The sequence below is a fragment of the Aythya fuligula genome, chromosome 5, assembly GCF_009819795.1.
Source record: "Aythya fuligula isolate bAytFul2 chromosome 5, bAytFul2.pri, whole genome shotgun sequence".
Classification (NCBI taxonomy): Eukaryota; Metazoa; Chordata; class Aves; order Anseriformes; family Anatidae; genus Aythya; species Aythya fuligula.
In genome coordinates this window covers 33178301-33414352 of record NC_045563.1, presented here as the reverse complement: position 1 = coordinate 33414352, position 236052 = coordinate 33178301, and the positions used below count along the sequence as shown (strand labels likewise).

The 236052-nt window shown below is 41.0% G+C and overlaps 3 protein-coding genes across 3 annotated transcripts; 1 reads left to right on the top strand and 2 right to left on the bottom strand.

The window, feature by feature from the left end:
- Positions 1 to 58699: 58699 nt before the first annotated feature.
- Positions 58700 to 153895, top strand: LTK (leukocyte receptor tyrosine kinase). The gene is made up of 30 exons (XM_032187995.1): positions 58700 to 58729; positions 58975 to 59224; positions 98918 to 99031; positions 103370 to 103525; positions 104195 to 104417; positions 110815 to 110954; positions 112846 to 112983; positions 113875 to 114027; positions 115151 to 115251; positions 117052 to 117218; positions 121935 to 122029; positions 127061 to 127162; positions 129046 to 129223; positions 129735 to 129885; positions 131985 to 132116; positions 132668 to 132824; positions 133676 to 133858; positions 134385 to 134483; positions 135018 to 135170; positions 135865 to 135975; positions 136627 to 136813; positions 137653 to 137743; positions 140342 to 140406; positions 141950 to 142079; positions 144472 to 144569; positions 147161 to 147253; positions 147861 to 147962; positions 149450 to 149584; positions 149945 to 150035; positions 150754 to 153895. Exons 1-30 carry the CDS (start codon positions 58700 to 58702, stop codon positions 151528 to 151530), a joined length of 4602 nt encoding a protein of 1533 aa, XP_032043886.1. The 3' UTR covers positions 151531 to 153895.
- A 2570-nt stretch (positions 153896 to 156465) lies between these two features.
- On the bottom strand, positions 156466 to 195372 carry ITPKA (inositol-trisphosphate 3-kinase A). The gene is made up of 7 exons (XM_032187994.1): positions 194932 to 195372; positions 171220 to 171316; positions 169121 to 169334; positions 167223 to 167427; positions 162576 to 162677; positions 161458 to 161529; positions 156466 to 160771 (listed from the first exon to the last, which is right to left on the bottom strand). The coding sequence occupies exons 1-7, from the start codon at positions 195370 to 195372 to the stop codon at positions 160568 to 160570; spliced, it is 1335 nt and encodes a 444-aa protein (XP_032043885.1). The 3' UTR covers positions 156466 to 160567.
- Positions 195373 to 210824: 15452 nt separating this feature from the next.
- Positions 210825 to 212450, bottom strand: LOC116490305 (carbohydrate sulfotransferase 8-like). Its single transcript, XM_032189369.1, has 2 exons — positions 212430 to 212450; positions 210825 to 211997 (listed from the first exon to the last, which is right to left on the bottom strand). The coding sequence occupies exons 1-2, from the start codon at positions 212431 to 212433 to the stop codon at positions 211147 to 211149; spliced, it is 855 nt and encodes a 284-aa protein (XP_032045260.1). The 5' UTR covers positions 212434 to 212450; the 3' UTR covers positions 210825 to 211146.
- Between the last annotated feature and the right edge of the window lie 23602 nt (positions 212451 to 236052).

The following is a 236052-nucleotide window of genomic DNA, read 5'->3' as shown; positions in this document are numbered from 1 at the left end:
TTGGCTGTCTGCAGAAACAGCCAGTAACTCAATAGTTTAACTGGAGAACTGAGATGCTGCCGCTGAGTTTCAGGTGAAAGCTCGCGGCTCCTCATCTAAAGGGCAGATGTCGATGAATAACGTGCACGATGTGCCTGTTTGGAAACCTTACAACACTGAAAGCTGTAACTTTACTTTTTAAGATTTGGATTGACTGCTGCATAGAATGTGCAAATGCACTGCGCCGTTTGGGTCTGATGTGTCGGATATTTGACAACACTCTAGCAATTAATCAATTGGATCTGTCTGCTGAAGGGAAAGCTGGAGCTTGTGTATCAAGTGACTTTTCTTCACCATTATCACTTCCACCACAGTAAGCTTTTACCTCAGAAAATCAATGAACACATCTCCAAAACAATATTCTGGACTACTTGAGTGCATAGAGGCTTTTGTTAGCAGCTTCCCTCATTGTGTGCATTCAGGGTGGTTCTTTGATCTCCTCAGTGTACCAGGGCATATAAGAGCTTTGAATTACCTTCAGGTACTGCTTGCCGGTAGTGAATTGTAGTTTCAGGGAGGGTTAGCTTGTGTCACACCATGAAGATACAATGACAGCCATGAGAGTGTGCCATGCAGCAACTGTCAAGATAAGTTGTTAGCATTCTACACAAAAAAGCAGCTTGCTGCTCCTGGCATCAATTTTTCTTTCAAATAGATTATCAAAAATAAATTTAGAGTGATACAAAAGCTTCTGTTAAAGCATCGTGCATCTCTCATCTCTGACATGCGTGTCAGCTCACTCACAAAATCGTAGTTGTGCTGCCACCCATAAGACGCCACAGATGGTGGCTCATTTTTGTTCCTCTTGGTACTGTCTTCTGGAAGATTGATCAGGTTTGGATTGATGAAGTTACTTGGGCAGGAGCTGCTAGTGCTCTCCTGCTGTCTGTCCAGTGCTAAAAGGAGTGGGAGGAAGGGAAATATAAGTATAATTTTTAGTGTGTTTCTCCTCTTTTTTTTTTTTTTTTTTTTTTTTTTTTTTTAATTTATTTTTTAGTGCTGTTATATGAACACTTAAAATATTCATGGAGGAGAGTGTGGGCATGCTTACCACACTTTTTTGCAATGAGCACTCTCATCAGCAAATTTTGCAGTCTCTGAAACTCAGACTTGGTGGTGGTGGATTTTTGATAAAATTACAATTTGCAAGTTAAAAGTGAAAAACAGAACTTGGGTATTTGTATTCTGCAGTGACTGGATAACTACTCCAGCTCCTTGGGAGTCAAGTGGTTTCATTGTCAGCGTGCACTGGTGCCCCAACAGCCCAGCATTATGTTGCTGGAAAGGTTAACGGGTGCACCCATATGTATTTTGCGGAGCTCCTTTAGAGTTAGCATGTAATTGTCAATATTTTCACAGGAACAATACGTTGATTGCTTACATGAGTCTCTTGTGCTACCAAGTTACTCTAGAGTTTAAGAAACTATTCTTAATTTTGTAACCTATCTTTTCCTTTGAACCAGCAGTCTTTGCTTACTCCTTTCTGTAAATATTTATTTTGGTCATAGCTATAGCAGATGGAAGAAAGAAGTAATAAGCCCTGTAGCTAGCATGGAATTCTTGGCGTACGTTTAAACAGAAAATACAAATTTATAGTCACATTAAACCCTTGTCTGGAACATTCTCCAGAATGCAGTTTCTGGTCCAAACTAGAGAGAGAATTTGATGCACCTTAGAAACACCAGTATGGTGAGGTTAGGGTAATCTCTCATGATGTAGGAGATCCCTCTCAGAGCACCCCAGCTACTGGGCTAACATTTTGATCTGATGCAAAATGTGTTTCCCAGTTAACTGATGTTTCCACCTTGTGGTCATGTTACATAGAACTTAAATGTGGCAGTGTCAAAAAGTCATGCCTAAAATCAAATTCCTGCTTTCTGGCTTGGCTCATCCTCATCTGAACATTTATGAGGAATTGATTGTTATAGGAACAAGGTGTTCAGAGTGTGATAAATGGAGGTAGTAATTCAGTTCAGTCTTTATTTTCAAGAAAACTAAATATTGATGCAGCAAATTGTACTAAATTGGTAACTGGAAAATATTTCCCCATTCTACTTACTGCATACTGTAAGGTAAACTTCACTGGTGCCTTTTTGGTTTGTCAGCTTTGCTCCCAGTGTGAGAAGATCGGGAATGAGTGAGCATGAGAGAGCCCTGCTGTGGGGGAAGCGATCTCCTGGCTGCAGTGGACAAAATTTTACTGGGAAGCTGCATGCATAAAAAGGCAAGTCACATGCTCTGCTTCTGTGTGTTCCTCAAAGAAGCAAGGTTCGGAATGAGGAACTGCTTGGTTTTGGATCCTTTTTAAAAAGTTGCGTTTGGCTTTTGGTTAGATAGTGAGACGGGTGTGGTAAATGGAAAGACCAGGAAAATTATAGCTTTCCGGGTTAAGGAAACTTGGACGTTCTGCTTTGGTTAGATGCATCCCTGAAATCATGTGCATATTAGTCGTGATCTTTCCCCAGGGAATCCATTCGTGGATTTTCATGGAAATGGAATCGTGGCTTCTGTTTAGTAATGCCAAAGAATCATGAGGAGTGTTGTAAGTAACTGTAATTGTTCACTTCTTTGATGACGAACTTTCCTTTTCATCTAACTGCAGAATAACAATGTACTTGCCTTGGCAGACAGTTATGATAGGAGAGCTCAAGTCAAAGTCAGCCTTTGCTGTTAGCACCCAAAGGCACACCCTGGCCCAGGCATTCTTTTACGTGTGTGCAGGCAGGCTCATGTCAAGACACTGTTTCAAAGCTTAATCCTTCTGGTGACAGATGTGATTGTCTTCTTACACTTTATTAAAAGTAAAAATCCCATGCTTTTTTTACTGCACCTGCATTTCATGTCTTCTGTAGATCAGGCTGTGTGTGTTTTCAGGATTTCATTGCTGCTTTATTCCTCTAAGAGGTAATTACTGACTATATTGGGAGACTATCCATTCACTAAGTAGCCCAGTTGAAGCTTCTGTTATGTTTTTTGTCTGCTCTCTCATTCACTCCTATGGATTTCCATATTTAACAAACTCCATGAAGTTTTGGGGCCCCTAGTGAGGCTAATCGTAAAGAAGTTTTGAAAGTAAGATGTGCTTATGAGTCACCCTGGGTGTAAGCCCAAAACTGTGCTTAGAATGAATCTGTGTGTTTCCCTTGATGCCTAGCAAAGAGTCCTATCTTTATGACTGAAAACTTGCAGGTCTGACCACCTATAGTTTCACCTGCTAGCCATCTGTGTGTTCAGCGGCCATAATTAAAACAATATCAAGCTGTTCTGGTCTTGTCTCTATCTTTTTCTGAATACTGTTGGACAGATTTATTCAGTGGCAAATGCACAAACCTCAAATGGAGAAGAGTAGAATGCTTATCTGTTAACACTCAAAATTTGGAAATCTCCAATTTCTGACTACTCTAATGTGGTTCAATCTTCATGAAGCCCTTGCTACATTAGAGTCCATAATAAATCTCTCATCTGTTGCTCTGTGCCTCTCCAAGTTCCTGTGAAATATTAATGTTCCTAGCCCCCTTGCAGGAGTGCATGCACAAAGATCGCTTCACCCAGCACTGAGATGGGGAGGACTCGGTTCGTCACGTTTCACAGCGCAGAGAAATACCATGCAGTATTTTAGCCTGGGGAACAGAGGAGGGTACTGTATTTAGATGAATCTGTAAGATTGATTGAGGTAGTTATCTAAATTGGATTGTTTCCAGACCACTGGGATTAACAACCCTCTTTTCGCAAAAAGCGTTATGAGATCTTTAATGATCATACAAGGTCAGGACCCCAGTTTTATGTCTCATCTGAAAGATCATGAACTTATAACTACTGATCTGTCATTGCCTGATCTGGCTATCTATTCTAGAGACTGCTTTATTTTAGAAAAGATTTGTGTTGCCAGGAGTCTAAATGCCATCAAAGCTTTTAGTCCTTGCCATATTCCTTGCCTGAGGAGATTTCTAACAGGTTTTTATTCTGATGGTTTTTTGATTATTTTTTTTTTCCTTTTCACAGCAGGCCAAAGTGAGACTGCAAAGAGTATTTTCCAGTTTGTACCTCTGTAACTTGCTGCCATGTGCAGAACTGTTTCCTGATCAAGGCCTGAAAAGCATTTGATTCCTGGGACATTCAGGAGGGTGTTCACTTCCCAGTGCTTATTCTGGGGGAGCTCATCTCCCTGTGTAGACAGCCACCTCTGGAAATCCCCTCATTGCCACATAGTAAAACCGTGACCATAGCAAGCAGCAGAAAGGGAGAAAATGCATATACTATAACAGTTCTGTTTTTAAGTGTTTCACAATTAACTATGTTTTGTGCGCACATGCATACACATGTTAAAAAGCCTCCAGGAATCTTAAATGCAAAGCGTTTTGGTATCCTAGCTCTGATCTGAGGAGGGCATGTGGTAGGAAGTTAGAGGAGCTCCCCCTCCCAACTGTTCTTAGCATATGATGTCTAACTTAGTGTGTGTTTTTACTTATAGCAGAAGTATGGAGTATGGACCCAGTTCCCAACTTCACTGTTTTTATGGTGTGGCCATCTGAATTCCAACCTCCCTCACACATTCATACATGGCCATATGATTTGCATGCTGTTCTTGCTGCTGTGTTGTTTGGTAGCACAAAAGTGTGGATTTGCGTGGTTCCCTCCAGGGGTCTGTTTGACCTGCAGCAAGGAAACGTGTCTCTGCAGTAAGGTCTCTCTGCCCAAGCCAGATGTTATCTGAGATGGGAGAAAATGGACAAAGGAAAATGCTCTCCTTTTTCATGGTGCCCAAGGACTGAGCTGTGCTAAGATCTTCTGTCTGTTTATTATAAAGTTTTGTTTAGTCCAAAGAGGACATTGCTGCCCGTCATCAGTGCTTTTAGCAGCTTCATTTCAGCAGCAGTAGAGGAGGTGAAATTGCAATCAGAACGTCTTAATTTCAGAAGGAAAGAAATTTGTTTAGAGACAAAAGCCTGTTCTCTCTTGAGTCACCAGAATATTATTACCCTTGATTTGATTTGGAAGCTCTTTAGGATGCTGTAGTCATCTGGTTGGCTGGCAGTCTGGGTAACCTCATCACTAATGTGCTCATGAATAGTGGGCTGCAGGTTGGTCGCAGCGTACCATTTGACTCATGGGCTGTGAAGGTCAAATGCAGGAGCCTTGTTTGAGGCCTTGGTTGGCAGGGGCAGTGAAATGAGATGCCTGAGCTGGTAGTGGGGTGTAGGATCAAATCAGTCCTTTCCGAAGAGGTGGGTGGAGAAGGAAGTCAATTGCAAAAAGAATCACTGGTGGGTATTGCACATCAGTCAGTGTTTCTGAATCATCTGGGGAAGGTAAGTCAGCAAGGCCTATTTGTTCAGAGGAAAAATCTTGTCCCAGAGCTCTGAGCTGGCACAGCAAACTTGGAAAGCTCACTTCATGCCTCTATTGCCTGTGCACCGTGCTGGTAAAAGCTGATGCCTCAAAATTTGACCTTCTGAATAAATAAATAAGTTTTCCCCATTAATATATCTCAAAGCAGTCTATAAACACTAATGTGTTAAGCAGTCTGATGCCTGCCTGAAGTAGACGGTTTCTCTCTGCTGTTTGACAGATAAGAAAGCTATGACACAGGACGTAGGCTAAGGTACTTGCCCAAGGTCTGGCTGGAATTGTGTGACACACGAAGAGTCACCCCTATGCAATTCTTTTCCTTTTCTTCTCCTGTTACCGTGACCAAAGGCCACCTCATTGCTTTTGTTAAGATTTACCCTGTGGCTCTTGGACTTGCCAGCATGTGTTAGGATGGGAAACCTGTGTAAGGTCTCTTGGTGCCATCTCACCCAAACAGTAGCCGATTTGAATTGTCTAAATGCTTTCACACGCTCTCACCTTTTAAAATATATTGTTTGTCCAATGCGGTAGAGCAGAATTTGCACAGCCTGATTTCAGATGTTTCTCTGACCTCTCACAGAGCTTGACTGCAGGGACAGCTCTTGCTGAGCCTTTTGGATTTGAATGGGCACATCTGCAAGTAGGGTTGAGTCCTAAATGACTGCCGCTGCAAGTGCAGGCACGTGTGGAGCAGAGCAAATGTGGTTTTAGCCTAGTGGTGGCTGAGTAGTAGAGAACTGGTGGCTGAGCACCAGAGATGTGTATCTGCTAGTGCCTCTGCTGCGAGAAGACCTCAGCTATTTCTGTCCTTGTCTGGTAGGAGACAGCTGGCCAGGCAATAGCTCTGTGGGTCTGGGCTGTCTGTGGCACATCTCCTCCTTCTTGTGTGCCACCAGGTAAAGCAAGGAGAGGCGCAGCAGGAGCCTGAGCATCCCAAGTAAGAACATACTTGTCCTTACTTGATAAGAACATAGCAGGAAACAGCGTACAGGAACCTGAGCATCCTCCATTCCACTGCTTATGGAATAAGCTTCTTTGTTAGTTTTCTTTTTGCATTTCAGTAAGTGCTTTATCTGTAATACATATGCATATAAAGAAAATATGATGATGATTGCTTGACTGAAAGAAATGCAGAAAGTGTGAGCATTAGATAATTAGAAAGACAGCAGAGTTCAAAGAGAGGAAAGTGTGAAGCATGGGTTAAGTGGAGAAACAAACCTGTGCACCAGATGTTGAGAGAAAGGGCAGTTTGGGCTCCTCAGTGCAGGTTAAAGTCTGTGGGCTGGGTGTACAGAGGCAGCAGCCTCCTCTCGGGGAGCAGGTGGTGAAGAGCTGTGTTACTTTACGTGACTTGGAGCTGACATCTGAGGGATGTCCCATGGCAAAACTCCCTTGAACAAGCGTACCCTCTGTGCAAGCAGAGAGCAGTTTTCAAATGCAGAGTGTGGTGTAATATTGAAACAGAGTGAGTGATCTTTTGGGTAGAGCCCAGAAAAGAGCCTGGCACTGAAGACTGGAGGATCTGTTTAGAAAAACTGAAAAGGACCAAATAGAGTATTGCTAGAGCCTTGGAGGGGGGGAAAAATCTTCCCAGAAGAGTAACTGGGAGTAATGAGAGGAAATGTGCACAGAAATCATGCCTATTATTTGTTGCCTTGTTTTTAATAATGGACTTGTACAGAGAAGGCCTGAGGCACCTACACTGCAGTGATCCTCTACTTAGCTTGAGGCTCCAGAGCAAACTTGAAGACCCAATTTCCTTGCATGCCAGGAAGCATTCTCTTCTGCTTGCAAAAGAAATGAGTGATGACTCCTCTCTGATCTTTCACATTTGCACTTTGATTGTGTTTTTTAGTCCACTTCTGACAGGAACAATCCCTCATCTTCAGCTTTCAGTGTATATTTTGACAGGGTGTTCAGGTACACATGTAATTTCCCAGAAAACTGCAGACGTGCCAAGCTGCAGCAGAGACCCGCTGTGCCACCTGATTGTGTGGCACTGAGCTTCTTTCCAGGACTAAAGCACACACCCAATGCTCATCTGCCTGAATGGGTCCTGGAGGCATCCCCCGGCCCTCAGAGGGAGTGCGAGTAAGTGATGCTGCTTCATCTCTTCGAGGAATCAGTAATGTTTGTTTTTATAACAAGTTATTATCTCTTACTGGAAGGGCTATTTATTTTTTTTTTCTCCTGTCAGAAGTCCCCAAGCTGATGGTTGATTTTTGGCAATTTGTTTTCCAGAGGTGATCTTACAGCATTTAGTCTCTCTCAGGTTTCTCTGCCCTCTGTAGTCTCCACTGTGGAGTACCAGAATACAGGACAGCATCCTTGGGCCCCCAAATCTCTTTCTTTCTGCTAGTCTGTTCCCCCTAATTGCTGCAGTTGGTTTTGTTTGATGGAATAATTGAGAATGCATTTACCATGCCTAGGGGAGGGGCAGGAAGGAATCAATCTTCTGAGTCATTAAAAGTACAGGGGGGAAAAAACCCAACAGCAATCCCTTGCGGGTATCCATGGCTTTAATGTCCCTTTCATGTAGCCTGATTTTTGCTAATGAACAAGCTATTTGTTTAGTGCTCTTAAATGAAGCTTTTGCTTCTAGGGTTACCACTGTGAGAAGGGACGGGATAAAGGGAAGAGGTGGAAGAAGAATATGTAATGCCATGAGAATGCTCATGTGAATTGTGATTTTTTTTTTTTTTATTTTTTTAATTTTTTTTTAGCTGGAGGAGCTGCTCTACCTTGCTATCCTCAAGCAGCTCCTCTGTCATTTGCAAGGTCAGGATTTTCTGGCTCACTTGGAGAGGATGCTCTCTGACCAATGAGGCATGAAATAGCAGTTGGAGAAGGGCTTGATAAATATTGATTCAGAAATTGCCGTGGCTGCTGACTCTGCGATTGGCCTGTTTACCCAGCAAATGGAAGAGGAATGGAAAGAAGCTGTCCATTTCTCAGCAATGGTGGCACATGCATTTTTCAACACTGTCCTAGATATTTAAGAGAAAGGGACTGAAAGCTCAGCCCAGCATGCTTTTCAGGACAGCACTAATCCATTATAGGAGATAAGATTTTTGCAATCGTTTTTTTCTACCAGTACCCTTCTATTCCAGTACTTCCATCAAACTCCATGAGGATAGTCATGCTGTCCCACCAGGAGGAGGAAAGTTCTCCAAGGCAATGGAGGCACTGCTTTTCACTGCTTTGGGGAGTGTCTGTATAGTGCTCAGTTTGCAGTGAGCGCGTGCTGCCCATACTCTGAATGGGATGAATTATGGCACTGTTGTGAGCCTGAGTCTATGTAGCTTATGCTCCCAGCCTTGCTCGATGTCTCGGCAGCATAGTGTGGGCTGGCAGGGAGAGAGCACGCCTCTTCAGTGTTTTGTATTGTGCAGTTGTGCCCCTGCTAACGTGTTGGTGGGAACCCCAAATTCAGGTTTCCTGTATTGCCAACCAGAAGCTGAATTTAAAAAGTCTGAGCTGGGGTAATTAATTCAAGCTCAGCACTGTGCTAATGCAGTTACCAAGTTTTTGGGTCGTCTCAGAGTGCAAGTAAAAATGAGCTCAACATCTGCCAGCTGTAGGCATACCCTGGGCGAGGTGTTCCCAAATGCCACCTGAGCTTAGGGGAACTCTGGGCAGTGTCACAGGGTTTTTTCTTCCATGTACACTTGAAAGGATTCCTACTCTTAGGCAGTGCTTCCTATCCATGCTTTTCCTATTAAACATAGTCTGTATACATCTTGTTTTGAAAACGTACATGCTATAGGAGGCAATCACTGAGTCAGTCCTGCCACCAGAATTTTAACACCTTGATCTTTCTTGATCTATGTTGTCGGTGTGTTCAAACCTCTGCAACGTGAATGGTAGTTGTTTTGTTGCCTTTTAATTTGTGTGGCTTAACGAAGTTACTTCAATTACAGAGGTGCCTGGGGACTCTTGTCAGAATCAGGAGCCCTCTGGGTTAAATGCGGTGAGTGCACACAGTGCTATGGAGAAGGCTGGGAAGAGGCAGCTTTTGTTCTGAAGAGCTGGTGGCCTAGGCAAAACAAGAAAGAAGAAGAATGGGAAAGATAAAGTGGGAAACTTGATAAACTGAGACCTGAGTTCAGCTGTGCGGAATCCCTTTGTGAATAAGGAAGTCACTGAAAAAAATAAATTGCAGTGTTTATAACATCATTATTAGTCCTGCTACTCCTGCAACCTGGATGTTATCAGCAAGGCACTTCCAGTCTCTGTGCCTACGCACCTAACCTTTCGCTGCCAGCGGGGAATTTGCCCTTTTACTCCATGCTGCAGTTTGCAGGGAGGTGCCACCTACAGCCTGTCAGGTAGCTTCACCCCGCCTCTGTGGGGAAGGAAGGGAACTGAGGAACAAAATCGCTCAAAAGCAGGTGTTGCCTGCATAGAGACAGGCCTCTGCTCTGCTCCTGGCATCTCCTCCTGTGTACTTCTCATGATCTCCTGTCTGGGATTAACAACCTTCACAGGTCACTGTGCTGCCTTCCTGATAACCTCCTTCAACTCGCTTGGGTAATGAGTCGCTTCTAGGGAGGGGCACCATTTTATTACATCTGACTATAAAGAAATATTGCTGTGGGTTGGGGCAGAGCTGATGGTGTATGGTGAAAACAGATTCAGGAGGCTCATCGCTTTGTCTTTCAAAAAAGCACAGGGGCATACAAATTTACCCCTAGAATAAATGACACTGATACTTTTGGAGAAACACAGCCTGTTACAACATAGATACTGTGACACTGCTCTGCTCTTGCAACCTAAAAGATTTTTTTTAAATAAAAATATAAAAGCTATTTTGCATTGCCTGGAGGTCAGAACATGAAGATTTTTCAAACCAAGCTATCTGTTTTATTTGAGCTTTCTATTTCACATCAAGCAGGCATTATTCTAGCTCGTATATTCTGTGTGCAAAACTCATGCAGTATTGTCCTCTAGCACCACCAGTCTGTGCGTGCTGAGTTCCCAAGCCGTTTATGATGCATTTTGTGTTTGAAAACAATGAAAAGAGTAAAATGTGAAATCAAAACAAAACCACACAACACTCTTTCTATGCAGCACAAAAATATAGTTATGTATTACTCTTGAAATTGCCCAGATACTTCATAGTTTTTATGCAGAAATGCATGTGTCTTGCAGTTTATACAGCAGCCTGTTATACAGGAGAGGTGTCTTATTACTAGACATTTCTGCAAACTAGTTCAGTGATGCTTTGAGCCTTTCTAATGTTGCTTGTCAGATAATGTAGTGTCAAGAAAGCACTTCTGATCCACTTATTTCTTCTTTGAAAGTGAAAAGAGAGTTGTGGAAGCCTAGCTGCTACATGGTGATGACCTAGGAAGAGTGGTACAAATGGATTAGTCCATTCCTTTAAGACTTCCTGTCTGGAGACTGAGACAACAAAATAAGCGGGAAAAGCTAGAGAAAAGGGCTGGGTTTAGCCCAGTTAGAAACACCTGGTTTCCTACCAGCTGTGTAGTGGTGCTGCCCTGGCATATTCTCTCTGGCAGTTCTGCATCTATAGTAACCCCTGTCTGAAGGGTCTCGGCAGCCTGTGCTGGCTCTGAACATGTAATGTGCACAGAGGATGGGTGTGCTGCAACTGGTGTGTTCCTCACTCATTACTGTGCAAACCTGAACTCGGTACCTGAAGTATATATATCTGAACAACACTGGAAGTCCGTTGGGAGTGTGGGCGAGGACATAATTCCCAGGAATACTGCTACGGCACTCTTACCACAAAATGAATAGATCTCAAAGCATTTTACAGAGGATGTCAGTTTCATTATCCCCTCTTTTACAGACGTTTATTCCCAAAGCTAAGAGCAGAGCAGAGACCTGCATGTGGTGTCAGAGGAAGATGAGATCAGAGACAGGCCTAGAATTCCAGTTTTCTACTTGCAAGTCTATCACTGATCCAGCAGGCCTTGCTGCAATAGGTGATGTTTCTATGAATCAGCCCTTTGGGGGGGGGGGGAAGAGGGCTGTGTCTTGATCTTTTGATTATCATGATCTAGCTGCACCATCAAAAGAGAATGTGTAATAGTGTATCTCCACATTCTAGGCAAGGATAACCCAAGGATATCATAGTGCTGGGAATAGTTTCCAGGTGTGGCATTAAGATGTGCTTCTTCAAGCCCTGCATACATGCTCACTGCTACCCCTAGGAGAACTGAAAATGGCAGATGGTGACCAAGTACCTGTGCTCACAGACTGCACTTGTGTTTCCCAATCATTCTTAAAGCACAAAGAGAAGGAAATAGTGGAAGGATGAAGGAAACAAAGGCAAACCCCTCTGACTCTTGTGTGTATCAAAAGCACCTGCTCCATGTGTCCAGCTGACACTGGCTGCATGTCCCTGTACTTTGGGGTAGGGATGAAGAGGGGTGTTAGTGTTCATTGACACTGTACAGCAGCTGGTTCAATTTGGGCCTTTGATTGCCTGTAGCTCTGTAGCTGTTGAAGCGTGTGTATGTTTGCACACAGCCTAATTAGCGCCATTATCATTGTCATTAATGGATTTTAATGAAGAACAGATGGTTCTGTCAAGGTTTCAAGCTGTGAAGTTCACTGACCCATTTGTACTATAAGGGAGGGGGAAAGAAGAGCCCCCAAACCCTCTTTCCAAATTAATGGTGATAAGAATAAAGGGCAGTGAAAATGCAGTTTACATTTTGCCTAAATGTAAACCTTTTGTTTCCCTGTGCAGTCTGTTCTAAGACATGTACAGATGTTTACGGGAGCCCTGTTTGCATGGGGAAAACAAGGTTTCCTGACACTTATGAGGCCTGGACACATCAGTTATCTTGAAGTTTGAACCAGGACTTCCCTGAAGAAGAACAGAGGAAGGGAATGGATTGACATGATCTACCCATGCCTTGGAAAGGGTCATCACTAGCAGGACAGGTCACCACTGGGGAGTAAAGAAAGGGGAGAAAGATAACACATATTTGGAAGCTTTTTCTGTACAGTCCAAGTAATGCAAATCAAGAACCTTAAAGAATAGCTTTGACTAACTTTACCTTCTTCCTCCAATTCTCTTCTGCCCCAGCTTTGGCTACCATTCAGTCATGGTAGGAATGTCTGTCCAGGGCCATTGCTCCAGCTCTTTATTCTAGAAGATGGAATGCTGCTGCTACATACTAAGAATTCAGACAGTCAGCAGTAAACATGGGATCATGATTGAGATCAGCTGGAAAAGGTGAATCCCAAGCACAGGTCATCTTCCAGGACGTTACTGTCCGTCCTGTCAGCAGCTTTTGTCATCTGCTGTAAGATCACACTGATCAGTACAAAGTCTGGATTAATTAAAAGAAACTCCTTTTCTCATTTAATTGTGAGGGAAGCTTTTAGTCTGGCTGTGATTCAAGATTAGCAATCTATTTTTGGCATGCTCTCGTCCATCTGGATGAGCAGTGTAATATGTACTTATAATATGAGGTCTGGTATTAGTATTCACTTCTGGCTTGTTATATACAGGCTGGGCTCCATCTACAAGGGGCATTCAGGAGTGTCTGTGCTGTACCTGAGTGGTATGGCCAAAAATCTTACCAGCCTCCTGGCTGTGTTCACAAGGTTTCCTGGTAGAACTGCAGTTAGAACCGCTAGGGTAATGGGTGCCAGTCATATCTGTACCTTTGTACATGATTCTATACAGGGCTACGTATCTGTCATTTCAGGCCCATGAGAGCATACTCGTGTGCATGGATAGATTGGATTTCTGGCTTGAAATAGGTGTTGGCTCCATTAAGAATTCAGGAGTTTAAAGAGATTGCTGGAAAGTGTAGTAGTTTAGAAAGATAATGTTATGTTAGTGTTAAAAGAATACACAATAAGAATAAAAAATCATTGGAAATACTTCTCCTTTGTTTGCCCCTTCATATTTTCATTTTGAAGAAGGAAGAAATTAAATTCATTAGCACTGCTCTAGCGTAATATCTGACTGGCTACAGCATGGGACACTCATGCAATCTCGTGTCATGAACACAATGATTTAAGAGTTAGGGTTTTTTTCCTCTTTCCTCTGCAACAGCTTCTATTAAGGACTAAGTAGTTATATGCCTGATTAATTTACATTGCCTTTTTCAGGCTGCGGAAACAATTATCTCTCACTGGGAGAGTTTTCAAACAAACACAGTCACGTCCATGAATTAATCTCCCAAAGAGTCTCTCCAGAGCTACAAAAGGAGATTTAGAGCAGGCAAAAAATCTGCTGCTCTTCCCTGGCTCCTTCCTGGCAGTTTCACAAAGCTTTGACCACCTTCCTGGCAGTTTCACAAAGCTTTGACCACCTTCCTGCCTGGTCCCTGTCTCCCAGAAAGAGGCGAGGAAGAGGCGAGGCTTGTAGAAATGCTGGTCCAACGTGTAGGTGATGTGCCACAAGCCCTACCATGTGCTGTGTTTTGTGTGTGGGCTTGGGAGAAGTCCTGTGGCAGTAACGAGCCCTGTATTGTACTCCATCCTCTGGAACTTTGTAGAGGGGAGGGCTTAGGAAGGCAAATGAAGCAGCAGAAGAATGTGGAGAGCACAGAGTGCTCCTCCCCACGTATTCCCTTGCAAATACAAACTCGGAGACGCAGATACTCAATTCCAGGGTGTACAAACACTGTCATCTCAGGACCCTCTGACCCATTCAAAGATGCTATGCTCTGGCACAGCACCTGTATACGATTGCTTTAGGTGCTTAGAGTTTCCTATGGAAACATGTGTAGGAACTGGGGCCAGCTACCTCACTAGTTTCCATAGAAGGTGACAGCTGAAGAGCGAGGGGTGAAGTGGAAGAGGAAGCATGGCATGCTTCATTAGACTGAGTGGAAACGTTTTAACAGGAGTTTATGGAGAGTGGAAATGTCACCCTGGGTCTGCAATCAGCAGAAGATTTAAAAGCTGCAAATGCCTGCTCATGGGGAAAAAGTCCCCCCCTTCCCAACCCCTCTCAAACCTAGCTGGGGATTTCTCTTTTTCTCCTCTCCCCTCTTTCTCTCTCATAATCTTAAATGTATTTAATAGATGCTTTGTAGTTTATATGTACAGCGAAGATTTTTAAGGCTTGTTTTTAGTATTTTCTGTGTCTATCCATTCATTTTGGTTTTCCTGCCTTTGGAGGCAGTCAGGTGCATGGGTTTTCAGGGATTTCAGGAACCCGTACAGCAAAGCACAATCTTTCTCGGGCAGGACGTGCAGGAGATCCAGGGGTCAGGGGAGCTTGGCTGGCTGCTGTGGCCAGAAGAAAGCAGCCCACCTTGCCCATGGTGGGTGGGAGCTTGCCCAGGAAGGGTTATGTCAGAAGGGAGGGAACAGCCCTGGCTTCCCAGAGCAAAATATGGAGAAGCTGGGGAGGGACAAGATAGAGAAAAATGGAGCTGTGGGACAGTTTTGATAAGCATCTGCTCAGATGGGTGGCAAAGTTCAGCCAGCTGAAAGGAAGGAGTTGTGGCTGTGGGGAACAGCTGAAGAGGTGGGGGGACTCAGGGAGGGGGAGAGAGAGAGGGTGGTGGTTGAAAAGTGGGGAGAGAGAGCTGGATGAAAAGGGATTTAAGGAAAGAAGTTTGGGAAGAGTCAGGATGTGGGGGCAATGCTGTGCTTGGAGAGCAAGGGGGCTCCTAAGCAGGCTTGGATGGATCAAGGCAGTGGTGTGACCACATTCTTGTGAAAAATAAGGTTGCTCTGTTCACCAACATCTCTATGTGCTTCTTTATTTCAGTATTGGATGCTCTTGCTAGGCATTTGGATGTCCTCACGTTTCTCTTTTGAGAGGCTTTTTTCCACCCACTGAAGTCTGTACTTAAAGCACATATTTTTACTACAGTGTGCTAATGCTTTCAGATTAGTTTTTGTTCTCTGCCCCAGTGTGAGTATTAGGAATATGATTTTAAAGTTTAACATTATTTAGAATATCAACAGCAGTTATAATCTTAATTGTCTGCTGTCTTCTAGTACTCAAGAGTGTGACTAGAAGAAATCCCCCCCTTCCTCTTCCAATGAGGAATCACTTTGCAGTGTCAGCAAATAGATTTTCTAAAGGATATTCTGGGGCAGTGATCATCAGTTGAGTTCTATTCAGCTTACATCATACATTATTTGAAGTCTTTGATTTCTTTCAAAACTATGGCATCACTATTGTTTACCATGTTTAAGGTTAAAAAGATATTTGAATACATAAAACCTCATTGTAAATTGTCTCGTATTTTTCTGCATTTTCCTCCCTGTTTTGAAAAACAACAGACCATTACTTTCAGAGAAAAAAAGTTTTGATTTAATATTTGTGACTCTACAGCAGTTTCCATAGGAACCAAGCACAAAATAAAAAGGATGGGCAAGTGGCTCACCCATCAGTTCCACCCAGGGCACTTGCACTTGGGGGCAGGTGACAATGAAGAGGAGCTGCCATGTGACTGCCTTTGTATTGTGATTTAAGCTGTAACCAGGCACATGCAATATTTACATGAAGCCAGAACCAGTTCAGCTGGCTTTGCATTTTGTTACAAATCAAATTACCCACCAGTTTCAACTTGCCAGTTTCATGTACAAAAATGTCAGGTTACAGCAGTGTTTGCAGAACTCCGATAGGAAATAGCACACGCTGAGGGTGTGCAACTGCAAATATTACTTGATATGTTTAAGACAATTGACATTTTTTCAGGCCATCTGTAAAGTGCATCTGAATGTTCACTTAAATTTAAACCATCTCTGGAGAGCCCTAGACCCCATTTTCAATGCAGTCCTATTTTGGGATGAACCATAATTTACATGCAAATACTATCCGCATCCAATTTTGAAGCAAAAACCAGGCAGAATCTGACAGAGGTCAGAAAGGTTGAGCATATGGCTTGTATTTGGAAATCACTGATGGTTCCTTTAGCTGTACTTGGTGCCTGGCAGGACTCTGAAGTGGGCGAATAGATATGTGTATGGAAAAGTGAGATTTAAGATTATGCTTTTTAAAGTTATTCCACGGTGAACTGTGGGGTCTGCAGTGCAAAGAATTCTCCTATTTTTAAGTTGGAGCATGCATTTACTGAAACTCTTGTTTGTTAACCTCCTAAGTATCCGTGGTTTCAGCCGCTCCTCTTTGTGGAGTGCCATGAATTATTGAAATTACACCTGCATGGCAGACAGTCACTGACACCAGAGCATCCTTGGCAGCTTGCACCAGCTCAGGAGTCTTCCTGTATCTATTTACTTCTCCTTGGTGTCAGATTCTTGTTGCACGTGTATTGAGTACCCAAGTCCATCTGAATATTTGGTTTCTTTGCCTTCTCTTTCATTCCCTTTTCTTTCTGTGTTGTCCTATATGCCTAAGGCAGTAGCGACATCATACAACAGAGGTTGTGAATTGAGGTACCCCATGACAGAAGCTGAACCATCCTAGATAAGGGACTGCATCCACCTATTGCCATTTGCTTTATCAGGGGAAGGGCCACAAGGTTTCCTGGCAGGGTCTGAGGTAACCTGGGCCAGAAGCTGCCCTGCTTTTCCCTCCACTTTTGCAGTGAAAATGGCTGAGGAACTACTTGTCAGGAGCTTGATAAGCAGAGGTTCTTCTGCTTATCTGAACACTGAGACTCCCAAGGAAGATGAACTGATTTGAAATCACTTGTTCGTTTTCACTCTCTGCATTAACTTTCCTTTTTCCCTTAAGTAAATAGTAACTGAATTGAAAAACTTTATTTTTAACTCTGTATCTGTTTGCTTTTGCTGTGCTACATCCCTAAAGAATTAAACTTAAGAGGGGAGAGTTTATGCTCACGGTTAATGTGTAAGAGGCACTGTGGCAACTGTAAAGGAGGATGGGACACATTTAGGAACATAGATTTGAATCACAGCATCTTTCAATTCCTGCAAGTATTCTGCCCCAAAGTTCCTATTTAAAGTCCCAAAGCTATTGGCAGTGCCTGTTGTGATATCTTGCATTTCTGGTGGCTGCTGAGAAAAGCAGAGGGAGCGGAGCTGATGTGCTGGGGAGAGGCAAGAGACGTGTTGGTGAGGTCTGGAGTAAGAAGGTGCTGTGTGGGACAGAGTAAGGGACAGAGCCTGCACAGGCAGGAGATACATGACTAAGAGGCTGAGGGATAAATTAATTGCTAGGAAAGCAAGAAGAGATGGAAGAAGGGGAGGAAAGGAGAGCGTTTGAAGCAATAAGGGACAAAATTATGTTTTTGGAAGTGTGGGAATAGTAACAGACTTGCACAACAGGCTGGAGAGAGGAAGTCAGAAAACACTAGAGACACAACAGAATTCCTCTTAAGAAAAACAAATCCATGGAAATAACAAAATCCCATCATAACTTTGCCAGATAAATAATGGGTACCTGATTCTGAATTCCCACATTCTGAAGTGGGAAGCAGTGGGAGTCCAGCCTTTAGCCACTGCCAGCAATTCGGAGCATGTGAGACCCAGCACAGAGGCTCTACCAGAGCTGCCAAGCCCCCATCACAGTGGGGAAGCAAATGAGTCTGGTGCAGGACCCTCCCCTGCTAGGCACAGATTGAAATTCTGGCATGAAGAGTGCTGTACAGCACACTGAGAAGCTGACACAGGTGTACTTGTGTGAGTAATAATTTTTGATAAACTCTGGACATGAAAGTCAAGTTGGTATCTGTTATCTCTTAATTAGTGTCAAAGCTTGAACCAGCCATGTTCAAGTTGCCAGCCAAGCCAATGGACAAGTGGATGTGGCAGCTGTGACGTGCCTTAATTTTTAGTGAGGCTTGGCACAGTGCTGCATGGCACTCTGCTACGTGAACTCAGGAAAGAAAATCCACCTAAGGTTGGCACAGTCATTGGAAAAACTAGACTGAGTAATCTATCAAGAGCTTTCTGTCGAGCTCAGAGAACATCCAAGAGTGGCCATCAGAAATCTGTCCTGGGTCCAGTACTATTCAGTAGTTTCTTTTGTTACTTGACAACTGGAGGACAAGTACGCATATAGGAGTTGCAGCTAATACCAAGCCAGAAGGACTGTCAGCCTCCTGGAGGACAGAATTAGAATTTGTAATGATCTTGATAAATTGAAGTAACGATGTAAAATCCAATCAAATGAAATTCAATAAAGACAAGTGGTTAAAAAAGGGAAAAATCAAATACACAAATACACAAGCATACAGTTTTGTTACTGCAATTTGAGTGTAATAGAGAAATGGGGGAGAGATCAGAGTTCTAGAAAATCTGACCTGTGTAGAAAGATGGAAAGGACTGGGTAACAAAGAACATGAATTAAAATTTGTTAACTTATGACAGGTAGTTGAAGTGAAGATGCTGATCAGATGTTCTCTGTATATAGTGAGGGAAGAAATAATGCAATGAGTAACATTTGCAAGAAGAGATTTGAATTAGATTTTAAGGGAAAGCTGTTTGCACAGTTAGGAAGATAACACTAGAAGGGGAGCTACCTTGAGAGGCTGAAATCTGAGGTTTTTAAGTGTCAGGGAGACATTCATCTGCCTACAGTGATTCTGGCACACCAACCTGCCTCAGGTGAGGGGATGGATGAGGCAGAAGATTCTTCAATGGATCTGTGCTACAGAAGGATGTAAAGGGGAATGTGTAAAAACAGAGGCATGTGACCGTTTGTCCTATAGTGCAGCTCCACCTTTGCTTTTCTGCTGCTCCTCATGGGATGCTACAGGCTGTGGTCTGCACATTACTTCCCAGCACCCTGCTGGAGGACTCCTCAGAGGGACCTAGGCAGGCTGGAGCCGTGGGGTGATGGGAACCTCCTGGAGCTCAGCAATGACAGACAAAGGGGAAAGCCTTTGCTTGTAACAAAACAGCCCCAGGCAACAGTTCAGATGCTGCTGGCGGTCTGGCTAGCCTGTGAGCAGCACTGTGGAAAAGGAGCTGGTGTCCTGGTGAAGAAAAACAGAATATGTGGCAACAGTGTGCCCTCTTGGCAATGAATATAAACCAAATAGCAGGTTTCTTTTGCAAGGGCTTACTGATGTGTCAAGGGAAAGGATGATTTTCCCTGGTCAGCATTTATGAGGCTGTATCTGGAACACTGTTCAGTCTGGGGCGTCTCTGCTCATAAGAATGATTAACAAACCACATTAACAAACCACCAAGTCCAGTGGAGGGTCCCTGAGATGGTCAGGTGATTGAAGCATGTGATGCAAGATAAGATGCTGAGGGAATTGGGCTTGTTTAACCCAGAACAGAGAAGTCTGAGGGGAAAATTTAATTGCTGCATTTGCTTATCTGCAAAGGTTGTTATCATCTGCAAATCCAATACTTGTCCTATTGTCAGAGAAGATACAGATTTTTTTTCCAAGGTATACAGGGAAAGATCAAGAGGCAACAGTCACAAATTGCAAAACAAGAAATTCCAACAGGATAAAATCATGTTCAAAAAATGCTGTAGAGGAGTAAAACACTGCGGCATGCGTCCAGAAAGATGACAGATTCTCCATTACCAAAAAATTGCAAAAATCATTTGGGCAAGACTGTGAGGAATCTCATTTATCTCTGTTGTTCTACTTTGAGCAGGTTGGATCAGTTGACTCCAGAAATCTTTCATCCCCAGTTGTTTTGTGGTTCTGTTTTGAGTGGCCCAAAGTCTACTGGAGTCCTTGCCTCTGAAATTTTGAGGAAAAAGGTCAGACAGTTTCTACCATCAAATAGCAAACAGATTCTGAAAGAGTTGATTTTGCTTGGAATTGCTAGATCAGCAAAAAACAAATAAATTGATGCATAATGTTCATCTCCTTTGTCCTGTATGCTAAACTAATACATTTTCAAGCGTGTAACTACTTCCAGTAAGAAAACATAACAAATATTCTTTGAACAGCAGCAGTTGAAGCTGTATGCAGCATTTGCATGAAAATGGGCAAGTTCAGAAAAAATTTTTTTTGAAAGATCAGGTAACTTTGCCTGTATAGAGAGAACATGATCTCTGCATATCTTTACTTGCACAGTTATAAAAATGTGATGGCATTCGCTTGGGCACATCTGCAGCAGATCAGGCAGTATCAGCTATGACAGCCATAGGAAAATGGTTGTACTTTGCAACCAGCTTTTTCCATTTAACAATTTGAAGCCATTCCCCAAATGAGTGTGTGTATTGCAGAGCTGCTGGGCAGCTCAGTGTCTCCTATTCAAAAATAAAAAGATTAATTTTATAGCGGGGTATGGCACAGTAAGCTACGTCACGAGTCACAGCAAGTCTGCATTAATAGCTTGAAGGTTAGGAGACAGAGAAAAATGTGATGGGCTGATTTTTGTGCTCAGCATGGAGCTGGAAATCTTGAAATGCTTTTGAAAATTGCTTTTGTTTCTTAATAATAATAATCATGGAGCTGCTTAAGCTGGTAATTCAGTATCTTTGCTCATCTCTTCAAAAAGAAAATGGACTCAGTGGGCTGTGTGTTGTCTGTTCTCCCACCGATACTCTGCTGTGGCTAATGACCGATCTGTTGGTTAGCCACTAGGCTTCCATGGCACTCTGGATATTTCTCTTGGGTACGGACCCAAAGCAGGCTTGTTAACATGGTGGCCCAGATGCTTCAGACTTTGTGGTTCTGAACAATTAGTAGCCAAGTGATAGTCTCGCAGTACAAAATGGCCTCCCGCCCATCCCCTCCACTGCAACACCTTTGGGAAGCTCCATTTTAGCTCCCTGGGAGCATTCAAATATTGGATACCATCCATTATCCTCATGGAGAACTAAACAAACCGATCAGTTCAGAGGACTAACTGCTCAGATGCGCAGCCTCTTAACTACAGGCAAGTGAGAGAGTTGATGGATTTGTTTGTCTCCAGAGGCTTCTGCATGCTGGTAGCTAACACAACATGAAAGAACGGGGCAAACGCAGGGCAGATTACAAGGCAGAGAGAGTATGGGCCACAGGAAGACTGGAAAGCTATGTTTGTCTTATATTTACCCACCTGCCACTTTCCTCCCCACACCTCATTTCCCGTAAGGCAATTCATAGGTCAGTGAAGACCTTCTCAAGCAAGATATGACTGAATTTCAAGTATTTTCTTTATTATGCATTGTGGGAAAGTAAACTGCAGGGAAGCTGAGCATTAGTGAAAGGCAACCTCCCTACGTGACTTCTATTCCATGAATACCTGTCTCTGACTGACTGCAGATTTCTTTGTCTCTGTGGTATTTCCTGCTCCAGTGCCCCTAGTAAGCCTTCTGTAAGCTGGAGCAAGCAGGGCAGTGCGTGGGTCCTTCATTTTCTTGCCTTCATGGCTTCCTGTATAATAATCTTCACCATCCTTCAGGAGCTGCTTGAAATGTCTGTTAAATGTGAACTGTGAACAGGCATGTACAATGTGTACTGAAGTAAAGTTATGAAAACAGAGAGGACCACGTATTTACTTAGTATGCTGGTCTGTTTTCTGAAACTCGCAGAGCTTCTTCCATCCTGACATGGCGATGCATCTCACATGAACATTAGGGTTGTTAATCAGTCCGGACTTTGACTTCTTGAAATTACAGCCGGCCTCATTTACTGCTTTTCCAGGCAGCTACAGGCATATCTCTATTGATTTCACAAATATTATGCATAGCATCCAACATAAAGACGATAAAAACTACTGAGACTGAAAAGCAAAGGTTTGCCCCAGCTAAAGGCTCCAGATTATGCCTTCATGCCGTGTCCCCTCCATGCTGGAGTTTACCACCTGACAGTACGCTCATGTGTCCATCTCCCAGTTATTATTGCTGCTGCTTGTGCTAATGTGGTGGCTTCACTTGCTGGCCTTTGAACTCCAGTGATTGGAAGAGGGATGCACTAAACTTTTTGTGGGATTTGCTCTGGGAAAAGTGATCACTGGCAGGGAGGTGAAGTAGCAGACTGGGGACTGCTGCCCTTATCGCCAGAGCCAGATCAGCGTGGGTTTGTGAATCAAAGCCTTGTGCTAATTTAAAGCTAGTGCTATTCTCTTGGACAGCAGAAACCCTAGCATTGCTTGCTGACAGGCACGTTTGTGATGGCTTCAAGCTGAGATGAAGGTGTTCATGCCATGCACAAGGCTGCCCCGCTGTTGGGTTTGCAAATTCAGTGTGTACTCCATTCATAAACAAGGCCTAGGTCACTTCATTACCACCCAGCCTCAAGCATGTGGGATACCTCAGTGCGTGAACATCTTCTCACCCTATACAGAATGCATGCTGCAGCCTCCAATGGCTGTAACATAGATTGCATTCACATGCTTATATTGCTGCCTTGCAGTAATAAGCAAAATATAAGCTAAATACATGTATAACCTCTGCCCCTGTGTAGCAGAATAAAATTGAGAGCACTAATTCCCAACAGGGCTTCTCTTGCATTTGTCCTTCTAAGTTTGAAACCGTGTTTCTCTGGGAGGGGAAAGCCGTGCTAAGAGGTGAGATGAGAGACCATAAAGATGCCAGGACAGGGCTGCAGACACCCGAGTCCTCAGCCTTTTCTGGCTGTGCAGTCTTTGGCATGTCACATAAACTCATTGTGTCTGCTTTGTAAAGCTGTGCAATGAAGCTGCTGTTTCCATGCCCCCTGGTCTCTGCCTGCTCTGTTTAGCTCTTACGTTTTATGTTGATTCTTTCTAATATAATTCTACTTCTTGTGTTCTTCCTGGCTTTGTGTCCCACTGCTGTTGATCTGCTTTCCAGCTCTGCATGTTAATATTCACATGCAATCACAAGCTGATGGCTGCTCAAATTAATATCAAGCATATTTCAGAAATTCCTTCTAGTTAGTAATTTTTTTCTCTACTTCTTTGCTTCTACTTTGTTTCACAAAGCAAGATGGAAACATTTCCACAGCTGAATTTGTCAGTCTTTTCCAGACACTGGTATGAAGTAGAGGCATAGAAAAGGGAAGAAATCAAAGCAAAGGAGAAATGCACAGGACCAAAGCAAGCCCCCAGAATGCCTGGACTGAGGTGGAGCATTGTTTGTCATTCTGCTTCTGGCCAGAAAGTTATACCTTCTACCACGTAATGTCAAACGTTGCCCAACATTTCCACAGCCTTTTTATTTATTTTTACTTTAAGGACAGTTGTAAAGCAGCTTGGTCTAGTTTTGCAGCTGTCCTCCAGCTTGGATCACAGGCAGACATTTTTGTACCTTCCTTTGGTGTTTCCTGGCATGGAAGAGAGTTACTGCCTGTCAGGTGACAGAGGTGGCTGCGTGGGTTTGTGTTCACCCTTCACCAACACCCCAGCTATGGCTCCACCTGCACCTTCTGGGGGAAAAAAAGAAGAAAAAGAAGAAGCCTGTTTTTCTGGCTGTCTCACTTCTTTGCTGCTCTCACAGTTGTGCCAACACCTACCAAACAGCAGTTTGAGAAATTGCTATCCTTCCTGCCTGGTTAAACTTCACATCCCTCTGTTGCCTGGGGCCCACCAGAGTGAGGGGCCATAGGCACCGAGTGTGATAGTGATTGTTCTTCCTGGTCCCCACAGTTCTTTTGCCAGCTAGTATCTAATTGCTTAACCAGCTGGCACAGCCTGGCATTTGCATATGCATATCTGAGGGCCAGTTGTCTAATTTCACTGCTGGCCTTGTCTAATCTCCTATGCTTATTCTCAGTGGTGGTGAACCAGGGAAGGACAGAGAAATAATTGAAATAAATGAGGCTGGATGATGCCTCATTTTGGTCACTGGCAGCGTGCTCTTTGCAGGGATAGAAACCTTCCATAAGGTGTGAGGGTCTGTGCTTGCAAGGAAGAGGCCTACATAGTAACAGGGTATGAACAGTGGGAAAATATATTCTTGTTTTGTTTTGTTTTGTTTTGTTTTGTTTTGTTTTGTTTTGTTTTTGCTTGCTTGCTAGGTCTGTACCACTGTATACTTGCCTGGTGTTGAATTTGATAATCCACTTAGCTGATTCTGCAGTTGTGAAGTATTATGTGGAAACAACTGACTGAGACAAAGGCTGCCAGACTGACTGTACTGGATTTCAAAATGTGTGTGCATTTACTGATGCGTCCCCTCCTGGGGGGAAGGAGAAGCTTTTTCCCTGCTGTCCAATGCTCTTTCATATCCATACAGGCTGGGTGCTCAGCTTCCCCCAGGAAGAAGCTAGTTTAGAAGAGGTTGATAGTTGTATTTGTTGCCATAGGCATCTTTCTCAGTTGCTCCCCACATATAAATAAAAATGCTGCTCTCTCGTAGTTGTCTTTGGAAGCAGAAGGAAGATAATGCACATTTTCACAGGTGGGAAAATGAAGGTACAAAGAGTTTTATTTCAAAGATGACGTGACAGCCATGAACTTGAATTAAGTCAGAAACCTGGAAGCAAGTAAAACTCCCTAACTCTCAGATGATTCAGTTGATGTGAATTTTAAACTAATAATTTAGTTTTTGCAGCCCTGAAGGAAGCTTAGGACTTGAAACATAAAACTTAGGATCAGGAGACTGCAGTTTTGCTCCTGCTTTGACTGTTTGTTGACAAATGGGGAATCTACAATTCTGGATATAACTTGCACTGGAAATCCTACTTGTGTTCTTTGTCTGAAGAAAAGAGCTCTCACTCATTCCATGCCTTGTTTCTGTGTGAAAAAGTGGCACATTACTCCACATTTCTATGCTATTTCAGAGTTGCTTTGAGATTACATATATGAAGTACTTTGAGATCATCAAGGGAGAAGATAGCTGAAGTCAGGTATTATAACTTTCACAAAGGCTGGCTTTTATTTCATCATTGTCTCAGGATGACTGGCCAGAACTTCCTCTGAGGTTTAATTAATGACGACCCAACTGGATCAGCAGTATATAGTTCCTGCAACTCTTTTCTCTCTCCAGAATTTGGTTGTACTACTTCACTCAGTAGACCCACCTTTCTACAGATGAGGGAAAGGGTCAAGCAGACCTAAGAGCAAAACCTGTTTGAGCAAGATGTTGCAGAAGTTATTTTGAACACCTTTTAGTGATGCATCTCAGTTGTAGGGAAAATGCATCTAAGAAAAGAAAGAGCCAGAAAAGTACTGATAACTTGGTATCTTAGGTTAGTCCAATATGCAAATTTGAACAGGCTTTCTCATTAAAAGTGGATGAGTTAGTAATGAAATTAGGAAGAGGGAAGGACTGGGGGAGCTGCAGACCGAGGACAGACAGGCAAGGCAGCTAGGGAGTGAAGGAGCCTGGTGGCATGGAAAAGGGTCACCTGCCAGTCTCTGGCTTGGTACCTTGCCTAACAGTGGTTTCTGGCAGGCTGTCCTAGACCCTCTCATTCTCTAAGCTCCCCACTTGGTTTCAGTGAAAACGAACATCAGATGGATGATTTGTTCACAGCCAGTGCCTTTACAACAGCCCACTTGCCTCCACCTGGAGTACAAAGACAGTTGTGGTTCCTCTATGCTCCCCTTCCTCCCTGCAGAAAGGTGCTTCCTAACTGCTCACCTCTGGCCCCTGCTGGCAGGGCAGCACTTCAGTCCTGGCTTTTAGACTGTTTTCTGCCCCTTGCCTCTTCTGTTACCTCCACAGCCTGCTCCCAAACTGCAGGGAGGGTTCCCTGTAAAGGCTGAGCTCTTCCCAGACTTGTGGCATCTCCAGGTTGTGGCTGGTTTATTCCTGTGTTTTGGAGAGGAACTCCAGGTGGGCTGCAGGCTGGAGTCTTTTCTTCCTGCTCATTTGGGGTGGAGAGGTGATGTCTGCTAATGGAGCAGCAGATCACTTAGAGATGTTATCCATCACACAGGCAGAGAGAAAACCTGCAGCTTTTCTTACAGGGCTAAACATTTCAAAGGATGTGGGATGCGTCAATGCAAATCCTGCATTGGGCAAAATGCCAGAGTCTGCCTAATGCCATTGCTGGTCTGACATTTGAGCCTCCATCCTAATGGATGCCAAAGCGGATCCCTCCAACTCACAGAGCCATTAATTAGAGCTTAATGACTTTCTGCAAGAAAAGGCCTCGGAAATGAGGTTCAGAGAATTTCCTTACTGATAATACATGGTGTGCATACCAGGTTGGCCTGCTTGGGTCAGACTCTGAGGTCTCTTAAGTCACAGGGCCTGTGCTTCTGTTTACAGTATATACCTTTCTTCCTCTGTAGAATGACAGCTTCCGATACATCTGAAGACATTTTGTATCTTCTCTAGGCAGGAAATGAGTTTGAAACTCTGCTAATACTGGCATGGCTCTTGGAATGGCAGCTCTGGTTACATCTTAAAACTTCAGCCCCAGTTACTTGCAATAGTGATTTCTATGACTTTTTGCTCTATCCAAAGCTTGCTCTGAATGAACAAAGAACAGGTTTTGGGAGATTTCTTTTTTCCTAAACAGGGAATTCAGTGTTCACTTTGATCTAGTTTAACTTTGAACCTCCTATTTTCTTAACAGAACTAGAATACAGGCTCTCCAAAAGGCATTGGGAGCTGTCTTGCCTTCTTGATTTTGAATGTCTCAGTTTTCTTTCATGTATATTAATTAAGGTTCCTAGGCTGTAACCTCTGGCTGCAGACTGTACTTGTGTGATGATGGCGGAGTATATGAATAAGGAGTGTCGGCTTTGTGGGAAGTTTGAACACGATGATGAGAGTTGGACACTTCAGTATTTTCTTTCAGCCTCTTTGCAAGGTGATTGGAAATTCTGAGAAGTTTAAGCAGTACCGGTAGCAATCAAATATATTTTCCCAGTAATTTTCTTGAAACTAGCTGTGTACTCATCTACATAATGCTTTTGTCAGATCTCTCCATTTGATGTTGCTACAGTGCAGCTAGTATTGGTTGCACAAGAGCTGGAAGAAAAAAACCTCTGAACTTTAACTCATTGGCACAATCACATACTTTTGCCAGTGCCACCAGCACAAATACTAACTTTCTAAGTGGCTTTCCAAACATTTGGATTCAGTTAATGCAATCAAGCCATTACGGAGACTTGGTTCCTGAAGTAAGCCTATTCCATTTGGTTTTTCTCTGGTTGGGTATGCTTATCTTGGGGCTGGGTACAGTAGTTTTCCTCCTCAGTAGAAGGCTATTCAGGGCACGTTATGTGTCAGCTGCTGTAGCTCTTACCCTCTGTTGAGAGTACATAAGAATTTTGTCTGTGTAAGGCTTTTTTAGTTTCTAGTCTTTAGAGCTTTTACGTGCATTATTTTTGCCAAGCCAGACTCTTCAGTTTCACTATAGAGGGAACCAAAGCTGAAGAAAATTTGAATGATTATGGCTTTGTGCTTTTTCAAAGTAGGATTTTTTTTTTTTAATGCAAAAATTAAAGTTTTTTCAACTCTGAAGATCTTCAAATGTTTACAAAATTACAGATTTACACCGAGAATCAAATGATTTTTTTGAGTTATGTTGCAAATCTTTGTGTAATCTTGCAGTGGGAAAGGTGGGTAGGAAGAGATGAAAAACAATGCTCTGCCCTTTCACAGAGCATTTTGCATTATAGGTTGAAGCTAAATTTAAACTCATAAAAGAGCAAAGCTCTGTGTGTGTAAGTACAAGGTGGGGGGGGTGATTTAGCTGAAAGCAGAATGGGCGTTTTTAATGGTGGGAGGGAGGAGAAGTGTGCTGGGGTGTCTCTGCATGGGTCTGCCACCTCCGCAGTCCTCAGGAGTGGGCATGGAGGAGCAGGGGAGCTGTGCCCTCTGCAGTTAAATGGCTCCCAGCACATGATGGTAGGAGTCTTCCTTTTGTCCTAGCACAGCTTCATGATTGTAGAGCTCAGGTTTACTGTCATAGTGGTTTCTCTCACCAGCTTATTTCTTTACACCCCCCCCCCCTTTTTTTTTCTTTTTTTTTGCATTAATTAACCTCTCATTTTTGAGCTTGAGATGCTGTAAATGTTCCAGCATGACTCACAAAATTAACGTCCCTCACTGTGCTTTGAGGAAAAGAGGCTGGCACCCTGCAGCTCCAAGGCAAAAAGCTAATCGGACATGACTTCACGGTGCGTTTGGCAGGACGCTCTGATCAGTCCGCTCCAGTGACAGCCCATCACACGGCTGCCCAGGGAGGGGTCTGGCTCCATAAGGCCTTCTGCTTCGGGTTGAGGAAATGGAATGCCCCGGGGTTTTGTTTGCTCACAGGCACGTTCATTAGCTATGTTCACCCTTTTGCTGGCAGCTGCTTTTGGTAGGGGATGGTCTCTTTGTTTCTTTGGGCTAGGATGGCTTGGTGCTGTAAGCAGAACGATGCTTGTTTATGGAGGTTGAACTGGTTGGCTGTAGCACTGGCAAACTGTGTTTTGATTTGGTGGGTGTATTTAGTGAGGATGGGGGACTGATTACTTGATAAGGGCAGTAGATTGCTTCTTACTGAAGTCCAGATTGGCCTTGAAGATACTGAAGATGTAATACACATAATAGACCGAGCTCTTCTCATTAAAATCCTAGAAATAGCGGTGCTCACTTTTACCATGTTGGTTCTGAGTCTATCTGAAATGAAGTGGTATCTGTATCTGACCTGTGGACTCCGAATTTCTCACCCATATGATGCAAAAAAAAAGAAGAGAAAAGCTCAAATCTGGGATATCATGGCCCAGATCTATTTTGATCAGTGATAGCAGTAGGGGCTGTTGCTGTGCAACGTTTTGTTTGGACAGCTAGGAGTCGAAACCTTTAAATTATATTTTTTGGCAGAGGGGAGGGAAGAGGGAACAGATTGTTTAAATGCATGATTTTAATCATGTAAGAAAGTGGCAGGAGAGAAGGTGGTGTAAAAGCACCTGATTTGTTTTCATTTAAAGATTTGTGGATTTGACCAAATTTCTGTTTCTCCCTCTTCACTCAGGCTCTGAAAAACATTTATTGGGGTTCTTACTTCCTTTTCATAGTTCATTTGGTTTTAGTTTGATTGTTTTTCCCAGAAATTCTTGACAAATGTTCTTGTTCTGCTTAAAAATAAATACCTAATATTATCCCTTTGCTGCATGATCATACAACTGCAAATAAGATACAAGCAAGATCATTTGGAAGCATTAATGTCAGAGTGAAAATCCCTACTACTTTAGATACTTGGGTCCCTTGTATGATAGTAGCTAGGCTCTGCTCTGAAGGCAGGTGTCTTGAAGGACTGTGGCAGCAATATGACTGCATCCTTCACGGTGGATTTCCTGGCTTTTGCTCTGATTTTATTCCTATGGTGTTTCTGTCTTAGACTAACTCTTCCCTGCCATAGTGGGTCTAATCCTGAGTGAGGACTTCAGGTATGACCATTACCTGGCAGGATTAGATATTGGTATGTCAAGTTTCCTATCCTACACTTACCCCAAAATTAAGGGATGAGAAAATTAATTTTAATGATTCTTGGGGCTTGAATTTTGTCTTTTTTTTTTTTTAATCAATCCCTTTAGTTCATTCTAATGGGACTAAATTTTTTATCTTATCAGCTAAATGTTTTGCTGTTAGCCACTGAGCTCAGTGTGAAGCTGGCATGTCCCTGTGAGAGCACAGGTTTTCCACTGAGAGCCTGGAAAAGGGTTAATATGGCCCTTCCTTGTAGCAACGGTAATAAGTGCCTTCTTTAGAGAACATGAAATAATTAGACTGTGGGCGTTTTGACATGGGGTGGGAATGGTAGAAACAGTTACCTGCATACCTACAAGGTCTTATTTTTTGGACTTTCAAGTCCCGTAGCTCAGGAAAGCTGAAGCAGGTGTCAGTTTAGAGAACCATATGGGGGAGCATTCACCAGGGACAACTTGTGCAAAAAAAAAAATAACAGTAAACAGGTTGTTGATTCCCCCTTGGAAAGAGAGAGGGCAGAAAAGTTGAGAGTGTAGAGGATAGCATCAGAACAAGGTGAAAGAAGGCAATTCACCAGTCAGCACTTCCCCATCTCCGGAGGCTTGCATTTAAGCACATCCATCCAGTGCAGCTGCAGCTTCATTTTAGGAATCAGGAAATAAGCTGAGTGGCAAAGAAAGATAGGAATCGACAGCTCTTGCTGTTCAGGCTCTCCCCTTCGCACTGGGAGAGCAAGTAGAGAAGAGCTTTTCTCCTGCGGAAGCGCATAACATTCACCGGCAGACCTCGTTGCTGAGCGGAGAAAAAGGTAGAGTGAGGGAAGGACTCGTGGAAGTGCCTGGCCCCAGCTGCCCGGGGGAATTAAGCTCAGCGCCTGTGCTGTGAGTTTTGCTGACTCTGTGCCTCCCCCGGATCGGGGCTGGGGGGGGGCACTGGATGGGAGAGCAAATGACAGTTGTGAATCTGCTGACGTTTTGTTTCCAGTGGCTTTGCTATCAACAGCTAAGCTCATGCTCTCCACTTTAACAAAACCCTTTTAGAGCACCATTAGTGCTGCCTTTGTTTTCTCTAGCCTGTTTCATATATAATTGTGTCTTGTTTATGGAAAAGCCTGAGGTGAAGTGGAAGCAATTTCTCTTCGTTCCAGGTGGCAGCAGAGTGGAAGCCAAATCCTGCTCATGCCAATGACTAGCGTGTTCCTCAGCCTTCGTGCTTCTTCCTTTTTACCCTCCCATTGTATTCTTGCCAGGACTGAAAATAGCACCAAGACGGTGGGTGGCTCATCTTGAAATAACCCAAGATGGCCTGTGGGCTCATGCACACCATTTTGTACTGCACAGCATTGTGGGGTGAGAGGGGACACCTGCGTGTGGGCAGATCATGCCCTTGATTGTGCCACAGCAGGATGCTGCCACCACATCTCTGCTTACTGTAGACTTTTGGCAACTCTATGTACCTGTGCCCTGAGCATCTCCCCTAGCGGCTTCTGGTTCTCAGTGATTGTCCATTAGAGGTTTCTAAAAATGATAGTGATGCCACCATCACCAGCCAAAAGTGATTACAAACCATGTTTCCAGAGGGTAACACAGAAGTTGGCAGTGCTACCTGCTCCTTTGCCTCTTACAGTGAGTACATGCACAGCATGAACTATCTACCTATCTTCTATGTTGCCAGCTAGTCCATAAATAATAAACGTGTGTGGGGCACTGAATATGCACGCTGACTGAAGAGTGACCCCTGCCCTTGCAATGCTGAGCTACAGCAATACCAAAAGAAATATTAGACCTAACATTTTTTTCTTCTGATGTTACTTATGGTCATTCAGTTGGCTTCTGTTAGGTGGTGCCTCTGTAACTTGTGAGCTACAAGGCTCACGGGAAGCCAAGGCAGAACTGTGTTTCTAAGCACCTCTGGATTACTACACCGTAGTTCTAAACTTTCTTTGGGAGCCTCATCTTCACTCAAATGTGATGCGTGCTGTGAGGAGGCTTGCTGACCTCATCCTAATGGTTGCGTAAAGCCACGCTGCTCTGCCTTGCTTGTATGCTGCTTTTCCTGTTCCTTACAGATTAGTAAATCGGGAGCAGTTTCCTCAGTTACTTCCAATGAAGCTAAAATCAGAGGAATGTTGATGTAAAGCAATTGAGGAAGAGTGATGTAATACACTGCAGTTGTTAATCTGTTTTAAAAGACAAATAGCCCTCCTGAACAGCCTCATTGCTGTTTGCTCTGACAGCTACTTGTCACCTGTTTCCTCTGCAGTCCCTTGATTTTAGCTCTGTTTGCTTCATGCTATCTTGCAGTTTAGGAATATCTAAAATAAAAGGAAAAATCCTGGAAGAGGTTGTGCCTTCTCTTATTGCACCTTCTGTCCATACTTTGTTGCCTCCTGTTGCTGCCTGACTTAATACTTTCCCAATAGCTCTCATTGGGCCAGCTTACCCCAACAGGTACCCCAATACCCTATATCAAGTCACTAAAACTGACTGAACAAGAAACAAGGAAGCTCTCTTGGCTCAGCATGGGAGCTCTGCAAGCACTTCTAGCCATCACTAGAATAATGATTTCCAGAGAGAAACTATATGCAGATGTTTGGATGTACGACGGGAATGCACAAAAATTGTGCAAGGGACATATAGCCACCTATGTAGCTGCACTTCTTGGGTTAGTGTTTGATGAAGAACTAACTTTCTTAGGCTGATTAGAGTGCCGGTATGTGGATGAGCACGTGTTACCACATACCTCACAACAGACACCAGCAGAAGAAAGCTGCAATATAATGATCTTCATTTTCTTCTTGTGGGCAAACTGGCTGAATTATTGATGCTTGACCTTGCCACCAGCAGCTCACATTATGGAGAAGGTGTAATAGCAGCTTCTCCTGTAGGTCATGGAGAAAGAGATCGAGTAGCAGAGGTGAAGAGATCTACCTGCAGAGGTGATTTTACTGTTCCTTCCTTTGGGGGTTACACTTTGATTGCTCAATTCATGTGGGTGTCTGCTGTGTGCTTTTCTGTCCTGTCCCTGTTATTCTGCGTAAAATTTCCAGGGCTGTCTCTCCATTCAAAAAACAGAGTCTTTAAATATATACATACATACATATCATACATACATATATATATATATATATATATATATATATTTTTTTTTTTTTTTTTGGGGGGGGGGGACAGGGGGCAGGTAGTTGCAGCACTTACAAGACTGCGAGAACAAGTGCTCTGGCTGTGCAAGGATGGACTTTCCTGGAGTTTTTTTTGCTGTGTACATATGTATCACTCTGTATTTCTTGCAAGTACACTGCTGTTTGGATAGAGAGAGGGATGTGTTTGCCTATTTCTGATACTCAGCTTTGCTTCAGTTTTCTTTCCCACATAGTTTTTGTAATTTCAGTAGTCCTCCCTGGACCTCTCATCCCACCCTCATGTTACAGGTGTCTCTGAAGGCTTCTTTGCCTTCTCATATTTACTAATTCATCATGTAGCAGATGTGAATTAAGACCCTGCACGTATGCACTACGTGTTGGATAAGCCTGTAGGGGAATGGAGAACCTGTGCGTTCTCATGGAGCACAACTCGCGTGCTTCTTGTAAAAGCTGGAGAGTACCTAGGGGAGCATGTGCAAGGGATGGATCAGGTTAAGATGGAACCAAAAGATGCTTGATCATGTTTGGTGAACATTACTTCCCTTTTTCAGTTGTGGCCCCTGTTCTCTAAATGTTCCTTTCTGGTGGCAGTGTATAGTGCATGACAAAAGTTTTACAGATCATGTAACAGAGAAAGTTTCACTCTGTTTTGTACAAAGCATGGAAGTCTGGAGCATGAACTACCTTACTCAGAATTTGGATTCCACTGTGCTTGCCATTTAAACTCCATTTTTTGTGTTGTGCCTCCCTGTACTTTGGGTAACCAGTCAGAACTGCGCCTGTTACCCAGGGGCTTGATAGAAAGAGCTCGTGATTGTCACTGCCCCATCCTGGATATCAGCTAATAACAATGAAGTGAAAGCCTGATAGCCTGTTAATGATCCCCTGGGATGTCCATTTATGCCGTGTGTCATTTTCTAGTCTTTAATACTTGGAGTCTCACGGAACAAGTACTGTATGTGTCACTGGCACCACTCAGGGAGGGTGCATCAAGAGATGCTTCTGACAAGTACAGTGGCATTTGCAGCCCTGTTATTGTGACCTAACCCTATGATAACATGAATCACTGTAATGGAGATGTCATCAGAGGTTTAGGCCCTCACCATCTTGGTCTGCCCTATCATCACATCCACCAAGTGCAGCAAGATAGCTCAATGATACTGTTCAAATTACACCTACAAAAATGATTGAAATGCTGCTGTTGGTTTCTACTTTTATGTATGGTGTATTCGCCTCCTGCAGCATGGACATCAAGGAGAAGAGGATATTGGGGGTAGAGGTGCTGCTGTTAGTGCCCTGACCAAGAACAATTCCCTTTCACTGCCCACATAGCAATAGTTTCCCTTTCCTAGGGTCTTCCACTGCAATTGAAGGACAGAATATTAGCTGTATGGGATCATAAAATGTGAAAATTATATCAAAATGCTGAAAGCCACTTTTTTTTTGATGAACTATTGCTTTTTTTCCCGTCCTGCTTTGTAAAATCTCCCACCACTGTAGAAATTGCAGCAAATTTGAAAAGCTGATTGATTATGCATCAGTGTTGCACTTAAGGCCTGGCAAAAACAGAATAAATACAACTAAGGTGTGCAATCAAATGAGAGTAGTTAATGTTTGAAGTATGGGACATGTGGCTAGAAGCTGAGAAGAGGACAAAAGCAGCTTGGAGGATTTTTGCAGACAGACAAAAGGGAAGTAGCTTAAAATGTAAAGCAGAATTCCCCAGATCTCTGGGAGAAAGAGGCTCACTCTTTTTCTATGTATATTTATGAGGTCAGTTTTTAAGAAGCTGCTTCTTTTAAGGCAAGAGGAAAGCTATGCTTTGATCGGGGAAGCAGGCAAAAGAGAATAGTTCAGCAACAGAGCAAGCAGAGATGTGTCATTTTCTTGGCTAGTACAACTTCCCAGCGTGAGGGGATCTGGAGGGCCAGTTAGCTTGCGGCGGTCGTGTGTCCAGGCAGTCTCAGACAGTGGTTTCCACTGACAGGCGTTCTCATGGTTGGCTTTGGCACTGATGGCGGGGGCTGTACTGGCCTTGGGCACCGAGCCTCTCACCCTCAGTTTCCGTGGCTCTTTCCCTTGGTGAGGTCTGAGGTGCTTTAACATGAAGCCGAGAAACTTCTGATGCTGCCTGCTGCTAAGTACAGCTAACAGGCTGTGTTTCACAGGAACGTCATCCAGCTTAGTGACTGGCTCTGTATCTAATAGGTGGAGGGGACAGACAGTCTAAGGATAAAGCAGCTCTCTAGGATTTCAGAGTTCTTCCGCTCAGTTACTGTACAACAAGCTCTGTTCCTCTGGCTGCCTTGCAGAAATGTTTTGAAGATGATCACAGTAGAGATTGCGGGGCATTTGTGATGCAAAATAGATGGTTACAGCCAGAGGTCTTTAATTAAGAATTGGTATTAAGGAATTAAAAACTGTTTAATACAACTTGTGGTCAGCCTGGAACTAATTAGAACTCCTGTCCTAGAGTGCACTATTTCTAGTTAATATTTCTCATGACAAATAAATCTCCAGTTCTCTTAAATGAGTGGTCAGGAATGCTGGAAGAGTATTTTCAAGGCATTAGAGCTTGCAAACAAGATTTCTTCTAAAGAATGTCTTCCTTTAGGGCAGGCATGCATAAACAGTGTTAAGTAGTTATTTTATTATTACTATTACCATTAGGTGTTTTTTCCATTCATTTAGCACAGGGCACCCTGAAAGTTGTCAATCCAAAGACAAAGCAAGCTGCATTTTGTCAGAGTCTTCTGGCTGTACTGATTTTCATAAATAAGAGATTTCACAGTTCTTCCCATTAGCATAAAAAAACTCTTTAGAGAGAGCACAGGTCTTGGAATAAAATTCTATCACGAATTCTAGGAACTGAAGAGAGCACACGAGGACTGCATGGATGCTGTGAGCTGGCACTGCTATTGAGCTGAACATGGCTTTAGGCTGAGTGGAGCCTGCTTAGGTCCCTCAGACGTCATTTTGGCCACCCTAACTTAATGTAACCTTGTGTCCCACTTGTAGAAGGAACTGTTCTATATCCTTGAGCAAAATCCTCTTCAGGATTCTGACAGTGGTGTGAAACTTACTGATATTATTTTCTTTAAATCTGGTTGTTCGTATTTAATGTCCTCAAATACTGGTAAATATGCTGTGGAAAAACCTGGCACAAATCCTAGAGATAATTATGTAAAATGGGGTACCTTACCCTAACTGCTTATAGCTCCTTCTCCAGCAGCTTAAAGATTATTATAATTTTGAGAGAATGCCAGAGGTGGTTCACTTGTCTTTCTATTTTCTTTTCCTAGAGCACACTACTGCGTTTGATACATTGTCAAAAGAGGGAAAAATCATAGAATTTGTTAACATAAGTGTTAAATGATTAGGAAATGTCCTCCAATTTTCAGGAGTTATCTGCAGCAAGGTAATTTCATTTGCATCAATGGGATTATTTACATCAGTAATAGTTTCAGATTTTGATAAAGGCTTCAAATTACAAAAGGAAGAGGTTAGGACAAGAAGAGAATGATTTCCCACTGTGATTACCAGTGAATGGGACAATCGTCATGAAGCATGGATGCATAACAGATCTGTTTCCTATAGCTGGCAATGCAGAAGAGAGGGCTCTTAGCACAAAAAATGACAGGAAGGAAAGAATGATAAATAGAGTGGAGGCAGCAGGAATGTGAGAGAGACAGAGAGAGAGAGAAAGTAAGTCAGGCTGGCTGTTTTGCGTTCTCCCTGTTGCCCCACTTCCCTTTTCTCTCAGTGCTCTGAGGATGGCCAAGAGAGAAGGAAACGGGCAGTGCAGCTCCTGGCCATGGTGCCGTGATGTGTGGTGCTTTGTAGGGCTTGTTTCTCATCCTTTTGGTATGCTTATCTGCTCATGCAGGACAGGTTATCACAGGCTGTGATGTCCTCTGGAGCATCAGTGTGTGGAAAATGTCCCAGTTGCTAAGAGTTATCTTTAAATTCTTACATGGTATAGAACTGATTAAGCCCAATCCTTGCTTTATTTGTGATGCGTTTAATGGGGATACTCAACATAAAGAAGAATCTTGAAATATGCTACTGAATTTTGAGATGACCTCTCCTTTTATTGCACCCCTCTGTGGTGTACAAGGATGAGAATTCACCGGGTATCTGCCTGTCTTGGGAAGAAAGTAATGATGAAAACTGGGAAAGAAATCTTTAGCTGACAACGAGACCTATATTTGCCGATGTTCTTCTTCAGCCTCTTGCAATATCCATATTAAGAGCTGAAAATTTAGCATATCTATTCTCACGTGCAGGAAAATGTGCAGTTATGGTTTCCACTCTCACTGGGAAATGTGAGATCAGTTTTAGCACCCCTCAGGAGAAAAAAAAAATAAATAAAATGTTATCTCCATTTTAGCTGTGCCATTGCCATTTTCCAGAAGGTGGCAAAAGGCCGTTCCCACTGAGTGGGCAATCTGACCAGTTGCCAAAGAGAGTTAGCAGCTGCATTTAATCTTTTCTACACTGCTGCTTCTTGGTACACCACAAAATGCAGCTAGGCCTTGGCCTGCTTGTGGATGATCAGCATATAAAATTAAATTCTGCTCTGCTGCTGCTTGTGTAAACTAATAAAGCCCATGAGATTGTGTCAGCTCTGGCTGAGAGTGCAATCTGACGTGCTGCTAGCATTGAGGTGACTGCATGGCTGGGTGGGATTTCAGGACGGTCACCAAACCAGGTGCCTGAGCTACTCTGCGCCTCCTGGAGGTGAAGGAAGCCTCCAGATAAGCCAAGTACGGTGACTCACTGCCTCTACGTACGGCTGTACTGCTGGGGAATGAACTGGGGACGTGCATATTTTCCTCCCATAGGCTGCCATGGGCATGTTTCAGGCCACAAAGCCCGGCAATAAACTGGGTCCGGCTCCCATTTAGGTTAGGAGCAAAAGCTGATCAGGCAAGATTAGAGCCATTATACAGACACAGGAGGCAGCGTATGACCATGCATTTCAATTTAGGCTGGTAAGCTCTGTTTCATTAAATCCAGAGACTGATGCTACTGATCCTCGTAACTTGTTTTCATAATATTTATTATGAGCAAGCTTCATAGCACTTTCTTTTTTTCCACTTGCATAGCAGGAAAGCAAGACAGAACAGGACAGTATTCTGCAAGTGAGAAAACATCAGGGAGAGTAGCATCCTATTAACATTGCTAATTTATGTCCCCATTAACATCCAGGCTGGGTTCACTTGTCAAATCAAGGGAATCTGAGCAATGACCCAGCATGCATAAGGCACAGCTCTACGCCTCAGCTGCTGCCTCACCTTCTCTGGGAGCTGCCTGGCAGCTGAGATGAGGTGCTAAACATCTACCTTGCCAGCTCATCTCTTCTCTACCTCTCCCTGAGCTTCTTGCTCTGGAGAACAGCAGGACATGGTGCTTGAGGTACAGACCCCTGGCCAGTTAAAAGAATTGTGCTTTACTAAGTATGGTTCTGCTTTTGCTGTGTCACTGGGGGGCAATAGTAGAAGAGCAAGAGGAAACTATTCTTTCTTAAATTTCCTGGATTCAGGAATCTCAGTCTGTCCAGGTGAAAGACTAGGGAAAATGGGTGCCTCCACAACTCTGTAGAAAGTGGCCCTTAGAAGTGTCCACTGAGCCCAGCTGATTGCAGTGATGGTGTTTTCAGCTGGCTCCCTGGGCAGTCAGGGAGCAACAAGCAGGCACCCACCCATCAGATCCACGTGTGACCCTCAAGAAGGCAGAGGAGCCTGGTAACACCATCACCCCCCTTAATGGCAGCACCACTGGCCCCAGCACTGCCAGGGCTGTAAAGGGAAGGAGGAAGGGTGCGTGGAGGTGCTGGGTGTTTGGCTTTTTTTTACTACACTGCTGAAGGAAGAGGAAGCTACACCTGGGAGAAGCAGGGCAAGCAGTCTCCTTTTGGTTCTTTGCATTTCAGATCCAATACTGCTTTCTTCCTTTCAGAAAGGCAGTAGCATGGAATACCGGCAGTACTTGCAGCTACATGTAAACTAACTTTGTCTATAATTGGTAGCATGGGATGAATGTTTGGAAAGTATTCCTGCCTGCATTACATTGTGATGTAATCAAACAATTGCATCAAGCACTGATCTTCTTAAATATGACATGAAAGTTAAAGCCTACAGGTGGTACAAATGTCAATTTTAAAATCTATGTCTCTTTAATGTGATCATCAGGAATATTCCCTGATTAAAAATAATAATAATAATAAAAATCTTTCACAAAGTTTTTTACATAGGTTACATCAATTTTAATTTTTATTTAACTTAATTTCCAAAAGGTCATCAGATGCTGTGATTCCTTTCTAACTCACTCAGCTCCACTGTGATTCTTTGTGTCCTTTCAACTCTAATTTTAGCTTAATTACTTTTTGCAGGGAGCTTTGTATGGACAGAAAAAGGGTCAGTAGGTAGGCTGGGTTGAGGCTTGCTTAAAAGCTTCTCAATTTTCCTCATTACAGTTTCCTAAAATTGTTCAGTTGCCAAGAAAATAAAGGGAGCTGGTTTGTGTCCGGATGAATAAAACTGTTAAGCAACTTACGTGCAGTTTGAGCTCTTACTCAGTGGGTTAAAGATCTCTGTGAAGAATGTAACAATTGATACATCAAGTATTAAATAAAACCCATATTTGAGGAAAACTCCATTCCTCTTAATTGAATAAAACCTCTGAGAAATGTCACTGCTCATCGCTCTTTGTCATGAGGATGCCTTTAGGGATTTGGACAAATAGCAGAAAGATCTTGTAAAGGGTGAAGTCATACACGTGCCTATGAGTGTGTGTCTCTCTGAAGGCAGTTTTATTGCAGTGTATAGCAACTGCTTAATTTCAAGACTTGCTAAAGAGTAAGTCTTAAATGAGTATATGACAGAGATAATATTTTGGTATTTGCTAGGAAGAGTTGACATTTCAAGCCCACAGGAGACAGTCTTTTACTGTTAAGAGCTAAAGTAACAGCATACATAACCTTTCAAGTAACTAGCTAATTGAGCACAGCACCATCTTAGAAATACAATTTTAGGGAGACCCAGTCTTTCATAAAAACTTTTGTCTTTTTTTTTTTTTAAATGTATACGCATATCCATTGTCAAACCTTGCATGATACTCAGTGTAGAAAACAATATATCGGTTTTAGCCGGATCTGCAGCAGGAGTACAGAGAGCTGTTTCAGTCTCAAAATGCTAACCAGGTCAAAGGCTGAAAAATTCTTGATCTTCATTTAAAATTAGCATGGAGTAAATTTCCTTTCTGGAAGTGTATTTGAGATATGCACCCGCGTGGCAAATATCTGCTGTAGATAAAGTACTTCTAGCAAAAGTTTCAAAGATCCACAGATCCAGATCCCTGTGTTTAAAATGTACAAGGGATGCAGTAGTTGGCATAAGAGGAGCATTTGAAACGTAGCAGTCTGGAAAATGTGTGCTTTCGATGAGCAGATGAGAATCCTGTGACTGATTGCTTGATTATGGGCAGCTAGGAGTAAGTATCAACATAGCTGATGCACAGTCTACCTAGAAGGTGGAATAACTCCTTTATATTTGTCTGGACACCAATTTGCTGTGTGCCTTTGGGACAAATGTCAAACTGTGTTGCCTGAACATGCCGATTGCACTGAGTTGAACTTCACTTTGTAGCAGATAAAGCACTCCATTTCCGATTCCGATGATATTACTGAGCATCAGGCAAATATCTGAGGTGAAGATTTACTTTCTGCAGGCAACTGTGCTGTGCTTTATTTGGTATCTTTATTTGCTATCAAGCTGTCTGGTATTTCAGTCTCTTCTACAGGCACAAACGTTATTGGAAAAATATTTAATGAAACCCCCTTCTCTTTTTGTATGCATTTTGAATGATGGCTGATTTCAGGGTTTGGAATAGCAGCCAGTGCAGTTACTGCTGTGTACCGTGGCAGGGGAGCTAGCTCCTCTCTTAATGCATTTAACCACCGGTGGTATGCAAGCTGGTGGCTCATGGCAAGGCTCAGGTTTTGTATCCTACATGTAGCTCTTTTCCGTCTTCGGCTTGAAGAACCTTTTTGGACATATTGGTAACATTTAATGAAATATTGATACAAATAAAATATTAAAATATATATATATATAGCTCTGATCACAGGTGGTTCCCAAGGAAACGGAAACAATGGCACAATTTCAAAATTTGATGGCCATATTTCAGTAAAGAGTGATAGTGTGTATCTGACTTTGATTAAATGTGGTTAACTGGATTTTTAAATAGTAGCAGTAAGAATTAGATTTATTGATTTCAGTAGTTATGTGCGGTGAGCATGTGGTCCAGTATTGACAACTGTCCTGAAGAAAACAATGGATTTTAAATTAAGGAGATTTTAAGTCCTTATTCCCTACAGATGTTCCAATGAAGCAAACTGATTTCATTAGGACTGCTTTTGTTGGTAAGGATTTGTAATGAAAGTGTCTAAGAGATCTGTGGCTGAAAAAGTATCCTCAGGTAGAAATGTTGGTTTTCACTGCATGAACTTAGTTTATGATTTAGTTTGATGTTGAACTTCCGTAGATTCTGATGAAGTTCCACGTGAGCTGGTAGAAAAACAACTGTCTTCCCGTCTCTGGAGCACAGGCTCTCTGCAAGGTATTTGGGTGAGATGTTTGCTCTGCATACCCGTTGAAAACTTAAATGGTTCATGGATGGAGCTTTAGGAGCTACCACTTAATGCAGGCTGATATTAGTGTAAAAGAGGAAGACTTTTGCATGAAAAACAGTGTCAGTATGTTATTAAAGATCCATTAAGTTTCTTCAGAGCAATGAGACAACTGAAACTGCATCATCTCTGCTTTAGAGACAAATTCCCACTACAATGAGGACCAGTGGGATAGCAATAGTATCAATTGCACAAATTCTTTGCAATTCAACACACTTTTAAAAAAGGCTAATGTTCAGTATAGGAAATCGCTCTATAATGATGTTGGACAATCTGGATGTACCTTACACTAATAATCGTATATTTTTGAGAGCTACATTTTCGAGTAATTTCTAGTTAGTGGATGGTTTCAGTTGTCTCTTCAGAGCTCATAATTGCATACTTCATATGCAAATGCCACTGTACAGCAAAAGTAAATGGAAAATGTATGCATTAAATGAAAAAAAGGTGGGAGGCTTATTTAGAAAGATGGGTTAAAATTTCAGTTTGTCTCCTATTTACTGAGAATGATGATGTGCTTTTCACCTGTAGGTGTCCTCATGTCTGTGAAGCACATTTAAGACATTGAATGAAAATGCACCTAAAGTTACTGGTTGGATATAGCCAAAGTTCAAACCTGAACCACAGAAGTTGATTTAGATGCCAAAGGTTTATGTCCCTCTGCTATGTATGACCTTAATATGGATTTCCAAGTCATTTGGGGCTCTGCTGTATTCTTGTCACAGGATGGTGCTCTTTTCTTTTACCTTAACTTTTTTTCCCCAAACTTAGCATTGTTTCTCCATGTGCACTAGGCAGAGAGAACCTGTCTGGGGGTGAATGAGGTGCCTGATACCCTGCCTGTTCCCAGCTGCTTAAATGGCCTCTTGGTATATGGTGCACAGCCTAGTTTGCAGCCTCCTGGCCCCATCTTCCCTCACATCCTCCCTACACCTCAGCTTAGGGCTGTTAGCAGTGTTTTCCATCATGTCAGCAGCAGGCACAGCATCCAGGGCTAGGACTTCTGTATCTCAGAGGTGGTGAACCCAGTGCTGCTGTCACCTTGCCTTCCTTTCTTGGGTGCTGCAGCCATAGCTCTGTCACTCTCCCAGGCAAACAAGCAAGGAAAGTGACTCAGGAAACTTCACGGCCTCCAGTGTATGTGGCTCACGAGCAGTTGCATGCTGCAGGTTTCTGGGACCCCTCATGTGGATTCAAGATCTTACTTTAGTAAAGCCTGGAAGCTGCTGGTGCTCAAAGCCCTCAGGGGTCCTCCTCTAACTTCAGGGCCCAGATTCCTGGTTTGTGGGTTCAAATACCAGCTTTGATTTGAAACTGAGAAAGGGGGTAAGAAAATAGCTGAAAGATTGAGATGATATTTCTCACATTCATAAAGGGATACATTTTAAGCCCACAAAGATGGAAATCTATTCTGTGTTTCTAGTACATTTTTCAGTGCCTATTGACACTGAAGTGATCTTTTAAACCTACCGTCATTTATACTTACTGTAGTCCTCTTTTTCAGACTCTGCTTTGAGACTGTTACCATAATCTGACTTTAGTGTCGGATGGGTGTAGTTGCGCAACTCATGTGTACCACAGTAATTCGTTAAAAGAAATCAAAGTTTGTTTAGAGCTCTGAACAGTTTTCCCCTGTCCTTTCCATCATGCTACTATATTCTTTTATGTCTGTTTTGAGTGTGATTAAAAGTGATGTTTTTTTTTGTGTGTCTGCGACCAATACACTAATACACCTAATTGTCAGTGCTCTGAACTGTCCAGAAGGGGAATCTAGAGGGGCAAAGGGAGAATGTTGTCAAGGGACCATTCCCAGCAGTATTGATTAGCTTAACACTAACCCTTTCAGGCTATCTCCTCAGAAAGAAACAATAAACAGTGCCAGCTCTTTGTATCTTTGGTGTGAAGAATTTAAGAGCTTGCTTTTTTTTTTTTTAATACAACCTAAACTCATGCTTATTCCCTGGTAAAATTTCTCAACAGCATCTCAGTATCTTTAGTGTCACACATTTAATTTTGCCTGTGAACTAACAAAAACATAGCAGGTTATCTCTTTTTATACCTGTGCACTTGAATGTCAGCTACATTTTAAGTTATGCTGATTAGTAATACCTTGAATAAGGATGAAGGTTTTCCCCGTCCTTTCTCAGGGCTGTCCTCTCTGTCCTTTCTCTCCTCCCATATTTTTTTGAATAGCCTCTCAGTCATTTCCTCTTGTTCCATTAGTTGAAGTGATTTTATTTTTCATCAAATATTTTATTCAATTGGGAATATGGCTTAGTTTTCCATAAATTGTAGCTCAACTCGCTAACCATCTTTGATCTAAAAAGGCAGATTAAAAAACAAAGGTAATAAATAAAATATAAATAAATAAAAGAAAATAATTATAATAATAATAAAGAATTAAGCTGGATAGAGTGGGAAAAGGAGGAATTGCTGGAGGTGGTGGCATTGTCTCTCCCAACTTTTTGAAGTATTGGAGACCTTAGTTCAAATCCTATATTTGCCTCTGAAAGCATGGTTCTGTTTGTCTCAGGAGTGTTGCCCCAACCATTGTACAAAACATTCAACTTTTGTTTCTCTCATTATTTCTCTAATGTTAGGGGGAGGAAATAAGCTGTCTCCTCCTCACAGGTTCTTTGGCTGTTGCTGAAGATAATACAAAGTACACAAATTGTTAAGGGATTCCCCAGATCAAAGCCAACCACTTTGTATCTAGTTGTACAAAATATTTTATTCTTCTTAAACAAATAAAAGTTTAATTTCAGAATCAATGTTTTCTCTGAAGAGAAGTGAGAAAGAGGGGAGTGATATTCTTTTGACCAAAGTTAGTTCCCTATGATGTACCCTTGGAGCCACCACCCTGTGTGTATCTGTGTTACTGCTCTCCACCAACTTTTGGGACTATGCTGGTGCTCTCTTTTTGAGTCTCAGTAATGACTAGGAAACCTCAGAGTTGGAGCTCTCCATCAGGATGGCTAGCCCTTGGCACCAAACTTCTGCAGTCTAGGAAAATACAGACAGCTGCATCTGAATGCTGTAGCAATGAAAAGCCCTGGACTACCAGAAGGGTGCATTTATGGACTTGTTACACCTGAGAATCCAGTTGCAAGAGAGACATTCTTTGCCAGGAAAGTTCTTTCACGTGCTGCTGCCTTGTTAGGCTCCAGTTGTATTAGAAGCATATCTGTCACAAGTGAATCTTTCAGATGTAAAGTAGGCTGCCCTGATTGCACAAACAGGTTTTCCAGGGAGGTACCCAGTACTTCTTGATGCAGGTAAAACAGGAAGTATTGCAAGTAGAACATTCCTCATAGTATTTTTACTTCTAAGTGAAAAAGCACATAAAAATAAATTATTTTATTTACAAAGATTAATGGAAGTCATCAGAACTGTCACAAATGTTTCATTTAGGATTTGGATGTATAAACTGTTTAGGATCTTAAAATAGCCAAGCATTTCTTAAACAGCAAGCCTAATGATTTGTGGAAGTTAGTGTGTTGCTGTTGTTCAACAATGAGAAATTTAGAGAAAGCTGGAGCCAGCAGAAAGGAAAAGAAAAAGCAGTAATTTTTTCTTCCTTTCTGGACAAGACTGAGTTGGATTCAGCTAAAGTAGAACCATCTGTCATATCCTAAACATTTAAAACATGTGGTTATAATTTTGCTATTAATTGGAAAATGACCAAGAAAGAAATGACCAGATCACCTTTCTCACCTAAAAACAATGCTTATAAACTTTGCACTTATTTCTATCTAATAATAATAATAAAAAAGGCAACGCAAAATATTTCTTTCAACACAGTTTTTACTTCCTATTAGAAAACTCTGAAAAGCTAAGTATCTGACAGGAGCTTTCATGTCTTTCCTGTTATTATTGCTTTTACACAGGGTGCGTGGCAGTAAGGGTGAGCTGGAGTCTGATGCCCAAACCAAATTACAGATGGATTCTGGAAGTCACTATTTCTGCATTCTCTTACAGTCCTTTTGTCAGCTGTTACTTGAGCTGGGAAATGTTGATTATCAACTGTGTGATTTTGTGCATGTCTGTATAAATGTGTTAAAACGATGTACCCACCTTAAACCTTTGAATATTGCAAAGCTTCTGAGATATGTGACGTTCAATAATTTCAGAGTATAGTCCTATAGTGCATAGTTGTTACATGGGTTATTTGGTGTACTCTTGTAAGAGAACTTCTTCCCTTCTGCCTCTACTGATGTGAAACAAAACAACTGACAGTCTAATTGCTTCCCTTTAGTTCCCACAAATGCCACTCACGAGATAAAATAAGGCAGATCTGGTACATCTGTGGTGTGATTTCTTGTCAGCTGTAGAAAAATTGCATCAGAAAGAAATTTGGCCTTTGGAAATGGGGGGCATAAGGAGCAAAAGTTGCAATGGGATTTTGGAGAAACTTCTAGTATAACCTTAATTTGCTTTCTTTGATTTATTTACTGGCAAACACACATGCAGACACACACACAACCGCCATCACCAACAGCCTGAGACTAAAGTAGGTATCAGGAGTTCAAAGCTCTGGAGCTCAGTTCTAAGTGGTAGGTGAGATTTGGATGTGTTACTGCAAGAGTTGCTGCAAAAGATGTGAGACTATAATGTGAGAAAAGAAAAGCTTACAGATGTAGAAGCTGTCAGAAGAGCTGAGGAGGAAATATGGCCACTTGTTGAAGCCAGGTTTTGGCTGTGCAATTATTAGGTTTACAGGGACAGAACCCAAATACCAAAGTCATTTTCAGAACAGAAGCCTTTGCTATGAATAAACGTGTAGAGTAAGAACAGTCCTTACAAAATGAGATGCCATCCATCCTAAACATGCATTCAAACACCTCGTTAAAGGAAATGTTCATCTGCAATGACAGAGGACCTGGTTTTGGTAAATTGAATCAGGCCATAGACATAATTTCTGTGGACAGCGCTTTCCCTTTTTGACTGTACTCATCTTCAGGCTTTCACTGTGGAGCATTGTCTTACAGACAAAATAAATAAGGAGAGTTTGGCGTTTGTGAATTTGATAAGGATGTTTATTAAATAGTGTTGAATAACAAATTTTTGTTTTTAATTGGCCTCCAATATGGTATACTTAAGAATCTTCTCACTTTAATACCTATACTTTATCTCAAACACTGTCTATTTCATGTGGCGAGGTCATCAAGAAGTTATGGGTTTTGAATGCTGGGCACTTGTGACTGGAATGCTGAAGAAGCTTATAAGCATTTAAAGGAGCACTTAACCCAGTGCTTTGTATCATTGAGAGGAAATTTTCTTTAAGCAGTTAAATAGAGTTTCTGAGGGAATTTCCCAAGCATTACTGCTTCTCCTAGCATTTGAGGACTTAGAAGACAGCACCGTCTTTGCCTATTAATGGCCAAGCTTCCCACCTTGCCTACCTACACTAGCCAGATTTTTAAGATAAAGCTATTATTTGTGGTTCCTCTACATTAACAAGTTTGTTGCATCCCACTAATCAGATGGTCATCTTTTCCAAGTACTGTACGTGCAGGTGTCTGTAAATGCAGTGAAAAGAATTTTACAATACAGACCCCTATAATGCTTTCGGATATGCAGAATGTTGTTTTTTAAACAATGCAGGAAGAGCAATCTTTGCTTTATGAGAAAATTCAAAGGGGGCAGGGGGGACAGTATGTAGCTCTGCATTCTTCTGAGCTTCTAAAGAGAACACAGTAACTCTGTTACAAAGTCAGGATTATGCAAATTTGAAAAATAATTTTTGTAGGCTATAGCTAGAATCTATGCCAAAGCATGTCTTGTGCAAGGCGTCTTGCTCTCTGAGGAGATAGACCTGTTGAGTATTTGACTCTTGGCCAAATGGTTTCTTGCTTTAAATTCACAGCTTTTGAGAAAGACTGTGATTGATTATTCTGTGCAAAGCAAAAACAAGCCTTAACACACATTTCCTACAATATTATCTGAAAATGAAATTGAATAGAAAATCATGAAAAAAAAACAACACAGAAGTTACAACAGAAGTTGGCCTTATGGCCAGCTACATTTTTTTTCTGACACTTAAGTCTTTTCCTGGCATGATAGAAAATTCTGGAATTTTATTGAGTTTGAGCATCTCATTTTGGTAAAATAGACATGTAAAGTATAAACATATGTTGTTATGTTTGCTAATCACTTGAAATACAAGAGTAATTACAGGTGTCTCTTATAATCCAGGAAAGACGCCAGGTTGTTTGTAATGACTTACCATAGGAATATGTAATGATAATCTGTCCTAATAGCCAATTTTCCACACATTTTTATGTTTCTCCATTGTTTTAGGAAAGATATACAGCCAATGTCACCGTCTTTGGAAGCTGAAGGCCTGCTATGTGCAGGATGACAGTGGTCAGTGACTGCAGCTCACCTAAAGAATGCTGGCAATTACAGAATTGTCATGGAAAAGAAGGTGAGTGCCTGAAAATTTCCACTGAATGAATTGTGTGTGTAGCCAAAGACAGATGCATCAACTGTCAGACATTTATATTCCATCTCAATCTTCGTTTTTACATTTATTTTAAATAAACTATCTCTCCTTTTTTTTTTTTTTTTAATGCATAATTGAACTCAGGAATCAAGATTCACAGGCAATATATGCTCAGATAGGGCAGTTTCTCCCAAGTGAGAAACAGGTCCTTGAGGGGGGCTCATAAACAAGGTTTTGGTAGAGTTTTAATAACACCAAAATATAAAGCTGAGCAAAAGAGTTCAGAATTTGATCTTGAAACTGAGCAACTTGCTCTTTCTTAACAGCCTTAGCATAGAGTCATGGGATACAGCTTGTAGTTTTCTAGAGACTGCTGCTACATGTTGCTTCTCATTGAAGGGAACATAGGTGTTCTCAACAGCTGTAAAAACAGCTATTCTACGTCCATCTGGAGATCTGTGTCATTCAGTCCAATGTCAATGAAATACTGACAGCTCTGTGACAACCAGCTACATGAAATCTTGTGTAATTCAAGTGTTGTGTATACAGACGTGATGGGCTACACCACATCTGTGGTGGATGTACCTGGCCTTCATTTATGCAGCCTGGATTTTTTTCCTACGTCACTTAGCACAGCATTGCTTGGTGGCTGCCTGGCCACTTTTACCTCTTTAAATCAATGAATTTCTGTGTACCTGTGTACTGAACAGAACGTGGACAGATAGAATGGCAGCAGCTGTTATTGGTTTTGGCTGCATTCCTTAGCTTGAATTTATCATGCTACCCTGCATCATTTATTCCTGTTTATTTCTTTAATCTGTTTCTCTGTATGCACTATTATGTTGGAATAATTCAGTGTTCAAAACAGGAACTTCTCTCTGTGTCATGGTTTGTCCTGAAATTCCTAAGTTCTCATGCTTTTAATCCAAAATTTCTGTCTAATTTTGTTAGATACCTAGTCAGAGTTGCAGGTGCCACTCTATTGGGGTGGGATCATCAAAGGCTTCGTGTAAATTGCCATGGTGTTTGTTGGTGCAGCAGTGTCAGTTAGTATCATCTAAAGACATCAGACTGTTCTGTAAAATGCTTATTCCAGAGTGGGGTTTGATTTACAAAAATAATAACTAACCATCTGTGAAGAAGGAATGATGTCACGATGAAAATGTAAAACTGGCTCCAAAATTGCTTCTAGGTAGAAATTAGGTGTCCTGCTCCAAATAAAAATCAGTGGGAATCTTTTAGACCACTATGACAGTACCAGGGCTTTTGCCTAAATTTCTTTCTGTGGCACACAAGGAATATTTGAGAAGAAAAACGATCGCATGCTTGTCAAATATTTTGAGTTCCCTCAGTGGAAAGCACCAGATATTAGGTAGATGATAGAATGTTACTTTGTTTGAATTGAGAGTGTAAGAATTTGTTTAAAATATTTCAAACGAAAAAGCAAGGAATGGTGAAGAGGTTAGGAAAAGAAAGAAGTAAGAAAAAGCTGTCTGTATAACAGATAACACAGAAGAAGTCTAGGGCTCCTCAACACTATATTTTATCTATCTATCTATATGTTTATATATATATATAAATAAATGGGAGAGAGACTGCATGTTACAGAATTTGGGGTGGGGGGGGGGGAGGGAACAGGGGAAAATAATTAGTAGGGAACTGAACTGAGTGAGTTTCCTGTTATTTGCTGTGCAAGACAACTTAGCATCACTTTTTAAGCTGTGTTAAGAGGAATTCTGAGTGCACAAAAAGAACCTAAGAACTGCTTGGTTAGCCTGCAAGAAGGCCTTTGATTCAGTCCCAAACTCATGGAGATGAAAAGCATTGAAAATATATTTCATTGCAAATAGAATCACTTTTTTTTTTTTTAAGGTTTAAATTTGGTCAAGTAAAAGATGCATTTTACCTTATTATCAACCTTGTCACCTTTATATCCAGCTTCTGGAACACAACATTTTTTGTGTCCTGCCATTGTACACTATCTGAAAAGAAGTCAGTCTGTGTAAAACATCAACCCTCTCTTCTATATTTATATGGTTCTTCAGGATTTCCTTTGATCTGCATAGTCATAAGCTGAAACTAAGTAGAGATACTTTTCATTGTAAAACTTCAAGAAGAAAATTGTAAGGCATTGCTTTTTCTGGGCTTATGAACCTCTTTCTGAAATGGAAGAACAAAAGTACTGCATGCATCAGTTCTTTGAATTAGAAACAACATGGAGAGTAGATCTCATTATCAGTGCCGTGGGACTTGCCCAAGACTTTGAAAAGCTGTAGCAGTTCTGTGATCATCAAGCCTCTTGTTACTTTGAAGATGTTTCATGTGGTAATATTTTGAATGCTAAAGATTGGGGTATTTCAAAGTCCAGGGTAAAGACTAGCAGTCTGTACTCATTGACACCAATTCATAAGACTGTGATAAGAATTAAATAATAAGATAGATGAAGAAGGAGAAAAACAACGAAAACAACAACAACAAATCATGAGTTTCAGTGAAGTAAAAATAAATATGACCAAAAAAATGGCAGCAGCTGGGTTGTATGGGATTCCCTTAATTGTGGTGTAGACCATTTCAAACTCATTTCATGCTAACTGGTTCAATAGTTTCCATTATGTTACTAGACATTCTGAGCTAATTAACTAAAAGCATGTTAAATGAAATAGGAAAGATTGGACCAGATAAATCCTTAGCAAATGTCTCCCTCTTAGGATTGCACTTTTTCTTCTTTTCAAAAATAGCATCAGGATTGCCTCTTTCATCTGCCCTCTATAAAATATGGTGTTTTACATGTCAACAGGATAAGATCTGGTCTGCTAGCATTAACTGTGTTTAGATTAAATCTCCTAATACCACTGTGCAAGATTAGTGTTTCTATCAGTTAGAAATGGAAAATAATCTTAAAATATTGCAAATGCATTTTATTCAATTTTGCGTATCTGCTCATATAGCCTAGATAGTTAGATGACCCCAAGGAAGTCTGGTAAAGCCAAGACCACAGACAACAAGATTCAAGACTGTCTCTGCAAGGGATAAATAATATAGAAGAAGCATTTTCATGACCATACTAATCTGTGGAGGTCATTAAAAAACACTACATTTTTATGGGACTACATCTGTAATTAGTCATCTATTTGTCTAGTTGTGTAAATGCCTTCAAAACTTGGCTGTTTATTTCTCTGTGCTTCAGGTTCTCCTTCTAAGGGGCAAGAAAGAGCAGTGCATTTTCCTACCTCGTGTTTAAATGCCAAAGTTCTTAAGGACTACAAATATTTCTTCCTGTTGTCAGAACTAGGAGGAAGAGAAACAGAGGAAATAAAAGCTTTTGAAAGATCCCAGCCAAGAAATGAGATCTTTAAAAATGCATGTTTTCATGTTTATGCAGTGGACTCTATAATATCATTAGGAGGTGACTAATGAGCAGTCTGAGTAGCAGCTATTGTTACGATAGCTGCTTAATGTAATAATGGTTGCATTAACAAACTCTAGAGGGAAAAGCTTGTAAGGACCTAGAGGCATGTGTGTGTGTTGCCAAAGCTGCTGCAACAACTTGTTTGAGGCATAATGTTCAAGAGATCTCCAGGAGCCACCTCAAAGGCACCCTCAAATAAATAAATAAATAGTACCAGGTGAGCAGCACTGCTAGACCTTTTTCTGTCGCTCCAGAGGTAGGAGCTGCAAGGAGCTGGCAAAGGCTAAGTGGCCCCTGTCCTTATTATTTTCTGCTAGGCTGTATGTTGATCCTCAGCAAAGCAAGCAGTGAATACAGATGATGTGCCACCTCTGTGTCCTGGCTCAACAATGCACATAATGGCATGGCAGCAGATTGAGTGCGTATGACTCAGTTACAAGTAGTGAGCCACACACCTAAGAGTGAAGTGGCCTGTTGCCTTCTCACAGCCCAGAAATGAAATGTCAGAAGAATTTGTGTGGGAATTCAGGAATGGTAGTGATTGACCATTACTAAAAAAAAAAATAATAAAAAAAAATCAGTGTAAGCCTTGATTTATTAGAACAGTGTGCAATTACAAACCACTTAGCCACATGACCAGTTCAAAGCATCAAGTTTATGAAATCCTTTCTCTCTCTTCCTGTCCTTTTTTTGTCCTTTTCCATCAGTGGAAAGTCTTTCTAATCAGATTTTTTAAAAATATGTAATAAAATCCATCAGTGAACAAGAAGAACTTTTGAGTTTTTCAGTATAGGAGCTGAATGTGTCTTTAGACCTAAAGGAATAGATTGAGACTAAAAACATGGGCATATATAAAAACATATTAAAATAAGACATCTAAGGGGTTTAAAGTCTGTGTTTACATTCTCCTAAAGGATAAGGGACTGATGTAAGTTTGTGGTGGAAATAACATGCAAGAAATGAAACATAGTGTTATACCATGAAGAGTATTTAAAGGAAACACTAATTCATCTAGCATAATATTTATTTTTCAGGTGTTTATTTTTATTGCCTTCAGGTATAAATATTGAACACATGAATTGAAATATAATCTTAAATTTATTTTTTAGATTGGCAAACATCATCTTGAATAAATTTTATTCTCTTTAAAAATAAATTACTGAAGTTAAACTGAACTAGAATTTGAAGGCAGAATATTAAACTATTTTAAAAAATAAAACCAATTTCCCATTAATCTTTAATTTAACTTACCTGTCTAAGAATGCATTATGTCATGAACTTTAGTGCCCACAAGATCCTTCTTTTTTTTTTTTTTTTTCCTAATTTTAGGATTAATTTAAAGAATGTTTTTAGCACACTGTGAGAGAAGCATAAATGATGTTTAAGCCAGCACAGTGTTAACATTTACCAGCCTGGAATTTAGTTGAAAAGAATGACACTTACCTGCTTAAGTAATAACATATGGATTCAATTCAAGAATACCCAAAGCTGGAACAATAGATAAGATAAGAGGGTTGGAATGTTGGAAATATGCAATCCCCCCTTCCAGTAAATTATTAACATGGGAAGGTGATGGCACTACATCATCTGCAACTGTCAGAGATGTACGCGAAATACTTGAAGAGGAATAGGACTGGTTATAGAAATGACTGACTGAATAACAGTGTACACTTGCATGAAATTCTGTGACAATATCATGGGGAAAAAATGTAATAAGAATTCTCTTTGAACTCATTTAATCTGCATAATCTACATCATCAGCCAATAAGATCACTTGGGCAATGTTGTTAATCAAATGCCAATTTTGTTTATAGTCACTATAGCCACTGTCTGCTTGTTTAAATGGTTTTACAACAGGTCTTGACTTTTTCTTTTAAAACAAATAACAACAACAAAAGACACATAACTAGCAGTTAGCATTAAAAGTATTTCCATTGTTCCTCATCTTCATTTTTCTTTAAAAAAAAAAATAAAAAATACAACCATAAGGGTTGCAACTAAGGTATGCTCACCCAACATGATGAAAATACATCTTAATTACTGAGAAGTATTTCAGTACCTTTTAAACTGCAGGGTATTAAGATAACCACCTTCAGGGATGTACCTCAACATCTGCATGTATGTAAAGCTGACAATTGAAGTCTTTAACTCTGACACTCTTTTGGTAAATGAGGAAATATGATGTATTTGCTGCTTCAAGGTCAAATGATAGCTTATCTACTGCTTACTTTGCATACATGTCCTAGGCAGTAAGCTGGAAGTAGTTATTCATTCTCATTTTTCATTAATTTGTAGACGGTGTTGAATCTTCCACAGATAGAATTAACATTTATCAGTATAAACAATAATGCATTGACAATATTAATACCATTTAATTGCAGCATATTCTTTATGATTTTGTATGTTCTTAATTACTTTTTCTGGCTGTTATGAGAACACTCAAGGAGGTAGTGCATTATTCTATTTTAGATGTGTGCGGATAAAAACAATCAGCACAAATACTTTTACACAGGAAGCAGCAGGTGCCTTCTTTCCTCCCATATCAATCTCATGATGTTGCTTCAAGAGCAGATGGTCCAGCCACTGCCATGGCAGATGAGCTGTGATTTAAATCCAGGGCCTCAGAAAGAAACGGTGTGTCATTCAGGTGGTCTGAAAGCCTAAGGTGCTATTGAAAGAAGAGCACTTTTGCATCCGCAAGCTCTTAGTATGTTTTGGTCATATATATTGTCAGATGCTGATGGGCTCATTAATTCCAATTGTATACGCCAGGCAATTCAAAAAGTGCAATTTCCTGGCATTGTTATATGGCTAAGAAACTGACTCACAGGGTGGCCTTTTTCTTCATTGGTTTTCTTGTGTGACACACTCCCATGACTGTGGAACTGTCTAGGCTGACTTTCTGCTGTTTTGCCTTCATGGTTACAAGCTTTATGTCTTCAGCAAATGCCAGGAGCTCCAGGTACTCCAAGTCATTTTTGGATCACTGTTTTTCCTCGTCTGTCTCCTTAGGTACCTGCAAGTCCCCAAGGGCTCTTGACATCCATTTCTAGTAGTACAGGCACTCTTGTTTCAGTTTTCCATTGAAGGAAATGTCAGTGCATGACAAACCATGCTTTGCGGGTGCCATGCTCTGATTTAGCAGTGCTGAATATGGATTCTGTCGTTTTTCATTAGTAGGTGCTTTATTATTTTGATGCTGCTTTCTACCGACCTGTTGTACTGGAAATAATGGGGAGCTGTAGTGACATGCCTCATACGTACTTCACTGCAAATTGCTGCAACTCATGTTCATTAAAGGTGTCTTGTTGTCAGACATTACTAATGCAGGTACTGTAAAATACAGCAAGGATGGTACTGACGTGCACAAATGACTGTTCAGGTATGTTATATTCTATGTGGGAATTAATTTGATAGTCTGGGACACAAGTAAGTTGTTTTTATCCCAGCCAGCAGTGGCAAAACTCTGCTTACTTTGCTCTGGGGGTATCTTGCCCCTCCCCCCCCCCCCCCCCCCCCCCTTCTTCCCACCCCTTGCCACCCACATCTTTACCTATACTTCTGGCATGTGGAACAACCTCTAACAATTTCCTCAAACTTGCTGGTTATTTGAAGCTGTTGTAAAATACCATTGGTCTTCCTCTTAGATTTTAAACCCCTAAATGATTCTGTGCTTTTAAATATTTTTAGACTATGATATATTTATATTATGATATGTCCTTTTAAATATTTTTTCTCTAATGTCAGAGGATTTCTGATGCAGTGAAACAAAATCCTATTTAACAATTAAATTTAACTCCTTGTTAACTGTTATTATTTCAAGGGGTAAAGCCACTGTATTAGTTGTTACCATTTGAAGCAACTAGCATTATCTGTGGCAGTGGCAACAGCTACTTTATGCAGGCTTTTGCCTTCAGCAATATCACCGGAAATCAAAGTTCACATTCAGTCTGACACCAGGTAGATTTATTTTTTTTTTTTAAGAGCTTGTGTTTATAACATATAAAATCTAGTTCTGAATATTTTTGCTTCATTGTTTTTTTTTTTTTTTTTTTTTTTTTTTTTTTATCAAGTATTCTAGAGAATGTCTGTAATGATCATCACATCTCACTTAGTTTTTATGCAACTTTGCAATCATAGATTTGAAACTAAAATATTTTTTTTTAGTCTTTTTGTTTGTGGGAAAGGTTAGGGTGAGAATTGCCAGGTCCCTTAGGTTGTAAAGAGTTTTATGATCGGTTTCAGCTCACACAGTTCTTCCATGCATGAAGATGTGAAGTTTTAATGGCTGTGGAGTAAAGCCAAAGCTTCTTTATTTATGTACACTAACACCCAATTTCTTTTACATGAGTGCTCTCCAAGTCTGACTATACAACTGAAATAATTACCAGTATTCTCAGTAGAATCATCCGAGGACAACTTAATTATGCTCTTAGATATTGTATCTCTAGGCTGGGCCATCTTTGATTAATGCCTTAAGCTTTCCAGATGTTTCTGTAAGAGCTAAAGCCTATGTCTGTTAGACAGTTTTGTAGAATAGCAGTCGGGATGCTGAGGCAGGTTGACTGATCACACATTTCTTTACATACCTCATGTTTCACGTAAGTCTGTACTCCTTTATTTTAGTGTGGCCAGTCTAGATCATATTGCCACATTGGCTTTGTTTTGCAGGATTTTATTTCCATCATAAGGAATTTGCATGGTATTTGTTTAGCTTTTGCCCTACAGCTTGCTTTCCATGCAAGATTTCTGAAGTCTCTGCATTTTTCTCATATTTTTCCTTGATCAAAATGTCACAATACAGACTTTTGTACCATATATGCTTTCTGAAATGTGCTGTATTTTTCTTTGAAGTGCCTTTGGTATCAAATACAGCCCATATGAGAACAGCATCTCCCAAAGAAGGTGTTCAAGCTACATGTATATTAGCATTTGTTCTGCTTTTCTTCCCAAGTAGAAATACATTTGTTATCAATCACCTGTCCAGTGATGTATGGGGAATAATTTACACTATTTAAAATTTGACTAAGTGAAAACTCCGTCCTTTTTTTTTTTTTTTTTTTTTTTTGGCAGTGACTAGATGCCATTGCTGGAGCTCTGCTTGCTCTGTGGGTTTAAGTGCTTCCACCTCATCTCTGTTCAGTTCTGTGGAATTTTCTTGGTAGTATCTTGTTAGAACTTGTCTTGTCCCCACCATGTGGAACTTGCAACTCAGTTCTGAATGGTCTTGACATCTTTTCAGTAGTTTTAGTTGTTTTGAACCCATAACTGGCAAGGGAGTGCATGCTTTTGGAGTCTCTAAGGACCTGACACATTTTTATGTGGACAATGGCATAACTTCATCTGGTGTTTGTGCAAAGGCATCTTCCCCAGTATCGATGAATTTAGCATTGTTATAGAAGATAACTCTGTTATTGTAAATCTTAAAAACATAGTAACACCCTTTCAGGGTTAGATCAAAGTTCAGTGCTGCTCTCTGCATTGTGTTTGCTACAGTGGATGATAACGGATGTCTTCAGAAGAACGTAAGAATGGGATAAGCATACCAGGTTCCCTCTCCTGAGCTCCGGTAGGTTGTTCCTGGTTTGCTGAGCCAGAGATGGTCATTATTTAAGATCTGTACATTTTCTCAGTTGCTAGTATCCAGATTCTGGCAGTGCTCTACGTTGTGCATCAGTGCCCAATTTAAAAGCATGTAATTGTCACAGTTGCTTTCAGACTGACAGTTCAGTTCTCTGCTGATGCTGCATTGTCCATTGCTCTTAATTATTTCTACAGAGATTTCCTTTGAATTAGTGGTGTTGCTGTCATTCCCTTTATGGTGGTGGCTTTTGCATCTTGCTGTACATGCTTTTGACCACTTGCAAGCTGGTCAAAATTTGCCAGTAGTTCACACACCTATTTCCAAATGTTGGGCATTGGTTTGACTTTCATTGTCTTTGCGCTATACATAGCTTCTTGTGTTTTTTCCTTGTGCAGCTTTTTTTTTTTTTTTTCCATGCCGTGTTCTTATATTTAAAATCTTTGATTCCCTTTAATACCAGTTTTTCTCTGGATTGGGTTTACTTCCTTTGCTTGACAAATGTGACTAACCTTGCCAAGGATTAACTGCAGAATTCCAGTAGACCAAGGTTTACTTTTCTGAGACAGGACTCAAACCCTCAAAATTGGCTAATGAGCCAGTTGCTCTTAGATTAGTCACCTTCTCCTCTGGTTTTACTCTCTGCTTAAAAGCATCACATGCATCTATTTCACTTTTACAGAATGCCTCACATTTGTGAATTGAGCCTCAGAATTCATGTGTGTTGGCCAAAGTAACTGAAAACCATGGAAAATATGAATTGCTTTAAAACTGAGTATTGTCAGAAACAATGCTATTTTGTCTGTCTCTGCTGCTAGCAGTTCCTTGCAGATACAGATTTTTTTACCTTCCTGTTAATAGGAGAGTTTAGGAAACTAGAAAATCCTGAGTTGCCTCTACTTTTGTACAAATTGGAGTAAAAAATTACTTGCTTTGCAGTTCCAGAGCTTCAGCCAAGAAGGTTATTTATGAAGAGATGGAAAGCTGGCAGCCTTATTTTTAATGTTTTATTTTATTTTATTTGTCTTAGGGATATACACTATTCTTGCTCTATTGCTTTGCTTGGGTGACAGTTCGTGCCAACTTAGTTAATAAACAACCAATAATGTTTGTCTGCCTTGTTACTATACTTTTGTGATTGGTGTGTCAGCAGGGGAGAGCCTCAGAATGATGTTTTCCACCAAATCACCCAGGCCATGTTCAGAAATATGCCTCTCTACATCTGTTGGAGATAACAATGCATTGCTGAACAAAGAGCAAATTTAGAGATCCAAATATATGATTACAGTACAAAAGCAAATTCTACCCTTGAATGATGCATGGTGTTCATAGATATCAGTGGAAGATTCACAGGAGGTTAAATAAATTCACTAAATTTGAAATTTAATCTATGAATCAGAACTAAAAATGGAAAGCAGGTCTCTACCTTGAAAGTGCCAGACATACTGGTCTATCAGGGGGTTTAATTCATGTCAGCTCCAAATTTCTTCAGTGCCAACAGTGTGAATGGTTTTTATTCAGACTCAGGTACTCCTTGTTAAATTCACAAGTTTCCAATCTGAATTATTTTAGTCCACGTCCACAGTAAATTGGACTACAGCGCTCCTCATCCAGATCAAGGGTGTCTATGCAGAGAATTAAATCAGATATAATATATTCTGATTATAAAAAGAATAGCTGTTTTAAAATAAACTCGCTGCGAAGGAAGAACTAACATGTGAACAGATTGAAGGCGAACTAATGTCATTGAAATGCTGATGGACCAGAGGAAAAAGGAGTTTAGCAAGTAAAGTGATTAAAGAGGGAACGCAGAAATCTTTGAGGCAGAGCACCTACACCTGCTGTGCTGCAGGTCCCTGTTGCGTCTCTCACTGACTGAGGCTGCCTTGCTCAGGAACAAGTGGTAATGAGCGAAGTTAAGGAAAGAGAGGTGCGGGTATGGCTATCCACCTTGTGTAACGGGGTCCAATTTGTCTTTCAGAGCAGTCAGTGAACGGCCTTTCACGCCTTTCTGTGATCTTAAGTACAACAGAGTTTGGTCCAGGCGTCTCTGGGCATCATCGAGGCAGCCGCAAGGGGAGCCTAAGAAGGGGGAACAGCCCAGGAAGATGCTGAATTCGGTTTCTCCTAGTGAATACTAATGCCTAAAAAATTTATAGATGTATGTGTTCATGTCTGAAGCAACTGCCGTACGGATTTGCTGATCGTGCAGGAGCGGTATGCAAAAAGGGAGGAGGAGGAGGAGGGAAAGGGCGGGTGGAAGAAAGCGACGGCTCTAGGACCCATGAGAGCCTTCCTGAGCAGGAGGTGGGAATTCTCCTCCGAAGCAGCCCGAGCCCAACCTCAGAGCTCCTGCGGAGCCGGCAGAAAGAGCCGCGCACCCGGCCCCGCTCAGCCATGAGCCTGGCTGGGCTGTGGGTCGCCGCAGTGGGTAAGTACCCTGCTCCTTCTGCCCCCACCTCCCTGTGGTACAAACTCCCTCTGATGTCCGGGGGACTCTGACTTATTCCTTTGCCCATTCTCTTTTACCTTTTAAAACGGGAAAGCATTAGATTTCAAAACTGTGCAGAGAAAGGAGCTGGGGAGGAAAATACCGGTATCAAACATCCCTAAAGTGGGTGATGTGGGAAGATAAATTTTGATGGTTATTGATTCTAAGTAAATGTTGTTCTCTGAAATGAATAGGTGATCTGTAGTTTTAGAAAGGCTTGAGCTGACCGAGGCTCTTATACTGGAATCAGGCTCTGTCATTGTATTAAGGTTCAGTGTGAAATTAACAGCTCTACCCCTGTACCATTTTGGCTCTGTGATTACAGGATTGCTTTCTTTGGGACTATGCTGAAGAGATGGGAGAAAGTAATGCTCTAGGAGTCATGAAGGTTGCTTACTGGAAAAGGTGTATTTTGGAGGAGTTACTTTCTCTAAGGAGAGGGATAAGGGAGATGGATAAAGGGAAAGAAGATACCAAGACTATGAAAGATATCCCACCTAAACAGTGGTGCTCAGGCTGAGTTTTGAACGGAATCTGCGTGCTGCTCTGTTTGTCATCGTCAGTTTTGGTTCTGAAACACAGCAAAAGGAATGAAATCATAGGAGGAGAGAAGGAGGGAGATATTAGGAAGGAAGCTGCAGTAGTAGGAGAGAAGTTGGAAAGCAGCAGCATGCACACAAGCATTAAGGGAAGGCAGGAGTGGAACACACTTACTGTATGTGCACCGTGGTGAAAATCTTGTTATAAAAATTAGGAGAGAAAAATCTGCATATCCTATATCCTTACTAGGACATGCTGAACTTCCCAGAGAAGTGAAGTTACAATAGTAACCCCAGTGCAGAGCAAGGAACATGGAACAAGGAACAACATCATCTTGATCCATTGACAAGGATCAGAAGACACTTTTGTATTTCTCAGTGCAACAAATCATATTGCTTCCAGACAGAGGAAGAGATGAGACAAACAGGTTTTTGGGAGCTAGAGTTTGCTCTTCCTGAACATGTATATATTTTAGTTTACATTAAGATATGCTGGGACATCAGATTTTAAGCAGGTTTTGTCATTTAATTCTATTTACAGTTGAATGCTAAGGCATAGCATGGAGATTTTGGTTTCAGGCTTTTTCTGTCCTGTTACTCCCATTGGGAGGAGGGTGCTTTACCACCAAAGGGGGTCCCAAAGCAGAGCAATGGGTGCCCACAGCCTACGTTCTTGTGCCATGTGGTCTCATCGAGAGCTGCTAAGTGTCATCCATGTGCTTTTGGTGGAGTGACTTTCAACATGGGAATAAAGTTAGTGTAAGGAACAGTCATTATAATCGCTGTATCTCGAAGTCTGTAATCTGAAGCATGATTGTATTAGAGCAGAGATTTAATATAAAATAAAAGGTGTGTTTCAGAGAGCAAGAAAAGAGCTAGATGAAAACAAGCATACATTTTACAATCTCAGTCCAGTCTTCTGCCAAAAATAATCTCAATCACCCAGGGAGAGACTTGGATACTGAGTGTTTAACTGTGTAGCTGCTGTCATGATCTTCACATGGGGGTGGTTCATCTCACGGGGTTATTATGGTCAGCTCTGCAGTCAACTATTTTAAAAACTACTTGTGTTTCCACTGAGGAAGCTTTCCTGGAGTAGATTCTCAGAGTGGCTTTGTATTTCCTTCTTTATTTGGAAAGCCCAAGGTCCTGATGATGAGGAAATTTACAGGTTCACTTCTCTCTTTTTTGTTTTACTGGCTGGTATATGCGTTTCTAATGAGCAGTACCCTAAAAAGGTAGTTTGAGAGTTCCCATCTACTGAGAATTTTAGGCACATCAAAACACTGGATGAGGTCAGAACTCATTTTGGAGTAAAAATCAAGACTCTATAAGAAAATTCAGGAAGCTAGAGAAAATGGGGGAAAAAAATCAGCACACAATCAACCAACACCACAACAGAGAAGAATTCAGTGTACCAATGTGTGTTGTTCTGTGTCAGGGCAATGTCACAGGTCACAGTCATTCTGAGGCTGAGGTAGCACCCTAGCCTCAGTTCTTGGGAGATGGCTAGGAACATGGTAAAAAAAGGCACCAGATGAATGTGTGGGGGAATTTTCATTTTAACCACCAGCATTGCTTTGAGTCTTCATATGGGCTTATTCTCCTTTGATTACTTGAGCTTAATGGAAGGAAGAGGACTGGCCTCTTCCCTATGAAAAACTGGGTTGTGTGTGGCCGGATGTTGTGCTCTTCTTGCCTCTGGGTGTGGAGTGCAAACTATTTGCAAAATGACAGCACAACATACACCCTGAGCAAACCTCAAGCCTCTTTTCTGAAGAGCACTCATGTTTATGTCATTGCTCAGAACTTCAGCTATTAGAGTATAACTACAGTTCTTGAGATAATATTAGTAGAGGCATTTTGTCAAGTTTCTCTTTATAGCCCTTCCTAATAGTTGTAGTAGAGCTGTCATGGGATAGGATAGCTTATGTTTAGTTTCAGCTGGAGAAGAAGTTATGGTTTTGGGAAGGCTGACAGCAGGTTTAGGAGTAAAATGGCCAGCATGTTTGTGGGGTGTGGGCGTGGAACGGTGTATCAGCATGGTGATGGTGAATGCCCCATTCCTAGCTACTACGTGTCCCTTGCATTTGTCCAACAAACTGTTTTCAGAAGTCCAGAAGGATTTTCTCCCTCTCCCTGAGTTTGTCTACATCTCAAGATTGAGCTGGCCTGATTTATAAAGTGAATGTAAGCTGGTTGAAGTTTAATCAGGCTACACATGCATGAAGACACATGTATGAATACCTCATTTTGTCATAAACCAACTGAGAACAGATTCATGGACCTTAAAATAAACGAACACATCTATCTCACTTACGCAAACCTTTACTGATTTGTGTATCCCTATGTCTAGAAAAGAGCATGCCAAGAGTGGAGGGGAGGGAGGGGGGCTGCATTCTCTTCTGCTTCTTCATGGAAGAACTCACTTTTTTGTTCGTCTTGTGCCTAACTCTGCTGGGTTAAAGTAGCATACAGAAACAGCAGTGCTTTCAGTGTTTTCACTTAAATAGGCCCAACCAGAATAGCACCAAATGATCCTTGAAATCTGACTTGGAAGATAGGCTCATGGTCCTTTATTGTGCAAATTACAGTTTATCTACAGATACTGTGCCCGGTCTGGATATGCAATTCAACGAACTCTGAAAGCCAAGCATTGGGGAGGTATCTTGAAATAGAAAAGGCTGTGACTTCTTTTTAAGTCACAAACGTTGCAATGTTGAGGATCCTTTGAAATATAGTGAAAAATGGGAGGATACATGTATGGGAGTCCAGTAGTAAGGGACATGAAGGCAAGCGCTGGGAATTAGTAAACTCCATCAAGAGGAAGGACGGAAGTGGTAAAGGAAGAAATCATGTAGTGAGGTGTGTGTACTGTTACTTTAAAGCTGAAGATAATGTCTTGTGGTCAGCCATAGAAGTCCATCTTTCTGTCAGTATTACATAGATTTACAGTTCCTAATTGGTTCATCAGATCAAAGTTCGAGCAAAGGATGTCCCTCTTCAGTGATGTTTCAGAAGCATTCCTCTCCCACCCCCTGAGCCCATAACAGACACAGAGTGCCCAGGTCTTCAGCCCTTTTGTGTGTGAGATTGGGTGTGCACTGGCTGGGCTGGTGTGTAGAACTGAATCTATGGTGGATGTGTGACTAGAGAGAAGTATTCATCTTGCATTAATCTTAGTGAAAAAATGCTGATGAGGTAACAATAAAATGCTTTATAAAATGGGCTAGGTTTTGAGCTGTTATATATAGGAGGTTTATGTGTGCACCAGTTAGTTCATGTTGAGAGATTCAAATGAGTCAAACTGTTTTAGTATTTTCTTATTCAAACTTTTGTTTATAGAAGGCTTTTATATAAAAATCTTAAATCTTTATTTAAAAATCTTAAAACATGATTTAGTACCACATGTTTGGTTTTAACATGAAATACTGTAGTTCAGTGCTCCCTGAAATGTGCTTGGGTTTGCAGTTTGATAAAACATCTGAAAATTTTTCAGGTTGACCTGTGACAGTTTTATTTAATTTTATTTTTAAAATTTCTTTTGGCTTGCCAGTAACTTGGAAAATCCTGTATTAAAGCTATTCAGTTATCTTGTAAAAGCACATACTGATTTGTACCTGGATTTGTGTATGCAGGTGGTTGTCCTCAGGCTGATGTTCATTGCTGCACATATACACAGCAGCTGGTATTGGTGTTTGTACCTTGATGCTTCTTATTGGATCAAAGTCCTCAGAAATGTAAAGAAACAAAGATAACATGATTTTTTTTGCAAACATTTAGTGAAAGCAGAAGCGCAAAGCAGCTGCTGAGAGGAGAGGCAGGTGAGCTCTTTCAGAAATAAATGGAGAGGAAGGAATCCATGGGGTTCTTAGTTAATGCAAATTGATAGATCTCTATGTGAGCACAGTTACAGCATGGAACATCTTGCCTTCTGTGTCTGGAGACTTTTATCCGAGACTCTTACGAGTAAGCATGATTTCTGTACTGAATGCTTAAATCAGAGGAGGAAAATAATGACATTAATTATGTTAATTAATTGGATCAACCTTATAGTCTTTTCCTGTCTCTCAGCATCAGTTCTTCCTCTCACAATTCCTCTTCCTCTCATTCCATTATAATTGCTCCCCTGCTTCAATCCTCTCCTGGAGTATAACAAACCCCGTGCTTTGATGTGGCCTGCCATCAGCAGGACAGGACCCGCATGTCTGTGTGCACGAAGATGACACCCGTGGCAGGTATGAGAGCAAGCCAGCTTGCAGAAGTAGTGAGTTGAGGTGTTTGATAGAGGTGAGTTGCAGCTGGTCTGACAGAAGTGCTCTGAGTGAGGAGTAGGGAGAATTGAAATCCAGTGTGAGAGAGGCGGCAGATCATACCAGTGGCTGTGTGCACACAGGAGCATCTCCTATTTGCCTCTTACGTTATTCAGACTGTAACAATTGCAGCAGCATTAGAGGTCAGAGGGGCTGTGCCTGGGGGATGTAAGCTTCCTTCCTTTTTACGCCCAATGTGCAAGAGGAGAACTCCAGCTATAGGACCTTTATAGCAGAGCAAATGGAAATGGCACCAGGGCCAGCCCAGGTCTCTGTGTGGCCTAAGGACAACAGCTCCCAAGCAAGTGGCAGTGTCCCCAAAGCATTTGCATTCCTGAGCTATGCTGTATCTAAGTGCTTTCCTTGAGCTGCTGTGCCTCCATGCTGCTGCTGCTTCCAGTGTGTATGATACCAGCACAATTGTCGGGCCAATGAGGAATAACAAAAACAAAAAGAAATAACATAAACGGAAACAGAGATGACCATTCAGTCTTCCTCACCTAGAAAAAACAACTCTGCCACATATGCTGTGGAAATAAAGAGCTCAGTATTTCAGTAAGATACTCATCCACAGGTCAGGTTTTATTTCTGTAGGAGAAGTTCAGGCTGTTTCTCTGTATGTGCTACCTTAAGATGAAGCTGGCTTGGAAAATGTAAAATGTTACATGATTCTGTACAATGTTTTCTTCCACTTGTCAATGAAAAGCTTGTTAAGGTTTCTAACTGGCTTTACATCAGGGAAAGAAACTCCCTGAAAATGGCACTGAGTTTAAAGGAAGAAGAGACACCTATTGACATAGCAGCTCATTGGAGATAAAGGTAGTTGAGAACGAGAGTAAAGAATAAAATAAAAAGCTGAAGTTTTTTCCAAAAAGCACAGATATATCCTTGCAACTCAACTTTTTCCCTACATAATGGGAGAGCCGTGTCTGTTAATAAGACATCACAGATTTTCAGTTAATTGGTATTTGAAATCCCATAAGCTTTGGCAAATCAGCCAAGAATTATGTGTTTATTCTTGCATTTCAGTTGCTCACTTAGGGATTTTCTTTTTCCAGAGTATGGTACAGTGTGTGTTTGAGGGTAGAGACAGACAAACTTTCTTGGGCTAAAGCACCCACGCTTCCCCACTGTCTCTGTGTTTATGGAGATAGATGTTTAAACATTGAGAACATAGGATTGATAAAGTAACTGCGTGAGAGCCATCTAGGAGGTGAAACAAAGGGATGTGATAGTGTTTTGAAGAGCAGAATAAAAGTGCAGAGGGCAAGAAATTTCAGTTACTGCATTGTCATAATGAAGAGTTTTTGTGCCATCCAGGAGTCCTACAAAACCCCAACTGGAACGTTGTACCCCTTGAGTCAGAACTGACCGACTATCTGAAGTCTTACTGGAACTTAAACGTGAAGTGAGCCAAACAGGTTACTACTGGTTCACATTCACAGGTCACTGAAATGTTGCTTCCCACAGCAGAGACGCCATCAGCACAGGAGCGACCTTGAACTGCCTGGGCTTCTGAGTAGTTTTGCATCCAGCTTCTACCTTCCCACAGGACCCTTACAAGTTCCTGCTTCCACACATCTGGTTTGAACCGCTCTGCAGCTGTGACCAGGACCTTTTTCTACATGCTGAGGGTGAACTCTGAATGCCCTGCGGGGAGGGGATGGGCAGTATTTTGGATATGAGCTATCCCAGGGGTGCTCTGTAAATGTCTGCTAGACCTGTGACCTGGCTTTTGGCACTTGCGCAGCCCTCCTGCTCGTGTAGTGGCGTCTGTGTTTCTGCACTGCCATGCCTAACTCCCTCTCCTGCTCCTCTATCACAGGGCAGTAATTCCCCGTTCCCCCTTGTAGCTCTTGGCCTTCAGAGGCAGGAGGAAACTATGGATACACAGAGAGGACAGGAGGTAGGAATTCTCTTCCAGTGGAGAGGGTGAGCCCAACCATTGTGGTTTGGCATTACCAGAAAGAAAATGGTTAGGAGCTGGTTGGAGATGGTTGTCAGCCAGAACCTGAACAGTCTCAGGCAAAGCCGAATTCAAACTGGAATGGAACTCGAAAAGTGATTTGCCTCCCTGTATGGTTCATCTGGCAGTCTTGCAGTACCTGGTGTCTTGACTAATGTTTTAGGTAATGCAATGAGCATGGATGATTATACTTATACACATCTAATGTCTTAGATGTCTTGATTTTTATTTTTATTTTCTATTTCTGTTGTTATGTTTAACTGCAATTTTGTTTTTCCGAGTATCTGTTATTTATAATTTTTTTTCCTACTGCACTCTAAGTCATTAATACACTTTTGCCACTTTTACTTTAGCTAATGGATGACTGACGTGAAATTTCCTTGGCTTCTAACATGTTTTTGGAGTCTGCTCTATGGCATTTTGATGTGTAGTGAATATATGCTGGAATCCAGATCTTTTTATATTAGTAACACTTTTAAAGTCTGTAATTCGCAACAGGAGCATTTTCTGTGTTTACAGTCACTACAGGAGCCCAAATAGCATTTAAAATCTCTGGAAGAAGCTTTCTTTAACCCCATGCAGACTAGCAACTCAGCCTAGATTTTAATGAGACTTTGGACTTTCCAGTTCTTATAAACCCCAATGGTATATTCGTTGCAGAATACCAACTATTGCAATTTTGTCAAATTTCCTCAAGTCCCAGATGCCTCCTGGCCTTTCAAGGTCTATCGAGTTGTTAGCTGAGTTTAAACTTTTCTAGAGTTTGACAGATTGTGTTTGTAGCTCTGTTGCAGTCCCAGAGAAGAAATATGAAAGTCAGTAAAATTTACAAATATAGCCTTGTGAATTAGTGATAAGCAAAAGGAGGTGAATAAACCATGCTGGCTTTTATTTAGTTACTTCAAAAGGACTTGTGTTCTGGCTATTCAGGATAGAAAAATAAGAGACTTATGAAGATCTAGCTTTTTTCACCTCATCCGAAGCTGTAATTTATTTGCTCTGATTAGACACAAGCATTTAGCTTCCCCTCTAAAAGCTATTTTCATTTTTGGTATGTTGATAAGTTTCTGATAAAGCATATTTTTTTGTTCCTTTGTACTTTCCAAACATTTTTTTTCCTCTTGTGTGCCTTCATGCACATGTGCATGAAGATTAATGAAAGGAAAAATATTTGTTTTCCTGATGGAGAATAATTTCTTTCATTTATTTTAGGACCTGAAAAAGTATACAAAAAAGCTTTGCTTTTAATAATCTCTCTCCCACATTTTTGTCAGTGGATACAGTTATCCAAAACTGTATAGTACCAGGGGTTGCTTGTGACTATTTGTAATAATGTTTTAAATATATTTTTAATATATAGATGACCATTTTGCAGGCACTTTTGTGGCTTTTGACTGTATAGGCTATCAGCTATGGCAATACCACCTAATGGCTATTTTTAAAGTAAGCTTCAGTGGAATATCCATGCACGGCAGTACCAGCGTACATGCCGAGTAAGCTAGAGAAGTTCTTTCATTCCTGATAGAAACTGCTTTGTGACTGCACAAAGGAGAATTGACAAGAAGCAACAGCCCCCCCTGAGAGCAGTGTGAGGTACCTTAAGTCAAGTAAATGTAGAGTTTTGAATGTAGAAGTGCAGATTCTTCTGCTGGCTTTCTTAGGACTCTTGAGACTGAGTGAATGTGAAAAAGTTCAACACTCAGGCAAGGATTAGCTCAGCTCTCTCTCGTTCTCCTGCCAATCCCCAAGGCACAATCTGGTCTCATCTTATCTGTGTCAGTCAGGCTGTAGGCATGCTTTGAAACAATCTAGGTTAACAGCTAACTTTCTTTTTTTATATATCATTTCACTGGTCCAGTTATACTGGGACCACTGTGCCAGTAAAACTGAGGAGATGATGACTGCTGGATGAGGACAGAAAGAGAGTTGGTCTGCCAGTGCTGCTTGTTTGGCGCTTGTTTTGTGAAACTCTTAAGCCGATGTTTTTTTTTTTTTTTTCCTAGTCATTGAAGTAAGTGTCCTGTGGAAGTAACCTGTAGTGTGAGTACCTGAAATTAGATGATGTGAATACACCCTCACCTAGTTTAGTGATGTAAGCTTTCCATTCTACTGCAGAGAAGCAAGTGCTAGGTGTCACCCTTGTCAGGTAGGTGTCGGTGAACTGACATCCCTGTATGAATTTGTACCACTGTGAAAATACCTACAATCCTGTTCTACTAAACAGAAAGCATTGTTGTTAGCTACCTGGCTCTGTTACTGAAAAAATTTGTAATTTTGTACTTTGTTAGCTTCTCAGCTATCAAAACTTCAAACAATTGAGGGGACATACAATTCAGATTAGTAGACTGAATCAGATCAGTGATGCTCCAGTACTGAGGAATAAGAGGTGCGCCATGTTGTTGTGTGGCATTCATATCTCCCCTTAGCTCATCAGGCAAAATAATCTGCTTTCAGCCTTGACCCAAACCACGTACAGACTGTTGGTAGAAGAGGTGCTCTGAAATGACTGGGGGCAGGACTGAATCTGTTCTGAAGATAGAGAGCTGGTTTATATTTATAGTACAAATGGGAGACAGCAAAATAGTTTTGGGACCAGGCTTAAATTTTACATGCCAAATGTTTTATATACTCTAATGTGCACAGAAATACTTACATGAATTTTCAAAAAAAAAAAAAATATCAACAACATTTAAGCATATATTTTTATTCCCAGTGACCCAAACACACAAAGGAACAAAGAACAAAACTGATGATAAGTAACAGCTGAAAGAGCCATGCTTTTAGTCTTTTTGAGCTTGGCAAAGGGTAGATGCATAGTATGAACAGGTTTTCTGGTACCTGACCTCTACAGACTCAGGTTTCACATCTCAAGATAGGGTTAAGTATCATCAAATTAAAACAAACATATTTATGAGCCATCTGGTTTCTGAGTCTTTCCAGTTTGTGTTTTCTATCCTGGGTAACTATTAAGCAATTTTTGTTGCTGTAATTTTCATGTCATTACATGGCTCCAGAAACTACATGTTTAAGAAAAACACTGTAGAGAACTAGGTTCAGAATAGAATTATAAGCACTGGCAGCACTGGATGCATCTGTCATTCTTTCAATTGTCCTAATGTATTACTAAAAGCAAATGTACAGAATAAATCCATTTTTTCCTTTTAATGTGACTTTAACTGGAACTGGAAGCTTATATTTTTTTAACTCTTTTACAAAATGATAAAGGATTTTGATTTCCTAGGGTTGGTTTCTTGTTCTGCCACTAGCGTTTGCATATGGCTTGGGGAAGGCTACTTAGTCTTGGTGCTTTAATCCTCAACTTGTTTTACCTATTTTATCTCCCTTACTCAGATGTGATGACACATAAAACAGTATGTTACGATTCCTTGAAATAAGTCCAGTGTACAGAGTTATTTTTATTTATTAGCTCTTTTTTTTTTTAGATGAAGTGCAACTAAGGAGAATTTATAACACAATTTTGGTGGAGATTTAAATGTGTTGCTTTGGAAGAAAATATACATTCTTTATACATTATTTATACATAAATATACATTCTTTATACATTTTATACACATTAATCTTTTTGACAAAGCTGTGTTTTAAGCATCATCAGTTTTCTTAAGTTAAATCTGTTTTTGGTGGTCTTGGAAACTTTCTGACTCTTTTGCCTGCTGTGAAGAGCCATTCTTGGTCCCCCTACACCTTTTTAGCCCTACTGCATCTTGCTCTTTCTCCTGTGGTTTGGTATCTCTTCCACACAGTGCGTAGGAGCACCTGGCAGGCTGAGCTCAGTGAAGGATGCACTGGGGTCTCTAGGTCTTGTTAGAAGTGCATAGCTTGTATCTGTGTTTCCCTTACATGTGGCATGAACTTTGAGAGAATGCAAAGCAATCTCGTGATGTCTTTATGTCTTTAGTTCCAAAGCTCAGATTCTCAGGTGCATAAAAAAGAAAGACATGTGCATGCAAAGAACAGAGCACACGTTACTCAGGGTGAGTGTGATCTGGAGGTGAGCATTGCTTAGAACACCAGAGAACACTAGCCATGATGCAAATAAGACGTTTGAAATCTTGGCTACTGAACTGTTAAACTCCCTACTGAAATTTGTGCTTGGTTTCAAATTCCACCTTCTTAGCTTCCTCTGAGTGTTTGTTTGACTGCTTTCCTCATCTGGAGTCCAGCTGGCGATGAGAGGCTCAGCTGTGAGGAAGCCCATTCGGGAATCTCAGCTGGCACTGGCAGACTCAATGCGCTTGCTGGCAAAGTTGAGGTTCCTGGCAACAATTTCTAGCTGAGGCTGTGAGGAAGATGTTTGCAAGGTGTTTGACTGTTGCCTGGAGCTGATGGGACCATGCTGGGAAGATGATGGCAGGTAAAGGTGCTTGTCCACCTTCCAGGTAACTTCATCCCTTCTTCAGAGGCACGGACCCAGGCACTGCTCTGCGTGCTCTTAGCACGTTGATGTGGTGGTGTAGCAGTGACCACAGCTGCCTTCAAATCCCAGTGCAGGCCTCTCTGCCCAGCATGCTGCAGCTTGCTCCCTTGCAGGGCTGTGTCAGTGAGGCTTTATTAACATCCTGGGAACCAAACTGGCTTTTCATCATGCCTTAGAGTAGCTTTAAGGTCCAGCCTTGCTCTGGGTAGAAGGCAGTAAAGTAGGAATTTGCTGTTCCAACAATTGTTGTCTGCCCAGCCCTCCCAAGATGGTGTGATAGCAAAAGATGTAGTAACGGTTTCTATATTGAATACTTCAGATAGGGTTATGGAACAGGTTATGTGACTCTCTTTTTGTTAATACAAAATGCAAGTGTTTGGCAAAGCCATTCCTAGGTAGAGGGCAATGCAAAGACTTCAACATCTGCTTCCAAAAGAATATCGTCTCTGCTATTGACTGCAGCTCCCTCAGAGTGTGTCTGTTGTGCGTGCTCTGTCACTTTCTCATTACTGTAAATGGAGTTCATCCTTTACTTGCAAAGAAGCTGGATCTTCTATTGATGTGGCATTGGGGAGCTTCTGTTATTTACAGAACGTGTCATTTACAACTTCCTGATGCAGAGGCTGCTTTGGGGAGCTGGCACAGACAGGACAGTGGTTTGAGATGTGTGATACTGTGAGAACTCTGGAAGAAGCTCTGGTTGAGCACCGAGGAGAGACTGAAATGACGTTAGTGATTTTTTTCATATTGCTGTCCCCTTCCCTGGGACAATTTCTGGTGAAGTACCAGGTTGGCAGTGGGAACTCTGGAGAATCATATATAGAAAAAAAAAATGTACTACTGAAACATGTATTTGGTCTTTTACAGCTGCAGGCTCTTTACATCTGAACGGTTAAAATAAGGTGCTGGGTGAGCATCTGAAGTCCGAGCAGGATCTAAATGTACAGAAACTCTGGCAGGTGTGCTGTATTTGGTGGGGATAATGAGCCAAAGAACCCATTTACGGTCTGATAGCTTATTTCTGTCTTGAAAGAGAGCACACAAAGTGTAGAAACTGTGCAGAATTGAAGAATTTTCAGGCGGTGTCTGTGTTAACCATTGAAAGCTACATATCACTGTGAGGCATTTTATCACCTTGCAAGCTCCCTTATGTAAAGGATTCCACACTGATATACTGCACTGTGGGCAGAGCCAGGCTTGCTTTAGGACTTGTGATTCAGGCAGTTACTGAGGGCCAACAGCAAAGAAAAATGCACAAGCTCTTGACTTCTTGTTTGTTTTCCTCATTGTGCTGGCTCACATATGCTGGCTGGTATACCGGGAGCAAAGTGCTAGGGCTCTGTCTGCTTGTTCATCTCAGCTCACTCATTCAAGGGCTGAGTAGAAACCTTATTTTTCTCCCTTGTGTGGACTAATCTGTAGCGACTCCTTGCCAGTGAAGAAACTTCAGCTGCAGGCCAACAACAGTCAGTCCATGATCTTCAGGGACTCTTTGCTGGGATATGTAGCATCTTTCATAACTGTATGATACAGACCTGGTTAAAGTGAGTAATTACTGAAGGGAGCTGATGGTCTCATACCGTTTCTCCACCAATCATATTCAGAAAGTGGGTGCTCTTCTCATAACTCCAAAAGTAGTACTTATGAAGTGACAGTGGAGCAGGTCTAGACTCCAGCAGCCACAATGTTTCATTAACTCTAGTAAAAATGATTTTTGTTTTCTCTTGAAACAAACAACGGAGCTTGAGTTGAACTATCCAGAGAATTCAGCTTCCTCATGTTGTGTGTTTGCCACCAGTGCTTTTTGTATGCCTTTCTCTTTTGTGCATGGACACTTACCAGATGTACCCAGAAATGATGCTACTGCCTGCAAATGAAATAGCTCAGGACTGGTGAGAGGAACTGTCCTCAGTCATTTTCTTTCAAGCACAAATAGTCCATTAATGTTGAATCAATTTATCCATGGTCTGAAAGGAAACCAGAAAACTTCCCAAGAATCTTTGTTGTTTTAGGGCTTTTTTCTTTTATTGCTTTTTTTTTTTTTTTTCAGATGTTCATTCTGTGTTTCCTTACTTTGATGTCCTTGCACTGATTTCACACTAGTGTGTTTTTCTTGTGTGATGTTTTCATCTTCAGCATGAAGCTAAAAGAGGCTGAAGGTTCTTTGAAAGAAATGAAAGAGAGGCCCTCTTGTCTTAAAATGGACCAGATCAGTGCTGCTATAATCTAGCAATCAGTCATTTAAGTTTTCTGCTACTCATTTCCATCCATAACATTGTCTGGGTATGAGACTTGTGGTGTAATTTCAAAGTTCAGCTGAGTGTGTGTTTAGAGTATCAAAATAGCCATGTTTGGATGTGCCAGTGTGCTAGGATAATTCATAAAGTTGCCAAACCATGAAGCTCATCCTTGTAGTAATGGGAGACACTCTTCCTTAGTATGGAAAAGATTCCTAATTTTGTCATTACTATTTGGCACTGAACTCAAAGTGGTCTTCTAAGGGAAAGGAAGGGGTCATTATATTTAAAGACTTCCTGTCAAAAGTAAAATAAAAGCTTTCCTATGAAATGTCCCCATTTAACTGCTTTCCAGTTGGGAAGTGTGGTATGGTAGACCAAGGAGCTTGTCACTCTGGAAATCAAGAAAATTAGTAAAATGAAAAGCCAAGATAAAGAAATATCCCTATAGACATAATTGTTCTTTACAACACAACCTGCTGTCTGTTGTTTTCTGTGTTCTGATTACAGTGGGATCGTCTGGCTATCATCTCCACTTTCTTTTATGCATTCTTACTGGGAGGGAAACAAATGAAAAAAATGAAATGGCAGGGATCACTTTTCTTTTTGCAGAAGTTCGGTTTCCTACCAAAAGAGGACTGGTGCAATTCATAAATCTTGCTTATGTTGTTCCAGGCCATGAGCAAAAACTGTGTCATGTTTTTTTCAACCCAGAGGTGATTTTTTTGGATCAAAAAATAAGGTTAAAATCTGTGCACAAGTGACAGAAATGTCTCTGAAAAGAAGGAAATCATTTGCCAAACAGCAGCTTAACTTATTCCTGACTTTTAGTCCATTCAGGAAGTCGTGGATACAAAGGCCCTCCCACCTACTGAGAACTCGTTCTACCAAGTTCATTCCTCACAGTGGCAATCCCAACTGCAATTTGAAAAAAAGACTCTGCACCTCTTACACTGTGCTGGCTGCAAGTTAAGGTATTCGTATAGGAGAGTCATCTTGCAACTAGTAAATATTCAAAACAGTGTTAGCAAGCTTAGTCCTAATCCTTTCCATAAGAGAACTTGCAGATTTACCTCCCTCCAAAGGCTTGGCTCTCATGCTCATCTGAAACAGTAAGCAATGAAAACATCACTCTTTTTAATGTTCAGTGTACCATCAGGGCTCCATACTTATTAAATAGTCTTGTTATTAAGAAGATTATTAATATTGGTGCTGTGATTGTAGTTAGCATCCTAACACTATCTGCATGGATTCATTTCCTGATGACAAGTATTTCTCTCTCTTTTTTTTTTTTTTTTTTTTCCTCAAGGTCCCTGATATTTCTTTTTTTTTTTTTTTCTTTTTTTCTTTTTTTTTTTTTCCTAACAGTTTTTGCCCACTTCATGAGGCCTAGTACATACCGTATCCTACCAAGTGCCTTTTTTACATGTCTCTATGTCTTGAGGTTGCCATCTAATTTGGTGCTACTTTAATTGCTGTCTCTTGCAACTGCCTTCTGTAGCCTGTTTTGTAGCTAGGCACAGACCTACTCTCTTCTACATGGTACAGTTGGGCCCACAAGAATAAGGCCATAGCAGCGTGGCACAGAGCACCTTGTGTACCCTGACGCTTCCGTTTTTTTAATTTCTTCTGGGTCTATCTTTTATTTCTCTGGGCTGCAGCTCACAGTGTCCATGGGGACCAGCCTTAATATTTTGGGATCTAATACTCTACTTCTAAGACTCTAATTCATACTCTAATTCTAAAAGTGTGTATTGTGATGATGTAAAACTACCATCTAGTAGGCCTCTAACTCCATTTTGTGTCTGCTAGGAATTTGCTAAGAACTGCTGTAGACCTTTGCTTGTCATCATTGTGTTTTCACAAGGTAACTTTGAGACCCAGTAATATGACTCCTTTTTTCTGTAGGATTGTAGTCAATTTGGAACAGTTATGTCTGTAGTGTTTTCTTTATCCTTACCTATTCTTTAGTCCCTCAAAACCATCTAGAACTGCATCGTTGTGTTGTGCTGTCCCACAGGCTCACAGGAATCTTGCATGTGTGTATATGGATATGTACATACATGTGTATATATACACACACACAAAAAATGGAAAATTAGTTAGTCCTATCAAACTTAAAACATGTCCCTCTTTTCATCTTTCATGCTTTCTTTCCACTCCCTTCCAATTCACATATCATGGTGAATAGTGATGAATATGGTAGCCTAACTTGCAGGATTCCTTAAAAAAAATAAATAAGTAGATGTCTGATTTAGGGAATCTGTGTTCTTCTGATTTTTCGCTTATGCATATGTGCTTAGCATTTGCATTTTCACTTCTCTCTGTTGATTATTACGATTGGGTTTCACAATCCTGGTTTCTCTTTTCCTTGACATCCTTTCTACCCCTGTCTCTTCATTCAATAAGTGGGAATGTCCTGGGTAGTGGTTAGGGTTCAATGCAGATTACCTGGAAACACTTTTCACTGCAGTTAACATTGTGATCAACCCCGTCTTACTTGAATGGATGTTAAGGGAGCTCTTTTTCTTCCAGATTTGTTAATTCCGCCTTTGTTGGCTCTGCCAGTGTAGGGGTAGGTTCCTCTGAACTCTCTATACAGATGGCAGCTTTGGCACTAACTGCATAAACCCCAGATAACACAGAGTGTGTTTGTAATACAATTTAGTCCAGGGTCTCGATCATGAAGAATGCCAGAAGATAAAGGTTTTAATCTTGTGCTTTTCTCCATCCTGGTTTATCCAGAAGGGTTGATCCATACAACAGTCTATTACTGCCATGTCGGAGATTTTTAGCAAGTGTTCAGAGGTACAAAATGGACTGGTGACAAACCAATTCACCGTGTGGCGCTGGTGATAGGATTCCTTTTGGCCAACGTAAGCTATTTAGTAGATGAGCAGTTTAAGTCAGTCTTTTAGGCTCCTCCTATCGTGTTTTTCTCTCTCTGTTGACTAGATTAGATTTAACAACCAAATCTTAGTTGGCTGAAGTCATACGTCCCACTCTTATTTATTTACTAGACAATTTATGGTAAGAAATAATTTAATCTCTTAACAGTACTCTTGTGCATCCCACCTTTTCACAACTTATGCCCATGAAAACTAAATTTTGGCATGAAGGAATTGGACTCTCTCCTGGAAAGGAACTTGGCAGATACTGAGAGAAGACTTGTGGCAGTACTTCCATATTTTCCTGGCGGTATTGAAGAGAAATTGTAGAGGATGGAATCTTCCATGCTGCTGCACAACAGCTACTGCCAAGGCACTGGTGGTAGGCATAGATGAAGCTGAGCAAAAAAAACCTGTATTCGTGGTTTCGTATGAAAATAATTTGAGAGAGAGAACTGTTTTTGACAGGGGAAAACCACAAGACCACAACCTCTGATACAACATAAATCTGATCTGTTAACTAAAAAGCTAAATAAAAATTGAAATATCGGTGGTCAGGGTGAAAAGTAGGATGAAGCATGTTATTATGAAAAATAGGCTTGGCACTGGAAGGGAAGTTTGCAAAGTCAGTATGAACTGCATTTCCCTGATATTAGAATCAGTGGCACACCTATTAATAAACTGTGCCTAGCATACAGACTGTAAACAAGCATACATAAAAATCAGATTGTTGTAATCACAGATACAATGAGTCCTCTCAGAAGCAACAGAAAGTGCAAAGGTTGTATGCTTCTGAAACCTGCTGGCCATGAACAGACCTAGAAGGTCCCTGACAAAAACATCAGTTTCTTAGTCTTTTTTACTATACATGCATTGGTTGAATGTCACTGGGAAAATAAGGAGCTTGCTGCACTAACACTTCCTGGTCTGCTCCCTGGAAACCTGGTGTCTTCTTTAATATCTGTGACATGCAGTGGATAGTAAAGTATGCAATATTAACAAATAAACTAAGTAAGGGGATGGTTGGACCAGATGATCTTGGAGGTCTTTTCCAAGATTTATGATTTATTTCCAACTATTATGATTGTTTGTTTCTATAATGAATGAATAATAATAAAATAATAATAATAATAAAAAACCTACAAAGGAAGAACGTGTTTTTATATATAGTTTTTATATAGTTTTTATGTGTTTTTATAAGTATGTCGTTGTGCAGGTGTTGTTGTAAGTTGGTAGGTAGGATGCAACTCTAGGGTGTTTAAAGACTGTAGAGAGGTCAAGAGCTATAGGTGTTGTTCATGTGGACAAAGCTGTTATTGTCTTCAGAGTATGAGGTGAGTTTAGGACCTTTTATTCCATGAAACATTGTCTTTTTAACTGTATTCCTATTCTTAATTAATCAAATTTAGTGCTGTTTTCCACTATTTTGCTCAAGATTCCAATCAGGATCCAGCATACCATTTGTTTCCCTCTTTACCACTTTTAAACATCAAGAAAATCCCCGTTGTCTTTTCGTTTTCAGAAGCTTTCAGTGTTTCAACACTTTCTAAAATGAACATTAGGGCAGAAGTACCATCAGTCAGTTTGCAAAGGACTTTGGGGTTCTCTCTCACTCCAGGACTCTTGATTTTAAACTGTTTATTATGCCTGAGAGGGTAGTGCTCTTACATAGTTATGTGGCATACATGTACTGTTTTATTTATTCTTTTCTGTTTCTCCTAAATACAGAATCTAATGTTAATGGAATATTTGACTTTCCAACATAATTATTGAGAACCTTATGATATGTATTTAGTAAATGGCTGTGTATTGATTCCTTCGTGTTGTGCTGTTTAATCTGTTAATCCATGTGCCTTCAAATCATGCAGGACTGAGGTAGCAGTGCTGTAATATTGCTTGTCATTCACTATCCTTTTTCATCTTATGCAGCCTAAACAGATTTGTAATGTCATAGAAGCTTGCCTCATACCTCAAGTGTCCTGGAAAGGTGTGTACCCAGGAGCTAATTACAGAGACAGATACACCAGTTACCAGTTCACTGGATATCTGTTAATAATTCGATACTTCTAACCTGGCTGTATGACCTCAGGTTCTCTTTCTTCTCTGTATTAGAGAACATCCATTCACTTCTTTTATTTCTGTATTGTGGTTATTTTATTGCTCATCTACAGCCTTGTGGTTATCTGATATGTATCACTGTCATATGAGAGTATAAGCTTCAACTGTGACTCCTTAAAATAAGTTGAGGAAGTTTTGTGCGTGTATCAGACAAAAAAATGTCTGGGGGATTAATCCAAAATGTTGGTAGATTTGACAGATAGTGCTTTGTCCTTTTTCTGTGCTTACAGCTATTATGTGTATATAAAGTAGATATTGGAATTGTGACAGCCACTGAGGTGCAACAAAGTACTGAGTGTCAGATCGTTACAAACTGCGCAACATGGAAATAGATGTTGATTCTTGCCTGATGTGAAGCAAGTGAATGTTGAATTCTGTTCTGCAGCATGCCACCAGAAAGCTTTAAATTGACCTGGATTAGTTAAGACAACACCTGCTATACTTTGTGGCAGCACTGTCACAAAAACAGATAGAGTTTACATGGAAGCAGAGTTTTAGAAAGCAGTTATTAGCAGAAAGACCCTAAAATGAGGAGACATAACTGCAGCGCATGTTAACATATCCAAGTAAATTTGTTCTTAGGCTGTCATAATCTACAATTCCATAAAGAATGGTTTTAGAGAGCACAGAAGGTCTTTATGCATAACATTGTTTTTATGTAATGTAACAAAAGTACCTTCTAAGAATAGAGATCATAAATTTTCTTAGAAACATGCTGAAAAACAGATACATTATTAAATAATGAAGGGTTAATGTAAATTTGAATTGCTGTTGTTGAAAGGGATTACGCTGCCCTCTAGCTCCAGAAGCATCATGTAAGGGGAATGCCCCATCCTTCCCTTCCCCACCCATAGGCCTGCCTCTTCCTCGCAGAATAAATGTCTGAATGATGGAAACAACAAGTTTAAATAGAAGAGTTGGAAATAAAGTTGTTTCCAGCAGTACACACACTTCTGGGGAAAACGGCACCATGAGAAACATAAGATGATCTGATATAGAAGTTGAAGAGGGTATTTTTATGTAACTGGCTAACTGAAAGTCCTAAAACTTCCAAATATAAAAATGTAATGTGCCTAGCACTATTGAATTGCTGAATATTTAATGAAAGAATGCATACCATTGTGTGGAAACATAATATATCATGCAGTCAGAAATCTCCCATCTCTGCTTCAGTGTTCAACTTACTACTGAAGCTTCTAACTTTTGTCGGTATAGCTGTTGCCATTATAAGCAAATATTGAAGTTAAGAAATATGTAGCCAATTCAGGAAACTACATTAAATTCCTAGCTGTGTTAGCCCATAGTTGGTGTTAGTTTACTTGAAATAAGCAGGAAAGATTTCCTTTTATTAGCTGTTACTCCAGTTTATGTGCAATTGAATAGGAATAATTCCTAACCAAATGCATCTGGGTAAACTTAAATTTTCATAAATTAAATGACACACTGAAAAAAGTAAAGGCAACGTTTATTCTCAGGTAGTCCAGACAAGGCTTTCTTCTCAGATGAGATCCTTCAGATGCGGCTTTATCTATCTCCCTAATTTTCTCAGGGTGCAGCGATAGGATAGTTGTTAACTGGTCTGTGAAAATGTGTGCGTTTGTGTGTATGTATATATTTATACAGGTGTGTATATTTTAAGAGCTGCTAGGAAACTCTGAGTTTGAGTTGACAATGGAAGGCAATGGTTCAACTGTGAGTTATAGATATGAAGATTCAAGGATCGTTTTAAACAAAATCCATGCTGCCTATACTGTCCAACCATTATGCTAAAGAAAGGATGAAAGGAGAGTTTTTAACGTTATCTCCTGTTCACCCCAGCTGAGTCATGTTTTCATAACACTCTGTGCTTTTTTGACTGCATCAGGTCTGTCCGTGGTGGCACAGGCCAAGTTTTAAGTGGCAGATGCCGAAGTACTGTGGTTTCATTGGTTTTAAATGCACTTTAAAAACCTTGGCTGAGATGTTCAAAAGTATGTGTCTTAAAAAAAGAGACTTAGACCACAGTGGCTGTTTCTAGGAAGCAGAAGTCATTTAACTGGTTTTCCGATATAACAAGGTTTTTTAATCCCTGTGTCAGTGGAAGTCCATCCCAGCATTGCCTTTTTTTATGTATTATTATTTTTTAAAGAAAATTTATGGCTATTAGGAAGAGGATCTCTTTCTCATGGTTTATCAGTCCTATTGAGCAGAAAAGTATCTTGTCTGCTTTGGAGTGGCTGGGAGATAAAAACACTTGTCATATCAGTGTAACACTTCAGTCCTGCAACACTGGGATTCATCTCACCTAGGCTGTCCAGAGAGGACACATTTCTGTCAGAAATCCATGACTGGCAGACATGCAATGAACTGAGGAGCAGCTTCAGATCAAAGGCAAGCAGACATCACTTTCAATCTCTTGGTAAAGGATTGATGAAAAACAATTCTTTCTGTGTTAACCTGGTGATATGATTTTACTAGCTGTTGCATTCCTTTGATGATTTCAGAATTTGATTCTTTAAGACATCACCATTAACCCATTTAATTTATTGATCAGAAATTTTGTGACCTTCACTATAGTTAAATATTAATTAGTTTAGAGAAGGTAAACTAATTTTGTCCGAATAATGCATTGGTTTGTTCTTAATATATCCTTGCTGATTTTTAGAAATAACATCTATGCAGACTGCACAGATGTGTTTTGTATATTCTTTATTCTTTCAAACCCAGAAGCCTTGAGGAAAAATGTATTTTACCTTTTGTATTTGAAAGATATTTCACTCTCTTTAAATTAAATTCTTTGTTCCCACCTATTGCACAATACTTGAAACAGCAGTGAAATATCACCCCATAAGTCACAGTTTGCTCATTGTAAGATCCCAAATGAACTAATAGCAGGCAATTATCTACAAACTGCTATTGGCTCATTTCAGCAAGCCTCTTCAATACATCAGTTCATGACCATAAAACCAGGTCCTTACTGCACTATGAACTGAGTTAACAGAAATGTCCATATAAATATGAAAAGCAAAAACACCTGAAAACGCAAAATCTATCTCCAAATATAATAAGAGAGTTTGAAATGACTCATCATATTAATGTATTCAGAGACCTGGGTGGACGTCAAAAGCTTTTAACTGATTTTCACCAAAGAAGCCTGTTAAATTTAATCCTGAAATGTTTGTGAGCGTGTATAGCGTGCTTGGAGCTAAACAGAAGGAAGGCTGCAATAGTGTCAGACTGCAGGTGGGAAACAACACTAGAGTGTTGTCTACACTTCAGTAGAGAGGTGAAAGGCTTGTACACATCAAAGTCTTTTCTACAGAAAGCGTATGAAATATCTAACACAGCCCAGAAGGATGCATCCATGCTCTGTTGCTTGAGAATATCTAGAACACCTTGAAGAATGTTGCTGTGTCACTGATGGTAAAGCAGCATTATAGCCTTATATCTTCACGGCTTTCCCTCTGTTTTGGTGTTTACACCAGACTACTTGAACTTGAGTGACAGTAGTATAACCTGCCAGGGCAAGGAGGAATCAGATGTGTGACTTAGTGACAGGAGATTTACTGGAGCACCCCAGCATGCTGCAAGAAACATAGGACCAATTGGATCCCTTGGGTCACTGAGTACAGCCTGCCAGTCCCAGGCAGCCCTATCTTGAAAACTTAGATGGGAAGCTACCACAGAACATTCCGCTTGTGGTCACAGTGCTGGAAAGACAAAAAAAGCAAGAGCTGACTGTGATGCAACACTCTCAAATCTGTAAGAATGGAGCTATCTTAGGAGCTTTCTGATCCAGGCCAAGCATAGAAACCAAGGGTTATGTTTGATCTGTTCCATATGCCAGTTGCATCATTCCACTTAAAACAGGTGGTTGCCTCATTAAACAATGGCTTGGTTCAAGCTATATTATGAATGCTGCTACAATATTGCATGAGCATCAAAACAAAGTGGATAACTTAACATGTGCTCTAATGCTTGTGGAAGCAGCAAAATATAATGTATCCTTTTCACTAGCTTAATCTCTAAATCCTTGAAATCAATTTTGAACAGCTTCAATAACAGTATCCCCCATGCTAATATTCTTCCTGTTTAATGGAAAATGCTGAAAGGAAATGACTTAGCTTAATTTCTAAAATGCTGTTTTTAAAATTTCCAAGCAAACTGTCCCATGTATCAGTCCATGCAACAAAGAAATGAAGTACTAACCATGCAGCATGATTAGGTAATATTTTTTGAGGTAATAAAGGAATTGGGATCATCCTCCCTTGCTCCTCTGAAGCTCAAGCATTAAACTGACTTGTAAAGAAAGAGCTGAATTAGGTTCTAACTCCAGTAGATGGTATTTCCCATCATGTTTCTGCTAATGGCATAACACAGTGAAAAGATGAGGTATGGTTTTAGGGTTTTTGATGATTCCCTTAATATGAGCTGCAAGTTCAATTGGATGTTCAATGATCTGTTTCTTTCCTCCCCAGTCTCAAATAGCCATGTTATTGGCACTGGCAGAAGAGGTAGGGACAGAATACAGTTTGCTCAGTCTCATCTTGTGTGTCAAACTGCAAAAACCAGCAAGGCAGGTCATTGTTATAGCTAGTGAAGTCTTACAGACACCTAGGGATTGTGACTTACCCTGTTTTGTCTTAAGGCATGGGCCTCCAGTGTTTCTAATCCATCTAATGCTCTGCTGTTCGTGAATGAAATAGATGTGCAGAAAGCTTTCCATCACAGGCTCCAGGACGTTTTCAAATCTTGCCGATTCACAACAATAGAGCTCACCAGCTAGTTGGGAGAGCACTTCTTTTTGAGAAGACAGGGTACAGAGCCAATTCTATATTCCTTTCTTTTGCTACATCTGGTAACTTTTCCTGTCTTCAGGGGAAAACAAAAACAAAAAACCAACAACAGCTAACTGCTGTCTTCTCTGTGTCTTTTGGGAAAAACAAACAACTAATTAAGAAATAAAGCTTTTAAGGTATTGCTAACTTGCTCGAGTGTTTTGGGGGCTAATCTAGCTTGCCTAACGTTTTTTCAGCCTAACACATAAAGTGGTGGCTTTTCACACAATCACGTTTTGGGAAGGGTTGCTTGCTCAGTGTGTATAGATTGTAGAGTGACTTCAGAAACATCCTGAAGAAAAGGAAGAGAGAAGAGCAATCAGTCTAAAGTATTATGGCTTCAGGGAATGTGGGCAGAACAAGGGTTGCCCTTATCAGGAGGGTTAGAGAGCTTCTTGGCCTGTTGACATGTGATGGGCATTAGCAGCAGGAATTACAGGCAGTGCCCCAAAGGAAGAACTAAATTGTCTATTGAAGAAGGGGGTAAAATGTGTATCCTTTCCTTTAACAAAAATAACTGTATTTTTCAAGTCAAGTAGCTTTAGTGTCTTTTTCTATTTATGGCCTAAACCAAACTTTCACAACTGGGTTTGAAATTGAGAGATTCTTTCTCACATGATCTAGCGGAGCATATCCTGTGTATTTGCTCTCCTTTTGTATTCTTGAGCACTTTTAGTATGTGGTGTTGGGCAGATTCTCAGTGTCTTTGGTCATAACTTCTGTCAAGGAGAGAAATGTTATTTGTACCTGGAATGGCTGTATTTTGCATGCAGATAATTTTTCTTCAAGATTCCTGTTAATGAGATATCCCTTTCTCAGAACTAGGGTAACATATCCTAGGCTAGAGCATGTCTGTCATAGTTCAAAGGTCATAGCAAAACTTCTTTACTGCTGCACAGTACTTCTGGACTATGCTATTCATATTCCTGCTTCATTTCCTACAGTTAGGATCTGGGCAAGCCTCTGTTAAAGGTGCTTTTTGGGGAGAAAATATTATTTCATATAAGAAAGTGTTTCAGTCTCTGTCCCTTTGAGAAAAGTGGGTAAACCCTTTGGAGTGGACAAGAGCAAGAGTTAAGGAGAATATGTAGTAGAAAAAGTGTTATCCTCCCCATCTCTTCTGCTTGTAACTTCTAAAATGTGTTTTTGCAACATAAAGCCTAACCTCACATGTAAAGATACAAATTTCTAGAATTCAGTGATTGATTACACCTTGGTATTCATATTTAAACTTTTGGTCTGTTCTTTTTCCATCTTTGCTTATTTCCTTTACAGGAGTAAGCTTTTTTTCTACATATATTCAGCAGTCTGCCTGCTGGGCACATTGGGGCCACATGGAAGTAGAACAGCCTGCAAGGATGTGGGGATTGCACAAGTGGTATGGAAATGGCTGAGGAGACCTGAAGCTGTCACCTGATCTCTAAGGGAGACTTAAGTGGTAGTGATGTGTTCAAGGTCTAAGTTTCTGTCCCTAAAAATGGTTTTGAAATTTTTACAAAATGATTGGTAGGGCTTTTCAAACTGCAGAAAAAGTATTGCATCAGCACAAGAAAAATCTGTTTTATCACTTAGGAAAGAGCTGATCATATAACTGCAAATATTCATGACTTAATCTTTTTATGCACATAACAAATGTTATCAGGGCTCAGTCAGTAGTGTGTGCAGGCACACGTATGCACATTCACATGCATCCTCAGTGGTAAAGTTGTACTTTGAGATAAAGGCTGTGGTAATCTTTGTGAACTGTAAGCATCTGTATATATTCAGATGCTGCCTTCTCCCATGGAAGCACAACATAATTTCAGCATGGTTTATTTTGCCCTTAACAGTGGTTTAATAAAAGGTAGGGAATGGGGCTTCTGAGCAAAATAATCCTGAGGAAGTCACTTTTTTATGCTAAAACATAAATGCATCATCTTCTACAAAAGTACAGGTCTTATACTCCCTTAGATCTGAAGATCTGGCTCCAGCCTTTAGATGCTTACAAACAAAAACCTAAAATAGATTTTCTACAATATATTGGCAAGGTTTGTTAAGTATACTTGACTGCTAACAGTTGTGTATCTTTGGCAGTGGTTTTCAGTCACTATCTTCTGTAATTTCCAGGAGGTACCATAGTTAGTCTTCTGCTCAGTCAAGCAGGAATTGACAGCACAGTTTGTGGCAGCTGAATGCTCTCTTTGGAAGCCCAGGGATGTACTCTCAAAACAATGGGCACTAGTTAATATTGATAGATTATTTCTCTAACTTCTTAAAATAAAAATAATGAAAAAGAAAGCATTTAGTGTTCTAGCGGAAATCAGTTATGTCTGTCCTTTCTTTCCTTGTATATGTTTATTCCTCTTCTCTCCATGCATTTTTATTTTCTATTACATTTCTTTTTCATCTCCTCTGAGAGTGTGAGCTCTTCTGGGCTGGGATTTTGTTTTCCTCTCGATTGGGTAAAGCCTGGTCCTATTGTTTATCAATGTTACCAATAGGGAATGTGTTATTGATCAGAGCTGCCCATACCTAAATTGCAAAGAATCGGTGGAAAAGCTGAAAATAGGGCCCAGTTGTTTCAGCTTTGAGGGTTTGCTTTCTCCTCCTGAATTTCATAAAAGATGTTTGACACAGGTTTAAGAAACCACGACCTCATATAGCTTTAAAAGAGGTGGCCAGCAGCCAGCTTTCAAATAAACACTCTCCTCTCTTTCATTAAAAGAAAACATTATCATAATATTACATTACAACTCAAATGGTGAAGGTATCTTTCCTTGTGTACAAGACATTGTCCTTTGAAGTCATAGAGCCCAGAGTGATTTTCACATGAGGGTGACCAAGTAGGAAAGTGAAGAAAAGTAAATAAAACAGAAACATTGGTTGTTTTTTACATTCTTCTCTTGGTTATGGAAACAAACGTTTGGATAACAAGTTTATCCTTACCCACATCTCTTTCTTTCCCTGAGCTTTAGCACTCCTTATTCTGTTAGTTGTCTAGGACATGCTATCTTTCTGATATGCCTCTCCCTATTGACAAAAAGGGCTAACAGTGCTGCTGTACCTTAGTGAAACATTTTGAAGTCAGATATTGCATTCAAACTCTTGTTGATGCTATTGTGAGAAGTAGGAAGCTTGCCAGTGATTCTAGCTGAGATGAAGGCGAAATATCATGAAACAGCTGAGAAAAGCCCACATTTTATTGTAGTCCTGGACAGCAAGCCTGATAGATGAAAGAGACTTCTAACAACTAGTCCTACAGATTATTGCTATTTCTTTTCTTTTTAAAACAATGCAAATAATTTATCATTCTGACTACTGTGGTCCCTTTTTGTAGTATGCAAAATGAGATGGGCAAGATGGGAAATCAGGAAAGTGACCCGACAAAGCAGCATGTGAGTCTGCCTTGTTACACGTTTGAGCCAACAATTATCTGTGGACTTTGTAATCACTCAGTTTCTTGTGTCCTGACCCCTTCCAGCTCAGCTGGGGGCTTTATCCCTTGCTGACAGGGGTTTTCTTTGGCAGTTGTTGACTGACTGTCTCAATCACCCTGTATCACAAAGTAGTTTGCATTCTGGATGCTACAGGGGAAACAAAAAATCTGTCCCATCGTTGGTTTTACTTCAGATTTTTTTGGTTCTGTACTCTTTTTTAAGGGATTCCAGACACCTGCTCTTCATGCAAATTGTACAGTTGCTACCCAGTAAAGCTTGCTATGACTCTCTCTTGGAAATTTGGATGTTCACTTCTGCTAGCTGAGTAATTGGTTGACATTCATGGTGAAGTCTTGGTGTTCTGTTTTCCCAGTGTTATTATCTTACCTCCTTCCCTGTTCATTTCTCTTTAGGTGTAAAGACATTAAGCAAAGGCAGTAATGATTGTATTCTCTCTTTTTGAGTCTGAATGGTAAGCAGTGAATGATATGTTGCAATAACTATCAGATCAAATTACGTGTTATTTATGCAGTTTGCTGAGCATGATGCATTTGAAATTCTCTTTCAGATTAATTAACAGAAGTGAGAGCTGTAGCCATAACTATAGTGATCAAAATGCAGTTTACATTGTTTTGCTATGTTATTGCTCTGAAACTCCAGAAGAAATGGTACAAATAGCAGCTTGGTAATAAGAGGTACCATTTCTGGTCTAAACCAGCATCAGACCAAGGACAACAGGGAATATCAGTGTTCTAGCAAGTCTACTACATTTTATACCCTGAGTTGTGTACCTACTGCTGAGTCCTTGCCTGGATGCTTTTTCCTAATGTGAGAGTATTTTTGCTGTGTTAGAGTTAGAGATTTGGGCATCACTTTGACACTTCTATACTCAGATCAGTGCTTTAAATCACACATGACGCTTCTGATACCAGGCTGTTTCAATTCTAGGAGTGGAAGGACTGGGAACTTTTCATGCTGCAAGAAATTTTGCTTTCTTAATAGATACTCTTCTTGTAACAGCACGTTAGAATTAACCAATTAGCTGTGTGTGTCCTTACACAACTGATGGCTTAACAACATTTTCCACAAAGTCTCCTATGAAAAAAATCAAGTAGTTGGTACTTCTGCATCTTCCCTACCTTAATAATTCATCTGCTCAAGTTCTATGTAGGTTACTTGGTTGGTTGGTGTTCGTTTGGGGATGGGGGTAGTTTCTTGGGTTTTTGCTTATTTATTTTTATTTTTTAAAATTTATTTTAACGATAGATTTGCAATACCCATGTGTTTTCTTTTTGATAATCTTATTTAGACTTTTTCTAATCCATTGCTCGTCTGTGGATTGAGATGAACTTTTTACTACTGGGACTTTCTTGGAAGGAAAGAATGGCAGCTTTTGTAGCAGAAGCAACTAACTAGCAGGCTCTTTAGTCTCATGCCTTTCTACAGGATTACATAAGTCTTTCTACTTCCCTCTTTGTTTTATGTTTAAAGGAAGCTGAGAGCAGAGCCTGATTTAAAGAGGATAGGTAAGGGCAAGGATAGTCTAATCTTAATAAAGCTGTCATTCTTCAGGAGTAAGAGGAAAACCATAGTGTTAAAATTTTACTAATGATTCCCCAGGGAGGATTTTGTGATTTAGAAGAGAAAATACAGTATGTCCAATAGCAGGGAATCATGAACAGAGTTATTAAATAACTGGTATAGTCGAATGAAATGGGCACGCACTCTTTACAAATGGCATAATGGGCATTAGACTGACCGTTTCGTTTTTGACTTAAAGCTATTTCTTTTTTTAATCTTAAAACATGGCATCCAGTCCTTTCCCAAAGTGGTTGTTCCATTTCTTTTTTCTGCTACCTTTATTACTGTCATATTTTGGAAACAACTGTATTTACTGAGCTACTAGTTTTATATGTCCTGTGTTTATTTTAATATCTGAGCGTTTTCTCAGTATTAAAAATAGGTGTGGCAAGATATTTTATTTTTTTTTCATTGCTGGGCAGCTTGTTGTGCAAATGATCTGTGTGTGAGGGCACAGTGCACAACTGTGCATGCTCTCTTCAAGGCAAAACTGTGTTGAGAAACACTTTGCATGAAGTTTGTGTGTTGAGCCTTGAGTATTAAGAAGGAATTGGTCTGGCAGCACATGTGTTTTTAGGCACTTCTGCTACTGGTATTCTCAGTGTCGCAGAATCCACTGGTAGTTGTGCTCTTCATCAGAGTGGGTTTTGATAGCATTTGGTGAAGATAGGAGGTGACATTGTTTCTGATATGAAACTGCAAAAGCAGGGAATTGTCTGCCATGTATGGATTAGTTTCTGGTCCCTTAATAAACCTCCTAACAGATTCACACAGAAGCTAAATGCTGGAGAAAAGCTTGTAGCTCCAACATTGTTTTGCCCCAATAAGAATGCCAGAGAAGGACATTTGTGCTGGCTATGATAGTTCCACCTACTGTAGGTGAACCAGGAGGGTTGATAACAACAGTAACCAAGTCTTCATGTGGTGTTTTCCCTTCATGTGGTGAAAACACCTTCCCCAAGAGATGGATGCTGTTGTCTGTGTTACTATACACAGCGTTCCTAAGCACTCTCTACTAGACAAGCTACTGGGATGTGAAACCTCTGTTCCAGTGCCTCTTGCAAGATTCACTCTAGGAAAAGTTAGCAGAGAAGGGTGTGTGTCTAATAAATCTGCTTCAAAAGGTGCATGGAGTATCTTTAGAGCTGACTGACTGATGTTGTTATGCAAGGGTTAAGTTCTCTAAGGGGAATCCTTAGATGATGAAGAGCTGTTGGCAGTCATCCTTGTGTCAAAAGTGGATCAAAGAAAATGAGGTGCAGGAAATGTGCCTTTGTGCTTGGATAGGCTCAGTGAGCAGAGCAGCCCCTGAGGGATTCTTGGAGCAGTACATACATTTAGAGCATTCCTAAGGCTGTTCCTAGTAAAACAAGGATGGAAAGACAAATTAAGTAACCTCAAAGATCAAGGGAGCTCAAGGACAGCTCAAAGTCACTTTTGTCCTTACCACTTAAGCTATGTTGTGTAAAATTAAGCAATTGAAAATCATTATCTTTTTACAAAATTGAATTCTATGGGATCAATTCCACATCCATTGTAATAATTCAATCAAAACCTGGATCTGAAAATTATATTTCCTTCACTTTCTTGCTGGCACACAATTTCTCTTTTGCTGCCAAATGCTGCAGTGCTGTGCCATGGTAGCTGGAGGGTAGGGCCACAGACCTTCTGCCACAGGCCACAAAATACAGAGGCATCCCGAAGCTGGTTGTTGAACATCTGTGAAAGGGCAGCTCTCTAGCAATTATGTCTATTATGTCTCCCGTTTCTCTTTTGCATAATTTTATTGGTAACTCTGGGCAGTCTGCAGAGGTTTTTTTTTTTTTTTTTTTTTTTTTTTTTTTTTTTTTTTGGCATCTTAGTGTGTGAGTTTGTTTAAAACTAAATATTCTGTCTCGTGGGAGATTGTGACTTTAAGAATCTTATTTCTGTTCTAATTAAGATGAAGATTCAAAACCTTAATATTTTTCACAAACCAAATTGTTCCAAATTTATGCTTTGACTTAATCAAAGTAAGTTATTCAGACTGGCAAAAGGTCTGTTTTGATTATATGGAAACATTTTCCTTCAGCTAAGTATCACACCATTTTACTTCATTAATGTTACAAACTTTGAACTTGGAGCAGATTACTGAGTAAACATGACACATTTTAACAGTAACAAAATGCTACAATGATTTCCATGTAAATATTTGGAAGATATTAGTATGTCCCATTAATGTAATGATACTGGGATTCTCACATAGACTCGTAGTATGAGAAAATAGTCACTGTTGAGCATGTTGTGGGGTCACCATGAGAGAGTGAGGCTACTGGTAATTTTTGAGGGAGCCCTTTTCTTCCTCTTTGTAACTTTGTCTGCATCTACAGGCTTTATACCTTCCCTCACCTCTGCTTGTGCCTAATTATACCTGCTACATCTACATGTATATGTGTGAATTCACACATACATATCTCCTTTTAAGCTGTGTTTGAAAATCCCTATTATGAGTACTGTTCTGAAGGAATATGACAATCATATTTCTTCCTCTAAGTTTATGCTTAAGAACACAACAATTTTAAAGTGCTGTTCCCTTGGAAGGCAAAATATATGTTTGCTGTGTGTTCCTTTCAGGTTCTTTCTTGAGGCTTCTTGAAAATATTTGTTAGAGTTGGACATGTTCCCCTTTAACATTATCCACTGCAGTTGCACATCTAACATAAACTGGTCATCCAAGCTAAGCTCTATTTGTGATGGAGACTACTTTGGCAGCTTCTTTTAAAACTGGTAGCTTAGGGTCCATTTTCACAGCCCTTTCTCAAATGACAAAGCCAGCTTTCAATGAGAAACAAGAATTTTCATTAAGAATTGTACTTTTACTACAGGAAACTGAAGGAGGCTTATTTTGTTTTCATTTTTTAAATTCTTTATTTTAATTTATTTTTTTTTTTACAAGCCATTACCCCAGGAGTGGTCAACTTTCATATGTAAGGCTGTAGCTCGGAACAATTACATTCTACCAAGAAAAACAGAAATTGTTTGCCAGCGAAGCTTTAGGTCATATGGATAAATCTTATTCACAACAAGCACTGGTACAATCTGTGTTAGCTGTCAGTGTCATATCTGTACACAGCTAGCAGAAATGGATTGGATGCCTTCTCTGCCAGCAGTCACCCCAGCCTGAAGAGAGAAAAGAAATAGAAGTGGTAGAGCAGAATGGAGCTCCCCTGTACAGTTATCTCAAAGGTCCTTGAAAAGCCTTTGTACACTTTAAGTAGCATATATATGCTTCCTGGCAGCTTTAATAGAGGTGAGACATAGTGCAAAACCTTGCCCTTATTATCTGTGAGTAATAAGCAGCTAGTATTATAAAAATAGACATATGAGTAATGAACAGCTGTGCTATAAAAAGAGAAATCTTTCTAAGTTAATGTGACAATATATGCAGGCATGAGTATGTGCATGTATACACTACACAATTAGCAGATTAAGAAGACTCAGTAGATGGCATATTTTTGGATTTGAAGAAGTGTTTTTGGCATGCTATTTCTCAACTATAATGAAAATAGTCATTCAGCTCTATTTCAGTAGATGTACATGTAACACTGAAAACTGAATAAGAAGGCATAATTAGTAAGTCACTAATTCAAGGGCAATATGCCAAGTAGGGGAAGTAGTATCAAGAGGAGGACCGAAGGCATCCATCTTGCATCTTATCTAACAGGTAAATTTTGTAAGAAAAATGTAGATGGCATACTTTCTCTGTGTGAGTTCTGTTAATAGCTATAGCACAATAGTGGCAACCTGCAGTGTACTGTATTTTGTGACTGAGTTTAAAAGATTTTTTTTTTTTTTTAAGTAAAGCTTACTGGTTTTACTAGAAACAAAAATTTGATGTTTGAAAGGATAAGTACATACTCTACAGAGCATTGGCGAGGATAAAAAAGAGTGGTTGGACAACATGATTCAGGAAACATCACTATTCTGGGGAGGAACTGGCCACTGAGTGACTAAATAGAGAAAGTGAGGAAATGGGAAACAAAGCAACGTTTTGTGTAACTTGGGGCAGTCAGGAAGCAGGCATACTGTGAGCAGCAGGAAAGAGGACTACAGGAATTTTTGTACAACTGTAAATGTCTAGTCATTCTGTATGTCATGGAAACTGCCAATGATCTTTGACAATCCAAGTGAATATTGTATCAGGGAGTTGCTCAGTGCCTGGTTGTGAAAAGCTCTTCAGGCTTGATTCACATACCACCCTTCAAGGAAGATTCGTGTCAGCAATGTGCAGGTGGGCAAGGAGGTGGCGTTCTGTCTTTTGTGGATGGAATACCAGATGGGATTGCAACAACTGAATAGGTTTTCTGAAGTAAATAAGCAAGGAGTTACCAGGGATATTTCAGACTAGCATAAATGACTGGTTTTAGTTCCACAGAATGTAATAAATTTGGAAATCTTCTAGTGGTTCCAGAGAAGAAAGCTGTCCAAGGTACAATCTTATATGCACATGAAACAATACAGAAAGTAAAATAAAAATAAAGTCTGTAAGTATTCTGTTAGCCTGATATATTGTAAAAGACTTACAGATTTATGAAACAGATGTCTATGTTCTCTGGGAAAAAGAGGCTGTATGATTTGACTGGCCTCCAGCTTGCTAAAGGGGAAGCAACTTCTTAGATTTGTTAAGCCAGACTTGTTTGGATGGTATTAAATTAGCAACCAAGGCAAATGATGGGAACAAAACAAAAGTAAAAAAAAAAAAAAAAAGAGAGAGAGAGAAAAATTAAAAAAAAAAAAAAAAGAATAAATGTCATTTTTTTAGAAGAGAGTCAAAGTGTCAAGAATAAAATTAATCAAGACACCAAGGACTGAAAGAGGAGTTCTTTAATTGCCTGCTGCCATTGTGATGAAGCTGGCTAATAGCCAAGTGGAAATGGAATGGGGTTATTTATTTCTAAATATAAATGCTGATAAGCTGAAATTCCTCAGACTAGGAAGGAAGATTCCTGTGGTTGAAATCAAAGGACAGAAATAGATTGAGAACAGCATTACACGGCAAAAATGTCATTTCCTCTTTCCCCAGCCATTCAACCAAATGACTTAGAAGGCCAAAGGATTGATTAATACTCAAAACAAATGTTGATGTTCTTGCTAATGACTGCTATAGACTGCCAACTAGAGTCCTGGTTAAAATAACAACTAATCTACTATGTGTAGGGAGAGGAAAAAATTCTTGTTTGTGCGTGGGTGGGTGAAGCCTTCAATACAAACAGCATTTTGGAGGTTGCATTCTGTCGCCATAAGAGAACATCTTTGTGGCTGTTGAATAGACTGTGGTATCTGAATGGGAATCCTCATGTCACATATTAGGATATCATGTTAGACCTCAGTAAATAAAGAACTGAGCTAAGAATTAAAACCAGGTGTTATGCAATTGAAAGTGATTGTGACTTGAATACACACTTCTTTGCAAACAGAATAAAATCTGAAGCGGTCTGATATGTAGTTGGACCCCGGTATTCAAATAAATGCTCTTTGTTGCCTAAATAACTTCTGAGCTGCTGTATCTGGATACTTCCAGAAGATGCAAATCTTCCGAAGTTTAAAGCAATGCCATGCTAACTCAGTTGAAAGAAAGACAGTAGGCAGAAAAATATAGGTAAGAATTGGGTTGTATGTGTAAACAGCTAGAAAGCTGCAAATACGCAGATGAAGGGGGTATAAAGGTGGTATAAAATTGAGGAGGAAAAAAAAAAAAAAAAAAAAACAAACAAAATAACAAAAGCAAAACTATATTGCTATATTTTTTGCAGTAGAAGGAAGTTGGAAAGTAGAAAGTTTAGCATTAGAAGGAACCAGCAGCAGAATTAAGAAGTTTAATGAAGTTTTTCAACTGCATTCATAGAATAAACATCTTAGCAATTATATTAATCGGTCATAGATGTGTGAGGTAGGATTGTCAATAGCAGAGACAAAAAGAGTTCCACAAATATTTAATGTCTAGGAAAAAAAACAGCAAATGATGTTTCATCATCCCATAGCAATGATGCAGGTGTTTCCATAACAACACAGATTTGTGGAAAAGCAGTTGTTAAAATGTTCAGTTTGTGAAACAACTGGTCAAGACAGCTTGTGTTCAAGATTTTGAAAGAATTAACTAAAGATTTTTAAAAGCAATCAGTGTTTAATTTTTCAGTAAGTGTTGAGATATTGAAGTAATTCCAGAGAACTGGAAGAAAGTTAATGTCGCATTAGTATTTAAAAAGGGTAAATGAAATATGCTGGATGGCTGTATTTAATTACATATACTCTACTAGTGTGAATAAGACTTGATAGTATGAAGATTGCTGCCTTAACATCAGTCTAAGTAAAAATATCAGAACACTTGATACAGGATCAAAGAACTGAAAAAAGGTTTATAATTGCTTGTCAATCAAAGATAAGACTTTTTGTTGCAGTGTCATTTTTAATGAGTTTACAAGTATGACAAAAGTCACAATGTGGATATAGGATGTTCCAAATTCAATCAAATACTTAAATTGGTAACACTTGATAGTACCTCTAAGCATACCTGGGCTGGTACAAATCAGTATGTCATACGTAGGTTTAAAATGAAAGTACAAATAGGAATAATTGCCAATTAACTCTGCTTATAAGGGTCAATTCTGGGCTGTGTGCTAATTAACACTTCTAGCAGTGAGTCAGAAGGCAATGTGAAAACTGTATTGATAATCTGCTGATAACATAAAAATTAAGATATGAAGTGATAAGGCAGAGTCCTTAGCTCCCCAGCACAGTAAAAACATCTATCTGAAAGGGAAAGAATGAAGACAGAGAGGGTGAGAATGCCTTTTCTAGAAGAAAATATGCCAGGGAAACACTTAATGCCATGGTTGGTGATCAATTAAGAGAAAGGATTTGGGCCAAAATGACTGATGTGATTGTAGCACAGGGCAGGGAGATCTCAAGAGGGAGCAGAATGGTCATTCTACTTTGCATGGCATGAGTGTGCACTGATACCTGCCTTTGAGCAAGAATCCTTAAAATCTGAAGAGGGCTCTAAGATCCTAAGGTGTTGCCTCATGCGATAAGCTTTGGTGAAACTGTATTTTGTCACATTGCTCCCCTTTTTGATCAGTACCAGCAATGTATCTGGACAGAGTACAAAAAGAGCAATGCAGTAAGCGAGTGACATGGGGACCAACTAATGAGCGAACAATATGAAAGTTTAACAGCAGGCAGCCGGAGATCCCAGTGACATTTTCAAGGTGAAAGGTTAACAACTTAAAGCTGTAAATACTCATGAAGGAGGGAGATTATTTATTGAATTGAAAGTGGAAGGTTTGGGAGTAATTGAAAAATACTGGGATAGGTTGTAGACTAAGAGTCTTCTTTTTGTCTAGTCTGAGTTCCTGACAGTCAGATCTATTAGTCTGTACGTTAGTCTGTCTTCTAAAAGAATCAGTGAGAAATATTGAGTTGCTATTTTGATATTGCAAAGAACAAAATGCTAGAAAATGCTCTAAAGGAAGTTCCTGTTTTGGCAAGAAGATGGCTTGGGTGGTCTGGAATTGGTTTCCCATCATGAGTTCTATAAGTATTTTCTGTAATTTTCTTTTCTTCTGCAAAGCAGCATAGGATTCAGGAAAAATTTCAGCCCTGCAGGTGTCTGAATGCTTTTTCAGTGAGGTAGTGAAAGAAATAGAATTACATTCTGAGTGCTGGAGGCTTCTGGTCTTACTGTGTTCTATTATAGAAAAAAGCAATGGATTTGTGCCGTGCTGTTAAAAGATCCCATATTTTTGCTGTGACAGTTGAATATCATTATATTTACTGGTTCTTCTTGATACTTCAATGTTACTTAATGGTAGACTTAACCTGTAACCACAGATTTCCTCTCCGTCTTTTATTTCTTTTCACTTAAGTCATTGCTTTCTGCTGATGAAATCAGAGAAATCAAGCAGTTAGTACAGGATGGTCTTTTTTATTTATTTAATGGTGGCATTCATGTCATATATAAATTGCATACAAGCATCTCTGAGAGGATATGATGTGAGGTTATTGAAAGTACCTCTGGAGCTCCTAGTTTCAAAGAAGAGTGAAGAAAAGTTTCTGTAAGTGACTGTATGTGCTAGATCTTCAGTTCAATCAGAGAGGCTGAATGAGCGTGAAAGTGATTGATATGTAAAGTAAGGGTTTAGGCTGGAATGTTACAAAACTACTATCCAGATCTCATGCATGTATTCATCATGCTGTGAGCCCTCTTCAGCTCATTATTGGCAAGAAATCCTTTGCTGTGAGAAAATAAATGTATGGATATGCATTCCTGTGCGTGAATATGAAAGAATTCTTTGCCTGTCACTGGGTCTAGGGTCTTCTGTCCATGCATATTTGTCTCTCCGTGAACTCAGCTGTAATGACTGCCTTTCCTTGCTCTCATATGCCCAGTGCAGTAAGTGGCATTATCCCAGAGTTGGTGAATAGGATTGTTACCAGGTATTTGAATGAACCCTTTGGATTTTGCCAGCCTCTAATAGGATATTTCTGAGAGTCTGCATCGTGAGTAATGTATTTAATAAACTTGGTTTATTGCTCTGTGACAAAGCAGTACTCAAGTTTTAGCATATCCTAATACCAGACCAGCAAACTTGATAGACATTTACCTCAACTGTACAAAACCATTTTGTACCTTTTGTGTCCTAGCTATTACCAATGTTAATTGAATTTATTTATTTATTTTTCATGCTAAAGCAGTAAATTCATGTTTCAAGTAGCTTAGGCCTATGTTCCTAGTAGTCTGCCACTGGAACGCCTGATTGCTGATGAGAAAGAAGAGGAAAAACTCAAAGGTGTTTATGTGATTGAGAGGGAGTGGTGCAAGTCAAATGTTTTGGTTAAGTTTTATTATGAGGACAGACTCTAGCAAAACATCTGCCATGACTTTACTATGTTTTGTGAGTCCCATGATGTTCAGGTTATTTCCAAATACATGAGCAGCTTGGAATGTGAGTGGTGGAACAGACTTTACAGAAAACCCTGAGGGAAGCAAATGCTGAAGCTACAACAGTGCTTAAACAAAGCTCTAAAGGTACAGAACTAAACCACATCTCCAAAGACACAACATAATTTGGGAGGAGGAGACTCAAGTTGTTAAAAGGTCTTGTTCTCTTTCCACAGCAAAATTTCTTTTCATTTGGTGGAATAGATTTGTTTGTAACATGTGATTGATTTTTGGCATAGCATGGGTGTTTTTTAATGGCTTTATGAAGAGATTCCACGATTGCTTTTCATAAAGCAAGCCTTCACAGACTTTGGCCAGATACACACCAAGTAAGAATTCACATTTGTTTAGTGAATTTCTTCCCATTATTGAACCTTTCCTAACAAACCAGTTTCAGTGCTTTATATACAGTACAGAATTGGTTTTTCAAATGTTAATGTCCCTACATATTTTGAACATAAAGGCAGGAATAATTATAGTGTTGGACAGTTGGTCTGTGGAGACCACAGGTCTATCATCAGGTACAGCAGGTGTCTGCTGCAGTTTGATAGCTTTTCTGCTTTAAAGTTATCCTTGGTAGCACGTGGAGACTGATGGCTGTTCTTTAGTACTATAAGAAAAGATGGAACAACAACACAGTATTGTCACGATATGAAACATTTCGTAGTAGTTTATTCACCATGTGATGCATGTTGTCATATCTATGACAATGAAAATAGTTGTGTAGCAGTTTAAAATCAGACCAGATATTCCTGAAAAACTAAAAGCAGTGATAAGTTTGAGAAAACTGAACAAATGTTCAAGATTTTTTTCTTTTTCCAGATCCTTCTGTACGTTTTCATAATACTACTGTACAAACTATTCCTGTTTAGAATAGCTTAGCTATTGCCAGTGGTATGATATACATCCTTGCCTCAACTGTAATTCCTGTGAGTAGGATTCCTGTCTCCTCTGACATGATTTCACATTTTTATATTGCTCAATTCATAATCCACACATGGCTGAGGTTTGAAGGCAACTCATTTTGCATTTCCTTGACTTTGAACACCTTTTGAAAACAAATATTTTTATTTTGGACAACCTGCTTATGATTCCTGGAAACGAAAAGACTGGGAAGAATTTTAAATAAAGATTACTACACATTTAGATAGGTATGTATGCATTTTCACATGAACGGGTTCAAATAAAAAAACATGCCATTGTGGTATGAATTATTCCAAAGAGAAGTCAGAAGGTACTGAATATTTAATTGTTGGAAGTACTGCAGTGAATAATAATTTTGGTAGATCTGTTTTTCCTTGAACAACATAAATGTGATTCAGAAGAACATCTCAGTTTAAAACTAGCTAATCTTAGCATGCTGGGTTTAATATTCCCATTATATCATAGCAAGAATTAAGTAAAAAAAAAAAAAAATATATATATATATATATATATATATGGCCTTTTATATGAAATTTTGGTCATTTTTCCAGAAAAAAAATCAGACTTTATAATATGACTCCATGATTTGATCTGAATAAAGATGCACAAATACATATGTATTGGTGTCATAAATATAGTCCAATGTCACAGTTATCAGTGCTTTTTAGGCATGTGACAGAGGGTTATCCTTGAGATAGAGCAGTGCAGGTGAATTAAAGGGTGTTGAAGAGACTACATATTACTAGATACCAGATACCAAGAAGTTACCTGATTACTTTGAAAATTACAGTCTTCATGTGTGGCAGTAAGGAAGAAATCTGTTTTCTGAAAGTATGAGTGATGCAAAGGTTTCATCAATGTTAGTTTCAAATGTGGCATTGCTCTTGTGTGCTGAAGATGAGAGCACTTACGCAGGTCCTGCCAGAAGACTGCTGCTAGATCCGTGTCACATATTCTGTAGATAGCATGTTGAATTCTTCTTCTATTGCATTAGAGCAATAAGTCTTGGACTGTGAACTCCAAGGGATATTTCTCCATGAAAGCGGAAGAAGTAATAAGTTAGAACATCTCCTCTCTCTGAGTGCAGATAGCTCCAAAGTTCTGTATTTCTCCTGGGCATGTGTTTTCAGAAAAAAAAGGTATAGTCATTGGCAAGCAACTGTGTGCCTGCCATTAAGATGTACTGTTGTTACAACATGGGTGCTGCTGGAATAGTGTCTCTTTAGGGGTTATATACTGATAAAAACAAGGGTGGATAAAGAGTAATAAAGATTAAATACAGATGATGTATATTTAACAGAGCCCCATTACATTAAGGTAAATAAGATCTGTTAAATACATGTTTAGGTTTAAAGGTATGAGAGCACAGTTTTGTGTAAAAACATACAACTTTCCCTTGTTGTTTTTGTTTTGTTATAGTTGTTGTCTTCTGTGCTGGATCACATGAAGAAAGCTCTTCTTCACCAAATCCATCTCAGAAGCTGTCCCTGATAAGAAATAGCATGGTGTCATTGCATCAGCCTTCTAAATCAGGTACCACAAATCCTGTTCCTTACACCCTCCTTGTTTCTACTTCTGAAAGTGCAAGATGCTGGCAGTCACAAGGACCCTTCACCAGAAAGATGTGCCACTGGGCTTCTTACTGGAAATGGGACAATAACTCAAAGTCCAGTGTAACCTTAAGGGAATCCCTCGCTTCCTTATTAAAAAAATACATATATATAATAATAATAAAAAGAAAAATCTTCTCTATCAGCACAGTGAAATCCACCACATTTGGGTTTGGGAGTTCTTTAAACAATTCTAATTAGTGGAGCTGATGTCTAGCAACTGTAGACCAAAGTAGCTTTACTGATACAGAATGAAGTGTTGTTTTTTTTCCACTAGAATTTCCTTTTTCTATGAATTTTAAAAGTCCATTGAGCTGGACAAAATGCATGTGTGATGAATTTGATCTTACTGTGTTGTTGGGATAAATTGAGCAAATGTCATACTTCATAAACACCCAAGGGAAAGGAGCCGGTTGCCATCTGTGGTCTGGAAATGTGCGAATTGAAGTGACACCTTTCCATTTAGGGAAATAATCACAGAATCATTTCAGTTGGAAGGGACATCTTCAGATCATCTAGTCTAACCTGCCTGCTCAAGCAGGGTCACCTTCAGCAGGTTGCCCAAGACCACCTCCAGTTGTGTTCTGAGTATGTCTGCAGATGGAAACTGCACAACTATGTTTTCTTGTGTTCCAACTGAGTTTCCTGATTTTTAATTTGTGCTTATATTCTTTTGTCCTGTCATTGGGCAGTACTGAGAAGTGTCTGGCTTCCTCTTCGTTCACTCCCATCAGGTGTTTATGCACATTGATAAAGTCCCCCTGAGCCTTCTCTTCTCCAGGCTGAACAACTCCAGCTCAGTCAACCTCTCCTCACATATACTTCAGTCCCTTGATCATCTTTGTGGGCCTATGCTGGACTTGTTCAAGCAAGTCTGTATCTTTCTTGTGCAGGGTAGCCTAGAGCTGGGCAAAGCACTTCAGATGTGGCCTCATCAGTGCTGAGTTCAGAGGAAGGGTCACCTCCCTTGATCTGCTGGCAATGCTCTTCCTTATGCAGCCCAGAAGGCTGTTTGTTGGCCTTCCTGAGTCACAAGGGTGCATTGCTGGCTCAAGGACAGCTTGTTCTTACCAGGTCCCCAATGGTCTAGATGGTATTTAATTCTTTAAAATGTGAACCACCTTCCTGACATTCCCTATGATTATTCATGAGATTTCTTCAATTTAAGCTTTTTCAAATCACACTTGTAATACCTGAAAATATCTTCTTTGCTGATTGTAGTAATATAGATACATTTCTGTCTTATATTTTTCCTTCTCATTTCTGTCACAGTTTGCTTTTCTGGGGTCCTGCATTTGAAGTTCCCCACTTTCACAGGTGCTAAGCAAAGGTGGATATGAGACATCTGAAAGGTGTTGCACGGTAGCATTAGAGGTTGCAGCTTCTGGTGTTCTTTTACGCTGCGGTCATGTGAGTGTACCCAGTTCTTTTGCACTATGATTTATGCTAAACATTAGCTTCTCGGTGATAGATCTTTCCATTGCAAAGCAGCACACGCAGTCTATTGCCAAAAATTCAGAGGCCATTTTCACCAGATAACAACAACTTTCCTGATTTACTTCAAACTCTTCTTATGGGCATTCAGATCCTCTCAGGCCATAGATTGTGGCAGAGGCATTATACAGTCCAGAGAGTATGGGAATGAGTTGCTTTTGAAGCAGAATGTTGTGTTTACTTACTTGAGCTGTTGTCCTGGTTTCAGTTAGAACAGAATTAATTTTCTTCCTGGTAGCTGGTGGAATGCTGTGTTTTGGCTTAGGATGAGAAGAGTGCTGATAACACCCCGATGTTTTAATTGTTGCAGAGCAGTGCTTATACCAAGCCAAGGACACCTCAGCCTTTTGCTCTGTCCTGCCAACAGGCAGGCTGGGGGTGCAGTAAGAGCTGGGAGGGGACAGACCCAGGACAGGTGACCCGAACTAGCCAAAGGGGTATTCCATACCATCTAACGTCATGCTAGACAATATATAGGGGTGGCTAGCCGGGGGAGGGGGCCGGACTGCTCGGGGTTAGGCTGGGCATCGGTCAGCGGGTGGTGAGCAATTGTGCATCACTTGTTTGTACATATTATTAGTAGTAGTACTATTATCATCATTGTATTATTATTATTATTATTATTATTATTATTATTATTATTATTATTATTATTATTTTCCTGTCTTATTAAACTGTCTTTATCTCAACTCACGGGCTTCATTTTCCATTTCTCTCCCCCGTCCCAGAGAGGGAGGGGGGAGGGTGAGCGAACGGCTGCGTGGTGTTTAGCTGCCAGCCGGGTTAAACCACGACAGCTGTATACTGCTTTGTTACATGAGGCACATTCTAAGGATTAAGTCTGCATTGGTACAGTCCTTCCTGCTGCAAGTGGGGGTATTGTTAAGATTACTTTGTCATAAATATTAGTTTCAATAATCCTCTGTTAAATATATGCATAAAATTTTTTCTTTCCCAGACTCCTACGTGTCTCTCAACAGCATGACACTGCAAGAGAACAAAATTGTTTTCTGAGTTTTATGACCAATCAGATTTTAACTGATAAAAAATATTACTACTACTGCCAGAACTCTGTGGGTACTGAGCTAACCTGTCAAACTTTAATAAATTTAAACAATATAGCAGGTCTCTCTTTGTCTCAAACAAGCATGGAGTTTCTGACCTGCTACTGAGATCCCTAAAGGTATTTTAATGGATCATCAAACCATAGCCTGAGAGTGTGCACAGACATCTTCCTCTGGATCCACCAAAGCCAGGAAAGTGGCTGGTGTCCTCCTTCCTGTGCCCTGGTGGAAGTAAACGCTGCACACACATGTGCATAGGCACAATTTGCTACTTCAGCTTCTTGTGGTTTGCATTTAAAAATGATGGGCTGAACCACGCAGTAGACCTTTGCTAAATTGTATGGATTTGGTGAGGTGGGCCGAGAAGCACTTCAGGTGTTTGTCCCAGCTGATAGGTTGAGAAAGGCAATAACCTCCAGCAGTGAGCTGGTGAGACAGGGCTGGGGACCATGCAGAGGAACTGGAAGAGGATGTGTGTGTTCAGGTGGGAGATCACAGCCTGTTCCAAGCCCCAGTGATATGCAACCATAACACCCATGTTTCTTTTATGCACACTGGATGGTGTGCATAAAAGCATAGTTATAGTTAACTTTAAAAATCAGGAAAACTTGTCTACTTTGTCTGTTGCAATCGAAAGGTGCCTTTTCCCCTGTGGCAGCTTCCATTTCACTTTTTTTTTCCCCTGAAAGTTTAGTTAGAGTAAAACCAATTAATCTTCTGGAGGTGCCTTTTTTTTGTATTTCCTCCCCCTTTGTGTTGCCTGTGCAACAACCAGTTCTTGTTATATTCCTGACCTTAATTCTGTTCTTAATACTTGTCTTTTTTTCTTCCCTGGAGTAGGGCTACCGAAGGGATAAGGATGTGTCATTCTTGTGTGCAAGGTCTGAATACTCTCTGAATGTCAGGATCCCAAATATGAATGTTTACACTCTTACTGTTTTTCATATGGCCTGGGGGTCCTCAAATTATTACTGTGACATTATTATTAGTACTGAAAATAAATATAATGCAGGTTAATATCAGCTTACCATATCTATTCAGCTCCATTCTGTATGGGAGAGCTTTGTGCAGCTAACATCCCTTCGGGGAGCTTATATTAGATTGATGAGAGAACAGTGAATTACTTGTCTGGTTGATAATATGCTGATTATGAAAAATTCTGGCTAGGATGATCTAGTGTTCTCAGTGCTGCAAATGGGCTCTGGAGTTTGTTAGGAGGGCATCTATCCTGCTGGAGGAAAGCAAAACTGCTCGGGGAAAAAAATGGGGGGGAATAAAGCTTTCATTGCTCAGCTATTTTGGTTGAGACCCTAGAGTTTCCTTTGTTTCTCTCTGCCAAAATGCTAAATCCATACATTTTCAGTATCCCTGCTGCACTAGTTATTATTCCCATTCAGGATTTTATGTACATGTGGGCAGACCATCCAGTAAGGTAAATTCACTGTTGATACTGGTGGGAAGATGCTGATTTACACCTGCTAAGAATTTGCAGAGTTGTTTTTCTTTCAGTCATGTTGCTTCACCTGCCCAGTGCGGAAACTGTTTTTACTGCACAAGGTAAACTTCTTTCTTCCCTTCTGTTCTTCCATTTCGTGGGACAGAGAGCCCTCACATGCTGTATATCTGCTCATTCATGTCCCCACATAAGCCCTGCCTTTTTAAATGGGAAAAGCCTCAATGAAAGCTTTTGTTTCTCATAACAGAAATCTCTTGTATCATCGGCTCAAGCTGCTCATGGGTGACGTCAACAGACAGTTTTGGAAAACCAGACTGGGTGTTATCTTCGGTTGGTGTCCTGGTGTCTCAGGACAGGCAGCAGCTGCTTCTGGAAAACAGTTCCTCCCGTGGAGATATTGAAGGTAGGCAAAGTTACAGTTCACCCCTGACTGGACACCTGCTTTCTCCCAGCACCAGTAATATCTGTGGGCAGCAGCAATTGGAGTTGTCAGGCTGAAACCTTGCTTACACATCACTAAAAATACTGCCATATGCTGGTTCTGGTTTGCAGCTCGTAGGTGCATTGTCTGTGCCCAAGAGAATCAGTCAGTAAGAGCAATACCATGATTATCACCTGTATGTGTACTGCCTGGGTTGTACACACATGTACCCTGTATGCAGCCAGGCCCTTTATATACTCCCTTTGTGTATCCCTGTTTTAGCATAAGCTACTTTTGCTTAGAGACTGGAGTTTTCTTAGGAAACTCAATCCTTTACAAGCCAGGACTGGTTCCTCATGATTGCTGTCTGACTTGCAAAGTCTTTGGCTTTTGTTTTGTTGGATGTCTTCACTTTGCTTTGTTTGGTTTCTTCTCTTCTCATTCCTTCTGTCACTTCTTTATATATTTCCCTCATTTTTACTTCAGTTGTCTTTTTCTTCTTTCTGTTATTTTTTATTTTTTATGCATATTCCTCTGCTTCCTTCTTGTGATTTCTTTCCTCAAACTCATTATCCATTTGCTTATTATTATTGCTCTTCCATCCACACTGTGTGTCTCTTTTCTTTTGTTTTGTTTTTTTTTTCCTCACAGGGGACATTTTCCTCCTGAACACCAGTAGGCTACCAGATAGATGTGAGTTCAGCCTACATAGCCCCATCCTGCCTGGGAGCGTGGACTCTTGCTTGCTGGAACTGGCCATATATTCACAGGATGCTGTTCCTCTCCTCCAGAGGTTCACAGCTGAAATCAGATATGTGGACACAAACAGAAATATAATAATTTCTCTGAGAGTTGGCCATGAGAAGGATACCGGGTAAGACAATTAATTTGCAGCTGTTTAGACTTTGAATTGCAGGGTAGAATGGAGTCCCTCCAGGCCACTATTTATCAATGTCATCTTCCTTCTTGAGATCATTACTTCTGTTAGAGCAGAAAATAGAAGAATTGTCAGGACTGAAGTGTGCAGCTTCCTGACAGGATGTCTGTAATAGACCCAGGTTTTGTGTGTCGCCTTTGCAAAGAACGCTCCTGGTGAGAAGTCATTCTTCCTCCCTTGCAATAAGAAGAGTCGAGAGTGGTAGGCTCTTGCGCACATGCTAGCAAGATGGATGCTAGCATCATGATGCTTATGGATTTAAAGTGCACTCAATCCAACAGCTGCCTTGGCAAAATGACTGATATCTCTAAGTATTCAAGAGGTCCTGTCTTTGGGAGTGAAAGGGTCACATTTTGGAGATAGGGCTACTTCTGTCTCTTTCGTAATGTCTGTCCTTCTGTCTGCTAAGTTCAGGAGCATCCTCTTTTGCTTCATCTGTAAAGTCCAGAGAGGTGAGAAGAGGTGAAGACAAAAAAATAAATAAATAAAAATCAGGGACCCTGGATCTTGTCCTGTGTTTTCTACTCTTTGATCTACCCCAAATTTTATTTTTTTTTCATTCCTGCATGTAGCAGAATGCAGTAAGGAGGAGAAATGGGTAAAGGGAATGAATCACAACAGGAAAAGGAGAAAAGTCCAAGTGGCATCTGATTTTGCCATTTTCCATGTGCTTGTTTTTTCCTTTGCTGCAATCTGCCTTGTAAGAACCTGGGTCAGGCACACAACAGAGCTCTCTATTTCCACCACCTGACTGACTCCCATAGAGAATTTAAGCAATAGATCCCAGTTCTTGTTTTCTTTGAATTCTTTGGCACTCCCCAGGCTGCCATGGAGATCTGCAGCCAAGACTTCTGGTCAGCTGAAGAACGCAGAATTTGACTAAAAAAACTTACTCTCTCTCAGATCCCTCTCTTGCTCCTACTTTTAGCTATTGCTCACTTCCTTCCTGGCTACTCCTTCCCCTTCTTTTTACCAGTTTCACAAGGAATTTATTACGTTTTCTGGGATCAATTTCTAACGTCCTTTTTCACCTATAAATGTCCTTTCTGCTTTAAATATTTGACAAGCCTGTACTTGCCTAAGCAAATGCAACCACAGTTCTCCCATATTAACTCATAAAACAACCCTTCTGATGTACCTAGCTGCCCAGAGCAGGCTTTGATCACAGTCATTGCAGTGCCTCTGGAATGAATCATAGATATTGTTAAAGAGCTTATTTGGGCACAACAAAACAAATTTGCATAAAATTATCATCTGTCTAAATGATGGCATTTGGACATAGTAGAATGGAATTAGCTTTGCTAGAATATGACCATTGGTATTATTTTTTCCTAGTGGGTGGAAATGAAGCACTGGTAAACCCAGTGGCTTTAGTTTCAAGAATTCAGAGGATGGAAGGTGACTGAGTACTGTTTTAAACAAAGATAGAAAGAAGGGGAAGGAACAAAGACAGAATAGAACTATTAGGAACTATTTTAGGATAAATATCCTTCTTTTACCCCTTCTTTATGGGGCAGGTCTTTAAAATCTCTACACAATTCCAGAAAAATCTGTGTGCAGGCAGAACAAAATTTATTTCTACAGTGTTTGGGCTGGTTCTTACTAGGCAGATAGTCTGAGATGAACATTCCTTCTGTGATTAAGATTTTGACAGTATTGGTTGTTAAGAACAGAGGCCATCCTGAAGCATTCCCACTTTCAGGATGGAATTGGAAGTTCTACAAGCTTTTATGTGTTATACAATCACAGCTGCACAATTTGGAGCAGAACAAGGAGGTCAGTGAGGAAATGACCTTGAGATAGATGCCTATGTGTAGTATGTATTTTAATTGTTAATTACTACTGAGGGATTACCTTGAAATCAGAGTAGAAATGTAGAAATAGAAAAAAGGGTAGTTGGCACTTTTTCAGGCAATCAGGCACTCCAGCAAATCCTGCTTCAGTCCCTTCTGTCACCTCAACTCCCAGATCAAGATACACTTCACTATGAATTCCAGTTGCACCAGCTCACTTCAGTGATCTGTCTTCTTTCTGGTTCCAGAAATATGTTGGTTGTATTTCCTACTTCAGGGTTCATCAGCTACACAGTTCTCAAAAGCTTAAGAGATATGTCACTCATGAGAAAAATTTACTCTCCTGTCCACCTTACTAATTTCTGGGTTTTATCAATAAATCTGTTGTGTTGACCCTGCTGCTCATTTTTTTTCACAAAGGTACTGTAGTAAAAGAAAAAAGAAAAATTCAGGTACCAAGTCCTTTGGACAAGTAGGACAAGCTTATATTATTTTTTATATACCACATGGATATTCTCAGTTACTCTGTTTAAGGGAGATCTACTGGGGAAGTGAGGTGTTTGGAATTCTATATATTTACAGAAATATGTATAAAATTATGTTTCTAACGATCTCAATAAAAATCAAGCATCAGGAGTCTGTATTTTTGCTTGCAGGTCCAAGCCTTCTTTATCTGGCACTTGGCTCAAAGCTGTCTTCACTTTGCTATGGTTATAGCTGTGGTGCCTGTTCAGATCACAGTTAATGTCTTTCTGACTACTTTGCTTATCCCACTTTTTCCCTCTTTACCATGCAGACCTAAAAACTAGTTACAGCTGAAAATTCTTCCGAGTCCTGTGTGGTTTTGTTTTGAATGGTTTCACATCCTTGTTTTTGTAGTTGACCACAATTACTTCAGTGTTGTCAGCCAAAATTGTTTTAATAAGAAGCTTTTTTCTTTCAGCTCTAAATACTCAAACTTTAATGAAAATAAAAAAGAATCATTTGGGGCAGGGATAATATTTTCCCTTTTCATGGTAGAGTGAGATCAATAAGCCAGGTTTATTTTGTTCTCTTTTCTTTCTGAATCTGAATTATAAAGCAATGGCCACTGTGGTCTTGGTAGACCAAAAAATAAGTTCAAGACCACATGCACAAGTGGGTTGTCAGTTAGCCAACCACACAAAAGGATTATTACTTAGTTTGTCCTGTGTTGCCCCACTGCCACCTCTTTCTTTGTGGGGTGGTGGTGCTGAGATGCCCTGCCAGCTTCTGAGACACTTGTAGAAACTTACCATTTTTGAGACTTCCATTCTCCTAATCTGGATTTTATCATTGACAAAAGCTATTTAACTTGTGCTGTCATCAATAGGAGCATTGCCATATAGCTGATCTGAATGTCTAGAAACACCTAAGGTCATTTGGGATTAATAAGTTAGGTGTCCAACTACATAAGCCTTTGAAAGGGAATAGTCTGGTAAGCATCCTCAGAAAATGCCTAATACATACTGACAACAAGCACAGCCTTTTAAATTAAAAAATACAGCTACAAAAGGAGAGACTGCCCAGCTGCTATATGACTGATTTTGAACATTAGCCTGGGGCTATGATATACTGCCCTTCCTGCTTATGTTGAAAGTGCACCCAAAAATATACTGGACCAAGTAAGAAAGATCTTGACCCTCTAGGTGGTTGGTAAGAGCAAGAGTTGCAGATGTGTACTCTTCTCTCATCTATCAGTTTTTGCATACAATGACTGGATTTTTTTTTATTTTCTTTTCACAAACTGGATGTTTGTGAAGATTTTTGAGCTATATGTGGAAAAAAAAAGTAAAGCTTCTAATTTATATGTTCACTGGCTGAGCCTTGAAGCAGTTGGAATACCTTTCTGCAATAACTTGTGTAGTGAAGCCCCCCATTCAGAAAAGGTTTCAGCTTTCTTATTAGCCTTTTTGAATTTGTCACTTTTAATGAAGAAATTGTTGTTCTTAATATTAAAGTCGTCTTAAAATGCATGGTCAGTTACCTATGTTGGAGATGGAAAGTCATGGCATAGAAAAGATTGGTAAGGAGGGGGAAAGACTTGTTTAGCAGAGGACACAGAGGCTAGTGAAAATCAAACATTGAAATTATAGGTTTGCAGGGTGAATCTTGAATCCATTTGCCTTAAGCATCAGGTTGCTTGCAATTCCAAACATTTTATCTATGCAAATTTCTCAAAGTGATGTCAGACTCTGACAACCCTTCTATACATATAGAGCAGTTTTAATATCTGTATTTAGAAGACTAATATTATCTTGTTAGTTGAGATCTGGCTTGACATAAAATCAATAGTAAAGATATTGCCAAGCTTGGCTTATCTGAAACCCTGCTGCAATGATCCATCTTCTGCTAGATCTACAACGGGCTTTGTTCCTGATTCCATTAAGAAAATTAAGTTGGCTCTGACTAGCCCCTGTTTGGATACTGGGACCCAGCGAAGAGGGTATGATTATTTATAGTATTAGAAATCTTGCTGCAGTTGTATCTTGAGGTGGAGGATTTCTCTGAGGGGGATTCCTTGATGATGACAAGACCTAAGTATTCTGGGTGATGGAAAGCTATTTGTCATTTTTTTTGCAGTCTCTGGATGTTTTAAAACTTTTCCAAAGGTAGTATAAACAGAGTAAAATTTCAGTACTAGAGATCTTTCAGTGTAGAACTGGAATGTTTCATGGAACCTTAGGGCTCTGACTCATAGCTGCTGCCAGTTCACACAAGTAGTGGTTTAAGGTTTCCTGAACTCAGGGGTGCAATAACGTTGGTGCTACAGTGGTGTCTCGGCGGAGCTGGAGCTTAGTGGCAGTAGTAGAACAATGCCTCAGTGCTTAAAAGGACTAGTATGCTTAAGAAGTAGATTCAAAAGATTTAGAAAGTGACCTTATCTTCAATGGCTTGTTGAATCAGTTTGTTTAAGGCCCGTTGATTTTTGTGGCCAAGTGGATGCAATGGTGTGATGAACAAAGCTTTGTCGTGGAGCAGAAATGATACGGTTCTGGGTCAGTGCTGAATGCTCTTGGATGTTGTGCCAGAGCATGGCAGGGGGGATATATTTTTGTGTCTCAGTGCTGAGTATTCCTAAAGAATGCAAAATGGAGAAAAAAAAAAAAAAAAAAAGTCATTCCTTTGCTGGGTAGTAGAGATAATGCAGTTGTGGTTCAGGACTGGAAGTTTCTGAAGCTGAATTAAATTATATTGAACTAACGAATATGATATGATGGGACAGGAAACAGGAAAAACCAGGGTCACCTTGATAAGAGGAGCTCAACTTCAGTTGAGTTTAGGGTATCTGTGGGTTTTTGTGTGTGTGTACAAGAGTGATAGTGGAACATAAGTGGTGGCCATAGAAGGGGGAGTAAGGAATTCTCCCCAGAAGAAGGGTGGACAGCTGGTTGTGGTGGAATGACTGAGTAATGTGACTAAGCAGTTACAAGCAAAAGTGAAGAAGGTGAAAAACAATTCAAGTTGCTTTAATTTTTTGTGCAAGTTGTCAATTAGATGGTCTGCAATTTTCACATTGTGTCCAGAAGACATCTGGTTGTTGTCATCCAGAAGTTGCTTTCTAATCTGTTTCTGGTGCGGAGTGAGGGCAGATGATCATTCCATGGCAGCTGAAAGCATTTCCTAAATGAAAAAATAATATCAGGAGCAGAGCAACATACTTAGCAACATATCTTGACACTGCGGGGGGAACTCCTTCCAGCTACTGGTGCCGCCTCCTCACCCTGCTGGCACTGACTTAGTGACAGTCATCCAGGGTGCCAGCAGCGACATCAGCAACATGTGGGTTATAGATAAATGTGTCTGTCCGGTACTCTTTTCAGAAGAGAGCTCACAGCAGGGATTCCTCTGTTCCTATCCTTTTACAACCCCTTTACAAAAGTGTTTTAAATGTGTTTTATTTTCCTGCTACCATGAAGTGGAAGGGCAGGGTGGTTTTCTTTGTTGTTTTATTGTTTTTTTATTTTATTTTATTTTATTTTATTTTATTTTATTTTATTTTATTATTTTTTATTGTTTGTTTTGTTTGTTTCCTTGTGTGTTTAAAAAAATTTGTTAGGAATCTTGTGGTTTTATTTTATTTATTTATTTATTTTATTGACACCTGGGTACCCTGACTCCTGTCAAACTGATTTGAGTGAGGTACTTTCAAAGTTCCTATTAGGTGTCTCTGTCTAGCTTTCAATGTCTAACAACTATCCTTACAATTAGAGCATGTGGCACAATCTTTTTCTTAACTGCCACAAGGGCATTACAGTTGAGAAACCTTTGCTGTCTAGGAGTTACAACATTTGTTCTGTGAGGAAATGCAAATTGCAACAGCAGAATTTGAGGCAAGGATAACTAAATATGAGCTTCTTACGCTGAGTATCAATTGTTTTAAATGAACTCCTGTTTGTTTATTGATCCTTTCCCATCTGAATACCATTGCTTGTATTTGGTACAGCATAGAATATATGCTAGATACTCCATGGACTCCAGCATGCTCTGTGTACATCTGATAGCTCTTTGTTGTATTCTAGGATGAAATGGAAATCCGTGATGGCCCAGGTTGGCCGTATAGAAAGACCTTTTAAAATCACCTTGCTGTATTCAAACTGTGGAGCACAAGAGGTTGGACTGCTGGCAGTAGGCTCCTTGAAACTCAGAAACTGCTTTCATGGTATGTTGCAATGCAGTCAGGTTTGTGTGATCAGAGTTGGTGTGATCAGATTGGTGTGATCAGAGTCGGTCAGATAGGACATATGTGAAAACAGAATCACCTCTAGAGTTTCTGGCAGTGCTTACCTCTCAAGAGTTATATTTGCATGTGTTTTGTGTGTGTACACACGTGTACATGTGCTCAGAAGGAAGGGCTGAAGTGCAGAATTGTAGAACTGCTTTTCAGGTTTGCTTTATATTATATTTGTGTGAGAAAGTAACAGGGCTCATGCTGCATCCTGCAACAGGGATGGAGAAAATATCTGCCTAGATTATTTTAGTATTTACTATTTTTCTTCTTTAAATAGCATTTGTAATATTATCCTGTATCACTTAAGGCTTTTCCATACTGGGGCTTCATCTTCCAAATTTATAAAGAAAAGAAACATTGATCTTGCCGTCTGTGGGGTCTGTTTGCTACTGCCTGGCTGAGAATTTCTGTCCAAAATGAAAGTAATTAGAATGTAATTATTTTCTCCAAAGTACTGAGTGCTCGGCTCAGAAACACTCAGTTTTACTTGGCATTTTCAATTCTGTTGCCAGTGCCATGCAAATGATCCTCAGTACCTGTGCAGAACCCTGCTAATGTCATTTAGGCTTCTTGGAAGTCTGTTGGTGCAGGCAGCTTGCAGGTTGGAGACATAATCATCTCCACTTCCTGGTTTTCATCCATTAATATAATGCTACTGCTTCTGTTTTGCAGACACAGTAGAAATATCTTTGAATCTGAATGTAAAATCTAAAAAGCTTCAGTTGTTACAGGAGAATACTGGTTTCACAGAACAGTTTCATTATGTATCATGAGATTGGTTTTGAGTATAAGAGCGATTTAATTTTACTGCAGTCAATCTTTTGATTTAACAAATAGTAAATTTTAATGTAATGTTTTTGACAGTCATGGAGTTTTTGAGGGGATGCATACAGCCTGAAGCACTATGCTTAACCTTCAAACAATCCCTAAATAAAATGACACATACCCAGCACAACACAGTGACATGAGGAAATACTGTTTCAGGTCTCTTTCTCTATACCTTCTGGGATTGGTTTCTCTTAAGTTTCACATTATTTCCAGAGCAGTAACAATCCTGGTGGAACTTCTGCGCAGAGCTCTGCTAAACAGGAGCAGGCGCAGAAGAGACCTGCACACAACAACTGATATGTGCGCACACATCCACAGGACAGGCTGGCTACACTGAGTCATGATTTCAGGAAGTATCAGACTTAAAAATTGTATTTAAACCTGTTGCTGGGTACCTGTGCAGTCAGTTAAATACTCCTAGATTGTAGCTGACTTGGCTAGTTAAGGTGCATGAATAAAGGTCCTATCCACTGAGCCAGACTGCTGGGCTGGATGCCACAAAGCCAGTGCAGAAGTGTGCCAGCAGCACAAGTATTAGTTAACTGTGACTCTCAAAAGGGTATAACAATGTGTCCATCAGGACCGGAGCTAAGTGGGTATCACTGCCTCCAGCAGCAGAGTGTCATGCAGCCTGCTAAAGCTGTCAGACAGATGCACAGTCACGTGTGCAGAACCGAGGAACATACCATAGTAGGAAACTGCAGGATCCTTAGTAAAAATAAAATAAAAAATTGACTATCTGAAGATAGCACAAACAGCAGAAGACAATGTGTGCATGAAAGAAAAAAGAACAATGAATTTGGTCTACAGGAAAGCCAAGACAATCTGGGAATCTCATGCTGGATAGAAACCTGCATGGTAAAAAGTACAGGTAAGTATCATTTATCACCCAGAGGACACTTCCTGAGCTCATGCATGTGAAGGCTGATACACATGAAGGAGCATATACATTCTGCCAGCTCATCTCTGAGTTTCATTTTCCTTTTTCCTTTAGATAAAGAAAACCAAGATCTTTCTCTGTATGACAAAGGTTCAGCTTTCCCTTGCCTTCATGGAGGCTGTGTTAGCCACCTACAGATCTGTGAATTCATCAGTGATTGCCCTGCCAAAGAAGTGGAAGGAGTGAGGTGTGGTGAGTATGTGGCGTGGCACTTCATGGTAACCTTCATCCCCTTAGAACAAACAATTTAGAACAATATGTTAAATTGATTCTGTCTCTACCTTAATTCAGTACTTTGCCTCCTCAAATAATTTAGCCTATTTTCATTAATTTGATGTTAGAATTCTATTTTTTTTTTTAATTACTCCATATTGGATAATTTTTATTTATTTATTTAATATTGCAGTAACTAGTTCAGCGACCTGCCTTTCATATGTGTAAATCTTATATAAACATCTGCAGCTGGGTGAGAAATTCTTTATGGGCTCGAGGTCTGAACCTCCCTTTGAGGAAACCTCCCCAATCAGGAAGGCACTGATCATTATTCTCATGCCAATCACCGACACAATCAGTCATAAATCTGTCCCTCCAAGATCCCCATTCAGAGCTCATCTTGCATATCACTACAAAGAAATCCCCTGACTAAGTATAAGTACATGCGATGCTAAGAAACATCATTTAGCTTTTTTGCAAGTATGGTGGCAGAGATCTAGAATAATCTGTTGATTGGCCAACTTTCACTGAACACAGAAACCCTTGTAATGTCTGCAATTTCATATGCAGCAGGGTCTTTAAATATTTATGGAGTGATTTGCCATTCTAGATTGCAGGAGCTGCTGTTTTCCATAGTACCTAGAGCAGGACAGAGCTGTGAAGTGTCAAATATCTCCAGTAACAAAAAGTGTTGACATCCTGATGGTGTCTGTGGAAATGAGACCTATTAATATTTTAACATTGAAAAACACTGTGGCATAAATGGGGTAGCTTAGAGATCCGTAATGAATTTTGACTTTTGCTACAGTTTGTCTTTTACCATAATCAGGTTTCTCCTATTTTCCTACTTTTTCTTGTTCTCCATTGTAGATAGTCTCCCAGAGGGCTCACATTGCTCTTTTGAAGAGGGTCCATGTAGCTGGACGCTGAACGAAACTGCAGCATCTCCTTGGGCTATCATGGGCTTCACTGAAATGGTTCAAGGTCATTCATTTGTAGGGTCTACCTTGCAAACCACTGAAGGTAGGTTCCTCATAGTTCGGTCTCAGTATGCCCGCGTGTGTGTGCATGTGTACAACAGTCTTGAACTTAGGTGTTTCTTTGATTAGTTTAAAATTTTTGGCACCACCCCTTCCTGAATCAAGTTTAACATTGGTATTATTTAGACTAATTTTAAATGTGGCTAAAATTAATTTTTGATCATTTGGAACTTAATATGAAACGTTCTGCAGCAAAGTTAATATGAATCTGTAGGAGTCTAGGATTTATCTTCACCTTTAAAAAATTTACGTGAATTTACTCTTCTCTATATATACCTCTTCTCTCTATTCTCTTATGAGCTATGCAATTGCAGTGTACTTCAGCAGCAACATGATAGCTGCTGCATCACAAAGTAAAAATTGACCGACAGAACTAAGCAACTTGTAGAAACACAAATCTTCTGAGGACTCTTGTCAGATTCTGGCAGTGGGTTAGAAGGAGCATCACATGTAAATCTATCCCAGGACCAAGTGATAATACATATTCTGTGCTGTAGAATACCACAGGGAAAAAAAAAAAAAAAATCTCAGAACCATCAGTTTGGTAAATAAGGATGGAGGCCAGACTCTCACATGTTCAGGTTTGAAGTCACAAATGTTCAGCATAGCTGAGTTTTTGGTTCACAGTTCCCTGTCAAAGTGAAGGGCATCCATGATTGTCCCATTTGTCTCTTGAGGGCTTGTTTAAACTGTTCCTACGAACAAAGACCGCAACTAGGTAGGTAGTTCCAGTGCACAGTTTGTCTCAGCAAGAGTCATTGATGCAAATGGTGTAAGAATTAGGGTTGATTAAAGAGCACAGTGTAGATTGCTGAGGATCCTTGTATGGGAATATACTTGAATGGTTTTTGAGGTTTATGCACTCCTGTTCCAGGGAAGGGTTTGGGAAGTTTACTTTTGTACTGCTGAAATCCACAATGAATGTTCATTGTATCTCATTGTAATAAATATGCTGTCAAGACATGTTTCTACCATGCTCTCCTACTTACACAGTGCTTCAGCACAATGATGTTAGTTTTACAAGAGGGTTTTATGTTGTCTTTTTATAAAGCAAAACATTGTCTTTTTTTCTTTTTTTTTTTTCTAATTCACTTTACTGTTCAAAGGACACTTCCTCTACCTGCGAGCAGAGAGCAATCACACAAGTGGTATGGCCAAGGCTTACAGTACCAGTTTACCAGCAAGTATTGCCACTGAAGATTACCAGGTATATTGCTCTGTCTAAATGCTTTTGTGTAGGTAATCCTCAGGCTGCACACTGTTTGTGTAATATGCCTGTGCCTCTGCCCAATGCATAAAACAATGGAAAGCAGAAGAGCAGACTCTGCCTAGCTCACTACTTGTAGAATGACAGAAAAGAGACACGAGGGGCATTCCCTGTAAGTAAAAGCAGGAGTGCCAAATCAACTCCTAGATATGAAAAACTCCCTTGCTTAGTTGTACTGACCATTCCTCTGAAGTGAACCCAGCACCTGAATTGTGTGGGGTGTCCCTGGTATATAGGAGAGGGAGTTTGCTTTCTGCGTGTGTTTTGCCATTCAGTATACGTGCTGATGAGACTTCTCTTTTTAAATTCTGTACCACTTTGCTAGGAATTAACAAACTTGACAGCTTCCCTGAGAACAGGAGCATGAAGTTTGCAGGGCATTAGACCTTCCAGGAATAGATGGGGCTAATAAACTTCTGTTCACGTTCTTCAGAAATTTCAGAACATGAAGGCAACCTGGCATGTATAAAATCACGTATCCTGCCTTCAGCCCAGATCCCTACAAAGTATAAGGGGAGATTCAAGATGCTGTAATTAAAAATATTAAATAATACTGAACTCATAACACTTAGGAAAATTAAGTTGCAAGTTTGAGTTGGAGTCCGGCCCTGCTAGGGGAAAACAGAAAGCTTTGATGCCTCCTAATTAGAGCTGGCAACAGAAAAACAGTGCAGGTGCCAAAAATGTAGCTTCAGCGTTTATATTTGTTTATAAATCCAGGTCATTTGCTGGGTAGTTCCAACAAAATAAAATGTGCTTGGAGCTAGGTTTACACAACCAGGAACAGTTACTGTTGGTTATGGGTGTCATACAGGAGATCCAGAATCATCCTTTCTTTCATTGACAAAGATTTGAATGCGCATTTCAGGAGCAAGGAACTTCCCTTGGTTGTGTACATGCATGTGCTCCCTTTCTTGCTGGTGTTCTCAGCAGTTGAGTGCTCACAGCAGCAGTGGAAATGGCATCTCTTATCTGCGGCAAAATGGCAGTGCTGCCTTACAGAAACAGAGTTCTGCTTCAAAATACTCTTTGATCTGGTAACCAAGTTGCTTACCTGCCATATGGGTGCTATGGTTCAGATGGTGTCTGTGGCTTGGAGAAAGTATATAGACTGGAGTTTTTTGTCTGTGGAGGCAGCCTAATTGCTCATTTCCTGAGCATTTGAGGCAGGGCCTCTCTCCCTTTACAGTGGTTTTGTGCCATGTAGTGCCTGGGTATGGATTGAGCCACATCAGTGCAACACATTAGGATGGATGGTTAAAATGGATACCTTAAAAGATGTGAACTGTGTCAATACCTTTGACAGGAAACTTTAGGCTGGTGGGAATACTGAGGAGAAATGTGCTTAGGATTGCTTTCCTGCAATAACCCAGCTCTAGAAGGAGTGTTTAATGATAAAGCATTTATTGAGTTTAAGCCTGTGTTCCTCTGCTCTACTGCCTGTTGCTCCTGAAGGAAGTAACAGTCACCCAGATGGTGTCTGAGGCCATTAATATAGACATTAGTATCTGCTGAACAGCTGCCCAATAGGAATGTCAGTCAGGGTCTCCACTAAGAAAATTCTGTACCAGGAACAGTGATGAGTCACACAAAAGCATTGGGGGCCTTACTGTGTGTTATTAAACAGTTTGACTCAGGATCAAAAGTTTGGTGTCTCAGATCCCTAAGGAGGGGAGTAATAAATACCGCTTCCTTCTTATCAGAGGATATCATACTTTTTCTGTTCTTCCTCTATTACAGATCCAGTTCTCAGTGCATGTTTTTGGCAGCTACAACGGTACTGTCTCCTTCTCTGTCAGTGAAGAGATAAATGGAGCTCCAATAACCTTGCCAATGTGGGAAAGAGCAGGGAGCTGGAGTGATCACTGGTTTCTAGTCACTTTACCAATGCCAGTGCTTCAAAATCGGTAAGAACACCAGCAGCAGCACCCAGGGATATCCCTACAGGTTTAGTAAATTATTAGTGTCTTAATTGAGAGGCATGACTTTAATTCTTTCCTTCTTCTAGGACCATTTCTAATGACAAAATTAGAGGAGTACGGCAATTTTGCTTGCTGAGGAAGTCTTCTGTCATATTTACATATCTTCACAGACACATACAGTTTAGGCCAGCACTTCCATGCATTCTCAAATTATGTTTAGGTTGTGCTTTCTCAGATTGATAGAATACACAGTTGTGCAGGCTAAGTGCACCCAGTAGGGAAACAGGTAAACTAGCAAAAACTGCACTCTGTACTCCTACAGTAAAAGCAACCACATGACTGTGGTAAAATCAGTTCAGCCAGTACAGCTGTCTAGTCTCGGGACTGTATCAGTGCAGCCTACGAAACGGAGATCGTTCATTGCTACATCACTTATGAAACAACCTCAGCAAAAGACTGTGGCCCAAATCAGACTTCCACAAGAGTGTGTATCACAATTTTGGATGTAAAAATATAGCACAACATCAAATGAAGTCAAATATTGAAGATTTCAAGAATTTCTACCCAATTGATTTTTAATCATGTATTTCTTCTCCATTTCATGCCAGTCAATTTCAAGCTATGAAATAATGTTGGCAGCAGGTTATTTTTCACAATACAAATGATTTTTAAATTGCTGCAATCTGTTTTTTGCATCTTCCTCAAGAAAGCCTGTCTCACATGACACTTTAGACCCCAAAAAAATAAATAATCAGTCTCAAAGTGTATGCAGTGAATACTATAAATGGAAAAAGATCTACCTAATATTGGCAATAAAATAGTGTCTCAAAACTTCATGGATTAGAAGGTATAAAAGGATTGCTTGTAACTTCAAATGTTTCCCACATCTTTTTGTAAAAGGCTAAAAATTTGGGTCTGGGAGTGATAACAATTCAGATCCAAGCAGCAGTAAAGTGGAGAGAGGGTGGGAGAATGTTGTTCTACCCTTTTGCTATTTTAATTTCATTATTACCTTTGGTCTCAACATTACCAAGTGTTCACCATATGCACCTTTGTCATGAATTATTCCATCAGAATAGGGTAGGTCTGCAAGCTGGCAGTGTAATTAATATTATTGTCTGGCAGTCTGGAGCCTGTGGGTAAGCATATGTTTAGTTCTGTGTATTTAAAGTTTGACCAGTGAATTTGTCCAGAATAGCTTTTTTCCTCAGGCTTTTTCATCTGGACCTAACCAGAGCAGAGTCTTAAGGGCTCTTCAGAGTTGTTAAAGAGCTTCTGCCTCCTCTGATAAATGGCCTCTTACGTTTGTTCGCAAAGACTGATTTCTGTATCAGCCCTCAGTTCTAAAGGGAAACAGATCTTCTCTTGCTATCCCTTCCATCCTGCCACAGGTTTTAGGGAGCACTAGCCAGAACTCCATGAGAATAAAATGAAATTCAAATACTGCTATGTTTGAAAGAGTTGAGCACTCAGACAAAATGAAAGAGTTAGGTCATGTGTTCATGTATTTTGACAGTCTGTTTCAAATAGTTAAATCTTGTTTCACCTTATGTAACCTTCTTGTATGCCATTTTCAAGCAAATTTAAGAAGTGGGTAATTTACCATGTGACACAAAAGTGGTAGTTGCTATGGGTAGGGCTGGAACAGTTCAATCTAGCAAGCAGGCCTGTGCTACCTGAGCTAACGAGGTGAGTGAAAACCATAATAAGTTGTAATTTAGTGCTCTGATCTCTAACAGAAATAGAATCCTAGAATCATTCCAGTTGTAAAAGACCTCTAGGATCATCTAGTCCAACCTTTAAGCTAGTACTGACAAGTCCACCACCAAACCATGCTACTAAGTTCTACATTCTTTGCTGGAAAGTTTTGCAGCTATTTGACCCAAGCAAGGAAACCCTGGTCTTTGTACTCCCAGGACACCTGGTTGCATCCCAAGCCTCTTGGATTGTTCTTGCCATGCTGCTACTGCCCTGTCTCACCTTCTGTTAGCCCTCAGTCAGCACTCTTCCTTGTTTTTGTACACTTGGTCTCTCTTCCTTCTCCCCCAAGCTCTCATCTGTGAACATGTTTTACCTGTCTCACACTTCCAGTCCTAATCTGTCTCTGACTTCCTCCCTGGTTCTTGCTTCACTCTCTTCCGGCAGGTGCTATGTCTCTATGTGGCTTTATACAAAGCCTGACTCCACTCCCTGCTCTTCTGCTTCCTACTTTGCCTAGTCATCTCTTGTACTCTTTTATTTAGATGACCCCAAACTTACAGTCAAGGTTTATTCCCAGTCTTTCTGCTCCCATGGGCTACTTGTTTTTGTCTGAAGAACTCAGGCCCAAATCCCTTGCACATTATGTTCAAACTCCTCTGCTGTCATATTCCCAGGGAGCTCTCCAACTTCTCCAAGATTCCACCTTGTTCACTCTGTAAATCAGTTCAGTCAAGTTCTTTCTTCTGTTTGCCCAGATTCAGCAAAACAATGAATGGTTATGGGAGAAAATGCTGGGGGACAGCCAGTAGCAAACTGGAAGAAGAGAAGCCTTGACAAGTAGGAGAAGGAGCTCATGGAGGAGGATATCTACATAGTTTTCAGCAGCAGATTCCCCATACTAGTTTATTTCTTAGGAAAGAAAGAAGACAAAATAAACAATTTGCTGATCAGTCTCCCAGCTGGGCACCTAGCTACTTGAAAAACTGTTTCTGGTGATCAATCGGCATATTCACTCACTTGGTTCACATACAAAGGGAAAAAAGCTGCTATCAGAAGAAAATCAGGCAGGTAGAAGACTAGAAGCAGATAGCTGTAAAGGGTAATATGTTAGAGAAGCAAAATGAATTCAATGAAAAGGAACACTGGAAACCCCTCTGGCTAATGCAGCACAGAGTTCAAAAGGCAAATTCTTCCCCTTTTTCTGAAGTTACAAGGAAGGGGATGCATAAAGAACCTAGAACTTATGAGATGTCTGTTTTTATGCACTGGGGGATGAGGGTCATTCCCTAGGCTCCCGCTTGTACTCAGCTAGAGTGGAAGTCTGTCATGTAGCACAGTGCCCCTCTCTTGTTCCAAGTCTGTGGACTGGATGCACTGGCTTGAGCTGACCAAAGCGATGCTGATACGGGTGTCTTAAGTAAGGAGTAGGTTGTGGTACTATAATTTTGGATCCTAGAAGTGCCCTAATCCTGGGTTCAAGGTGCTGTGACTTTCTCTTCCATCAAATGTTCTGGGACTGTGCAAGGTCTGAAAATGCAGAAATATTGCTAAACCTGCTAATAAAACAGGCTTATGTAGGAAGGTGATCCAGTGGTAGGTACTTCTAAGGGGGTAGTCATCCAAGGTACCCTTGATTTGCTGCACCAACACTTATTTCCAGAGGGTTCAGATTCTGGAGGTATTAATGCTTTCATTTAAGCACAAGGAGATATTCCTGAGTTGAGATAAAAGCAGCTTATCCCTAAAGATTTTGATTCAACTGTGCAACATCATATTAACTGTGGATGTTAATATGTGGGATGTGCATGTGACTGAGCACCGGCACAGGTTTCCCAGAGAGGCTGTGGAGCCTTCCTCTTTGGAGATCTTTGGAATTCATCTGGGCATGATCCTGGGCAACCAGCTCCAGATGGCTGTGCTTTTGAGTAGGGGGGTTAGACCAGATGGCCTCCACAGGTAGATGCCAACCTCAACCATTCTGTGATTCTGCGACATGGCCCAACGTTGGGCTGGTGGGTGGAATATGCATGCATGCTCTATTGCCACTAATTTGGAACAAAGATGTACCTAGGCTGCAAGATTAAAGTGTTAGGCAGGTCAACGACTGATCTCTCATAAATCACAATTGAGCTTTGGTAGTGACAGCAGTAGAGGTCCGCTCCATATGCTTTTAATAAGTTGTAAATGGACTGGACATCAGACATCTGTTTATTTCTGAAGTTTAATGAAAAACAATTTAGTCCTATCTGCTAGAAGGTGATTTTTTAGCCCATTTTCTTTTCTCCTTTTGAATTCAGAATGTGGCAATGCACATGGGGCTTGACAGACTTCCTAGATAAGTAGCTAACACCTGGTCATGGTGGGAAAAGTGATATAGCCCAGAATGCAAACACTTCAGTGAGTTGTGGCTGAAATTTATAATGGCTTGATCTTCAGCTGAAATAAATTTGTCACTTTGTTGTTATGCTGAGTTATATTGTCCAAGGCTGATGCCTAAGATTTCTGTCTATTTGGATATTGTTGTTCTGTTCAGTTTTTATTTTGACAGTCTGCTTGGGGACAGTAAGAAGGAGATTTTTTTTTCATTTCCTTTTGCATGTGCCAAATTCTGTTACCATGATTGAATAAGAATGGTTGTACACTTATAAATATTAGTGAGATATGGTAGCTTGTGTTTCTACGTGTGTGTGCAGATAGCAGAAGAAGTAGGGTTCTCATATTTGTTCCACATGAAATGTGGCATTATATGAATATTGGTTGGTCCTTACTAGCTGTTGGTATGTGGATAAGATACTATCTAGCAAGCCTTTTTGGCTGCTCAATGGGTCTTGTCTGAAGGAAACACTCTAAACTGTGATTATCATGATTGGTTGATAAGGGAACATTATATATGTGTGTGTGTGTATATATATATGTATGTATATATATATATATACAAAAACAAACAAACAAACAAAAAACACCTTCTGTCTTCTCTAAAACTTCTGTCTTACTGAAAAGGTTTAAGCTGCAACTCCTGGCAACTTGGGGCTGGAATTCCCAGGCTGACATCGCTATCGACAATATTACATTTGGACTGGACTGCTTCAATGACGGTAAGTCACGCGTTACGGAATCCCTTAAAGAATTTGGGTGGTGTAATCAGCATGCCACTGATCCAGGAGACATTTGTTCTGTTTCACCCACGGAGTGCACATGGTTCATTTGTGTTAGCTTTTACAGTAGAATGACATCTTATCTCAGATCTACTGAAGATTGAAAGTAGAGGTGATTTTACAGTATGTTCATCCCCTAGCGTTCTTTCTTTTCTCTAATCTGGGATATCCTATATCACATAGTAGAGACCTGCCTGCATGCCTTGGCAATAAACACTTGACTTATGCCTGAGCTTTAAGTGGAAGAATTACATCACATTGTTCTTCAGCAGTCCTCTATGACCCACACACCCTGACAATTGATAGCACAAGTGAATTTGTTGAAAACAAATGGGAAAGCCACTATATTTTAAGAGACAAAAGGAGGAAAATGGAGGAATAAAGTGTCTCTCTGACAGTAAAGTTCAGGTTGTTGAAACAAGTCTATTTTACTCTGCAAGAAGGTGCATCAAATGTCACTGCCAGATAAATAATAGATGCATTCCTTTGCTTCGTTACTGCTAATGTGACTGATCACAATGTATTCCACTGAAGATGGAGCCAGTGCTCAACTCCAGAACATGTTAGCAAAAGAGCTGAATTTTCTTAGCAGCCGAGTGGAGTGAGGTTGGATACTTGAACCATCTGGAAATATTAGAAACTGCCCTCTTTTTGTCCATGGAGAAAAGACCCATATGGTCTGTAGTAAAATAACAAAAGAATATGAAACACTTAAATTGTGACTTCTGTTGCAGACAAAATGTCCTGTGCTACCCTTCACATGTCACCACATCCATTATGTCAGCAATGAGGGCAGGAACATATCCCTGAAGAGACTGGCTGTAGCCTAATGTACCATGTGGGAAGGCTTATGTTAAAACTGGCATGTGTTAAAAGTTCTTCATTATCAAAAGCCCCTTTAACTTCCCACCTTTGTCCGATTTGGTGTCATCTACTCTGTCCCTTTGCTCTGTGGGGACTGAGGACACCCTTGTATAAAATGCTGAGCATGCACATTTTCATTTGAAATTAAGAGGCAGAGATGCTCATTTAGGGTAAAGTCATCTGTCCACTCCAGCTACTTAACACCCCTGGCTCCCAAACACTTTGGGACCTTCACACTAACACTTTCTTTTGAAATCTGAGGAAATCTTTTGAGGAAACTGAAGAGAGTGATTCCAGATGCTCTTGAGCCAGCTGCCATGCATCCAGATGTTGTAGCTTACTGCTCTCCTAACAGCAAATACAGGTAGCAGTGTACCTGCGGAGATTTTGCTGTCTCTGGCGTAGGGACATAGTATTTGGCAAAGAGGTGGGGTATAAATGCTACTGCAACAGTTTTATCAGAGCTTGTCCATTAGACAACACCCCCACCACCACCCCCACACCCCAGTTACTCCTCAATTTCAAATGCTATAAATCACACCAATGTCCAGGAGTGGCAGCCTCTTACCCTATCTGAAGGTGTGACCCAGTTATGTGACTCATGCAGAAGACAGACATCATGAAGGAAATGTTTCTCGGAAGCCTTGTATTTGCCATTGTTCCTTGAATCCTCTTTGCAAATCGACGTTTTCTCGCCTCTAAAATCAACTCCCTCGCATTTGTCTTCTCATGACTTTAATTCAGTTAGGTTGCGGAGAAGCCCAGCAGCTCTGCTGTGCTTTAAGTAATGAAATTATTTCTCCCTAGCAAGGAGAGGTTTCAGATGTCAGAGATGGAGCCAATTAAGATCCAGGCAGTGAATTCTTTGCATGAGGGCAACAGGAAGGACATATGACAGGAAGGAAGAATATGCCGTTTGCTAGCATGTAAATATTAATTTCTTCATCTATTTCAATCCTGTAGTTCAATTGTTCTTCAAGACCTAGTGCAGACCTTGAAAGCCTTGCTTGTATGCATGCAAGCCAGGAAAGAAGGTGGGGTCTTCGGTATCCCTCAACACCAGGAGGGAAGTATTGGTAATATTTAGGAGGGGAAAAAAACACACAGTAGTGAGAGCAGCTCACGAAATATCAATAAGGACTTAAAACCAAACATCCAATTTTTTTGGATGGCAGATACTTGGTGGGGACAGGTGCTTTCCCTGTGAGAAAGGCAAAATGAAACCACCTTCTGATTAATAAAATCACCCTGTGTAAGACAGCGTGACAAACCAGGTGACATGAGTCTGATATACTGTGAGAACTTTTAGGGAACAAACAGAAAGATTTTATCCTTTTAGCTAGCCAGTGCTAAATATGGGGTTCTAAGGAAGACAGTCTAAACATGAAAATGTGAGCTGGCATAGTGAATAGAATGCATCTGCATCATTGCTGTTCTCCTCAGTGCTTATGTGGTCACTGCTTTTACTGTTACATTTTAGTGCTCTGAGCATGGTATTGTTCCAGTTAATATCACAGCTCTGTGGTCTGTCAAAGTGCACTCTACTGCCCTGGCCTAGGGGTTACATTTCATTCTGCACGTCATTTACTCTTTCAAAGAAGGCTGTTTTTAATGTGACAGGACTGTCCAAAGAGAGCTTTGTATGGCATATCTCTAGTTTTTAACTTTGGAATCCCCAATCCAGCAAACCTGCCCTTTTTGGCCTACCTGTCTCATTGCTTGAGGTGAATGGAGGTGAGTGGTTCAAGCTACTCAGCACTACCTCATTTGATTTATTCAGTCAGGTGTTGACTAGAAATACAGTTGGATCAGCCAAAAGGCTGGGGAATGGGGAGGCTGTTGGAGCTTCCTCATTCTCTTTTCCACTCCAGGACAAGCTGGAGAGACTTCCAGGATTACTCCACCTGTATCTGTGAGGTGGGATCTCTGAAGAGATCATGCACAATTTGGGGATACTGCAAGGCACCTCGTATTAATTCCTGCCCCCAAAACACTACATCTTTTTTTTTTTTTTTTTTCCCCCATTACAGTCCCAGAGACAGAGAAGAGCTATTTGCTTTAGCTCTGTGCCTGCAGAAGTTTCCCCTTCTCCTTTACACTTCCTTCTGTCCCTCCATGGTTTGTGAGTCAACAGCATGAGCTAAGTCCTGGAGTAATGGAGTTGTGTGTTCTTCCTATTTTTCTGATATAAGCACACCTTAACATAAAGAATTTTTGTTCCTTTCTGTTCACCTAAAGGTCAATAATTTGTCTGTCAGAGGAGCAAGTAGAAGCTAAAACAGACTAGAGCACAAGCTTCTGGATTCCAGGCCTACAATATATTTGTAGAAAAATGCCACCTTACAAATTCATGTCTGGCAGCACATAAAGGATCATCCTCGTAAGAGTTAACAGCTCTTGTGGACAGGCTGATGCTCAGCCTGTCAAGCAGCTTGTGTACTGAAAACAGAGGAGACAGAAGCTTTCTTCCAGCATGTGAGGGTTTGAGACTGTTTGGAAAAGGAGGAAAGATTGTTTGTTTGGAAACAAAGCATTGCCTCAGGATACTCAGTTGGGATGCTGAAAAAAAATCCATGCAGACACAGACCGGGTCTGTATTTTGGGGACTGATTTACATTCCATCACTCTGGCAAACATAACCAGACTTCTTGTATGTCTCTAACTATCTAAAACTGTTTTGACCTATGGGATTCATAATTCAGTTCAGGCCTTGAGAGACCAAGCATATTTTCTGGCTATGCATTGTCTTTTTCATTTGGTTTTCCTTCTTGCCTTTGATCCAGATCATTTGTTTTGGGTTAATTTCATTTTTCACTTGCTTGACAACTCCATCCATTGAAGTTCTGTATCTCAGTATGAACAGAGTGTGTCAGTACAAAGCTCCCTTTTACTTCCATCCATCAATGTGCATTCAGTCAGACCTAGGGGAAATATTCACAGGAGTACAAACACAGCAAGGTCACCATGCTTCAATTAGTTATTTGGCCTTTCTGACACAGCTAACAAGGGTGTTAATTATTGCTATTTAGAGTAGTGTCTTTGCAGCAGAGATAATTGTCCAGCTGGAACTGAATTCTCTTTTGAATAGAGCATCAAACAGCTGTTAGATTCTCACAACTGGAACAAATTGAAATATTTGTAATGTTTTTCAACTAATGAAAAATATTCAATATTAAATTAACTGAGGGCTCATAAAATGGAAGGAAGTCTCTCCTTTTTCTTATCACGATTTCCTAATCACAAAATAGATCTGCCTAAAAATGGGTAATTTAACTTTGGAAATAGGATGCCTGCAGAGTATAAAGCAAGTGTTCAGTTACTACTTTTTCCTGTTCTATTTGGTTATACATGATGTTCTCAATGCATTCAGATGCTTTGGTTCAGCAGCTACTTTGAAGTCCCTTCTCTCTGAGATAGAGCTGATTTTTGAAGGTCTATTTCACTGCTCATAAATGCTACCTTTTGCTCTGTTTTTTCAAAAAGATTTGTCCAAAGATTTATGGCTCCTGTCACTGATATACTGCTGTTTCTTAACTATGTCTTCTAGTGAGACATCATTTTATTTAGTATTTTATTCTATATGCAAGGTTGGGGGTTTCAAAGTTGTTTGGATATTGAAGAATGACCCATTAGGCTGGTTTGCCTACTATGACACTGTTAAGAAGTGAAAATGACTTGTTTTTTTGATATCACCGTCCTTTACACGTGCACTCATTTGGCTGTCCACAATTGTCATTTGCTCCTTTGACCAGCACAGCATCAGTACTTATCTGTTCTCCCACACCATGTTTTCCCAAAGTCTCTTGTAATTGCAGACAGTGCAGTTTGCTGGCCAAGGAGCTTATTTTGCAGGTAAGCCTCCATAGGATAACACGGGGAGTTTGTGTTCATGTTAAGTCCCACTGATTTCAGCACAGATAGAAGTAGCTAAGACAAAATACAGGCCCAAAAGAATGGAAAAAAATGCTGGGTGTTTTCTGTCAAAGGTATTCTTTACTTATTTTAACCAAATGGTTGCACTTCATTTGTTCATGTGGTTTTTAAATTTTCTCTCTCTCTTTTCTACCATCCTCCTGTCCCTCTCATCCATTCTACAAACTATTACAGGAAGACAAACAAATCATTTCAGTGGGAAGCGACAGTACCCACGGGAGATTAGTATCCCCGATGAGCATCTTCTGAACCCCCTGGAGGAGCCTTCCCTCCCAGGTAGATGATTCTGTAGTGAAAAACTGTCTCTTGGCTGTAAGAGGTGGGTCACTTTGCATCTCCCATATGTGATCAGCCTGAGTGTGCTCTGCCTGACCTATAGCAACAGAGCAATGAAGTATAATCCTTCCCAAAGTTGTGGAGACCACGTCAGGCAGTCTCTGCTTGCTATAGGACAGCACTTTCCTGAAGTGCAACTCCGCAGTCCTTAAATAACAAAATGTTTTAAAGGAAAACCAGAATCCTTAGGTAAAAAAGCTTTAAGAAAAAACAGAAGCTACATGATTCAAATTCAAAACACACAAAAGCCAGGCCAGGAGAAAAGGGTGTAGGACAGTTCAGGAAGGTGGGGATAGACAGAAGTCTACTGGGACTTAGTGAGCAGTGAAGCTGAACCTAATGGGTGGGATAATACAGGTGTAAAGATGAAGTTCCAGGGAGGGAAATAGGTGAAATAGATATGGAAATCCACTGAGGAGAGAAACTGGACGAAAAGCAAGGAGGACAGGGGATACTAGGGACCAGTTTACTGATAGCAGTCAAGTGCCACTCTGGAGGACAGATAACAGCTGCATGGGTGACTAGAGTTGTCTGAAGGAGGACCTGAGGAGAGGAGGCTGGGGTTGCCTGAGGAGCCAGGCATAGAGAAGAGGCAAGAGGAAGTGACAAGACAGGACATATTAAGTTTGGAACACAACCAGTAAGTATTCAGGAAAGCATATTCTAGCCCATAACCTTCAATGAAATGTAAGATTCCTGTGTTTTGAGGTTGTTTTACTGCCAACAAATAGCTGTGTTCACCTGAGATGTGACAATCTGTATTGCTGTCAGTTTCTTAGTTAGCTTATGTGGCAGAGATTTCTGTAGTGTAGCTAACATTCTTACCCCACCGATCCATCTGTGTGTTGGCAGGGTGACATCTGTTGAGGATAGTTTTTCTTGCCTTTTCCTTTAAATAAGATTAGACTTTTATTTTTAAAAGGCTTGTGATTTTTACTGCTCTTTTAATCATTCAGCTCTTAAACAGTTCCATGTTGGTAAATCCTGTGCCACTTGATTCCGACCCTTGTGTGTGCAGCATATCATACAGTTTTAAAAACTTTTACTACCTTTCATCAATGGTCACTAGTTGCAATGGCAGATGTTTTTGACTTTAATTTCTGTGTATATGCTTCAGCCCTCACCTGGAAAGCTGAATAATACTTCCTTGTTTCATACGGGCGTTGAAAAGAAAAATTTGGTAATGCCTGTGAGGCACTTGGATAACCCCCCTCAGAATCCCCTCTGAACCCCACAGTGATGCATTTATCTGCAGTCCATGATTTATTAAGTATTTTGCAGGAAATAAGGTGTGAGAAAAAGAGTAGTGACCATAAACAGAGCATTATTTGTGCTGTGGCTAGAAAAAAGCTAGGATAATGTGGTAAAAGCATTTTGTGATCTTAAGGACAGTATCGCAGTGAATTGTATTATGAGGGAACTGCATTAAAGTTGAACAGTTAAATTTATCTATAGCATGTATCATTTTTGAAGTCCTCAGCATTGCAAATGTAAATTTAAGTATCTCTTTTTGTATAATTACTGTCACAAGCATATGATCAAATTGACCTATTCAGTTTTAAAGCCCTGTACATAGCCAATAGTGCTGCAACATGATCTTTCTCACAATCACCTAGTTTTTATGTAAAAATCATTAATGTCCTTTGTGAATAACAATGATGTGAATTTTGTTATCAAAGAATCACAAAGAAAACACATCAACAGGAAAAGTTGCTTATTTGGATGGCACTTGACCTCTAGTTAGAGTTCTGTGAGTTATTGCACATGCCTGAGAAATACCGGGAAGCTCATACCTGCCCTAACTCTGGCTGTTCTGCTTACAGGGGACACATCTGTTGTTCTCTGGTGGTTCACAACATGTGGTGCTAGTGGTCCACACGGGCCAACTCAAGCTCAGTGTGACAATGCCTATAAGAACAGCAATGTGTCAGTGACGGTGGAGAAAGAGGGCAGGCTTCGAGGAGTGCAAGTCTGGAGAGTGCCAGCCACAAACCGATACAGGTACATATCCATGCTGAAGAGGTAGACATTTATCTACTTTGTGGTTGTGGAGTTTCAGCAAGCATAAGTGGGAGACCATGTGTATGAGGGGGTGAAGAGAACATCAACATAAAAAAGACATAGTTAGCTGAAAGGATCTGCGTCTGAGCTACTGTTGAAACAGTGACTTAAGGGAGATTAGAACAGGAGTGACTGTGGGCATGCAATTAAATAGAAGTGCTACCATCATTTCAGTCCCAAAGCCTTGGTGTTTTTGATTTGGCCATGCCAGCTCATGCTGTTTGCTTCTGAAATCTGTCTCCAGTGCTCTGGCTTAGAGTTGATCAATCCTCTCGAGCAGCTTCAGCTGTGTGAGTATCAAAAAAAGGATGGCCATGAGATGCTGCAGCAGGAGCCTGCTCTGGAGCAATGCCTGTTTGGGAGTGCAGGCTGGGGAGAGCTCACAGATGGAGCTGCTTTGGGGAATGAGAAGCGTAAGATTTGTCTCTTTAACTACACCCATTTCTTTCAGGATTTCTGCCTATGGAGCAGCTGGAGGGAAGGGAGCCAAAAACCACAATAAGAGGTCCCACGGGGTCTTCATCTCGGCCACCTTCCAGCTGGAGAAAGACGAGCTGCTGTACATCTTAGTGGGGCAGCAGGGGGAAGATGCCTGTCCTGGGGTGAGGGCTGCACAAGCACATGTGGGCAGACTTTGCAGATGAGATTCAGTGGGTGGCTTGGGGTTTGGCTGAACTGGTGATGAAAGGCAGAAATCCCAGGATCCAGCAATGAAATCCAGTCAGGACTGGGAAGAACCAATAAACCAAGTTAGAAAGAATCTCAAAACAAATATAAAGAACTCTGAAAAGAGAAACGACTCCAAAATGTACAAACAAATGCAAAGCCCACAGGAACTTTTCTTTAAGCTCCTGGTATTTAAATTCTTCATCAGTTTTCTTCTGCTTATTTTAAAAGGGGAGCTACTAGGCAAGAGTTGTGAGCTCCCTCTTATTTTTCTGCAGCCTGGATTTCTTTCTGTCTGCCAGGATCTCAGATAATTTTCTGTTGTTTATGGAAGCATCTACAAGCCCTAAACAACATTGTGGCTGCACTTTCTTAGATGCTCTAAGCTTAGAGACAAATATCTAAATCCAAAGCCTATCAAAACCAGTGGGAATCTTTCCGCTATCTACAGTAGCCCCTGAATTAAATGTATGTAATGGCAAAAGAAAACTACTCATGATGAACAGAAATTGATGACACAAATGGTTATACATGTGTCTGCTAACACCAGATTCGGTTATCAGTTAGGCTCAAAAGCTACATCTTCACCATGGATTCTTTGTTTTTACCTCTTTCCAGAAATGTGATCTGCCAGCCCATGCCCAGGAACTCTTTTCCCAACAGATAGACTACTATGCAGATAGACTGTTTTCTCTTTTCCTCACAGATAGACTACTGTGCAGACAGTTTTCTCATTTCCTCTCAGATAGACTATGAAGTTTTGGGGATGTGTATGTTATTCTTGGAGGCATTCAAAGTTCCCATTAATCTTGCCCAGAGCATATGACGTCTTTCCCAGATACTGCAACTGATTCTAAAACCAATGTTTCTTCACCTTAGGTAGTACAATAATTACATCTATCTAAATAAAACATACATTTGTATATCTGAAGTTCCCTGATAAATCTAGATAGTGGACTATCTAGGCTTAAGTCATAGTCTTCAGAGATTCCTTTATTACCCTACATGTATATTTCGTGAATTGTTCCTGAAATGGCAAGGTGTATCCCAGTACAACCTCCCTTTGGAAGATGCTATTGGAAAGTTTTCCCATCTTGGCCCAACTTTGTTTCTGGCTTTGGAAATCCTGCTGAGTGTGTATGTTAGTAACTGATGTGCTTGTTCCTTTCTATGAAGAAGTTCTGCAGCTACAAACATTCACTATATCCTCAGATTTGCCCCAATTGTTTTTCCCTGGTCTCCAGCTATGCTGCCATCCTTAGTCCTCTTCTTTGAATGAGAGGACACAGGCAACAGTGGCCTGGCACCATGCTTCTGGCACCATGCTTCTGGCCTAGATATGTGACGTGATCTACAGACACGGGGATTTCACGTGCGCTAAGCTAACAGTTTCTGAAATCATTCAGAATTTATCATCTAACTGAAGTTGGGCAGATTTGCAGTCATTGCAACTCATGTAACTCAGTGTACACAAAAAAAATAATCTAAGGTGGCCAAAGGTTCTTCACTTTTTCAACCTTTTCAGTGTCATCTAGTACTTAGCAGGAATAAAAAGCTGGGACTCCAGATACCTCTTCCAAAATGTGTAATTGGTTCACTGTTAACTATATTCCTGTCACCTCTGTCTGCTTTATGCATTTGTGACCTTGAGAAATAGGTAACAAGTATAGAAATAAGGAAGATCTGAGAATTAATCCATAATTCAAATACGTTTTAATGTTTTTGGATATATGATGTTCTAAAAATGCGGGAAAAAATTATGTGATATCAATAATGAGTTAATTGCTGTAATACTTTCTAACTGTGGCGTTTCTATTTTTAATTGCATGTGTGGCGTAAGTTTGCAAGTCAGAGGTAACAGTTCCATCCCTCAGCTGTTGGTCCTTGTAGAAGAGCTCATCTTCCATACAGATAATATATATACTGATTTATGTGTGTTTGACTAGCATCACAAACAGTATTACTATACTGAGATAGATAAATCTCAAGAACTGGGCCTTGCTAATATATGAGTGTCTCTCTTGTTTCCTTTCAGGCCAATCCTCAAACCCAGAAGATCTGCTTAGGGGAGTCATCTCTCATTGAAGAAGAATATAAAAAAAGAAAAGACCTGAAGGACTGGGCTGGAGGAGGGGGTGGTGGAGGAGGAGCAACCTATGTCTTTAGAGTAAGTATTCCCTTTTTCCATCCAATCTGAGCAACGTCCAGCAGAGCAACTATCTTTCACTATCTATCGTGACATATGATACTCAGTTCTTAAAAGAAAGTGATGGAAAAGGAACGTCTTTTTCTCTTCCCCCTGTCCCCTCCACCTTTTACTGTGTCTCTCCCTGTCTTTTTGTCCTTTTAATTGAAATTCTTCATCCCTTTTCATATCCTTAATCATATTTGTCACTGTCACTAAGGAAACTGAACTGGTTCTTCAGTTCTTGACACCTCAGGTCCGGGAATCACACCAGGGTCCTATTTTAATACTGGCAGAAGTCCTCCGAAAAAAAGAAAAAAAAAAATCACTAGTATTCAATTGGACAGTTACTATTGTACACAGAAACACTGTGTAAAGCATTTTTATAACGCAGTCAGGAAACGATCAGTAGTATTACCTTGGCATTTGGCCACTCTTCTTTGGGTTGCTTTCATGTTTTTTGATGAGTTTGTGTAAGTTCACATATCCAAGGGACATGAATTTTTTCTGATGTTTGATGGGGGGTTTTCCAGCAGAAGGATGGGATTTTCGAACCTTTGCTCATCGCAGCAGGAGGAGGAGGAAAAGCCTACCTGAAGGCTCAGGACAACTCCCTGGATGATGTACCACTGGAGCAATTTGAGAACAGCACTGCAGTACCTGGAGTCAATGGGAGGACTGGGGCAGCAGGTGAGATGCTAAAACCATACAAGGTCTGAATCTGATGGCTGAATGCACAAGCTGTCCTGTAGGCAAGGAGCGAGGGAGCTTCTTGATCTTTTGGAATTCTTCTGTGGTAGCAGTGGTTAGAATTATGCTGGTAGACCCTAAAGGATGTCTTTCTATATATGGTGTGTCCCTATATAAAATAGAATGCACAGGACAGGTGATGAGTGCTCCAGTTTCCATAGAAGGGGTCCTCTCTTCTCTGTAAAGACTCACAGAGTGAAAATGATGTTTTGGGAGTGGAGCGCACTCCTCCACGTTGTAACAATGGCCTTAGAAGAGAAGACTTTTTTTCCCTGTTACTCCCCTGTAAACCTACCAACAAGAATGTTTCTGGAATTATCCTAGAAATGGAAGCTTATTTATAATCTTGTAATAAATGTGCCTAGAATCCATTCCTAAGAGACAAAATAATAATAATAATTCAGCGGTTCTCCATCTCTTGCTGTGTAGTGTCCTTATATGGAGGGACCACTGGAATGAGATGAGGAAATCCAGTTTATTTTTTATTTCCCAGGGAACTCAGCATGGCTGAAAGCCCTAATCAGTTATCCCAAAGGAGTTTGGTGGGCTCCTTATTTCCCCAGTGCCACTAGAAATTGGTGCTAAAGTGTTGGTTTTGCAGCAGGTACCCCATATAATCCACTATATTTCTACTTTGTTATTATCTATAACAAGGAGCTTGTCTGTATATTCTCTTAGCCTTTAAGAAACAGTTAACTTGAATGCAGGCACTTCTTAACACATTAACTTTTATTTGTTTGTGCTTTCCTCACCTGTTCTTGTTTTTCACGTTTCACTCTTTGATTGTGAAGGTGGAGGTGGTGGCTGGCAAGATGTGACTCTGCTTCCTCAAGCTGGAAAGTCCCTTCTGGAAGGTGGAGAAGGGGGGCAAGCTTGTCCCCAAGCGCTAGCCAAACTCCAGTGGGCCACCTCTGGTGGTTTTGGTGGGGGAGGAGGAGCTTGTACTTCTGGTGGAGGAGGTGGAGGCTACAGAGGTAGGTCTGATGAAGAAATAGTCATACTGTCTATTTTTATACAATTCAGAGCACCTGCAGCTAGAGGCTAGAGCTCTCATTGCAGAGGTACACTACTGAGGAAGATAATTCACAGACACTTCAACCTGAATTGTATGAGCTCCCACCTCACTCCATCTCTAGTTAATTGTGGAAGTCAAGGTTGCAGAAGTGTTTCTACAGGACTTAGTATTTGGAAGATATGCTGAATAATCCCTTACTTTGTCCTTAAGTTGCCCAGGGAAAATGCTCCATTTATTTTTTGTGTTTCAAGCAAATACATCTTAACCTTGCTGAACTGAGAAACCTACACTGGAACAAGTCATTTCACTCATCTTCGTACTTGTTGGGATGAATGAGTGTTATCCATCACAGATGTTAAACATACTAATACCGCTGAAAGGCTGCAGAGTGACTGCACTTATTTAGAAGCAGGAAGAAATGTGACACTTTAAAGGCATCACATTTTTGCAGCATTGATCAGCTAGCCTTACTCTTCTTTCTCCAGGGGGGCATGCCTCTGACAGCGATGATATGCTGGCTGGTGGGCAGGATGGCATCTCTTTTGTGAACCCCATTGGAGAGATCTTCTTGCATCCCCTGGCAGGTACAATGCACTTTTATTTCTTTACTTCCTCCTTTTCTTTCCCTTCTCTATTTCCTCTTTCCTGCTCCCTTTTTTCCTGCCTTTTCCTTTTATGCATTTAATTCAGGCATATTTCACTCTGCCGGCCAGTTCCTCAGCTGTGGTTATTGTTTTAAATTTGTATTGCTCTGGGACCTTTTCCCTCTCAATCTCCTAAGCCATGAGAGGCACCAGTCATCCAGTTTAACTGCACATCCTCAGTCCCAGACATTTTCAGGTCAATTCACTTCAGTACCTCTCTGCTTGAGAGACACAATTCCTTCTTCCCCACCCTGGATCCCATCATTTTTTTTGACATGTGTCCACAGTATCTGCTGTCCTGCAGAGAGAGGGAGAGGAGTTGTATGTGCATAGTCTTTCTTTCTTTTTCCTTTTTCCTTTTTCCTTTTCCTTTTTCCTTTTTCCTTTTCCTTTTCTCCCCCCTTGCCCCCTTTTCCTACTGTAAAAAGATGAGAAAAGCTAAGATAAAACTGTCCTTTCTGATTCCTCATTCAGCCATGGAGAGTCATGGTGAGGTGGAGGTTCAGATCTATCTTAACTGTAGCCACTGCCACTCAGACAACTGTAAGAGGGATCCTGACACCAACCTGCCAGTCTGCCAATGTGAGATAGGGGCTGTGCTAGCCAACGACAATGTCACCTGCACTGGTAAGATGTAGGACTTTTTTTTTTTCCTAATTGGATAATGTTTGTATTCATAGTGTCATCTCTCCTTGTGGCTTTTTTGATATTCAAATACCCAATACTGAAAATTCCTGATGTCCTTCCCTTATATGCTGAGCTGCATATCTATCATGATATACAAAATTCTGGTTTGGGTTAGGTGGAAGGTGAAATATTTGTAAAGGGACACAGTGGAAAATTCTTGAATGGGCACAGTGTATCAGATGTTTAAGAGTAAATGCCTTTCTTGTATAATATACCACCTAATGCTGAGATATTTAAGCCACAAATTACTTCCTTCCACAGAAGTTTCTCACTGTGCCTGTTCGGCTGATGCCTGGTATTCATTATGTTTTTCTGACACAGTCTCTCAGAACTCCAAAGTATCAAGACTGTAGAGAGTTTCAATTTGTTAGCAGTGATGTCATCCATTAATAAAAAACTGAGGAATGGAAAAAAAGAAACCTGTCTTTTATCAGTTAGATTTCTGTCTTAACAATGTTTTAAAAATGATTTAGGTATTTTTTCAAACTCCAGGGCTGACTTTGTGTAATTTTTATAAGATGGTCTGGTCATGATCTCTGTACTGTTTTCTGAAATAGAAGGAAACTTGACAGGGATTCTTTCCTGCAGCTTGGGTTGTTTCCTGATTAATCCGCCATTATTATTCTTTTTCCAGTGCCACAGACTCGTATCCCAGAGGGACACCTGCCTCTTCCACTCCTCCTAGCTGTGGTGGCTGTGATTGTTGTGCTTGGAATGATCCTCACTTGTGGTAGCCTCTCTATCAGTAAGAAAAACTCATTTCTTATCAACATTTGATTTGGCTTTACCCAACTAAATTAGACAAAAGGGGACCACCCAGCCACATGCTGCTACTTCTAATACTTGGAGCCAGTGTTTTGGTCTCCCAGGTTGATCAGAGGGATGTAGAGAAAGGAACGATAGGAAACATTACTACCCTGCAGTTAGGCACAAGCATAATCCCAAAGGCTAATGACTGCTCTGGCCTGGTATTTGCTGCAGAGGAAAGCTTGGAAAGCCCTCTTCGCAGACACTTTCTTAGCAGCCATTGCTATATAGACTGAAGTCACAGTCTGTGATTAAATATATAACTCATTCAGGGGAGTGGTATGGCTTTTGGAACTCAATAACAGCTAGGTGTCTTGTGGAGCAGCCTTTTCTCGGCCAATGTACAGAGAAGCAGAGGAAACTTAAGTTTCTCCATGATTAGGACTCTGCAGGGACTGTTTCGTATATTCAGTATTAAATCACTACAGGATGACACACACACAGAGCAATGCTGGCAAGCTAAAGATACTTCTTGAGCATTTGTAGTTACTGACTTGGGTTCTTCTTTCTGTTCTGTGTGGCTAGTATTGCATTTTCTCTCCAAGTGCTTATCTTGTTTGTGTAATTTTATTTGCCTCCCCACCCTCAGTTTATCACCTTAAGAAACAGCAGCTGGAAGGAGCCAGAGCACGACTGCAGAGCCCAGAATATAAACTGAGCAAAATCCGCACATCAGCCATCATGACAGATTACAACCCTAACTACTGCTTCGCAGGGAAGGCTGCCTCTCTGAGTGAGCTGAAGGAGATCCCACGGAAGAACATCTCTCTGCTGCGGTAAGGCTTGCTGCAGGGGCTGCTCTTTGGCACAGAAGAAAGGCACCCTGAACCAAAGGCAGAGGTAGAGCTCACACACATTTTATTCACTGTCAAGCACCCAGAACAAGAAACTGAGGGCCTCCTGGGAAGCACCTAGTCCAGGCAAGGAAAAATGTGATGTGTGACACTTTCGGTGTTCTTTAAAATATTTTGATTCCACAAAGCTCTTAAGCGCAGGTATGAGTTAATGAGCCTTCTGTTCAATGCTCCCATACAGAGCAGAGGGTATTTCACCTCTCTGTTCTTGTGTGATGTCCTGGATTACACCTCACACCTGGCAGTAGCTCCCTTCCAAATCTATAGTGGTATTTCTTTTTCTGCATTTCCTGTCACAAGAAAATACACACTAGATTACTCTTCTGTTCTATACAGTCCAGATGATCTTGATTAAAGCTATAAGGAAAGGAAAATCTTGATCATTCTTACATGTTGTCTTTCTGCATCTCCTGAAGAGATCAGCCTGCAGCTTCCGTTATATGTTGTTTTCCAGTTCTTTCTTGTCCTGCTATTTTCACACCTTGTGTCAGGGCCTTGGGACTGAGGACTGCTTTATTGCATAGAATGGTTTGGGTTGGAAGGGACCTGTTCAGAACCATTGAGGTTCCAACCTCCCTGGTTTAGCAGCAAAACCAGAAGATAGCAAGAAGTTATTTTTAGAGGTTTGAGATGAAGACAGTTATTGATTCTATCTCTTACAGCAGGTTCTACACCTATTCTTGGACTGGACAAAAAGAAGGGCTCAGCCAACGCTTGGTGCAGGGGCACAATAATATCTGTTCTCTCTCTTTTTCTCCCAGGGCGCTAGGACATGGTGCATTTGGTGAGGTTTATGAGGGAACAGTGGTAGGCATTGCAGGAGATCCCAATCCTCTTCAAGTGGCTATCAAGGTCAGTACCCACAAATTTTGTATACAACTATAATAACCAGTAAGAGCCATATTATCTTACTGCCATTCCAGTTGGTGATTCACGCTCATTACTTGTATAATGGCAGATGTGTGTATATGATGCATGTTTCCACACATTGCTACATTTGAGAGTTATAAACTTTGATTTTTTAGCTGAATGGCACCAACAGCAGGTTGAAAGTAAAGCATCTATCTTGTTCACTGTATGCCTAATTCCCATGAGTTGTGATCTAACTAGGATAAGAACCTAAAAAGGGCAATCGCTTTTGTAGCCTATACCACTGTTGCTGTTAGGTGTTGGAACGGGTGCCCAGGGAGGTGGTGGAGTCACTGTCCCTAGGGGGTTTTAAGTAAAGGTTGGACGTGGTGCTTAGGGACATGGTTTAGTGGGTGACATTGGTGGTAGGGGGATGGTTGGACCAGGTCATCTTGGAGATCTTTTCCAAACTTTATGATTCTGTGCTCAGGAGAGAGAGAAGCCATGCCCACAGATGAGAGGTTGTGTGAATTAGACTGCTTTATACTGTTAGTTAAAATAAAATAAATAATCAATCATCATAAATAAATATACCTCCCTTGAAATCAACACAGAACCTTGAGTTCACCCCAGCAAAGAATCTGGTCTGCCCCCAAAAATTTAAGTCCTTCTGAGGTGGTTGCTGAGAGCCCTTGATGTTTCCACTAGGACAATAGAGCTGCTGTCCTGTGCTTTTCTGCCACAATGATTTATTGATCCAAATAGCTGGGGGACAGAAAAAAGAAAGAAAGAGAGAAAGAAAGAAAGAGAGAAAGAACGAACTCAGGGGAAAAAAGTCTAACACCAAACAGCTGGAAAAGGATTTTTAAATCCTGCATATAAAAAAGCAAACCTGGTCAATGTTAGTATGAACCGTTTGTCTGACAGGAAACAATAAATATTTAGAGTAATGCTTGTATATTATTGCTTCTGCATTTCAGTTTTTAAGTGTTTTCTCATAAGTTTTTCATTTGACATTACTGTATTACAAAATTTGTATTATTGCACTGTTACATTTCTTTTATACTGGGAGTAGTATCTGCCTACCACAGATGAAGCTTGCAGGCAGTTTCTTAGTGTTGCATAGTGTTAAATATGCTGCTATGAATATATAGTGTGATATCATCCTAATTTTCCATGTCATTAATGGCAAGAGATAACAGGCTAGTTTTCTGTGAAATTACTGCTGTTGCCTCAGGATTTGCCAGTTACTCAGCCCAGAAATATAGGATGTTTTTATCCTCCTTTTATTCTTTTATAAGTTTGTGACTCAGAGGTCTAAATCTACTTCTGTGGGTTCAACCCAAAATGTAGCTTTCTTTAACAAAAAGATGTCCTATTGTTATTCACTCTTTCAAAAAACCTCTTTAAAAAAAAAAAAAAAAAAAAAAAGGAGAGAAAAGAAAATGGATCATGCGTTACATGTATAAAAACCAAGAACAGACACAAGTAGTTTTAACTGCCCAACTCAGTTTCACTGTCCGTACTGGAGGAAGTACCACAGCACGGTGCCCAACAGAAGGAGGTCAGTGTGTTGTTCAGCTGTGATAAGCCCATGAGGATGTCACCAATTTTGCAAATCTCAGCAGTGATGGCCACTTGTAAGGGGCTGTCTCCCCACTTGTTCACCCAGTTCCCTGTAAAGGATGCCCTGAAGATCACCAAAGGCTGCTCTTCTCTCCTGCTGGTACCAGAGAGTACCCATGGGGCCCAAAATGTGGCTGTGCTCATTTTGCATCATAATAGAGAGCATCAGCCTTAATCTGAATTTACAGAAGAAGCAGGTGCAGACTATCAATAAAAAAATATATATTTGCAGTAATACTACACATACTGTTTTGTGGGTATTCCACCAATTTATTTAATACACCATCTGCACTGTCCTGTGTGAAGCAATCACTTGTTTCATATAGCAAAATGCAACCGTGTCTTCTGTAGCCCAAACTGCCAATGACAAGCACGGGGTCTCCTCGCTGAGCAGCAAACACACCCCCCACTTTCTGAGTGCAGTTTGGCAACAGGAACTACACTGCTGTGAACAAATCACCCTATAATGCTCCAGTGGGCAGCTCCTGATGCCTGCGCTCTCAGTTCACTTTTATCAGTGGCAGATGATGTCCCATTCTGCTGGCAGGAGAGAAGGCCATGTGACACAATTATATAAATCATGGCTCCATGTGTCGTAAGACATGGAAGCATGTGCTGCAGTGTGGACATATAGCAAAGGGAGAATAAATTCACACCTGTGGCTTTAAAGTGTTTACCAACATTTTTCTTAATGTTTACCTGAAGTTATTTTGATCCAAACAGAGTTACACATGGTTTACGTGCGCACACACAAAAAAAAAAGCCTCCAAGTAGCTCACCCATTTCCTATTCCTTTAACTGACACATGCAGTTTAATAAACTGGGCACTGAAAAGATGAGGCCTTCCTCGGCTTCCTGAAGTCTTTCATGTTCATGTTATCTGATGCTCCTTTTTTTTTTTTTTTTTCTTGTGCTTCCCCAAAATGTCCCCAATTCTTGGGTGGGATGGTCCTCACTTTCCTTACCTCTCAACAGACACTGCCAGAAGTCTGCTCTGAGCAAGATGAGATGGATTTCCTGATGGAAGCACTGATTATCAGGTATAGCTTAAGGTTCTTAGACTGGTGGTGGACAGGGGGAAGAGGAGTAATGCAGTTAATGAGAATTATTAGTCCAGCTGCTTAGGTCTGGAAAAAAAGAAAATCCAGTCTTATTTTTCACCAGATGACATTTTAGAGTGTATGAGTTACTGGTTTCAGCTACTTGTGTTCCTCTTGAGCAAGGTATCTGTGTTTCTTTTGTTGAATGTCTCAGCAAAAATTCCTGGTTGGTTCTTTTGCTCATGTGCAGAGGATTAAAAAGGCACAATGTTTTTGTACAAACACGTTCTGTGTTTGAAATGTTTTCCTTTTCAAAGAATCCATTTGCCCTTTTACTTAGTACAAGTCACGTACCAAAGTCCTTGCTAAAACAAATTATCAATGGTGAAATGGAAAGCTGACCGTGCGACAGGAAAACTGAAGATTAGAGCTACCCGTGAAGTGACTCAGAAGACCACTAGGGATAGTACAACACAGACCCTGTGCCAGGGAGGTAACCTTTTATACTTGGATGCTAGGACTTAAATTCCCACTACCTACATACTTCAGGTATTCCAGTCTTGGAATTTACTTCATTAACTCAAATACAGAAGCTTAAAACAAAATTAAAAATAATTTTATATTCAAGGGTGATTGTAAATAATCAGAATTTGTCCATTTTAAATTTGGGCAAGATGAAGTTCCTCTTCTCATTACATGGCCCAACTTAGACCTAAATGTTCTTTTTCTGCTGCTGAAGCATGATTCAAGAACAAATCTCATAGCATAGTGCCATTTCCTAAAGTCTGAAAGAAGTTTGAGTGGCAGATGAACAGAAGGTAAGACTGACGTTTTTTAAAGCACAGTTTCAGTCAATTATAAAATGCTTTGATTCATGTAGTAGTATGTGACCTTTTCTCTTCCCTAACTTTCTTTTCATTCTTAGTTCCTGTATTTTCTGGGTAATGACAGTCCAAAGGAAGATCCTGTTTTCTAATGACTGAGTCTTGCTGAGCTTCCTGACTGTCTCAGCTTTCTTTTGTAAGAGGCAGAAAGCCATTCCCTGAGCAGCTGCTGCAGTAGGTATTAGCTGAGCCTCTCCTTTGCAGATACTGAACTGAGTCCACCAAACTGGACAGTCATGTATTTAAAATAACCAATGCTGAAATAAAATCCCCACTTGCCAGGGTATTGTTTCACACATGCCAATAATATTTGGATAGTTGAAGAGTTCTGCTTTCCATTCCCCCTTCACCTAACCCCATTCTCCAGTCAGTGTACCCATTAAGTTGTCTTCACAAACAGAAATCTCTCCTTTACTTTCAGCTTTTTATGCCTTCTATTGAATGTTTTTCATAGGAAAAGCCAGGCAGAACCCCAATCTTGGTTTCGTCATAACTAGAGAGGCATTTGGCATCTGAGAGGCATGAGGCATCTAAAGTTAGAATTTATTTGGTAACTTGCTTCAGTCAGGTCATCAAAGCTCAAAGCAGAGTGAATGTGATGGATGTTGGCCACGTACTAATGTTGTCTCTCTTCCTGTTGCTGTGATCTTGTCTTTCAGCAAGTTCAATCACCAAAACATTGTGCAGTGCATCGGTGTTAGCCTACAGACGCTGCCTCGCTTCATTCTGCTTGAGCTTATGGCTGGAGGAGATATGAAGAGTTTTCTTCGGCAGAACCGACCCAGGGTGGTAAGATAATTTCCCTGCTAAGCTTGTGGTTGTTTTTAGTATGGCTGGTTTTACTTATCTTTATGAATTATATAAAGGCACAGAAGCCCAGCAGGGCTGTTTTTGTGTCCCAGCTCCTACAAACCCCCAGACACACGTCCATTTGCTTGAATTGAGCAAGCAAGGCAGTGAGAGAAAATGAAAGCAGTGCCAGAACTCTAGTCTACAAGTAACTCAGGAAGAATAAAGTCCTGTCCTGCCATTCCAGAGTTTTTGTGTCAACTGGAGTACAAACAAAGGGGCTTTCTTTCCTCAGTGTCTGCCTTATTTTCTCTGCACTGTGATAGTGTATGAGGAGCTGAAGTCAGAACACTGATACCCAGTAATGGGAATTTGCAGCATTAGGTCCTCTGCAGGTGTACATCAGCATCATATAGATATACAAATTTACACTCCCTAAAGAGCTGTGTCTACATGTAGCACTGTGACAGGGATTTAAATCAATGTAAATGAAGTTACCAAGTCAAATCTTTGTGTTTGTTTTTTTTTTTTTTTTTAAAAAGAGGGGTGGGGGAGGGGTCACAAATTATCTCTGATTTCTGGTATTATTGATGTCAACCAAGTATAGTGGGTATTTGGAATGAATGATCAATAGCCAATTCCAGATATGTGTTCTTGCTTTTTAACAGTGTGTTCCTGGACACTTCTATGAAATGAGTGTCTATCTCTGTTTGAGTGGGGACTTAAAAGTAAAAGCTAGACACGATTCTCTCTCTTTCTTATGTGTGTATGTATTTATTTATGAGGTGAAGGAGAAGTGACTGGTGCCTCTTGTACTCCCACATCACAGTTACACAGCTTCTCCTCTGCACACATACACCCCAAATAGCTACAACAATGTATAGCTTCATGTGTATATAATCCTATGCCAATATTAATATGTTGTTAAAAGATCTAGCTTAATCCCTTCCTCATACAGCAGTAAATATACTAATTAGGCACACTTACAGTGGTAAAACAGCACCCACGCAGAGGAGTTTGTGTATCTTTAATTCTGCCACTTATAGTGAAAGTGGTACAGTTTCTGTGAGTAGATAAAGTCTGGGGGAAACAGAATAATAAACACTCTTCTTTGTATATAAAGCATAGCTGTAATATGAAGAACTGTTATTTCTTAAATATCATGTGAAAACAAACCTGCCACTATGTTAGCTGTTATGTTAGTAGATAGCAAATATAATAGTTGAATTCCCCTCAGTACACCAACAAATGACCCTGTGCAGCTTTTCTGAAAACAGAACTAGCCCCATCATTAAAGTATTTCACTACCAGTTTCCATGGCTGCAAAGAAAATGCATGTCCATCAGTCTTCTGACAGAGGGATCCCAGAGCAGAGATAAGGTCTCGAAGCCTGTGGTACTGTATCTCCTCCTTCATTTCCTCCCCATTTCCTCAGCAGAAATTCCTGCTTTATAACTATAATAATTCTTCCTGGCAGATGTCCAAGAGCTTTGTACAATGACTTGCCTAGCCAATAAAAATAGTGCTCCATGGCTGTAGTGTGGTTCAAGCATGAGAAATTACAGAGATAACAACATCCAGAAACAAAAACAGTTTGAAAAGAACAATTTATTTGGTATCTCTCAGGCTTTTGATGAGCAATGGAACAATTTTTCCCCACCCTTCCCAAGAGCAATACAGAAGTTCTTGGAGAAACACCAAGGAAATTTCCCTGCAGGGAAATTTGAAAATGTATGAAAATAAGCAGGGCTCCTGGAGAGAGATTTCTTTATTGTTGTTAGTTAGGGAAATGTAGATTGTGAAGGGCTAGTACCAGTCCCAGAGTCCGGTGATAAAGCATCTGTTTTCTCCATTTTCTGCATACTGCCCCTGAGGGTATTTATTGTCTGCCCTCCCACAAGAACAGATAAGTTGATGAATGCTGATTGCTGGTGCAGAGATGTGCATTTATGCATCTTTACTCTCCCTCTCTCCGAGTTCATTTGCTAATTTATTAACTCTTTAAAAGTGTTGTTTGTTTGTTTGTTTTCCCTCCCATTTATCTTTTTAAGCCTGTTTATCTTTTGATTTCATAAAGCCCAACACCACTAGGGAACAGTTCTCTCCCATGCTCTTTACTCGGCTATTCAGGCCAGACCATAAATCTCTCACAAGCTTGTACTCAAGCACTGTGCTCTGGAGAACTGAAATCTTCAGAAAAATTTACTAATTATCTAACTCTTCATTTTAATTTGCTTGTGTTCCTCTTTGTTCCTGACTCATCCAGCCTTTCCCCAACCATGTCTGTGTATCTCTCTCCCTTTCCCTTTGCTACTCTCTGATTACCCTCTGCCTCTACTACATTCTTCTCGTCTACTATTATTCCCTTACCATTTTGTTTTTTCTTTTCCAGAATCAACCATCCACACTAACGATGCAGGACCTGCTGAACATAGCTAGGGATATTGCCTGTGGCTGTAAATATCTGGAAGAGAATCACTTTATCCACAGGTGAGGAGAAACAGTCCCTTCCGACATACATCCCCTGAAAGTGTGCTAATTTCTATTGGAATTTGTAGTGCTTCGGTAGGAGTTAGGCTCTGCACCATTCTTAGCACTGTTGGAGAGAAAGGGGTCTTCCTATTTGCAGTGAATGTTTTCAGGTGGTTCAAGTTTTTTCAATTTTCAGGTGCCTGCACTGTAGACACGTTTGAAATTATCCCTGTAGTCCACTAGATGGTAGTGTCATTCTGTTAGCTTGTAAAAGAATAAGGTACCATTTCTCTCTTTTCTGATCTGCCCGTCCCATCAGCAGAGGACAACCCATAATATTTGAGCCTTTGTCTACAGCAAAGTAGAGCAGCAGTAAAGTAGAGTACTACTTTACTACAGTAAAATAGAACAGGAGGAGAAATACCAGAACTCAAAGACTTCCTTCCCAACAGCTGGCCTGCTGTGTGATTTTGAGGAGAACATTGTCTGTTCGCTCCTTTTTCCCTCCTTTGTTCAATAAGAAAACATTGATATGGTAGGCTTCAAGTATGAATAAAATATAGAAGAGGTAAAGGTTTTTATAGGTAGCTTTTTTAAAATTCCCTGTTGGATGCTGGACTGTTGTTGCTTTTGATTAAGAATTGTTTCAGCTGTTCTCAGGCATAGCATGCAACTGAATTCCTTCCTAAGCGTGAACTCCATGCTGAGTTTGGCCCTCCTCTGTAAAGGAAAGGAGAGGAGAGGCCTCCACCCCAGAGGGTTGTGCAGGCTCCAACTAAACCTATGTGCAGCCCGGAGTTATGCAAGCAGGGAACTGATTCACCCCCACAAACAACCATGTGTACGTACACATGACATTGTACAGAGCAGAGGCAAGGGTGTGTAGAGACTGGAGAAATGGAGGGAAAGAAGTGACAAGCAGCACTGAGAGCAAAAAGCCATGAGCTTGAGAGATGGGATGTTATGAACTTATAATGAGAGGATCTGAGACAGCAACTAAAAGATGTGAAATCTTTTGCCATGTCTGCCACAAGCTTGGGATGTGGCCTCAAGTCTTGACTTGAGTCTCCTCCTCCCCAAGTGCCTCAATTCCATACACATTAAAATGGGCATAAGAATATAGTTAGTTTAAAGTTTAGCAGGTAAAGATTTAGAACCTCTCAACCAGTAGTGATTAGTAGTACGTGTAAGTGAAGAAAAGTGCAATGTAAAAGGATTTTGTCTGGGCACAGCTGAAGAGGTGATGGCAGGGGGCCTCTCTTCCTCCCTCCATCTCAGGTGAACCAGGGGGTTGGCTGGGACAGTGTGTGCGGCGTGTATAGGAAAACTCTGTGCGTCGGGCTGCCCGGCAGAGCTCTTGTGCTGACAGGTTTCCGAGTAAAGGCTGACGGGAAGAAGGGGCCGTGCAGGTCCCTGAAAGCTGGAAGGCCAGGGCAAGTATCTGGAGAACACAGGGCCTCAATGCTAGAGAGCCTTTATGAGGGTCACTTCAGGGTGTATCTTAATTTGGCAGTGATCTGGCCTGAGACTGACTGGAGGTAACCAGACTCAGTTTTATACGGTTAGATCTCTAGTATAAGCAACCTGGGAAGGGACTCACTTTGTTCTAGCCAACAGTTCAGCAAACTGGTATAGAAGGAATTTCATTCAGATCTTGTATCAGTATTTGTTAGCATTATCAGTATTATTTAAGAGTTAATGGACGCAGAATCCAGGGAAGCTTATCAGGACCGGTAAGAGGCATAGCAGGGGGAAACATAGTGTAGTGGAGTTGTGGAGATGTCACTAAAGGCAGGTCTTGTCACGTAAGAGTCACAGATGATGATGAAAGAGAAAGCTAAGCTTGAATTCCAAATCCTGCGGGAATTTTCAACGCTGGCAGTGGGAAGGAACGTGTGAGTTGTTTGAGGAGCTCATTTTTCTTGGCAGTCAACAGGACCCCCACAGTGCTATGATTTTTAATGAGTCCCTTTTCAGAACACACATTTAAAATGAATACAAACCCTTCAGTCATGGCCATGCAGTCATCGCTACTGTTCGTCACAAGCTAAACCTGCATCCAGCAAATGGCAGCTCCCATATATAGCCTTGTTTGGTTCCATGGGAGATTGCCAGAAGCAACAAAGCAACAATTTACTGAATCTGGTCCCACACTGACTTTTCATGCAGTTTACTAAGACTTTCTCATAGCATCACATCTGTCACTGATAGAGGCACTGCCGAGATGCCATTGAAAAACACTCTTTAAAAAAAAATAGAGCATAAAGTCATAACGGGGTTGTCATGATGGGGTTGAAGCAAAAGAGGTTGGATCCGTAACTTCTCTGACACTGCCCCTGCTTTCTGCCTTAGTGAAAGAAGGTGGTAGTGGGTAATGCTCAGAGAACACTGAATAGAAAATGTAATGCAAATGTAGTTTAATGCTTGTGGTTAACAAAAATAATAAAGTAATTAGCGTTAGTTCTTATTTTTAATAAGGTTCTCTTCATTTGTTGTAAGGATGACTCAACTGAGACTTGCAGGACTGGGTTTAATATTCTTTCTCTATTCCCTTAGCTACTTAAGAGTTTAAAATTGGATTATAATTAATTAATTATTTATTTTTAAAGGGATATAGCTGCAAGGAATTGCCTTTTGACCTGCACTGGAGCAGGGCGAATAGCCAAAATTGGTGACTTTGGGATGGCCAGGGATATTTACAGGTAAGTGAAAGGCTCTTTGTCCTATGAATAACTCAGTAATCATCAATTTCAATGGTTTGAATTGCCTCATGGAATTTGAAGCAGCTGAATTGTCTGTTACATGTCTGAATCTGATTTCCAGTTAACTGACTAGAGTTAACAGACTGTAAATTAATACATTTATACCTACTGGCCAATGCACTTCTATTGGTTTATTCCAGACTGAGCCATAGAGAACACTGCAAACACATGTGGTGGCTAAACTAAACACAGGCAAATTTATTGGACAGCTGACCACATGTCATCTTAAACTAATAAATAAATAAATAAATCCATAATTCTAAATTTATGATGTCAAGAAGATTTGCTGTATCAATGCCCTGTGCAAAGCATCAGGAAATTTGATTTCTTCAGCTATGAACCTACAATATCCTCAGTCTCCACCCCAGCTGCAGCCATGGTATAAAATGCTGCTCAGAAGTACTATTTGTGTTGATGTCTCTTTCTCATTTGGCCCATGTTGCTGCAGCCACTCTCTCCAGCTCCTGTTGCTGTGGTGATAGGATCTTTTATACATCTCAGCCCTTTCAGACTGTGTGACATTCTGCATGTATTTAATCTTTTCCAGAGCAAGTTACTATCGCAAAGGAGGAAGAGCTATGCTTCCTGTCAAGTGGATGCCACCAGAAGCTTTTCTAGAGGGTATTTTCACCTCCAAGACTGACACCTGGTAAGAAATGTCTATTATTGAACTCTGCTACTCACTGATAAGGGTCCAGATATTTACTGCTTAAGAAAAAATGTCTGTTCAACAGGAACCCTTAAAGATATCAGAATTTCCCATGTCCTAAAAAGAAAAAAGAAAAAAAAGATATCTTCCCTCTGCACTAAGTATGGCTAAAAAATTCCATGTGAGAATTTAAAAATCTAATGTAAATGGAGGGCACAACAAACAGCCATAGGTAAATGCAGAGTGTCATAGAAGGGTAATCAAGAAGTACAAAGAGAAGAAAGTTTAGAGTCCCAAGAAGTCTCAGTTAAAATTTCAGACAAATGCATAAAATATAGGCCAATACCATCACATGCTTCCCTCTGCTGTTAGTATCTGCCACTCAAGTTTTTATTGGTGGCAAGGCCCACTCATGCCTCTTGTATACTCTCTATACCATGCAGCATTACTCTTTTGTATCATTTTTTTTCTGTTATATATAAAGTGACAGCAGATCTAAGTAGAAGTCTTTGCTGGTTGCTGGGGAAACAATATTTATATACTGACTCCTCATGCAACCTGATCTTTCTTTAAAATGAGCTCCCCCTCAACAGTGACACATTCATGCCAAGGTGCTGGCGATGGAAGTTTTCCAGTTGCTTAAGAACGCCTCTCTTCCTTTACAGTAGATTCTTCAATATACTGAACTGAGACATTACCTTAAATGCCACACTGACCCAGTTTCCTGAAGTTGCTGGTGATGCCAGAAGACAAGGGATTGTGTATCAGAATATAACTGTGAGCAGCCAGTACTAAATATTTTGAAGGAAGGTGCTACAGTTCCTGTAATAGGCTGTTAGAAGCAATGTGCATGTACTGACAATTTCATCCACCTTTGCAGCAAATACTGACTTGTAAAATTCTGTCCCTACTGAAGTCCTTGCAGAACCCTCTTAACTTCCCTGGGTCTAAACTGTAAGTTATTTTCTGTGGCACTGCCTAACTGACCTGTAGATGTGGAGGAAAACAACAAACAAACAAACAAACAGAGGAGAGCTACGATACCATAACATAAAAAATAGATACTGCTGCCTTTCAACTTGGTCTTGGAGGACTCTGACTCTTGTTTTTATTCCTGAGCACCCTCTCCCCAGACACTGATTTAAACATCTTAAGTCTTTCAAAGTAAGGTAAGAATCTCCATGCCAAATGTAACTTCTTTTCAGTTACACCATACAAAGGGTTGTGGCATTTTCTGTTCTAGAAATAACAAATGCAGCAGAAAGAGCAACTTCAGAATTATTGAAATATGCTGAAACCTCTGCAAAGCTGCTTTTGGAGCTTGAGCATGGGTTTTGATCATTTTTTTTATATCAAGGTTGGCTTGTAATCATGTTAATTGCATGTTACTATGGTTGTCCTACAGCTTCTAAAGGTTGTTGCTGTCATTTTACTTTGTGGAGTACAAATGAAACCTAATTGGTACTGTTGGCTGGTTTCTGACATAGGTCCTTCGGTGTGCTGCTCTGGGAGATCTTCTCTCTGGGCTACATGCCCTATCCTTGCAAAACCAACCAGGAAGTGCTGGAGTTTGTCACCAGTGGAGGAAGAATGGACCCACCAAAGAACTGTCCAGGGCCAGTGTAAGTATTTCCTCACTCCCTCAAGTTAAGGGATAGTGGATACCAAACAGGTTAGAAGGCAGCCAGACACCTTCGGTCAGGGAGTGGTGATTGCCCCAGCTACTACTCAGGTATTACTGCACATCTCTTGAGCCACTGCCTCTTGTACACAACTTAGAACACTGCAGGATTTGCATAAGTAGTGGTCCCCTAATGACTTGGGATCCAAGGACACAGAAATGATGTATCTACTTTTGCTTTCCTCCCTAGAGCCATGTGCTGAGTGCTGTTCTTCTGGACCCATGATCACTTCATACTGAAACACATTTTTCATAATTATCTTTCTTAACTGATACTTTTCTATTCCTCCTTCATTTTAAGGTACCGGATCATGACACAGTGCTGGCAGCACAGCCCAGAGTACCGGCCAAACTTCTCCACCATCCTGGAAAGAATCAAGTATTGCACACAGGTATTGGCCCATGGTGGACATATGGATGATAACCCACAGAGTGCCAGGCACCCAAAGACACCAGTATTAGCTCACTAAAACAAGATTATGACTCCTGACAGACCGATCTAATTGCTTTCCCACCTGTGATGGTGCTATTGGCTCACCTGCTCTTTTCATTTATGTTTTAATGTATCCTAGCTCTCCCATCTACAATGCATCCAAAATGAATGTATACTGTAGCAAGTGGCTAGTTCCAGCTCTCAGCTTGTTCAGGAGCAAAATGTCCTTCATTTTGTGACGGAAAGGTACTCATGTCTTTCAAGGTCCATATTCTGACCTTGTCTAGTGCTGCTTGAAAGCCATGGCTGAACTGGTACGGGGGTGAGGGGGAGATGGCACAGTGAGTTCACCATCTGGTAGCATTTTACAGCTAGACTCCTGGATCCAACCTGCCAGAGAACAATACAGACCTGGTGACCCCCAGCCTAGCTGCTGATTTCAATAAAGTACAGCTGCTGTTCAAAGGAAGCACATAAACAAGAGAGCATTTTTGCATGTCCTAACAGCACGCAGCAAGCTTATATGATGTGCAGTAATACTGACCAAACCTGATGTCAGTCTCTGTCAGAAGTTGTTTTTTTTGTTCTCACAGCTATTTCTCTGAAAATGCAGGTGTGTCAGTCACCCTGAAGGTGCTCAAATGGTAACACTTTTTGTGCAATCCTCTCTCCTCTAGGACCCTGATGTGATCAACACCGAGCTGCCCGTGGAGTGCAGCCCAGCACCAGAGGATGAAGGGAGCACGGTCATGCGCCCAAACATTTCCAGTGGGATGGTGCCCCTGTTGGTGAGCCCTTCTCTCACACCTCAGACAACACCTAAAATGCTGGACTCCCACCATGCCGGGCACAAACTTGTACAGTGTCCACAAGAGCTACTGGTGGAGAACCTGAGCAACCGGACTGCTCGAGGACCCAGCCTGCCATGCCTCAGTGATTTCAACAGTGGGTCCTGGATCCAGCAGACTTCAAACCAGAAGTTAGAACTCAGCAATCCACCAACCCACAGACTGAAGAACAAAACAAAAAACCTTTGGAACCCAACCTATGGATCATGGGTGCTAGAGAACATCTGTCACTTGAGCCCCACCTCCAAGCTGAAAGCAACTCCAGAGCGAGAAGATTCAGGCTTTGATGGGAACTGCAGCTCTTCTCCTAGTTCTCGGGCATCTCCAGCATCTCCAAGTCGAAGCAACTGCCCTCACTTGGATATCGGTGGGATTGAACTGGTGAAACTCCAGACTTTCCCCTGTGGCAATGTAAATTATGCCTACGATGATCTGTGCTATAGCACTGACCACCAGCCATCAGTTTTGGCAGGGGTCAGAGCAGCTGTGCTAAGGAGCTCCAGTCTGCGTACAGATGAGAAGCCTTTGTATAAAACAGAGAAAATAGCAAGAGAGAGGGACTCTGGTCTGTCTTTGTCAGATGACCTGAATGTTACACCAGTATAACAGAAAAGATTCTTCCAAAGATCAGGGAACATGCGTGTCAGGAAGAGCGAACTTGAACTGCTTCCTATTTTACTTACTTCCTCCATTTAATTTCTTTCAGATGGGTGATGTTTCAACATCAGCAATGATCTGCTTCTTTCTTCTACCTGCCAGATTCCCAAATCACTAAGGACAGTTGCATTTCTATCTCTGTCCATCAAGAGTGTTCCACTGGACCAGCTTAGCTATGGAGGACAAACGGCATTGCTGCTTTGATTCAGAATACAACACCTAATGGAAGAATTCCTCCTCAATCTGCTCAGGTGAAAAGAAACAGACCTATCATCCAACCACAGTGTTTGGATGAAACAATGACCAACAGAGGTTGCCCTTCTGTCTGACTTATGAAACCAAAAACGCATGCTGTGCCAGCAGCAACCACCGTGCAAAGGCTTCTATATTCCCTAGAGCTTTTTGCCATCCTGATGACTTGCTAATGATGCTCATGCAGCAACAGGGATGTAAATAAATAGCAGCTACATTTGCATCTGTTTCATTAGCAGACCATGTGGAAAAACATGAAGCTACTGCTCAAATTGGAAGCAGCAGGAAGAATGAAAAAAAAATCCAGGATCCTCTGAGCATGTGTTTTGAAATCAAGCGATGAAGAGGAAAATACATTTACTATTAAAAAAAAATAGTTGGAGTTGATGGCATCCATTTGAATAGTGAAGAAAATATGCTGTTTACCTCATGGTGTTGAGTTCTTCACAGCTCCTGGTGTGGAAGGGGCAGGTGGTTTTCCAAGAAAGGGTGAGCTGCATGGGATGATGAAAAATGACTGTCATTATCTTTAATGGACTTTTCTTGGGATGAACTTCATTTTTGTAAGTACTTCAATATACAGCAGTAATTTCCTGTGCTATGTTGATAAGCATTAAGCTGAAGTTCTAGGGTAACTGAGCAGTGTTTGGCAGGCTGGAGTTGTAATCCGTACACCTCTGAGGTAGGAACTGGGGTAATGCAAGGGGGTGGGGGTAGAGTGAAGGGGAACCCATTTAGTGCAAGCACTACCTTACAGTGCTCCTTCCACAGCAAGACAGAATAGCTCAACCACTTGAGAAAGCTAAAGCCATGCCTTGGCTTCGCACACCTGAGCAGATTGTCATTTCTTCTAGCCTTTGACTTGCTGGTTAAGGTAGCTGTTGTTTGTTCTGAAGAGAGATGATTTCTAAGGCTTTCTTCTGCTGTTTAGGGTCTAAACTGATGTTTACTGGTTAATGCCTGCAGAACAAGGAGACTGAAAAAGTAAATCATTTTGTTTAAGCCAGAACAGTCTCAGAAGCATTTTGTCCTCATCCCACTCCTGAAGGTTGCACTACCAACTTGCGATGGCAAATTACATGCTGCCTTCACAGGTAATCAAGTTGTATACCACAATGTCAGTTGTAGACTGTCTTGCTCTCTTCTGAGGGAAGAGGTGCCCTGGTGCAGGCGTCATGTGTGGTGATAGCTGTATGCACGGTCTGAAGATGAAGATTAGCAGGAGTTTGCTTTGACCACAGATTTCATGTGCTCTGCATCATTCGGGGGTGGTCACTGTAGATGTGTGGTACAGAACAGCACAGAGTGAAGTCTGAATCCACCTCTTGTCAGTGAAGTGCACACCTTCAGCTCAGGTTTCATGCTTTGTCTGGCTTTGTATTTGCTCCTAGCTTCCTATAGTTCTATACATACCTCTGGCTTTAGAATGAGTAGTTTTGTATACTCTCATTTCCAGATCTGATTGGTGATGATGGTACCCTTTTAACAATGACTGTATGGTATGGAAAAAATCCCCAATCCATGTTGTGAAGTGACGGGTGGCCAGGGCAGCTACTTACCCTTTTGGCTCATTGCCTGTCCTGTCTTAATGGCCAGAAGCTGCTACAACCAGGCTAGATGAGGCAGAGTTAGCAGGAAATTTGCGTACTCATTCTTTCCCCCTGCAGAGGCTAACATTTTTGGTTGTATCTCAGGAAGGCCACCTCTGCAACCTGCTTGTCAAGAATAAATAGACCTAATTTTAGCTAGTTGGATTAACACCAGCTCATCTTCAACAACCTTACCTTTCGGTTTATGTTAGCCACGTGGTTTGGGCTGTAGTTGTTTTTCACCCAAGGGTGAGCCATCAAACTCACCAACTGTTGTGAGTGGGCACCAGCAACTCGGGCCCTTTCTCCCTGCGTATGAGATAAGACTGCAGCAGAGCGCAGTGGTCCTAGCTCAGCCGCAATGGATGTGACTTGAGATCGCTTTCCAGCACTTGTTTGTAACAGGCTCTGCTCTGAGCAGAGCACTGGTGGCCGTGACCATGCTTTTGCAGATGAGTGGCAACTCTGCTTTGAGTTCTATGGACTTGTTTAGAAGTCATAGGAAGTTGAGAATTGTACCACCTTTTCTTCCTGTAGACTTTTTATAAGGTAGCAGGCAATAGACATTTCTTAAACGTTTATGTGGAAATTATTATACAATAACCCTAGGATTCCAGCAGGAAGCAGGTAAGATCCCTGCTCCACATGGTTACCCACCTTGAGCTACCATTGTTTTCTCCATACGCAGAATTTGCTTCAACTTAATTGAATTTAGAAAGGCAAACAGTGATAAAATGAGGTAAGATATTGAAAAATTAAGTGAGAAGATAGTAAAGCTGGAACTACAGTTTTTCTACTATTCACCAATGTGAATAGTAGATGTGCAAGATTTGTGTCACTCTCCTAATTTTACTCATAAAACTTGAGTTTGTCAGTCCAGCACTTTAGACAACATACATGTTTTTACTGAATAGTTGAGTTAATGTGCTTAATTACAGGAAGAACAGAGAAAAAGCTGTGCTGAGCCACAATAAAACTCCATCAAGCCCAGTACGTTATCTCTGAGACTGACCAACAGTGGGGGTGTTGAAGGGCAACTGTAAATGTATAATGAGCGTGTAGTGATTATTTCCTACACGTACTTTTCTGGTTTACAACAGCATGCAGCTCAGGGATGTACTGAGTCAGATGCAATGTCCTGCAACAAGACAGAACATCGATCTTCACGTACTAAATGGGCACTGAACGAAATAGCTGGGAATTTTAGAAGAAATTACATTAGCAACCTGCATTTTTATATGCTCTAAACTCCCTCAAATGGAAATAAAGGTACACAAACTTTGGTCAGTATAGTTGCCATGAACCTTTGACCCGTAACAGTTTTTCTGTATCTGATCTCTTAGCTACTTTATAAAAACCCTCACAATAATGATTTTTAATGAAGATAGTGAAGGAAATAATAACATTGCTCCTACAGAGATGCTGAAATGCAATATGCTGTCCAAACCATATTATACTACAGCCTTCAATTCCTACAATTCTGAGACTGACTGTTCATACAATCACAGATTTTATAGTGTCCAAATTCTACCATTTCAAAACACCATTTGCTTCAAATTGTTTTTTTAGGAGACACACCTAGTGCATAATGAATGAGCTGAATCCATATTGTCAAGGTTAGTGTAGATTACTTTTTCAATTGAAAGCAAAAAACAATTTTGTTTCCTAGAGAAGTGACGTGAGCTGTCGACTGGGATTAACCCGTACTCCATATGAGAAGTCTTCCAACAGTTCCCCACTAGAGAATCAGCCATCTATAGGAATATAGTATTTTTTTCTTCCTGTTGGGTGTCTGTGTTTTAACATACTCTATCTAACAGTTTATTTTTAGGTGTGTGTATGTATAGGTGTTTTTTTCTTTTGGATGTTAGTACTTTATGTTGCTTCATACAGCCTCATATCTACTACCTTTTAAAGAGGACTGTATAAGGAAAAAGATGAAATAATACTGCAAATTTCAATTTGCCTTTCTCTTTGCACATTTGTTGATACTCTTGCTTCCCATTTCTTTAGCTTTTTTTCTCATCTACTTCAAGTGTTTTGCATCTTCATTTTCCCTTTAAGCAGACAGAACTTTTAACTGTGCACAGATTTAAGGTGTCCCACTTGTTCATACCCTTTTCCTGAGGTACACGTAAGTTCTCTCCTAATTTCCTAATAGTGCACAACTGCCCAAGACAGCTTCACAAGTATAATTAAATAGTCACAGGCTTTTCCAAGTGTAACTTATTCCACCTCCAAGACCCTTCCCCTCCTTACCTGAAAGAGAAGAGAACTGCTGGGAGTCCGGTCTTCCCCAAAGTATTTGCATCTCCTCAGCTGTGTCAGGCAGGGCTCACACTTCCGCAGACCCTCGAGCAGCTGAGCTGTGCCAGACCCTGAAGACGCGGGGTCCTGGCTGCCTACAATTTCCAATCCGATGCAGACACCTTAGGCATGGTATCACTAACATGTCAGTCTCATCACATGACATTTTCACTGAAATGAACTGGTTTTGATTTGTTATTACCTCTGAACAATGCCGTACTTCTTGACAACTTACCTTTTTGGGTGACTACTGTACACAGGTAGATGACAAGCCTGCTTCTATGCAACTTAAAGTTGGACAAATGTACACTTTATATTTGCAACACAAAATAAAGAGAGACTAGTGGTGACTACTTGTTTCCCTCTATGTTAAATACACTTTGCACACAGGTGAGAGAACCCAGTCTTGCTGAGAAATGTTGCCAGTCCAGGAGGACTGACTCCAGGAACAGAGCACTGCTTGCTCCTTGCTGCCACACAAGACCACCCTGTGGAAACAAATGCCCTGAGTGTGCAAAGTGCTTTTTGCCGCATTATTTTTAAATATACTGGAGGAATGGGATTCTTGAGACAGAACTTACCTCCATGGAAGCTGTCAAACGGAGTGTGGACAGGGCTCTGAAGCACATGTTCCAAATGGCATTGGGAACCAAGTTCCAACGTTAGCTTCTAAAGGTCTTAGAACCGGTTTTGTTTTAGGAAATATTAGATGCTAAAGACTAGAAGCAGTCTTTGCCCTTTTTTTCCTTCAGTCTCATTTATTTATTAGCATACACACTTCAGAGTAACAAACAGTCAATACAGTCAATGTCAAAAGTGACCATGGTCAGCATTGCATTGTAGTGTTCAGAACAGATGCACTGTGGATGATACAGGCCATTTGATCTCAGTACCATAACAAATAATAACAACAGCAATACAAAAAAATAAAAAATAGCAAGAGCCCTCTGAGATACTTAAGGGTTTGGTCCAACTCCCATCAAAATCTTTCCCTATCACAGGAACTGGATCAGATGGTAAGTGAATATTCCACATGTATTAAATAAAGAGGGATTTATCTTGTATCACTTTGGTTAAATTTAATCCAAATTTATATCTGGGGGAACCTTACTTAACACCTATCATTTAAAAACTTATCTGATGTATTTGTTTGTTTATTTCTATACTGCACCTTCCTCCAAAGAATCTCACAGCATCTTGCAAGCAATAATGAAATACAGCCTCACACCATTCCTGTGAGGTAAGTACATACTATTCCCATCTGTAAAATGGGAACAAAACTGAGACCTAGGATAGTTATCCAAGGCCAAAAAGCAAGTCATTGTCGAAGCTGGGGCAGAGAAGTCCTAGTGCTAGATTCACACAGGCATGCAGCAGCTACAGTACTGAACATCTGAAGTACTGAGCATCTAACTAGTGAGTTTAATGACCTTGGTGCCTAACTCAGAGGTTAGCTGCTCAGCACCAAGGTGCCTATGGACCAGCATATCTTACCATGCTGTGGAAACGCATGTGATTTCAGTGTCTCCAGAGTGAGGCAACACCTCAGCAGAAGCATTAAAGAACTGTGTTCTAGACTTGTATGTGAGCAAGTGCCTTGGTTGTCATGCATCAGCTCTTATACAGTAAATGCCTGTGCAAAGGCACCATGTTGACCCTCCCATAAATACAATCTTGTTCAAGGCAACTTACCCCATAGTAAAAGAAAGCTATGCTGCTTCCTCACAGTAGCACATGCGTGTACACACTGGGACTTCTGCTGTGAATCAAGGTATCTAACTTACCCTGCGATAATTTGCTCATAGGCACCTAGCCTCCAGCCCCTGAGAGCTCCAGTCCTCATTTGCAGCCCTACACTTGGCATTTGCTAATGAAAAGCTTCCTCCTTTTTGCTTTTCCTGTAACAGCAGCAGAATGTTAGATTGTGGTTTCTTCCTTTCTAACCCTTTGACAAGCCAAAGGGCCCTTTCAAAACAAACTTGCTAAAACTATTTAGCATCTAGAATGGGTTTCCAGAGCAGGGACTGCTATAGCAGAGGTTTTCTATTTTCCTGACCTCTCCAACTACTGCACAGCAATAAAGCACTTGCCATGTTTTCCCCCAAGACTATATACTGCAAACCATCCTTTGAGGTGCTAGCAGCAGTCAGTTTTTTTGGAGCTACTGGTACCATACTGCTTCTACTTCTCTTTTAAAACTGCACATTAATTCTAAAAGTTTGTCTCAAAGACCCAAGTAGCATTTGAGCATCAACTTTTACGTTCTACATCCTCCTCCCACACCCCACCCCCAAAAATACGTTGTACTGGTACAAAAGGTTCACACATGTGATAACAAAAAAAGAAAGAATTCATCTCTAAAGGGTAATTAGGCAGACCACTAATGAATTGTATCACCTTAACAGTCTCATGTCTAACTTCTCTAGTTTTTTTTTTCCCTCTCTGAAATTGCAGTCTTATACACAAGGTCTTGTTATTAAAGTCCTCTCCTGTAAGACCCATTTACCTCCTTTTCCCTTTAAGTATTGCTAACTGATGGTTTGTTTACCTATTGACTGCAGGAAAGGAGGAAGTTTGTTGTTTTGTTTTGTTTTTTAATTAAGCGTATGAAAGTCATCACAGATTGATTTGTCATCTCATAGCAATTTCAAAGTTAGGAGGCATCTGGAATGCTAATATGCGTGCTTGCTATCGAAGGCTCACCACAACTTTAAAAAAAAAAAATGCATTAACTCTTTGAAACAGCTAATAAAAAACCTGAAAAAGTGGAAAATTCATTAGCATACTATCATGAAAATAAACCCAAGATGGACTCTGGGAGGCCACAGAAGAAACTTGTATTTGCAGTGAACTGCCAAAATTATCTGTTTCAAACAATTTCTGTTTAAGGATGCAATGTCTCCATGCCTCACTATTTCCTACAGTATACCCACTTTATGCCCTCTAACTTTCAGGCCACAATCAAGATCGAGTTTTAATACTGCCGTTTTGTTTAGAGGTGATGAAAAAGGTATTAGAGCTGATCGCTTACTACAGTAGTGTGCTATCTAAAGTAACTCTTTTGTGTTGTTTTTTTAATTTTTTTTAGAAATTCTTTTAGGCCCTTCAATTTTAATTATAAATGTTATAGCTGCATTTCATTCCAGAGCTGGACTGTACAGGTGTGTTTTCTTTTTTATGCTCACAGTCATGAATTACTTGAAATAGCAGTTTCCCAAAGCATGGAGTTACCTTCATATATCCTAAAGTTCTTGGAATCGCATCCGAGGACAGGACACTGGCAAGAGAGAGCAATTTCTGATCAATATGCATTACCAGCTTAAGATGTTAACAGGGAATTAATCAAATACTAATATAAGTCTTGTCCTCATTTTGGAAACTGCATTATCATATTATTTATTCATATTACTTATACTAAAACCTGGAATGTGAGTGAACAGGTGAATACTGATAGTATTTATACTGCTAGTATTTAAAAAACTGTTCAAGTGGCTAGAGGCAACCAACAGCAATGGTAGGTGAAGCCATTAAAAGAAAATGCATCATTTCAGTATTTCTGGATTTTAATCTAAACACTGAGGTTGTGCCTGGGCCACAGTGAAAAAAAACTAAGCACAAGTGGCCCTGTGATTCCAGACAGGGATTAGGGGATGTGATGCATTGACATTCCTCCTCCCAAACTGCCCTGAGTTAACAGCTGATACCTTGGAGAAAGGATGCCTGGGAATTGTCATTAGTGTAATGCTGTGAATGCAGAAACATTACCTTCCTGATCACTGCTCCAGTCTGTGCACTTACGTGACAGCATCATACTTGGGAACAGGAACATGGCCAAGAAGTCACCTCTTTCATGTGCATTAGAAGACAGTCAAACTATGATCTGAAGGGATCACAGTGGTTGCTGGCTACTAGTGCGTGCAGGTGTGTGCATGTGTAAGGGTTTTACCTTAAAAATAAACAGCCTTGAAAAAAAACCTTGGTTCCCCAGTCTGTGTGCCAGAGTGTTATTACTGATTTTCAGAACTGCAGTTCAGCCACAAGAGGCCAAACTTGCCAAGCTAGGCACTTTTCCAGCAGCCCACCCAGTCTGAAAGTCAAATGTTTTTGGAGACAACAGTCTGCTATTCTCTCCCTAGAGTATCTGTAATCTCCTGAGAGGCTACATAAAAAGCAAGGCTGTTCTTGGACAGAAGTGAATTGAGGCTAGGGTGGGGAGAGGACTGATCGACAGCAGTTACCACATCCAGCCACTACAAACTGTTGTCTCCCTTTGCTCCAGGTTTCTTCTGATTATCACCAATCTCTACCTTGTGCACACCTATAACACAATGCAGCAGCTGTTGTTGGTCCAACCTATAGTATACACAAGAGCAAGGAGACTTGGAATTAGGGGAAAAAACACTCCTGCTGGTTTCAATACTATGCAGTTCCCTGAAAAAATGTTATTCCTACCCTGAATCCCCAGTCACTTGCTCTTGTTTACTAAGAGGTAATCTGGAGTCCCACCTGTTTGCCAGAAATCAGAATCATTCTGGTTTACCATACAGACCTCTTGACTCATGCTGGTATGATTCCTGAGTATGGAGACCTTGATTCTCTGAAGACCAGCCAGAAGTCAGGCTGGTGCGATACAGACCAATCTGGAGTTAGTTACTTAGGTTCACAGAGGGCTGATGCAAACGTCATTTTGATAACTAACTGCTGGGCTCTGGAAGCAGTTCCCTCTGCACTGTGATGATCTCAGGAGTTTGGAGGGAGTTAAAGAGGTTTCCTTCCAAGTGATTCCAGTAGAGCAGAAAGTTACAAAGCAGCCCTGTAAGTTTTGTGCCACTCTCAACTCATCTTTCAGTGATGCTCTCCAAGATGCGAATCAAATTGTCCAATCCCAACAGGTACCCATCCTCCCTATTGCCTTCTTGCCAGGGGATCCTGTGATCCAGTGTCTGCCCATCAGGGAGAAGGGTGGTCTTCCCAAAATCAATCAGCCACACATTCGCATTCCCACTGCCATCGTGTACAAAAAGTAGTGAGCTTCCAACGACCTGGAAGGCAGATTGAGATGATGTGGTTAAAAACACATCTTTATGTCCCCCCTGACACTTACGCTTCCAAGAAGACAACCTCCTCAGGTGACCTTCTCACCTGGGACCCATCAGACTTTGGGGCTGCACTGCTTGTACATTGACAATTTGCATGCCCCATTTGCATAACAAAATTGATCAGTAACATAAACAGGCACCTTGGTGGCAAAAAGGAGCCAGTAGACAGAGGGGAGAAAAGCAGTTTGCCAGCTCACTTGGCAGCAGATCTCAATTTGAGCGATTCAGCAAAAGCCAGTAACTACTTTCAAAGAAAGACCATGACCTATGATTAATAAAATTGCCTCCAGTGACAAGTGGAAATCAGCAAGGTAAAATACAGCATTCCCACTGGAACATACTGAAATTAGAGAAACCACAGGAAACTGGCACTAATAAACCATTCCCAACTGTGGCACAGAGCTCTAAGTGCTGGGATGTTATAAAGTTGGAGGATTTATTATTCCTCAACGGGTTTAGTCTTCTGTATCGTTGTGATGGAAGCTTTGAGGTACCTGTACTGTTAACACAGATTAGTTTTCTTCTACTACAAACTCCTTCCTAGTAATGCAGGGGCTATTCTGAAGTACATCTGAATGGTAAAATGAAGCAGCAATGCACCTTAACGGAGCATTACACTCACTGCGCACCTCATGTCGCTTGAAGAAGTCCGAGGATTCAAGAATGATATGAATTTCCTGCAGACGCTTGAGGTATTTTTTCTGGAGGAAGAGGAGAGAAAAATATATAAACAGTTAGGGAGAGAATGAATGAGGATACCCTGCTCATGAGAATCAATATAATGAAGAGATCACACTAATTTTAGGCTAGAAGTCCTTTAAAACAGAGCCACCATTTGAAAGTCGATCTGAAAATACACTTCAATAGGCTTCCATAGTGAAAGACCAGAATAGAGTTCCTCTGCTGCATCAATTACACCAAATGTACTTATCTGTCTTGCTTTGGATGCATGGATACATCACCTGGATGCAGAGCAGACTTTTTTTTAAAAAAAAAAAAAAAAAAAAGAGAAGTTTCAAGCAATGAAAAATCTTTCAACCTACCATAGTGAGAGAGAAGGAGCTCCAAACATATTGGGGGGGAGGGGAGGGAATATGGGGGAATACTCAATGCATAAAGCTCTAGCATGCATTATTAATGGTGCCCTGCATTACCAAGCCTGCTGCTCCTGAGTCTTCCCTCTTAATGACATCTACATCACAGCAAAACACTGTGACAACCCTTGAAGTTCTGAAGACAGGAGACACGTTATGCCATCTACAACACGCCTGCTGTGCTTCCCTTGAAAAACCATGAACTCCTGAATACACAAATTGCTCTTTGAGGCAAGCCTCACACATTGGAGCACTGCCAGCCACCAGTCTCACTTCCTGTCCCCATGCTCTGTTTTTATCTCTTCTAAACTGAATTCCCAAGTCACGAGCTCTTCTAACGCCCCAGTACTTGCTTGGACAGCATTGTCCTTCTGATGTATTTCACACTCAGGGTGGAGACTGGTGGCAAGCCACACGCTAGCTTTTCTGACTGTTTGGTAGCATGAGGAACCCGAGGTTGGCATGGCAAGAGCTGCCAGGATGGGCCTCAGCCAACCACATCTCCATGCCCAGTCTATCCGCTGAGAGGGACTAAAAGTCCAATCACTTTCCTCTTTGGTAGTTTAATCCATTTTGCTCATATCAATGCAATTATGGCCATCACGCAAGTTGAATTGATCAAAGATTAGTCAACCTGAAGAGTTCAGACTCACCAGAATAGTTGTGTTGCCCTCAATGAATTCCACAAAAACTTGGAGAACTTGCTCCTGTGTCTTTGTAGTTTTGAAGTTTGTGTTACATGTTCCATCTGCCTTCTGCACAAAAACACAGAGACAGTTTTTACTACACATATCACTCCTCTCATCAGTCAATCCTCTTGAACCATCAGCAGCAAAGCTCTCACTAACCAGATGAAAGTAAGTAGTCAAACAGGAAGAGAGAAAATAAAGCAGGTGGAAGAGAAAAGATACAAAAGCTGATTGGACAACATTAAATGGCACTTCATTTCCTGTTGAGTGCAGTTTAAAAAAAAAAAAAAAAAAAGACAGAACCAAACAACTCATGATACTACCAGCCTGCAGGAGGGTTTTCCTCACATCTCAGTAGTAGCAGTAGCAGTGCAAAGTTCAATGGGGCAAACCACAGTGACCTCTTTAGTTGTCTGCTCAGCTAGCTATCTAGCTTGGTGTAGCCAAACCCCGGCTGGGAGGTGCATGGGGACATTTTCAAACCCAGTTTTACTTATTTTTTTTCCTCGTCTATTTAGTTGGGTTTTGTTGTTTTTGTTTTTCAGTGTAGAAACCAAAGAACTGTGGTTAAGACTCGGTTCCTTTGCACATTAATATGACCTAGAAGTCACAAAAATCGAAAGCAGGCTCTAGACAAGAACAACTCAAGATTTGCAATGGAAGCAGTGATACAAATGCTAGAAGCGATGAGGCAGGTGTGTGAATTTTGGCAAAGAACTGTGTGTGAGCATGCCTGTACCTGGCTAGGTCCTGGAGAAATTCAGAGTATTTTTATGCTAACAGTACAGCTCAATACAGAAGCATCCTGCTACTGAAAAAAGAACCAAGTCTGTGTGTGTGCTGGCAGTGGCCAGTTTGTGCTTGTGAGGCTACATGTACCTAAGAGCAGCACGTGAGTCTGAGACATCTGTCAACACAGACTGTGTGAGTATGCACTTCTCCAAGAACATGCCTTGTGTCGAAAGACACTAATACAAGCTTTAGGACATGCATGTAAAATACTGTAATTATTGCAGCTGGTAGCCCCTACCCACCAAAAGTCTGCAAAATTATCAAATTATATTATTCTCTGTTGTATCAGTCCAATGCAATCCACAATAATTCCATAATCACTCATAATCCCTCATAGTTTCCATAATTCCATTATAGGAGTAAATTAATAGGTCATCAAAATACGCTCCCTTCTACATGTTAAGAGTTGCTGCACCAAAACTAGTTAAATTCAGCTCTGGTCTCAGCAGGTGAAATATTATTTATTCCACAGCAGAACTGGGACCTCTAGTACATATGTTAAAAAAAAATCCAATAGTACTAAATTTCCAGATTTATCATGCAAAGAATGAACTGTCTGAATGGCAAAGCCATGCAGAACAGCCTCCCACCTACCAGACATTTTAGCAGGAGAATAAACAGAATTTTATTCCAAGGCTGTGGGCCAGATACAAGTGTGGCATGTCAGCCTGATGAGATGTGTAAGTTATGCAAGAGAAGTTCAGCAGGTAGGCAGTACCAGTTAGGAGCCATCTGATCTGATGTACGGTAATACTCAACAGAACATAGAAATTTGGAGGTTAGTCTGATGTCTCGTATCTCTTCTCAAGAGTAAGGTTATTTTAAAAATAATCTCTCTGCATGCCCTAAATCCTAGAGCAAAGTCTGGAAGAGCTGCTGTGGTTTCCCTTCTATTCCTGTATTGTTGTATTGTGTGTGTGTGTTTTTTTTTTAAATGGATATACTAGTTGCTTCCTTCCTTGTTGTTTAGAAATACTTTTTCTGTTGCTTTGAGTGGTTGGCAGGAAACATAATCTCTGCCTGTCTTTTCTTGCTGTAAACATAAACCCTGGCTTGGAACTGCACCATCCCTCATATTCTGTATGAGGCCTTTGCAACAGCTCAGGGTGTACATGACCCCCAGGAGGTGCTTGCCCAACTTGCTCCCTGAAGCCTTGCCTTTGTCAGCTCCCACAGGTACATCCCTGCACGGCGGAGCACGCTGCTGCACAGCCCAGCTGGGGGCTGCCTGCAGCTCTTCACACCAGATGTGGCAGTGACAAGGCTGGCAGGACAGCAGGTCTGGCTGCTCCGCAGGATATCGCTGCCTATCTTAGCCTGTGCGGTATTGCTCAGATTACTCTGCAGACTTCCCTTAAAGGGCTCTTTGTTAAAGTTGTGACCTAAATGGATTTCACAAAGATTAATGAATCAAATCTGATGTCCTTCTGGGAAAAGGGCTATCCTGGCTGACATCTAAAGGAGTGATACCAAAGGGAGAAGTAATTTCCAAAACTACACAGAGATTCACTGACAGAATGGGAGGCAAGAACCCCTGATTCTCAGCCCCATGCATCTCTGCTCCTCAAAATTATTAGTTTACTGTTGTAGAGACAGTGCTTGTGAGACCAAGCCTTCAGGTAGTCCCTTTAAGAGGAAACCTGCATTCTGAATCTCATTTACAGGGAGCCACTTCATGGAAGAGCTTCTGTACTTTTACCTTCTTTGCTTCTGCTTCTTACCCCAGCAGCCACAGGGCAGGAATATTCTTGAACAACCACTCAACGTATCTGCTGACCTAACTCCAGGAATTATCAGTGTACTCAGGGAGAACAGCCCCTTTTTCCCATGAACCAGTCACTGGCATTACAGATCCTTAAAGGCTTTCCTTTCAAAATGGGGACGTCCACAGCAGAGCTTTGCTGCTCTGCAAATATACAGAACGGGATGTACAGTTCAGCTCCCGTGAAACAGTGCTGGGAGTACTGACTAGCTGTGTTGCTTGAACAACAACTGTTACCACTTCTCCACATACAAAAATAGGAGAATGATGCCTACATCCCTCGTGACAGCACAGAAAGACAGACAAAAAGTTAATGCACTGGAGTACTCCAAAGTATTTCTTGTGCTTAAAACAGGATTAAGTATTTGTGCCCTGTTTTACACAGTTCCAGCACTGTCTCAACAGAGGGAAATACCATGCAGTCTGTGTGCCAAGTGCTCCTCCCCACCTCTGACAGACAGCCAAATCACAAAGAACAAGACAGGAGGTTTTACTGGAGCTCCCTTATACTCCCTTAGCTCAGTCACTCTTCAGAACTCAACATAAATACGTCTACACTGATCAAAGATCTTCTGAACATATGCAAAAGGTCCTGAGATCATCTGGGTTTCTGATTTCATCACAGAGTGCATCGAAGGGCTGAAGTGGTACAGGATTAAAATAGGTACCATGATACATCATGAGATGGCTAAAGGGTAAGACAGAAAGAGTGTTGGCTGAACTAGAGCCAGATCATCTCCACCCAGACAGTTCCCGCATGAGAATGCCTGTGTCTAACAGTCAGGAGTGGGTGGCACAGTGTACAGGGGGCCAGCACAGCATGAGCTGGAAGCACTAGTTCCTGTATCACAGCAGGAGAATCTGTGAATGAGGAAGGGAAAAGACAACACAGGGAAGCAGAGAAGAAAGGGGTGGTTAAAGAGCCTCTGCTCTGCTCATGAGCCTCACCTTCTTTTAACTCTCTTTTTCCTACGTGCTTGAACAAAGAAACAGAAGCAAAACTAATTCAAATATCACTTACTGCATCCAAACACAGCTAAATTAAACATATATGCTGACAGTGGGCACAGCTGTGCTCTGATAACCACCCTGAAATCACACAGGGTAACCCAGACTAACATCTTCACAGCCATTGCCATGGGCCTCAGCTAGCAAGCATTCATCCAGGGCTGAGGCGGGTTTGGGCAGCCCTCACCCTGCCCCGTGCTGCTACAGGAATCCCGCTATCAGAACCCAAGCACAGGCTAGCTGTGACAGACCCATGCAAGCAGAAGGCACTTCTGTTACATCCAAGTAACTTTGTGAGGTTGCTGATATTCTAAGTGTAGGTCCTAAGGGCTTCTGGATAGGTACCTGCTATTGCCACGGGGCACGACAAATATAAAGAATTAATGGGTAGGAAAGAACATGGCAAAGGCTCTTCTGTGTCTGTAAGGCAGTATCCTAGGAATGGTCTAGGGGCACAAACTCATCCATTAAGAACAACAGAAGGATTTTGTTGATGGATAAATTTTATCTCTGTTTTTTTCTTCTGGCTTTATTTCAGTCCATCAATACTGGACAATGTCATGTACTTAAAAGTTAAAGGGGTTTCCTCTATCCTAAGAATATCTAGCTAATGTTTTAACATGCCTTGCAAATAAGCATAACTGGAACAAAGCCTCCTTACTGTGATTCACTTGGAATAAATACGCATATTTCTAGACTAAAAAAAATATTACATGAGGAGAGGCAGTTACTTAATCAGTTCTGAATTCTTCCTTACAAGTTTGATTGTCCTTGTATATACACTGTGTACCTGCATGGCTTCTTCCTGCAACTTCTCTGTGGTTGAGCCAAGCATGGCTGATACACATTTGATGCTCAACGTCCTTGACACTACTCTGTTACAATTACAATTGATGCTTTAAAGCCACAAAACATTGAACTCTGTGGATTCAATTAATGCATTTTTATGTAATCCTTAGGAAAACCCAGCTACTGATGCACACTCGTGTTTTAATTAATCAACATATCAAAGTTCAGTCACCAAGAACAGGCAAAAGGATAATTATTACCTTAATCCCTTCGATTCTGAAGCCCAGGTTGGCACTAGAGCTGATTGTTTCCCTCCACTGCATGTATCGGGGCTTGGTGACAGCATGCTGGGCATTCTCCTCAGCTGTGGGAGCAAGAGGATCCACTTCAATCATTTTCTTGTACATGTCCTTACGCAGCTTTGGTTTCTCACGGGCTTTAGTCAGCTCCTCTTCCAGGTATGTCCTGCAAAAACATCACATCCCAACAAAGCTGCAATGACTTTCAAACCTTTCTTTTTATAGCTTGTAATAAACTGGCCTCAGGAGAGGTCAGCCAGAGAAGTATTATCATTATCCCAGTTTTTCCTATAAGGAAACTAAAAAGCATGGACTCACGACTGCACAGGCTTCTTTACGGAAACCGTAGAGGGCATCCAGATTTGTCACTCACTTCTGTTCTAACTATACCTTTACTTACTGTTACTTGCTATTGTGATGTCCTGCTTACAGAATGGGAGAAAGCTGAAACCTATTCTGCCATGACATACAACTGTATTTTCAGAGGACAGTTAAGAGAAATGACTTGCAATGAAATCAAAAGCTAAGAGGCCTGCTGAAGTCTTACTGTCTTCTCTCTCCTTGAGAAAAACTTCAGTTATGTGCTATTTTTTCATCAGGCCTCGGAAAGCAATTAAGATTTGCAAAATGTATCAGACAGACAGACAGAATCGCTCCTCATATAGAAAAAGGGAAAGAATAAAGCAGATTATCTATCTGAGGAACTGTAGCTCCAAACACAAAGAAGCAACTAAGGAAGGAAAGGAAACTCTTTAATGAAACCCTTTAACCTGGCAGCCACTACAAAGGCACTATCCATGTTCTCAGCGTTTACTGGACTCCTAAAGCTTGCCTCTCTTCACAAAGCTTGCACTTTATGAAGTGCCTGGAGTGTGCTTTCTTCACCACGATGTAAAATAAACAGGGTTGTTTAAGAGTTGCTGTCACCCATTATCTGAGTGTCAACTACTTTGAATACAATAATGTACTACTGACAAACCTTTCTCCTCTTTCTTCTGGGTATACCAGCACTACACATTTCTAGTCTGATTTAGTAGACAGCTCACTTAAGGATCTACATCTGTCTGAAAAGGTTTATCTGCACTCCTGTAAGTTGAGTATTTCATTTATCTCAGTAACTGAGCATTTGACTTGGCACCCAAAAGATTACTACATGACAATTTCTACCTCTCTGTACCGCTACTTCAGGCTCTCAGCAGATTCCTTCTCTATTTGTCATGCTTAGATAACATTTTTGAGTTTTTCTTCTCAATCATGCATAAGGAAAAAAGAGAAGCTAAGGAAACTGAGAATCTGGAGAACAAGATGATAGCATCATGCAGATGTGAGAGCAGGGAACAACACAGTCAGTACTGGGCAAATGATAACACTTCTCTACCGAGAAGATCAGCATGACTGAAGACTCACTCAAGCTTTGGAAAAAAGCTCTCTCACTGGTAATCAGTCATTCACATTTGCAGACAGGAATTACTCTTGGTGGCATTTTTTGAGTCACTGCATACACAAAGATTAAATGAACTGGCAGTGAGCAAATCATGTCGTTTTTCCCCATGTATTTTCAGGCCATTTTAGAGAAACCTCATCCAAAATCCCTTTTGAAAATATCTTGATGTGGGTCATTTTTGAGCCTATAGGTCACTCGGTTGCCAGAATCCAGGTACAATCAGGCACCAGTAGGACATGACTCTCCTCAGGTTGTCCAAGCCAATTGCCAAACCAACAGCAGGTTGTCTGGACTGAATTTCAATGCTCTAAAACAGTTACTAAGCTCCTCCAGACAAAACACTAACACATGACCCCTCCTTTTACTTCCTTCAAATGCATTCAGGTTAGAAAGCAAATTCTCTTTCATGTCTCACCTGATCCCCATCTTACAGTCCATCACACACGGCCCTTCAAAATCAGTAAGTAGGTCATCCAACTGAATGTAGCTCTCTCCATCTCTCTCCACCACCCCATGGAAGCAAGGGACGCAGGAGCGTAGCGGGTCTTTCATCAGCCGCTCAAAACACTCCTTTTCATTCTCTGAGAAGCGTTTGAGAATCTTCCCGCTATCAGCTGCCTTGAAACTTCCTAAAAAGAAAATCAAACACATGCTGAAAAGCCTGACTTGCAAAAGGGAAAAACGCCTTCCCCCACTACTCCTGCCTCATCTACCTCAGCAGCACGACACCAGATAAAGGTTTTCCCTGAACAAAAAAGATAACATGCTTCTCGAAAAATAAAACACTGCGGACAAACACAGACATTAGCTGTGAAAGTGTGAAAGTCCATTTGATTATGTTCCCGTATCAGTATTTATAGCTTTAAGGAGTGCAGCTGCTCCGGGCCATTTTTTTTTATTCTTCTCCATGCTAAACTCTTTGTTAGGATATCAAACATTGCTATACTCATTAAAATGCACAGGAAAAAGCCACAGGCCAGACTTCATTAATGCTCTGACAGGGTATTTTAAAGCTGCATACCACTGACAGCGTTGGCTTTGTCCTTAATCCTTGCGTATGATATACGTACTGAGTGTGTACGTACAAAAGCGGTGCGGTCAGCGATCATTAAACAGCCTCCAACAGGCCAGAAGCCAAGCAGTGCCCTTTCTACACACACGCTGTGACTGCACATGCGTGTACCCTCAGGCACTGCGTCTGCTCTGGGGAGCCCTGCTAATCTGCAGGTAGAGCCTGCAGTGCGATTGTTTTTACAGCCCTGGGTCCGAATGACATACAGTACAAAGGACAGAGTCTGCACAGGCCGAGATTGGCAGCAATCACACTCCAGCTGCGGAAGGCACTCTCCTGTCCTGCAGCCTGCCAATAACATCTGAGGAAAGTACTCGTTTCATTCAGAGGTACCCTTTAATCTACACGACATAAAATAGGCCCCAAAGTAGGGCCTCATTAAACCTGAGGCTAGCACCGCACTTTTATCACAGCAGGATCCTTCGGCCACTGCAAACTGGTTCCTTGTGAACAAATCCTAGAACTGGCACTGCCTCAGCACAAGGGCTAGGGTGGTGATGGCCCAGGTTTTACTTTAGAAAGAACTTGTCATACCAGAGAACAGCTGCAAAAATGGTGGACTAAATGCAACCACAGAAAACTAACTGACGCACACCGGAGTGCTCTCTCCTAATCAGATTCTGATAATTTCTCAGCTCTCCTCTTCCACCCTATACAAGCCCCCAGAAGGGTTATGATTATGTGCCCACCACACCATTCTACAGAGACCGAGCTAACCCCACACACACCGATGGAAACTGCAGTAGGGCTGGGTTGTCTTGGCACTGTGTGCTACACGGTAGTCCCACCAACACCACTGTGCACATGCAGCTACTCCATTTCTAGGACAAAATAAATCTCTCTGCATGGCGTTGCAATGCACCATATTAGTGCATTAGCATATAAAGAGGTGGTTCAGGTACTGCATTAAAGCACGATGCAGCGTAGGTGCCTGCCCACATGTGTACTAATAAACCCCGCACCAGCACTTTAGGAACAAAGGCTACATAGGAATTAAATGAAGCATGAGAGAAGCAAGCCTAATGACTTCTCTTTGGTTTCTTGTTTTTTTTGTGTGTGTGTGATTTTTTTTTTAAATCTTAACAATGAAACTAATCTTACGTGAGGAGCACACTTGTTAAGTTCCACTGACGCAAAATTAGACTTAGCTGACTGAGCTGCTCCTTGCACGCACACAGTGAATAATGACAAGCCTCACTAGGCAAACACGTGGCCATCAAGTCAGTTGTCACCATATTTGTTCTTTTCCCAAGGCCTTGCATTCACATGGAAGGTTTGGGGTTGGTACTAGAAAACCTGTCCTTGTCATTGCTGAGGTACAAAAAGGCAAATACAGTGATCCTTCCCGCTAGGGAGCTAACATATCGGCTACTTGGTCAATAAAGATGATTCCATACCACATTCCAGAGTCAAACCCAGTGAAGATATTATATTCATCTCACCTGTATGCCCAGCCAGCTGTACCCATGAGTAGCGTTTCTTGAAGGGGCTGATCACTGGTAAGTTCACCATGGTTTTAATGGTATTCCATGCCTTTTTCTGGAATGCAGAAGAAAGAAACGTTAAATTGGGCAAAATCTGAAATCCTGACATGCCATAAACCTACCACCTAGCTTCAAGCACACTGAATTGTTCCTCCATAATTTGCTAAGTGCTCAAAAGCGGAACCACAAAACAAACACTACAATCATCACTGGAAAAACATGCTCATAAAACCAGGAACAGACACATAGTTAAACATACTGTCCTACCATCCACAAGAAAGCTACCTGGAAGAAAAGGAAAAAAAAGCACGTCACACGCCCGTTCTGAGCCACACCTGACCCTCTCGGCGTCTGAGTCATGCCGAGACCAGACGGCGAACCTACACTTACGCATGTTTAAGTTGCCATGAGACACGAGCACGAGCAGTTTGCTGCTGTCAGCAATACTTCCTTTCCCAGAGGCCTTCAGCATCCCCTCACGACTAACAGCTTTCACCAAGGCAGCAAGTGAGTCTCACTGTGTCGGATCCATAGTAAACGCATCTCCAATCAGGCTTGGAGCTCACTCAGTTCCTTTGGAGCACTCACTGCCAGCAAGCTGTAGAATCTATTCCAGGTCATAGATTTTGCTGCTCCCTCCCCTCTTACCCAACCCTGTTACTTTTTAACGAAGCTGGGCATAGCTCCGGCCACCTTGGCTGTCCCACAGTGCAGCTGTCTGGGTAGCGCTCCAGGCAGACAGGGAAACACAACAGCTGCTCCCAAACCGCAGCTGAGTGCTCCATCACAACGGCAGAAAGGTGAAAATAATACAATTGGAAAGTGAAGGAGTCTCATGCTTTGGCAATGAAACTTGGGCAAGTATGAACCACAGCCTGCTAGCGTGCACATTACATGCTGAGGGACCCTAGAGTGAGTTATGAACAACAAAGGCAGGCTCATCTGCTAGCGCTAGGACACAGTACCCTGTGGAGCTGGTAATGGTGTACAATAGTTGTGCAAAACAGTTTAGTGCTGACGTTTTCTGTGCTGAGATCAGGTACAGCTGGAAGTTAGGCTGGATTTACAGAAGTGCTTATCAATGGCCTACGTAGGCATTATCAAAACCAATGGGAGGCATTGATTTCACTAAAACAGAGTTTAGGTCGCTGCTGAACACCTGAAAAAAATCACCTACAAAACAAGTATGTCTTCTCTAGCAGGAATATCAACGTGATGAACTAGATGCTTCAAGTACCTTATTTTTACTGTATTTTACACTGTGTTTCTGCAGCAGTGAAAGACGTGAAGTGAAATTGCAGGTAAAGAGACACAGGCAAAAGGTTGCTCTCCAGATCACATTTTGACCTGGTCACCCTTCCCCAAATTTGATCAATTACACCAGGATTTTTATATGGTTCCATCTAGCAGTGTTGGTCACCATGTGAGGGTGAAACCCTGTGAGGCCTTGAACACACCAAGAGGATATGTGAACTCGCAGATGCAACTGATCTTTCCTTTGGGGATTTATTTTCATGTGAAAGTTTTAAACTATACTGCAATTTGATGTGACATAACAACATAATCTCCATATGGGCATGTTTATTCTGAAATAAGATCCTGTTTAACATAGCTTGGTTTTGAAAGCAGTTCAAGCTGAAATCCCTGTTGGTCTGATACAAGTGTCCCATGCAGCAATAATGCTTTTTTAGACATGCCGTGCTAGTAAGAGAAAGCAAGAAAAGAAAGCCTTGGATGCTTAAGGATCATGCATCACAGAAGACTTGGTTGCACTTACTGCAACTCCCCAGACAGCACTAACTAAACCCTAGTTTAATACATCCCTTCTGCAGCTTTAAAGGGCCCTGCAGGGGATTTCATATTCTGTATTATTTGCCTCAAGCCATTCCAAATTGCTACTGCGCGCTGCTAACCAGCAGCTTAGCTCTATCACAGGGCTACCTGCTACACAGTGAGGATGAAAGCAGCTCTTGCACACCACTTGTAAGTGTCCCTAGCCTCTTTCTGGAAGAAAGAACAATGTCAATATTGTTGTTCAAGTAGAAAAGATTAAAAATGACTATTGTATAGTCTATTCACCAGATTCAGCTGACAGCAGAAGTCCTTCAGTCCACTCTGCTCAGTTTCTGCTCCAGACAGGCAGGGCCCATAGTTATTTACAGAACAACTGAAAGTAAACATCAGTTGGAGTTGAAGTGATCCCTCTGAGTGTAAGTTCTGCCAAAATTTAAGTTTTTAGAGATTCCAGTCAGATTTTCAGGATTGCATTGCTGGCTCCCCACGCCAGGATCAACAGCACTCTAGATCCCTCCCGTAAAGATCCTATACTTGTAACAATGTCCCACTCCTAACGTAGTGTGTCGTGTCTCCCACTGATTTGTCATGCTGCTCTACCCAGAAGTGATGAGAAGCACAGGTTTTCAAGGAATGCATGTCAGCTGTCAATGCACCACCACACTCTAGTGGCTTTCCCACCCCCTCCCTCCCACCTAGCCCTCAGAAGCTGCAGCTTTTATTTGTACTGTGGGTGTGAAGGAGAGACAATGGGCCAAATTCAACCCCAGCTCAAGTGGAATTTGACTGCTTAGGTTACAGCTGCCTCAGATGAATATGCTCAAGCCACTCACACAATAAAAAAAATTAGGAAAAAAATTGTCAGTGGTTTTTTTTATTATTTTTTTTTGAAATCTCTTCCCAAACATTCTTCCCCTAAGACAGGGAAAGCGCAAGGCTCAAGCTAGGATGAAAGAATCACTTCCAGACCCACCCAGTGGAGCACACTGCCATGGACAGGGGTTCAGCAGACGCACTCTGCCTTGCTGCATCTTTCAGTCCCCAACCTCAACCAGCTCAGGATGCAAATTGCCAGGATGCAAACAGGGCTGCATGCTGTTGGAGCACTGGCGTGAGTGGGAAGATGAAAACTTTGTGCGCCTGCTGTGGGAGGAATCTTTCTCACATCTATTTCTAAAGCAAGATCTTTTCCTCTTTGTTAGCAGTGGTATTATGTGCTTTTCAAATCACTGCTTCATGCTGCCATGGCAAATAGGACTAATGCCATTGCCCGTGTGTATTTGCAGTCCAGATTTCCCTCAGGCCCCCTTTCTCCTAGATTCTTGCTCCGTCTTCCTCAGTCTTTTGCTCTCCCTGGGTTTCTCTCAGCCCTTTCTTCCAGATTCCCATTCAGTGTTTTATGCTATTTATATACACACAGGGCAAGTTCAGATATCTCTGTATCAGAATTGCCAGAATCAGACACCGCTGACATCGCTGATGTTGTTTTATATGCCTCTTAAGATCAATAGACTCAAGAATTTTCCAATAGCAAAAAGAAAGCCACTCCAAAAGGCAAACCCGAGAAACATTAACATTGGTAGATTAAGCGCATAAATTACTGGATGTGAACTGCAGCTGACACATTACATGTATCTATCTCCCTGAGCACTAGGAGGTGTGGGATGCCGAAGACGACAAAAGCTAGCTTTCTGCCAAGGGGTGTGTGACAGGCTGTGATGCCAGATCAGCGTCTAGGCAGTGAAAGAGTAAAAACCCAGTGGAACAGAATGGAAGAACCAGTTCCTGCAGCAGAGCCACAAGGCATTCAGAGGATTGCGGCTTGGAATCTGCCACTAGTATGTTATCAGGATTACTCTTTTGAATTTGAAGCAGAGCACTGAAGAAAATCGTATTTCCATGCAGCGGGTGTGGTAGACATGGTGTTGCATGTTACTGACATGCATGAACAAGATGCTGGGCAAATGAGGTATCTCCAGCTTATTCAACCCTCAGTACAGGTAGGGGTTGCCATGATGGTTATCCTACTAAGGAGCAGGAAAGATGAGCAGCAACTGAGAGCCACCGGTTCCTGGGTGTGCAGCCTCCTCCGGGTCTGTTCTCATGATGAGAGCACAACTTCCTACGCTACTGGCGTGCAGAAGCATGATCCTGCCTCGATGCACCAGTAGGACACGGCTGAGCAAAACCCACTGCACTCACCAGGAGCACTTTCTTCTGCTCTGGGGGGTTTTGGCTCAGCATTCACTGTGCACAAGAATTAATCTTCCTGAAACCCTCACACTATTTCAGGACAAGGGCTATAGCACCCTAACAGCCAAACTCATGAATAGGCATTTGGAGACCACTGAGGGTATTCCTGATTTTATGTGGTTTTGTTCTTAGTTGTTGCTGTTCTAAGGGCTGCATAGAACAACTGCAATCTCTCACTGAGCATATACTACATCCCCCAGGGAGAAGAGATCTACTCTCATGCCTCAGGGCAACAGGGGACAGGACCTGAACCTTCCTCCGTTGTTTGAGAGGAAAAATAAAATCTCTCCCTTAACTAAAAGGAAAAACAGAAACAAAGATCTCAGTTTCGTGAACAAATAATACACATAACTACCCTCAGGCAAGCACTGACAAGCAGGTAACGTAATTTAGGAATCTGCAGAACAGAGTCCAAATTAAGCAACTAAAATTATTACAAATTCCAAGTACATCTAAACGAGCTGGGGGGGATGGGAGAGGGGATAACAAAACCTTTTTCTTCAGGGGGAAAAAAAGAACGGTCAGTTCTAATAATACTAGCACGTATACTTGAAACTATATTGAGTTAAGACAAAAGTATACCTAAATAACAAGTTATTAATGCCCTAAAAAAGTTCATTTTCCCCCTTATCAGCATTGTGGAAGGGTAGTTTCTTGCCTGCACCATTGAATTCTCATGGAAATTCTGCTATACAATAGTTAACAGTGACCCCTGGATCCTTTTTCCAGGACAATTTCAGTAGTTTCTTTATCCAAGATGCTGTTGTCTTTTATCTCTGTGCTAGTACAAAGCCTACGCAAGACTACAGAGAGCTATTATGACAGGAAGAAACAAAAGGATAGTGAGAAATTTGTAATATTTTTTTTCCTTAAAAGGCCTTAAAGAAAGAATACTTAATTGTCAGTCATCATAATCTACTGTTCTCTTAAAGTCTTTGCATCATTTAGGCTAAATTCTGCAGCTCTGGGACATGGGGGCTGAAATTCGATCTGTATTGCTGGTTGCCACTGCCTACTCAGTGTCTCACCAACTCCTAGAAGGAACAAAGTTCCTCCACAGGGACTATGAGGAGTATAAAAAACTATAGCTATCAGAAAGTTATTACACATGTTTCAAAGTATTTCTGTAAGCAAGCATGTGAGAAGATGGTGGGTGTTGGCCTCTTAGAGGACAGCGTAACCCTAACAGTAGTGACTGGAAAAATAACACCTGAGAACGCATCAGGAGTAGCTGAAACTACCTTCTAGAGCGGGCCCCAGGCTAAAGGAAGTGCTGCTACGTGGGGTGCCAGTTCCGTGTTATCCGTGTACCGTACTATTCGCTCCTCTGTGGCTCACTTTTTTTCTGTGATTTTCTTCATCTCTTACTTCTTCCATCCTCAGTCACACAGTAGCACCCCCTTTTTTATTTCTTAGTGATATAATAAATCCTCACAAAGTTCGTAAGATTACATGAAGTTCTCGTAGGCAATGTCAACACATGGTAGAGTTTAATCCTGCAAACTCCTCTGTTAATATTTGTTCCCTCTAAACTCTGTGTATGTTTTACAGTTTATGACTTTCAGTTCTACATTTTATAGTATGTACATTTACTTAAAAAAATCAATAAAATGTTCTGAAGTTTTTAAAACTCTGAGTTAATTATCCACAAAATCCTTAACTGTTTTACTTCCCTTAGTTTATTAAAACTGAAATAAATCAGCTTGAAAACTAGTTTGTTTTCTTAATTCTTTATGCTGTTTCACTCAATTATTTAATCTAATTTGGAAAATGAAATTAATATGTTATGATTTGTTCATTATTTTCAGTATTGTTTATCACTACTTGGATTGACTTTGACCTGACATATTGGACCCACACATACAAGTAACTTCAAACAGGTCCAAAGCTACTAACCCTATTACATCGCTGAACTAAAGCTAGCCTGAACAAAAGCATGCTTTCCATCTGCCTCACTGCAGCCGCCATAAAATGCTTCCATAAGAAATTCTGAGCAGACCACAACCAAAGCAATTACTAGCATAATTCAATTACCCTTCAATTAGATACGATTCCCTGGGAATGTAATCAATAACTACAGTACTATAAGAATAACGTATAAAAGATCACACTTCCACAATGAATCACATTATACTACCAAGACAAGTCAGTAACAGCATAATTCCCTGCAAACCAACAGGTCTTCCACAGGTGCTGCTTCATAGCCACCAGCTTCAAAGGTTACGAGGGGCTTCACTGTTTCAGCAGCGTGAGGCTCTGGGACAGCCAACCATATAGTTTCATTTCATGGAGAGATTTGGTGATCTGAGTCATTTAATATATACTAAAAAAAAATAAAATAAATAGTGAGAGTTGCTGAGCACCATGGTATCATTCCAGTTATCATGCCACAGCACTTGCCTGCTGAAGGAGTCTGGTTTTGAGCTCTTTCATGGGAAGGCTTACTGTAGTTTTTGCAGACCTGAAAGAGGCAGGCAGCTGACTTGGTTAGATTCAGATCCTGGAGCAATGCATACTTTTATGCCTAATATAATAAACTAATAATTTTCCTTGCTCTTTTAATACCATGTACAGGCATATATATACACCTACGTGCATTCTTTAAAACCATCTAAAGCATTTACTAAAAGCTTTTCATCGCAGTCTTTCAAAATTCCATTACTTTGCTGTTGTTGTCCAAACCATAAGAACTCCTAAGCTTAGGATTATTTGGCACTTGATGAAAAACTTAGACCTAACAAGACATCATACTGCAATGGAGAAATTGAGAATTGATTAATTTTTCCCTTACTTGTTGGAAGAAACACAGCTTCAATATCCACACAGGCTCTGTGTAGGGACGCAAGGTGAAGGATTTGTCCATAACAACTAAAACAAAAGCACCACAAATCACAAACCTGGTTCCGTCACATAAGGCATTTGTGTTGTTTTCAGCAGCCAGTTTCTGTGCTTTTGCCCCTTATTAAAGATTTCTGGAATCCTTAAACTAAGGAGTTCCTTGCTGCCAAGTGTACTACTCACTTGGCTGAATCAGACATGAATCACGAATTGAGCTCTCAATGGGTGGGAGGTGAAAGAGCAAGTCAACAAGAAGAATCTCCCCAAGCAAGCCCAGACAGGAGCGCATTAAGCAAACACTCACACAACCCATTATAGCTAAGTTTGAGTGCAACACTTTATTTAGCTCCCAAAACAGGGTGAGGCTCTTACAGCAAATGACTTAGCCCCTCTATTACCACATTTCATCTTCTGTCACTGGGCAGTGAACAGATTCCCCATGCAATAAGCACTACTCTGCACAGCATTCCCCCATGCAATCATTCATCACCAGACAAAAAGGTATTTAGGCCTGGAAACAAAATGTTGCTCCAGGATGAGGTGCAGCACCACCAGATAGCCCAGCACAGATACAAGTATCCGCTTTGAGAAGTCCGTGCCCAAGCTGATGTGCAACACCACCACTCATTCTTCAGACTGAGAGAGGCCCTGTGCCAACCAACATCAATTGATAATTTGTCCAAATCACTGCAACTGGCCTTCCGCCAGGGCAGCTGCGTGACTTCAAACGCTGTCAGCTGCCACTCAAGGAACACAAACAGCCTAACTCTGCCCTCAATCAAGGAAATCACCGAGCAGCCTCCACGTGCCAGGCTCCTTGGGAGCCTTGACCACCCTGGTATCTGCTGATAGGACCCGCTGATCTTCCTGCAGCAGGGTGCCAGCTGAACCCAGGGGACTGATGATCAACAGCAAGGCAGAACGCACGCTCTTCCAGAAGAACGGCAGTTCACACGCTACGTGAGCAACTTCCTGATAAGCGCCTCTTATCAGGCTGCCAGGCACACTGTGACTACACCTTCATCTCTCCCTCTGTCTCTTCCACCATCCAGCCCCCAGAGCTCTGCGAAGAAACGGCGCTCAGCCCGCACTTAGCCCTCCACGCTTCCGGCGCTGCGCTCAGCCATGGGTGAAGGCCGCAGCTGCTCAGCCAGCCTTTGGCAGGTGTATCCTCTGACTGCAAGGTTTTCGTTTCCTGTTTGTACCGCAGGCAAGACGGGCTGGGCTGATCCTTCACTCATGAGAAACACTTAATGCAATAAGCAGAAACAAAGCTGCAAGACAGAAGCCTCAGGTTCCTGTATTTTCTCCTCTGTCATGCCTCGCCATGCTTTATGCAGTGAGACACAAACGTTCGTTGGCTCGCTGCCCTTTAGGATACCTGGTAAGTTTGATATTTGCTATCTCTGGGCTGAGGAAGAAGCGAAGGAAAGAGAAACCACTGGTGAGTATCAGACTGCTGAAATGCTGGCAGCACAAGATCCCACTTCACAGCTGGGTTCTGGAGCACCTCTCCAAAGCAGAGGGCGAACGAAGCGCAACAACGTAAAAGCATTGCTTGTCATTCTACCAACAGCACCAAGCTGACGGCTCTGTAGGAATCAACACCAGCATTTTGCTTCTCATCATTAAGTAGTAAAATATTTACCATCTGTGTCATTCCCAGGCCAAAAGGCAAAACGGTCAATGAATTAGATGGCTTTGAAGCAGCACTGTCACAAGGGTTTCATTCACTTTTTCATTCAGAGATTCTGTAAAAGTTGATGTTGTAAGGGACAGTACAGTTATAACTGAAAGTCAGGTTTTATCTTAATAAGCCAACAAATGATGTTTTGAGGGACACTCAAGCGTCCACTGTTGGCAGCAGGCATTAACAGGCCCATCATCTCCACCTGGACAGCTTGTGCCTTGCTCAGAAAGATGCTGGTTCCCTGACAGGACGGCGTTCTGCCACTCAGTCCTGCTGAGCTCAGGGAAACTGAACCAGAGACACTCTGCCTGACACCGGTCTCAATGGAAACTGAAGTGTTGTTATCCAGAAAGTACATGGAAAGTTCCTCACTATAGGAAAATTGACGTACTTTCAAAGCACAGGCATTTGAAAATTATCTAGGCTGTCCATCACCCAGAACCATTTTGTGGTAAATCAAACATCACTTCAGCAGATGGCATAGCAGAAGGAAAATCTTTCTTAACCTCCAAAACAACTGCAGCTTAAGTTCTCAGAAATCTTCTATGCCAGTTTGGCAATTTTAGAGATCTTTGACCATCCTCTGTTAATCCCCTGCTTGTTGTGGGTCACTGATTGACATCAGCAGTCATGAGACAGGGACATCTAGAAAGACCACACTCTTTAAATGAAAGAAAATGAGCCTAACATCCTACCAGGGAGGACACAATTACCAGTTCCCAAACATTCATCCTGCCTAGAATACTTAAAACACGAACACATTCACACTTCTCCATACATAGGCCAAAAAAGATGTCCAGCCTAAGACACGAGCACAATTTGTCAAGCCACAGAAGTGTCATTTCTGAACTGCGTATGACCTCAAATCCCAATGTACTACGAGTAGTGCCAACCCCTTTCAATCAGGTGTGGTTTCTGCATAACATCAAGTAAGACTACGTTCCGGCAACATGCCAGGAAATAACTTCAAGGAGCTAATCTCCCCTGAGTGAGCTCCAGGCACTTGGGAAGGAAGCTGAGCGTGCACTTCATCTTATTTGCTATGGTGGTGCAGGCTGTAACCTAGACACGCAGCTCCAGCCTGCCAGCCTAAGCTTACTACCAGTTTATCACCCCAGTGATTCAGTGGCCACAGGAGAATCTCTAGTCTGAACAGATAGAGAAAAAGACATCCTTTATTATACTTCCCCATTTGCCACTAACACACCAGTCACAAACCACTGCTATCAGACAGAAATTGCAAAACTGTCTTCTATTAACTGGTCAAAGATTCCTCTCTTCCTATCCCTAGCAGCTTGGGTTAGTGAACACTTCTTGAGAGGTTACCACACCATCGTATATCCTCACATATGGGACAGAGAAGCTGTATCCCACATACCTTTGAGATTCTGCCTTAAAGGTATGAGTGATACTTACAGGTTCTAACCCTAACAAAGCAAGACTATTGTGCCATAATACATTTTTTTCCCCGTCGGAAAGAAAAGAAAGCACAAGGACAGTCAATTATTCTCCTTATCTACTGGAAAGGATGCAAGTGGCTTTAATTTGCAACAAAAATAAGACATTCCAGTGAGATATCCGAAGAGGGCTATCAGTCAGTTTCCCTTGTTGAAGGCTGTTCTCAAACTTGACAAATACCTGTAACTCACAGGGGTCACCTGCCACCAAGATAGAACTGAGCTGATCCCAGTGCCAGTGAGCTGCAGCACTCCAAAAGGAGTCCTTAGTCACAGGCACCAAGAAGGTTCATCAGTGGTCACAAGATATTGATATTCTACAGAGTCATGAATAAAGCTACCTGATCCTTTTCTGTGCTTTAGATCCGTGTCCTAAGAAGTACTGAAGCATTCACTACAAAAACATTACACCTCTCACATCAAGACCTGTCTGCAAAGCAAGTTTCTGAACTCATATGCATGCACATACATAGAAGGATGTTACTGACGAGCATTTATTTTTTATTTTTTTATTTGCAGAAGAACTGAGGAAACTCCACCGTTTCAGTATAGGATCTTGCTGCAGACACAAGCCCTTTCCCTGCTCCAGTTTTTGCCACTGCAGGCGCCAACAGCTATATTTCAGAACACTGCTGAACAATTTAAGTAATTAGTGCTTGTAAATTACATTATAGGCACTCAAGTAAGACATGCAAGTACTCAAGAAGCTGTACAGTGTTAAGTGAAAAGCAATATTAGAGTCTAAAAATACGTCATGTAAAAAACAGATCAGACGCACTGGTAACAGTTTACCATCTGCTCTTCTAATCTATCACAAGACAAAGTCCAGTACTCTGCCTTTCCTCTCCTCCTTTGTCGCCTCCAAACCCACACTTCCATTTTCCTCTAAAGCAGCATAAACAGTTACTGCTTCGCCTATCGCAGACTCCACTGTTCAAATAAGGCCCACCCTTTGGAATGGAATGCAAGTGTCAACAGGCGATAGGGCACTGTTATTTAGCGGGGTGTGGTATTTACCTAGGGGAAAGCCACATCCTTCAGCAACCACTTTAATAACTCTGAGCTTTAACATTGTAACTGAGAGATTATTCCAAACCACTGTGTTGAAAGGATTTTATTTTAATACTTTTTTTAAGCAAACAAACAAAAAACACACACTTGTATTTGGGTGTGCATGAGAACACAAGTGAGGCCATTGTCCCTGATGACATGGGAGCCCGCAAGCAGAACGTGACAATGATGCAGAAACACAGAATTAGATGAAAATGGGGAGCCTCCACCTTCCTCAGAGGAGCAAGTGGGCCTTCTAGGTCACAAGATAGTTGTTTGTTTTTGGAGCAAGCCTTAGATTAGCAGAACTCTTACTGCCTCAAGTCACTGGGAGCTACGTAAGGAATCTGGGGAAGAGGATGACTTCACCTTGAGCAAAGCTACAGGATCAAAAAAGAATTTCTGGTAATGGAGTAGCACAAGGCAAGTTGAATTCCTCCTCCATATCAGAAGCAGGTAGTCCCAGCAGAAAAGGGATTATTTAAAATTTTCATTTCCATAACGTAGCCTTAAGAAAGAGAGTCAAATTCAGCCCTTACATAAGCAGGAGTGACTCAACTAAGACTGAAATAAGGCATCTGCCATCCTGAAGAGTTGTGGGTGTCTGAACAATAGTCAGTGTGTTGTACAGAGTGTGTTTCCTCTGCCCTGAAGGTAAACAAACGCATTTACAATCAAGATCCTGGAGATCCCACCTTCTTTAGAAGCACAAACATCAATTGCCAATTATTAAGAAGCTAACCCAACTAAAAATAAACAGGGTGTAGCTTATACATAGACCATTTATCTACCAAAACTTTTACCTTACAGTAAAAGAGACAAAAACCAACCCATGAGCTTAAGAATTTCATGCTGTTGGATCCTAGCAACAGAACTGCAAGCCATACTCCTCCATCTTGCACAACCACCTACACCAGCCTCCTGAAATATGGAAGCAGCAGCAGCTTCTGTGCCAGATTGGACATAGACAGCAGAACCCAAAAGTGACCAACATCAGTACACCAGGGCTCAGCAGACAACGACAAGACGAACAACATTTGAAATATAATTTGCTTGTGCTTTATTGCTTGTAGTGTGCATGGGGACAGACCATGCAGAAAAACTTACTTCACAAGCAGTCTGATTTTTTTGCCCTGTCTGCTGTTTTTCTTGAGGAATGCAACGTAAAAAGAATTGGCGTCTGTGCTACATTCGTTCCACAGCCATCCTTCGTCTCCGACAGGACTGCCATCTACACAGTCAGAGGACTGAGATCAAGACAGACTTATGGCACTGGGAGAAGACACATTTCTAGAGATAATGCAGAAAATCCCCATGGATGAACAGAAGTGGAAAAAACATCGTTAATTTTACTGTCATTACAGTTTTACATTTGGAATGAGAGACCATGGTTGGGACGTCAGCCATTCCTACTGCTGGAAAAGCATTTGTAGACCGCTGGCATACTAACGAACAAGCACAGTGCTGTGAGATGATAGCACAGGACTTCCTCCCTCCCTGATCTCATTGCTGAAGCAAGGCGGTCACATGTTCTCTCTGGTCTTGCTCTGAACTTTTGGAAAACAAGCTATGAAACTGCTAGAGGGGCCTGATGAGTACTGAAATCCATGCAGATCACAGCAAAGAACTCCAGAGATAGTTCTTCCCAATGTACTTAAAATGTGGCTTAATAAATTTCCTACTGAGAGTCTTTGAGAGTCACGGTGGCATCACAAGCTAGTGATAGGCAAAAGCACCTAGAAGTCAGGAATCCCCGCCTTAATCCCCTCTTACAGGACCTTCATCAGAACGGTACGATCTGGCCTGAAACAAGGACAAGGAAGGCAATGAAGTTCCTTATCTGAACTCCACAGAGCGAGACAATACAAACTATACTCAATTATCAGCCCAAAATTCCAACACTCAGCATTTTGCGCTATGAGAAGTGAAAGCTGGAGCGTAGGAAGGTTTCCAGTTTCCTCAGATTACATTCTCCTCTGAACAAAGCTGACCCTTTCTGGAGATGGTGTTGCTGTTCCTGCAGAACTCGCATGGGTGAGAAAGGCTGAGGAAGGAGCCCACAGCAAGCAGAGCTTATCGTGATTAGAACATTCAGGTCAAGCGCACTTAGCCAACAACCCACTCAAACCCCACAAAGAGATAATAAACAGCCAATCTGCATGCACGAACGCTGTTCACACAGATTTTATCCTATCACTGCATCATGCATGTAACCATACAGAGAAGGAGAAGCGCACAGAGACCACCTTTTAACTCTTGCTCTAGCTCTGCCTCTTTCAGAAGATCAGGGTCTCAAACCCCAGATTTCCTGTACAGCCAGTACGGCAGCAATATACAAGTAGTCTCTCTGCTTCTGCATGTCTCATTCTGCTGAGAATTGCTCTAAGTTATTCACATCAAAGAAGGGCAACATTATTTTTTTTGCTTCAGACTGAACATTTCCAACAAAGAGTTCAACTGTTTCCAAGGCTAGAAAATGATACTTTTTGAAAATCACACTACAAAATCTCTGACGAATCCTGTGAAAATCCTTTTATCCTTTAATTTTGAGGCAGGAGCCTGAAGTCTAGCAGGAAGAAAGCATTCAAAGCAGGAACAAGCCATGGGAAAAGCCAAAGTTAACCTGACTGAATTTGTGAAACTGTAAGAAACTCAGCTTCATTTGCAGTAGACACGAAACTGTACAAGTTACATTCTGAGAAGGTTGTGGGCACAGCACACACAAAGGATTGATGGAGCTCAGCTGTGAAGAGTGCAGTCAGCCACCCCACTCTTCAGACACACTGGAGCTTGAGCAGGCTCAGTTGTGCACAAGGCAGCTGTGTCCAAGGCTTGCCCAATACCAGGGGGCCATCTCACAAAGATCCTCTCCAAGCACAGCCCTCCTGTGAGAGCCCAAGGCTCAAGCACAAGCACATGAAACGCAGCAGTCATCTCCAGCGCTCTGTGCAGCGCGCATTTCAGAAAGGAAGTGAGGATGAAACTGTCACATGCCAGTGCCTTCCACTACTCAAGCATATTCAGATGGTCTGAAAATCATCACCTCTGCCAAAAATCTTCAGAGATTCACTGAACATGTAGCACGAGGAGTCATCCTCTCATGCCTTCAAGTGACCTAGCTTATGGGCAGACACTGTGGCGGGTCACTACAGGATTCAAACATGAGCTAGCTGAGAGCAAAACTTTGAAGATGAGGGAGATAAACAGTGATGGTAGCTACAGGACAGGAACAGGTATATGAAATAGAAGAATTAAAGTGACTGCAGTCTGGGCATAAAAACATCCTGCAGTCTTTAGTTACAAGCAGGTACAGTTCCTGATGCACACAATGCATGACTCTCAACTAATAAGCAGCTCTTTTATATCTCAGCACGACTCAAAGGAGAAGCTATGGTTGCACAGTGAAGCCACATGTTACAGGATTTCAGTTTCTTCACAGATAGGTATGCAACAAGTCAGGCAGAAGATCACAGGACAGAAAGACCAACTTCCTGATTTAACATAGCTGAATGCCTATCAGGAGAACTGCTCGCTTTATAGTGCCCCTGTAAGAGACTAGGCAGGTTATTTATGCAGACTTTCACCATAATCACTAACCATATTTCTCCATTGCCCAACTCGAGACTATGGGTCTTACTAGCAGAAAAACTGTATGTTTGTGCCTGCAACAAAAGTTAATGAGAGCTCCTCTACAACACTGGTCAGCACTGTGAAACAGCAGTGTATATAGTGCTAGGTATTAGCAGAAAAAAACAACTGAAACTAGGCTTTCAAAATTAGTGGACGCTTTTCACATTAACAATATTTTCTCCAGTGTTTTCCCCCAAAAGATATGACTAAAGTAGCTTGCATAACAGATTGTGAAAATAAATTCATTAAAATTTCAAAAGCACTCTGTTACTGCAGTGATGGAGTAATGTGGTAAAGTACCACACAAACTCATTAACTGCTTTTCCAGTAGATTTCCAATAAATGAAGTAAAAATGGCAGTTTTTGCTTACAATGAGGACAAAAATTTTAAAAATGCTTTTTGTAGAGTTGGGAATAGTGCATTTACACTGAATGAATGGTAACTACTGTATGTTGTTCTGTAGTTAAAGACTTATCCATCAATGTACAACAAATTATACAGAGTTGACATGAAGAGGATAAATTCCTTAAAAAAAATAATAATAATTTTTGAGTATTCAATTTTGCATTTACAAAACATTAAGGTTCCAGTGCAAATGTAATCCTGCATCTGAACGTCTTTGAACAGTGGAAGGTGCTGGCATGTGACAGTAGTGTTTCATCCTCACTTCCTTTCTGAAATGCGCGCTGCACAGAGCGCTGGAGATGACTGCTGCGTTTCATGTGCTTGTGCTTGAGCCTTGGGCTCTCACAGGAGGGCTGTGCCTGGAGAGGATCTTTGTGAGATGGCCCCCTGGTATTGGGCAAGCCTTGGACACAGCTGCCTTGTGCACAACTGAGCCTGCTCAAGCTCCAGTGTGTCTGAAGAGTGGGGTGGCTGACTGCACTCTTCACTGCTGAGCTCCATCAATCACTTTTGTGCCCTGCATAGACTTTGAGGTGCTCAAGCACCTCAAAGAGGAGAACTAGAAACCCACATTTGATTCAGCACTCCACCACTGGCAGCAAGCATAAAGTAGAGCACAGGTACAACATGCTGTCCACACTGAACATGACTGAGGAACCACTGCAGTGTTCTCAGCTATATGGAGCTGCTTGAAAAAGAGCTAAGACAGAAAGCTGTGTTTTCTGCTGTAGCTCAGAGTAACAAAGGCAGCTACAGCTAAGGCTGGGTCATTTTATGCCAGGACGTGGCAGAGACCAGAGAACAGAAGCAGCTTTACCAATGATGAATTGTGATTTCTTACCAACACTAGAAAACAAAAACATTTTCTTTCTATGAACATTCGATATAATTTAGCAGGAGATACCAGTTATCACATGAAAGACATATCAGCACTACAGTAGTTTGCATTCTCCTTTGACACACCACTCAGCACAAGTGAGCTAAGACTTTCTTACTCACACAGTTCTGCTACATCCCCGCTTCCTGTCCAGCAGGTAAATCCTCAGGTGGACCGATGATTCATACAGACTGCAGTGCCAGTTACACACAGACACACCACACGTCTATCCCCAGTCTTTATCTCCACTGACCACGCCTCTGTTATCACAGTGGTTCAAGTATGGATGATGAAGGCCGAGGAAGCAGATTAAAGCTGAACGTGAGTGAAATAAAGGTGGTATCAGTGGGCTCGGGTAAACAGCTTAAGGAGTTTGCATTCACTGCGCCACCTTACTTGGATATTTCAGCCTGTAGATAAGGAGTGTTCCTGGATTCTGGGTTAAAGCCAAGCTCCCACAAAGCAGCATCTGTGTCATGCTTCCTACAGTCACCAACTGGCGTGGAGATTCTGTCCCAGGCTCCAAATATGGATTGTGCCAGGTCTGTGACATTGCTTCAAATGAGCTGCCAATTGGTCTGGCTAACTTCATCCCAATCTTCCCAGGGAATGGAAAGTTTGGCAACAGGCAACTGTAGCCAGGCCTGATAGGTGCAGCGTGGGTTTCTCTACTCTCGGTCTTGCTGCTTCATGTTTCAGAACGGAAAATTTCATTCCTTGGGGGAAATTCAGTTTATAGATGTAAAAACAACCGAACACTGTTATGTGCTATCCCCCAAAGCACTCTCCGTTACTGACAGAAAAGAATCAGTTAAGCACTGGAAACAATACGCCACTGTGTTTGTTAGTCTAATGCCAGGTGAACGGGTCACCTCTCCTCCTTCCCAGTGCTTTCCCTACTGATTTTAGTCTGCATCACTTAATTCTGTACAACTTCTACTTTTTTTATGCAGTCTTCCCCAAGGTGTGCTACGCTATGGACAGACAATGCCATCACACCTAACTCATGAGAGTTTTAGAAGAAACTCTGTTAGTAGAAAAGGCTTAGAGGAGCACTTTAAAAACAAAATCTAAACCTACACCATGCAAGATCCAAATTAACAAGGACTGACAAGTCGATTCTTTCTGCTTCAGCTTCAGCTTTCTCTGCAAAAAAACGACACTGACAGAGGAAGTAGAAGAGAGACAGTGATTCTACTGGTGCTGTATATGAGATCACTTTTTGCTTGCGAGAATAGTATTATTACCTTTTCTGCTATCTCAATTTATAGATAATCACCACAAAATGAGGTGTCTGATGAACCTCAGTTCTTCTCTCAGTCACTCCTAAACAATCTACTATGCATAAATATAACGTGCATTCTTAGCTTCCAGAAATATTAGCTGTATTGAACTGCACCACACCATGACAATTTAATAAAACTGATTCACTTTAACGCATTCTATTTATAGTAAACGTTAGATGCGAGTTGAGAGGGTTTTTTTTTTTGTCTGTGATACCTGTTGCATTTATCACCTGTTCAATAAATAAAGAGTTCAGCTTCATCAAACAATTCTAACAGGTTAAGAATGACAGAATCCAAAAATATACATAGACATGCTAAATTCCCCAACTATTGCCCCAGCTCCTACCCTTATCCCTTTTCAGGTTGGCATGGGTTTTCACAAATAAATCTTCAACTCTGCTGAGCTGACGATAGCCTGGGAAAAATCTGCTTAAGTGTGCCCTCTTTAAATACAAGCACATCACCTGATGATGAGGAGTCATCATTACTTCCTTTCCTGCTTTCCAGGTGCAGTAAGCACTGCAAGGAGGTTTCAATAGTAGAAGAGCACATACAGAGAAAGGAGAAACTTCTACAGTATACTTAATCCAACAGGTCCATAACAAAAAAAAATAATCTAATACAGCTCTTCCAATTTTAAACTGTACGCCCAAGCAACATGTCACTTAAGATATGAAAAATGACAAGTATCAGGGGGGACTTGATTCAAGAGAGAACAATCTTGTAACCTGTAAGTCATTATTTCAAATGTATCGAGGGTGAGAAAGTCTTATCTGATAAGACATTTAGCTAATTGCCTCTCTCACAACTAACTTGACTAAGACCTAGCTCATTTCCTTCTTGATGAGAGGCCACATTACTAATAAACAGTCACTGCTAAAAGTGACACTGCTGGTGTTTGGATACACTCCACCAGCTGAGTGTACAGTGGTGAACAAGCCATCCTCAAATTAGGAGAATGCTCCCAATTCAGAGTTGTGACCCAGTAACTGAGTGACATGGAAACACCTACTGCTGTTCACCTCGTGTTTGTTCAGTGTATAACAGGAACATTTCAGTAAGAATGATATCATTCTAAGTCAGCTTTAAAAAAAAACAAACACACACAAAAAGATATTCTATTAAAAGCAGTTGATCCACAAGCAGCAACGACAAGTCCTGGTCTGTGCTGGACTTGTATCCTACAGTCCTGCACACTTCTCAAATTACCAACAAATTGTCACTGTCCCTTCCTTATAGACTTGTGCCAGGAACCTTTCCATCCCTCTCATGTTTCCATATCTCCCCACAATTCCCTTACCTTTTCATCCTGATCCCTCAGCTGCCCTTGTGTTTTCTACATTTCCTAACCTCACCAGCCCACAGCATTGTGTGGGCCCTCCCATACTTTCTCCTGATTACCCTCAGGACAAGAGGCACTAATTACCTGCTGCAGCCTGTAAGCACAGATCACCTGGCCAGCATGCACAGGTCAATTCACTGGTTAACAAGTGAAACAGAAGCCCCCTGCTGAACTCATGCTTCACCTTCTCCCCCAAGAAGAAAAGGTGTGAACTTGCCTGGGACTTCATCTCCCCCTCCCAGAGACTGATTTTTGTGAAATTTTAAAGACCTTTTGAAGAAAACTTTGGGATGCCTATCCCACTGTCAGATTTGGCTGAAATCTACTGAAGTTGTTAAAATTAAATTGATAGAGTGATTACACAAGCTTTCTTTCCTTTGAAAGTGGGCTAAAAACCCATTAACAGTCTTACTTATGTCATCCCTTCATTCCCATTCTTCATTTAAAAATAACAATCCTATTCCACTGCATTAGCTTACATAATCCACCCCTGAGCTGAAATACTTGAAACTTTCAGGCCATATTTATTATGCGAATGTGTCTATATGTTTGTCCATTTTAAGGTGCTTGGTGTTACGAAGAATAATAGCAAGAAGATAGGTAAAAGCAAAGAAGCATTCCTAATGGCTATCCCCCAAAGTTTCTGGACTGGTATCATTGCATGCAAGAACTGAACTGCTTTTTCTCCAGCGAGCTGTCAGCCGTTCTCATGGTTACTGATCTAGGAATTTGCAACGACGGGTCACAGTTATGAGAATGAGTATGTTATTTACTAGATAGAAGCATGCCAAATAAATATTCTCCAAATCAAGGGGACAAGAGGCTGCTGTACATTATCATGCTGTTTATCCTCTATGAAAACCACTTTTTAAAGTCTCTCTGTCCCAGCAAAGAAGGCGCTAACCAGACTTGCATAGTTCTTAAAATTGCTCGCTCACATAATGAAGACAAAAATACATCTCTTGCACTCTCTCCATTACTATAAATGGACCAAGGGGGCTTTCACTGACAGATTCAGCTGCGTATATACACTTTCCAGATGGTGTGAAGCAGCAGCAGAAAAAGCACACTTCCCATCTAAACACAAGAAAAGGCAGGAACGTGAACTCTTGTCATAGGGTAAAATCTGTCCCATTGATTTGTTACTTAAAAAAATAACCAATATTTTTTAAGTTAACCACCAAGATTTGTGAAGCTCCGGATATGATGTTACAAATTACACGTACACCAACACAAGCAACTGGTTTCCACAGAAGCACAAGTTCAGCTCACAGGGTAGCAGCAGATCAGGCTTCTCTCACACTTCTAGCTGTTGGTTGTTGGAGGGGCCTTCCTCCGGGAGAGCCAGGGCAGCTCAGTTTCCAAAGCTGCTATGAATTATCACAAAACAAAGCATGGAATTTGTGATGAAGAAGTGAAACGCTTACCCACCAACTTTCTCTCAGCTGTGTGCCTGCCTAGACGCAAACAGTGCTTTGTCCCTGCAGCTCCAGGCTGGAGCTATACCATAACTATCAGCCACCAACCCCACGGCTTCGCTACCTCAGCAAGGGCCCCAGCACTCCAGCGACATACCCACGTACCGCGCTCAGCAACAAAACACAATTTAATGCTGTCACGATGTGCCAACTCGTCCACGCCAGAAGGCTCCATGAATCATTTAACTGAACAACCGCCTGCCGGCCCAGCGCGCTGCCAGGCAGAGCAGTTTTCCAAGGCGCACAGCGGGCACAGCACCGCGAGGCTTACTGCCGCAGCATTTAAGGCCTGGTGGCTCCTGGGCAGCAAGCCCTGTGTGCAGTGACAGCTCCGCAGTCTTCTGTGTTTCACTTGGGCCCACAGGGGAAGTGCAAACTTTTGAAGACCCAACTGGGTTTTGACCTCTAGGTCAATGAGAGAGGCCTCTAGCTGAGCAGCCTGGGAGGGCCTTCCTCAGCTTAGGTCTCAAGTTCCTGCGTCTGCAGATGGCAGCCTTGAAGCCCTGATAACAGGAACACTATCAGAACTTCTGCTCCCACAGTGGAAGACCTGGGCAAGTTTCCAAGGTTCCTGCTAGGCACTGGGGAGCCTGGTAGGCTTGACAGTCCAGCAGTCCTGTGAGCCCTGGTCAGAGCTTAGTTGTGAGGTACCAGGCTCCATAATCCTAACGTTTCCAAAGAAAAGTCTGAGGAAATTCTAATACAAGAGAAGCTTCAAAATGCAACAATTTCCCATGAATTAGGGAACACCAAGTTCGTTCCACTTCTGATTTCAATTTCATACAGAAAATCTCTAATGTCTGTGTTCCGCTCTGAAAATGAACCTTCGTTTTCTAAAATACGCACGCTAAACCAATAAATATGAATCAAACATGCATGTTTACCTCTAAATACTACCTTCAAAATACAAAAATATTCCTCAAGTTATCCTAAAATTTCTAGTTATTTTCATATGTACATGTCTGCCTTGAGCCTAAAGCCTTCCATTCACACCACAGGGACCTACTCATCCTGCCTCAAGATTAATTAGCAGAAAAGATAACATCCTGTAAAGTTGAACCCACAGAGATTCAAGGCTCACACTTCTGCTTGGCATGCTATGTTTCAGTAAAGAAACAGCATCTGTAAAGACTGGACAACTGGGGCTGGCTAGTATCAGAGTATTGCCCAGTACCAAAAGAACAAGCCTGTCCTGGTCACTTCCAGGTACCAACGAGCCCGGGGGCAGTCACTTGAGATGGAGGGCAGCACACAGTGCCAAAGGGAAAAGTACAGGTTCCCAGGATCCAAGCTCTCTGTGGGTAATGCAGCAAGGAAAGGAGGGATGAACTACACAAGCATGCACCAAGCAGATGAAAGATCTGGCTCATTTTATTTATTAGGCAATGTCATAACTTGTTGATGCTTAGTACTGCCATTTTAGAGTCCTAGATACAAGCCCCAGCTCTGGCTTGCCACCTTGCTGCACAAGTGGCAATGAGATAACTAACGGCCAGCAGAACGCAGGCACCTGGTGGACAGCTTATCCCAGCCACCCACAGGTGTGGGAAGTTAACTTGACTGCTGAAAACATTTTACCAGGTGAGTGAGTACCTACTTAATTAATGAAACATTGAAGAATACCAAAGCTGCACAGAATTTGGGAAACCTGCAAAAAGCTTTATAAAAAGATTGAATTCTCATAATACTATTGAAGTTCTCAATGCCCAAAGTTCTCCCCGTGCACCTAAATGAATAGGATGTTCTCTCAGAGTTGAAAACTTTCATAATGTGACTACATGTATTCTTATTTGTGTATAAATCATTTGTAAAGCTTTGTGTTTTTTTTTTTTATTTCTTTTTCTTGTAATTAAAAGGTGAACAGAGCCTTTATCGACTTTGCACAGTGCCTAGAAACTTCCTAAAATGTAAAAGAAAGTGATGTTTTTCACATCCACTTACACAGGTCAGACTGGAGGGAAAGAAACAGTTCTAATAAATAACTTCAGATTCAATATTGCATACAATATCAATGTACTCCAAGGTGCAAAAGCAAAACATTGAAGGCAGCACGGTTTCTCACCTGAAGAATAGTTTTTGCTTTGTGCTAACTTGTCTGGGAACAGGAGCTACAATGCCATCCCAAAGTTCTCTGCATTGCTAATGTTATCAGTAAATTCTTGCTCCCTACTTACCACGCATACGCCTCACAGCTTTACCTCCACAGAGTTCATTATCCCACCCACTCGCCCACTGCAACAGCAGGGATGTTGAGTCAAAGGATCCAACAGCCCTTTTCCATCTTCAATTTCTATTCTTCTGCTACTTTCACAAAATCCCCACTTGCACAGCACATAGTTCAGAAAAGAAAGGAAAACAGTGAGAGTAGTGATTGCTTCCCTCTATACACCACTTTCTATCTCAGGATAGAAAGTACAAATTAAGTAGTATTATTACAGGCTTCTTGGAACGCAATATAACAAAGTACAAAACTTTTTTCCCCCAAACCAGGCCACAAGTTGATGCAAACAAAACCAATATTGCGCACAGCATTTTAGCTTCTGTACTATGTGTCCTCTAAAGTAGTAAACCCACAATTACCCTGAGAAAAGTCCAGCTGGAGGTATCACCTACAACTAGCATTACTTCTTGCTTATACATATTTCTTTCAAAACATATGTTCTGCTTGAAAACAATTCAGTGCCAATGAGTTGGCAGCAGAACAACAATTTAAGTTATGTTCTCAATAAATGTAGGAGGGGGAATTTGCTAAAGCAATGTATTTCATTTACAAAACCCCAAGGAACACATTACAGGGAGTCAGGCAGATATATGTTAATGATCACAAAAAAAAAAACAGCTAAGTAGATGCCTTTAAAAGCTCACTTCATGGATGAAAGCTGCCAAATTACAGAGGGGATTTACTGAGAAGAATGTGTTACTGCCAGAATGGACAAAAGCATGCATTCTACCCATTCCAAGCTCCTCCCCATCTCCTGTCATGCTCACAGCAAGAAGCAGCTCAAAAACTGACAGCCACAGACTCCAGGATTGGAAGAGACAAAAAAGAAATACCTGCTGGTAAATGCCTGGAAAAAATGTTATTTTGAAGATCTAACAAAATAGACTGGGGGAACTAAAAAAAAAAAAAACAAAAAAAAAAAAACCACCCTACCCACGAGCAAAACAACGCCCCCAAGAATTCTTGGGACAGCAAGCACAGTTTCACAGGAAATACAACACACCTGAGGAGGTTTTAGAAGGGCCAACGCACAAAAGCATTTTAAAAATAAGAGCAGCAAGCTGCACGGTGCAGCGCACTGCTACCAGCTCAAGACAGAAGTTTCCCGCAGTTTGTGTGGACGAGCAAACAGCAGTTTCACCCCAGGTGAGGCACAAGCCTCACTGCAACGGGGGGCTGCCTGGCGACCCCCAGGCAGCCGGCACTCGTGGGCAAGCCCCGCACGCAGAGCGCGGTTCAGAAGCCTTTTCTCGAGTTTTTCTGTCTTTCTTTCTTTCTTTTTTCCGGTGCGTGCTGCCGCCGCCGTTGTTCCCAGCTACAGAGCCCCCCGGCGGGTCGGCGTCCCTACCTGGTTGTGCTCCTCGCCGTGCTCCAGGTGCACGATGCCCTGGCTCCTGCCCTCCGTGTCGCTCAGCACGTCGTCCTCGGAGTCCTCGAGGAGGGACGAGGAGCCCGTGGAGGAGAGCGAGGAGGTGGAAAGGCGGCGGGACTGCAGGTGCAGCGAGCTGTCCGTCCTCAGCCAGCCGCTCTCCGCGTGCGACGGCGGCGCCTTGGGGCTGCCCTGCGCCTCCTCGCCCTCCTCGGGGGTGACGGTGAGGCGGGGGATGACGGGCGGCAGCACCCCGTTGGGGGGCCGGCAGCCCCTCTTGGCCGGGTCGGGCAGCTGCCGGGCGGCGGCGGCGGCCACGGCGGCGCAGCGAGCCTCGAAGAGGGAGCGCAGCTCCCCGACGCTCAGCCGCGGGGCCAGGCTCAGCTCCGGGCTGCCGTGCAGCCCCGCTCGGGGCTCCATGGCCCGCTCGGCGCCGGCCGCCGGCCGGGCAGCGCCCCAGGGCGGGCGGCCGGGGGCGTGCCTGAGGGAGCGCCGCTGCCGCCGCCGCCGGAGAAACTTCTTTGTCGCTCGCTCAGTCGCCGGCCGCCGCTCGGAGCCCGGCGGCGAGGCTCATGTCCAGCCCGCCCTCCCTGGGCAGCTCCGAGGCAGCCGCAGCCCGGCTACCGCGCCCGCTGCCCCGCCGCCAGGGCCATGGGGGCGCGGAGCCGCCGCCCCGCTCCGCCTCGGCGCCGAGGGGAGGAGCGAGCCCGGCCCCGCCGAGCCGAGCCCCGCGGCGGGGAGCCCCCGCCCGCCCCCTGCCTTGCCTCTTCGCCTTCCCGGCCCTTCGCCGCCTCCCCTCGCCTCCGCCCTTTTGCTTTCGCTTTCCCTCAGGCGCCCGCCGCTCCCCGAGGGCCGCCCCGGGATGGCGCCGCCTCAGGGCGGCCCCGCGGGGCGCCCCCCCCCCGGCCCGCCCTTACCTCAGCCCCCCCCGCGCGCTCGCCAACGGCCAACGGCTCCCCGGGCACGGCGGCTGCGCGAGCCCCGGCCCGAGCCCCCCTCAGGGCGGGCGCCCGTGACATTCCCCCCCCCCCCCCCCCCCGCCTTCCCTGACTGGATTTTTTCCAATAACCGCACTCCCCCCCCCAGGCTTTTTACTTCTTGCCCGCCTGACTCCCACTCTGCCTAAAACGTAACCCTGCTGGGTTGCGACATGTGTTGTAATTGTAGGTATTAAGGCCCTTGGAAGGGGAGCGGCGTCCTGCCGCAGGGTTACATCAGCTGAGATGATTAGTAAAATTAATAATTTTGGAACTGACTGCTAAAGTCTTCAACTTAGTTTTTGCTCATTTATCTCATTGTTTCCCTGCTCTCTCCCATCTGTCTCTCCCATCTGTTGTCTCTTGCCTGGTGCTCAGGCTGGGAGCTCCTCAAGAAGGGGCTGCACTCGCTCCACACATAATATGGCACGGCGGTGGCTGGGCTCCTGGACCCTGCCATGCTGCAGATAAGCTTTTGATAACCCACCTTGCTGCATTTGGGTTACTCGGTTGCCGTTGGGTATTTCACAGCCCAATCTCACAGATATTCCACACAGAGTGTGTTCCCATGAGGTGGCTGCTGAGCTGCTCTCAAGCACGGAGCTTGCAAATGCCCTGGAGCACACCCAAAGGCAGTGGGGGAACTCCACAAACAAAAATTCAGGCATCTTTAGAGACTTTTCTAGAAGCAGGTGCTGCCAAGGGGTATGCGGTGGGTGAGGCAGGGGTGACAGCTACCCCAAAATTATGTACACTTACCAGTAAAGTGCAGAAGAAAATGTTTGGCAGTGCAGTATTTCACTAACAGACGCTCAAAACCAGCACAACTGTAGTCACTTGTTCCTTCAAGGTAGACAGGAATAGTTTTGAGTTCTTCCTGAAAGAAGATAGAGTCATCACTTTTATTACGAACTGCATAAGTCATTTCAAATTTTATAGTGCAGAAAGTCTTAAAGTATGACTAGGCCTCAGACATACTGAGAGTCATAATTTAATTGAAAGCATGAAGTGATGGCTTTCTAAGAATACTCGCAGTTAAAAATTTACAGTTACAGCAGAAAACACAGTATCCAGTTTAAAATGGTTGTGGAAGATTACACATGCACAAGCTGGGCCCACTTAACTCATTTCTGTAGCTGTGACAGCTGCTGTCTGTAGACGAGCAAGATAGAAAAAGAGTTTATCCAGAGGACAGAGGTAGGTGCAGGTTTCCACAGGCCAAGCAGGGAGCCCTTCTGCAGGTGGAAGGACAGCTCAGCTTCCAGCGAGCCGCGGCTCACTCTGCTGATTCTGCAATTGCAGGATTATGCGGGGTCCATGATTAGGAAACCGGTCGGTTACATGGTTTCCTTATTTAGGAAACCTTAGCTCTCGCAACCGTCCTGAGACCGCCAACACACTCTACATAGTTCATTCTACAATTATAAAATATAATTTAAAGGTTTTAATTTCAACTCATAAAAATAGGTACAAAATACATGCAACACAATGTTAATCAATTGATACATGTATAAAATAGAAAAACAGCGTTTTAATTATATCGATTACTGGCAAATGGTTGGATCGGATTAGATGATAGCTGCTTTTATAATGCATCAGCTTTGGAGAGATACTGATCTCTGAAATGTGGGTAAGATTTAACTTGAAGTCTTTCAACACTAGCAGGAGGATGAAGAAATTCTTCAGTCAGCCAGGTATCACTGCATTAACTCATCGATGTACAACCGTTTTAAGAAAAGGAATGGTGACTGTGACCTGATGGTGAAGTGGAGATGACTTGTATTTTCCACTTGTGAAATGCTGCATTCCTGAGAGCAAAGGACTGTCAGCACTCATTAATGATGCTTGGCAAGAGCAAAATCTGATAAGATACAAATATGTGTCCCTATTTTACAGATGGGTAAACTGATATGCAGACAGCAAATGGGTTGACTGCAGGCATATAGTGAGTCAGTGGCAGAAAAGGGCACTTCAGATTTGCTGCCTGCTACTCTAACCGCCAGATCACGTTCCCACCTCCAGGGGTGGTAAGTTTGTCTATTGCAGCCATTCTGATTCATATTGATATTACCCTTACTGCTGTGGTTTCAAATTTCATACAGTCCTGATACAAAAAACAACTTCTGCCTTTATCTATGTGAGGAAAAAAAAAAAAAAAAAAGAGAGAGAGAGAGACTATTTCACTCCCATTAAATCCTTTCTAAACATTGTTATTATTAACACACTGCTTATTTTTACTTCCTCTTAGTTTACATTCTCACAGGGTGTCTAAGCCTTGACAATACAAAAGCAATAAATATGTTATGGATGCTTCTAGCAAACTTGAGTGATTTCACGTAGAAAAAAGTTTAAACATGATCCAGAGGGGAGCCTTGGATTTAGTTTAGCCTGTTTAGCACTTATAAAATACCTCACTCCCCACCTGAGCTAAAAGCATGGCAGCTGAGAAACACCCCATCTTTCAGTTCAATTTCAACTTGAGTATAGCCTACAAAGACCTCAAAAGCAGACGAAAGTTGTGATTCACATGTCGCTTTTGGAACAGATAGAAGCAAGATAATGTTCATAAGTTATGGTATCTCTCTCAGGACCAACCAATATAACTGGGAAAAGATAAAATAAAATAAAATAAAATAAAATAAAATAAAATAAAATAAAATAAAATAAAATAAAATAAAATAAAATAAAATAAAATAAAATAAAATAAAATAAAATAAAATAAAATAAAATAAAATAAAATAGTGGGTCAGCTTTCGTATACGAAGGCCCTTTTTAAGGACTAGAAGAGAGGTACCCGAGCCTGACAGCCCGTCCTGTCGGAGGGAGGATGCTGCCTTGCTCACAGGCTCTTCGTGATGAGGCCTGAGGTTCCCCCCAGTGGTTGAAACTGCGAGCACAGTTTCCCGGAGAAGAGAAGCGATGAGTGGTGGCCGTTCCTGTGTTCCCCAGCCCTGCTGTCAGCTCAGCTGTCAGTGCCCCCTAGTACTGCTCCTGGGCAACACGCAGGCTGTGAAAAGCTGGGGGCCTAAAAGAAGAACCACAAGCAGCTGGGGAAACACTGGGAAGATGCTGCTGGGTTTAAGAGCTGGAAAAAAGTTGTTTTGGATGCAGATTCCAAGGATGTGAGGATGACTTGGCAGGGGATACTGGGATTTGAGCAGGCCCTCAGCTACAAGGGGGCTGTAGAGTTTTGGTGGAAGTGAGCGTGGTGGTGTTGATCTCAGTGTAAGGTTTAGAAGAACTTACAGTATGATAACCTTCAGGACAGCAGCAGTAAGCTGTGGAGGTCCCCTCGTGGCTGAAATTAAAATTACATTTCCAAATCGTATTCCTGAACAAAAGTACCAGAACTATTCAGCTACCTAGCACACTCAGTTTTAAGTGTGGGAGCTCGTGGGGGACAGAAAATTTCTCAAGCACAGGCATCAGTAGTCCCTGGGAAAAGGGGCTGCAAGTGCCTGAGATCATCAAGTGAGAGCCACGGTGGTGAGAAAAGATGCAACATTAAGGCCAGGGAGAAGGAAGGAGTGTACACAGCACCAAAATGACTTGCAGCAGTCTGCTGCTGGCCTTAGGGCCAGTATTCAGGCACCAGAACAGGATGGGAGGAGGAAAGGCCCCAAGTGTCTGTTGAGAGGTGAAGCCAGGAGAGTAAGTGGCAGCAGCAGTGCACTTTTGTTGGCTTGAAAAGTGCATTGTGTGCTCCCTCCTCAGAGGGCTGCACATTGGTGGAAGAGGATCTGAGATGCTCACGTGGTTTCTGCTTTTGCTCTGCCTGTTCTCAGCTTACATAAAAGATACTGCTTCCATGGCTGTAATTTTATCGCAAAATCCACATGAAATTGTAATGACAAAGCAAGAGGAAGTTTTGCTGTTGTATGTTTGAGACGATTAGAGGAAGACTTCACCGTAACAACCACGTTCTCCATAGTTCCCTGTCAACTGACTCAAAGAAGTGCAGTATGAAGCCTTGATTTAAAGATAATTCCTCCAGCAAAATCACTAATGAGCTTTATGCTTTAAGTAAGCAGAGCTGCTATTTTTGGCTAGCCATTTATGAGCCCCTCAGAACATGGGGACTTTTTGCCTATGCTTACAGTAATGATTACATTAAATTCTGGGGGTTTACTCCTGATTTATAATAGTGTAAAGAAGAGTGGGATATGTCTCATTCAATATACACACACGCTGTTTCAAGAAGTTTAATTTCACATGTTCACCCTGCAGCCTGGAGCAGTATTTAAAGAACAAATCACGCTACTTCACTATTAGATGAAATTAAAAGACATCTCAGCTAGGGGCTATCCCAGTTTTAACACGATGAAAAGTATAACACATAAAACTTTTTTCAAATTACAGAGAAAACTGAGTCTGAAATAGCATCACTAGTTTAGATTTAAACAAAGATTAAAGCAGAATCTGATGTTTTCCACAGAAAGCATCACTAGTAGTACTTATCCAACAATGAATCTGGCATGGTAACTGAAGAAAAATGGTCTTTTTAATGATGGATGTTATTACACAGATGTGGTCTGAAGTTTACATTGCAGCAGTCACAGGCTTTTATTTCCCTTTAAGGGGTTGGAAATTACTGGAGAACTCTTAAAAGTTCTTAGTGAATCAATTGAATAGCTATGTGAGTAAAGACTTATGTGTCCACACAGTTTGCTTTGGCAGATTGTTTGACAAGAAAAAAAATCAAGTGCACCCTGTAAGGTCATAGCTGCATTCTAAGATAGTAATGATGCCATATGAGCGTATTTTAAGGAAATGGCAAGCAGAAATAATTACTAAGCAATGAGCAAGCATTGCTTAGTAATGGGAAAGTCTATTTTGTGCTTGTGCAAAATTACTCAGAATGGATTTTATTTTTCTAGGATGCAGAGGTGCTTGTTAGCACGACCTAACAGCACACTAGTGCCGACCCACCTACAACAACATCCACTTTTGCTCCCAGCAAGCCTGTCGTCCCACGGCCTTTCCCAGCTGTGCAGACTGGATCACGGGAGGTCCAAGAGCGGGGCAGCGACCCCTGCTCGCCGGGCTCGGTTCTTTGTCCCCTGACACCGCCGGGGAGCTTCAGCACCGCGGACAGCGCCGCAGCGCCCGGCCCCACACCGCCCCCGGGGTGCTGCCGGCCCCGGGAGGCTGCGGGGATGCTCGGAGCACCACCACCACACGCTGTACTCGCCCTGGGTGACATTGGCCACATCTTTCTCCCTAGCAGGTGTCTCGTATTCTGTCGTCACCCACAAGCCCCCCAAACTGCCGATTGTGTCTCTGAGAAGCATCTGATAGGACGCTTCCAACAGGCAAGCGATGATAACGTGGTAACCTAAATGATGCTGCATAACTACTGGTGCTGTGTGACCAACCAGAAGGCAGCCTAATGCTCTAACTGTTGCAAGAGTAAATCAGTGTGAAAGGTAGATAAAGGAACATCAAAAAGTATGCTTAAGAGCTGGTTCTCCAAGCTTTTTCTGTCATAAAGCGTATGATGTTTTAATTACATCATCATCATTGTCATTGTTGTTATTATTATTATTATGAAAGTAAAGTAGGTAGTAGCTGAAAGGAATACAATTTCTGATTTCTGCGCTAAAGAAATGTTAACCCTCAATTTTTGTTGAAGTAAATCAAAAAACGGGGACCATTATAAGTTCTGCTTTCCCTAGGGCCAGGACCAGCCATTGCCTTTTCTTTTCCTTTTTTTTTTTTTTTTTTCAAATAAGAGTTTAAATTTATTTTCTTCTCCTTCAGCCTACAGGATAAATTCTGAGATTTCATACACCATTGCTCTGATAGGTTTCTTCAGTCCTGTACATGACAATAAACTACCCAGAACCCTAAAGCAAACACTAGTGCTGCCATACCTGTGCGCTCAGGGTAGATCAGGCTCTTCTCTTCGGTGTTTAGGCCATGGCTAAAGCATGGCGTTCTCTTCAGTAAGTGGGATAAGGTTGGTTTTCCAACTCTCTTTGTCTTTCTAAGGCAGCAAATTGCTGGAAAAAAAAAAAAAAAAAAAAAAAAAAAAAAAAAAAAAGACACAGAAAGCAAGACAGCATTAAACCATCTATTCTTCTTCATAAGAAACTGCATCAATATATTATAACCCAGCAGTGGTCAATCTTTCAATGCATTCTCCTGACTCCTCTGATAGAATAGGCATGTCAGCAATCAGGCATACCTGCACCCTTCTGCGCCCACAGTGCTTTCCACTGTTTCATCCCCAGGTTTGTTTTTGAAGGGACTAATTGCACAAATTGTCCTAATAAACAGTAATAACCAAATAGTTCCACAGAAGTACCAGGAAAACAAAACAAAACAAAACAAACACATACTTTTACTGACATTAAAAAACTGTTAACTTGATGGAAAAAATATATCAAAACAAACAGAAAATGTCAAGGATATTTCCTCCCTGTATCCAATATATTATTCACCATTTTGCAAAGCTGCCTGATGACCGGAAAGGAAGCAGGGAAGAACACATCTTTTTTGGAATTGCATGGAGAAGAGCTTTGTTTCCCCAGTGAGACTGTTATCAACTTGAAGAGCACTCTTTGATTTTAGCTTGATAATTTATTGTTGTTGTTGTTATTTTTATTAGTTGGGAAGGAAGACTATTAATTAGTTATCATGTTTACTAACTAGAACATAATTATTTTTTTTTTCTGTACATCAGCTGGAAGAATAATGAATCTAATTTCACTTAAATGTTATTCAAGTACTCACCAAAGGGTTTGAGTAATTGCCTCATGAGTAAACAAGCACATTCAGAAATGGAAATACCAGGCTGAGAAGATAAAGGGAAACTGAAATGAAGTGTCTGGGGAGTTGTTTTCAGGTATTGACTTTCATTTTGGGAACTGCATTTCCCTCACAGGCAGGTTTTGATCATTTTCATGAAAACCTCCCTTTGATATATATGCAGAAGGATTCCTGGAAAGCAATGTTAAAGCACTTTACTCAGAAAATGCCTAATGGCAGGTTGTATCTTCATACATGACTGTATAACACACCTTATTTTCCAGATAATTACATAAAGATCAAAGTCATAAAGAGATATTCAAAGAGGATGAATGGATGTCTTCCTGAAACAATAGTAGAGATGAATCAAAGTACGCAAATCAAAATGCCTTTTCAAATCTGTGCAAATGAAAAACATTGAACCATGTTGTTGTTAGAGTTTAATGAAGGAGCTGATAAGTCTAACTCATAACGTCATATCCCATCTTTTCCTGCCCACTTGCAGGAAAATGAAAGAGAGAGAGAAAGAAAGAGAGAGACGGCTTGCACTCTGGAAGAAGCTAAGTGCCACACAGAAACAAGCTCTTGCTGTAGTGGGACAAGCTAATTTCCAGTGTCACAAATTGGGCAGCCTTACATTTGTTAGGGAGGAAGGTTTGTGGCAAATTGATGAACAAAGTACTGGGACAAGACAACCACTTGTGGCCAAGATGGAACTGAATTCTTGTTCCAAAGAAAGAGGGAGAGAATCAGAAGGAGAGGAGGAGAGAAGTAGAACAGGTATGAGAATCTTGAGATACAAGACTTCAGGTTAAAAAAATGATTGAAACACACGAGACGTCATGTACCTCTTCGGATATTTCACTCTTGCCTAGCCCACACATCACCGCCAGATGGCCCCATACGAACTTGGATGAATAATTGGTTACTAGCTTCAAAGACCTATGCGTGTTTGAATCTGTGTATTTCCAAGGCTACTAGGTGACAAAACAAACAAACAAACAAACAAAAACAACTCCCAAAGTCCAGCTACACGAAGCTGAAGAGTTTGAACAGCTCCAGGTTCAAAAGCTTGGATTAGAATTCAGGTGTCAAGTCCTAGGATGTTTGGATGCAGGACCGTGGTTCAGTCTTAGAAACGCAAGAGGTGATGCACTAGTGTAACAATAATAAACTTACAGTTCAAATGGGAATATAAGACTGGACATACCTGACTTCATTCTTTCAATCTATGCAGCACTTGTAAGGTCATAGGATTGCAAGCAGCTTTTGGTATCATGCTTCAGGAGATGGAGAACACCTGGAACCGAAGAGAATTCAAATGAGAACAGCAAAGATGAACAAAAGTTTTGTGAAACACAGCCAAGGTGCAAAGCCTGAGAAAAGTGGCTTGCTAAGCTGTTGAAAAACAGCTTTGTTGGCCAGCTGTAGGAAGCGACTGGTATTGGTGGCAGGACCCTGAATTAGAATCAAGAACTTTAATAGGGGGGTAGGACACAGGTGCCATAAGCCAACAAAGGAAAGCTAATAAATCCTGGCACAGATGGACTCCTGAGGTCAACTTCAGGCTCACTTTCTACAACTTCTATGAGTTTCCTTTGCAGAAAGATTCAGGGGAGCTAACAATTGCATGTACCAGTGGAAAAGCACTGAATGCTGATTTCAACACCTGCAGAAATCTCAACAAAATTCCTTCTAGCAAAAGATAATGTGCAGTGTATCTGCTATCCAAGGCCTTTTGACATCTGTCATTTGACAGGTGAATATAAACTTAATTATAGGGCAGAATTTAAGAGACCTTGACAAGCCAGGCTTTGCTGAAATCAGCCCCACCTCCAGGTAACCCATAGCACAGTGCTAGGCTGCCGTCCCCAGCTTTCTGGTTCCTAACTCTTCATTTCTGCTCCTCACTGGTGTCCAAAGATTCTTGCACACTTCAGTAAGTGGATTGATTCTACTCAGACTTCCCAGTGCTACTCCAAATGACGGAAGGACCTTTTAAACTCATAAAAGCCAACACATATTAGAAAATAAATTAGGAAAAAAAATAATAAAGCAAAGCAAAGAGGAATTGCAATACATGGTCTTTACTAAGACTGCAAGACTTCATATAAAGAATTTATAGACCAGCTCACGTTCAAAATAAGTAGTTAACATAGCTATTTCAGAGAAGTTTTTTATTTATACTATTACAGCTTTAGAAATACTAAACGTTCTCATCAACTCCTAAACCTGTGGTTTGCAGAACATGGAGGCAAAACCTGTTTCAGATAGACACAAACAACACCGAAAAAGCTGAGTGGAATGAAAAGCTTTGGCAGAGGCTGTACTAGCTGCCTAACACGTAGCACGCAGTAGCTGCCAGCAGGGAGATGGGGCACTCCTGAGAGTCACGTGGCATGTAAACAAGAGCAACGGGAACTTATGGAGCAAATCCAAATTCTGACGGGGTGTACAGCTCAATGGGTGTCTGGCTCTGCGCAGCAATGAAGAATATCACTGCCTATAAAAGTATCATTATGACCCTTTGTTTAAGAACAGAAAACCTGAAGGGCTCTACCTGTAGCAACAGTTGCTATGCAGCAATGCAAAAACAAACAAACAAAGAAGCCAAAACCATAATCTCTGTCGTCCAGATAAGAACATAATTGGACAAACTCAAAAAATGGCCTTCAGCACTGCATATGTTTCAGTTACTAAGCCATACCAAAAATCTTAAGGATAATAATGTGTTTATATTAATTAGATTGATTTTTTCCCTTGTTTTTCTTACATACACTGTTTTCCTAGAACAAGATGGACCCAGAATCAATTTTTCAATGGCCAGTTGTCAGGTGAATTCTAACCCTGCTTTACTACTTTGCTTTTCCATGCCTAACAACAGCTAGATGTGGCTCCTCAAGGGACTTCTTTACCATGTAGGGACAAGTCTTATCAAATCTCTGGGGGTAAATGAAATTTAACCTGCAAGAGAATGATGGCTTCTAATGAAGGAGAGTTTCCTGTCTCTCTTGGTTTATAATTACAGAGGCCTCTGAGACTTCATGATGTCAATGAGCCCCAAATAAGCTTTCTCTCTAAGCCACTAAACCTATCTGAGTGGAAAATTAGCCTATATTCAGGGAAAAAGACATGTCTTCAAAACTTCCTTTACTTTATATTTACATCTCACCTTATATTAATATATCTCATTTGTGGAGCAGGTGCTCAACCAACTTTCTACACAAAAAGCTTTCTTACAATAGTTGTGATACATCCAGCAACCTGCACCTGGCAACAAGCCGTGCCTAAGCCAGCATCTGCAGCACCTGCTTGGTGGCCCCCAACTGCGGGAACTCAGCAGGAGTCCACACACGAAAGTCAGGTGAATACTGAAGGAGGAGTCTGGGAAAAAGGGGGGACAATGCGATCAAGTGACATGGGAGCAGGGATATTAGTCATCGGTTTGTAAGTATAAAAACTTTCCCCATACTTCTGCTAAGTCATGGAAGTATCAAGTGGAGTATGCCTACCTGGCTTCAGGTACTCATGCTAAGTTCTGCTCTGAACTCCAGCGACTGCGGAACTGTTGTACCTTTGGTGGGACACCACACACAATGCCTAAGCTTGTTAACAATATGCCTAAAAAGTGAGATAGAAATTTTTTAGAAAGCCCTTTCATCTCATTAAGCACTGGTACACCTCCAAGAGGAGTTACAGAAGGATCCTGGGGACGTAATGCTACACCAAGTGTGCCAGTAGTCGTGAGCAAAGGTGACACGCACACGGGTAGTGCTGAAACTGTAGTAAGCTCTGGTTTCATTACTCTTCATTGACCTGATTCACTTATGTGTCACTCATTTTGGATCTGATGATTCACTGTAATTGTAATCAGTGTACTGACTGCAATTTATGAACACTTGACCTTTTCCTTTAAAAGCAATTCTTACTGCAAGCAGCATTGTAACTGTACACCTGTGTACATTCAATACCCAGTCAAAACTTCCACGAGAACTTCCTGCAATTTCTGGCACTTCCATCCCGGTAAATTCTCTGCCTGTTTTGATTTAGTTTGGTTTACATGAATTTATGTAAGCTTTAATATATATATATTAATACAACATGATCTAGAATGTAATTCTGGGAAGGAGATGAGTGCTATGACAGGGACAAGCAAAGAAAACTGCAGATTGTAGACCTTATAGCTTTTGATGCATTAACAGTCTGAACACGGAAATAGAATCACCTTCTAGATGCAAGCTGTCACCCAGGCAATGACTTGCACAGGTCGAATTCCCTGGTCTTCTCCTTGGTCAGAAGACATTTCTACATAGCAGCAACACTTGAAGTTTCATCCATCACTCATCTGTTATTCTATAACCACCTTTTATTCTGTTGACAGCAGTCCTGCTTTGGGAAGTTCTCTAAACAAGAAACCACTAATCAAGGGTTGCCTGTTGTTTCAAGACACATTCAAAACTGCATGAAAATTTAAGACTTCTAAGGGCAGTATTATCACTTTTTTGTTTATTTATTCTTTTTAAGTGGAGGAAATGTCTGTTTGAGGGAACAACTGGTGAAATGATCTTCCTTACTGAAATACATTGATCAACTCTTGGATCTGTTATACCTTCACAAAGAAGGTACTATGTCAGGTTTGCAAATATTTAACCTGAGAGGGTGTGTGGGTATCTATGAGAAGGGGGAAGTTTTCTCATATTTCCTCACCGTGAATAGGAAGACTTGTAGGACAGCAGCAAGTTTAACTTCACAAGATTTTTTGCTTCTGCTTCTTTCCCAGCTTAGCTTCATCTTTTATCCAAGCTGGAACATTCATTAATCCTTGCTAATTCTTTCAACTCTTTAAAATTCCTGTGAGACAGCTTTATATTAATGTACTGAAGCAGAGCCAAGTGACTTTGTGTTTATTGTTGTCTAATAGCTTGTGGCCTACACTATGATTTGATGGAACAGTCCTAAGCATTTCTTTTAAACAGATGTCACTGAGAAGGACAAACAAATACATTAATTTGTTAATTCACTACAGTTTATTATAGTAATTAGAAATAAAACACAGCAATGGTTATAATATAATGGCAAATATAATAATAAATCAGAAGATAAATTTTGGCATTCCCCCACCCATTCTAGTCCACCCTGGAGCCTGAGCCCCTCTCTTTGCCATGCCACCTCCACCCCTGCTCCCAGCTGCAAACACCCACCCTCCTGCAGGAAAATATCACCCAGTGTTAGCACCCAAATGAAAGAAGCTTCCCAGAGGTTCTTCTCTGGGCAAAGGCAGGAGGGAGGCCAGCTCAGCTCAGAGCCTCTATTCTGGATAATACAGTTGTAGGGAAGAGAATACAGAAAATGTCTCTCCAGGTTATCAGGAGATAATTCTCTTCTCACTTCCACCACAAAGTTTAGAAGTGTCTTGTAGTTCTTGCAGGCTAATTAGGATAAGGTCTCGAGCCTTTGTCAGCTTTTATTACGTTGCAATATTAAGGGTGAAATAATGGTAAGTTCTTTCATTGGAGAACTTACAAAGCTGCTTAGTGAAACGAGCTTTGTGGTTCACTTGGGGGCTAGACAAGGTGGCATAGTCTCCACTGATAGCAAATAACAGTCACCACTGTTTTTGTTCATTCTGGAACATTGCAGAGCTCTTTTGTATTCTGCACCGCAGCTCTTAGGGTGGGAGGATGTTGTGAATTATCAAGCTCACAGAACTGGGTTGAACATGAAAAAATGCTTGCAGTGAAATGTTATAAGAGCCTTTATAAGGTGATAACCAAACGTTTTTTCTCTATTTTTCAACAGATAAACTAGTATTCCCATTTTGTTAGCATTGGTAATACACAACCTATACTTCTTGTATGCTACTACTTCTAAAACATCTGATGTTGCATGTGTATGTACTTCACGTTTTTTCCTTTGCTGTTGAGAATCACACCAGCTAAATAGCATTACAGCAGCCAGTGGTTCATGGAAGTGTGCTGCATACAGTTTCCTATAGGTAAATGTGAACTCTGAAAGTCTGCCATGAATAACTACAGAGGTTTTTCCTGTATCAACAGATAGCCTTCTGTTACTGACAGAATATCAGTGTTTGTGATGAATGAATTAGCCATCAACTTTCTGTCACCACTGCAGGAAGAACATTTGATCCTGTGTGAAAGAGAAAATAAGAATAGAAAGCCACTCACACATAACAGCAAGAAACTGGTGGGGAATGTTAACACTAGAGTACTGACAAGTAAAGACACGTCAAACATGGTCAGTATCACTTCTTCAGACCTTTCCTAGTCAGGCTGATGGTGCCAGAAATTAAAGAACCTTTGCTGAAGCTTACAGCTCCATAGGGATCTATTATACAGAAGCAAGTTATCAAGCAAATCTTATTCTCCCTCGTCTTTGTATGATCTGGCAAAAGATAGAAGAAGCACATAGCTGCAGATGGCACTGATTCTAATTCAGGAAAGAGATAGAGATGACATTCCTCTGCATAGCCTTCATTTTGATGGGAATCATTTCCAGCTTCCTCTGCCTCAGCTCAAGTTTTTAAAAAAAAAAATCCATGTGGAGCACAGGGTTTCCAGGGAGGCATGAGCAATCCAGTGTTGGCGGACAGAAGAACTGTGGGGACACCAAATATGGTGATCTAGAACAATGATTCACTCTGAAGAAAATCACAAGTTATTTTTAAAAAATAATAATTAAAAAATAATAATACAAGTTTGCTGTGTTTGCTTGGTCTTTTCACTTTGGATCCCTTCCTGTCTCATTTACGGAATACTCATCTACACAAGAGTTGCCAGATGTACTGAAAGGTAAACCTGGCTTCATGTACCATTTGCCATCGAGGAGGGATGCACACAGTTTCTTCTGGCTCCACCTGTCACCATGGACTCATTCTTTCCAGCTGATGGTTATATATCACTTCTTCCCTCTGGGGTAGATCATCCCTGAATCCTACTGTGTACACAGGGAGCTTTCCCCGCAATCCTCTGACTCAAATTCCATTTCATCCAATTTCCCCAATCTCTTTTTCCCTGTTCTTTGACCATGCTGCTGGCAGGAATGGCTATACAGGTAGTTGGCTGCAGTGCAATTAAATTATTTTTGTCCTCATCTTTTTCTATGTAATGAGAAGCTGTGAGCCAACTCTGGATCCAGGACTAGCCTGCCAGCCTTATGCCCTGCAAGTACAGCTGATAGGAGTTAGCTGCATTTGACAGTGGGATTTGAGAGACAGCAAGTTAGCTCCTGAGAGACTGACATCCCCTAAAGGTGGTGTTAATATTAATGGATAGTTTCTAAAAACTGCTACAATTAAAGTGGTAGTAAATACTTTTCAATGGGACCAGGCCATAGATTATTTTTAAAAAACTGGGGCAAAACTACTTAACATTGTAGCAATTATAGACTACCTCTGTGATCTAAAACCAAAGCCAACTCAGAATAGAAGAGAAGGATTATGGTTTGAATGGCTTCTCCCACATGCCTCCTTGTTTCCCTCACCATAATTTTGCAATTAATTTGCATTCATCCTCCAGTGAGTTGAGAAAGCAACAGGTAGAACAAATTTGTTACCTGAGGTTACTCACTTCCACCTAAGTACCACACTCAGGTAAGTCCCCAAGGCTCCTGGCCGTCAACAGGCACAAATGAGAAAAGCCCAAGCCAGTCAGTCAGTTGTAAGTGCTTCTGGAAAATAGGTAAGAGCTACATTTCCACTACGATTTTAGAACCTGCACCAAACCCATTGTACAGTCTAGAAGATATCTCTAATTACTTCTCTAAGAAAGATATTTTTTGAGAACTTCCCTCTTCGATCAGACCACAATGCTTACAAAGGTGGTAAAAAGAATCAGAAAATTTTGGAGAGACCTAAGGGAAACCCTGGCTGCATTGCTGCTAATTATGTTTGCTTGAGGGAAGAGGCTGTTGAGCTATGATGAGAGAACTGCCAGAGAGGAATGGAATCAGGCATTAAGTTCTGTGTAATGCAGCTCCAAACATTTGAAGTTATTTGCTTCTTTCCTACAGGATTCATGTTTGAGGATTTTATAGGCAAAGAGTGGTTTGATGATAAATCAGATTATATATTGCTTTATATGTCTTTTTCTAATAAAAAATTTAAACCATGTATATAAAAATGATGTTGTAAATTTCTCAATATGAAAAATAACTTTCTTCATTCTTCTCCTTTCTCTTACCAACAGACCAAAGTCTATCATTTATAAGCAGTCTTCATGAAGCAAACATATCCCAATAATGATTAACAACAAAAATCTCTTCATATAGGTGAATCACTGTACTATGGATCATGGCAGGGATTTGTTACAAGAGCGCTTAGGATGAATAAAACCATGTTTTCAAATGTCAGTAAAATCTCAGCAGCAGTAAACCCATCTATTAAGTACCCATGAGGACAAGTTCAGCCCATTTTGTACAAATGAAAATGTTCTTCTTTGTTTAACCTACATTAGCTTTTCAGAGAAAAATAATCCTCATATTTCATAGTATAGTTAAACAAGAGAAAATCCATTTCATACAATTTTTTGATCTTCTCAATTTGTTCTGAGTTCAACTGTCTGAGGTATTCCAAGGTGATATCACCATTAGTTCGTTTCTCTGAGCCATACCTCTTCAGGCTGGGGTACTGCAGGCTCTCTGGTGCACCAATTGCCTTCAGAACTTGCTCAGAATCTAACCCAAGAGTTTCATACTTGCCCAGAATATCATAGTGAATGTTGCAAGGATCACAGAGAAGAAACATTGGTTTCCAGTGAATGTCAAGAGCATTCATTGGTTTTGCTATAATGAAGCTGACAAACTCCTGGAAACTCACTTTTTCAGAAGAATTTTTGTTTTTCCTGAACATTGCCCTAATCTCATTAGCAACAGTGGTACTATAGTATGGCTCAGAGTGCAGAAGCTTGTCTCTGTAAGCTGAAACCAGCCGTTCCAGGGGATGTCTGGTGAACATCACTTTGGTGTAATTGCTCAGAAATTCCTCTTGTATAGGGGGAGGGTAAGCAGCCATCCTTTTGATCAGTGAGGTCTGGTGGATGTGGTCATGCTCAATTTCAGAAGCTTCCACTTCCAAGCCTGCTTGGAGAATGAAAATGGTTCTCTTCCAGTTGGAGCAGCCTACCTTGGGCACCTCACAGTAGGTAAGTTTATGTTTGTGCTCCACAAAGAGCTGGCTTGCTACAAGAGAATCCAATTTGCTTCTTAGTTTAAGAAGGTTGTTCTTCTGGCAGACAGAAGCTAGTGTGTTTTTACGATCATTTTGAATTGCCAGCCAATCTTCAGTAGGAACACGAAAAGAATCTGCAACCAAGGAAGAAATTTAAACTGTTTGTGTGAAATAGACTTAGATAATTCTCTTTCTCTTTGTGATGACCAAAGAACTCAAACTATCTCCCTGCATGCCAAAACAAGTAAGTATTTTTTGTTTCCTGTCTCCTGACTACTGCAGAAAAAATGCAACAAACTGTCCTGCTTAGTGAAAAGTTCTTTAAAATGAAAACTGTCAACATTAGCAATATTACTCTCAGAATGATGGATGTTCAAACACTTGTAATATCAAATGCTTTTTGTAATACTCTTCTCCTAGTACATTACTAAGACAGCCACCACAGTGACAAAGCCTTTGATATTTTAACAGTTTTTCTTACCTGGTCATCACAGCCACTTTCTAACACATTTAAGAAGGGTGGAACTGGTTCTAGAAATGGTTAAGTTCATAAATTCTTTACTTACCCATTAGATTTTTTTGTTTCAGACTGAAAAATCCAAAAATAATTATCCCAAAAATAAAATTTGGGAGAAGGAAAACTAATGCCTTCTGGTTCATATTCTTTTCAGATGAAGGAGGGCAATGTAATCTCTAAACTGGAAATCAGCCTTTCTGTCAACAAGGAAATAAAATACATATTTTGTACGACATATAAAAAAGATGATGTGATATTTTCATACACAATTTAAGACAGCAGAAGAACCTTTATGCCCTACTAACGCACGCCTTGCTAACATGTAAGCATTCTCTAAAGAAAAAGACTCATGTTTACACAGTCAAACCTAATAAACAAATAGCATGACCATTTAAAAATATTAAAAAGAGTTCCTCCTTTCTCAAAACAATGGACTGTGCATGAGCAAGTACTCCTCATTTCTCATGATTTAAAGCAGGTGTTCCCATTAACTAAACTCATCTACCCCTTCACACTGTGCAAAAGTAACAAAATAATTTAGAATTAAAAATGTTATTTTTTAAAAAAAACTTGCTTTTTAAGAGTCTGGGAGTACAGTTTTCTGGAACCTGCAACAGGCCTAACTGCAACTCTAAGGATGAGAGTCTTCCTCTCTGCTGAAGCTTCCAATGCATAAAAATAAATCAATATTCAGTGCAGCAGAAACTCTTCTACATTCCAGCAGAGAATTCTAACTACTAACAATTGATTAATTCTCTCATTCTCTCTCTCCTAAAGAGACTGCAGAGTATGCATGTGCTGCTGTTGCTGCTGCAGCAGAAGTCCCCCAAAATAGTGCATCATGGCAGGAAGTATGTAGAAGGAGGGAAGGCCAATGCAGTGCAACACTCAAGGTATTTCCTCTACTCTACTCATTTGTTACGTCCCCATGTACTTCCTGGAGATAGAGCTCTCTAAATTTCTCCATGCAGTCTTATTGTGTTGCTCCCTTACAAATCTCTTCATCCGCATGTTTTTAATTACTTTTTATTCGAAGTAGCGAAAATAAGTGCAAAACCATAACTGCTTGCAAACTTGACTTTTTATTTCTGTCCTATAAAGAGTGCATCATAAAAAAGTCAAGTAACATTGTCTTCTTTTTTTTTTTTCTTTTGACTTTTGATTTTTTTTACCCTTAAGCTGCTGGCAATAAAAAAATAATCCTCACCTGATTTCTTGAGGCTATGACTCCAGGTTTTTTTGTTTTACAAAGATGCAACAGGACCACTCTGGAAGTTATTTGGGGTCCCCCCTGCAGTGTTGATGTACATAAACCCCAGCTGCCAAAATGGAAATGGGTTTCTTGTGTGCTCTGAGACAGCAGTAGGCTCATCTACTAGTAATAGTAGGTTATTATAGCACTGAAAATGCACTTGCACACAGAGACGCTTTCAGGGCTGAGGGGTGATTATTGTATCCCACATCAATATCAGGATTATCTTCAGACTCATACGCTTAGCAGCATTACTAATAATTAATTCTCTCTTTGTGTAAGCATGACCTTAGAAATGAAGAAGGATAACTACTCACTATTTCTAACCTGTATACATCAACATGAACAAATCTGCAGTTGCATATTTTAACTATATACTTGTGTCTACATTAAACTGTTACAATATTCATTCAAATGAACACAGTATTTTTATGCACTATGGCATTTAGCCAATATTTTTGCATTTTCTTATTTGCAAAAGACCATTGTGAAGACTACAAGAAAATGTAGGTGTTGATCTTTTCCTTTAACTCTTTCTTCAATGTATGTCAATTCTCCCTTTAGCATGTGATATACTGGTTTCTTAGGCATCAAGCACTGTTTTCAAAGCCTGCTGAAGTCAGTCAGATTGGTCATTGATCTTATCAGGTCCAAGACAAAGTGATTTTTTTTTTTCCCAGAAGTGGTGTAGATGTGGAAGACCACATCTACAATTTCACACCATTTAGCAACTAAAATTAATTAGACTAAATAATTCTGTACAAGGAATCCTTCTTAGAGTATGCTTAGGAGAAAAAGGTTGGGTTTTAGTTACCTGATATACTGTCACCTCAGGGTAGTTGTTATCATACTTGTCTCAGGAATCAGAAATTTTACCATATTTAGATATTTTTATCATGTATAGATGTTAAGCAACAGTTACAGAATATAGGATCTGCCAGAAGGCACATTTCATGTTGAAACATGTTAGTGAGTTATCAAAGGCAAATGGGAGAGAGAGACCTCCTTGAGGCAAGAAACTCATCAAACCCAGTAGACAACTCCTCTAAGACATTTAAGCATATTTGTGGAAGCAAAAGAATCCTTATTCAGGAGAATGGCCAGACAATAAGGATGAATAGAATGAGCTCCAAAGTGACAGACTAAATCTGTCTGGACCACTTGGAAATCTTCAAAATGCAGACTAGTTGTAATAGCTATCATGTTCCACCAAGAAGTGAGTGAGGTCAGTGTGACAATTCAGAGAAGCTGCTACCTGAAGGTGAAGTCCGAAGGCTACTTCTCAAAGTGTTTTCTGATGGAAGATCCCAGTATGGGGTTCTGTGTAACACAAGGTCTTCAATGATGTAAAATACGTAAGGAAAAACCTGAGATATAACAAGGAAAGAAAACTATGAGAACCATTTTGTCAGAAGAGGGATAAATAACCTGGAAATTAAAAAGGAAAAAAACAAAACCAAAAAAAAAAAAAAAAAAAAACAAATTTGTAATGCATTCACAGTGTCAGTAGATCTGATGAACTTTTTCTCCAATTACTTCACTTAACATCTTTTACATTTGTAGTTGTAAGAGGAAATGAATGAATACTTTTGTTTGCATTTTACCTCATCCTGCCTTGAATTAAGTGTAAATGGGTAATTACAAGGCAGTCCACTGCTAAGGTGTGGTGAATATATCAACACAACATCTTTTAACAAATACCCTAGTTTTGGTGTACCCAAAGGGTAGCAGGATGGGCCACCAAAGGCGAGGCAGAAAGATAGTACCATAGGACTTGAAAAAAAGGTAGAAATGTCCTCGAACTTAACATTAACAACAAGAAGTCAGAGATCTAAATGCCTCTTTGAGCTAACATATCCCAGATGAGATGAGAATATAGTTAAAAATAAAAACAGGGTATTAACCTGGTTTGACCTTGTAACATGCTGTAGTGTGTTTTTTTTTTAATTTTGTTTTTAATGAAAAGTATAACATTTTATATATAGATAATAGATAGAAAATTTATAACAGCCCTACACTGCACAGTTGGTTTTTGCTTGTTCTTCAGATCACATCATTGTAAGTCACCATACATAGCTAGCTACTGCTTACTGTTCTGAGCTCTGCATGTCTTATTGGAGTCTGCAGATTTCATTAGAATTTTAATTTATTTTTTTTCTTGGACATTAATAAACTGTAAACAAGGTAGTGAGGGGAATGATCCTCAGAACCATTTAATGTAAAACCATTTCAGAAGCATTTCTATCAGGTTATGAGATTGAGGCCTGTCAGTTAACCAGCATTTAATTCCTTCCACACACATCCAGCTAACTTATCACTTTGTAGCTTAGCCAAAACATGCTGCTAAGTCAAATGCTTTATACAATTCTAAGTCTACTATAATAATTTCATCACCTTAAACAACCAAAATAAACAAAAATAAGTCAGTTTGCACAACACAAAGTCTTTATGAGAGCACAACCAGAGCAATTGTTCAAGCGAAGAGTGGTAGCACATGGGGAACAGATTACTGTAGAAAACAGTGTTAATCATGGCATTTGCAGGTAGGACAAGACAAAGGCCTTAAGCCTATAATCATATGCATACTTGACAGAGCATATTGCACACAGGTTGAAGTTCTTCCTCCTGCCTCGCAGGCTTATTCCTAGGTACAGACACTGAAGGAGTAGATTGTTGCCTGTAACAGGTATCAATGATATCCTGTCTCATCCTTGTACTGTTAAAACTGATTTATAATAGCATTCCCTAATTCTTCTCCTGGAACTGTGGAACCATTTTAATTGAAAAATCTGCAGTTTTGAAAGTTGAAGGGTTTTTTCAGTCTTAAAAAAAAAAAAAAATACAAAAAAAAAAAAACAGTGTGGAAAACATCACTGTGGTACTTTTACAAACAATTAGAAGTCCTATAATTAGAAATACTGCATAACATTAAGTCAACATGTATGGCACCAATTACCCAAGTATAGAAATACACCCATGCAAATATTTGTGTGTGTGCATGTATATTTATATGTGTGCATTTTTAAACTATATGTATGTTTATAAGTATATATATACACATATATATACATATAGCTCAGGAATCCATTAATATCAGTTATACTGGCGTATTATTTGCTCCAAGTAAACCAACTAAGTAGGTTGATAAGTCTCCTGGCGATAAACTTACAAAGGTGTGTCTCAAGACACCTTTTTGGCAAAGGCAGACCTTGGTTACAGCTGAGCATATGTGTGAGTGTCTGCACTCTACCCAATGCAATGATAAGTTGGACTTTACAGATTAAAAGAATGAAATGGCAACAATACTTACGTGTGTTCCTGATACATTTGAAGCCAGAGGTGAAAACAGGTACAAGTAAGGCAGCCCTGTGGAAGGCAGGGAAAATCTCTGTAAACAGATAACATTCTCAGAAGCTGGGCCACATTCTCTACTTAAACTCTGTTAATCCCTTCAAAAAGACAACTGTAAATATATGCATACCAGTACGTATGTGGGTACATAATAGGTAAGGAGGGGATGACGTATAGAAACCCCCTGAACAGCCAATATAAAAAATGAACAGGATAAACAAGTTCTGAGCATACTGTTTTAACATGGTGAAACACCACTTGCTTACCCAAATTCACAGGCTTCCCATTCCCATCGAACTCATGGATGGACAGGAAGGAAGGAGAGGCCAGCAACCGGAGTCTCAGCAAGTAGGCTTCCCTGCTCCATGAAGAGGAAAATAATTAGTGGATTAGAAACTTTCAGCAGGCTGCAGATAGCCAAGGGCTCATTGCATGAAGATCAACATCATCTGGGTCATTTTGCTGACAAGAGTCTCACTTGCAGCAGCAGCAAGGGCCGAAAGGTGTTACAATCCTAGAATATCCCAAAGTGGAAGGGGCCTACAAAGGAGCACCGAGTCCAATTCCTGGCTCCATACAGGACCACCCTCAAATCAAAACATTTATGAAAGTGTTGTACAAACACTTCTTAAACTCCAGCAGGCTCGATGCCATGACCACATCCCTTGGGGAGCCTGTTCCAGTGCTCAACCACCCCCTCGCAGTCAAGAACCTTTCCCTAACCCCCAGCCTGACCCTCCCCTGTCCCAGCTTCATGCCGTTCCCTCAGGTCCTGTCACTGTCCCCAGAGAGCAGAGCTCAGCGCCTGCCCCTCCGCTCCCCTCGTGAGGGAGCTGCAGGCCGCCATGAGGCCTCCCCTCAGCCTGCTCTGCTCTGGGCTGAGCAAACCAAGTGACATACATCATCCCCTCCACACCCTTTGCCATCTTTATTGCTCTCCTTTGGACAATCTCTAATAGATTTAGGCTTTTCTTATTGTGACACGTGAAACTTTACACAGCACTCGAGTTGAGGCTCTACCAGCACAGATCAGAGTGGGATGATCCCTTCCCCTGACCAGTTAGCAAAGCTGCATGCTCTTGCTGCACTCCAGGATACTGTTGGTCCTTTTGGCAACCAGGGCACACTTCTGACTCGTATTCAACTTGCCATTGACCAGAAACCCCAGATCCCTTTCCATGGGGCTGCTTTCTAGCCTCTTGTCTCCCAGTCTGTAGGCATATTCATGAATTGCACCATCTCTTGTGCAGAAGCCAGCATTTGTTTGTGTTACGTGTGAGGAGTAACGTAGGACCTGGACTGGGGACTACTGAGGAAGAGTCTGAGAGGAAAATCCTACAGAGATGCACATTTCATTGAAGTGAGGCATTTAATTCACCACCGTGGTCATTCTCAGACTTCCATTACCACACCAGGTTTCTTTCTGGCCTCAGGAACTGTAGTGCTACCTTCCTCACAGCCAGCATTAAATTCTTCATTATTTTCATTACGTCACAATTTTATGTCTATCTTCTAGCTTCTTCTCCATTTTGTCCCATGAAATCTGCCTGACATCTGCCCATCTTGCCTTCAAAGGCTTTTCTTTACTTGTAATTTCTCATGCAGTATTAAAAGTTCAACTTTAACTTCTAATCAGTCATAGTGCTACTCCCTGCTAAAGATCAAATAACTTCTGTTATTTCCCCTTCAACCTTCCCTCTTTAGAAGGAGTTTCTGAAGCGCCTACAAATCTAGTGTATTTTTCACCTAAAATCACTCCTTAAAATTCTGCTTTTCTGAGATGCCAACACCAGTCCGGCTGCCAATGTGCTAAGACTATTACCAACTGGCACACAGAAGAGCAAGTGAAAAGAAGAGCCATTTGGGGGATGAAAAGAACCAAAGCAAGGAGAGAAAAAGAGGACATGCAAAAAGGCAGCACAGTCTGACAGAAAAACTCCCAGAGAGGCAGGGAACTGTAACCTGAGGACGAGCGGAGGAGCTGAGGCCATGGGAAATAGAAACACGGTGTAACCTGCTCATATGATGCTGTGGGAAAGGAAGGCTGAGAAAAGGAGTAGACGAGACGAAAAGAATAGTTCAGTGAGGATTCAGAATAAATACAAGGAAATTAGTACATAAAAGAATATGCAAAACAATCCAATAAATTACCACAGACTTTTAAAGAGGAATGAGTTTAAGTGCATTGTGGTCATGAACACACACCTTACCATAGACCTGAGTTGTCTCTTGTTTACTTCCTGTACTTGTATCCAGAAAGGTCACGGGGTTTTGATTTATTTATTTAATATGGCCACTTCCCATAGATATTTCCAGTGAAGGAACAGTGAAGAATGGCTCTTTCTGTAGGATGGGCAGCTGGGAGCCAGGTGCAGTAACAAGATGGCCAGCATGACAGGGCCTCACCGGCCTGAACACATCCCCACCACCCCTGAACAGCAAAGACCTGGAGATGGTGGCCAGTTCAACCAGGAGACCAGATCATCAGGGCAGGCTGTGGTGACATGGGCCTGCAGGTGGGGATAGGGCCGGGCAGGGTGGTGGGGAGCTGGAGCCCGGCCCTGCTGCACCTTGCTGAGGCAGCAGCTGACAGCCCTGGCGGCTGACATGGGGTCCTGGGGAGCCCCGGCGGGTGGGCAGGGTTAGTCAGAGCCCCGTTTGTGCTCTCAGGCCCTGCTTGTGTTCTCTTTATGAGAACAAAATCCACCCCTTCTGTGTGGTTATACCTGGAAATGGCTGCAGGGCCTTCTTATCTAAACCGTTAATTCAAAATCCTAAACACATATCAACTGCCAGTGAAACCACTGCAATACCAGTCATGGGAGAGCAACCTCCACCACTCTTTCTCCTAGGGAATTTAGATGTGCCTAAGAAATTTGCTAAGGATGAAGAAAGGGAGAAAAAAGTACACAAGAAAAGCTTAGAACATGGTGCACTCTTGTTTCATGGGACACTGGGCCTCAGAATCCCTCTGCTTTTCTTATTGTATCATTAACTAGGTTTCTGGCTTCTTGCACGTCTTACAGTTCCCTCTCATATTTATCTTCTCAATTACTTCCAGTAATAGCAATGTCTTCCTTGTCATTCAGGTCTACCCACCTCTCCCTTCCTGCTTTTCACATCCCTGTGTAAACTTGATTCACTCTTTCCACTTGTTTCACATGGAACAGCATAGACTTATATAGACTTAACAGCATAGACTTAACACTATAGCAGTGTTAAGTCAATCTCGAAGAAGACAAAAAAAAAGGCTGTAACTGTTAGAAATAGGAGTTCAGAATAACAAAAGCAAACAGGTTCATAGATTTGAGGAGTATTTTCTGAAGACTTGATAAATTGACTAGAATGAGGGGGAGACTGGGACACACTGCATCTGTGGTTCAAGAATTAAATTGCCAGTGCAGGACCCAGAGGCAGACAGGACTGTTCTTTATTGACACGAATTGTTAAAACATTCCTCACAGACTGAAGTTTATTCACAAGTTCCTGTTGCTTAACACATGGGCCCCTGGCAACCTCCCGGTTGCTGTTCATCTAGTTATATCCCACTTGTATTCCCTCCACTAGTATCCCTGTGCCATAACTGATGAGAGTGATGATCTCTCATTTTCTACTCTTCAGTGCATACAAAGTGTCCCTGCTAAAATTATTTTTCTTTTTTTTTGCTCCCATCTCTTCCAGCTGTGCCTGTCATTCGAGTGTAGTATCCTCACTTTCAGGTTCCAACACCATTTTGACCAAAACCATACCTCTAATCTCATGTCCTCCAACTTTCCTTTTTGTTCTTCCCCCAAGATTCCTGTACAGGAATCATGTTCAAATCCATACATTCATGTTTGGTGCCTACACTTTAACAGAATTTCTTCTCCTGAAATAGCCTTACAAAACTGTGTATATGCATTTGTCTCTTTCTACAAGAATCTAGGCCTATTTTTCCTTTCCTTTCTGGTCTCTTTTGTGTTGCAGGATAAGATATTTGTCAGAAAGATTGTTTTAGTCTGTTTCCAGGAAACCTGTTCCTACATCTTACACTATGGCACACGAAGCATCAAGTATTAAGAAGTTAGGAAATAGTAGGGTTAAAGTAGTGTGCAAGCTGAATCACAGAAAGCATAAGATGAAGTATCTACTGGCTTTAAGCATCACAATCTTGAAACTAAAGACCTTACATTTCAAAGTATTTAACGTTACAGTACACTCTAAGTTCAAAATAGTCTTTCTGATCTAGTTACAGATATGAATGCTTAAAAGACATGCAAATCTGCTTCTGGAATCTGCTTCAGTACTGAGAAAATGGAGAAAAGTCAATGAAAAGATAGTTGCCTCACACTATATGGGAATATTCTGGCAGATAAACTCTCATCATAAAACCTCTTGCCTGATTCATTGCACAACTTCCTTTTTCTGCTGCAGATAGCAAGGATCCTATTGCACAGCCCTATAGCACCTCAAGAGCAACATCCATCTCCTGTGAACTGGGTGTGTCACATTGTGTGTAATACCCTGTTTCTTTGGAGAAAAAAAAAAAAAAGCATTGAAAAACTACTGAAAAATGTCTTAATGCAGCATCGTAACGACATGCACAAAAATCATTGTCAGTGGTGAATCATTTAGCTCCCTTGACCAGTCTTGTAATACTCACTCTGATGGAATAACCAACACAGTGGCAGCAGGTAATCTTCTGAACAAACCTGGTGTTGGCAAGGGTGAGACCCAAGCTCATCAGAATTGTCTGCTGACAAGTAACAAAATGGCAGGACTCAGGGGCATTGGATGCCACTGCTGGCACTGGTGCAGAGCGGTCCCTTGCACAGCTTGACCCTGCTTCCCTTGCCATCAGCGTGGCCTGCCTGGAGTCTTCCCCTCCCAGTACCCCCAGTGCCACCTCCCTGCACCCCACTCCCCAGCAGCCTTCCAACACTGCATTCTCTTCCTACTGGACATGCATTGGTGTGGGCACCAGTGCTTCTCCATCAGCCCCCACTCCAGGTGGGGCCCCCTTCTTCCCCAGACCCTGTTTCGAGTCCTCAGGCTTCTAACCCAGTCTCCAGCAGATCCTCACCTCCAAAAGGCACCCTCGTATCGTTCCCTGTCAGTTTGCCCAGCAAATCCTGTTTTCCAGCTTCCCAGACATCCGTCAGATCTCACCCTGATGCCGGTGTTCAGTCTTCCCCATGCACGAGCCAGGTCTTTGCTGGCTCCCCCGGCCAAACTCCTCCCTTCATCTCCTCAGTCAGTCTCACAGCCCCCCACACCAACCGCAATTCTGAGCCCTGCTCATCAGATCTCTCTTTCCTTCCTCTTCCAAGCCTCCCACACAGCCCTGCTGCTGCTCCCGTATTTAGCTCATTCCAGGCTCTGCTCTCCAGCTCCTCTAGCAATTTTAGTACCTCTCAAACTACACTGACACATTTTCCTTTCCATTCCCTCCCACATCAATTTTCACACTGCTCATCAAGGCAGTTTCTTTCCACTGATTTCTTTCTTTCAATCTGTTTTGCCAGTGATCCCCTACACTTTCCAAAAACATCTTGCTCATGCTTGCCTTGTTATTTAAATTGGGTGGCTTACTTCTCAGTTTACTTCTCTGTGCCACCACAATTAAGCAGAGGTTTCACTGAGAATATACAATATCCCCTTAACCTCATTTTCAAGTGTTTTTTCCAAGGCCTGCAAAGGACCTGGAATTCTCAGGGGAAAGGTCACCAGAACCATTCAATGTGACAAAATAAAAAAGATCACAGTTTCCAAAACAGCCTGTATAAAAATCTATAAAATATTTTTGCTGAAAGGCTTGTAAAAAATAATATCCTGAGGCAGATATCCAGCATGGAAATTTTCTGTTTAAACACTTGAAATTTGACAGAATCCTATGCAGCTGTAAACTGTATTGAAATGAGATGAATCAAGATGTGCATTGACCATAGCAAAGCCAGAAATCGAATGAGAGCCTCTCTCTCAGTTTCAGACACCAGAACCCTTGTAGCATTAACTTTTAGCTGGGTGTTCAACACTCCTGTTCTTTGGAGAGATTAAAGAATGAAAAGTAGACTGCCAAAATGCCTCTGTAGATTCATTTTATCATGGTATGATTTCAAAAGCTAAATAATAATGTCCCAATTTATTTCTTGAGATTCAATAGCAATTTCTAAACACATAAATGAAAAAAAACACCACCACACACCAAAAAAAATCAAATAAATCTTCCTTTTTGATTTAGCTACACTATGAAAATGAAGGTAACATGAAAAGCTACTGACAATCCAATTTTACCAATCAGACAACCTCAGTGGAGATTACCACCACTCAGAGGAATGAAAAAATAGAAAACAAAGATTCAGAGAAAGAAAGAGATATATTAATTCCTTTTATGGCTGGGTCTGCAAAGGAAAGGCAGAAAGGTTTTATCCTCTCCTTACCTGAACTTCAAGTCTGGGCAAAGTGTTTCTGCATCCCTACAGTTGCCTTCCCAGGGGAGCATCTGAAACACTCTGCATATGCAGGATTTGTTGTCTTTTTGATTGAATGCCCGGCAAAAAGATGCAAGTGCTTCCCTGTGAATGTTTAGGTGGGCATCTCCTGTTGCACATCACAAAGCAATGTGCTGTGTCTGTCTCTGAGCGTAATAGCAGCATTTAACCACTCCCTGTGTATGGTCTACAGGAGCTGTCGGAGCCTGCCAAGTGCTTCAACAGCAGCCTGCCAAGAGGCTGCCTGCTAAGCAACCAAGAGGGAGGATGGTTGGGAATATGAGGGTAAAGGTAATTTGGTTGAGGGCGACTGTGATGTGATAACGTGTATTTCTGTAGATGAGGAACAAGAGGAAGCAGCAACTCAAACCCAACAGACTCTCTGTAAGTAGACTCCAATAAACCCTGGGAACCGGCAGGTAAGTTCTCATGGGAAACATGGCTAAGGCAGAAGGAATTCAGTAGAGTTGGCAGTTCCTTAAAGAAATGATGCTTAGGGTACAAGCACAAACAATCCCACACAGTAGGATAGGAAGTATAGTCAGAGACCAACTTGGCTAAGCAACACGGTCTTCAATGACCTGAAACACAAGAAGGAAATGTACAGAAAGTGGAAACCAGGTCAAACTGCTAAGGACAGGTATGAAAGAATAGCACAAGATGCTGAAAAAAAGTCAGAAAGGATAAAGCATGAATTTAACTGCAAAAAACAATGGGCATAACGGATAGCAAGAAAACATATCTCTAAGGAAAAGAAAAACCTAGTGATAAATCTCTTGCAGAAGGCTAAAGTGCATTTTGCATCACTTTTCAAAAAAGGGTGATGTGTAATCATATAACTAAACTCAGTTAAGATAGACTCCACCTAAAATAGGAAAATAACAGGTCTGACAATAATTGAGACTGCAGATCACTTCATCCTCAGGTATGTCTCTACAGTACTTCTCCAGAAGGCCTCTCTATTGGTCATTGACTGTACTGACCAAGTCTCCCTCGACTCTGATAGGAGCCTAAACCCCAGCACAGATACAGATGGCTCTTTTATAGGTAGTTAAAGTTAGGTGAAATTAATCTTATCCATAGCAAAGGCTATGCCTGAGTAAGTGCACATGAGGATACCTTGAGAACACAGTGAAGCAAATTCAGAGCTGTTAGCTTCCTCTCTGAAAACTCACAGAAGTCACATGAGAAAACAGAAGAGCTGAACAGAGCGCTCATCTTTAAAAAGCCAAGGAACCAGGAAAAGAACAATTCTGGAAAAATACTGGAATAAGTAACAAAAGAAAATATGCATAAACTGGTAGAGGAGAAGCAGGTCATATAATATAATTTAATTTTAATGCTATTGATATTGAAGGCTAACATTTTTGTAAGTAAATTATGAAAAAGTGAAATCACTTTAGACAGAGTGCAAAACTACTTAGAAAAATTATTAGGTTTTAATAATTTAGCTTTAAACAAAAAAATGTAATGTGACCAGGTACTTTTTCATTAAGGACTTGGATAAAGGAACCTTGTAGATACTAAAAAGCCTAGATGAATAACACACACATTGCATGACATGTTAAATTCACAATGCTCTTGACAAGAGAAAAAACCTATAGGAGAAAAAAAACAGTGCAGTGCACTTGTTTTTACAAGTGGGACGTTCTGAGTCAAAGCAACAGTTTATAAAGATGCGGGATTGCTAACCAGCAATTAGGCAGCCATTCTGCCAAATAGGGATAAAGGAGGAGTAGTAAATACATTAATATGTAATGTTACACTGCTACAAGAATGCAAACTGCATATTAGGAAGATAAACTATTTTGCTTGTACGATGAAGTAGGGAATCTTCCTATTATATTTCTGGCTAGCAGAAAGTCAAGAAAATGGGCAGGTGTCTGAAGGCAGGACAGGATGGAAGGAATGATGGAAGGACGGACAGGAAGATGGGAGGACAGAAGGAAGGATGGAAGGAAGGTTGGTTTAAAGAATTGAGGTTTCTTTGTCTAAAGAACAAAAGGCCAAGTGAACACATTAAAATGCTCATCTACATAAGTCACTCATAAAGAGGCGGGGATAAAATTATTTTTATCTGTAGTAGATATGAAGTGATGGGCTTAAAAAACAGTGGTATGGAAGTTTACATTATGTATCAAGAAAATCTCATTAACAATAAAGATAATGAAATAATTCCTTCATTTCCTAGGTACAACTGATCCTGTCTTGGAGCTTCAGAATGCACAAGATAATGTCCTGAGGTCTTTTTCAGCTTCCTTTTCTGTGTGGTTGACGCAGCTATATAATTTAGAAACCTTATCTTACCTCTCTAGACTAGATAAATTTATCAAGTTTTCATGCTAAATTATAGCAAGACAGATTGGTGTTTTGACATAGGGACTCAGAGAACCAGCAACACGTCTTCCAAAATTAGCATGATGCCACCTCTCTCTATTTTTTTTTGTACAGTACATCCTTTTAGCTCTCAAGAAATGCGGAGGGTTGTGGCAAAAAGACTGCTGTCTTCCAGAGTGCGTCAGAGATTCAGTGATTGTGCACAGCTTTTCCAAATGTCACAAGTGTGCCCATCTCTTTCACGGGGACTCCTAATGGAGTCTCATAGAGAAATAATCTCAGCTGCTCAAGTCTACCTTTCTGGTGAGCTAAGCTGCAAACCACTAATAAGACACAGAGCACATTTGCCTCAGGGGACACTTACGATGATGAGACTGATGAGACATGGAAGAGTGCTAAATGGAGTGAAGTGACATGTGGGCAGAAAATATAGAGATATACTTTGTTAGAGGGCTGAAGAATCAGATTGCTGCTTTATCATCTCAAATTTTCCACGTGCTTGTTCTTTATATTAATCAAACTCCAAGATTGTATTAATTTAATAAAGTATATTCACTTGGCAGAATAGATTAAATTCCTTTTGCCTGTCTTCTGCCAAAGATCTAACTTGTCAATGTATAGATGTCCTTGGCCAAAGCACATCATATTGATGGCCATCAGAAATCAAATCTCAGAGGGCTGTTTGTTGTACTGATTCACTGCTGGAGCTTCTAGGACTCCATTGCCAGCAAAATACCAGTGTTAGTCACTACCCGCTTCGTCTCTGTAATTCACTTATGTAGACATGTTCAAGTGATTTTATATTAAAAAAAAAAAAAAAACAAACAAAAAAACATGGCCTCCTAAAGGAGTTTGGCTAACAGAAAAGTTATGATTTTCACATTTTATGAAATATTTGAATCAGAAAACATATATTTGATACTGTTTTCTGACTTTCTGAATTTCTTCTGAATACCGCATTTGTCTGAAATACACGGGATGATTTGGTTCTTTTAAAATCGGTGTAATGTACAACCTAGCATGAGGCTCAGGCTTACCTAATATGTAATACTACCAGAGTCATACAATGGGAATACTGTTTTCACAAATTCACCATCCTACAGTCTTACACCAGGTAAACTTTTCAGACTTTTCTGAATCAAAACTTTGGTCCGTATTGCACCTTGGATATGTCTGAGAAGGAAGCTGTGCAAAGGAACAAATAAACTAAAGCATTCCTGTATTCCATACAAATTTTAAAACTTCATACAGAGAGGGAATACCCTTCAATCTGACGGCAGTCTGTCTGTGTTCCTGCCTCAGCACAGACCTTTCAACTAACCGCATCCATCTAAACTCACCATGCAATATCAGTGTTTGAGCTCCACAAGTGCCATTATAGCTGTGCTCCTGAGCCCATCTTCCAGTGAAATTAAGGTGTAATAAAATGTAAGTTGGATATAAAGAAACTTAAAAATTCCAAAGTCTAAGTTCCAGCATGCAGAACAATGACTATAATGAGGGGAAGGTCCTGGTTATTTGCGGATAAATGATGCCCATGATATTTTCAGATAAGAGAGATTTTGTGACATTGTAAACTGTTTTATAATATCAGTATTCTGTAAGGATGCAAAGATGAGAGGTATTAATTTAAACCATTCTAATTAGTAGCAACAGTATCTAAAACTAAGTAATAACTAAGATAAATCACAGCTTCCCCACAACTTCTCCTCCAAAACGAAAAGAAGCAATAGCAGTGTCTGAGTTTAAGATAAATAACGTAGCCCTGGAAAAATATATCTACATGGAGCCCTGCATTAATAATCTCTGGAAAGGTCAGCAAACAAACAAACAAACAAACAAAAGTATTATTATTTTTTTCTCTTACCTAACAGTAGTCATTACTGAACAGTTATAACTTTATTAGTTTTGAAATTATTAATGCTTCACTGATTTGTCCACAGACTCCAGTTCAGTCAAAATATGGCAATACAATGAAAATAGAGCCTTTAATGGGACTATTCATAGTTATTTTAAAAATGAGACATGTTATCATGTTGTACAGCAAGAATACGGGTTGTACAACTGCAACTAGGCATACAAAGGGCTGGGGCGCAGTCACCTTAGCAGACTGGTGGATGTCTGTACGAATGAGGGAGGAAAATGGCAGATGCACTTTTCAGTCGGAGTTAAATGGCACATTTAGAAGTGTCTCTTGCTTGATTGCAAAGGAAAGGAATGCTTAAATGTATGAAGCATGTCTGTGCTTTACATTTATGTGCTTACTCTGAGAACCTGCGAATGCAGTTGACAAAAATTTCTAGCCACTGAAGCACTCCTAGTACACACATAGCCTGCGAGGAAGAAAAAAAAATCCTTCAATTTGATTTTCTTTGTTTCATGTTTAGAACTATTGGCATTTTTCAAAATATAAAATTAAAATAATAATAAAGCAGAGAAAGAGAAATAGAAAACCAAACTAGTAATTAATCTGTATTCTCCATAAGCCTTAACATCCCCCTTTGAAATACCGCAACAGCTGAAAAATTAAGGCAGCTTACTAATTCCAGAATGTTGCATAGTACCCATGCTACAGGTAAAATTACTCAAAAATTTAGAAGTTTATTGTGAGAGGATTTTCAAAACAGTTTCAGGTTTTGATACGCAAGAATGTAAAAGGAGAGAGTATTCTGAAAATACATGCAATAATGAAGTGGCAGTGAAGGAAGAAACTTGTTTGCACTTCTGTATTCTGTATACTTTCATGAACAAAAGTCCCTACACTAGTATAAAAATGTTTTTATGACATCCCACTGATAGCTAAGAATTTCAGAAGTTTGAAAGGGCAAAAAATTTGTATGCTGTAAGAGTATTTTTTAAAGGTTTTACAGCTATCCTTTGTTTAAAAAAAAAAGGGGGGGGGATATCAAAGAAGAAACCAAAGAGATTAGATAAGATCATGTGTATTCATGCTTTTCCTTTCATTGCAATTAAGGCAATGTAAAAAATAACAAAATAACATCTGAGAAGATATTGTTGAAAGTCAACTACATTTGACTTCATTAAACCTGAAGTCAGAACTCACTTTAAAATATGTTTTAAAACACAAATAAGAATACAACTGCTCTTATTTTCTTGCAAAACACCCGGGGGGAGGAGGGAGGGAAAGGGGAGAAGAATACTAATATTCTAAAGAAATAGGGGAGTAGGGGAAAAAAGAAGACAAAGTACCTCTACATTTTCTGCCTCTGAAGCCTCCTGTCCGGATACAGCTTTCACAGCTCTGGCTGAGTTTGCCTTCTGTTTACTTAATGCCCTAGCTCAAATAAAAAGAAGGTGTACCCTTGCATGCTACATGTACAGCACAACCCCGTCAGCTCTAATAAAGATGTGAACAGAAAATGAACAGTCCTACCAATAGCATCCTGCAGACTGTGACTGCATCTTTTTTATGAGCAGGAAGAAAATTGTACAAGATAAGCTGGACTTCCTGAGCCTGACTCAGTACCTGCTGACACTAATTCAGTCTCTCGCTGGGCTCACAAAAGCTCTAGGTGTGACTCAGGACACAGAAGCTCCCTGTAATTCTGGAGCTGCAGCTCTGCCAATGCTTGTCTTTTCATTCCTTTCCATGTTTTACCCCAAAACTGAGATTCCTCAGCCAGCAATGAAGTTTGGTTCCTAGTTCAGGTTATGAAAACCAGGCTGTGTCACTAGACCCGACAAACAGCACAAAGGAAGACCTGCATGGCTGATACCTGTCCAAAGAAAAGGGCAACATCCCAAGAACACAGTCTGCAGCATGACCCTGCTGTATTTTGCTCCTGTAACACTGTAGCACTATGATAACCTGTGAAGGACACAATAATGCAAATGGTTTTCCTGATAACATTTACACTTTCTTCTGTACTTGTTGACTAGTGTCTGTTTAAACAAGAAAAAAAAACACAGCCCAAGTTCACTGGAAGTCACTCCCCATTGTATTCATCATTATTTATCTACTAGTGGATGATCAACTATTTCTGGAAAGGCTGCCAAGCTTGAGTAAAATGGTTTTTGTTTTGTTGTTGCTGTTTTGTTTGTTTGTTTGTTTGTTTAGTTGTCTTTAGTGTTTTTGTTTTTACACGATACAGAATCTGTCTCCTCAGCTCTTCTATCTTATCTCACCACCAGTCTTATTATCTCCTCCAGTAAACATTTTCACCTTTTTCCCAGATTGAATTTGCCCTAAACTCAGTCACCAGCCCTAAAATTGTGTTAGAACATTTCTCCAACCAGATTGAACAGCGTTCTGTCATTAACAGAACAGGTTTGTGAAGTGGGACAAAGACAGGAATGAAAACAAGCCAAGAACAGCTTGGATGACTTTGAAACGCACTCATTATAAAGACATTTCAAGTATTTGGGTTATTCTTATGATTCTCCAAGTCTTCAACAACTTCCATAAAGAACCAACAGCTGTACTGGAGCTGGCATCAGGAAAGAACAGATAGCAGTAGCACAGAGAAAACATCCAGCTTTCTTAAGTCAGTGTTTGAAATGCAGCATTTTCCAGACAAGTAACACACAGGTGCCTCAAGGGCTGGCTGCACACTCTCTTGTCATAAGAGAGCTTGTAGCAGGCGTTAGCTTTTAGCCTCTTCTATCATTGATCTTTTAAATCAATGATCCGCACCATAATATGCCCTGATCTTGCTTTGGAAATATTACACAAATACTACATTTAATTGCAAAAAGTATTAAGTAAAAAAAAATCAAAAACATTTTCAATCTGAACAGCAAAATTTGGGAAAAAAGAATACAAGTAACTGAAACTCTTACCAATGGAAAAAGTTGCACACATTTAAAACCAGGAGTGTCTCTATATGGTACCCTTTACCTCCATACGTGGATAAACATTACCGTACGCACTCACACTGTAGTTCAGAAGAATAATATCAGTTACAAACAAACTGGTCTATGATTTGTCCAAACTAAACTAATGAAAATGTGTGATATATGTTTAAAATCTACTGGAGATAGATTTGTAAGTGCAGGTGTGTCTCAAACAAACATTTGGCACGGAGAAATCCTGGTCACAGTCAAACATAGGGTGATCTTCAGCACTTGATCTTGGGATAAGATTTTCCATGTAAAAAAATAAAATTACAATAATACCTGTGTGTGTTACTGATATGTTTGAGTGCCATGGCAAACAGTTGAAATGATAGGGTTGCCTACTAAAAGGCTGGAAAGACCTCTGGAAACAGATGGCAGGATTAGGGACTGGGCTGTGTTCTCTGCATAAACTCTGCTAGTCCCTGCGTGGTTGATTCACCATCAATAATTCTATAATTAAAATTCTTTATATTTGATTATTTACATAATAAATGCAAAATAAAGTTTGGTTTGGGCTAATTTCTGATAAAAGTCCTTCAATAGACTTAAAAACAAACAAACTTCTGATGCCCTGATCTGTTTGTTTTTTTTTCTTTCCTGATAGAGTAGAGGAGAAAAAGTGACATACACTTGCCAGAGACAAACAAATCAATTATATTAAAGAACAAATAAATAAATAAAAACATAATATATGCGGAAAAGCCTTCACAGTAACTCAGAGTAGAAGCTGTTATCTGAGTAGTTAATACAGCTCAAAAAAAACCCCAACAACTCCTAATCAGATTCTTGCCCTTCACACATCAGTTATTAATACTGCTTCATCTCAGGCCTTGATAAATTCAATCTTACCCTGCTGTAGTCACTAATTCAACAGTCTGTCATGTCCCGTCCACTCTGTCTGTGCCTCTCCTTTCCATCCCACATTTCAGTCACACCGAACATCAATTGCTCATCTTTACTCTGAAGACCTTGTGTGTCTTCGTGCTTGTATCATCAGAAGCTCAGCACTCACAGCTGCAAGACTTTCAGAGTGATAATATATTACAGGCTGTTCTGAAGTCCAGGTAAATTAAAACCACGGCATTTCTCTTAAATAGAAATTAAAACCACAGCATTTCTCTTAAATAGATTGTTTCTCTTATCAAAGATACCAGATCAGTACGGCATGATCTACCCTCCAGAAAAATGTGTGCTCCCTTTTATTGTCCCACCTTAATTATTTCCTTTCAGATCTGTGCTAAAGCTTTGCACACTGTTGAGTCAGACTAATGGCCCCATTGTTGCCTGGATCAAGTTTACTGCCACTCCTGACCCTTCTTGAATACAGGTACAGTATCTGCTAGAAGAGTAACTGATAGTCCCGTAAAGGCATGATCTGAAACAGGCCGGAGTGGGTGGATTGAGCAGGACCCATTCCCCACAGGCACTGGAAGAACTCGCACGCTAGGGTCTGGGTAGCAAATAATCCTGCTGAGAAGCAAGCTGCATTTCTTCGAACGCTTATTCGACCAAAGCGAGCAGTTTCCATATATCAAAAAGTCAAATGCATTCTCCAAAGTACCACAGCTTTTCAAAGACAAGTCACCAAATTTTATTTTCAATGTGGGAAAAAGTCTGTGTTCCCCAGATTCACTCTCAAATACTTGAAGTGTTTTGCCTCAGTTGAAAAAAATATATATAAAAAATCATAAATAATTAAAAAATAACAAAAAGTCCACTTCTCATTTGAACTATTAAATCCCATCATACAAGCTTCCATTTCCAATTTTCTGCTTTGCTGATCTTTAAAACCATTTGGTGTGTTTATGATGATTATCACAGGAGTAATATCCCCATATCCACAGTTCTGCCATTCCGTGTGTACGCATACTGAAAGAACAACACATGCATCTGATCAGGTAGAGATATTTCACGTTTGTTTTGAATTTATTCCTTAATAGAGGCTAAAGTCTGTAAATTACCAAACAAGGCACAGGCATTTTCTTTATGGCCCAGAGAGAGGCAGAACAGGGTAGGGCAGAGGACCTCATTCTTTCAATATATGAAATGCTCTAACAGATGAATTAATGGCACCAAAGTTTCCAGCCTTGGCAGTTGGAGGTAAAACTCTCCTAACGGGTGTTTTCTTTCTCTGGAAGAATTGACCCTCTGGACAAGCGTAATCTCTGTGGCCCATTTACTCCTTTACAATGTGCTGAGAAAGCTGAACAGCACCAGTAATTAACTGACGCAGATGGAAGTTCATAGATTTTCAAAAGAACATCTATGAAGTGTTTTGCTTGTTTACCTGTACATCGACTGAATTTGTTAATTGGCATGTAGATGCACAAGCATCTTGTTCAAGCCTGGATATAGCAAATTTTACATCCTGAAAATAAACTTCCCCAAGAACTAAGAAATTCACGTCTAAAATTCATTTTTCTGCCCTTCTAGGTGTTTACACAATGCTCCCATAGGCAATTATGATTTTGCTTGACTTGTGCTTTTAAAATGACCCTTCCAACATCCATTTGATCAGCTCCGTCTATTCAACTCTGTTATGTTTTAAGATTCCTCAAACGATATTCTTAATGCCATTGTATTACAGGAATGTTTCTGAGCTGAAGTATGTATCAAAAACCTCATTTATAAAAGAGGTCATATATTTTAGGGTAGCTACTAAACAGGTAGAGCAAGAAATAGTGCCAAGCATATAGCGGGAACTATCAGATAAACTTAATCATATGCTAGGGGTTGTTTTCTTTTCAGAGAGAAGTCCAGGAATGTTACATCTGAAGAAGTTACAGACTTAAATCCTTACAGGCTAAGAAAATTTGTTCAAAACTGTGTTTTACTCATTTTTTCCGCAAGGAGAACTTTAATCTTCCAGTCATTCGATAAAACCTTTGTTTTATATTCTAACATTGTTTTAAGGCTTAAGAATTTTTCATGTTAACTTGCAATAATGAAGGAGAAATAAATTTGTTCTTGTAGTTTTTCCTGTTAGTTTGTAGCTATATGTACACATTTACATGTATGTGTGTGTGTACTCAAATTATTTTTCATACAGTTCAAGAATACTTTTTGACGTTTCTAAAGGAAAAAATGTACATTTTCTTTACTCATTTACTCACTCTCATTGGGAGAGGGCACAAGAAACGTCCTACAGATTAAAGAGACTTTCTACAGAGAAATCAAGACATTTTTACTGTGAAATTCTGAAATTTAGTGGTCTTTACTTTTAAGTTGTAAAATAAGCTAAACAGAATATAAATTCAAGATATGATTGTCTGAGGGCATTAGCAACACAATACAGAAACGTCTCTGCAGGCACTCAGCTCACATAACACTGGCAATTAATGACCACCTGTCTTATTTCCGCGGACAGGAGTCTAACTGCTGACTCCTGATTTAGACCGAAGCACACGTTACATGTACCAAATTCTACCACCAGGTACCAATGTACAGAAACCCTTTAAAGTTTGTCAGAGCAGTCTTGCAATAATTTAATACTTTCCCTTTGTTCAAAATGGGAAGTTTGTAGTGGTCTAGTTAAAAAGTGAGAGAGGTTTTTACATTAATGGATTTCACTCTGTGGATTCCTTTATTACGTTTCTCAGGATTGCTCACTGAACTGTTGAAAAAACACACAATGCTCTATTATTCACTACTGGGGTTGGTCGTCTTCGGCACAAAAAATAATTTCCTGTTCCTGTACACAGATCCTTCAGGTGTACCTGAAGGACGTTTGCATCCATGTGGAGCTCTGTTCAGTCACCACTGATTACAAGGAGAAGCCACTGCTCTCATAAACTCTCCATATTATTCAGTAATAGGTGAACGTTTCTACTAAAAAGCTGATAAAAGCAATAAAGCTTGATGAGTTTCAGAGTTAGTCAATCTAAAAAGCAGTTTTTACTGATTTTTTTTTTTTTTCTGGCTGTTTTCACTCTGTGGGCCATCATTCTGGAAATGTTTTGTACACTGAGTCTAACACCTAGAAAAATTATTGTGACTTTTTTTTTTTTAGAATAGGCACTTCTTGCCCTGCAGACATACCTCTGACATGGGGAACCCTGGAACACTTTCTCAAAGGTAAATTTTAGGCCTGCAAAAAGGCAACTTAGGTGTCACAAAAAAGCCATTACAGTATGGTTCTGTCTGCACTACTTACAATGAATAGCTTTTATGCCAGAGAACATTCACAGACACGGCATTACTAACTGTAAACTTCATTGGAATATATATGTGAATTCTATTCGTATAAAATCTTAGCCATAACACTATAATAGGAACAAGCTTCATGTAAAGGAAGGAAGTGTAATCTAAGAACAGCAAGTGTCCTTAGGATTGTGTATTTTGCAGCATATGAACAAGTAGCAGTTTCAGTGTATCAATGTTAGCACAAGTGTTCTCTCTGTTGTTCAGATAAATTAATAACCTGGCTCATTATCCGTAGGAAAAGGACAGAGGGAGAAGCTATTGACATAATGGTCAGTTCCACCAAAATTTCACAGTCTAAACAGTTCTTACTAATTACAAAATTAACCTTATCTTATAATCACTGTTGCTCAGTGCATTTGCTGGATGTTACACTGATGTTTTTTTCCAGACCAAGTATCCTTGGTCTAGGTAGGCCAAGGAAGCCATATTCAGTTGTGGAATAATTTTATGTTCAACATCTGGGTCACGAACAAACAAGGACGGAGGTTCAGTACAGTACTGAATTACTAGGCCATACACTGATGGTTCTGTGTTATAGTAACAAGAACCTGGCACCATGCTCATGGATTGGGATGCATGGGACAACAAGCTGATAATTATCATTGTGGCTGAAAATTATAAAGTTCTGAGAAACACAATCTTCAGCTGTTTTTGAACAAAAAGACAGCATTTACTGATGTTCTGATATGGTTTGTTCAATATCGGACACAGTACTTTGAGAAAGAAACCACGCTAAAGAGAAGTCAGAAGAGAACTATAAATGATTTAAAGTATCTAAAGGCCCTTTGATGAAGTCTTGTAGAAATTATGGTTGTTTGGCTTAAAGACAAGACTGAGATGAAAAAACAAGCAGCCTCTTTAGAGCTACAAAAAGCACTTCCACAAGTCAAGGCAAAGATCACCGACCTTTGGAAAGAAGGCAAAATTATGGGTCTGAACTACAGAGAGAAAAAAGTTAAATATTAGAAATAAATTTGGAGTGATGAGGTTCGTAAAGCCCAGCAAAAGACTGTTCTGCTCAAGTTTGCTGCAGATCCGTTGTCTACTGGAGCTAGCTTGGCAGTCAACCTGCATGTCTTTCTGCCGTGTTCTTCTACAATTTTAGGTCTGCTCTATTTGCAGACCATGTTGTTTTCAGCCTCAGCTTATGCAGCCACATAGCTGCAGCACAGCTGTTTGGAGAACCCTCGTTACATCCCCAT

Bases quoted from the DNA above. Each gene is read 5' to 3' on its own strand.
- LTK (XM_032187995.1), top strand. From the start codon at position 58,700: ATGAGCGAAGTTAAGGAAAGAGAGGTGCGG. The intron at 132,117-132,667 runs GTAAGTATTCCC...GGGGTTTTCCAG, and splicing joins GAGCAACCTATGTCTTTAGA to CAGAAGGATGGGATTTTCGA. The intron at 147,963-149,449 runs GTAAGAAATGTC...TTTCTGACATAG, and splicing joins ACCTCCAAGACTGACACCTG to GTCCTTCGGTGTGCTGCTCT.
- ITPKA (XM_032187994.1), bottom strand. From the start codon at position 195,372: ATGGAGCCCCGAGCGGGGCTGCACGGCAGCCCGGAGCTGAGCCTGGCC. The intron at 171,317-194,931 runs GTAGGGACGCCG...TCTGCATTCCAG, and splicing joins ACGGCGAGGAGCACAACCAG to AAAAAGGCATGGAATACCAT. The intron at 162,678-167,222 runs GTAATAATTATC...GTTTTTGTGCAG, and splicing joins TCAGAATCGAAGGGATTAAG to AAGGCAGATGGAACATGTAA.